Source organism: Lithobates pipiens, unplaced genomic scaffold (assembly GCF_037356315.1).
Source record: "Lithobates pipiens isolate NorthernLeopardFrog02 unplaced genomic scaffold, aLitPip1_a1.2 Scaffold_13, whole genome shotgun sequence".
NCBI lineage: Eukaryota > Metazoa > Chordata > Amphibia > Anura > Ranidae > Lithobates > Lithobates pipiens.
The window spans coordinates 5769552-6028036 of record NW_027507718.1 but is presented as its reverse complement, the minus strand read 5'-3'; the positions used below and the strand labels follow the sequence as shown (position 1 = coordinate 6028036).

Here is a 258485-nt window from a genome sequence, read left to right as displayed (position 1 = left end):
TAAGGGGGCTGCTCATGGGACACTCTGACGTAAGGGGGTGCTGATGGGACACTCTGGTGTAAGGGGGCTGCTGATGGAACACTCTGATGTAAGGGGGTGTTGATGGGACACTTTGATGTAAGGGGGCTGCTCATGGGACACTCTGACGTAAGGGGGTGCTGATGGGACACTCTGATGTAAGGGGGCTGCTCATGGGACACTCTGATGTAAGGGGTGCTGATTGGACAGTCTGTTGTAAGGGGGCTGGTGATGGGACACTCTGATGTAAGGGAGTGCTGATGGGACACTGAAAATGTAAATGGGCCGGTCTGGATAAAGTCCAGGGCCACATTTCTGTCCCAGTCCAGCACTGACCATGTCATGTGGTTTGATGAGACCAAGATAAACTTATTTGGTTCAGATGGTGTTACACGTGTGTCGCTGCAACCAGGTGAGGAGTACAAAGACAAATGGGAGTGTCATGGTCTGGGGCTGCATGAGTGCTGCTGCCACTGGGGAGCTACAGTTCATTGAGGGAACCATAAATGCCAACATGTACTGTGACATACTGAAGCAGAGCATGATCCCCTCCCTTCAGAGACTGGGCTGCAGGGCAGTATTCCAACATAACGACCCCAAACACCTACAAGATGACCACTGCCTTGCTAAAGAAGCTGAGGGTAAAGGTGATGGACTGCCCAAGCGTGTCTCCAGACCTAAACCCTATCTGTGGGGCATCCTCAAATGGAAGATGGAGGAGCGCAAGGTCTCTAACATCCATCAGCTCCATGATGTTGTCATGGAGGAGTGGAAGAGGACTCCAGTGGCAACCTGTGAATCTCTGGTGAACTCCATGCCCAAGAGGGTTAAGGCAGTGCTGGAAAATAATGGTGGCCACACAAGATATTGACACTTTATGCCCAATTCGGACATTTTCACTTAGGGGTGTACTCACTTTTGTTGCCAGAGGTTTAGACATTAATGGCTGTGTGTTGAGTTATTTTGAGGGGCAGCAAATTTATACTGTTATACAAGCTGTACACTCACTAATTTACATTGTAGCAAAATGTAATTTCTTCAGTGTTGTCGCATGAAAATAGATAATAAAATATCTACAAAAATGTGAGGGGTGTGCTCGCTTTTGTGAGATACTGTATATATGGTATTTATTATTCATGAAGACCCTTATGGAAGTTTAATAATGAAAGGGTTAACATTTACACTGTCTTTCCCCATTTTTTCAATATCAGTCAGTATTAGAATTAAAGGATAAGTTCACCTTTGTAACATGTTACATGTTCCACCTGATTTTTTTTACCTGCAAAAAATGTGCATTTATTATTTTTTTGTACAAAGGTGAATGTATCCTTTCATTTTTTTTTTTAACAGCAAAGTTTTTATTTGTCTCCAAAAAGAAAGTTTACATACAAAATACAGTGTAGCTCTACAATGCATATAGAGAATATCAGTGAATAGTGTCATAGATAGAGGAATCTAAAATGTTAATATAGGACAATGCATGGATCACACTACAGATATATGTTTACAGCAATTGGTGAAACACGTTTTTACTTGTGCTGGTCTAGAATGCTAGTATTTACTCACTAGTACGATAGAGTGCTGGTTGTATAAGAATGCTATCAGCTTTCCAGTGACTTATTTGGGGGGGGGGGGGGTACCGGAAGGATGGAGGGGAGAAATAATGGAGGGGGGGGGAGTGAGGGGCGGTAGGGGAGAGGAAGAGGATATTCAATGAATTTACCAGAGGGGACGGTGAGTCAGTGTAACACCGTATCTCCCTCCTGTTTCAGTTCTGCGTAGGCTCCCTATCAGGGTCGCCTGGTCTCTATTGCTTGGCTGCTTGGCGCATGTCCTCCAGATGTTTTCAAATTTTTTGGGACATTTACGATTCATATACATGAGTTTATAGAGTGGTAACGTGGAGTCTATGAGGGCTCCCCAATGGGAAACCGTGGGAGGCTTGGGCTGCTTCTATTTAGTTAAGATAGTCTTTGTGGCATAGAATGAGGTATAGAATACAAACAGTCTCTTATGTGTGTTAAGCATGATATTATCACATATTCCCAGGAGCAGAACAAGAGAGTCCACTCCCACATGCAGGCGGCCCACTGAGTTGATGATATCAACCACCTGCGACCAAAATTGTTGAATAGCAGGGCATGATCAGACAACATGTTAGAATGTACCCTGCTCAGTAGTGCATTTAGGGCATCTATCAGTTTGAGTCGCGTATATTCTAGAGTCTTTGCAGTGTGTCGTACGCTCTGTGAAGGAATTTGAGTTGGATATATCCATCCCTTGTTGATATCAGGGGGATATATTGTTGAATCTCCTCTTCCCAATCGTTAGCAGCAAGGGCAGGTAAATCCTCCTCGCATTTATGGAACAGTTTGGTCCCCCCATTAGATCCTTCACATGATATCTGAAGATACAGGGAGGAAAAGATGCTATATTCCTGGAAATTAGGAAATGCTCCACCCCATGGGACTGTATGGTGACCTGACCCCTTCAGGGAATTGTGCCTGTACCGCATGCCGGAATTGTAAGTAGCGGAATAACATCTACGAGGGAAGCCATTCCACAGCGTATCATAGAGGAGGAGTCTGCCCTCCGGCATAATTTACTGTACAATCTTGATCTCATATCTAGCCCATAAGACCGGATCTGGGACAGATTGGAGGTGGCATAATTTAGGATTACCCCATAGTGGTGTATATGGGGAGATTGTATTAGGCTTGTTAAGTTTCGCAGACATTTGCTCCCAGACCCGGACAGTTATACGCATAGGAGTTGTGATTTCGGGATGCGCCTTGGGACCCCTGAACACAAGATTACTCAGTGCTGAATAGGGATGAGCTTCGAGTTCGAGTCAAACTCATGTTCGACTCGAACATTGCCTGTTCACCGAACAGCGAACAATTTGGGGTGTTTGCGGAAAATTCGAAAAGCTGCGGAACACCCTGTAAAAGTCTATGGGAGAAATCTAAAGTGCTGATTTTAAAGGCTTATATGCAAGTTATTGTCATAAAAAGTGTTTGGGGACCTGGGTCCTGCCCCAGGGGACATGCATCAATGCAAAAGAAAGTTTTAAAAATGTCCGTTTTTCTTCGGGAGCAGTGATTTTAATAATGCTTAAAGTGAAACAATAAAAGTGTAATATTCCTTAAAATTTTGTACCTGGTGGGTGTGTATAGTATGCCCGTAAAGGGGCGCATGTTTCCCGTGAACAGTCATTGAAAGTCATTGATAAAAGAAAATAAGCGTGGGGTTCCCCCAAATTCAATTACCTGGCCCTTCAGGTCTGGTATGGATATTAAGGGGAACCCCTCATCAAATAAAAAAAAATTACGTGGGGTTCCCCCCAAATATCCATACCAGACCCTTCAGGTCTGGTATAGATTTTAAGGGGAACTCCACGCCAAATTAAAAAGAATCCTGGCAGCCTGACACTTCTTAACTGAGGAGGGCGGGGCCACCCATCACCTGACCCCACCCCCCTCTGACGTAAGGGGAAAGCCGGGCTTCCCCAGTGACCTACAGGTGACCCCGCCCCCTCTGATGTAACGCAGGTTTCCGTTACATCAGAGGGGGGGCAGGGTCACCCGTACGCCCCTTACCATTTCAAACAGGGGGGGCGGGATCTGGGAGTCCCCTTGTTAAAGGGGGCTCCCAGATTCTGATAAGCCCCCTGCCCCCAGACCCCCACAACCACCAGCCAGGGTTGTGGGGATGAGGACCTTGTCCTCATCAACATGGGGACAAGGTGCTTTGGGGGGGACCTGAAAGCATCCTCCCAATGTTGAAGGCATGTGACCTGGTACGGTTCAGAGAAAGCACCCCCCCTCTTTTCCTGCGGCCTGCCAGGTTGCGTGCTCGGATAAATGGTCTGGTATGGATTTTTGGGGGAAACTCCACACCATTTTTTTTTTCAATTTGGCGTGGAGTTCCCCTTAATATCCATACCAGACCTTAAGGGCCTGGTAATTGAATTTGGGGGAACCCCACACTTTTTTTTTTAATCAATGACTTTCAATGACTGTTATTTGTATTACGGGGAGCCGACAATTCATTATAGCCGCAAGTGCTTTTAAATGACTTTTTTCCTGCAGAAATGACACTTTGCGCAGGGACAGTTCTAAGCACGGGAAAATATGCACCCCTTTAGAGGCATACTATAGACACCCCCCCAGGTATGAAATTTAAAGGAATATTACACTTTTATTGTTTCACTTTAAGCATTATTAAAATCACTGCTCCTGAAAAAACTGCAGTTTTTAAAAGTTTTTTTTGCATTGATACATGTCCCCTGGGCAGGAGCTGGGTCCCCAAACCCTTTTTAGGACAATAACTTGCATGTTAGCCTTTAATTTAGCACTTTGGATTTCGAACGTTCGAGTCCCATAGACTTTAATAGGGTTCTAAAGTTCACACAAATTTTAGGTCTATTCGCGGTTCTGGTGCGAACCGAACCGGGGGGGGGGGGGTGGTGTGGTGTTCAGCTCATCCCTACCCATAAGGTTGATTTACCATTTCACTGAGGTGAGAGTTCTGTGAGCATTAAGCAATTGTGTAATGTCACGGGAACACTGTTTACAAGAAAATTTCATTTGAAGAACTGTCGTATAGACACTTGAAAAAACTTTTTGGACTTTAGCTCAAGCACTGTATGGTTTGTATCATTTAGCACATCACTTTTTTTTTATATTCAATTTTTTTTTTACTCATTCATACTCAAATGATCTTGGCCGGGCCAAGCATCACAGCCATATTTTTTACTGGCAACCTTTTCTTGTCACTGGCATTTACTGGCAGGAGAAAAGTGCCCATTTTTTACTAGCTGCCAATAAAAATACTGATGTTTGGTAACACTGGAAGAACATCAAGTGTATGTGTTACTGTGCATGGTGGACGGCTCCCTTATAAACATGGGGTACTGCCTTAATGCTGATTCTTGCATGACCCTGGTCTTGCCTGGTCACAGACATTCGTGAGCATGTCCACGGAGTGTTCCCCACCTAAGCATTGTTGTCCAAGTATGTGCATGTCCCTGCACACTTGCTGCATGAAAACGAGCACATGCTGCAAGAGGTTCCTGGCAGAGTGATCAAATGTGAAACTATGAAGTAGTGTGGACTATCTGGAGACTGAGACAGAGACACAGTTTTGCTGAGCTCCTGCATTGCTTGTGGTACCCCTGAAGCATATGAGAACCCTAAACTCAAGTGTGGGTGTATTGGTGATGAGCCCTTATGTTGTCTTGATTATACCGGGATTATGGATTGTATGCTTTATTTTTCTGAAACAGCTGTTTTTGTTTGCTTGTTTTGAGCGTCCAATAAAGACTGTCTTGTTCACATGGCCAATTATTCATGAGCCCTGTCCATATTTTGAGACACAAAGGTGCATGTACACAGCTGCTGCATTCCAAAAGACATCTATGGGACAGCCGACCCCGGGGACGCACATAAAATACCTGTGCATCCCTGTGCTGGCAAAACTAGGCCCTGCATGGGGCATGCAAGTAATCAGCAGTGTGAACAAGGCCTTACATTTTCAAGCAGCTGGCTGGAGATCTCAGGCTCTCCGTTTAACAATATAAAATATAAAGTGTCACCTCAATAGGTATTGTTACACAACACATTTGCACATCTGTGAATTAGGGCAAGATTTGCACCTAGGCAACATAGGCCATGGACTAGGAAGGCATAGGTAGTATGAGCAGAGCTTTTCTCTTTTTACTTGCAGATGTTTTACAGGCACTGCTGCCGGGTCAGTTAAAAATTCAGCCTGAAGCTGGACTGGAGTTATAGCTGGTTCGGTGGCGGTGTCTGCAATATATTTCTCCAGGTACAGGAGCTGTGAGAGGATGTGGATAATGTATAGCAAGGGGAACTGACATTCAGGGAGATAGAGTGAAAGACAACTGCTGGAAGGTGTCACCTCATCGGTGTGTTTGTTCATTCTTCAGCAAGCTTTTCTTTTTCTTCATAAGTTTTTTTTTTACACCTTTTTTCCACAACACATATTCATTTTCTTCTATACAACAACTCTTTTAGGTATGCACTGTGCAAGCCCTACAAATTTAACATTATTTTCTCTGATTTAAACACTACCTCTTTCCATTCTTATTTCTTTGCAAATGTCACTTTTGTTGTAGCACATCCTATGGCAAGAATGAGTCCCCCCCCCCCCCCCCCCCTAAAATGCATACCTGACCCTTTATTTTCTGGGGGACCTCACACTGGTGACTGTGATATATTTTTTTTTAACACACTGTCACCAGAACAGTTCAGTGTCATTATGGTGACATTGTACTGCTGTGGCTGCTCTGATATCACTGTATGTCAGTGCACCCGGCCACTGTCTCTGTTCCTTGCCACAGCAGTACAACGTCACTAGACCAGTGCAGGCAGTCAGGCTGTCCCTGATCACCATCACACCAGTCACCACAATGGTGCATTCAGTCCGTTTCCCCAAACACCACTGCGCCAGTCACAGTGTCGCCAGACCAGTGCAGTCACAACAGTGTTCCTGATCACCACCACACTAGTCCCAGCGTCCCCAGACCAGTGTATGCTATCAACAGTGTTCCTGATTGCCACCAAACCAGTTTAAGTATCACCAGACCAGTGTACGCCTGCAACAGTGTTCCTAATCACCACACCGTTCATGGTTATACACTAATCGCAGTGCCACCAGACCAGTGTAAGTCAGCAGTGCTCCTGGTTGCTCCTACACCAGTCCCAGACCAGTTTTAGCCAGCAACAGTGTCCCTGATTGCTGCCACACACATCTCGGTGTCCCCACACCAAGGCACACTAGTGCCAGTGTCATCACATGAAGTGAAACTAGCAACAGTCTCCCTGATTGCAGCCACACAAGTCCCAGTGTCACCAGAACAGTGTATGCCATCAACAGTGTTCCTGATCACCACCACACCAGTCCCAGTTTTGCCAGACCAGTGTAAGCCAGCAAGAGTGTTCTTGATCTCTTCCAGACCAGTCCCAGTGTCACCAGGCCAGTGCAGCTATCAATAGTGATTCTGATCGCCCCACAGCATTTCCAGTGAAACCAGACCAATGTAAGCCATCAACAGTGTTCCTGGTCACTGTGACATCAGTGATAAAGTCCCCAGGCCAGTGCAGCAAGCAACAATGTTCCTGATCGCTAGACAAGCCAGCTGCAATTTAATAAATGCTTGTTTTTGGGTTTAATACTGCTTTAACCACTTAAATTCTGGACATTTTAACCTCCTTCATTGCCCCAGCATAGTGAATCTGTACTGCTCTGAGAAGGTGATCAGGATTTTTTTTTTTTTAGAATATGATTGCTTAGTACAGTGATGATTACTGTGTATAAGCAATCATATTTATGAATGCCATCTATTCATATGCCATTGTTCACTATTGTGATAGCTGTGATTGGCCACAGGTATCATATGATAAAGGTCTGCTGTGATTGGCCCCTGTATCATGTGATCACTGTCACCAATCAGAGAGATCACAATAGCATGCCTACAAACTTTTTGAGATGGTAACGAGGGACACCTATTAGCAAAAGTATCTACATATAGAACACACACATCCTTGCTACGCCCCCTTAAAAGAGAATTATACATAAAAAAATAATTTGATATACCCACAATTGCTTTATTTTTAACCACTGCTATTCCTTTATACTGGCTTTTAAAATATACAAATGCAGCATTTAAAAAATGTAATGAAAGTTTTAGCTCAGTGCCCCCTGCCTGGCTCTCCTTGTGATTGTACACAGCGGGAGCCTGTCAGCATGTCCTGGCCAATGATCCATGCCTGGAACCTGCTGATTGGCAGTTTGCTATCATAGCCCAGAGCTGTGTTGGTAAATGACTCTCTGTGGGAAGGGAGGATCTGTCAGTTCTCATTCCTGCAAAGCAGAGAGCACTAGTGAAAAGCAGCACACTTTACACACATGACATATAGTTAGGCACCCCTAGATCGCCCTAGATATTAACCTCTTCCCAGCCAGTGTCATTAGTACAGTTATTCCTGACCACTGTAATAATGGCACTGGTGATGTCAGTGGCAGTTAGTCAGTACTCCCCCCCCAGCGTCAGACTGACAGTATCACAGTTCCATTATAAGTCGCTGATTGCCTCCATTAGTAGTTTAAAAAATAAAATTCCAGTATATATACCAACGTTTTTAGATGCTACAATTTTCATGCAAACCATTTAATAAACACGTATTGGGAATTTTTTTTTATCAAAAACATGTAGCAGAATACATTTTGGTCAAAATTTATGAAGAAAACTTTTTTTTTTTATTGGATTTGTTTTATGGCAGAAAGTAAAATATATATATTTTTTTCCAATTGTTCTGCCTTTTTTTGTTTATATCGCAAACAATAAAAAACCCATTGGTGATTAAATATCACCAAAAGAAACCACTCTGTGCGAAAAAAAATTATATAAATTTTGTTTGGGTACATCGTTGCATGACCACGCAATTACCAGGTAAAGTAGTGCAGTGCTGAATAGCAAAAAATAGCCTGGTCATGAAGGGGGGTAAAATCTTCCAGAGCTCAAGTGGTTGAAAAAGAAAGTTTCGTTTCTTTGAAGTACTGCATATCCAAAGCTGGTAATTTGGATAGAGATGGGGAGGATATAAACCACTGTGAGTCATCTTCACGGGAGGACGCTCTTCCTTAGTCAGCAGCATCACGCTGTATTGAGCTCTGTTATATTTCAGGGCTGTTCCAGTGTGAGGGATAACCCCTCCTAGACTGGTTTGGTAGTAACTCAAATTGATGATCTGGTGATCAGGACAATCAGAAAATGTGACTGTAACAGGGCACAGACAAAAATAAAAAGTGGACAGAGGTTCTAACCCCTAATCACTATATCCAAATATAAAAAAAAAATGCCTTTAGGTATATTTAACACCTTCCAGTCCGGCCTATAACAGATTGATGGCTGGGAGCGGGGCTTTGCCATCCTGACTGGGTATCATATGGCGTCCTTTACAACGCGCCATGCATGCATGCCCCCAGGGGCGCACAGGGTGGAAATCGTGGTGAGCTGCGTCCTTAGGACACAGCACCACACTGATCAGGGTAAAAAGCTGATGATGTAGGCTCTTTACCATGTGATCAGCTGTGTCAAAACACAGCTGATCACATGTAAACAAATGCCAGTTATTAGAATTTCTTTTTCTCAGCGCTGTCAGTGTCTGAGGAAAGGAAAGCTGACAAACAGCTTTCCAGTTACAGGCGACATTTACACTGATCATCAGGGTACTGATGATCAGTGCAGCATATTAGTGCCTGTCGGTACATCTTATCAGAGCCCCTTGGTGCAGCATATCAGTGTCCATCAGTGCAACAAATCAGTATCCAACAGTGCCCATCAGTGCAGCATATCCGTATCTATTAGTGCACATCAGTGCAGCTTATCAGTGCCCATCGGTGCAGCATATCAGTGTCCATTAACGCAACAAATCAGTATCTAACAGTACCCATCAGTACAGCATATCAGTATCTATTAGTACCCATCAGTGCAGCTTATCAGTGCCCATCAGTTCAGCATATCATTATCTATCTGTGCAGCATATCAGTATCTATCAGTGCCCATCAGTGCAGATTAGCAGTATCAATCAGTGCAGCTTATCAGTGCCCATCAGTGCAGCATATCAGTATCTATCAGTGCAGCTCATTAGTGCAGCATATCAGTTCCTATTAGTGCCCATCAGTGCAGCATATCAGTATCTATCAGTGTCCATCAGTGCAGCATATCAGTACCTATCAGTGCAGTATATCATTATCTATCAGTGCCCATCAGTGCAGCATATCAGTATCTATCAGTGAAGCTCATAAGTGCCCATTAGTGCAGCATATCAGTGCCCATCAGTGAAGCATATCAGTAACTATCATTGCAGCTCATCAGTGCCCATTAGAGCAGCATATCAGTATCTATCAGTGCCCATCAGTGCAGCATATCAGTATCAATCAGTGCCCATTAGTGCAGCATATCAGTATCTATCAGTGCCCATCAGTGCAGCACATCAGTAACTATCAGTGCCCATCAGTGCAGCATATCAGTAACTATCAGTGCAGCTCATCAGTGCCCATTAGAGCAGCATATCAGTATCCATAAGCCCATCTGTGCACCCTCATCAGTGCACGTCAGTGAAGAACAAAAATAAGAAAAGCTCTATGTGAAAAAAATATAGAAATGTCATTTGGGTACAGTGTGGGTAGGTACAGTGTTGCACACCGCACAATTGTCATTTAACCACTTGAGATCCGCGCTATAGCCAAATGACGGCTACAGCGCGGATCTCCTTTTCCGGGACTACGTCTATTGACGTAGTCCCGTGTACGAGCGGCCTGCGCGCTCTGTGATCGGCGAGTCCATGAGACTCGCCTGATCACCGATCCGTGCAAGGGGTCGATCCCGACCCCTTATCACGTGATCAGCTGTCAGCCAATGACAGCTGATCAGGTGATATAACGGAGCCGGTAATCGGCTAGTATTCCTCCTCGCGCTAACAGCGCGAGGAGAAAAAAAAAAGCCGATCACGGCCAGCAATGCAAGCGCCCACCTGCCCCCTGCCAGTGCCCACCTGCCCCCTGCAGTGCCACCCTAATAAAAAGTAAGTGCCCCGTCAGTGCCACCCAGCAGTGCCCACAGTGCCACCCAGCAGTGCCACCCACAGTGCCCACAATCTGCCTCAAAGGTGCTGCACCCCAGTGCCGCCCATCAGTGCCCAGTAGTGCCACCTATCAGAGCCACCTATCAGTGCCCATCAGTCCCATCTATCAGTGGTACCTATCAGTGCCCATCCATGCCATCTTATCTGTGCCCAACTTTGCCCATCAGTGCCGCCCATCGGTGCCGCCTTATCTGTGCCTATTAGTGCCGCCTTAACTATGCCTATCAGTGCCCACCAGTGCAGCCTATCAGTGCCCACCAATGCAGCCTATCAGTGCCCACCAATGCAGCCCATCAGTGCCCACCAATGCAGCCTATCAGTGCCGCCTAATCAGCGCACTTCAATGAAGGAGAAAAATGACCCGTTTGCAAAATTTTATAACAAACTATTAAAACATGATTTATTTTTAAAAAAAATTTTGCATCTTTTTTTTGTTTGTTTAGCAAAAAATAAAACTCCGAGCTGTAACTAAATACCACCAAAAGAAAGCTCTATTTGTGGGAAAAAAATGATAAAAATTTAATTTGGGTACAGTGTTGTATGCCCGCGCAATTGTCATTCAAAGTGCATCAGCGCTGAAAGCTGAAAATTGGTCTGGGACTGAGGGGGGTTTAAGTGCCCAGTAAGCAAGTGGTTAAATTGTGACAGTTGGAAATTGGCCAGGGCAGGAAGGGGGTGTGCCCAGTATTGAAGTGGTTAAATGACGATTAGTTGTTTATAACTAGTCCCATCATCCCCATAATACAAGGTATATGAATCCGACCTGAGCTGTGTGATCACAGGCATGCTTAGTACTAAACATCACTGCATTCCCCATAGCTTTAACACAATTCCTAACCACGTGCACTGACAAACAGGCGCCACCTAACCTCCTGATTAATTATTTAGAAGCCAATATCCGACCGCCTATTGGACGACTGTACACGCTGGGGGCGTCTCAGCTTTTACTTCCTGACGAGATCTTTAGGCCACACCCAGGCCGGCAAGTGTGCTCATTGGACAGTTAACATTGTTCTGAGCTAACGTGCAATATGATTGGCTTGCTGAAGATGGTAGAGAGGCGGGGCCTCGCTGATAGGCAGTCAAAGGGGCGGAGTATACGGTTGATTGACAGCAGTATGAACCTTGGTAAGGGGCAGTTAGTGGACTGCTAAACGTTTGGACGTTCAGGCTGGGGATGAGCGCCGTGCTGGAGGCTTAGATAGTGTACGTAAAGCAGCGTGTGGAGTTGTGTGAGCTGAGTGCTGTATGGGACGGGCTGTTCTGTACAAGCTTGGGGGGGTTTCAGCGTCATGTGTCTCCATTGCAATGATTGTTTTCTTTCTGTTACCTGCCGTGTGTGTGTGTGTGTGTGTGTGTGTGTGTGTGTGTAATCATTGTGGAGGGCTGACATGTGGTAATTGGTAGAACTCTCATCTAAGATGGCCTGATGGGTATCGAATGTTTAGTTTATGTGGAGCATCCTGATTGGTTCTCCAATGTCTATCTGAGGAATGAAATGTAACCAAATGCTGTTTCTATGGGCATCCGCAGGTAGGGGCAAGGGGGGTCAAGTGCCGCCTCCTGGAATCGGGGATCGGATCTTAAATTTAGCACAGTTGTGTCGCTATCGTGGTCCCGGGTACCACCCGCCAGTGGGGTGACACCATTGAGGTGCTATCAAACTTGCCCCCCCCCCCCATTGGTGTAGTGACATTATCGAAAAGGGGAGGTGCATGGGTGACTAAAATGATGCCCTCTCCTGAAAAAAGTTCTGCGGAAGCCCATAGCTGTTTCCTGCTTGTGGGCTATTTATCTGTATATTAGCAGCTTTCCACACGTCCACCATATCCCCACCAACTTTATAACTTGTCTCAGGGTAGATCAGCATCTATATGGCACACCACTAAAAAGTTGAGCTTGGGGGGGGGGGGGGGGAGAAATTGATGCTGAATGTTGTACCCATAGATGCACAACCTTCCAGGGTCGTGGCCTCCAGGCACAACCTTCCAGGGTCGTGGCCTCCAGGCACAACCTTCCAGGGTCGTGGCCTCCAGGCACAACCTTCCAGGGTCGTGGCCTCCAGGCACAACCTTCCAGGGTCGTGGCCTCCAGGCACAACCTTCCAGGGTCGTGGCCTCCAGGCACAACCTTCCAGGGTCGTGGCCTCCAGGCACAACCTTCCAGGGTCGTGGCCTCCAGGCACAACCTTCCAGGGTCGTGGCCTCCAGGCACAACCTTCCATGCATGCTTTAAACTGCCTTCCCCTGTCTCCCCCATACTCTACCTGTGACCTATCTGTTCAAAAATATTGGGACACCAGTCTTTACACACATGAAGGTTAATGGCGTCTTAGTCTGTAGGATTCAATTTTGAGTTGGCCCACGCTTAGCAGCTATAACAGCTTCATCTCTTCTGGGAAGGCTGTCCACAAGGTTTAGGAGTGTCTATGGGAATGTTTGACCATTCTTCCATAAGGACATTTGTGAGGTCAGGCGCTGATGGCGAATGCCTGGCTCTCTGTGCTTCACTTCACTCCAAAGGTGTTCTATTAGGTTGAGGACTGGACTCTGTGCAGGCCAGTCAAGTTCCTCCACCCAAAACTCACTCATCCATGTCTTTATGGGCGGCGTTTTGTGCACTAGTGGGCAGTCATGTTGTAACGGGAAGGGGCCACCCCTAAACTGAAACATTGTGGACAGCCTTCCCAGAAGAGATGAACCTGTTGTAGCTGCAAAAGGTGGGCCAACTCCATATTGAACCCTACGGACTGGGATGCCATTAAAGTGTGTAGGTGCCCCAGTACCTTTGGTAATAGTGTTTATATTGGTAGCAGTGAGTGCTAGTACACCTGATGGCTATGGCCCATGACTATCAAACCAACTGTAAATGCCTGGCAGATCAAAACTAAAGCAGCTGTGACTGTACCTGACAAGAATGGCCACTTGCTATATATATATATATATATATCAGTGCTCGACAAAACCCGGTCGCCAGGTCGCATTGGCGACTAGAATCAGCGACCTTGCGCCTGGGGCAGCATAGCTGGGGGGTATCCCGTCTCCGTGGACCCCCCCGCGCGATCGCGTCGCGCCGCAGGCGGCCGGTAATTGAGCCCCCGGCTTTGAGGCCTTCTGTGATCCTATGGTTCCTTCTGGAATCTGGCGCCCTCTTGTGGTGGCCGTTGGAATTACAACCAACAATGCTAATGGGCCAGTCTTTCTCCATCCCTTTACTTAGAACCCCTAAACCCCTTCTAACACCCTAGAGAGTAAAATGGTGGTCGTTGCAATACTGTCTGTCACACCATATTTGCACAGCGGACTTACAAGCGCACTTTTTTTGGGGAAAAAATTTTTATTTAATAAAAAAAACAACAGTAAAGTTAGCCCAATTTTTTTTTTTATATTGTGAAAGATAATGTTACGCCGAGTAAATCGATACCCAACATGTCACGCTTCAAAATTGCGCCCGCTCATGGAATGGCGACAAACTTTTACCCTTTAAAATCTCCATAGGCGACGTTTAAAAAATTCTTCAGGTTGCACGTTTTGAGTTACAGAGGAGGTCTGGGGCTAGAATTATTGCTCTTACTCTACCGATCGCAGCGATACCTCACATGTGTGGTTTGAACACCGCTTTCATATATGCGTTCGCTTCTGCATGCAAGCTTGGCAGGACAGGGCGCGTTTAAAACAATTTTTTTTCTTATTTTAACTTTTATTTTTATTTTTTTCACTGTTCTTTTAAAAAAAAAGTGTCACTTTTATTCCTATTACAAGGAATGTAAAAATCCCTTGTAATAGAAAAAAAGCATGACAGGTCCTCTTATATATGAGATCTGGGGTCAGAGAGACCTCACATCTCATATTTACACTAAAATGCAATTTAAAAATGTCCCTCTAAGAGCTATGGGCAATGACTTGGAGACAGGTGGGGGGCTGGGGGCTATCTTCCCCTCACTCGTCTCCATGTCAGGCCAGGGACAGGTCCAGATTGCCGTCACGGACCTGGCTCCTAACTTTTTTAGCTGGCTCCTAGATTCCAAGCAAATTTGTCAACCCCTGATATATATATATATATATATATATATATATATATATATATATATATATATATATATATATATATATATATATATATATATATATATATATATATATATATATATATATATATATATATATATATATATATATATATAATTTTCTCTCCCCTACCATATGTTTTGCCATTCATTATGTATGCATGATTTGTGTATGACAATCGCACCGCCAATGACCGGATTGACACATCAAGATCTGACTGCTGCTTTTAATAAGTACCTGGAAGTTCTTGTGGTGTCCCCTTTCTCTTCTGTTCTAGTCCCTCCTATCTCTTGTCACCCCCATGCCTAACCCTGTGTACATGAACAAAAAAAGCATAGCTTCATTCCAGGTTATAATGTGAAACTGCAATCCAAGCTGATTGTAGAACATTGTTTCTTTTTAAGAGTGATTGTTAATAACTTCATATTTTGTTTAATCTTAAAAAGAAACAATGTTCTACAGTCAGCTTGGATTGCAGTATCTGTAATGAAGCGCTCCTTTTTTTTTTTTTTTTTTTTCTTTTTTTTTTTTTTTTTTTTTTTTAATGCTGTTAAGGGTCACGGTGACAACACCTTATGTGATGAGTGGTAGCTGGGTCTTCTATAATTCAGTGGACCTTGACATGCGTGTATTTTTTTGCTTTGTTACCTGTGTACAGAAAGCCTTCATTCACTCCATTGTTCAAGGCTTAGTGGCTAGGTTTTCCTGCTGCTGTCTTTTGCCATGTTTGCAGACCAGTCTGGACATGTGATTTCGCAGTCCTGGTTCCCCCATGTCAGTGAGTTGTAACTGCAGGTGAAGAGGGAGCACGGACAGCAATGGAGCTTTGGGAGCTGTTGAGTGACATCTTGTATCCCACTATTTTCAGCTAAGCATCCTCTTCTCCCATGCAGCTGCTACTCACTGACACGTGATCTTATGACTGGTGCAGACTAAATATGTGCATTCTCTTTTTTTTTTTTTTTTTTTTTTTTTTAGGTAATGGGTCATGTTTTTAAGCATAGTAAGTGTTGGGATGGAATTCCACTTTAAAGTGGACAGAGTAAGTTATCATTGTAACCCCCCCCCCCCCCATCTGTGTCCCATTGGGGAGATTTACCCTTTCTTCCTGTCCCAAAGCCAAAAAAGTGAGGAAATTCCTGCAAATTAAAGGGCCATTAAAGTGGGGCCCCTCCATGTTTTAACTATCCCTGGAAGAAGTTGATGGGATTCTTGCATATTACCCTCGGTCGTAAGTGAAGAAAAAAAGGAACTGCCACTGCACAACTGCATGTATGCAAGTCTAGGTGAGCCTAAGGTTAGGATATTTCCAGTTCATTCTGTCATTTTGGACTCCATAAAAAAATGTCATCATGGGACACAGGCTAATCATTGCCTGCTGGGTTGTACTTCATTAGGTGAATGGACACTGGTAGACCAAAGGTCTTCAGACAGGAAGATAACCCCTCCCATACACGGAGTACTTTAGTTTTTCTTTTTAAACCAATGTGCAAGGTGGATGGCATGGTTTGTTTGAGCTCTCTGAGCTTCAGGTCTCTAGTCCCACAAACTTTTCCAAAAATGAATCAAGGGATTGACCAATCGGATCCATTTGACACAGGCTTTTATGCTTGGATAAATGGTACCCAAGTCGTGCAAATAAGACTCAAGATCTTGCAAGGTTTTGCACTGGACCATGCGAGTGGAAATCCTGGACACTACAGCGCTAAGGAATTTCCTGCAGGGGGCTGTACAGGTCCAAGGGAGTGGACCCTAAACATAAAAGGGTACCCAGTCCTTGAAGGTGTAAGTGCTGGGAACCCACCGTGAAGGGTGAAGATTGGGCCCTTAATTCCTAAGTGGCCCTGCGCCTGGACAGGAAAGGGAAACCCCTTTATTTTATTATTGTGGGTGGCCCAGTGATTGCAACAATCAGTCAAGCTAGCTAAAGGCTGGACACCTGTGTGGTGACTATACGGGGGGTTCTGGGCTAGCGGTGGGTGTTTGCAAAGTGTACTTTTTTTTTTTTTTGCTTGTCTGGCTGTTTTTTACCTGTATGATGGCACGCTACAGTGCCATTTTTACCTTGGTTCACCATGTGCATTTGCAAGAGTGCCCCTGGGCTCAGCAATTAGGTGGCCATGGTGTGTGGCGGTTCACTGGACATGCGCTGTAGCCTTTACCTGGGAGCATGCAGATTTACGGCGTACACAAATAGTCACGCCCACTTGCCGGGACCACGCACATGCATGTGCACGCATAGAACGTTTCCGGCGCACACCCAGCTTATTTAAGCTGTGTATGCCAAGCATGTGGTGCTTCCGGAAGGCAGCTGTGGGACACAGCAGGCTCTGAACAGACACTTACAGTGCTTCATTTCTCCTTACTTGGGTCACGTGACTCAACAGGTTGCTTGGCAGGCTAAAGGTGCTTAGCAGGATTGTTGCATAGGGGCTTGGTGAGCTCTATTAAAGGGTCTCCCTTCTGAGGTGTCTTAACTAAACCCAAGAACTTTGTGGCATTGAATGTCTTCCAAAAGGAGGAGTGGGACTAACACCACAGGGAAGGACCCCCCAGGTCATCAGTAGATCCTGATTAACCTAGTTGTATTCCTAGTGTTATATCCCCTGAGAGACCAGAGGCTCCTGGGCAATCTGAGCCGCTGTGCCTATCTGGTATTATGCCTACAGTCAACGCTGCTGCTTCACCCTTTATCAATAAGGATGAACTGTCGTCAGCCGTACCCGGGTTAGAGGACAGGATTGCCCAAATGATTGCCTCCATCCTGCAGGGTAGCAGAAAACATGACCCAGTACTGGTGCTAGGACCCCAGGGAGTTGTAGCATAACCAAAGGGTAGAGCCACAGACTAAAAATAACATTCATCTACTGCAAAACGTAGGAACGTTTAATGAGGCTGAAAGATTGGTATGTGCAAGTACGCCTCTTGCATCGATGGAGGCTAGAAAGTCTCCCCTCTGGAGTGAGGTCATTACTGAGCAGACAGACTCCATCCAAAAGGATTGTATCAACACATACTTGTTCAGGTCTAAAATGGGCCTTGTGTCCCTGTTTGGTTTCTGAACCGTAAACAGGTTTGTGTAAAATCCTGTGCACCTTTTGGATTTTGCAGTTATGACATTAAATCCTATTTTCTCAAGAGTCCCCAAGCTGGATGCTGCCTTCTCCCAGGTCTCTAGATCCACCAACCTGGCCTTTGAAGACATGGGGGTCCTAAGGGATCCAATGGATAAGCATATGGATCTTTTGCTCGGGATCTTGGCAATCAGTCATGAGCAATTTAAAGCCAGCTATGGCCATGACATGTAGCCAGGAACCTGGAGTATGAGTTAACCAGCTAAAAGCTCATATTGTAGCAGATTCACCCAAACAGGAGATTTTGGATTCTTTTTCTACCTTGTCCTCTGCAGTAGCCTATATAACCGATGCTTCTGCCAAAGCAATTAGAATGTCAGATCAGCAGCCCTAACAAATTTGGCAAGAAGAGCATTATGGCTGAAGACTTGGCCAGGTGATCGAAGAGCAAGGTCTGTGGAATTCTGTTTTTGGGTAATCTCCTCTTTAGCCTTGATCTAGATACCATTCTAGACAGGACTGCCGATGGGAAAAAATTTAACCCCAAGGGGAGGAGGAGGAATTGGGCCACACAAACTAAAGGCGAATGCAGAAACCTTTTCCATCCTCCTACACAAGCTGAAAAATCCCAATGACTATATTTCTTGTGACAAATACCCCAAAGGATCCAGTAAAAAGCCCTTGTCATGAAGTCCTCAAGAGAACCGATGCAGCAGGGTGTAGTGGTCTAAGTGACGCCAGAAAAGCGGCAGCTGTTTTTATTCCTTTTTATTTTATTTTTTAAGAAGGCCAAAAGGAAAAATTCAGATGGAGTCTGTCTAAAACCTCTGAACAAATCAGTCAAGTACAGCGTTCAAGACTCTCCTTTTTTTTTTAATTTTTTTATTTTTTTTCAGTCATCTGCAGACTCCAGAATGTTACATGGCATTGATGGCTTTAAGGGATGCATATTCCTATCTCACTCCAGTCCCAGAAGTATCTCAGGTTGGCGGTAAAGAGGGGAAGGCGCAACTCATCTGCCATTCAGGGCCTTGCCATTCGAGCTGTCATCCTCACCTCTGATCTTTACCAAGATGATGGAAGCTCTAGCCCTGCTTTGTCTTCAGGAAATCACTGCGATTCCTATTTAGACAACCTACTAATTTTTTATTTATTTTTTTTGCCCCCTCAAGAGGTTGCAGCACAACTTACCCAAAGTGTGCAACCATCTGGAATCTCTAGGATGGATTCTAAATCTTCAGAAATCCACCCTAAATCCATCACGGGAGATTTGCTTTCTAGGCAAAATCGACTCCGTAGAACAAAATAACACTGAAAATGCCTGCCATTGAAAACACTTTTTTTATACTGTGGGGAATGATCATGATTGGATAGTCATGTGTCCAATCGTGACTGACGGTGCTGTATGCCCTGATTGGCTGAAACTTTCACTACTTCAGCCAATCAGGGCTTGCAATGCATTGTAGTTGATTGGGGGGGGGGGACAAACAGTTGAACTGGCACATCCACTAGTGACGAGGCGCCTCCCTTTTAAAGTTCTGGAGGAAGGGGTTTCCTGTAGTCTGGTGGGAATCTATCTCTCAGGTGCTGTCCTTAAAGACTTCTGGAAAACCAGTTACCGGTAAGACTAACTTGAATTTTCATGAGATTTGAGGGTGGCGTTAGGGGTGGGGCACGGTAGGGGTTGAGTGGGGCAACTGGTGGTGAGTAACCCTTAAGGCCTGGCTAGTAGCTCGGGACACTAAATTTTGAGCCTTTGGGTAGTGAGTTCCATAGGATGGGAGAGGCTTGGGAGATGTCACCTCCTCCTACGCGCTACTCCAGGAAAAGGAAGCTAGTATTTTGGGAGGAACAATGAGGGAGTTGCAGTAATTGGGGTTGAGCGATGGCCACAGAGTGAATTATGACCTCTGTGGTGTCATAGGTTGGGAAGGGGTATTTTGTGGAGGTTGAAGTGGCAAGCTTTGTGCAGTGATTGGATGAGGGGCCGAAAGGAGGGTTCAGTGTCCAAGATGGCACCTTGGCAATTTTCTAGCAAAAGTAAATTTTTATATGTAGGAAAAAACTGTCAGAATTGGCCTGGATGGCAGGTGGTTAATGAATTTTTTAAATGTGTTTCCTGGCAGCTTTAGGCCATAATGTACTAGTAATGCACGGCATACATTATGACAGACTTTCCTACAAACACAGCCCTCTGGCACTGCACTGTCCCTTGTGCCCAGCCGCTTCCATCTTTGCCTGGGTTTGCCATCTTCAGCTGCTTGATTGGCTGTGCCGGGGCAATGTCATTCCCGTGCATGCACAAGGGAGTCCACCTGAAATGCAGGCAGTTCACACTGCCCTATGTGAACCGTTGAGAGTGCCAATACAAAGTTAATGACACACCAGATTGGATCACCGTCCAAACTGACTGCAGGAACCAGCATGATTCCAATGTGGTTTCCTGCATCGCATCTCTCCTCACACAGGCATTTCATTGCCCTCTGCGAACCGCTACAAGTGTCAATGTAAAATGAATGACCTGAGCATATGAGTCACAAGCAGTAGCCCTCAGACGGACCATCTTTGATGTTGGTAGTACTTTCTTTGCTAATACACTCAGTATGAAGTGCTAGTGAAGGAAGTGCTACCAACATCAGAGGTGAGAGGCTTGTACACACAGGTGTCACTGAAGTTTGACCAGGCACTGGTTTTCAATTTCACTGGAGGGATCCATTATCTATTTTTGTGTCCGTCACAATATTGTTTGAAACGTATTTGTTAGATTGGCACTATAAAATCTTTTTTTAATTTTATTTCTACTTCTGATTCAGAAATGCACACTGGACTCTTGCTATGTTATTCTAAATGCTGTTTTCACGGATTTGTTTTTTATTAAATTTATGATTTCATTCACAATTATGTATGTTTGTTTGTTGGAATTGTTTTAGTCCCACCTGATATTGTAGCACATGGCAATTTGTTGTCTATACCCCCTTATTGCACTTTATTCCCTTTTATCCTTTCACAGCGCAAATTCGATTATTTACCCTTTTTTTAAAAAAATGTTATTTTATTTTTATTTTTTACCTCGCTATCTGTTAAGGATCAGCTTACCAGATGTTTGCAGTCTACCCCTAGCTTTATTTTTTGACAGCGCAGGAGTTGTACATTTATTCTAAATGTGTTGGATGTAAATATGTAATATCTGGAATGTCTCTTCACAGCAGTCATGAAGCCAGTGCAAGACGGCCCTGTTTGCATCACCATGCAGGAAGCTTTTGGCTGTGCGGTGGAGAACCGCTTCCTTCAGCTTCAAGACGATGACTGTGACCCCTTGGATCTCCTGCATCAGGCATCAATTGAGGTTACCAAGCGTAAGAAAAAGGAGACACCAGCTGCCAAAAAGTCAGGTAACCAACAAGGAAACAAAAAGGAATCTCAAAAGGAAAGGAAGATTCAAGTAGTTCCCATTACAGCAGCACCAGGTATGTTAACAGCAATAAATGAAACCTCATGCTACTGAATGTTGGTGAATTGTGTGACATGTAAATGGTCATGGAGCTTTATCCTCAAATTCATTCTTGCTGATATTCACACTGCATGAATCCATAGATGTTGACAAATGCAGGCTACATTCTTGTTTTGGATGACGTCAACAGAGCTTTTGACTTGTAAAGCCTTTTAAGTTCATCCTTTCAAGAAAATTGCCTATGTAGTAAAACTGTGCCGCTTTGGTAAATGTTGCTTGATGTGTTGGCCATACCTTGTAGACCAGCTGTTCTCAACTGGGATGTCGGAATGAGGTCCGGGGGAGGGGTACAACATCCTGGTTGAGAAAAATCAAGCTCCATTGTAAGGATGTAGAGTTTGGAGCTCAACCCTGTATAGATAGACCGGCAGAGCCCTGAATTGTACATCTGCACACTGGCAGCTCAATCGGGGGAATGAACAGAGAAAGGGGGGTGTCTTCCAGGGTCCTGATCTCTCCACCTACCCCCTCTACAGGGCAATAGTGCAAGCAAACCACCTGGCAATGCAAATGACAGTAGTCTGCAATTGGCAAAAGCCTGTGTGTTAGATCAGAACTGCTTTTCTAATATCTCTATATCTCTATATCTCTATATCTCTATATCTCTATATCTCTATATCTCTATATCTCTATATCTCTATATCTCTATATCTCTATATCTCTATATCTCTATATCTCTATATCTCTATATCTCTATATCTCTATATCTCTATATCTCTATATCTCTATATCTCTATATTTTATAATTTTTTTTTTTTTTTAGGGCTTGTTCACAACAGGGGCAAAGACACACTTCTGAAAAGCATCCCTGCTTGAGGAGGAAATATATTGCCTCACTGCCTGTTTTAACCTCCATAAATGCAGCACCATCATGCTACAACTGTGTGCAATGCATGCAGATGGGGCAGTTGCAGCATGGCACCATTCACATGACTGGGTCACGTTCAGCAGACAGTGCCCACTGAATGTTAAAAGGGTTATAATTGCAGATGCAGTATATGTATAACTGCTACAGGGGAGCAGTGGGGTTGATAAAAACACAGCTGAACCATGTGGTTTACCATCCTCCACCCCCCCCCCCCCCCACTTCACATGCAAACAAGCCTTTAAACTTGGGTGCCTTGAGATTCAAAACATTAAAGGTTGAAAAACTCTTGTAGCCCATTTACAGTGCATCTGGAAAGTATAAACAGCAGTTCACGGTTTCCACGTTTGTTATATTACAGCCTTATTCCAAAATGGATTTAGTTTTCCTAAATTCTACAAGCAATATTCCATAATAACAGCGTGAAAGGAAGTTGTTTTAAAACATTTACATGTTTAATAAATGAAAATATCACATGTACATTTCTGCAGCATTGAAGGTTCCCAGTAAACACAGTGGCCTCCATCTGTAAATGGATGAAGTTTGGAACCTCCAGGACTCTTCCTAGAGTGAGCTGCCCAGCCAAACCCACCCGTGCAATCGGGGGAGAGGGGCCTTAATCAGAGGGGTAACCAAAAACCCAATGGTCACTCTGACAGAGCTCCAGCATTTCTCTGGAGTAAGGAGAACCTTCCAGAAGAACAACCATCTCTGCAGCATTCCACCAATCAGGCCTATATGGTAGAGTGGCCAGACGGAAGCCCCTCCATAGAATGCACATGACGGCCCACCTGGAGTTTGCCAAAAGGCACCTGAAGGACTCCCACCATGAGAAACAAATTGTCAAAGATTGAACTCTTTGACCTGAATGGCAAGTGTCATGTCTGGAAGAAACCGGGCACCACTCATCAACTAGCTAATACCATCCTTACAGTGAAGCATGGGGGTGGCAGCATCATGCTTTGGTGTTTTTCAGCAGCAGGAACTGGGAGACTAGTCGGGATTGAGGAAAAGATGAATGCAGCAATGTACAGAGACGTCCTTGATGACCTGCTCCAGAGCACTCAACCTCAGACTGGAGCAAGGGTCATCTTCCAACAGGACAACAACCCTAAGCACACAGCCAACATAACAAAGGAGTTGGCTATGGGACAGCTCTGTAAATTACTTTGTGGCCCCGCCTGAGCTTAGACTTGACACTTATTGAGCATTTGGAGATATCTGAAAATGGCTGTGTACCGACTCTCCCCATCCAACCTGATTGAGTTTGAGGTCCTGCAAAGAATGGAAAAGACTGCCCAAAAATAGGTGTGCTAAGCGTGTAGCAGCATATGCAAAAAGACTTGAGGTTGTAATTGGCGCCAAAGGCACTTCAACAAAGTATTGAGCAAAGGCTGTGACTACTTCTGTACATGTGGTGGATTTTAAACTTCTTTCACATTGTAATTTTGGGGTCTTGTTTGTAGAATTTTGAGGAAAATAATTTAATCCCATTTGAAATAAGGCTATATAACAAAATGTGGAAAAAAGTGAAGCGTGGTGAGCACTTTCTGGATGGACCATGCACTTGGGTAAGAGGATCAAAATAATGCCTCCATTGAAAGAAATGGATGACAAGGCTTTTAATAGAGTTTTAATGTTTTTGTATTGGCTCTCATTTTCAAATGCTTCCAGATGTTTATTTTTATTTTTTTGTGTTGCAATACAAAGCCACTGCAACAGACTGTTTTCTTAACCACTTGGCTACCTATGTACTGCTGAATGGATACTTCCCGGGTGCTGTTTATAAATGGTGTTGGATAAAGCGCCATCAGGCAACCATTGTGCCTGTTTAGGGTCCATGCACACTAAGAGCAGGGAAAAATGCCAAAATCTCTGGCTGAAAAAGTGGCATACATTTATTTTTTACATTTTCTGCTACAAAACTGTCCTTGAAATATGCCGCAAAATGCCCTAATGTGCACGGAAATATAGGATACCATACTGGTGACCCCACAATATGGATAAAACTTTTTTGCAAAAGGAAGTTTAACAAGACTTTTGGCCACTTCTTAATATTAGAAGAAAAGAGGTTTAAACTTAAACTATGTAGAGGGTTATTTACTGTAAGCGGCAAGGATGTGTCATTCCCTTCCACAGGCGGTGGTCTCAGTGGGGGCATTGATGGTTTCAAGAAACTTGGATAAGCACCTGAATGATACATTGTATATCCCTGCATGCTGCAATACTGACATAATCACGTATGTAGGTTGGACTTGTACTTTTTTTTTTTTCCCTCACCTACTATGTAACATTGAGCTTCTACTACAAAACTGTAGAAACAGCATTTAAGCCCAACATACATGGACCCTTAATGCCTGTGAAAATTCAGGTTCAGGCACTGTACAGAGCTAATCAGAGCAGCTCTGTACATTGGTATTGCTATCAGAAGCCAATCACAGCAGTATTTTGCTTGCGTCTATCTAGCAAGTTTACTTTGTGGCATAAGCAAGGATTTTCAGACCTGTACAGTGTTTAAATGTGCTTTTTACTGAACAAAAATCCTGTACATGCAAAACTATTACAATATTAGAAATACAGTACAAGGCTGACAGTTGTCTATAGCAAGATGCCTAGCAAATGAGCAGAAACTATGGTCTGTAACAGATACGCTTGAAAGTTCCTTAAATTCAGTTACTGTGTTCATGATCTGACAATGGGGCTTCTTTAGATCAGGCACCTCCTTGGCTCATTGGCTTCTTCCTTCTGGTCTTAAGGCATGATGCAAGTCTCGTCAAGCTTATGCCTGGTAACCTTTTTATATAGCTCAGGTGGTTTACCAATACCGACTAACAGACATCTGTCATTCAATTAGAGATGCACTCTGCCATCATACATGCCATAGGTTATATATTGCCTGTTTACTGTAGCTATAGACAATATGCTGCTCAAACTGTCTGCTGAATAGAAACAACGGTGTCTATGTCCCAATTGTATCCAACGGCATTTGTTTGAGAAGTATCCACTCAAGCCAAACCTGTCAGTTATCTTATTTCTATGACCAACTACTAAACAGATTGTCACATGTAATGCGTCTAATTAAGAGAAAAAAAAAAGTAACCACTTAAAGACAAGCAGCCGCAGTTGTACCATGGTAGGTTTGCTCTCCTGGGCGAATCGCTGTCATTGTACATCGGCTGCTTTAAGACCTCTAGGGGGCACGCTCGCAGTGCAACGCTGGAACCGATGCATGCATCCGCAATGTCCGCCAGACACTCGTGATCGCTCCTGAGACCGGGTATCTGTCAATGTAAACAGACGGGTCCCCATTCTGTCAGGGGAGTAGACTGATCTGCTTTTAGTCACTACACCTTCCTGGGGAACACTTGACCCCTTGCTCATCCCCTAGTGTTAACCCCTTCTTCTCCTTCTCCTCCTCCTCCTCCTTCTTCTTCTTCTTCTTCTTCTTCTCCTTCTTCTCCCTTCTTCTCCCTTCTCCTTCTCCCTTCTCCTTCTCCTTCTCCTCCTTCTCCTCCTTCTCCTCCTTCTCCTTCTCCTCCTTCTCCTCCTTCTCCTTCTCCTTCTCCTCCTCCTTCTCCTTCTCCTTCTCCTTCTCCTTCTTCTCCTTCTCCTTCTCCTTCTCCTTCTCCTTCTTCTCCTTCTCCTTCTCCTCCTTCTCCTCCTTCTCCTTCTCCTCCTTCTCCTTCTTCTCCTTCTCCTCCTTCTCCTTCTCCTTCTCCTTCTCCTTCTCCTTCTCCTTCTTCTCCTTCTCCTTCTCCTTCTCCTTCTCCTTCTCCTTCTCCTTCTCCTTCTCCTTCTCCTTCTTCTCCTTCTCCTTCTTCTCCTTCTCCTTCTTCTCCTTCTTCTCCTTCTCCTTCTCCTTCTCCTTCTCCTTCTCCTCCTTCTCCTCCTTCTCCTCCTTCTCCTCCTTCTCCTCCTTCTCCTCCTTCTCCTCCTTCCCTCCAGCCAGACACCACTTCTGTATAGGTAGGACTGTCTCCAATGGCAACACTCGACAATTCAACTATTTGCAACACTAACAGTTCTCCGCTTACTACACAATTGCTCACACTGGGTCTTCACTCACTGAACCCAGTCTCACTAGACTTCAGATCCAATGGCCACTGGCTCTCCTGAGCTCTTCTACTGTTAGCACTCGGTATCTTTAAGTGTCACCCCTGCTGGGTCCCTGGCTTGGCACTCAGATCCTCTTCATGCATCACCTCTGCTGACACACTAGGTCCCTGACCTGGCACTCGCTGCTCCAAGAATCACCTCTGCTGTCCTGCTGGGTCCTTGACGTGGCACTTGCTGAGGTTTTCTTCACCGTCCTCCGCTTACACAGTGGTCTCCGATTAACAAGGTGAATGGTCCCTTAGTGGCGACGGCTTTCCCCTCTACCTCTGACCACAGCTGGTTCCCTGTCCAGCTGAACTACTTCTGGTTGGGCTACAAGCCTGCAGTCCGGAGCCTGCGCTGATCTCCTGCTTCTGACTCCACCCAAAAAGGCTCTCCTAGCAGGCCATGGGGCTTAAAGAAACCCCTGCCAATTGACTGGGACACCCTATTCAGTCATAATCTGTCCTTGCTATGCCCTTATACAATGTCACCGGCTACCAGGCCACCTAGTAACAGAAGGAAGTGCAGCAATTCCAGAATGGGGGGGGGGGGGGGAGGAGGAGATTGATCTAACAATTGACACAGGCACTTATTGCCTGGCAAATATGATGGCTACACGTGTATGGTACTACCTACTTTGAACTGAAGTTCATCTGCGAAGACCCTTTAGGCTTCATGTACAGCTCCTGGTAGCTCTTAACTTGCGTTTAGGAGCTTTTGGTGTTTTTGCCAAAGCTCCTAAACTCTTCAAAATAAAGCCCATGTGATCATATACAGACTTTAAGCAGTTTAGGTGAAATTAAACCTCCCCTTTTTCTGAATTTGGAAGAATCTGGATAGGAATGATTTGACAATCTGTTGTGATTTACTGTGGCCTCAGTAAATGTAGACTAGTGTACATGAAGCTTTACTCATCTGCACACTTGTTGTAGCCTGTCCTAGATATATACTGCCTGCAGTCATAAGCTACAGTCCTAGTTTGTTGAATTCAGAAATGATGACCGCAGGCAATAACTGGCTCTGGACAGCCACGGATAGCTTTGGCCTTTGCCGACACGTTATCTAACATGTACAGGGCTCAGCAGCTGCAGCTAGCCACACATAGGTGGCCTAAACAGCAGCAGGAAATTGCAGATTCCTGATGCTGCCTTTCACACTGGTGTTGATCATCCATGCAAATGTAACTTAATGCACTCAGGAGGTGCCAAACAGTCTTAAAACTTTTCCATTCAGTGTAACCTCTTGTATGCTAGGCAACTACAGTAAAACCTTGATTTGAGAATGTTTTGCAAGATGAGCAATTTTTATTTATTTTTTACTTGATATACAAGCGGTATGTTGATACACAAGTAGCATCATGTAACGAGAAGTGCCTCTAGTGTAGCAATATGGTTGGTTAAAGCAGGTACAGCATTTAGCAATTCACACGGTTTAGTAAAACGGGCACATCTAAGTATGCAGGCATCTGGTGTAAAGCTGTCCGCATAGACATAAACGTCATCCCTTCTCAGCCCTGCTTTTAGGGTAGTCTTCCTGGTCACGATTTTGGACTGACAGTGGTGAGCTGGTGGTGTGGAGGATGGTGTAAGTGGACTGCTTTACCCCAGATGCCTGCATGCTTAGATGTGCCTGTTTTAATCAACGTGAAATGCTAAGAGCCAGTTCACACTGAGGCAGCACGACTGCCTCGGGCGACCTGCACACGACATCAGCAATGACTTTCAAAATGACTTCTGTATAGAAGTCAATGCAAGTCGCCCCCAAAGTAGTACAGGAACCTTTTTCTAAGTCGGAGTGACTTGAGTCACTCCTATAACGGTTCCATTGTACAGAAAATGACTTGTCAGGTGGCTGAGTTGCCTGACAAGTCATCCCAGTGTGAACAGAGTTTAAATGTTGTACCGTAATTAAATGTAATTAAAAGTAATGCTGCACTTACAGGCACCTCTCTTCTCTTTAAAGAGGAAGTAAACCCTTTCAAACCACTTTGACCTACAGGTAAGCCTAGATTAAGGCTTACCTGTAGGTCCAAGCAATATCTCCTAAACCTATATGGTTTAGGAGATATTTGCCCGAAAATGGGCACCGCTGTCTACGGCGCATGCGCCGTAGACAGCGGCGCGCAGGCGCACTAAATGCGGCAAGTCCAAGAATGGATCTGCCTAATTTGTCAACTCTCGTGCGGGAGTGACGTCATCGCGGCTTCGCCGAATGGCAGCGGCGGAGCTGCGAGACGCGACTCCCGTGCGCATGCGCGGGAGTGACGTCATCGCGGCTTCGCCGCTGTCATTCGTCGGAGCTGCGAGACGCCACCAGCAAGATGGATGCGGCGGACTACAGGGGACAGCGCCGACTTTGCTGGCTCCTGTGTCAGGTAAGGGACACATAATGGACTACTATGCGATGCATAGTAGTCCATTATGCTTTACCTTTGCAGGGGAAAAAAAGAGGAAGTAAACCCATCAGGGTTTACTTCCTCTTTAATACTCTGTAGCTCCTGCTGGATTTTGCTTCTAATCCTCTTGTGGAGACTGCCATTTGTGAATGGACATTGTAGGTTTTGTAACCATATCACATTGCTATCTTTTTATATGGACTATAAACTGAAAGCTAAAGAATAAATGGATGTGGCACGAATCACCTGAGTTTCCATTTTCTTATGGGGAAACTTGGTATAAAAGTGCTTTGGCTTACAAGCATTTTTCTGGAACAAATTATACTCGCAGTCCAAGGTTTTACTGGTATCTCCAGCACATTATGCTCCCCCCCTACTTGGGTCCTCTACTGCACTGTGTGTAAAATTAAAATATCAGTTAATTTTATTTTAGTAATGCAATTCAAAATGGCAAAACTTGTATATTATAGATTCATTACACAGTGATATATTTCAAGAATTTCTTTTGATTTGGCTTACAGCTGGTGAAAACCCAAAATTCAGTATCTCAAAATTTGAATATTACATAAGGCTCACTAAATTTTTTTAATAAAGAAATGTTGGCCTACTTGAAGTGTCAATGTACATTATAGTATGCACTCAGTATGTGTTTGGGGCTCCTTTTTGCATGAATTACTGCATTGATGCAGCATCGCATAGTTCATGAGCCTTTGGCACTGCTGAGGTAGCCTAGGTTGCTTTGATAGCAGCCTTCAGCTCATCTGTATTGTTGGATCTGGTGTCATATTCCTCTTGACAATACCCCACAGATTCTCTATGGGGTTTAGGTTGGGCACGTTTGCTGGCCAATAAAGCAGTGATGCCATGAACATGAAATCAGGTATTGGTATTTGTGGCGGTGTGAGAAGGTGCCAAGTACTGCTGGAAAATGACATTCTCTCCTTTAAAGCTGGTCAACAGGGAAGCCTGGCATGCTCTAGAATTTCCTAGTAGAGGGTGTGCTGACATTGGACTTGATTTAACAGTGGACCAACAATGGCAAATGACATGGCTCCCCAAATCATCGCTGACGTAAACTTCACACTGGACCTTGTGCAGCTTGGATTCTTTGCCTCTCCACTCTACCTCCAGACTCTGGGACCTTGATTTGCAAATGAAATGCAAAATTTTCTTTAATCCAAAAAGGACTTTGAATTGCTGAGCAACAGTCCGGTCCCTTTCCTCCTTTCTCCTAGCCCAGGTAAATTTCTGGTTCAGGAGTGGCTTGATACAAAGAATGCGACAGTTTTAGCCCATGTCCTGGACACGTCTGTGTGGTGGCTCTTGCCGCACTGACACCAGCTGTAGTCCTGTCCTTGTGAATCTCCCCCAAATTCTTGAATGGCCTCTGCTTCACAATCTTAAGGCTGCTGTTATCCCTGTTGCTTGTGCACCTTTTTCTACCACTTTTCCTTCCACTCAACTCTCCATTAATATGCTTGGATACAGCACTCTGAACAGCCGGCTTCTTAATGAGCTTTTTGGGACTTGCCCTCATTGACACCCTCCACGGACTATCTACTGGACAACTGTCAAGTCGGCAGTCATCCCTGTGAGTGTGTAACCTACTGAACCAAACCGAGGGACCATTTAAAGCGGGGGTCTCAAACTGGCGGCCCTCCAGCTGTTGCGGAACTACAAGTCCCACCATGCTTCCGTCTATGGGGAGTCATGCTTATAACCCTCAGCCTTGCAATGCCTCATGGGAATTGTAGTTCTGTAACAGCTGGAGGGCCACAAGTTTGAGACCCCTGATTTAAAGGGTCAGAAAACATTTTACAGGTGTTTCAAGTTAATTAGCTGATTAGTGTGACACTGAGTCTATAATCTAACTTTTTCACAATCTAATTTTCTGAGGTACCGAATTTTGGGTTTTCACTAGCTGTGAGCCACAATCAAAATTAAGAGAAACGCTTGAAATATACCACTGTAATGAATCTAAAGTACGTTTTTTTACTTTTTGACTCAAATTTCTAAAAATTTTTATCAAATTGAGGTGTGAAATATAAAATGTATATAAAGTACATACTGTTAGATGAGGACCAATCTTGTCAGCTAAACTTCTGTGCTGTTCCTCATTTCTCAGGACTACAGAACTTCAACCCCTCTCATGCTATGGTAGATTAAGGGGATCTTGTCCTGTTCCAAGTTGACTACACTGCTCCTCTGTAGTTTTCCTAGTGAGTTATCACCTTAGGACAGTGCTTGACAAATTTGCTTTGAATCTAGGAGCCAAGTAAAAAAAAAAACTAACAAAATCATACAAGTGTAACATGTAACAGGGGTCTTCAAACTATGGTCCTCCAGTTCAGGAACTAAAATTCCCATTATGCCCAGTCATGTCTGTGAATGTCAGTTTTACAATGCCTCATGGGATGTGTAGTTCTGCAACAGTTGGAGGTGCTTGGGTGTAACTTTCACATGTGATGTGTTGGGTGTGTTTTTTTTTTTTTTTTTGTATCCCTTTAATCCACTGAATGCAATGCACTTCGCACTGCATTACATTCTTTCCCAGCCTTGATGGCTGCTGAAACTGTCAACGGGGACCTGGAAATGACAGCACACATCACTTTCATGCCATCTAGAAAGGAGGTGTCCACTCTCCTCTACCCAGTATGCTGGGCCCGCAGATGGGCAAGTGGAACCCGGGGTACAAAGCGGAGTATGGGGGGGGGGGGGGGGGTGGGCATGCAGGCGGCAGCCCAGGTGCTAGCTCAAATCTTTTGGTCAAATGGCAACCTGGTGTTTGAGTCCTGCCTTAGGCCATAGTGGTGGCAGTATTACTGGGTGAAAATCAAAGGGTAAAGCCTGCAAAGAATTGATGCAGCTACCAAATCTGAAAATTGGTCACATTACACTTTTGTTTTTGAGTGTAGAAATGCTTTGAGTGTCCTCTAACTAGTTGACCCCCTCTAGACCAGAAGCGTGCTCCAAAACCAACTTTACAGAAGGTAACTCAGAATGAAAACAACGGCGCTGAAGTGAAAGTGGACAGAACAGAACGCAGGATGGCATTCAGGGAATTTCGTCCAAATATCATTGAAAAAAACATGGATTACAGCAATGACAAGTATGTCAAATGGGGGGGTTGGTGGAGATTTTGAAAGGGAATGCTGTGTATGTTTGAAGTGGAACCGTTAAGATTATTTTAGCCGCTTAAGCTTAGCCTAGTAGGTCTTCCAGGTATACCAGAGCCAGTTGTGGTCTTAGACTACTAAAGCAGACCTAATATTTTAAAGTAAATAGAAATTGGCCCTAGTTTAAGCCACTTAGGCAGAGCTTCCTGTCTTCTATCTGGAAACTCTTTGGCATCATGACTTTCTCCACTTGCCTCGCATGAAGGTTGTAGATTAATATTTCTGGTCTCTCCTTCTGGAAATGCTGTTTGCCTGGTTAACTATTTTACCATTGTTTACATTTGAACAAGCTTGAATTCTGAACCACCTTTTTGACAATCAGTCGTGAGAGCTGTTTTATAGCAACTTTGCAATGCAAATCGGGCAAAAAAAATTGGCTGTGTGCTCCTTCCCCCAACTGAGATGTTTAAATAACTTAACACTGAGTAGATGGCTTTTCTTTAACTTCTTTTTTTTTTTTTTTTTTTTTTTTTTCTTTTGCAAACCAAAGCTTTGAGAAAGATAGGCAAGTCAGAAGTTGGGTTACAAACCAAAGAGGGGGCTCACGTGGCAGAGGAAGAGGTGGATTCCCAAGGAACGTGGAAACTGACAACCAAAGGGGCAGGCGCGAGTTTGATAGACACAGTGGAAGTGACCGAGCGTAAGTATGCTGTTAAAATGTAAGGTTTGCTTTGTATGTTGGGCACTATGTTCACTTGTAAAGAGAAAAATTGCATCTCCTTTCTTTTACTAAGCTGAAATTGTATTTGCTGATTATACTGTGGTACCAGAACTTGAAGCAAAATATGACCTGTGCAATTGATTCACCTCCTGCCATATGGTTTTGTGGGTTTGGATTTTTATTTTTTAAAAGGGGGGGGGGGGGGAATTGGATTACTCTTGGGCTTCTCCATTACAAGCCCCTGGTGTTACCTTGGGTCTAGCGTACAGGGAGAACCCTTTTTGAAGCACCCATCCTTAAGGTACACATGGTAGGGCCAACTCTGACTGGGGCTGATCCTGCGATTTAACATGGGGTGTTTAATAGGCAAACTTCTTGTCGTAAAGGGTGTTTTAGGCCCAGTATATGCACCTTGCTAGATGCACACTTGATCATCTACTGAGCTGTAAAAATTGCTCAAGGCCCTGTATGTGCATCATGTTGGGTGTACACTTGTGCAACTGTGCACAACTATTTGAATAGCTCAGCCTTTATGAAGATGTTCAAAAGTGTTTTTGTAAGGGTTTTAATGCGCGCCACTTGTTCAGTGGGTACATGGTGGGTGGCTTGTGCATGTGACGGCGCTCTGTCCGCAGCCAATGTTTCGGCCTTTCATCGAAATGAGGCCATTGTGTCCTTATGTCCTCGGCCGTCACACCCAAAAGAGGTGGCTTTGTATTCCTTGAACGTGGTCCAGGCTCTGCGGGTGTATCGTTCTGCTATGGCTCCTTTTCGGAGGTCAAACTTGCTGTTTGTATCGTGGCTGGTCTCATCGGCCACCATCTCTTGGATCAGATTGTAGTTCAGGTTTATGCCATTCCTGTCACTGTGCATTCTACCAGGGCAACTGGTACCTCTTGGGCTTTCTGACATCAAGCGTCTGTCTCAGGTGTGTAAGGTGGCGACCTGGTTGTCCGTCCACACTTTCACTAAGTTTTACAAGGTTGATGTGAGCGCATCTTTGGATGCTTGCTTCGGCTGCAAGGTTTTGCAGGCGGCTGTATAAGGTTGCAATTCCTCTGAGCTCTGGTGGTTATGGGTGGAGTTAGTTTGCTGTTCCTACCCCTCGTTTGTTTGACACTGCTTGCGCATGTCCCTAAGGTCAAGAAGAGCTGCTGTGTCCGTACGATGTAGAAAATAGAATTTTTGTACTCACCGTAAAATCCCTTTCTCTGAAGTTCATTGACACAGCACCCACCCCTCCTATTTCTGTTTGTACTGTTTTTGACAAACTGAGCTGCTGGATGCAGTGTGAGGGGTTATAGCCAGTAGGACCACCCCCAGGCAGTACTGTGCAAGTGTTGCTGTTTTTAACACTTTCTGCCTAGCCCTCTACTAAAGGGGCAATGTAACCCTAAGGTCAAGAGGAGCTGCTATGTCCGTCAATTAACTTCAGAGAAGGCTTTTATGGTGAGTACAAAAATCCTATTTTTTTCCTGTACCCCAGCTTTTGTTTTTGTGCATAACTGAGTCACTTAGCCTTGTTTCCATGTTGGATGCATGGCTTTTTGGCTGCATTTCTTAAAGACCGCTTCTTGCCATACTTCTCCAGACAGGTGGGTATACCTGGCGCTCACTGGTTACCATCAATTTTGTGCTAATAGTTGTGCTTGACATCTGATGTAGAAGGGAAGCAAGCATATCTTCTGCTGCGTTAAGATTCCTTGGCTGACCGCTGTCTATGGTCTTCAATGTTGCCTGTTTGTACTTTAACAGCACATTTTTGAAACCCCAGTCTGCTTAGAAATCTTTGCTTGGGAGAGACCTTGCTGATGCCTTGTCTTATTGCTGTGCAGTCTTGTTATGGCTTGTTCTGTGACATGAAACTCTTCCACAACCTCGCCTTGGTAGCCAGGTTTGGCTGTTCCTCACCCAGTTTTAAGCCACCTACAGTTTCAGTGACTGTTTCAACCTACATATGGAATTGATCATTAGCACCTGCTTGGTATAATTACTAATTCTATACCTGACTAATCTTACACAATCCCTGACGATCCCTATGCAAGTGAAGAATTGATGCTTTTAAGCCAAAGGGTGGTCACACCAAATTTGTTTTTCTGTTTGCCCACTTTGCATTTTGTTTAACATTTTTTTATTTTTTTTTTTAGCCTTCTAGTCAGCATTTCTCCACACCTGCTTAAAACGTTCGTACTGTGCTGTATAATCTAGCTTAGAAGATGAAGGCTATAGTGAGATTTGTGATATGGCCAAACATTCTCACCACCCTATTGAACTAGCAGAGTAGGAATGTTTTTTTGTTTTTTTTTTGTATTACATTTTTTATTTTATTTTTGGCCTGCCGTGTGAAGATATTTTCATGGTTAATTGTTGCATCCAGAGACATTGGTTATATCAGGCAGCCTGGATGTAGATGTAAGGAAAGCTCTACAAAGTTTGGTTTTAAGATGGAATCGGTAGCGTACCACTGGCGCAGGGACTATCTGTCCCGGGTGCCACTTGACGGAAGGGGGGGTGGTGGTGTGTGTGTGAGCCGGGAGCGTGGAATGACTTGGAGATTAAATTGCAGCAGGGTTATTGAGCAGGCATCCCTGCACTTTCCCAGCTTTGCAAACATATTTGGCTGGCAAATTCCATCGGGTCAGCAGGGTGGGGTAGGGCAGCTGCGTGTCTCCCCTGTCATTCCAATTGTATCTTTTATTATCTCTAGAGGAAGCTTGAGTTGGAGAGTGCAGCCTTCGCCACGCCTCCCAAAGACTCATTAAGGCTGGGTTCACATTGCAGCGATGCAGGAACGCCGCGAATCCGCTGCTGATTCCCGCATCGCATACCTCCCGGCGGCAGTTCACACTGCCCTATGCGAACTGCTGGGAGTGTCAGTGAAACGTTAATGACACCCCCAGATCAGTTCGCATATTGCAGTGCGATCTGCAAACTCGGACAGGAATTGGATCGCATGGTGTGAACACCCATGTGATCCGATTCTGCTGCGGACCAAAAGTCCTGTGCGAGTTTGGGCCGGGTGCAAAGCGAATTCAGCCATACTATCTGTATGGCTGAACTCGCATCGCACAGAGATCGGATGTGATTTGCAGTGCGGTGTGAATCGCATCAGATTCTCGTCACCGCTGCAATGTGAACCCAGCCTCACTGTCAAACCCTGCAACTGAAGGAGGCGAAAGGACAAAGGAGCTTGGGTGTCTGCATCTCTAGCTATGCTGCCAAATGCTCTAGGTACGCCCCTGGATGGAGTGCCTATCTTAAAGACATTTTCTAAAGGAGCAGTGTACCTCAAGTTCAGCAGGGGAAATATTTATTTATTTTCTTTTGTGGGGGGTTTTTTTTTTTTTTGGTTTGCTCTAAACGAGTGTGCTTTGCAGCGTGCTTTGTAATGACCGTGCATAAGTATGAATGGCTCAAAGCACACTGCATTGTAAAGACCCAAATCTGGTACATAAACAATAGGATTCTTGTTTCGTAACCATGAAGTGAATTTTCATGCAGCAAGATTTTCCTGAAATTGGGCTTATGTGAGAAGACCCTTGAGTAAAGTGTCTGTCCAAAAAAAAATTAAAAAAAATTAAAAATAAATTCTAGTTGTACAGGACACGGGTGCTTTAACGAGTACTTTTCTGGACACTGCAAAAAAAGCAACAGGACTTGTATGATGGCCACTGTGGCTTCTGGATCAGTGGACTCCTTAAAAAGAACCTGGAGGGGGCTGTCCCGTGGTGTTGCTTTGAGCTGGATTCTGCTGTGGGTGCTCCTTGGCTGCAGTAACTGGAGTTGGCTGCAGGTTGCTTTTACAGGGTTGTGGTCTGTGGTGCTCCAGTCCTGCCTCTGAAGAGCCCTGCAGGATTCTCAGATTGATGGTAGCCATCCCAGGGATACAATGGGCTCAATTTTACATGAGCTCTGCAGTCCTTTTTTTTATTTTTTATTTTTTTTTTTTTTTTTTTTTATGCTCTCGCTCTGGGATGGGAAGAAGGAATCTCTCCCAAGCTGGGCTAATAAAAACTGGTCAATTGGGTAGTGGATAAACTCAGACCATCTCCCGGCAGGTTGACTCTGGTCACATCTCCCCGTGACAGTTGCTACAGACTGGCCAAGGATGCAGGGCCCACATGGGCCAAGGGGTCTGAAACTGTCAATTAGCCAGCCTCTCTTCCAGTGCTGAAGAGCTAAAATCACTACAGAAGGCCTTGGTAGCTTTCAGCCCAGCCCTGATAAACGTGTAAAAGTCCTTTTGGACAATTTAACTACCGTGAGATATAGCAACAAACGGGGGTACAAGAGTGGCAGGCCTCCAGAGTATAGCAGAAGAGATTCTGGGGTGGGGTGGAAGTTAATCTGTTCCCTTCTGTATACCTGAAAGGAGAACTAAACTCGCTGGCGTATGCCTTAAGCAGGAAAACTGTCGCAGACTGCTGTTTAAATCAATGTTCACACTAATCGTGGCAAAATGGGGGATCCCCCAGATGGACCTTTTTGCTACCAGAGAACTGGATGGTGGGCCAGTTTCATCCAAAGGGATCTGGTCAGTTTGGGCTTAGACGCCCTATCACAACCTTGGGGAGCAGACCCAGCGTATGCATTTACTCCATTTGTGCTAATGCCGAAAATATTACGGAAGATAAGCGCCTCAAGGGTGAAGGTCATCCTAATTGCCCTGATTTGGCCAAAGAGGGCTTGATTCCCAGGACTGGTAAAACTCAGCACTGCGGCTCTTTGGACACCCCTGAATGCCAGATCTAATTCATCAAGATGTAGTGAATGGTCTTTTTAGATGAACTGTCTTCTGGCCTGACTACTGAAAGGGCGCTTTTAGAATGGAAAGGTCTGTCGGAAAGGGAAATGGACACTATTCTTGGCAGCAGAAAACCTTCCACTAATACTACATATAACAAGATCTGGAAAAAGTTTGGTGCTCTCGTATAACCAACAGTATCCTCAGGCCCCATGATCCTGGCGGTTCTAGATTTCCTCCAAGCACTAGTAAACCTAGCAGTCGTTACCCTCAAGGTACAGGTATCGGTCCTATTGAGCTTCCTGAATTAAAGGTTAGTAGAACCCCCTAATCAAAAGGTTTCTCACAGCTATAAGTTTAAGCACTCTCGATTCTGAGAGGTTCACTTCCTGGGACTTATCGACGGTACTACAAAGTCTTTGCAAAGAGCCTTTCGAGCCACTGGAAGACTGCTCCATAAATACTTTTTATTTATTTTATTTTTTTTTCCGGTTGTTTTGGTGGCACTAGTCTCCACTAGGAGGGTCGCAGAAATCAGGCCCTCTTGATGGCAGAACCATTCTGCATCATATCGCAAGATATTTTCCTTTCTCTGGACCCCGCTTTCCTGCCCATAGTAGCTTCTAAGTTCCGATTTAGAATTCTAATCCCATCATTTTGTGGACTCGTAAGGCTGGTTTCAATAAAATGGACACTAGCAGATGCATGACTGCATATATTGAGCGCACCAGAGAGTGGAGATCCTCCATGAGTCTGTTCGTACTCTTTGCAGGTCCCAAAAAAAGCATCAAAAATACTATCGCCAGGTGGATGAAGTCGGCAATCCTAGAAGCACACGAGGGCATCTCTACCTTGACAAGCCGAAGTCTATGCTCATTCCACAAGAGCAGTATCTACATCTTGTGCCAAAAGGGCCGGAGCTTCTGCCCTCCAGATATGAAAGCTGGACCAGGTTGCCGCTTTGCATATGTCTGTAAAGCACTACATGCTGGAGGTGCTTTCAAATTGAGACCAGACTTTCAGCTGAAAAGGGCTGCAGGATATGGTCCCGCCCTGATCAGGTAGTTCTCGTGTCCTCCTGTAAGCAGTCATAAAAGATGACTGGGGAAGAAAATGGGTTTATTGCCTGTAACTTTTTCCAGGAATCTTCCAGTCTGGTGTCTGGCTGCCTAAACGACTCCTCAAACCCCCGCCGGTGGACCTTCCCTCCCTGCAATCTTCTGGGACAAGTCACTGGTCCCAGAGGATTGCCTGGCCACTGACAGTGCCACTCGTGCATGCGCAGTGCAGGGGAGAGGAGCGAGACATTTGGCGGCCGCATTACTGGACCATGGGACAGAAGTGTCAAGTCAGCAGCTATAGTTTTTGTAGCTGCTGACTTTTAATAAACTTAACCAGTGGAACTCTGCTTTAAAACAGCAATGTACAATGCCTTAAGTTCCACAAGCTAGATGTTGAAGTTTTTATAACCTTAACCTGTTTTATTATGATAGTCTGTGTACCTATTGCTTTTCTAACCCTTCCGGTTGGCTCCTCCCATCTGGAGGAAACACTGCCTCATTCTGCAAGATTTAAGCCTCTGTCCTGCCTGCTTTTCAGTTCTGGTTCTTCCTCCAGCGAGAAACTAAGGGTCCAGGGCAAAACAGCCAGGGAGACCGATTCCGATTGTTCCCTGAGAGGGGGAGACTGAGCTGCCTCCCCCCCCCCCTTTCTGCAGCCAGGTAGGCTATAAAGTACCGTAGTAGCTTCATCTTGCACAGCCCAGCTTCTCTTGGGGGAAGTAGGAAGTCTGGGGGGTCCCCGTTTTCTTCTGCCTAGGTGGGCCGAGTCCTCCCTGTGCTTTGCAGCCAGGGATTGAGCTCTGGGAACTGGACCAGATAACTGGCAACATCAGTTAACTTTCACTGGCCCCACAGCTTCTCCATGAGCAGATGAGACGAGGCAATCTGAGTGGACACACTTGCTTAGTCCCACCCCCAGTGTTTATAGAAAATTGGAGACAGGAAATGGGACTTTAAATGAAACATGTCATTGTGACTATGGAAAATGAATGTAAATAATGTCCTTACCCCTAGGGGTGGTCCATGATTTTTAAAGCCTAAACAAATGACAGAATGCAGATATAATCAAAAACTAGTATATTTATAATCAAAAAAATTAAATACAAACAAATCAATGGACATTAATGCAATTCTTACAAAAATGCATGAATCATAAATTTGCCAATCAAAATTTACATCAATCACATGATACGAATTCTCCTTCCCTCCAGCCTGTCAGTTTTGGCTTTTCCTCCAGCAGGGAGACACTGCTAGGAACCAGGACCAATTTTCAGCTGGGGAAGCTGAGGTCGGTATTCTGGAAGGGAGAGACAGATCTCCTCTCCAGCACAGCAGCTGGGCTGGCGAGCCCATTGCCTGCATAGTGCAGTACCACACCCTGTCCTCCCTTGGGGAAGAGGGAGACCAGGGAGCTCGCTTTCCGGTACCTTGGGGGAAGGTTGAGGCGGAAGGTGCGGTATTCCCTTCGCTCTGTGGCAGCCACTGTGGAGCTCTAGGCTGAGCCGGATGTCGGGTGATGTCAGTTCCAGTGGGGGCAGGCACTTCCACTTGACCTGCGGCTTTCGTTCCCAGCTGTGGGACATAAAGCAAGCAGTGTGACGGCTGTAGTGACAGCATTGGGAGCAGCTCAAGGCGGACTACTTTTTTTTTTTTTTTTTTCTGGCCTGAAGATGTCACTCTTCCCGATCTGTGCCGGGTGTCACCATCACCAGCCACTCTAAGGTAAGTGGAACCCTGTGGTGGTCGTCTCTTACCATTGCCTCCACGGTTGAACCCCACTCTTTGTTGGTCAGAGGGGAGGAGGTGTACTTCTGGGACCCTGGTGGTGGTCAGTCCTGGGTGGGTGCACTCTTGGTGTTTTTGGTTTTATTTGTGCTGGAAGATTCTGATGGCTGTGTCTGGGTTTTGTCATTTCAAGTCCACTGAAAAGTCTAGGTCACCACACAGCTCCAAGAGGAAGTGCCCATCATGTAGGAGTACTGTGGGGATTCCTGGCCCAGGGTTCTGTGTAGGGAATGCATTGAGGGTTTAGTTGAATATTCTGCAGAGCAAGGTTCTGACTTGGCAGCGTCCGTTGCACTTTCCAGCACCTTCCAGTCTTTTAAAATGCTGTTTGCAGGTTTTCAACCACCAGCTAATCCTCTGCCAGAGCAGCAAGATATTGCACCTGGTCCATTGGCAGGTCCCTCTGTCAGTGGAGGGTTACCTGGGGAAACCAGAGAGGCACTCGAGGATGATCCTGTCAGTGCATCCTCTGACTCCTTTAGGGGAGTCTGAGAAGGTGGATGGCAAATAAACTAGAACCTCCCGATAAACTCTCCCTGGTGGAAGTGGAGCTCTTAGGAGCCATCCACACCACCCTAGGTATCCAGGAAAAGGTGCTGTCGCTCCATGATCAAATGTATGAAGCTCTTGGAGAACAGGAGAGGGTCGTTCCAGTCCCATGAGGTCTTGGTGGAAGCTGTTAAAGAATGGTGAAACCCAGAGAGGAAGCCTATTCATTTTTCCTCCAGATTGCCCTTTGCAGAAGATGAAGTGGCAGTCTGGAACAAATCGCCTAGCTTGGATGCAGATTTTTCCCAGGTGTCCACATTGATGAAAGCATGGACTCCCTCCTTAAGACTTGGGATTCAGCCCTAGGAAATCTTAAGCCTGCCATGACCACCAGTGGTGGCTCATAACATGGCGCACTGGCTGACGCACATAACCGTGCATATTGAGGCTGGAACTGCAAAGGAAACTATTCTCTCCTTTTTTTTTTTTTCCCATGCCTTTTAAAGGGGGTTGCGTACATTGTGGAGTCGGCCAGGACAGAGGACCTAGCAAATTCGGCCAGGAGAGCTCTCTGGTTAAAAACCTGTCAAGGGGACAATGCGTCAAAAGTATAAAGCTTTGTGGAGTTCCTTTCACAGGGGATTTACTGTTTGGTCCAGACTTGGAGGCTGTCCTTGAATTGGACAGCCGACAAAGGCCTTTCCCTTTAAAGAGGATGTTGGGAACAGTCAAACCTTGCCCGCAAAACAAGTTGGTTTTCCAAGGGCAGAGTCTCAAAGTTTGGACCAACAAGGGCAGAGGGCATGGGGAGCATTTTTTTTTTTGCCCTCCTGAACAGCCCTGAAAGTCCCAATGATGGGTTAACCCTGGTGGGGCACACCTAGGCTCCTGGAGAGTCAGACGCAGAGGTGCTCAAACTGGAGGGAGCTGAGGGCTATTTCACTGGCCCTCAAAGCCTTGCAACATGAGTTCCAGGGACATCACACTCAGATTTGCTCAGACAATTGCTCAGCGGTTGCCTACATCAACCGACATGGGGGCACCAGGAGCAATTTCCTGTGGACTCTAGCGGAAGCAATTGGGCTGAAGTAATTTTTTTTTTTTTTTTTTTTTTTTTTTTTTTTTTGTCCCTCTGAAAGGAGTTGAACCAGCTAGCGTTCTTCCTCAGCAGGAGGATGCTGAGGGAGAGCCAGTGGGTCCTGAATTGTAACACGTACAGGATGGTTACCCAGAAGTTGGGGGTCCCATAAGTGGACCTGTTCGCTTCAAGGGAGAACCCAAAACCCCTTTTCCTCAACCAGTGGTATGGGGCAATTGGTGTCCACCCCTTTCTCACAGCTGGCATTTTTTACCAGGTGTTATGCCCCCTTTCACCTTTCACCCCCCTCCCCCCCCCCCCCCCCCCCGGCAAGAATGCTAGTCTTCAAATTACGAACAGGACACGACCATGATCCTAATAATGCCACACTGGCCCAGGAGACCATGATTTTCTCTCCTAAAAGATCTGGCAGTGGAATCTCCTTGGAATCTACTGTCAGGTGGAAAAGTGGAATCTAACAGCTTGGCTACTGAGGAAATGCTGAGTAAGGGGTTCTCTGATTAATTGATGACCCTCCTAAATTGTAGGAAGAGGGAGAAGCGCGCCAAGTGTGAAATGTTCAACTCTTGGTGCATAGAACTCCTGTTGTGTTTACAGCCCAGTACTAGAGTTCTGAGTGGGGCAGATAAAGGGTACTGAGGGACAGCCCTTTAAGACCAAGCTTCTGCTCCTGAGTTTTTTTTTTTTTGGTTGGTGGTGTTTTTATTTATTTTTTATTTGGCAAAAGGGGTGGAAGTCCTGGAAGGTATTGGGGCCCATTCCACCAGGGCCATGGCAATGTCGCAGGCAGAGTGGGTTGGTGTTACATCCAAACAGATCTGCAGATCAGTGACGTGGTCAAGTTTTAAGACTTTCGTTAAGCACTATAGGCTGGATTTATTATCTTCTCAGGACCAGGCCTTAGCCCCGCAAGCAGTAGTCCCACCCTAGGGTAAGTGTTTGCTTATCCTCTCAAAGGGTCTGTCCTGAGAGGGAAAATCAGTTACTTACCAGTAACATTTTTTTCGAAGAGACTTTCAAGACAGCACTGGTACCCACCCAAATTGCCACTAGGATGTGAGAGCATCAGGAGTATGGAGGTTGGTATGTGTTGTCTCCCTAGACTGGCCAGAGGTTCTCGTTGAAAAACTGACAGGCTGGAGGGAAGGCGTGGCTTAAAGCTCTGGTGGAGACTGTTTTCTGGGAAGGGAGGAGTTTAGGTCTCAAAGGTGCTGTCCTGAGACTCTTAGAAAACGTTACCGGTAAGTACTTTTTTTATTTATTATATGAATGTCAGGTGGGAGGCAGCTGAAAGGGCCACACACTGAGTGAATTCCAGGAGGTTAATTGGGACCTTCTCTTAAACGCCTATAGTTTTTTCTCACTTTGTAAACCTAAAGGTTTATCTATTTCAACAGAAGTTCGTTGTTTTCCATCCAAAAGCTTTGAATCTGTCTATGGTTACTTATCCTCATGAAGCATTCCAAAAGTTTACTTTAAAAGCTCAAATGGCCCTGGTGCTTTAGTGAACAAAATTAAATCTACCTTTTTAAGATGCCGTCTCTTGCAGTGGAGGAGATGCATGTTCATGATGTTTCCCAATATCTGGAAAGAAGGCATCAAAGTGCCAGTACCATGGGATGGGCTTAAAGTCTCTGGTGTCAGGTGAACAATTGTGTTGCCACAGTACTTTCAGGCCTCCGTCCTTCCTGTTATGGTTGTGCTGCCCAGGGTTGTACATGGGGAGATGAGGGCTTATTTTTGTGAGTAAATCAAATATCCTGAGTGGTTATTAAATACTTCTATTAGTGGGATAGGAGGGGAAGTTTAACTTCTGTTGCTAGTTTCAGTAGTTCCGTCTCCTTCATAGTTATGTGTAAGATTTTTAATTTTATCACCTAAGAGTAATCCTGGATGATTACTTTTAATATGGTTGCACAGTGCCTTGATTTAGTGTTGACTCCATTTAGGGCAGACTTCCTGAGAGTCCCTTTAGCAGTGGCAGCTACATGTGGTGTGTTTTTTTTTTTTTTCTCTAAAATTCTAGGCAAAAATTGAAATGCCTAGGAGGTAAACCTGCACAAAATGCCCATTCCAAACCCAGATATTAACTGGTCACTGTTCTGTATGTAACCTGTGAAGTGTGGGTGGGACCCAGCATGTCCTACACTACAGGCTGCCTGTAGAAACCTGGGGAGGTGGGCCTGACTACAAGGCTAGTCACTAAGAGAGCAGTAATGACTGGTCTCTAGTACAGAAAGCTCCTGCTCAGAAGTCCAGGAGGAGTTTCACACTGGATTACTGCGTAGACATGGAAGTAATACCCACCAGGATTTCAAGTAAGAATACACACGGCTCTTGTATTTGTTTGTCTGATTTAATCGCTAAAATGTGACATGTAAAACATTACCTATGATGTACTGGAGAAAATGCACCAATTTCTCAAGTTCTGCCTTCTCTGCTGATCGTGTGATGTCAATCTCCCTTTTTGCACAAACTTCTATGTAAATACCTAGGTTGGCTTGCATACGTGTATATACTGATCTTTGTCATGTTACTTATTCCACACTGAGACTGACCATTAGCTTAAAGCCAATGTTTTCTGTCTGTAGTAGAGTAAAAGCAGAAGACAAGAGGGGTGGAAGTGGACCTCACAACTGGGGCTCAATTAAAGATGCTTTCAGGTACAGCATAACAATCACACTGTATGTGGTCAGCTTCAGATGTGCAACCCTCTGTTTAAATAAGTTCACTAATAGAAAATGTATACCTTTTTTTTTTTTTAGCTGTTGAGGTACAAATCCAGTGCACCTTGTAGACCAGGGGTGCCCAACCAGTGGCCCGTGACTTGCTCAGGAATGGCAGGTTGGGAAGCTCAGATGCTGAACCCAAAAAAGGTTAATATCTATACCATAAACAAGTGAATGACACATGTTCACAGGATAAGTGAGCTGATATAATGCTCAAGTCCAAACGTGTGTTAGATGGTCAAAAATCAAATGTAAATCCTGAGGTTAAAGGATCACCACAGTGAAGGGGTCTGCCACCATTAGGATATCAGGAGGCCTCTTGGAACATATGGCCCCATTTGGCTTGTATCAAATGGGTCAATACAGGCAGTGGTGTTTAAACGCCTGATAAGAAATCGCCACGCCACTTGTCGTCGAACTGTAGCTGGGCGGATTGCCAACCTCCACTGCAACTGATGCAGCAAGGTTGCACACTGCTATACAGGACCATCAAAGTCTATTTTAGAGGTGGAATCTTCTCACCATCACTAAATTGGCACATGAATCCAAGGAGGGAAAATGGAAGATTCGACAGTGTAAAACCATAGGCAGGAGTTTTTTATTAAACACACTTCAGCAGACATGAGAGCACATATTGAGCAATTCTATGTAGATGGTAGACAAGATGTAATGGTGTAGACGTGTTTCGTCTTAAACAGATCTAGGATGTCAAACTGTCTGACATTGCATTTCATGTAGGAAAAAAGTCTAAATTAGATAACCAGCCTATGACATGTGTGAGTTCCCAATTCACTCCCTGGATCCCAGCAAAATGGTGCAGGTGCATGCAGCTCTGATACCAAGGCAAGACCACATACTATAATCGTATGTGTGGAGGTCATGTCTCGCCCTGAAATGGAGTAAAAAAAACAGCTAGCGAGACGTTATGTATGCGGCTCATCAAACCTAGTTATGGTATCGGGTCGAACAAACTACTGCGATGTCATTGCCAATCTTATAGCTATAACAAATGGAGCCGATATGTGATTAAAATCTTGTTTTTGCAACTATTTGTCACATAACTCTATGCTATATGAACTCTGAAGGACATGTTAATTCCACAGTACTTAAATAAAACTTAATCTCCTCAGGTTATCAACAGCGGGTCAATCCACAAATGAATGTAAATGGAAATTATCCTTTAAATTATACAAATGCAGACATTACAATTTTAAATGGAGTGTAAACTAACAACAAAAACCCAGAACGTGTGTAATACAAGTGTGGAGGTGTGTATGTATTAGGATTACAAAAACTGTAAATTGGCCATCAGATTCATGCTCTGTTAATAAAGGCAATTAATGTCCCACTCCACGCTCATACCGAGCAGAGTAGGACCGTAACTCGTAGATCAAAAAAAATTTTCAAGTAGCGAAACACCCCTAGTAGTAGCTCCTCCCCTCCAAGGTGGTATATACCGATCGACAATTAAAAATTATGTACCACTTAGATCTCGTTTTTTATATTTCCAATTTAATGCTTGGGTACACTGATTAGTTGCCCCTTCAAATTTTGGCTATATGCTCATTAACCCTTACAGAAAACATTTACCACATGGGCAAGTAATTGAGTAGACTATCTTTGTAGTGGCACAGGTAAATTATTTTCTGTCATAAACTTGGTTGGTAACCATAGATTTGAATTGCCCTTAAGTGGTTAAGGGTTTAAGATTTCCCCCTTCAAAAAGAGGGGGGGGGGGTGGGGGGTGTGTATTGCCATTCTAGATAAAGTGAATTACCAGAATGGGATAGAATCTTAAAGTGTAAGTAAACCCCCCCCTCCCTATCGTTTTCAGCCAAGGAATCTGATATCTTTGCCTCTGTTTAATCTACAACTGCCATGATGCTGCACATGTCATCAATTTAGACACCAGCCATTGGATGGCTTGACAGATTGGCACAACCAATGGTAGTGTTAATTTCCAGCACGTGCCAGAAATTATGGATGGGTTTACTTCTGCTTTAAGTGATCGAGCTACATACAGAGAATTGCTTAACAATCCCACCTCTTAATTTTAATATCCTCCTTTATAGAGTAGAGGTTTTGGTGCCACTTGCCTCTAGAATTCCAACCATGTACTACTTACCGAAAGTCCACAAAGACCCTTTACATCCTCCCAGTCATCCCATTGTGAGTGGGATCAATTCAATCCCATATAGGAAGCTATATTGAGTTCTATCTACAGCCACTAGTCAACCCCCCCCCCCCCCTCCTATCTTAGACACCAAAGATACCATCAGGTTATTAGAAAATGTTAATATCCAAGGAGACTACATATTGGCTACTGATGACGTAGCCTCTATACCTCATTTAGCTATTGGGGCAGTTCAATTTTTTTTGGCTCAGGATGATTCACTATCCTGTTCCCAGTGTAGTTACACCATAGAACTATTCGATTGTGCCCCTAAACACAATTGCTTTTAGTTTGATGGCCATTTTTTATTTGCAAAAAAATGTGGCAATGGGGGCTAAATTTTGCCCCCACTTAGCCAATCTGTTTATGGCCAAGTGGGAGGAGGATGTCCTATTCTCAGAATAAATCCAACCTGTTATGGGCCAGATGGTAAACGTCATCCTCTTATGAGGTGGCACTCTTGATTCCTTGGATCAGTTATTTAAATCACTGAATGAGAAGGATCATGGCATCGTACTGACAAGAGTCAAGTCAAATACATTTTCTCGCCTTGCAAATTGAAATGTACAATCGGCAGTTTAAGTTTAAGACTTATTTTAAACCGACTGTAATGGCATTATCCCTGTCAATGGTTGCCTCCATAAATCGTGACTGTGGTCCATCCCTCGCAGCCAATTTCTATGTCTGTGCCGGAATTGTACTCAAACACATGATTTTAGACATCAGGCCTCTGTACTTGACAGATTTTTATTTAAGGGTTACAATCAAGGGGAAGTAGATTTAGAACTATAGAAGACCCTTGCTGTAGATGGAGGCTCCCTTCTGTTGGATAAGCTTTGCCAAAATAAAGACCCTTTCAAGTGGTCTCTAGTTACTACTTTCTCAAGTCATCATGGACAGACTAAACCTATTTAGACCTTGGAACATTATAGATAATGATCGCATTCTGGTCCCCCTTTTCCTGATGGGGCTCCCCTATATATTAGCCCTGTCATTGCAGAGTAAATTGCCCTGAATATCCTTGATCCTCCAGTAAGGCCTGCTTTCATAAGTTAGTTGGCCATTACCCCTGCAAAAAAGTGTAAGGTGTGTTAATACATATGGCAGAGTGAAAAACGCAACAGTTCAAATCTATGGTTAGCAACTGTTTATGCCATGAAACTATTTACCTAGTTCTGCCCACATTTACCAAAAGGTCAAGTAATTATCTGACCGTTTTCTGTAAGGGTTAATGAGCGTATAGCCAAAATCAGAAAGGGAGCAACTAATCGGTGTACCTAAGCATTATCTGAAATATAACTGATCTAAGGGGTACATGACTTCTTAATTATCAATCGGTATATACCACCTTGGAGGGGAGGAGCTAGTACCGGGGTGAATCTCTTCTTGAAATATTTTGGATCTACGCGTTGCAGTTCTACTCCCTGCTTGGTATGAATGTGGAGTGGGACATTAATGCTTTTATTAAGAGCATGAATCTACTGATGGCCCTTTTTAATTTACAATTTTTGTAATCCTAATTTTCCTATACATTCTCAATTATACATGGTTCTGTTTTTTATTTGTTTTTTTTTATTTTTTTGTGTGTGGAGATTGATTTGTGGATTGTTGACCCGCTGTTGGATAAAATCGAATCTCGGGTTATTAAGTCCTTTGGTTATGTGACCAGTATCGATGTTTGAATTGCCTATATCTGCTATATTTGTTATATCTTTAAGATTAGCAATGACTTAGTGGTTTGTCTGTCCTGATGCATAACGAGATTTGATCAGCATACATGACGTCTTGCTAGCCGGGTTATTTCCTCGCTTTCAAGGTGAAGCATGTTCCGCACACGATATGGTTTTAGTGTGTGGTCTTGCCTTGGTATCGGAGTGAGTCTTGATCTGCACGCACCCCTGCCATTTTGCTGGGGTCCAGGAAATGAATAGGGAACTTGCGCATTTTGTCAGACTGGTTATCCACTTTAGGGTCATTTCCTACATAAATGCAATGGCAGAGACAGTTTGACACCCCAGATGTCAAACATAACCTTTGTGTACAATGTTGCATGACCACGCGATTGTCAGTTAAAACGACGCAGTGCCGTATCGCAAAAAAATGGCCTGGTCATTAAGTGGGTAAAGCCTTTCAAGGCTGGAGTGGTTAAACACCACTGCCTGTATTTGACCCATTTGGTATAAGCAAATTGGGTCCATATGTTTCGGTAAGCCCCCTCATATCCTATTGGTGGCAGACCCTTTCACTGTGGTAATCCTTTAACCTCAGGATTTAGTCGTCATATTGGATTATTTTCAACCAGCTAACACATGCTTGATTGGACTTGTTCACTATTTTATTTATATATATATATATATATATATATATATATATATATATATATATATATATATATATATATATATATATATATATATATATATATATATATATATATATATATATATATATATATATATATATATATAAAATTTTTTTTTTTTTTTTTTTTCCAGCTCCCCCTATTTTGTGAGCATGTCATTCATTTGTTTATGGTATAGATATTCACTAGTTTTTTTTGTGGGATTTATTTTATTTAAATGAATGTCATGTTTCCTGTATCATTACATGGGGTTGGGTTTTCTTATTTTTTATTTATTTTTTTGAGCGCTCAAGTCACATTTTTGCACTTGTATGAATTTTCTTTATCACTCTATAATCTAAGCACCTAAACCCTAATCAAACTCTAGCTGCAGTGCTCTCCTCCCTTTTTCGTTCTGGGCATTCATCCCTGAGTGATGGGGCCCTAATGGAGTACAGTATTCGGCTCCATCTTTCCACAGCTTGCCTTAGACTGACAATTTGCTGGCAGCAGGGCTGGATGCTGCACATGTCCCCCCGTGTGCTAAACAAAGAGGGACCCACTGCAGCTAGATGGCCCTGTGTGCAAAGGGGCCTTAATGTTCTGTGTAAAGCTGCTAAACGCTTTCAGGTTTACATTGGGTTTGATTATAAAATTGTCAAAGATGTGGAAATAAAAAAATCTGAGTTTGCATGTGAAGAGTTGATTTGTGGCTTAAAATAATAGTATGCAAGTTTGACAACATTGTAACTTCCTGCGGCAAGTGCTCATTAATAAAACAAGAATGTAGTATACCAATTGGCATTAGTCATACCTCAGGCTTGTTGGAGTTCATATATTTGACACACAACTATCTCATTCTTTTGTATTGCCACTTTGTCTTTTTTAGCTTTATTGCAAAAATGTAAAACTTTGTACATCTGTAATATAACTGCTTTGAACGTAGAATTGTGGTGTATTTGCCTGAACATGCCATATATTTTAGGCTAGATGACTACATCTTGATCACTCCTTTTTACATGGTTGGACTCCTTCTTTGTATTTTATTTATCTTTATTTTTTTCATAAACCATGCCTCTTGGCATTTTGAATGACTGGCCATAAAAATATTGGCATGCTTGTGTTCAATAGGTGGAATGTCTCTGAAGTTTGCACAAGGTTGTAACGTTATAATTCCTAATCTTTTTAGTGAGGAAGACCCTGTGCCTGTAGAGCATGTAGAAAATGCTGAACCCCTTGAGGCATTAGAGGAAGAACAAGATGTCAAGTAAGGAAGAAATGTATGACTGCTAATGAGTTTTACCTTTTTAGACTATGGAATGCTTAATGTCTGTAATTTTTAGGGTCTCTGAAGAGGGCTCTGAGGATCCTCTAAAGGAGATGTCATTGGATGAATGGAAATCTATGATGGACCAAAGCAGGCCAAAGGCTGATTTCAACCTCCGCAAGCCTGAATCTTCCATGCCTTCTAAAGCTGTGGTGATCCACAAGTCTAAATTTGCTGATGTAAGTTTTTTTCAAGTCTTTCAAAATGTAAATGGGGCTTATTGGGTAAAGGGAATTTTCACATCAACATGTAAATGAATGCATTTCCCATGGTTGGTGTTTATCGATCACCTATTGATGGGCAGCACTCTTTTGGCCTACAGAAAGTTGAGAGAAAGTAGTTGCTAATGTGCTTACATCCTTAAAATATGTATATGGGGGGGGGAGAAACGCTCACAATGTGACCTTAGCGTGATTGTGAAGGCTTGTGGTGTGTTATATAAAAGTTATACTTGCCACCTCTGTGCAGTTGGCTAGGCACAGAGCAGCCCGGATCCTCTTCTCTGGTCCTACTTTGCTGCTCCTAGTCATCCCCCCCCCCCCCCCCCCCTTGGAGTGCTCCTCAGCCAGCAGCTTGCTACAATGGTCACCCAAGCTGAGTCAGAGCTCTGTATCCATTCAGACACTGAGTCCTGACCTGGCCCCGTCCCTCTCTCCTAATTGGCTGGTTGACTTTGACAGCCGTGGGAGCCAATAGTGCTGCTGATCTGTCTCAGCCAATCAGAAGTGTACTGGATGGCTGAGGGGGATTGTGGACATAGCTGGAGAGAGCTCAAGTAGATAATTGGGGGGGCTGGGGGGGGGGGGGGGCCTGGAGGCAGAGATCTGAGCCTTCTCCCTGTGTGGTCTGGAGCTGAGTGAGGGGAAGATGGCCGCCCCCACCCAGCTCCATACCATTGCAGGGCGGAAGAGACTTCAGAACCTCACTTCCGCCCATAGCTCTTAAAGACACTTTTTTTTTTTTTTTTTTGTTTTATATATTGCATTTTAGGGTAAACATGAGATCTGAGATTTTTGACCCAAGAGGTCACATTTAAGAGGTCCTGTCATGGTTTTTTCTATTACAAGGGATGTTTACATCTCTTGTAGTAGGAATAAAAGTGACACACTGTTTTAAAAAAAAAAAAGTTAACGTATTCGTCCCGTCAAGCTTGCATGCGAACGCATACATAAGTAGCACCCGCATTTGAAAATGGTGTTCAAACCACACGTGCGGTTTCACCGTGATCATTAAAGCAACTCGGATAATCGGCATTAACACCTGGTGTCCTTTCTTGGGAGTACCAAGGTCCCTCACATTCCAAGAGTGGAAATTACACAGGTTGGACATAGTCTAGGTCAGTGATGGCGAACCTTGGCACTCCAGATGTTTTGGAACTACAATTCCCAGGATACTCATCTACACTGCAGAGTGCATGAGCATCATGGGAAATGTAGTTCCAAAACATCTGGGGTGCCAAGGTTCGCCATCACTGGTCTAGGTGGAGATTTAATGCCAATAGTGTGCGTCTGCCAGGTCCATTGCACATCTGCAGTATAATTATACAGAAGAGAGAATTGGCATGGTGTTTCTCCAACTGCTTTCAGTCAAAGCACTCTTTAAAGTTGAGGCACCCCATTCTAAATTTTTAAAAGCTGATCTAATTTTACATAACACAGCAACATCCACACAGGGTCATTTATAAAGCTGAAGCAAATATACCTTTGCACACCAGTACTGACAAGTATTCAAGGTTTCTCTTCTCCCTCTCACTTGGCATGCAACTCCTGTGATGAGGGGCAGGGGAGGATGCTATGCTGGTGGCTGGAAGTTTGTAATGGTGCACAATGCAAGCACCCCAAAATTCTAATCTTGTGCTTCATGGCTTTCAGGGTTATCAGCCTTCTGATGCCTCATGGTTTTCTAGGTAAACTGCCTTTTATGTCTATCTTCTCAGAGGCTGACACTCTGCTAGTAATTGGAAGCAAAACATTGCCCAAGGATGAAATCCTCTTTTCCATTTCCAATTCTCACATGAATATTCTGCATGTGCTGCCTTGAGCCCCATACACTTGGGCCAAAAGCTGGACGACATCGGCCAGTTCAGTAAACATTCGACCTGTCTATGCCAGCCGGTCAGAGCAGCTGCTTGTTTTTTGACAATCTTCATGTTTTGGGGGTCTCACCCCCCCCCCCCCCCCCATCACAACACAACAGCTCAGCCGCAGTTTGCTGTACTAACATCAGATCAACGCTGACCATTTATTTTCTGTTCAAACTACTGGGTTGAATGGACAAATGGTGTGTACCAGGCGTTGGACTGATCTCCACTTTTCACTTTGTCTATTTTGCCAGAGGGTGCTACAAGCATTTAATTGAAGGACACACCTGGGTATTGACAAATTTCAAAGTCTGTTTAGGTGGCTTATGACAGGATCCCCTGGGAGCCTTACCTGGATCCATAAATGGCTGGTGACCGCTCTGTGGAGGGCTGTGGCTTTCCTTATGACGCTCGGGTCTTGTGGACTCCCACAGAAGTTCTGTAGTTTTTAAACTGACTAGTCTCAACTCATAAGGTATAGGGCAAGTTGAGTACCAGAAACAGAAGATCAAAGGTTTTATTTGCAGGATGATGCTGGATTTTAAAGGCTTTGTTTTTGTAGAGTTCATTTAGGGAGATGTGAGGGTTTTAAGTGAATAAAATCTGACCATTTGTAAACAACCCTCTCAGAGAATTGGGACAAACCAGTTGAAATGACAGTTTTGCTGAACAGCTTGGTCTATTGAAGTTGAAAAATAGACTTGGATGTTTATGATGTAGCCACCACATGCAAGAACTCGTAAACTACAATATTTTTGTTTTGGGGTTTAAGACTGCTAGTCTAAAAAGAATGGTAAGTCAATCGTGTGGGGTGTTATATTTTTTTTTTTTTTTTTGCGTGTATCGCTGTATATGGTTGCAATAAATTTAGAGAGAACCTTTTTGCTAAGATGTTTCTTACCTGGAGAATCCTGCCCATAACAGCACTTCTGCTGCAGGTTGACAGTGCTAAACCACTGCCTCACAATTAGGAGCAGAGTTGTGTCAGCCTGGTATATGCTACCCTATTCTGTTTGCTGCTTAGGCCAATAAAGTCTGTTGCATAGGCAGCCCAAAGCCAACTGAAGGTGGGCATGGCAGGCTGACAATGATACTTTTACTGGCAATAACAGGTAAAGAAACTTTTAACTGATTCACAAAATTATTTGCTTAAGAATTTTGTCTACAGTGACTCTTAAAACATACTTGACTATTAAAATGGCTTTAAGTGTATTCCTAAAGTGTTAGGAATCCTTTGTGGTTTTGATTGAAAAGTATACAAACCTTTGAACATTTCCCTTGGTGTGCCCTAGTTTTCTATACTTCCAGTACAGACTGAACTATTGACTGCTCTAGGATATTGTGCGCTTGTACGCTGCCCTTTTTTAATGTATTTCTTGTTTGATAACAGAATATGAAGCATGATGAAGATTACCAGGTTGGCTTCCGCAAACCTGTGAATGATATCACATCCCAGCTGGATATCAATTTTGGAAACCTTCCCCGACCAGGCCGTGGGGGAAGAGGTGGAGGACGAGGCCGCGTTAAAAGAGAAGAGGCATTTACACATGAAATTCTAAATGTATGTGGAGCTTGGCCTAAAATCTGTATCATTGTATTGTGCTACTAGATGTAAACTTCCCTGCCCCTAGGTTTTTGTATCTTTGGAGTATGTAATGGGTGCATTTCTGCAATGGAAGGATCAGGCCTAGAAGGCTAGAATCTGGGGCAGTCTTATTCATATCCACCTAAATCTGGTTATAGACTTGTCAAATTTTGGCCAGTTCAGTGGGGACTGTTCCACCTGCTCGAAGATTAGCTGAGCTGGAAAATTGTCAAGAGGAGTTGTCTGCAGCTGCTGATTACTATACTCTTGACAGCACTGTACCCCTTTTTATGAGTAAAGTAGTACTTTCTATACAGTATGTTGCATGACCTTTCACTTTAAGTGTAGAGTAGCACTTGCATTTCCTGATCCAGTCTACAATTTTGTAACCCAAACTAAAACTACTAGTGGAAAGTGGTTGTAATATCAAAAGCTCCTCTTAATGGTTAATTTTTAGCTTTGACTTGACAAGTGCACGAATGTGATTTTCATAATGTTTGGTGCCATCTAAATGTGTGTTTTACATCCTCCTAGGTGAATGACTTTGCTCTGAATCCAGAAGATCCTGACCACTTTCCTGCTCTGTGTTAGACTTCTCTGAAGTTGTTCTGCTGTTCCAAAGACACAAGAAGTTACCATTGATGTGGGGGGAAATGTGTGTCCAAGTCTACAGGCTATTACTATATTTTTTAAGTGTGAAACTCCTGAAGCCGAAGGATAGAAATCTGTCTATAGACTACATTGTGCTATATTGATATTTGGGTCTTGCTTGTAAGATATTTAAGGCTTTGATAGAACACCAGAGGCTGTAAAATATAGAATGTAATATATAAATTACTGTATGGAAGAGGAATTGATGTGTAATAACCAAAGGCCTTTTAGACGTTAGAATTCCTGTAGATATGCAAGCAATGCTGCTTTCCCCTGCCTCAGTTTAAAGTACATATTTTATGCCACTATGCAGCAGCTTTGAATTTTTGGAAAAATAAACTTGATTATGCAAATTGCTTGTCTTTCTACTTTGCAAGGCCATAGTCAATCCCTTAACCACTTGACCTCCAGAAGATTTACCCCACCCCCTTCATGACCAGGCCATTTTTTGCAATCCTGCACTGCGTTATGTTAACTGACCATTACGTGATCGTGCAACACTACCCAAATAAAGTAAAACTGGCTGGGAAGGGGTTAAATGTGTGCCTAACCAGTGTTTGTATACTGTGTGCTGCTTGCACCAAGGGAAGATGATCCACCTTATTCCTGCTAGTTATCACCCCAGGCTAACCATGAACTAACTTATCACAGCCTGGGATGAGAGAGGGCAATCTCCTGTTTGATCGTTAAGTATGCAGACACTCATACCCTGACTAATGGCATAAGCTTTGCATTCCACATTACGATTCTTGCTTTTGACAAATCCCACTTAACAGGTGGCAGTTATTCCCCAAATAGGCTTTGCTCACTCAACTAGAGCTGCTAATGTACAAAGAAGACTTTGAATTAGTGGGATTTTCAGGAACTTGGTTTGACAGCTCACGTGATTGGCTAGCAACTATTCAGGGGTATACCATCTATTGTAGATAGGGGTATGCCTGTATATCAAGCATGTGAGGGATGTCACTAATGGAGTAAGGAAAGAGGTGGAATCCTTGTAGGTTGAGCTCCAAAGTGAGAAAAATCTGAAAATGGTGATCATATGCTACAGGCCCCCTAACCTGAGGGGGAGGTGGACCTCCCATCATCAGAGAAAGAGATGGGTGTCTGTGCTGATAATCAGCACAGCCCCCATCAGCTTTGCCCATCAGCTGCCAGTCTGTGCCCCATCAGGAATTCCTGTTAATAGCTCCTCATCAGTGCTGCATTTCGGTGCCGCCTCATTGTTTCCCGTCAGTGAAGGACAACTATTTTTTATTTTTTTTTATTTTTTTAACAAAACTGAAACCCCAGCAGTTAACAAATACCACCAAAAGAGCTCTATTTGTGGGAAGAAAATTATAATTTAGTTTGAATGACAATTGCAGTCATACAAAATTGTACTCGGTGTGACCGAGCTGAAAATTTGTCCTGGGCAGGAAGGGATGAATGTGCCTGTTATTTGGTTAAGTTAAAATTAATCCTGGGTGGCTAAACTCCTGTAAAAATGCACATGAAAGCAAAGGCTGTTTAAAAAAAGCTGAGGTTTCATTGTCACATTTCCTAGTGCATTCTTTGTATTGTTGGAATGCTAAGAGTGCCATCAGGGAGGGGAGGAGAGTAAAAAAATGAATTCTTTAAATATATAAAAAGTAAAACACATTCATCCTCCTAAAGGATGATGAAGGGAATTTGGTTACAAAAGACAAAGAAGGCAAAGGTTTTAAATGTATTCTTCTCGTTGGTAAGTGGGGTCCCCCAAGGATCTGTCCTGGGACCTATTCTGTTTAATCATAAACTATATAGAGGAATGTGATTAACGGCTACATCTCATCATTTCTAGATGAAGCTAAGCAGGGCAATAACTTCTGCGGAGGCTAAGGAAACCTTACAAGAAGACCTAAATTTAATGGGGTGGGCAACTACAATGCAAATGAGGTTTAATGTTGAAAAATGTAAAGTAATGCATTTGGGTGCTTAACCACTTAAGGACCAGGCCTCTTTCAGACTGTTTACAACAGGTTTTTTTTTGGTAGAAAATTGCTTGGAACCCCCAAACATTATATATATTTTTTCTAACACCCTAGAGAATAAAATAGCGGTCATTGCAATACTTTTTTTCTCACCGTATTTGCGCAGCGGTCCTACAAGTGCACTTTTTTTTTGAATAAAAATAAGACCATAGTAAAATTAGCCTAATTTATTTTTTATATTGTGAAAGATAATCTTACACCGAGTAAATTGATACCCAACATGTCATGCTTCAAAATTGCGTCCGCTCGTGGAATGGTGTCAAACTTTTACCCTCAAATCTCCATAAGTGACATTAAAAAAAATTCTACAGGTTGCATGTTTTGTTACCAAGGAGGTCTAGCACTAGAATTATTGCTCTTGCTCTACTGATCATGGCGATACCTCACATGTGTGGTTTGACTACTGTTTTCATATGCGGGCACTACTCGCGTATGTGTTTGCTTCTGCGCGCAAGCTCGTCGGGACGGGGTGTTTTATTCCTATTACAAGGAATGTAAACACCCCTTGTAATAGAAAAAAGCATGACAGGTCCTCTTAAATGAGATCTGGGGTCAAAAAGTCCTCAGATCTCATATTTGGACTTAAATGCAATAAAGTCTTTTGAAAAAATTACATTGAAAAAATGTTCTTTTAAGAGTTATGGGCAGAAGTTACGTTTTGACGTAGCTTCTGCCCTCCTGTGGTAGACAAGTGGGGGGCCATCTTGGCTTCACTCGTCTACATACCCAGCACAGGAAAGGACCCGATCACCTCTCCATCGCTTACCGGAGCGGTCGGTAGTGGCGGGAGGGGGGGTGGCACCTCTGCTGCCTCCGATTTAATGGTGGCCTTGTGGGGACCACCATTATCGTAAACGGGACCACCTCCTGCAAAGATGGATAAATTGGTTGTGGCAGCAGCTGCTACTGTTACTGAGAAATCCCTCTTCAAAGTACCGATGTATACCGTATGTACAGGAGGTGGTCTTTAAGCAGTTAAACACAAGTCACTCCCTAGGGGAAAACATCTGGAGTAATCTAGGATGGAAAAGGACCTGGGGCCCTAGTAGAGGCTATGCAATGCCAAGTTGCTTCAAGCAAAGCCGCCAGAATATTGGCATGCAGTAAAATGGATTCACTCCAGAGAAAAACGATAATTCTCCCACTTCAATAAAATGTATTGAAAAAGATAACTACCCAGTGCATGACTGTGATAGATGTGCTTGGTAATAACAAATTTATATTGTCTTTAATGTAGGTATATGTTGTCCACCAGAACTGTGGTGCTAGTCCTCCTCGGAGTATATCCTGGAACTAGGGATGAGCCGAACACCCCCTCCCCCCCCCCCCCCCGGTTCGGTTCGCACCAGAACTTTCGAATGGACCCCAAATTTGTACGAACGTTAGAACCCCATTGAAGTCTATGGGACTCGAACGTTCGAAATTAAAAGTGCTAATTTTAACTGCTAATATGCAAGATACTGTCCTAAAAAAGGGTTTGGGGACCTGGCTCCTGCCCCAGGGGACATGGGTCAATGCAAAAAAAGTTTTAAAAACAGCCGTTTTGGCGGGAGCACTGATTTTAATGACTATTAAAGTGAAAAAAGTGAAATATTCCTTTAAATATCGTGCCTGGGGGGTGTCTGTTAGTATGCCTATGAAGTGCCATGTGTTTCCCGTGTTTAGAACAGCCCCTGCACAAAATGACATTTAATGGAAATAACGTCATTTAAAACTGCTTGCGGTTTTAATGTTATATCTGGTTTCTGCAATATGGTTGAAAATCATTGAGCAAAATGGCATGGGTAGCCCTCCCTATTAAGGGGAACCCTGTACCCATATTAAAAAAAGGAAATACGTGTGGCCCCCAGGCCCTATATACTCAGAACAGCAGTATACAGGTGGTGCAAACAAGACGGGGACTGTGTAGGTTTGTTGTGTTAAGTAGAATCTGTTTGTAATTTTCAACTGGTACATTTTTAAAGTGTAGCTCCAGTCAAAAAAATCTATTAACCCTTTCCTATGTTTTCCAAAAAGCTTATCACCCCTGTAGAATTTGTTTTGCCGTCCGTCTTTTGTCATCTTACTTGCTGTTGTCTCCTTCCGTTTGCAAGTAGGAGGTGTTTGTAAGTTGGATGTTTGAAAGTAGGGGCCTGCCCTATATGCTCTGCAGAAATGGCGGAACAAGGTGTTGGTTTTGCCACAACATTGTAAGCCCTCAAAGTGACTCTTGGTGGGCGCTGGAGCGCCCTGCTGTGAACGATTATATCAAGAATTGTAATCGCATACCATTGTTGAACAGTGGTAGAAAAATTGACCTTTGTGGTTGTGGTGCTGGTGCCACAACATTAAGTCATCAGTTACTCTGGGTGGGCACAGGAATGGGCCTTCCTGTGAAATATATCAAGAATTGTAATAACATGCCCCTCCCATATACTCTAGTTGTAGTGCAGGAATGAGCCCTGCTGCAAAGCATTGCATCAAATTGTAATTAAACGCCCCTGTTAAACAGGGGCAGAAAAATTGGGCTGGTGGCATCACCTAGAACCAAAAATGTTCTTCCAACATATCAGCGGAGGAGGAATAGGATAGACAATCAACATAACAGTCACTCAGCATCGGCAGTCATGAAGGGATGTGATATTTCTAAAAAAAATTATTTGGTTACATCAGCTTCAGGTGCTTGGTAGCTGTGGGTGATCCAAGACTGATTCATCTTGATGAAGGTCAGTCGATCAACTGATTCGGTGGACAGGTGCACCCTGTGATCGGTAACAAAGCCACCAGCAGCACTAAAGGTGCGTTCCGAAAGAACGCTGGATGCAGGACAGGCCAGTAGCTCAATTGCATACTGTGCAAGCTCTGGACAGTGATCCATCCTCAAGACCCAGTAAGCCAGAGGATTTTCGGTGGGAAAGGTGTCCAAGTCTGACCTTGCCCCTAGGTATTCCTGCACCATGTAAATCAGACGCTGGCGATGGTTGCTGGAACCGATCATACCTTGGGGCTGTGGACTAAAAAAATTGTCTGAAAGCATCGGTCAGACGGCCACCTTCTCCACCACTCCTTCTGACTGATGCTTCAGCAACACGTTGTCCAGGACCAGGAGTTTGTAACCTCCCAGTCTCTGGGAACGCATTGCACAGACCTTTCTGCAAGGCCTCCCGGAGATGTCTCATCCTCTGCACCCTCTGCAACGGCAAGATAAGCTCGGCAACCTTACCCTTGTACCGTGGATCAAGGAGAGTGGCCAGCCAGTAATGGTCCCTCTCCTTGATCTGAAGAATACGAGGATCCTTCCGCAGGCTTTGCAGGATCAGGGAGGCCATGCAGCGTAGGTTAGCTGAGGCATTCGGTCCAGGGTCCTCTGGGTCACTAAGGACAAGATGATCCGCAGCTACCTCCTCCCAGCCACGTACAAGTCCACGGGTTTCTTGGGACTGTAAATCATCCCTACAAGACTGCTGCTGCTGAGTGCCAGCCTCCATGCTGACACAATCGTCGTCCTCCTCTTGCTGTGTGATGGGTGGCACAGCAGGAACACTGTCTGGATAAAGGGGGCCTTGAGAGGCAAGGAAGTCCTCCTATTCCTGCCTCTGTTCTGCCTCAAGTGCTCTGTCCATTGTTCCATGCAGTGTATGCTCCAAGAGGTACAGTGTCACTGATGCATGCACTGTCACTGCTCACCATCCTTGTGGCCTCGTCAAACTGTGACAGGACAGTGCATGCATCCCTGATCATGCCCCACTGGCGTGGTGAGAAGAAAACGAGCTCCCCGGACCCTGTCCTGGTGCCGTAGTCACACAGGTACTCATTGATGGCCCTCTGCTGCATGGCCAACGTTGAGTTCCACCTGGTGGGCATGTCACATATAAGGCGGTTCTTGGGCAGGTTCAACTCCTTTTGGCGCTCAGCCAGCTGAGCACAGGCATTAAATGATTGACGGAAATGCACACAGACTTTCCTGGCCTGCTTCAGGACATCCTGTAAGCCCAGGTACCTGCCCATGAACCGCTGCACCACCACGTTAAGGACGTGAGCCACACAGGGCACATGGGTCAGTTGTCCCTGTTGGAGGGCGGAGAGGAGGTTGGTTCCATTGTCGCAAACCACCATTCCTGGCTTAAGATGGCGTGGCATCAACCACCTCACGGCCTGCCCCTGCAGAGCTGACAAAACATCCGCCCCAGTGTGGCTCCTGTCCCCCAAATAAACCAGCGCAAGCACGGCATGGCATTGTTTTGCCTGCGTACTTGCGTAGCCCCTGGAAACGCCTATGGAGCACCGATGGTTCTGAGGACAGAACACTGAAAGAGGCCATGGCGGAAGAATAAGAGGAGGGGGTGGAGTAGAGAGGTGTGTCACAACCAATAGTAGCATTTTGGAGGCGTGGTGGCGGAACAACCTCCAACACTACTGCACCTTGTCCTGCATCCTTCCCAGCTGCCAGAAGAGTGACCCAATGGGCTGTGAAAGACGGTAACGTCCCTGTCCATGCCTGCTGTACCATGAGTCAGCGGTAATATGCACCTTACCGCTGACCGCCCTGTCCAGTGAGGCAAGGACATTGCCTTCCACATGCCGGTAGAGAGCCGGCATCGCCTTCCGTGAGAAAAAGTGGCGTTTGGGGACCTGCCACTGAGGAACCGCACATTGTACAAACTCACGGAAGAGGGCCGAGTCTACCAACTGAAAAGGCAGCAGTTGAAGTGCTAGCAATTTAGCCAAGCTAGCATTCAACCGCTGGGCATGTGGATGGCTGGGAGTGAACTTCTTTCGCCGGTCCAGCAGCTGGGGCAGGGACATTTGCCTGCTATAATCGGACGTGGGTGTACTGCTAGCAGAGTGCCCGGAAGCACTTAGCTGTGACACACCTAATTCTACACCTTCATTCCTCTCAGAGCAGGTTTCAGAGAGGACTGAAGGTCTAGTGGGGTTGGAGATCCCAGCTGATGAGGAGCAAGGAGAGGTCCGCTTTGTTCTTTGGTGTGGGTCTTTGAGGTACGCTTGCCAACGAGCTGCATGGCAGGTCAACATATGTCTGGTCAAGCATGTGGTGCCCAAGCGGCTGATGTTTTGGCCACGTGAGATACGCTTGAGACATATGTTGCAAATAGCAGCGGTGCGATCTGATGCACTCGTCTCAAAAAAGGCCCACACCAAAGAACTTTTAGAATAACGCGCAGAGGCAGCGCCCTGCACAGGCGGAGCTCTGCGGTGTGATTCAGTCGGTGTGTTGGCCCCCGGAGGGCATCCTGCCTCGTTGGACATGTGCCTCCTCCTTTCTTCTACCAGGCACCCACGTGGAGTCAGTGCCCTCATCATCCCCTCCCTCTTCATCGCTGGAGCAAACCTGGCAGTATGCTGCAGCTTGTGGAACATGACTGCTAGATTGCTGTCCTTCTTGAGCATCCTCTCTCTCTGCATTCACGCTACTACCTTCCTCTAGCTGAGTATCATCATCATCAGAGCCTACAAAACACTGGGCATCCTCCTGGAGCATGTACCCAACACTGTGTTCAAAGAGTTCAGGCGACTCCTCAGGAGGACGTGGTGGATCTAGGGAAGGATTCATTGATGATGACATTGAGAGGAGGAAGACGATGCGTTGGCAGCTGCTTTGCTAGTACCCTGAGCCTGGGTGAGAGAGGATGAGGAGGATGAAAAGGGCTTGGTTATCCACTCTACCAAGTCGTTGGCATGTTGCGGCTCAACATGTCCAGCTGCCGAAAAGAAGGAGAAGCGTGTCCCATGGCCACGTGCTGATGATGACGATGCACCGTGTCCATGATTAGCACTGTTGTCTCTAGACACAGAGCCTGCTTGCCCTCTTTTATCGGCTCGCGCCTGTCTGCCTCTCCTTGCTTGCCTTTCAGACATGGTAATGGCCTGAAAGGAGTTAGGAAAACCAGCAATTGGGTAGTGTATATTGTGCTGGAGGCACGCACAACACCCACTAACTCCTGCAGATGGCAGATGGCTCAATTAGAGAAGAGCTATGTAGGTGGATATAACAGTGTATACTGGGTTCAGGGCACGCAGACAGCACGCACAATCTCCTACAACTGACTGCAAGCTCTATTTAAAACGAGCAAGATAGCTAGCTATATAGGTGGATGTAGCGGTGTATACTGGGTTCAGAGCACGCAGACAGCACGCACAATCTCCTACAACTGACTGCAAGCTCTATTTAAAACGAGCTCTATAGGTGGATTTAGCGGTGTATACTGGGTTCAGGGCACGCAGACAGCACGCACAATCTCCTACAACTGACTGCAAGCTCTATTAAAAAAGAGCAAGATAGTTGGCTATATAGGTGGATATAGCGGTGTATACTGGGTTCAGGGCACGCAGAATCTCCTACAACTGACTGCAAGCTCTATTAAAAAAGAGAAATATAGCTAGCTATATAGGTGGATATAGCGGTGTATACTGCGGTCAGGGCACGCAGACAACAACCACTACAGAAGAGCAAGAACGAAAAATCGGCCGATAACGATCGGTGTATACTGTGTTGAAGGTACACAGAACACCCACTAACTCCTACAGACGCCAACACACTACACAAGGCCGCCGCACTGGTGGCCTTATATAGTGTGGGGTGTGTACTACACAGCCTGAGCTATGATTGGCCACAGGCATCCTGCACACTGCCTTCACCCTGGCAACGAGCGTTTCAAGGACCACCGACAAAGCGTGCAAAGGCACTGCACTGTTTACAGACAAGCCGGTTGCAATTGCAGGGAGTTCTGGGGAATAAACACCATTTTCTGAAGCCATGCTGACCCACCCTGTCTGCCACCCTTGGGGACTTGGGACAGGTGCACAATTCCACCCTCCTAGCTGCTGCAGTCTGAGGGGCTCCCACCACAGGACTCGCCACCCGACCGAGCACTGTGCCGTTCTGTTACAGGTGCCTGTGTCCAGAGCAAAAAACGTGCTGTTCTGTGCAACAGGGACCAGCGATGAGGATAAAAACCGCACTGAGCTACAACAAAATGGCCACCTTGTATAAGGGACAATAACAGGGAAAATGTCCCCTGACCGTGCTTTCCACTGAGACACACAGAAAATGGCCGACAAGCAACTGTACACCGTGAATGAACAGAGATAATGGTGACAGCACATGCAGAGCCTCCAGACACCCAGCAGAGATACCACAGGCAACCAGCGCAGCCCCCAATCCAAGGTCTGAGGACCCCTGGCTCAGGTACACACCACTCAGCAGCCCAGCCATGCAGCATCCCCCACAGCGGGGGGAGGAGAGGGACCCCCTAATCGACCTCCCAGGGAATGCCCAGCTGCTCAGTCCCGCTGAGGCAAGAAGAGCTGGGGACATCCCATCACAGACCCACTCCCGAGCAGTACGGGGTGGCTGCTGGCCCCTGCACACTGTGACAAAGACAGCGGTAGTCCGGTCATATGTGTGCATACCAGTCATACGGCCACCCCTGGAGCCTGAGGAGCATGTCATGGCCGACCCGGCGTGTAGCTAGGGTCTGCACACACTCGATGGCCAGGCTGGGGAGACTACAAGGATCTAGATTATCCAGCCTGTCACCCAGCTGGCTGTTGATAGCAGATCACAGGATTTTAAACTCTTGCGCAAAAGGCAAAAATCCAGAGATTGCCAGGACCCATTGCCCTGCAGTGCGCCTAGGTATTTCTCCTTCACTAGGCAGAAAAAAAACTGAGCTGCAGGAGGCAGGCTGAGGGGTTACCGGAGGGACTGCCCCCTGGGCGGAACTGTAAAGTTCTGTTGTTTTTCACATGTATTAAATGTTCTGCCTAGTCCTCTCCTGAAGGTGGCGTAATAACCCTACAGTCAGGATTGCGGGAGCTGTGTCCGTCAATTAACGAAAGAGAAAACAAGGTTTCATGCACTAAGGATGGTAGAAGTCATGAGCATGTCTGTGAAAAAGTTGTCCTTAAGGGGTGCGTTTTATCCGGATTTCCCTGGCGTCCAGATGGTGTTAGGAGGTTGAGTGGGAATCAACCAGGAAGTGCAGGGAATCCAAGCTGCCTGGCGTGGACCGCACAGAGGGAAATGTCGTCACCCAGTTGGAGGCCTGCCTGCTGCCATAATTTCTCTCCCTGCAGTCCATGCCAGGCAGCTTGGACTCCCTGCACTTCCTGGTTGTAAGGGTCAATTCTGCTTAGATGTCTGAACGATCAGTGAGACCTTTTCAGAGCACCGGAAACATTCAAATCAATACACAAGAGTTTTCAATGAATGCTTAGTTTAATGGCAGTGTGAGCGGAGCCTTATACAAGATACAGAGAAAGTTGCTCAACTTAAAGAGGAGGGAGGAAGGACAAAGTTCATCACATGAGACATAACATTTCAGACATAACTTAAACGAATATTGCTGATGATTGATTCTCTCTGAAAACAGGTTCACAACCAGTTCTTACCAGACCTCATCTATTCTGTGGTCATTGCGACAAACAAAACCCTTGTAGAATATGGAAATCTTGTGTTAACATTTTACCTGTAGCTTTATGTCCTATACCAAGGTACTGTGAGATGAATAACGGTGCACTTGCTTTTGTAATGCCTGGTTCCCCTCTTTGGCAATGAGTCCAGTCTCAGGCTGGGACCGTCAAAGCAGCTTGTTGAGCAGCGGTGTCGGCCAGTGCATTTCCTTCTGAAATGTCATCATCACTGTGTGTGTGCGCTCCAGCAGTGAATGATTGCTATCTTACTAGGTAGTGTAATGGCATCAAGGAGGTTGGTGACTAGGGAAGAATGGGAGATGGATTTTCCATTGGCAGTAGTGTAACCACGTCTTTGCCAAATTACTCAAGTCATGTGCAACTCCAAAAGCGTGTTTGGAGTCTGTGTAAATGTTCACTTTGTGTCCTTTAAAAAGCTGACATGCTCTAGTGAGAGCAATAAGCTCTGCTGCTTGAGGGATGGGTTGTGCCTCTATAACTATGTCAGGTAGCTTTGCCATTGCATAGCCTGCATAATAGGTGTGATCATCAGGGCAAGAGCAAGACCCAGCCACAAAGAGTGTGTGCTCCCTCAATGGGGCTTGAAAGTAGATCAGCTCGAGGTGATGTGTTTTGATGTACAATGTCTATACAATCATGGGAGGGGACTAATTCATCTGTTTCACCTTTTATCCCAAGCAGGGCATTCAAGATGGGGACAGGGTCTGCCGTGGGGGCACTGTACATGATCTGTAGAGAGGGGTTTCTCATGAGGATGACTTCATACCCACTTAGTCGTTGTGCAGATGTGGCGGGTATTAATATTTTTTTTTTTTGTTAAGCAGATACGTAATCTGGTGTGTAGTTCCGTAGGGTAGCCTAATGTAAATGATGTAGCTATTTCTACAGCCTTGGCAGAAGAGGCCAAAGCCCTCAGACTCGCCGGCATGCCTTGTACCGGAACTGGGACTACTCGAGAAAAAAAAAGGCTACAGGTCTCAGTTTTTCTCCATGCTCTTGTGCAAAGACCCAGCCATGGTTTTTCAGTTATCCCTTGCAAACAAATGAAACGCTTAACAATATTCAGGTAATCGCAAACCAGGAGCCATTACCATAGCAGCTTTAAGGCGCACAAAGGCATTAACCATTTCATCATTCCATTTCACAAGGTCAGGACTGTCGGGTAGAGCAGCTTGTCTCAGAAAGTTATAGTAGGAACAATCGGGTATCCATTGGTGGCAGTGACCAATCCTACCTAAGAAGGTTAAGTTCTTGATATGTGGGTGAGGCAGACCCACAGCTCTCTTGTGTTTGATTCTCCTGTCACCGTGGGACAGAGTAAAACCAAGATATTCAACAGTTACCTGACACCATTGCAATTTTTTTTTTTTTTTTTTTTTTATATATATAGATACTTTGTGACCTGCCTATGCTAAATGTTCCAACAGTAAAACAGAATCTTTACGACAGGCTTCCTGGAAGGGACTACACAACAGTAGGTCATTGACGTATTAAAAAAGGATGGAACAATAGCTAGGTGCCCAAGACTGTAAGGTGGCCCGGAGAGCTATTGCTTTGACGCCCTCTCTAGGAGAAAGCTAGTAGTAGTTGTGTCTCTTCATCAACAGGGACGGAAAAAAAAAAAAGCATTACTTAAATCAATAACTGAAAAACACACTGCCAAGGCAGGTATGGAGGTAATGAGAGATGGCACATCAGGGCCAATAGGAATGACAAGGTTATTTATGGCTTGGAGATCCTGAACAAACCTGTATGATCCATCACTCTTTTTGACTGAGTGTATGGGAGTGTTATAAGGCGATATGATGGGTATTAAAATGCCCTGTTTCAGGATTTGCTCAATGATGGGTCTGATGCCTCCCTCCTTATCTTTGGAGAGATTGTACTGCTTGCTTTAGTCTGGCCTTGTCTACATCAAGGCTGTCTTTAGTCTGGAGGGGTTAGTCCTGTGGAAATAGGGGAGGGACTACAATTTGAAAGAACAGTGGTGATTCTATGGCTATTCCCCCTCTTCGAGTCAAGAAAATTTCAATTTCTAAGACTCCTATTAAATCTCTTGATAAAAGATTTACCAGGCATGAAGGTAACCTGAATGAATGACGTAGGAGTACAGTTCCAGTGACAGTCAGTTCTCCTGCCTCCATGTCCCACTCTGGGTCTCCTGTGTACCATGGGAAAGCTTTCTTATCCCCCAGAGTCCTGTGACCACATTCATATGGAATTGGTCATTTGCATCTGTTTGCAGGAAGGGTGAGCTACTGTACATACTTTCAGTCCATCTGTCCAGATCGTTTATGAAAGGATTTTTTAAAAATGAATCCGTTCCACATACTCTGGCCACATAGTCTTTACATTTCTCTCCGGGATTAGGTGGGGGGGTATTCTTTACGTTCTCCCTTAGCCATTCTTAATTTGGTTACAAACTTACCAAGGGTTGTTGTCTCACCTTACAAGACCCTTTTGCAATGTACAACAATAACATAAACTCTAAACAATATTCTTATATTTTATACAGTGATAAAAGCAAAAGTGTTTGGTAGAATCTCCCTGATTGTACTGTACGTCTGGCTCTCTTTCCTTAACCACATGCCGATCGGGCCATAGTCGAAAGACTGCTACAGCACAGCCGGCTTATTCTGGAAAGGGCGTCCATGCACATCCTCAAAGAATCATGTTGGGGCACACACTCTGCAATATCCGTAACGGTCGGATCCTCCGGACCCCGTGCGCCATGGAACGGGGTAAAGGGCCAATGATAGTGGCCCTTTACCATGTGATCACTCGGTCCAATGACAGAGCGATCACTTGTCAACAAACTGGAGCTTGTCCGGTGTAGCTCCTCCCCTCCTCGCATTAATCAGTACAGTGTGCGAGGAGAGGGAGCCGGGTGCAGCAGCGCTGTGGGCTGTCTCTGGAGTGCCCACAGTGCTGTCCTATGCCAATCAATGCTACATATGTCCTCATATTTGCCCATCCATGCTTCGTATGTCCTCATATGTGCCCATCCATCTGTGGCTTATCCATGCTCATTCATGCTCCATCCATCCCTGGCTCATCCGTGCTACATCCATGCTTCTTATGTCCTCATATTTGACCATCCATCCCTGGCTTATCCATGCTCATTCATTCTCCATCCATCCATCCATCCCTGGCTCATCAATGCTCCATCCGTGCTCACCCATGGCTCATACATGCCGCTACAGTGCCCATCAGTGTCTCACAAGTGTAATAGGTAGTCAAATTAGATGTGAAATGTATGTCCCTGATGGTGCTCCCTGCATGTTGGGCCTCTGTACGTGGCAAGGCTGTGTAAAAGTCTCACACGTGGTATCGCCATACTGAGGAGGAGTAGTAGAATGTGTTTTGGGGTATAACGCTCTAGTAATACACGCCAAACTGAGCATGTTCAGCCCGACTCCATAGACTGTGTTATCAGGAAATTCTTAGGGGACAGTGGAAGGAGGGTAGGATCAGAGAAACCAGGATCAAACAGCTTTTTTACACAATGCAGAGGATTAATTTCTTAAGTTTCACAGTGAGTATAAACGAGCCTGCTTTAGCCTGGGTTTACACTTATACGAACACATACATTGCATGTGATTCGCACCTGCATTGCTGTGCCGATCACATGTGACATCTGCACAATGCGAGTTCAGCCATACAGTTGTATGGCTGAACTCGCATCGCATCGCATCGCATTCGCACAAAAAAAAAAGGTGCAGTAACCTTTTTTTCCCCCCACACTGGAATCGGATGTAAACACCCATGTGATCTAATTCCTGTCTGAATTCACACTGCGATCTGTGAACCATTAACTTTGTATTGACACTTGCAGCGGTTCACAGAGGGCAGTGTGAACTGCCTGCGGGAGAGATGCGATGTGGGAACCCGCACTGGTTTCCACAGCACCTGTGTGAACCCAGGCTTTCTGCATATACAGATTGATATTACTGTGGTGGGTTTAGTAACACTTTAAAGTTGGCTCTTTTAATTGTAACCCTTTCCTTCTCAAGTGGAGTATATGGTGCTTAGACCGCATCCCCAAGTGGAACTCTCCTCCCCCCCCTCCCTTCCCTGCAGATTAATTTGTCAGTTTCTTAGTCACACTTTGTCATTGGTTTTCTATAGCTAATCTGTATGCTTTTAGTCATTCCTGCTTGTGCATTACACTAACTTATATTTGACGGATATCCTTAGAGTAAACCATACATAAAAGGTACAGGCAGATAATTTGCTATTGTGGGATATGCTCTGAAATGTTGACTGCAGTTTGACAGACTGGACCTTTTATTTATTTAAACCAAGACCCCCCCTTCTTGGCACCTGTTTCTTCTAGGGGCCAAACCCCATTTGTATGTTAGGGTGTGAGTCTGCTGTATTTTATTCCAGTAGTTTGTTAGGAATAAGGTTTTGATCCTTTCCATATAGAGGCATTCACTTGTTGAGGTGACCTTTTTCTATCTTTGGGCATCCAGTTTTGGTGGCAGGTTCCCTTATTTGGTAAGCAGTTCAGTCTCCATTCTCCAATATTGGATTCAGACATTGGTCCATCAGGTGGCCCCTGCTTCTGCGTGTGCGTGTTTTTTTTATATATTGGGTTAGCTGTTGTTCCTGTCTTGCCTACTCCATGTCCTGACTGCATCAAGTTGCCTGTCTCCTTCAATAGGCCAAAAAGAAAATTTAGATTCGTGTGTAAAATTCCATTGAGGAATACAAGCATGCTGATACTGTTTGGTTATACTACCAACTGAATTTCTGCCAAAACAAGAAAAAACTGGTGTAGTCCAGGATAATCCCACCTACTCCCAAGCATGCTTTTTTTTTCCTTTTTGTAAAGCAGTACTAAGAGCGCATCTACAGAGGGATGGGACCTGTGTCTTTTTTTTTTTTTTTTTTTTAATGGGAGTTGCCTAGTTTTGACAGGTACCCAGCTCCCACTTCCTGCTCTCGTTGCCTAGGCAGCAACTCCTCTCACCCTACCTCTCTGCAACCTTCTGGGACACATCACAGGCCTGGCCCATTAGAGCGCAGCATGACTGACGCATGCATAGTGCGCACGCGGCTTTAAAGCCACAAGCTTTCACAGCTGGGTGGCCACACTTGCAATGCTGGCACCATGGAGAGGATCAAGGCTTTGCATGGCCGCATCATTGGACAGGTATGTGTCTGTTTAGTAAAAGTCAGCAGCTACCAAAACGAGTGGAACTCTGCTTTAACCCATCTTGTTGATCTTCTGTTTTTGCAATATTTGTTGGCTATGTTGCACACATGAAGACATACATACCAAAACATTGAACTGTTGTTGAAACACATCCAGTACACCTGGTAAAACTAGGATATCTAGTGAGACCTAAGAAATAATGGCTCTGCTGCTTGGATATACCAAGTACTGTTACATTTGAAAATGTAACAGCTGTGCAAGAAAGTCACTTTACATTATTTAAAAAAAAGCCACTCCAAGTTGGAGCATTTGGTTCTAGGACAGAAAAATATGGAACATGAACCACTTGTTGACCCTGACAGACATTTTTTGCCTCCACTTCACATAAAACTTGTACTGGTGAAAGTTTATTATTTGAGATACATTTTTCCAAGGAACAACCGAGGCGAAGATTCTAGAAGGCTTTGTTAGGCCATAGAGCAGACATGTCATCAATTACAAGCGGTTCAAAGATCTGTTAGTGAGAACAGTGGATAAGGTGGTTGTTCAGAATTTTCTTGGCAAGCAAAGTGCACCAAACTACATTAAACACAGTTACAAACTATAAACCACTAGGCCCTATTTGGTCAGAGTTTGCAGGTGTTAGGGCCTTCGTAGGAATTCTCACTGCAAGGTTCCAATTGATCCTCTAGGAAAAGTCATCCACGCATCCTGCATTGGGGAGGCCATAAAAATAAATAAATAAAAACCACCACACAAAAAAGGTCCAACATGCCAAAGTAGCAGATGCCTCAAACATGAAAAGCCAGGTCTTTGTAAGATAGGGAACAGCAGGAGCTGGTCCCGGTCAACCTTTTAGATCTGGGAAACAGGGATGCTGAGAGGTACCAGGTACTACAGGGGATTCAACAGTACTCAAGCATATGCTTCTCCTGAAGAGAGTTGCATTCTAGGTGGTTTACAATTCCAGGAGTTGTCCGAAACAAGATCCGAGCACCCAAAAGGTCAAAGAGAGACATAACTATCAAGGACCCAGGCCTACCTATTCAGACAGAGTCTGATAAATTAAAAATTACCATCAACACAGGACATATGGCCAGACCAGTCCACTAGACTTTACCAGCTGACGTCATATGGCGCAAGGTCGGCACAATCCCACGAGCCATAGCTATAAGTCAACTCGTGGGATCGCAGGCGCCTGCTGCACTGCGGAGGCGCCAATGCTCATGGCCGACTGCCAGCCATAAGCAATCACATAATAAAAATGCTATCTATACCCTATTTTGTAGACGCTATAACTTTTGTGCAAACCAATCAATATACGCCTATTGCGATTTTTTTACCAAAAATATGTAGAATACTACATATTGGCCTTAACTGAGATTTTTTTTTTATTTTAAAAGCAAAAAGGGATATTTAATTTCGCAAAAAAGTTCAAAATAGTATTTTCTAAATTGTCGTTTGTTTATAGCACAAAAAAATAACTACAGAGGCGATCAAATACCACCAAAAGAAAGCTCGATTTGTGGTTAAAAAAAAAAAAGTCTGTTTGGGTGAAGTGTCGCAGAACTGCGCAATTATCAGTTAAAGCAACGCATTGCTGAATCGCAAAAATGGCCCAGTCATTCAGCAGCCAAATCTTCCAGGGCTGAATTGGTTAAAGAGGGACTCTGTCCATGGAATCCTAAAGAGCGAACACACCCACAACCAGTTTTGTGGTATTCCTGTTAAAGTGGAGGGCCATCCTGAAAAAAAAACAAAACATTTTTTTAACTTACCAGAAATGCCTGTTGCTAGGCACATAGTCCTAATCTGCCTCTTGCTCCTCCGCAGAGATCTTCTATCCTCCGTGCGGCGTCTTCTGGGTAATGGGTCACGCTGTGTTCTGGGAACTGTATGTGCCAGAACACAGCGCGCCCCATTCACAAAGCGCTGGGTGACATGCGCAGTAGGAAATGGGCAGTGAAGCTGCAAGGCTCCACTGCCTGTTTCCCTTAGCCAAAATGGCGGCGCCTGGACCCGAGAGCCGAGGGACGGGTGAGCCTCGGGCGGCCGACATCGCGGGTGCCCTGGACAGGTAAGTGTGCTTATTAAAAGTCAGCAGCTACAGTGTTTGCAGCTGCTGACTTAAAAAAAAAAAAATGACCAGTTACACTTACCGGTAACGTCTTTTCTAGGAAATCTTCCAGGACGGCACACCTGAGAGATGACTGGTCCACCTGACAGGAAACACAATCAACAACAAATTTAAAAGTCCCCACCCCTCCCTCAGACCCTCAGTTATGGTAAAGAAAATCCCACACCAGTGTCAGAGGGAACATTCCGTGAGGAATTAATATACCACACCAATAAAACAAGGGTAGGGAGTAGGCCTGCCGTCCTGGAAGATTTCCTAGAAAAGACGTTACCAGTAAGTGTAACTGGTCATTTTCTCCAGTCATCTTCCAGGACGGCACACCTGAGAGGATAAGCAAGAAGTTCAGGCCTACCTTTAGGGCGGGACAACCGCTTGTAGGACCTTCCTGCCAAATGCCAAATCCTGAGGGGACAACAGCTCCACTCTGTAGTGCCTCAGAAAGGTTCTATGGCTCGTCCATGTTGCTGCTTTGCAGATCTGGTCGATTGAGGCGCCTGCCCTTTCTGCCCAGGAGGTCGCTAGGGATCTGGCTGAATGCGCCTTAAGGCGGGTTGGTACTGGTTTACCTGCCTGTCTATAAGCGATGGATATGGTTTGTCTAACCCATCTAGCTATCGTAGACTTAGATGCTTGTAGACCCTTTTTCTTCCCTGAGAAAGTGACCAATAAATGACTGGATCTCCTAAAGTCTCTCACCCTTTCTAAATAGACTAGGAGACAACGCCTGACATCTAAGAAATGAAATCTTTCCTCTTCCTTATTCTTAGGATTCTGGCAAAAGGACGGGAGAATAATCTCCTGTGTTCTGTGAAATAATGAAGCTACCTTTGGCAAATAAAGAGGATCCTGAGTGAGGATTACCCTATCCTCTAGGATGCGCAAAAACGGCTCTTTAATCGACAGAGCCTGTATATCACTCACCCTCCTGGCCGTAGTGATAGCCAGGAGGAAGGCCAACTTAAATGATAAAATTTTAACCGAAATTTGAGCCACCGGCCCAAAAGGCCCCCTTGTTAGGGCATCTAATACCAGGGACAGATCCCATGGAGGAAAACTGACCGACCTAACTGGAACTACCCTTTCCCTGGCCGACAAAAATCTTTTTATTAGCGGCTCCTGTCCTAGCTTCCTATCAAAAAACACGGACAGGGCTGCCACCTGGACCTTTAGGGTGCTAACTGCCAAACCCTGGTCCACCCCCTCCTGAAGAAAGTCTAGGATGGTGGGTATCATCTGGAGAGCCCCCTCCTTAGACTGTAGCCAGTGGGAGAAGACTTTCCAGACCTTTGCATAAATTTTTCTGGTGACGCCTTTCCTACTGAGGAGAAGAGTATCTATCACTTTTTCCGAACAGCCCCTGTCTCGGAGTATTTCCCTTTCAATAGCCACGCTGTCAGAGAGAGACGACCCGGGTCGGGGTGAAAGATTGGACCCTGACTGAGTAGGTCAGACGCAGCGGGGGAGCTATCGCGAGACTCTGAATGGTGGGAAACCAAACTCTCTTGGGCCACCAGGGTGCTATCAGTATCAGGTCTGACCTTGAGTAGGTTAATTTTTGTAGGACTCTGGGAAGGAGCACCAATGGGGGAAAGGCATAAGCCAGCCTGAAATCCCACACTTGTACAAGAGCGTCTATCCCTTCTGCTTCTTGATCCTTGTAAAGGGAGAAAAACCTGAGAACCTTCGCATTCTCCCGGGAAGCGAACAAATCTATTTATGGCTTGCCAAAATGTCTGCACACCAGGAAGAAGATTTCTTTGCTCAATCCCCATTCCCCTTGAAGGATGGGCTGTCTGCTTAGAAAATCTGCTTGCAGATTGAGTGAGCCCTTTATATGAATCGCTGACAGTGAAAGGACCCTCTTTTCTGCTTTCACAAGGATCTGTTGTGCTAACCGTCTTAGTTTGTCCGACCTTGTCCCTCCTTGGTGGTTTAGGTATGCCACCGTGACCAAGTTGTCTGAGAGAACCTGAACCTCCCTGTCCTGCAGTTCCTCTCGGAAATAGTCTAGGGCTTTGCCTACTGCCAGAAGCTCCCTGAAATTGGAAGACTCCCTGGCTTGGCTGTGGTTCCAGGACCCCTGGGTATATCGGTCTCCCAAATGAGCCCCCCAAGCGCTGGCGTCCGTGGTTAAGACCAAAGGGTTTACCTGAGACCAGGGGCGACCATTCAACAAATTCTGTGGGTCGAGCCACCACCGCAGAGAACGAGATACCTCCTCTGTGATGGGTACTCTGTTCTCTAATGTTTCTCTCTTTCCTCCCCATGAGGCAAGTAGAAAAGACTGAAGCTCCCGAGAATGGAGTTGTGCCCAGGTTACTGCCGGAATGCAGGCCGTCATGAGACCCAGCAACCTCATTATATATCTCAGAGAGGCTTCTCCTCTTTCGAGAAGGGTGACAACCGCATTCTGGACCTTCGTTACCTTTTCTGTTGGCAAGAATACCTTCTGTGCCTGCGAGTCTAACAGGTAGCCTAGGTATAGTTTGGACTGAGATGGAGTCAGTGAGGACTTCTCCCGACTGACCATCCAGCCCAAGGTCTCCAGAGTTTCTAACACGATATCTCTGTCTATTACTGCTTGCCTCTGATCCACACTGTAGATCAGCAAGTCGTCCAGATAGGGTATTAACCCTATCCCCTGCAGGTGTAGGTATGCTACTACTTCAGCTAACACCTTTGTGAATATCCTTGGACTTGCCGCCAGCCCAAAGGGAAGAGCCCTGAACTGCCAGTGTTGTATCCTCTGTTGTATGCAAACTGCGAAGCGTAGGTACTTCTGGTGTTCGGGAGCAATGGGTACGTGTAGATAAGCGTCTTTTAGGTCCAGGGTGACCATAAAGACTCCTCTCTGCAGATGTTTTCTTACTGAGTAAATACTCTCCATCCTGAACTTTTTGTGAAGCAGGTAACGGTTGAGTCTCTTCAAATTTATTATCAACCGAAATTTTCCTGAGGGTTTTGGAACCACAAATACGTGTGAGTAAAAACCCTGGGTAAGCTGATTGGTTGGTACTGGAGTAATAACCCCTTGCTCTGCTAGCTCCTTTAGATTTTTCAGTAACCCTTCTGCCTTGGTTGGGTCCCTGGGAGGAAAAGTAACCAGAAATTCCTGTGGGGGATGAGTCTGAAATTCCAGTCTGTACCCCACTTCTAAAAGGTTTAAAATGTATGGACTCTGCGTAATCCTTTCCCACTGGGGAAGGAAATCGCTGAGTCTTGCGCCTACCTTTACGGTGGCGTCATTTGCCTTCTTTCTGAGAGGCTCCAGAGCTGGAAAAAAGAATTGCACTTTTTTCTTTTCCTTTTCCCAAGTTCCATTTCCTCCTTTGTTCAGCTTTCCCCTTATGATGGGTCTTTGAATAGGGGCCTCGAAAAAATTTCTTACCCCTTTCCTTCTTGGGCCTTACAGGAAATTTCTTGCCCTTCTCCGTAGATCGGGACAAAACCTGATCAAGGCCTGCACCAAACAGCAAGGAACCTTCAAAGGGGATGCCGCATAGGCGAGACTTGGAAGTAAAATCTCCATCCCAGGTCTTGACCCATAGTGCCCTCCTGGCAGAGTTCAAAAGTGCTGCTGCTTTAGCTGTGGTCCTAACAGTCTCCACTGCTGCATCTGCCACATAAGCTACTGCTCGACTGATTACCTCCAGCGAGTCTACGATCTCTTTAGTCTCCCTACTGTGGGAAACGTGATCCATTAATTTGCCAAGCCAGGTGCCAGCATTCCTGGCTACACAGGCGGAAGCTAGGGCAGGCTACACAGGCGGAAGCTAGGGCAGGCGCCATTGCTGCCGCATTCGCCTCCCAGGCTCTTTTGAGCAAAGTTTCCGACTTTCTATCCATCTGATCCTGGATATTTCCAGAATCTTCAAAGGATAAATCGGACCTCTTAGATACCTGCGCTAAGGCTGCATCCAAGCGAGGAGCTTTAAAAAAATTTCTCCTCCTCCTCATCTTTAAAGGGACACCTCCTTTTCCAAGCTTTCAGTTTGAGAAGCTTGCGTTCAGGTTCCTTCCATTCTCTGAGGATTATCTCCTTCAGAGACTGGTGAATGGGAAAGGTTCTGGTCTGTAACCTTCCTAAACCTCTATATACTCTATCCTGTGCTGAGACTTGAGCAGAGGGAACCTGAATATCTTCTGAGGTGTAAATGGCTTTTAATAAACCTTCCATGTCCTCACTCGAGAACAAAAATCCCCCAAGCTTAGCCTCCCCCTGGCTATCTTGGTCTGAATCATCCTCTCCAGAACTACAGTCTGGGACCTGGCCTTCCTCCACCTCAGATAATAGGGAGACTTGGCCCTGGGAACTTTCCGCATAAGATGTGGAAAAGTTTTCCTGTAACTGAGGAGTCTCTCTCTCTGATGGTACTTCCTCCAAACCCTTTACTAGGGTGGACTGAAAAGATTGAAGGGTAGCCAACATTTCTGCTTGTAAGGCCCTACATTCTTTCACGACCTGAGTGGTCTCCTTGCCTGCGAGTTTAATGATACATCAATCGCAGAAAGGTTTGGTGTGGTCTTGTGCTAACTTAGAGTTACAATAACCACAACGCCTGGACTTTGAAGTAGCCTTTCCCTTAGACCTAGCAGCTGACCCCTGGGCAGAGCTTTCGGTCCCTGGGAATAGTCAAAAAAAAAAAAAAATAGACAATTTAGCTACACATGTCCTAAAAGGGGCACAGGAGCTCTTCCCTAGAGTACCCTGCCCCTAAATAAAGTTGGATCACTCACCCCCAGTGGCGACCTCAACGGCTGTCTGCTCAGACGGACCTTCCTCTTCCATGGCGATTTGCTGCCCTGCAGGATCGCCGGATCAGGTATAGTCTCGAGCGTCCCCTTGTTGTCTTTGTCCATGTGCTGCCTCCGGAAAAGCGTTTGTCGAGCGAGGAGACTGGGTGAATCACATCACACCCGTTCTGTTTAAAAAACGCGCCGATCGGCGCCATTTTTAAGAAGGTCCGTCGTCCGGAAATGACGTACGGCCTCTTCCGGTCCTGCGCTCTGAGGCTGGAACGCACGCCGGTGCGTCCAGCCGTCCCACTTCCGGAACTCGATACACGGAAGTGACACCCTTGGACTTCCGGACATGCGCTGTGGCGTTGGAACGCACGCCACTCGCGTGCCGCACTACGGAAAAGCAGCAGCTCACCCACTCCACCAACGAAAATGTGAAGGTAAGAAAAAAACAAGACAACAGGGGAATAGCACTACTGGGACAACTCCCCTGTCCCACGAGGCTCTTACAAGGCTCCCTAAGGAGACCTTGAGTGAGGATTACCCCTCAAGTTTTCCCTGGGGGTATACAAGGGAGCACCACAGACCCTGTCTGTTTTAAGTCCCAGGAAGAAAAAACCTCACGAGAAAAACACGGGGTCCCAGACCCCATAAAGAAAAAATTTTAAAAAGAAACTTGGTTTCGCTGCCATCCTGTGGGAAACACAATCAAGAACTGAGGGAGGGGTGGGGACTTTTAAATTTGTTGTTGATTGTGTTTCCTGTCAGGTGGACCAGTCATCTCTCAGGTGTGCCGTCCTGGAAGATGACTGGAGAAAAAATATACAATATATATATATATATATATATATATATATATATATATATATATATATATATATATATATATATATATATATATATATATATATATATATATATATATATATATATATATATATATATATATATATATATATATATATATATATATATATATATATATATATATATTTTTTTTTTTTTTTTTTTTAAACCGGCCCTCCTCTTTAAAGTGGGCCACTAGTTTATCTACATCGGGAACAGACCAATTTACAAAATTACCTTTCAAGTGGGAAAAGTTTGACACTCTAGTATTTCCTTCAGGATGTTTCCACTACACATTATTTCAGTCAGACCTCTATGCGTATTTCTATCTGCAAGAGCTTTTAAAAAGACAAGAGGTCTAGAAGAGCAGGCTGATCCTCCAGATGCAGGGTAATATTCACATGCATCAAAAAGGTTTGAAAACACCTTGTAAATCTGAGTCAACCACAGAAAACGGTGGTGCCTCCAAAAACAGAGACAGACTCTGAATCAGATGTTAACAGGACCCCAAGGCCTGACTTACCATGGGCTCAGAAGAGTCTGAGAGACTCTGCAGGGTAGGGATCACTAAATGTCTGACCGCTGTCCAGACACAGACCAAGTAACAGTCCTGTCAATATCACGATCATGCCACTTTGCAGCAGAGTGTCTTCTCCCGGGTCTCCCACCACTATCATTCTCACAGCAGGGCAGGATTCAGGAGTTGTAGATCTGCAAAGAGGGGACATCTTTTCAAATTAACATATCAAGTTGTGCAGCTTTCGCCCCCTGCCCTGCTGTGAGGATGGCAGCCGCAGCCAGACAGAAGAGGAGTCTTTGCCCAGCTGTGTTAAGGTAGGATTGTGCAGGGGAGGACTGATCGAAAGGGAGGCTATGACTGCAGGGGGGGGGGGGTGATGACTGAAGGGGTGGCTGTGATTGCTAGGGGCATTGTGATTACAATCAAGTGGGGTGGGACTGTCATGTGAAGGGGCCTGATGTAAGGACTCATCCAACACCAGTGTGGGAAACCGGTTTTGTGTGCACATTTACACACCACATTGAAAATGCACTGGGTGTGCAATCAGCCACGAGCGTCAATACATTCCTAAAACCACCCCATACACAATGCTCTTGCCTGCACCAGATAGCATGGTATTGATATTTGGTGCAGTGCATGCACTACTTTTTGTGTGATCCAACCTACTCAAATGAATGGGCTAAAATAAAAAGAAATAAAAACGTGCCAAAATCGCTCAGAAATGCAGATAGCGTTCCTGTGAAGGGGGGGGGGGGACTGTGACGCTAAGGGGGTTTGTGATATGAAGGGGGGCTGAGGACATGAATTTAAAGAAGGGGCTATGATATGGAAGGGTGGCTAGGGGTACTGACTTGACCTCCATAAAAATTGTAATTCAAGATCCTGCTGTAGGGCAGGAACACAGAGCAGATTGTCCCAGTAGCCAAGCATAAACAGCTAGCAAGTCAGCTGTTGACACATGGAAAACCTCAAGCTTGCCTGATTGAGCTGAGGAAGATAACAATATTGACCCTACAACAAAAAAGGTACTGTGGTTTGGGACTAAAAGTGCTGGTTCCTTCCAGGGATACTGAATAAACATTCCTAGAAACACTAGAGTATGGCCTGGGTCACTTGTTGATTAATAGCCAAAAGTTTGTTTTTTTTGGATATCACGGGGGAAAGATTAAACCTCCGCTGGGTTATTTTTTTGTGCCCTCTGTATACCACTGGGGGAAATTCCCTTCACTCCACATCCCAAAAATACAACAGAAAATCTCCAATCGTGAAGTTTCTAGAACAGGTGTCCTCATTGCAAGATTTCCCATTACCTCTTTCTGGGGACACTTAAAAATTAGAATTTATCACTTTGCTTTGGTGACAAATGGTCACTAGGTACACAAAAGAGGGATGACTCCTCCCAACAGACACAGTCAGCAAAAACACCACCTGTAACAGAGGGTGTAACCACGCACAAACTAAGACAACACACATTATTCACTTGTTTGCTTTAATTTGTTTTATGCAATTACTTTTTCTGCTTTATGCATATATAAAAAAAAAAAAAAAAAAAAAAAAGACGCATGTAACAAACCCAAGATTTTCATACAATACATTTATTTAGCAAGGTAACTTTCTACATCTCATTTTCATAAAAATACCTTCTGCAAAATATCCTCTCAGTAGCTTGGTTAGGTTTAAAAATATGGCTACAAATATACAATTTTCTAAAAATCAAGATGCTTGGAGAGCAGATTCCCATACATTAAGACAGATGAACAAACATAAAAAAGGCACACAAACATCGACAGTATTTTAGGGATGTGAATGAAGATTAAAAAAGGTGCTTCCATTTTTATTCGGACAATGCCCATGTTGAACATTCTTAGATTACATTAAGCTTTTCTTGCCATTACAAACATCTGAGTTGTTTATACACTTTACATCCCTGAGTTTCTCCTCTTGGTTTGGGTTACTGGATTCCAAAAGAATCAACACAAAGGAGGAAAAAAAAAAGCAAAATTAAGTTAAGCCAGAAATGTCATGTTTTGGCTATTTATCAGGGAAAAAAATCTTTTGAGTTGAGAACTTTGGGGGTTGCACCCAAGATTTTTCTGTCTACGCTGATTGGTTTGGTTATCAAAGGCTATGGAAAATCTGCTAAATTTAAACCTTATCAAGTCAACATAGGCATATAATGAATAAATGTAAAAGCAGGAGGTAATCTTCAGTGAAACCTGCATGTCAAACATGCAAGCCGCTGAAAATCTAAATTTCTTTACCTGGTTAAAAAAAAAAAAAAAAAAAAGGTATATGCTCCTTTGCACATGGTGAATTAGGCTTTACATAATGGTTGGGCAGACCGACTGCAAGCAAGACAGACGTTAACAAGACCAAGTTCAGCGTTTACGGGAAAGCATACATCAACTGCCTATATACTTGGTTCTATGGTTTGTTTGGACATGCATTTCTCACTGCAGGTTCTCTACTAATTTCATTACCATCATATGCAACTTGAATTGCCTAGAAAATTGGAAGATTTACAAGGATGAGTTAACCTTAAAAAAACAAACAAAAAAAAAAACCATCCACTACCTACCACAGCGCTCAACAGCACCCTGCTAGTGCCTTAAAGTGGTTGTAAACTCTGTACAACCACTTTTACCTACAGGTAAGCCCATATTAAGGCTTACCCGTAGGTGCTGGAAATCTCTCCTAAACCTGTACGGTTTAGGAGATATTTACAATATACGCCTGTTCCAACGTCATCAGCGCATGGGCACTTTAGAAAGGGTACGATCGTGACATTTCTAAAGAGATCGTGCTGCGACCGGTGGTTCCCACCCACATGCGCAGGAGTGACGTCACGCGACTCCAGCCAGTCAGAGCCAGAGACCGTGGCCCCCGAAGTAAGAGGGCGGAAGATGTATGCTTCCAGCCAGCAGGGATATCACAGGCTTCATTTTCACGTGACACTTTACCTTTGCAGGGAAATGAAGGGGGAAGTAAAACCCATCAGGGTTTACTTCCTCCAAGTACTACAGCCAACAGCCCAAAGACTGTCAGTAGGTGTAGTACATTCACAGAACACTGAATGACATGGCCAGGTGAACTGCATTTCCTTTATATTGTGGCAGTGAGCAGGGGGGGGAAGAAGATGCCCTGCTCGCTATCAAAACAGGGGATGGAGGGGTGTAACTTGTTATACCCTGAATATAGGCGTAACCTGTTACAAAAAGGTGAACCTATTCTTTAAATGTAGCGTCCAATAGCGTTTTTGAATCAAAAGTAAGCTACGGATTCCTATAGTAGTTGCAAATTCTGTCAATCCAAACACTCCCCCTACCTTTTCAAATGCTGGTCCAGGTAATTAGCCTCTCTGGTGCCAAGCACTGCATTGTGGGAATGCAAGAGTGACCAAACACAGAAGTACCAAGGCCCTGACTGAGGGGCTGTGGCTCTAAAGGAAAGTTTAGGCACTGGAGGGGGCTTAGGTCTATAGGGAGGGTCAGTTTTTAAAGGTAGGTTGGATTTAAGTTGCTTACTGGAAATACTTTTCAATCATGGTTTACCCAAAGAATTTTGGTACTGTAAATGGACTGTCGTTTTACCATACATGATATATGTATGAATTTTCTTCAGTTACATGGGGAAGGTTTATGCACCCAAACTATGTATGCTGCTCTGGACAACTGCAAAATTACACGACCCAAGCAGTTTAAATATTTCATCCTTTACTATAGATGGATGTACAAACGATATGTAAAACGGCTGAATATGAGTGACAAAGATATTACATGTTTGCAGACATTTCACCACTATCCTGGCCAATCTTTAGTGATTTTTTCTTTTTACAAAAAAAAAAAAACCCCATTAACCTTCCTACACTAACCATCTATACAGATTACCAACTTGGCGTTTATTCCAAATGCCACTTTAAAATTAATACACATATACATTTATTCGACAAGGCAGTAAGAAGAGCAATGCTGATTTAAAAAATTACAGTAGAGCCAATCAACTGGCTGTTAGATAGTATGGGTTACTAAACTTTATACCCCCAATGATCTTTGAATAGTTTTCCTTAAATACACCTATTCTTTATGGAGAATAATAGTATTTTACTTTGATGACAGACGCACCAAAGGCAACTAATGGCTAAGGACTTGTTCACACAGGCGTCAGCTTGTATAAAAGCAGTGTGTGCATTTGCAGGGCTTTGGGAAAGCTTGTTGAATCACTGAAAAAAAAAAAAAAAAAAAAAAAAAAAAAAAAAAAAAAAAAAGCATGTAAATCCTTTTCCTAGTTACTCCATTCTGGTCCGTTAAATATACTATTGGAAGCATTTTGTTATACCTGTTCGAGAAGTGCAAATAATACCTGTTGATCTTAGCAAAAATTCAGAACCATCATGTGAACACACGCCTGTGCCTTCTCAAGAAGTCTAATTAGCCCTCCTAGGCCTCAACTTGTTTCAAAGAACAATTGTTCTCTATGCTATGGAGAATGGGCTACGGGAAGGTTTTGAGTTAGTTTAACAAAAGATAACTAGGCAGAACTGACACCAACCAATCCCCAAAAAGGATTTGTGTTGTCAGCCCACAAGACCTAAATGCAATTCTGGCAAATCAACAGACGAGTTTTTGTACTTCCTGGGCATGGAATATGTCCTGACATACACTTTATTCAGCTACAATTTAGACGTATTAAAAGGAATACTGACAGTCACAAGTTTCTTGCAGGCTTCAGTAACCTGTAACTTTACTTGCAACTTGTTGAAAGCCTGCTAGCCACTTGTTCAAAGTGGCAGCCAGCACTCCCATTAAAATCTGTTTAACATTCCCAAACTGGACCCAAACAACACTTTAAAAAGTGCTTGTAAAAGTAGTTTTTTTTTACCTTGCAGAAAATGCATTAAAAAAATAAAACAAACACAAACACCTGTGTGCAGCTCCACCTTATACATACCTAATCCCGATCCTCTCCCTTCACTGGATATGGAAGCAGCAACAGGGGCTATTGGCTCCTGCTGCTGTCAATCACATCCTGTGAGAAGAGAGCAGAGCTGTCTATAGACAGCGCAGATCAGGATCGAGCCTGCTTGAGAGCAGTCAGGAGCATCAGAAGGGGATCAGAGAAGTAGATAACTAGGGATGATCTGTGTAAAATCATTGCACAGGTAAGTTTAACATGTACAAGCACTTTAAAGGCGTTAACAAAAACTGCTTGAAGCTTACTGGGCACACACTGCCCACATACATCACAGCATGCAGCTCTGTACCCAGATCTGAAATCGATTTACATTCATTTGTAAAACCTGTTTTTACTTACAATTACTGTTTTGTTTTTTCCACTTCCTGGTTGAGTAAGGCACTGGTGATGTAGCCATGACCTCACAGTAGCATCCTGGGAAGGTTATATCATCAGTGCCCCCCCCCCCCCCCCCCCCGACGATGTGCCGTCACATGATCCAAGAGGCAACCCAGAGTTCTAGGAAGTAGAGGGAGATGGATTCACCTGCCCTTGATAAAAAATGATCACCGTGTGAAGAATGAGAAGGGAGAAAAATAATGGTATGCAAAAAATAAAGTGTCTGCAATTATGTAAAGTAACTGTAAATTGCCATTAACAAACACACATTTTTAAACGTCAGTTTGTTGTAATTTTCAAGATAAAAAGGTGTAGTTTCTCTAAGGCTCCAATCACAATTGCGGTAAAATCAAATAGCAGCAATTGTAAAATAGAGCCCCAAATGCGGTGCTTTTTTCCCCACTGGGCAGCAATCGTGGTAAAATCTTGCGAATAGATTTGCAAAACGCCCATCACCCAAAAGAAGCTTCTCTTTTGGAGCGTCAGGCATCCTGCGATTCTGTTCGCGCGATTTTACCATGATTGCTGCCCAGTGGGGAAAAAAGCACAGCAATTGGGGCGCTATTTTACAATTGCTGCCCAGTGGGAAAAGCGCCGCAATTGGGACGCTATTGAAATTGACGGACAATGCACGGATAACACACGGGCATCCCGCTATTTGCCGCTATTGCGAATCATGAGGATTTGGAACACAGAGATGTGAATGGAGCCTTAGTTCATTTTGATACCTTATCACAGCAGGGTCATTGTGAACATATAGGGCTCTTCCAAAGTTGATGCATGACTTAGACATGGTCATTTGCCCATGGGCACCCCCTCACTTTGGCCTATCACCGTCACATGATCACCTAATTGCAGAAACTTTGCTCAGTTAGAAAAATAGCACACAGATGGGTAGACTATCAGCAGCTAACATCTGCAAATGCACACCTTTACTGTGCTGCCCTGCCTCTCCATTGTAAAACTTGGTAAATACCTAGGTCTTCCATCTATGGCAAAGCATGTAACCTTTTTCCAGTGTTCAGTACTGAGTGGCAATCACAGGGCTAGAACACATCACGAGGAAGAAAACCAATTAGGATTTAGCACTTCTACAAAGTAGCAGGGAAGAAACTATAAGAACAGCTATTGTTACACTCCAGATGTGCTCTGACCTAAGATGTGCAACTGCTGTGTGCCCTCCACTGTCCGTTCACAGAAGGCTTTGTATTTTGTAAATATAAAGCGTTCTGTGATTGGGTAAGAGCAGACACTCAGGAAACTGTCAATTGTAAATAAAAGTGGCATATACACCTCTTTGGACTTAAAGCTGATCTCCAGTTTTATATCATTTTAAATAATTTGTTTAGACCAAAATGGTCCAAGTGAACCATTTCCTGCATTGGCTCCAAGTGCTGTATGAATCGTTTAGAACTTCAGCTACATACAGTACCGGTCTCGGCTGTGACCTGTCTCACACCCAGAAAAAACAAAACACACACACACACACAGGTCAGGCTAAGCTGTACCTTTCAGAAGCAGCTGTGTATTGTGTAAATGAATAGAAAGCTTCAGGCGGAGAGGCAGGCTGAGGATCTTTCAATCTCCAACTTGGCCAGAGGAAGCTTTGTATTCACAGAATACAAAGCTGCCCCATTAATGGCTGAGTGCGCTACGCCCTACTCAGTTTTGTAGCTTTAACCCACTAAGCCAGTAGATTTAAAAATAGTAAAGGTAATTCCTGAAAGCCTACCTTTGCACCATCACTCAACTTCCAGCAGTGCAGGAATAAGGAGTCTGCAGGACACCATATATCATGTAAGCATGCCTTGAATCTGCAAGGGGATTAAAGTGGAACCAAAAGTTCACAAGTACTCACCTACGCTCCAGCCATCCAAAACCTGCAAGCTCCTGTGTTGGTGTAATTTGTTGTTTTTTTTTTTTTTACATTACATAACATAGTAGGTTTCATCTGCAGTAAAGGTCCTGCCTGCTTACAATTTATGTTCTCCCCTTCAGGGAGAGACTGACCACCCAGCTCATAGATGGGAAATCCTCAACAGGAAACACAACCTAAGCAGAGTTAGCAAGCAGCATTTTCTGATTAAGATTGGAAGGAGCCCAGCACACCTTACAGAACATGCCCTGAAAAAATAAAATAAAAAAAATATTATATATATATATATATATATATATATATATATATATATATATATATATATATATATATATATATATATATATATATATATATATATATATATAATTCTACCTGGAGAACAACTTTAAGATTAGCAGAACTGGTTATGGTATAACTATCTTAGGCAAAATTATTTTTTGAAGACTATGTTAGGTCTATTTTTAGATTAAAAACAGAAAGGGGGGGGGGGGGGGGATGAGGATCCTGGCCTTAAGTGTCAAGAATACGGCCATGGTCACAAAGTTTCAATCACTATAGTGGCCTTTCTTAGTTATTGTAAAGTGGAACTATGGGTGGTTGCACTTGATTTGCATATGCACTAGTTACACCGTGCATCACAATCTTGAAGATACTTCATTAAAAGAAAGAAAATGCACATTAAAAATTTGTTAAAACATACATGTGATTTTTTTAAGTTATCACTCCATACAAAGTTATCAAATAAACAAAAAAAAATGGAATATTTTTTTTCTCTCAGACTGTATAAAAAAATCAGTGGATAAAATGTCAGTCTGAATTAGTCCCGACTTCTCAAATGAAATACCTTGAGCTGAAAGGCTTCCAGTTACATGCAGTTCTTACATAGGGTCCTTAGCAGTTGTCACTGCATTCTGTAGAACAGCATTGTTCCACTTTCCACATTTAAAATGGGGGAAAAAAAAAAAAAAACACAACACATCCTTTGGTATCATGAGCATTCAAATGAGCGGGGTTACATACTGTATATACACACACAATATATTGTGAAGAGTCTCCTTTTAAAACAAGGAAAAATAAATGAAAGGATGATGGAATGTGTAGTATGATGTCAAATCCCTTGAGCACGTAGGTGAACACCTGGTAACATGGTTCCTGGGTCCCACTGAAATACACCAAAAATGATTGCCATCGCTATATACATGCTATAGGCTGACAGTGCTCTACTGCATGCTGGAGCCTGCCATAACAGTTGGAGGATGGAATAAGCACTGGACACAGACTGCAATAGGCTAGTGATAGGGATAGTTCTGGCTGCTGGTGAGGAAGCGGCTTTATAACAGTGGATCCTTTACATGGAGGGTAAATAAAGGCAAACTGAGGTTCTGTTTTCTACAATTTGGGAAGTCCGTTTTCTTCCAAAGATATTTTCCTTCATTTTAAAAAGGCCTTCTTCAGCTCCAGCTTGTCTCACTTATCGCAGCACTGTCCGAGCACGAGGAATAGTGTGGCTGTTAAAAATAAAATATCAGAACCAATTAGAATCCAACATAATTAAACATACAGAAAAACTAATGTTTGGTGAAATTACAAAATGAAAATATAAAAAAAAAAAAAAAAAAAAAAAAAAAAACGCACAGACCAAACTAAAACCAAGCAACACACTTGTGAGGCACACTAACAACACTCTGAGTAAATAGGTGCAGAAAACAAGAGACTGATGATTTTCTTGGTTTCCAATCAAAAATATTGCTGTATTAGTTTAAGAGCAGCACAGACAGACAAGCAGATTTAAGAAGGCTATAAGAGCCGATCTAGCACATATTGCAGGCAAAGAGCAGCAGAACCCAGCAAGTACCATAATTTCATTAAGCGCATTTGGTGCAAAGCAATCCTTTTCTTCCGCTCGGGAATTGCGCTGTGGGGAAAGTAGAAAGAATGGTAACAAGTAATGAAACAAGCGAAAGCCTCATTTGTTATGAGAAATTTCAAGAGGGAGTAAATGATTAATAGAGGATATCAGATGTAAAAAAGGCACAGAAAAACAAAAATCCATTAAAACTAAAATAAACACAACTAATAAAATTTCAGAAAGCATGTAGTTCTAGTAGAAAATTGAAAGAACCAGGTTGTGGAAGAGTACTGACCGCACAAAATAAATTATTCTATGCTGCTGCCACCATTTGACATGTTCTAAGTAAACAGGCCAAAAGGATCTGTTCTATTAGGGAAAAGGACAATATGCATAGTGCAATATTCTATAGTAAAACTAATCCACAAACATTAATGGTTGAAACATTTCAAAACAGGTGAAAAACCTACAGTATTTTATGTCGTCTAAAAGGGGAGAAAAAATTAATAAATAAAAATAACTCTAAAAAGATTGGAGACCCAAAAAACAAAACAAAAAAACAAACAAAATAAAAACCAGGAGAATTGTATATACAAGGCCCTAGGCTGCTCTAGAGTTGTAAGTCCCACAAAGCAGAATATGGCTTTATGACCCTGTTAAATACCAAAAAATGTGTTTTAGCTGAAAGCACAGAAACATACTATACTGAAATGCATATAAATTAGACTGTTCTACATTGGCACTGAATATTTGAAGTTGAATGCCAGGCAAATGAAAACACATGAATTTGACTTGATAGATCTCTTGCAATCACCTATACAGCAGCACTGAGACTGAAGAGGGACAGGCAGGACCGGGAGCCCATTAGCTGTACTGCAAGCAAAAGGCACCGACAAGGAACATGATAATAAGAGAAGCAAAGTGCATGTAGAGCGATGACCTCATCGGCCTGCTGCTCTTTTACTGTCCAATCAGAAGGTTGGGTGGTGGGAAGAGGAAACTGTATCTCTTCCAGTCATGAAGCAGAAAAGGTTGCATTATCCACCTAGATTTGCTTTGTAAATTTCACGATTGAATGGAAAAAAATTCAAATCCTTTGACCATTAGCAGTTTGCCTGGAGTGCAACTTGAAAGCCCTAACATAATGCATACTGCAGTTTTTATATGGTTTCCTAAAACACAGGAACGTTTTTTTTGTTTGTGTTTTTTTTAGAAAAATTTCGATTATAAGCTGCTCAAGAACCAATGTTGGTTTGGTCTATGGTTTAGAAGGGCTATATTGTAAAGAAAACCACCATTTATTAACTTCCAGATGAAACAAAAACCCACCTGAATGCTTTTCAAAGAGAAGTACAGGAACCTAGATATATGTAATCAGCTTTCTTTGAAGCTCTTACTACAAGTTTACGTAGGAAGAACATTTCTTTGTAGGTGTAAAACTATACAAATTTGGGTTCTGTACTTTAAACACTACAAGAGATTAATGTAACATCAAAGTAACCTGTGTATCGTCTATAAACCTTAGAGTCATCTAGAGACAGCAAGTGCTGGAAGTTGACTATATTAAGTAGACCGTATCTAAGCAAAGTGAAAACTTATCTGAGAGTTGCTTGTTCTTATAGCTGCCCATTATGAGGCTCAAGGTAAAACTGAAGTGTGCATTATAAATCTATGGAGGTGTTTCTCCCCCCCCCCCTCCCTTTTTAAATGGCTAGAAACAATGCTCAAACCAGGTCTCCACAAATAAAGCCTCTTAAGACCAAGACCATTGACATGCTAGGATGGGAAGTACAAGCTTACCCTCTCAATGTGCTGCTCCCTGCAGAAGACCTGGTGGTTCTTTTTGTATAGGATGAACTGCCAGTTAAACCTGATCTGGGGTTTTGCACACTGGACTGCAGAATTACTCTGAAAAGTTCAAAATAGAATAAAAATGATGTGGCCTGAATTACACACACACACCTTGTGCACAAACCGATGTTTTAAATATGGACCAACAAATCCAACATCAGAGATAGAACTTTTATAGAGATGCCTTTTTGAAAGCTCAACCACCATTATATAAAATGTTGCTTTTTTTAAAAAAGGCTTGATTTTGAGCTAATGCCACACCAACATTCAAACGTAAGGAGACTATGTTAAAGAACACAACTTGGGGCATAACGCTTCATCAGCACCTGTATGTTGGGAGAGAGTATTATTTCTAACGAGCTACTGTTAGAAATTACATCAATCAATCCTTCCATCCATAACCCTTTGCCATTTCAAAATGAGAATTCCTGGTCTGATAAAAATCCTAATTATGCATTGTGAAACAGTCTTTGGAGGAGACCTTAAAAATTGACAGCATTAGCTGAACAGAAGATCCTCGTGTGCTTGCATTTTTCGTCTATGAGAAGACAGCAATTTTACATATCAAAGCTGGTAAAAGCAGCAATTAAGAATTTAAGTCTGCCATTACAGGCATTATAGGTAAGACGCAAAGGATTTTACAAGAAGACTGGGATCTAGAAAATGAGGATAATCTGGATCTGTGGACTTAAAAGTTTAAAGGGTTTACATTGAAAAGGAACCAACTACCGTTTCCATATAATGATTCCAACGGGTGTTTGCAGCAGTGCACATTTTAAAATAAAATGGTACTAAATATTTCACTTGGGTATATAAAAGCCATGCGTTTGGATAAAGGAGTGTGTTTTTTTTTAGAAATTTAAAGTTAGCCACACTCATCTGGATTAAAATGTAGCCAATTGTACCTCTATACAATATCTACACCAATAGGACAGATCAGCCTTACACAACATACAAGAAAAATATGGGAGCCGTCACTGCCGACCCGTTCTTGAAGGTCAAAGTTCTGGTATGGTCATTTATATACTTGCTTAGAGGAGCAACTCTCCACTTTTGTTGATTACGTATGTTGCAGGGATTTTGTCAAAATGTGTTCGATTCCTACCATTTGTTATTCTGAAGGAATATAGCTGGAAGTTTGTCTGTGCCCATATGAAAAGTGACTCTAAAAGGGAGTGGTTTTAAAATTAATTAATCAGCTGCTGCACACGCGGGGCTTTAAGTTGCAGGGTCTGCATCCCTTTGTGTGCATCTCACCAAAAATTAAATTTTTTTTTTTGCAGGGGGTGCTCAAAATCAGACTTGTATCTTAGTGCAGACTTCTGGGAAAAATAAATAAATCAGTGAGCCAATCACACAAGCAGGAAATGACATATCTGGGGGTACCCAAGTACTGAATGCCTCCAGGTAGCCATCTTTCGTTGCATTTTACAGAAAAATCACAGCTCTGTAGATTGAATGTTATTGAAAAATTTACCTTTTTTCAGTTACAATATGACTTGTGTTGCAATTGTATACGATATATTCAATTATTTATAGGCCAATTTTCTTCCCACAAAAGTGGACATACCCTTAGCTACTGACTCATAAAAGATAAGGGCATATCAGGTGTCCTTGCCCTGTGTGTATGTATATAAAAACGATGGACAGCCCTGAAACTTACGCCTTCAAAAACCAAGACTCCAGTGATGGCCCTTAAAATGTTTTTCCTTTTAAAGTCTGCCTGTAATCATAACCTAAATTTGGCCTCTCCCTCCTGCTCTTGCTAGATTTTTCTCCCTTTCCTAAGCTCCTCCCTGAAGGTCTTTCTACTATTTGAAGCTTCCAATGCGGTGAACACAACATGGTTCATTTCTCAATTCAGACCTACAGCCCACAAGTCTCAATTGAACTTTACAATAAAAATACATACGACTTGCCTCTCTGATAGAGATATGCAACATAATCATCATACAGGTGTATCAAATGCTTTCCTTAGTTTTCAGTGAAGGTCAGGGTATTCTTCAATGGATAAACAGATCCAACAATGCAGCTTTTCTTGTGCAGGATTAAGATTACCTAAGCAGTGGGGGCTACAGAAGGTGGAGCGGAGTAGAACACAAACCCAGTCTGCATGCTGCCAGCACATGCCACATTCTGCACCCCACCTTGACGATGCTGCTTTGCAGGCTGAAGGCGTAATGATATGTAAATCAGGGTACCAGGTAACAGAAGAGCTGCTCCAGAGTAGACAAACTCTACCAGCTGTGTACCTTTCATATACAGGCAGTCCCAGAGCTATATACATCCAATATACCATTGACTCATACTTGGAGGGAGACAACAGGAAGTGAGAAGAGGAGATCTACCCCTAGGAAAAATTACTCCTGTAAGTTCTCATGGGGGAAAAAATAAAAATAAAAAAAATAAAAAAAGTGTCTACACTGAAGCTTTATCACCAATCCTGGGTTCTACAACAACCAAAATAACCCCTTCCCTATGCCATTACAATTTTTTTAGGCTGGAGTTTACACCTTACAAATATACCTGTTCCAACTTGCATACAAACTCAACTTAAAGAGGAACTGCAGTCTGCTCACATAATTTGTAATAAAAACCATCTTTGCCATTCTGAAGCTTCCCTCCAACCACTTTGCATATGTATAAAAATCTTTATCACAAACCACACACACACACACACACACACACACACACACACACACACACATATTCATAATTCTACAGGTGAGATGCACTGACGGTCACTCAAAAAAGTGTGCCAGCAATCTAGTCCTTCCCAGGGACTAAATATAAAAAAAACAAAAAAAACAAACAGGGATTGCTGCACAACCAACAAAGGTTTTTTTTTTTTTTTTACAAATAAAATATGATTACAATACTTCAGGTAACGTTTTGGGCTAAGGCTGGGTTCACACTGCTGCGGGGGGAGATCCGGATGTGATTCGCACCGCAAATCACATCCGATCTCCGTAGCGATGCGTGTTCAGCCATACAGATAGTATGGCTGAATTCGCATCGCTCCCGCAGCAAACTCGCACGGGACCCTTTTTTTGGTCCGCAACAGAATCGGATCGCATGGGGGTTCACACCATGCGATCCGATTCCTGTGCGAGTCGGCAGATCGCACTGCGATATGCGGACGGATCTGGGGGTGTCATTAACATATCATTGACACTCCCAACCGTCCGCATAGGGCAGTGTGAACTGCCGGCGGGAGTAATGCGATGCGGGAAAACGCCGCGGATTCGTGGCGTTCCCGCATCGCAGCGGTGTGAACCCGGCCTAACAATGATATCGCCCTTCCTCACAACCACATACCTACAACTCGTAGTATAACAAACTCTGTATATAAAGACATAGCTAAAAAGTGCTACTAATCAATTAATTCAACTCAGCTGGAATCATTACGTATGGTAAACACTTTGTATCTCATTACGTCCACATTCAATCTATATACATTTGGCTTCCTTTCAAATCTGTTTCATCCCTTTTTCTAATAAAGTTAATATCATTTAAAAAAAACAAAAAAAAACAAACATTGGTCAATATTAAACAAAAATTATCCTGCTGTCGCTGAATTCCGATTTCCTCCTTTACCGTCGTATCGTAAGGGTAGGACCATATACAATCGATTGGTCAAATCAGACCAATTTAATATACCCACTTCTCAGGTTACATTTTTGAGCCCCCCCAATTTTGGCTCATTTCCATGCCTATCGTGCATACAATTTACGAGTATGATCAAAGGGAAAACCTTTAATCATCCATATAAAGGATATAATATCTCTATAAAAGATCATTTCACATGCCAATCGGCATACAATAAAAAAAAATTTAAATAAAATGTTAATGATAGATAATTTTCATGTGGATTAGTTTATGTAGGAGAAACTACACAAAGTCAAAGATAGAATTGCCAGGCATAAATATTCCATAAGGGATAAAAATGAGTCATATGGTTTCACAATCGAGATACATGGTGATTGATGGTATTCCAAATAACAGATGAGGAGGTAATAGAGCATTACAAACAATTGAGGAAAAGAGGTATATTGGATAAAATCGCTTAGACACTTTGCAACCCAAAGGGTTAAACACGGATTTCGATCTTTATTTTTATAATGATTTGGTGCTTAGATCTTCAATATGTGGGTCCATCGGCTGTAAATCGGCCAATATGACACCACATTATAAGATTGTTTTGAAGTTTTCTCAATAGGGATTGCACCTGTAGTTTCTTATTTTGCACTGGTACATTGGTCCAGAGTTGACCAAAGTAAGCAAGCAGGTGGAAATCACTGTAGTAGAGCACCGATGCATTTTCTCAATAAATGCAAAGCATTCTCTGAATGGACAAGGTGGAGTAGTGACATCAAGATCTCCACCCTGTCCAGAGAACATTTTGCAAGCTAGACCAATATATTCATGCAAAAAAATAAAAAAAAATAAAAAATAAAATAAAAAAAAAACGGACATTATTCAAAAGTTAGTAAATATGAACAATGTGCTAACAGCCGCAAATACAAGGCCGTACACACATCTAAAATCTGTTTTACCATTTTTAAGCAGCTATCCAACAATACAACAAATGGAAGTTATTAGAACCAAAACGGAAGCAATTATTGTGGATACCTTCCAGAAATAAATGCACCTGCATTGAGGGCCACTGCTTGAAAAGCAAGAGCAAAACCATAAACCAAGACTATTAGCAGTATTTGACTACAAAAAGACAAGAGGATTTTCAGCTACACAAATTAGGTCACAGATTCTGTATGACTAATGTTCCAGCACCTGACATGATTAGTCAAGATGCATCCTGCACTGTGGAATTTGTTCTTGTTTTTTTTGAAAAGCACGTGGCGTGCATAACACACCCAAAAAAAAAAAAAAAAAAAAAAAAAAAAAGCACACACAGAGTGAAACACAAAAACATGCAACAGGTGTACTACTGTCTACAAGGAAGGACCTTACCCTGATCCCCCAGGGTGTTAGTCCTCTTATGGAGCCTGAGGTACTATACTTGGTCCATCTGGCCGAGACCAGACGACCCCTTTCTCTGGAAGGTCTGCCGAAACAGACCCACCCAAGTACTTGGTTGAGGCTCCCTCGAAGGGAGACCCCTTGAGAGAGGGCGAAACAAGCCAAAAGGCCTATGTCCGACCCCTCCCAAGACTTTCAGGGTTGGCCCGAGGACAGACACCCTACTTATCACACTGACAAAACCAAACAAAAAAAAAAAAAAAAAAAAAAAAGGGGGGGGGGGGGGGGGGGGGCAAACACAGGGATAAAAGAAGAAAGTGGGGAGAAAGAAGTGGGAGAGTGAGTGAGTGAAAAGTGACCATTGTGCAATACAATGGCCAGCCCTTCGGCCAGGAATAAAAACTTCCCCTGGTCCTAGCCAGAAGGCCCGGCCCAAGAGGCAGGTGTGAAAAACATGTGTTGTGGTTAAGTGACCATGGTGCCACAAATCAAAGTGATTTCTCAGTGAATGTATGGCACCCCTGAACTGCCACTTCAGGGGCACATCACCACAGGCTTTTCAAAGCAACCCTGACCCACAGAAGCCCCCACCCCAGGCAGAAAAAGCATGAAGATCTGAGAGCTTAGCGAGAGCCCTTTACCATCAGGCCCTACCCTCGCTCCCATCACTACTACCCAATTACATTTGGGCAGTACTAACCGCTCCTCCCCATCCACAAAAGAGGGGCCAATGTTCCCTCCGAAAAACTGACTGGAGCTAGAGCTGCCACAATCCAGGCCAGGGACCCGACCCTTCAGCACTGACCCAGTGGTTCTCCATCCCCATCAGAAGGCTTCCCTTTTGGCTACGAACCGCTCCAGGTCACCTTTACGCCAGCAGGTTTTGCATAGCAACCGCCACCCCTGATCCACCTTGCCGTAGAGCAGGGACGGAAGCAAACGCCACCTCCTGGCAACTGAGAACAGATACTACACTTGTCTTAGCCAAAAGGGTGACTTGCAAGACAAGGCCGCCAGTTCCGAAACCCTCCTGGCTGATGTGATGGCCACTAGAAAGACCACTTTCTGGGAAAGAGTCAGCAAGGGAGTCTCCCTGATATTTTCAAACGGCGGTTTTTGAAGCGCCTATAACACCAGGTTCAAATCCCATGGAGGCAACGGTGGACGCACCCGAGGGACTACATGTCGCACCCCCTGAACAAAAAGGTACTCACTAATGAGTGAGACGCCAGGGGTCGCTAAAAAAAGTCAGCTAAGGCTGGAACCTGCCCCTTAACGTCAATTTTTGGTCCACTCCATGCTGAACAAACAGCAGGATCCTGGCTATAGAAAAGGAGCGCACATGCCATCCTTTCTCCTCACACATGGAGATGTAGGCCTTCCAGGTACAATGGTATATCTTCCGGGGAAGATTTGTGCTCTCAATATAGTCGGGATCACTGAGTCAGAACGACCCCGGTTCCTCAACACCTGGCTCTCAATAGCCATGCCGTTAAAAGCCAGCAATGGTAAAGCAGGATGGAGAATCGGACCTTGAGACAGAAGGTCCTCTCGCAACAGCAGTCGCCAGAGAGCGTCTGCCACCAGACGCACTAGGTCTGCGTACCGAGGACGCGGAGGCCAATCTGGGGCAACCAGTATTACTGGGATCCCCCTCGGCTTCCACTCTGCGAAGCAGACGTGGTAACAGTTTCAGTGGAGGAAAGGCGTAGATCAGCTGGTACCGATTCAATGGAGCAACCAGTGTGTCTGCCCATGGATCTCTTGTCCTAGACACAATCTTGGCACCTTCCGATTGAGACGGGAGGCCAGAAGATCTACATCTGGTGTGCCCCACTTCAGACACAGTAGCCCGAATATCTCCAGATGCAATGCCCATTCTCCTGGGTCCAGCATCTGTCGACTCAGATCGTCCGCCTGCCAGTTCCCCACTCCCGGGATGTAAATGGCCGACAGGGCCGGTATGTGTTGCTCTGCCCACCGAAGTATGTGAGCGACCTTCCGTGCAGCGGCTGAGCTTCTTATTCCCCCTTGGCGATTAACATATGCCACAGCTGTGGCGTTGTCTGACTGGATCCTGATCGGATGCCCCTGAATCCTCAGCGACCAAGTGGAGAGGCATAGCCTGATCGCTCTCAACTCAAGCAGATTGATTGGCAACTTGGATTCTTCTGTCGAACAGAGGCCCTGAGCCGACTGAACCCCCCCCCCCCCCCCCATCAATCCACCCCAGCCAGATAGGCTGGCGTCTGTTGTGATCACTGTTCACTTCAGGAGGCAGGAACGATTTCCCGGACTGAAATCACCGGGGACCTCAACCACCAGATCAGTGAGTCTAACTGACTCACCTGGATCGGACGATCCAGGGACAACTGAGACTTGTCCCATTTTGTCAAAATCTCCTTCTGAAGGACTCTGGTGTGGAACTGGGTACTGAGGGAACTAAGGTACTGCCTCGAAAGGAGGCTACCATGAGACCCAGGACTCGCATGCAAAAGCGGAGCGACGACCACTTGTGGATCATAAGTAGTTTCACCACGGAACTGAGAGTCTGCAGGATGTCTGAAGGGAGAAAAACTCTCGCTTCCGTGGAGTCCAGTAGCAAGCCTAGGTACTCCAGATGCTGGGTCGGTACAATCACAGACTTCCTTAGGTTCAACAGCCACCCAAATTCTTGCAGGGTCTGCATGGTGATCGCCACATCCTCCTCCAATTCTGAGGCGGAAGATGCCCTCAGGAGGAGATAGTCTAGGTATCCCATTAACACAATCCCATGTTGCCACATCAATGGCAAAACTGGAGTCAATACCTTGGTAAAGACTCGGGGGGGGGGGGGGGGGGTAGTGAGCTTACCTGACTGCAAAGCCCAGAAACTTTTGATGCCAAAGGCATATGGGTATGTGCAGGTATGCATCCTGGATGTCTAAGGACGCCAGGGAGTCCTCTTGGAGTGCAGTGACTACTGAGCGAACTGATTCCATTCTGAACCTCTGCACTTTTACAAAGTGATTGATGGCTTTTAGGTCCAAGATTGTAGTTCCAAAGAAGGAAGGGGTACGCCCAAACAGATGAGTAGAATCCCTGGAAGCGTTCCGATTCCGGAACCGGTACAACCACCCCACGATTCAGCAGGACCCTTACTGCCCCCCCAAGAGGGCTTCCCGGCGAGCTGGGGATACTATGCTGGAGGGGAAGAATCTGTTTGGCTGGCAAGAGAGAAACTATCTTGTAGCCTATGGAAACCAGATCGCAGACCCATTGGTCGGATAACCGAGAGGACCACCAGGCTGCAAACTCCCGAAGACGACGCCCACCCCCGAGACATGGGTGGGGGCAAACCTTCATGCGGCAGCACTTTTTTTCGCAGGCTTGCGGCTCCAGGGGCGTTTTTGACTGTCTGTGGCCGTCCTGTCGGGCTGGGGACGTTTTGTCAAAGCTCCGGGTGGACGAAAGAGTTGTTTGTGAGAGGAGGAGTAGGAGGAGGAGGAGGAGGAGGAGGAGGAGGAGGAGAAGGAGAAGGAGAAGGAGAAGGAGAAGGAGAAGGAGAAGGAGAAGGAGAAGGAGAAGGAGAAGAAGAAGGGCCTTGCCTACACGTGGCTCCCTAGCCTTCCTGGCCCATGAGAGTAGGGTACTCTTACCACCGGTGGCATTTTTAATAATGTCATCCAAGGAGGCTCCAAAGAGCTGGTCGCCAAGGAAGGGAATATCTGTCATGACTTTTTTGGGTGCCTGGTCAACAGACCAGCATTTTAGCCAAATCAGGCGCCTCAGCACCACAGCTGACAATGAAGCCCTGGATAACAGAGGGAGAGTATCCAGGGCTGCGTCACAGACGTACTTAAGGCCTTGCACTAGTTGGTCTGCTAGTTCCACACAGACAGAAGCCTGTTGCTCTCCCAGTTCGCTGCGCAAAAGTTTTGCCCACTCAGATGCCAGTACTGGTCGCACAGCTGACCTCAACAGTAAACAAGGAACGAGCCACTGCCTCGTCCTTCCTGTCCGTGGGATCCTTGAAAGCAGGAGTCCCCTCAACCGGGATAGTGGTTACTTTCTTTGTTTAACCCGGATACTGGAGGAGCCGACCATTTTTTTTGAGAAGGCTCTCCTCAAAGGGGTAACGCACCTCCATGTATTTGGGGATCGAAAAAGGTCCGTTGTGGGCGACCCCATTCCTTGTAAACGAACTTGTCAAAATAAGTCAGATACGGGAACACCTTTGGTGAACGTGCTGGCTTGCGGGACTCAGAAGGGACCGGTACATCAGCAGAGGGATCTGCTGGCTCCTGAATCTTCAGGGTAGCATGCACAGCTGTAAAAAGTGGTCCAACAAGCGCTTTGTCGTGCACAGACCCGGACGGGGACTCACTGTCCGAACGGTCCTGGCCAGTGTCCCCTGTCAAGAAAGAGCAGGGGTCACCAGCCTAAGCAGGACCCGGGTCTGCGTCAGAGCTCTCCCCAGAGGAAGGGGGGTGGGGGGCAGGGGCCGCTTTAGTGCACCTCTCTTCCCACGCACCGCCTCCATCTGGGCAACGAACTAATTGAGGACCGCTGTCAGGGTGTCCATGGGCACTGCGCAGTCTGCAGGTGACCCGGGTGCAATTGCCTGGATTTCAGGGGAAGAAACACCAGCTTCTGAAGCCATGCTGACCCTACCCTGTCTGCCACCTGAAGGGGACTTAGGACAGTGACAGTCCCACCCTCCTAGCTGCCGCTGGCTGAGGGGCTCTTTCCCGCTGGACTCACCACCCTGAGGAGTTCTGCCCTATCCAACAAGCAGTGCCTGTAGTCCCTGTGGGCTCCCAGGTGCAGAGGAAACAAAAGCCGTGTCGGTGGCAGCTGCTGCAAATAGAGCCAAACCGCTCTGAAATGTGCTCAGGCTTCAATAAAATGGCCGCCCAGCACAAAGACATAAAACATGAGCACATGCTGCTGCTAGAGAACACTAAAAAACGTGTTCAGGCTTCCAGAAAATGGCGGCCTGTGTCCTGAATAGGAGATCCCTAGGAAAATGGCCGCTGAAGCCCAGGAAAGCATGCTGCCCTTGCCCACACCTAAAATGGCCACCAAGCAGCTCCATGAGGTACAGGGAGAAAACGATGACAGTGAACACAGCGCTGTACCAAACATCAGCAAAACCACAGACACCTTCCAGGGGCATTTAGACCCAGGACACAGTCAGCACAGCCCCCCCAACCCAGGTGAGAGCCCCTGTATAAACACACACACACACACACACACACAAGCAGCCACATGCAGCATCCCCCCAGAGAAAGGGGGGATGGAAAATAGGGACGGGGGATAGAAGAGAGGGAGGTGAGGGACCCCCGAATCGATCTCCCAGGGAACGCCCAGCTGCTCAGCCCAGCCGAGGCAGGGAGAGCTGCACTTACCAGTCCTGAAGAGCTGGGAGACATTCCATCACAGACCCACTCACTGATCAGTACAGGGTGGCTGCTGGCCCAGCATACTGTGACGCAGACATCAGTAGCCCGATCATATGTATGCCCCGGAGCATAAAAGCTCACCAACCACCTCTGGAGCCGAGGTTTCGTCGTGGCCTGCCGAGCGCATAGCTGCGGCCTGCACACGCTCGATAGCCGGACTAGGGAGACTACAAGGATAAGGGTATCCAGCATGTCACCTAGCCGGCTGTTGATAGTAGATCACAGGATCATCCATCTTGCGCAAAAAGTCACACTTCTGCATAAAAGGAAAAAAAGCACGGACCGATGGGCCCGCAGGGTTCCTATGTCCTTCTTCACTAGGCAAAATAAAACTGATGGCTGCATGGCAGGGTGGAGGGTTGTTGCCCAAGGGACTGCCCCCTGGGCGGAACTAAGTGTTATGAGTGTTGTATTACAACTAATGCCTAGTACCTCCTAGTAATAGGGCAAACAACCCGATGGCTAAGAGGAGCTGTGTCCGTCGTGGAATATAAGAGATATCAGCAGAGCTTGCCCTCATTTCAGATCTACCCTTCAGATTTACAGCGACTGCAGTTTAATTTCAAGAGCACTTTGCACTTGTAGTGCAAAGTGGATTTGCCTCTCGTAAATAATCCCCAATGTTCCTTTTAGCTGCTAGACCATGAAGGCTATGCTGTACATAACAAATGGTAAAATGTAGTTTCAATATATCCATCCATCACCAAGTACCCACTAAAACAGGGTATGTGTGTCAAAATGTTGTTTTATGCTGGACGCTTCATTCCAATCTGAAAATGCAACTCTCCCGCATCCACCAAAACATATGAAAAGGCAAATATTTATTTGGATAGAACAAAGGGCTAGGTCCTCGCCAAGTCTGACCCCACTGAAAACCACCCCTCCCATTTTCCCTGGTGACTATTATAACTAAGACCTCATACACAGCATTGGATTTTGGTCAATCTGAAGAACAAAAGCTGCAGAAAATCTAATGCTGTGTATGGGGTCCAAAGCAATAGGAACATTTTTAGGGTTGTCACACTTACAGGTCAGTAAACAATAAGCGAGTATAAATCCAATCAGGCCTCCTGTGGTCATCACCCCCCCTGTTGGTTTGTGTATATAGCTTATATTATGGATGGTAGCTATAGAAATTCAAGGGCTCATCAAATCACCCTGAATAAAATGCAGTATAAATCACTTTTAGGTGGACTAACCCTTTATGCTGAATAAAGCCAAGAAACTTACTCTGGATTATTGCAACAACTGCCAGTTTTTTTTGTTTTTTTTTTAGCATAATACTACAGGAAAGAACTAAACTGCATTCCACGTTTTAAGTTTAAAAATCTAGTAAAAAAAAAAAAAAAAAAGGTTGGTTTCTACAATTTTCATTCATGGAAACTGCCATAAACTCAAAAATACACCGATAGATGAAATGCTTGATTCACTCAGAGAACTCGTATGCAAACTAGGTCTCCTGGAAACATACTGTGTAGGTTATACAGGATAACAATTATAATATATGTATTTTAAAGAGGCATTGTTGCCCTTACCCAACTAAATTGCAATATTACAGGCAAGTCAACTGTTGAATTTAACATGCATTACAAAAAAAATAATGTAATCTCCTCCATTTGTCCAGTGTGGTAAACTAGAAAATATACCACTCAAGAGCATCAACCTGTGGCCCACTAGCATTTTGCCATCTCCACAACATCTCCTTTAAATATGGGGTGGTGCAGGCACATAAGAGCCCCGAGTTACCCACCAGAAGCAAGAGCCGATTAGGAACGTTACTAGTCATGGACAATTTAAGAGCTTCCTTAGTCATGAACAACTTCAAGCTGGAGGGCCAAAAAAGGGTTGAAAAAAAAATCGGGCGATATCAGCTGGCTCAACAGAAATTGTCCAACATTCGGCCCCGTGTGTACAGCAGCTGGTCCAGCTTCTGTCAAACAGGCATGGCCAAAAAATGACTGACCATCAGTATCCAATCAGCTCTCAGCCAATAGCTCAGCTGGGGAGATCACTGTACCAACATTAGCTTGTCAGTACAGGATCTCCTCCAGAGTGCTTCCGTTTTTTTGTTTTTGTTCAGCCTGCTGGGTTGAATGAAAAAACAAATAGTGTGTACTAATCTTTAGTCAAAGTAACCGATGTATATTTTCTGTGAACGCTAATGCCCCCTACACACGATCGGACTTTCAGACAACAAAACTGTTGGCTGAACAAAACTTTTATTCTTAGAATGTTGGGTCCAACTTGTCTTGCATACACGCGGTCGCACAAATGTTGGTCAACAATTAGGAATGCAGGGACGTATGTGATATCTCCATTACGAACGCTAGTTATATCTTTGGCTCGTACTCGATTCCGAGCATGCGTGTACTTTTGTCCGATGGGCTTGTGTACACACAATCGGAAAGTCCGACAAACCTTTGTTAGCGTTAAGTTTGAGAACCTGCTAGCCAACATTTGTTGGCAGAAAGTCTGATAAATGTTCGATGGAGCACACACACACACACACACACACACAAGGTCAGACTTTCCGCCAACAAGCTCACATCCAACATTCTTTGATGGAAAATCCGATCGCATGTACGGGGCATAACCGTATGGGTTTGCTACAGAAAAAAATAAATACTGTAGAAAATATCTAGGACTGAAAAATGAAGGCCAAATACATGCAAGGCATCAATCACAAGAGTTCCGAGAGACAAGGAGCCACAAAATAAATAAATAAAATAATAATAATAATAATAATAATAATAATAAGATTGTACAGTGGACAATATCATCCAAGTATAAAGCATATCCGGGTACCCGGTAGACACCGAAAAGTAACACATGGTAACTGAAGCAGCCGTTAAAACTTTTCATCTTTTTATCTATTAAAAACTCCATGGGAGGTAAAAGGTGTAATCTTTAATGAGCAGGACACTAAATGCACAGAATAATGGACGCCTTGGTAAGATGAAAATGAGAATGTCTGAGGGTCTAATAGTCTTCTTTAAGCTTGTCCTTTTTTGCTTAAGTACTCCCCATTAAACTTGGCCCCACAGCCAACTTTGTTGGCAAATTATATATATAAAAAAAAATGATTTACATTAAACAGTGAAAGAAAAAGCAGGGGAAAGCAGACAAAGCTCATGCACTTGACTCACACACACATACGACAGAACACATCTAATGGGGCACTTACACTAGCCATTTTACCATGGTCTTGCAGGCTATTATGTTCTTAAACCATCAAAACAGAATAGCAGGAAGGGCAGAGGGGGGCCCCACACAATCCACCAGGTGATTATGCCACACAGTGTAGAGAACAGCATAGCTAGGGCCCATCTAAAAAAGGGGAAAAGATGGAACAAAAAGAGATGGAGAAGCAGGGCTTGGTATGCTGTTGATGGTGCAATAGCAGTGAAATGTGCTTGATCTTTATTGCCAAGTCTTTGAGGGCATCATAATGGCACAGATAGTTCTGGTTAAAACTAATACTAAACTCTAAAGCTAAGGAAATATATTGCAGCTTACCAGTCTTGTGGTGGCTGCATAAGTTTACATTTTTACTTTCCAGGCAAAGTACCAGTTGATCTTGAGAGAAATGCAGTATCCTTGAAACATCTCGTGAGCTCACTTGTAGGCCCAAACAATGGCATTCTCCTCTAAAACATCTAATCTCCCCCATCTCCAATGAAATGGAGACACAAAGATAGCCTTGGTGCTGCTTTCTCAGAGACAGTGGAGGAGCAAGCCTTCACCCAGAGACAGGATGGGCATTTTCTGTAGGATTACCGGGTAAAAAGAAGAACAAAAGCCTGAAAACAAAAAGTTTATCAGCCACATCTAAGGTTCTGCAAGCTGAATTACTTTGTTTCATTAAAACCATATATAAAAAACACAAAAACTAAAAAAAGTGTCTCTGATCTAAAAATTGGTCCTAGCACGTGTGCACATGTACATATGCATTTGAGAGAGGGACCATGCATTGTAAAGCTTCTTGAGATCAGGGACTGAGGTGAATATTCAGTAGAAAAAGCAACGGGCTCAGCAAGCCTGTTTCTTGGGTCTTGTCATTTTTCATTAAAGGGGTTGTAAAGCTTTGCTTTTTATTTTCTAAATTAGGTTCCTTTAAGCTAGTGCATTGTTGGTTCACTTAGCTTTTCCTTAGATTTCCCTTCTAAATGTTTTTTTTCTTTGTCTGAATTTCTCACTTCTTCCTCAGTAAACTTCACACCATCATCCAAGCGGTGTTTAGTCAGCCAGAACAGCTTAGTGAACAGCTTACTGAGGAGGAACAGGAAGTGAAAAATTCAGACAAAAACCATTTAGAAGGGAAATCGAAGGAAAACGTGAACCAACAATGCACTAGCTTAAAAGGAACCTATTTAGAAAATACAAAACTAACTTTTACAACCCCTTTAAGTTGACCTTGAATGAATTCTGTAGCATGACCCGACACACATAGGTCTCAAAATAGAAGTCTGCAGAGTCCAGGAGGTTCCAGCTTCAGCGCGAGCCTTGCAACCAATACGCACTTCCATATTCAGAAAGCCAGTTTTGGTTGGGCTTAGGCAATATTCCAAATATTCAACCTTAAGCCATCATTAAAATTTGTAGATTTACCTGAAGAGACTTCACAAGAACTGTCCTATGCAAAGCACACAGCATGCGCTGCATAAAATAATAATATTTACATACAGACTAGATAATGGGGTCTAGAATAGATCCTAGATTTATTGAGCCGTGCCTCATGAATAGAATTTTTTTTTTTTTTTTTTTATAAAAAAAATAAATAAAAAACCACACTTTTAAAAAGGCTCAAAGCCCTCAAAGAATTGACTGGACAACAAAGACCGTCTAAGACCAAAAGCAAATTTATGGGCCAAACTTGGGACAATGTAAAGAAAACAAGGACAAAAACACAACTATAATAAACTTTAAAAAGTTGAACTGTGACAAAGCCATTTAACATTTATCATATAACTAAAAAGTCTAATTTTTTTGGGATATAGCGCAGAGGGATTAGAAATAGTTTTTATTGCCGTCTAGGTCCCCGTTTGGAGATTCTCTTTTCCTGTTTACCATTATTGTTGAAAGCAAAAAGAAAATTCCAAATTTGGGGCTGTCCACAGAAAAAGAGGGGAAATCTTCCAATAGGGACACTAGTTCTGGGGACACTAGTTCTGGGGACACTAGTTCTGGGGACGCCCCCCCCCCCCCCCCCAAGAACTACCACAATTTGCAGGAATTACCTTCCACTTCCTGTTTGGCTATGGGACAGGAAGTGAAGGGAAATCTCTGCAGTAAAATTAAAGTTTTGCCTATAGTTCCACTTTAAAGTGTTACTAAACCCACAACATTAACGTTAGTCTATATATACATATAGTAAAACATGCTCGTTATACTCCATGTGGAACCTAAGGGATTACTCCTCCGAATTGTGTAAAAAGGCTTTTTAATCATGTCTTCTCTGATACTCTCCTCCTTTTACTGTCCCCAATCCATTTGTTTATAGCACTGAGCCCTAGAGGCACTCTGCACATGCTCAGTTTGGTGTGTATTGCTAGAGTATTTTTTTTGGGAGGGTGCATGTGATCAGCACAGGGCCAATGAGCACTGTCCAGAGGGTCAGGGGTCATGCAGCCTCATAGGACCGCCAGAGGAGAATTTGAACTCTTCTCAGTCTCCAGCCAAGCACTGGTTAAAGCTTGTAGGAAGCCACAAGACTACTTTATACTGCTGATGAGAAAAGGTATTTAGCAGTTTACATTTAGTAAAATAATTGAATTTCCATGTTCTGCGTACTGTGGGAGACCAGATCGTGAATGCAGGGTCCTGGGTTTAGAAACACCTTAACTAGTTAAAGATGAAATAAGCCAAAAAAGAAAAAGAAAAAAAAAAAGAAAAAAAGCAAAATCACTCAAATTTCTAAGACAAAACATATATTCACTTTCTCTTATTCAATCATTTTGTTGCAGCCTGTCATCCTAATCTGAACTGCAACACAGAGCAAGGAGTGTAAGGTCAGACTAGAACGTCAGTGCTTCTGTGAACTTGAAGGACAAATTGTTCAACAGTGTCTTCACCTACAGAGGTCAGCGAGGTCTTGTTTGAAAGCATATTTCCTGCCTGTTAATTTGTAAAATTGTTAAATGCCCATAGCCTTGCCACAGTTCTACTTTAAAACATAAAAAAAAAAATAAAAAAAAAAAAGTTAGTCCAGTTTCTGATTTTTGTTAGTTCACAATTACTCTTGCACAATTGAAAGAAAAGCTTAACAGGTGCACACTCACTGAAAACAAACAAAAAAATATTGTTAGTATTTATCCAACAAGAACAAAAAATGTCAGGATTGAGGGGTCTGATATTTTACCATTAAAATCAAAACCAGTTTCCTAAAATTATGTGGTACATGTAAAACAAGGCAGACAAAAAAAAATAAAAGATTAATATTAAATATAAATAGAGAGATAGATATATCTATCCATCTATCTATCCCCCCGCTAGTGGTTGAACAAAGTGTTAAAAGCACCGCTGCTGAGGCACTTTGGCGGCACTGCCCATTGATTTCAATGGGCAGGGACATTTTAGGAGTGGTGTATACACCGTTCCTAAAGCGCCTCAAAAGAAGCCGCTAGCACCCCAGCATGAAAGCACTCAGGCTTTCACACTGGGATTACAGATGAGGATTTTTCAGGCGCTATTTTTAACGCTAAAGCACCTGAAAAAAATAAATAAATAAAAACACACCTCCAGTGTGAAAGGGGTCTATAGGAAATTTCCCCAAACAATAAAAATTGCTTAGCAAAAACAAACATTTCTAATGTAATTGTCAGGGACCTTTGTGGTGCCGAAAAACAGATGTGTGCTAGTCTTCAAATCATCATGTCTGTATGCAAGTTCTTTGGATCCAAGGTCCAGAGCTTTACATGAGCACATGACTGCTGGCTAAATGGAGATTAAGCCCCATGCCATCCTGAATTTGAGACAGGAAACAGATTAAATTTCAATTTAGTCAGATGGCAAGGATCCATGAAAAGCCTGGATCTAGGATCTATGGGCCTCCTCAAAGGAGACGTGGATCAGTTTTTAAACTAACACTGGTACTTTCAGGCCACAGAAGGTACCCACACTTTATCACTTATTACCTTGGAAACAGTCAAGATCAGGTTTACTTTAAATATTGTGACCCAAGTTAGGTCAAAGAGTGTATATTAAGATTTGTGACTTCCGCAGTATATAAGTATATATATATATAAAACAAAAAAAAAAAAAAAAAAACACTTTATGAACCTTTCAAGTGTAAAATCTTAACTTTATAGAAACTTTAAAAAGAGAACCTGTGACAAGTAAACGGGAAAGAAAAGAATATTGATCTTGTAGGAGGCATTTTATTGAACGTTACCTTGCCCTGGTAAAGCAAAAACACAAAGCTTTAAATGACAAAAGACTTTTGCCTGAGAGAAACAGATGACCTAAATCAGTGGTCATCAACCCTGTCCTGAGGGCCCACTAACAGGCCAGGTTTTAGGCATTACCTTGGGGAGATGGTGACTAGAATACTGCAATCACTGAGCAGCAAATGATATCACCTGTCATGTATTGCAGTTATCTTGCAAACCTGGCCTGTTGGTGGGTCCTGAGGACAGGGTGGATGACCACAGACCTAAATGACCCAGAAGTCTGCATTCTTGAAATTTCAATTCTTCAGTATCTTGGGTTAGCCATTTTTATAGTCATCAGCCATTATTATTGTATATGGATTTTAATTTGAAAACACTGGATAATCCCGACCGTCATTCAAATAATCCCAAATGTTGGGTTAAGAGATCTAAACCAAATAGACTCCTCATGTTGAAAGGATAAGGAAAACCGCAGCGTAAAGTCAGTACAAGATCAAAAACCAAAATCAGTAAATGACAATGAAAATATGCAGTAACTTTTATATCAAGTCAGTGGCCAAAAAAAATTTATGACACAACCAGGACAAGTAACAATGTATTATTTCCAAGCTTGATCGCTTAACAGATTATCCCAACTCCATAGGATTCTAGTGACGGAATCTATCCCTTTTCACAGTGATGGTGAGAGGCCCCATAAACAAGCTTCACACTCCCCAAGCCACATTCTCCACATATACCTCCAGTAGTAGATACCTTCAAAGTGTTTGAGCTCATAATGAATAGCTTTAGGTTATCTAGGTACAATGTGGAGGACAACTGACTAGACACAGACTAAAGCCTTAAAAGCTGTTCAGGAAGGCAGGTAAGAAACATACGTCAATAAAGAATGCATACAAGACGACCTTACATTAAAAAAATTAGAACTATAGATTTTTTTCAATCAGTAGTGCAAGTTTAAAAATAAATTCTTCACAACTGGCGCAGAACCAGCATAGCCCAATACAAGCTTGAACAATGTGACAAACTTACGACAATGGAGCTGCTGATGATATTCTTGTCTGTCGCTTGCACTTCAAGGCACGGAGCTTATCACCCTGGGTCACACCATTGGCTTCTTCATCACTGTACTGTAAAAAAGCCATAAAAAGGATAGGAGTGAAAACAAGGAAACGTTACTGCCGTCAAGTATATTGGATTATACACCAAGTGCACCCAAACAATTAGCTGTATCAGCATGCAGGAAAATGCATATTATACTACCTAAAAAGTGTAAACATCCTGACATAGGAGGCATATGAGACTCCAGACCTCCCTCTGCAGACCCAGAGCTTTCAGCACCCCCACAGTTGGTCTAGCGGTCGAGAAATGTGAAATCCCAGCACTTCTCTCTCCTTCCCTCTTTTCCATGCAGTGCTTTCAGGGTCTGACCAGACTGATTCAAATTGGTCAGCGTTGTCACTTTGAATCGATCTAGTCCATTCGGGAACTGCTGCACAGAGCAGAGGGTTAGGTACAGCAGGAACCGGGGGGCTCCAGTGTTCAATTACCTTCACATTTTCTGTACATGTCAACACCATTAGCTAAAAAGCTGGGTAAAATCCAGAAGGACCCTCAGTGGTGAAGATTGTGCCTGAGGGAGGAGAAGGGGGGGGGGGGGGTAAAAGAAATAACAGAACAGATCTACTCCGTAGAGGACAACCATCCCAAAGAATTGTCAATCTGTTCTGGTTTTAGGCCAGGCAGTAAAGCGCTTCTCCCAGTAGTCCTTTTCATTGCATCACGATTGCCTCTGGAAAGATCAGAGATAGTGGCTGAAAATTCTGCTTTAACCAATTTGTTGCATAGGAGGTCTGAGTCATGGGGCTGGAGGAGTGCTGGTGCAAGACCTTGCTCCAGGAAAAAAAAAAGAAATATATAAATAAAAAAAAGCTACCGCTATCAACTTGAGTAATGGAATTTCCTCATGGACTGCAGTGGACTTACTGCTGTTTGTCCTGCGTGTTCCTGCTCCTAAGTGCCAGTAATCATCCAATGCGCAGTAAGGGTCCTCCCCTGTGGTGTACTCAAGGAATGGATGTGTATTAAGGGAGTTTAGCGTGTCCGGTATGAGCAAGTGGCAACAATCCAGTTCCAGTGGCTGTGTCTGCAGAATCCTGCAACAGGTGGCATGGCAGGCTACCAGCTTTTGTTGTCAGGAAGAAACAGCAGCCGAAGTGTGTAGTTAGGAGTCTGAGAAGCACTACGTCACTAACTGCAAAGGTACTGGTTGGGAAGTGGAAAAAGACCACCAAATTAGAACAGGCAAACACTATAATAAGCATACCTATCAGACCGAATAGTGAGACAATAAAACTATGGGAAAACACCAAATCTTCCCCCCCCCGCCCCCCCCACCAACTATGCCCTATAACAGTGATGGCGAACCTTGGCACCCCAGATGTTTTGGAACTACATTTCCCATAATGCTCTTGCACTCTGCAGTGTAGTTGAGCATCATGGGAAATGTAGTTCCAAAACATCTGGGGTGCCAAGGTTCGCCATCACTGCCCTATAACCACACCACTATGGTATGTCCTGTAGAATAAGGATATAGTGTGTACTGCAGAGCCATCAAAACATGCAAGCCAGGAATCGGTATGTATGAGCCCTTGTACACGCGGTCGGAGATTCCGACGGAATGTGTCCGATCGGACCGTTTTGTCGGATATTACGACTGTGTGTGGTCTCCATCGGACTGTTTCCATCGGAGTATCCGACGGACCAAGTTTTCCAACTTGTTGGTAAAATTTTCTGACAAAATGCTCCGATCGGACATACTCCAATCATGTGTAGAGAATTCCGATCGGACAAAGTGCCACGCATGCTCAGATCAAATTCCTACATCAAAGCTATTGGCTACTAGCCTGAACGTAGTCCTGTCGTAACGAAATAACGTCATCACGTTCTGAACGATTGGATTTTCCGACAACTTTGTCAGACCGTGTGGATGCAACAGTTTCGGGCAAAAAACGGACAAAATCCAACGGATTTGGTTGTCGGAATGTCCGATCGTGTGTACAAGGGCTAAGAGTACAGAAGAACCCTGCCTTACCCTCAAAATGTGTCTTTAGGGTCTGGGTGCCATAAGAATGGACCAAGGCCCTGGACCTGTATAGCAACCCAACTACACCACGTGCCACGGTGAGCACTGAATGTTGCATCCAGCGTCCAAAGCAATCATTACAGGTGAGCCCTGCTTTGCTGCAGGGTGTGCGTATGGTACGGTTTACTAGAAGGTTACAGATCAGGGAACTGCAAGGGAGCAAAGATGGCAGTGAGCAGTCAAATCTTGATAGAAGTGTCAGTTGAAGGAGATAAAAATAAATGTGGCGCAAAACAGCAGAAATGTTTAACGGGTAGAGGGGTCTATGACTTTGCAACACTGAAAGAAGCAGCCTATACCCATGGTCTATTTCTGCGTCTTTTTTCCTTCAGTACAAAAGTCTTCATATACACACACACACACACCTTGGTGTGGTGGTTGCTTATCTTTTCTTCTTTCAAGCTTCTTTTGCTTTATTTTTACCTGGTCATCTTGGAAAAAACACACCGTCTCTCAGTGGCTACACCACGCCATGTACAGCAAAACCTTAGATTGCGAACATAATAATTTGTTCCGGAAACATGCTTGCAATCCAAAAAAAAAAAATAAACTCGTAAATGGAATCTCCCCATAATAATGGAAACTCAGACGATTCCTTTCACAACCATTTATTCATAAATCCTTCCGTTTATAGTCCATATAAAAATATTTTAGCAACGTGATCAGGTTGTGTAACCATAAAATGTCCATCTACAAATGGAAGCCTCCACAAGAGAATTAGAAGCAAAATCCAGCAGGAGCTACAGAGTATTAAAGAGAAGAGAGGCACCTCTAAGTGTAACAATATGGTTACTTTGAAAGTACAACATTTAGCAACTCGCATGGTTGATGATTAAAAGAGGCACATACAAGTATGCAGGCATCAGTGGTAAAGCTGTCCATAGAGATTGTCCTCTGCACCACCTGATCTCACCTCTCTCAGTCTGCAATCGTGACCAGGAAGACTACCCTGCAGTAGGATCTGAAAGCGAGGCACGCAGCGTGGAAGGGATGAGGTTGATGGCTGTGCTGAGGGCGGTCTATGTGGACAGCTTTACCGTGGATGCCTGCATACTTAAATGTGCCTCTTGTAATCAGGCATGCGAGTTGCACCTTCATTAATTGTAACCGTATTGCTACACTTAGAAGTGCCTCTCTTCTCTTTTATATTCAGTTGTGATGTGACGAAACTTGTGTATCAAGACATTGCTTGTTTATCAAGTCAAAATGTATACAAAAAAAATAAATAAAAAAGTTGCTAGACTTGCAAAACACTCTCGGACCAAGTTACTCTCACAATCTAAGGTTTTACTGTATTTATGTAGGGATGAAAGGTTGTCACCCTAGATTGGTCCCATATTAGACTACAAACATGTGCATCTCCTCTTCATTACAGGGGGGCAGTTTACAGATAATGGCCTGCAAGGAAGATTTTTTTTTTGCGGTGACAAGAGCACTGCATTTTTGGCAAGATCAACAAGTACTTTATGGAAAGTATTCTTGGCTTTGGAAAAGAGAAGCCCAATGCAGCCTCCTACTAAGGTGCAATATATGAATTATGTATATTACCCATAGCATTGAACAGCTTAATTCCTGACTTATTCTGCAGTTTGTATTTACAATGAGGATTGAGGATGAGGATTCTAAAATGTCTGATCTCATAGATTTACAGAAGATTACCAGTTCAATGTCTTCTTTGCCAGAAGCTTTGCTCAGATCATCCCGAAGAGAAATGTCATCTACTCCAGAGAGTATAAACGTCATTGACACTTTGTTTCCATTTTCCTGCTCTCTCTGCTTTTTGCGGTAAATGTCTCCTTCCATCCAAAGGCTCACTTGCTTGCTGTAAAACGTGAGAAATATATAGTCATGAGTGTATATGCTGGAGGATTAGGGGAACAAAAAAAAAAAAAAAAAAGTAACCATTAACCTAATATTATTTACCCTTGGCATTTTTGTCAGAATTGGCCTGGATGCAAAGTGGTTAAAGGATATAATACAGGGGTTGAGTTTCAACTGATTATTATTATTGAGATTGTGGTAGCTTCACTGACAAGAACGCATAAAATCAAGGCAAATACTATGGGCATAGCCCTATGGACCTTTACTCAAGTCCTGCACCATTTTGGTCCAAATGTAATGCGAATTTATGGCTGAATTTGGATCGCACAGACATCGCATGTGATGTGCACTGCAAATCACATGCCATGTCTGATCGCACCAGTGTGAACCCAGCTGGCACAGGAAAAAAAATAAATAGAAAAAAATAATAAATATGGATGGGATCGAACAGAATGCCCCCTTAAACTGTACTTCTACACCCCATTATTGTTTTTGTTTTAAAAGGATTCAGACGGCCACTGCAAGTCTTTCCGATGACTGATGTAATGTACACCAAATCTAGGCATAAGGCGTCAATTTTCATATCAGTTGGGAAAAATATACATTACAAACGTAAAACCAAATGCACTTGTTCAGTGGGGCTCTGCCCAGAGCTTCAAACTGAGAAAGTGCTCATTCTTCTGCAATACTTACTCCACAAGGTACTGTTGTTGCGGTCCAATCACAGAACCAGGTCGACATATCCGAATCCAAGCAATGCACTCTGCCGCTGTCATTCTATAATGCTTCATCATATAGCATGCAATCAGGGTGCCTGTCCTACCTAGTCCAGCTGAGCGATGGGGGGGGAGAAGAAAAAAAATTAAATTAAAAAATTCTCAGAAGCAGCAAGTGGTTCTGACATCTCCCTTTTTCAAACAGTGGGTGACCAACCATAACCATCTTTTCTATAACTTTAAAGCACACACATACTGTATAACTTCATACCAAACATTCTATGAAAAGATATTAAAAAAAGGACTGTATTTAATTTTCCCCAAGAATGGCTGTATTGCAGTTTCTAAAAATTGTATTTATGGCTTACTTCCAAGTGGTATTTAACCCAAAACCAAAAAAGTAGATTGCAGCTCATCAGATGTAGTGGCTGCATTTTTTTTTTTGGCTTTCCCCTTTTAAAAACGTTGTTTTCGACCTTGTGATCTGACTTAGTAACACACCTGTATCTGTGTATACAGACACCTCCCTGGAGGAGCACAGGGGCAGATTTGGACAGCAGCATAGCCATTCTGGGGGTGGGGTAGTGTTATAAGTAGTAGATTTAAATACACTAACAAATTGAAGTTCAACTCCAGCTAACACTTTATAAGCAGTTACAGCAAACTTTTGTTCCACTTTAGGTTTTAAATAAATGCTGATTTTAAAGCAACCCCGCTTGTATTAAAATGATCCGTCTTATCCCTGTAACTGAAAGAGTTTTTCTGTTGGGAAAAAAAAAAAAAAAAAAAAAAAATATAGACTTGCTGGATCACCAAAAAATAGAACAGAGAAAGCCAAAGAAAAAAAAAAAAAAAAGGAAACGTATGCAGCCACCACATCTAATAATTGGTAATCTACAACATAATAAATCTTTGCTTTTAGGTTTAATACTCCTTTTAGCCATGTGTCTCTCAATGCCTTCTATGGCAAATGTAAGATATTAATATTTAGGATAGTTGGGGTGACAGCCATAACGGTTATGCTTGCAGAGGATACTGGAGAAAAGTATATGCAACAAATTTCCAGCAACAAAAGTCTTGCCAGGTGGCTTTAGCAGTCTGTCTGCAGGAAGGTATTCTTATTTACGTCACTTCAGGATGTGCTGCCATCTCATGCGCTTCCAAATCTGGTTTTACAGAGTAAGGCAGGTCATAGATGTTGCAATTTTCTTTCCTGAAACCTCAGGTTGCCACTCCTGCCGAGAGAACACAGTAATTCTTTCTAGTAGCTATAGCCACTGGCAATTACATGCTAGAAATCCAACATGCTGGTTGTACCAAAGTCGATTCGATTGGGTACAATCAGCCTGCTCATATATGGATCAAATCTCATATGGTCCCTGGTGAACCGGCCAAGATTCGAACCATCTATGGCAAGCTTAAGACTAACAGTAATACCAGATTTAAAGCAACCCCGATACCTTGTTGACCCCCACGACCCTTACAGCAAACCTTTACAACTGAACACTAGAGACCACCGGTTGATGATCAATGGCAATTAAGAGTCCCAGGAGCCATCAAAACCTGGGGGCACCTCCATAAATTCCATGGCTTTAGAAATCATAACAGAGACAATGTCAGGCTCCTGCACAGTCACCCCCAGCTTTCAGCCTGTACCTCTGTATGGACTGTCAGGCTGCAAGCTGGAGGGTGTGTGAATGGTTGAGAGCGCTAATCAGTACGCTCGCAACCCATTCAAACTACAAGTCCATCTGCTGCAGTAGCAGAGGGGACTTGTAGTTTTCTCATAAACAAGATTCCTGTGAACAAATCATGCGGCTATATGGGAGGCACCCAGCACAGCTGCACTGTTTTCAAAATGTGACAGTGGGTTTGGGGAATCTGACGTCTCCTGAATCATGTTACACCCTAAATGTGTAATTAACATGCTCCTGAAGGTGGACTTCATACAAAAAGCTCCATACAAATATGAAGATCCAAAAAAAAAAAAAAAAAAAAAAGGAAGCTATGTAGACAGCATAACAATTTTAGTAAACTGCACAGCTACAGGTGTTAATGAGGCCCAAGGCTCCAGTCACATTAGTGCATCGCCAAAGTTGTGCTATTTCCAGTGCAACTTTGATGTGATGTTATACTCTCTGGACCAAAGTCACATCAAAAGTTGAGCCAAAGTAGTTAGCGCAGGCACCTTTAAGTCTCACCGATTTGAATGGGTGCCATTGAAAAGAATAAGTTGTGACTTGTCATACTACCTTACAAGTTGCACAAGTGTGAATGGAGCCTCCGGGTCAGCTCTTCCTAAAGCTAAATTACTGTAGGTGCCTGGGATTGGCAGGCAAACAGAAGCACCTACAGCACACCATAAAATTATTGGTGACACTCAGCGCCAGCCAGTGACAAGTTCTCATTTTAAGGATACTAAAAAGGAGGTAGAGGGCGACTAAAATGACAGGGGGGGGGGGGGGGTAGAAGCTGAATAAATTGAAAGCCTAAACTGGCAGCCTATAAAAATGGCAAAAAAGACAGGAGAAGGACACTTCTACTTCAAAAAAGGTACCAGAAATTAAATCTAGATATTCGCTATCCAAAATGACTCCTCAACCCAAGTGGGTGGGTATGTAAAACAAAAATTACAATAGAAAAATGTACAATTAAAAAGAGAACGTACAAACCTTTGCAGTGTACAGCAATTGCCCCTTCTGCATTTTCACAGATGTTTAAAAACTTCTTCAATATAGAATCACAAGGAGTACTTCCATCCACAAAGAAAAGGTCATGGTGCTCAAAGCTGGCATCTGTAAACCGCTTTGCTTCGTACATTTTTTTGTTTAGGCGTATAATAGTAGAAACATCATGTGCTCTGAAATATGGGAAGTACGCTTCGGGAGCATGATGGGGGTAACCTGAAAAGGGAAAAATTTAACTGTTGGAAAAGAAAGCGTATGTCACTTGAAAAAAAAACGCATTACATTTTTTATTTTTTATTTGTTGCCCACAAAATGAAACTCTTTAATGCTGAACTTTAGGAGCTACACCAAACACCTTTGGATGCGCACCCCCACACTGCAAAGGTTAAATGCTTGCCAAGTCTAGGAGTAGAAGAAAAAGCTGTAATACTTTATTCCTCGCTCCAGCACTCATCCCTTCTCTCCAATCTAGACTGTAGGCAGGCCCTCATTGTCCTCACAGACCTTGGTCGAGCATTGCACAGCCTAAAAGCCTTAAATGTTTCACTAGATAACCATACAGTCCATACAATAAGACTGGGGTATCTCAGCCAGGGGTCCACAAACTCCTAGGGCTCCTTCAACAATTTTTGCCTCTCGGATAAGTTCCCACTGACGCCATTGATCTTTATACCTATCCAATAACCACAAGTGCAAGGAGCATTCTTCCCACTGATCACCACACTAGTCTGTCGTGAGATTTTTAGCATGGGTTCCCTGAGACCAGAAAGTTATTTCAAGGGTTCCTCCATGTTGAAAAGTTAGAGAAAGGATGGCTTAGACCAGGGGTAGTGAATTAAAATTTAAGGGAGGTCCGGGCACAAATAAATCAAACACACACACTTACGGCCGAGGTCCGAATCACAAGTCTGTGCCATTAAGGAGTGTGCGTGTCTTTCTTCCCTTTTTGGTGCAAGCCGCGTTCTGGCGCTTTTCTTACCGTTTCCTCCGCATGTTATGGTGATACTCTGAATGTAAATGTCCCCAATAGTGCTTCCCCTTACATCAGGTACCCCTACCAGAGTAATTCATTACAAAATGTACTTGAGCCCCTGCTGATTTTGTACAATTGCCCACTGACAAAAATAGTCTAATTTAAAAATGGTAGTGTTATTTCAACAGTGAGACAGAACAAAAATATCCAGAAAACCCACACTTCAAAAAAAAAGTTATTAAATCGATTTCCATTTTGACGAGTGAAAGTAGTATCTGACCCCTTCGCAAAACATGACTTAGTATTTGGTGGCAAAACCCTTGCTGGCAATCAGAGGTCAGACATTTGTTGTAGTTGGCCACCATGTTTGCACACATCTCAGGAGAGATTTTGTCCCACTCCTCTGCAGATCCTCGCCAAGTCATTAAGGTTTCCATGCTGCTGATGTTTGGTAACTCAAACCTTCAGCTCCCTCCACAAATTTTCTACAGTATTAAGGTCTAGAGACTGTGAAAACCTGGTGGCCAACTACAAGAAACGTCTGACCTCCGATTGGTAACAAGGGTTTTGCCACCAAGTACTAAGTCATGTTTTGTGAAGGGGTCAAATACTTATTTCACTCTTTAAAATGCAAATCAATTTATAACTTTTGAAAAGCGTTTCTGGATATTTTTGTTATTCTGTCTCTCACTGTAAAAATAAACCTACCGTTAAAATCATATAGACTGATCATTTCTTTGTCAGTGGGTAAACGTACAAAATCAGCAGGGGATCAAATACTTTTTTCCCCTGACTAAGTAGAACAGGCTCATTAGGTCATATTTACAAAAAACATAGTCAATCTTAACATCAAAGTCTGCAAATTATACAGTCAGTCCCCATTTAAAACAAACCAGTCCAGCAATGCTGTAATCAGCAATGTCAGGTCCCCATTTATCTCATGTAAGCTTTAAACGATAAATACAAAACCACCGACTGTGGCAGGCCAGAAGATGCCCGTTACTTTTGGGCTTGATCAGCAACCTGAAACAAACCCCTTCCATGGTGCACGAATCATGCTTTTTACATAATGTTTTTTTCCTTTATTACATACCATTTTCCATTTTGCTCTTTTGATGAGGTCCACTAAAAGCTAGAAATTTCTCTGGGATTATCCAGTTGAAATCTCCATTTTCAGCTCTCTAATGAGAAAAATATAAAATGATTATGTAAATACAAGAGACTGTACTGCCTTTATAGTTTCATGTAATTACATGAAGGTTGATATCCAGCCAGGGAACTTTCTATATAAAATTGTGGAGAATATTACCTCATAATGCTGGTATTCGTCCAAATCAAAGTTTCTAAAATCAAAGAATTGATACTGCAAAGCCTGCACACAAAAAAATAAAAATAAAAATTAAAAACGACAAACCACCACCAACTGTCATCCACAGCAGCCATTCTCAGCCAGAGTTCTGTTGCTTGGAGTTCCTGGAGACTTGGCTGACCGACCAACCTTTTTGATGCCGCCTTTATAGTTCCAGGGTCAATGCAATTTGAAAGAGCCTGCACCAGGACACTAATGATCATTAGGAAGAATGCTCCTCCATACAGTGGTGTTATTGCCACTATTAAAAACTGCTAAAAGAGCATCAGTGTAAGGTGCAATATTTTCAATGGACTTTAGATTTATTAATGTTTTTTTAGAAGGGTTTCCCAAAGACCAGTAAAATAATTTCAAGGGTCCCTCTATGGTAAAAAGGTGGAGAAAGACTAATCTAGACTGGAAATATAGTCTCTGCATTGATAAAATATCATTAAAGTATATTTCATAGTTAAAGATGTGAGCCGATCTTTACACTGCTATGTGTGCGTACATATCTTTGATAGAGCAGCCCATTCATGTCAATGGATTGGCCTCCCCACATGAGAAATAGGGAAAGAAATTTCCTGACCCCTTTTTGAAAATCACACCACACTGACTCACATGCTGCTTTTGCACCATGCGGTTTAGCAGTCATGAAATTGGCCCACAGTTGATGAGGCGTGGGAGTGCCATTTCTAATTTATGGCATCCCTGCGCATCTACTAACGTGCAGCGCATTTCTATGCGGGTCAAGAACGTATGTTCTCCACATGCAAAGATGTGAAACTAGGCCTAGGGTAAAAAAAAAAAAAAAATATAAAAAAAAAAAAAAAAAAAAAAAAAAAAAACACACAAACGCAACATTGGGGTTGATTTACTATAACTAAAATGCAAAAATCCGGTGCAGCTTTGCATAGAAACCAATCAGCTTCCAGGTTTTTTTGTCAAAGCTTAATTGAACAAGCAGCCGATGTGCAGCTCTGAATCGCAGCCAAAGATTTTGAGTGCTAGTTTAGTTTAGTTACAATGCAATACACATTAAGCTGGTCACGTAAGGTATAATAAACTAGCAACAAGTGGGCTGTGGAGGGGTGCTGAAATGGAGCCATCCAATCAGATGTCAGAAAATGTCTGTACAAAATTATATCAGAACGTTCTCTTTTCTACACATTTCTAGTTCTTTGCTTGATTCGAAAATGGGGCCCTCCAATCAGACGTCAAAAAATATCTGCACAAATATCAGAACGATTTTTTCCCCACAGATATTTGCTTGATTTAAAATGGAGGCTTCAAATCAAGCATTAGGAAATAACTGCACAAACAATAATAATAATTTCTTATTCTTCTAATCTAGATATCGGCTCAATTCAAAATATGGCCTTTCCGATCAGAAAACAGAAATTCATCTGTATTAAACATCAGAATGTTTTTCTATAGATTTCTAGATTTAAAAAAAAATAAAAAAATAAAATATATCAGGATAAAATTACCTGTACAACAGTCTATAGTGTATGGTGGTAGTTTCACAATTAGTCAGTTCACACTATGAACCGCACCTCATTCCTGATCATCCGATTCAGTACAGTGTAATTTGAGCCCATTCGGATTGTGGAGTTTCCCACACCACATTAGTGTGAACCCAGCCTTAGTCTACTCAGACATTAGACTGGTAATTTTGAGTTAACCACTTCCGGACCGCCCACGTACTGCAGCAGGGCAGCCCGGCCGCGCAAACCGATGTACCCGATCGCAGTAAAGAGGCAGAATGTGCAGATCCCAGTTCTCACTGTGGACAGTTCCTAGTGATCAAGAACAGTGATCTGTTCCAGTAAGCCCATATCTACACAGAACACACTAAAAAGAGTGCTCCTAACCTGAACTCGTTACCTGTACAAAAAAAGATACCCATTCACAGAAGCAGATTCCAATCTCTCCAAGGCCAAAACCAAAGAGCTGTCCAAGGATGTCAGGGACAAGATTGTAGACCTACACAAGGCTGGAATGGGTTACAAGACCATCGCCAAGCAGTTCGGTGAGAAGGTGACAACAGTTGGGGCACCATGCAAGATCTCACCTTGAGGACCATGAGGACAGTGAGGAATCAGCCCAAAACTACACAGGAGAATCTTGGAAATAATCTTAAGGCAGCTGGGACCATTGTTACCAAGAAAACAAATTAGTAACACTACGTCATGAAGGACTGAAATCCTACGGGTGCCTGCAAAGTCCCCCTGCTCAAGAAAGCACATGAAGTCTGCTAGGGAATATCTGAAGGAGTCAGAGAACTGGGTGAAATGGTTGTTGTCAAATGACACCAAAATCAAGCTCTTTGGCATCAACTAAACTTGTTGTGTTTGGAGGAGGAGGAATGCTGCCTATGACCCCAAGAACACCATCCCCACCGTCAAATATGGTGGTGGAAACATTATGCTTTGGGGGCGTTTTTCTGCTAAGGGGACAGGACAACTTAATCACATCAAAAAGGGACAATGGATAGGGCCATGTAAAATCAAATATTGGGCAAGAACCTCCTTCCCTCAGGGGCAGGGCATTGAAAATGGGTCGTGGATGGGTATTCCAGTGTGACAATGACCCAAAACATACAGCCAAGGCAACAAAGGAGTGGCTCAAGAAGAAGCACATTAAAAAAGGTATTGGAGTGGCCTAGCCAGTCCCTACACCTTAATCCCATAGAAAATATGTGGAGGGAGCTGAAGGTTCAAGCTACCAAACCTCAGCCTTGAAATCTTAAAGCAGAGTTCCACCCATAAATGGAACTACTGCTTATCCGATTCCTCCCCACACGAAGGGTGTCACATTTGGCACCTCCCAGGGGGGAGGAAGCAGATACCTGTATAATCCAGGTATTTGCTCCCACTTCTGGGCATAGATCGCCGCCGGCTCCATGGTGATCTATGCCATGTCCGGCCCCTCCTAAGTCTCTCCCCCTGACCCTCCCCGCCCGCTTTCTTCTGGGAGACACAGGTCCCAGAAGACAGCAGACACAGTGAGGATGCACAGCGTACATCGTGACTCGCGCACGTGTAGTAGGGAACCAGGCTGTGAAGCTGTAAGGCTTCACTTGCAGATTCCCTTACCAAAGCAGGTGGGCACCTCGACCCGAGAGCCAGATTAGCTTTGGTGAGCCCATCGCGGGCGCCCTGGGACAGATAAGTGTCCATATTTTAAAAGTCAGCAGCTGCAATATTTATAGCTGCTGGCTTAAAAAAAAAAATAAAAAATATATATATTGGTGGAACTCCGCTTTAATGACTTGGAGAGGGATCTGCAAAGAGTGGGACAAAATCCCTCCTGAGATTTGTGCAAACTTGGTGGACAACTACAAGAAACGCCTGACCTCTCATTGCCAACAAGGGTTTTGCGAAGGAGTTAACTACATGTCACTCATTAAAATGCAAAACAATTTACAACTTTTTTGAAATTGTTTTTTTCTGGCTTTTTTTGCGTTATTCTGTCGATCACTGTTAAAATAAACCTACAATTAAAATTAGACTGATTTACCAGTGGGCAAATGTACAAAATTGGCAGAGGGGGGGGGGGGATCAAAAACTTTATTCCCTCACTGTAAAAAGGACTTTACAAATCACACATCCGATAAAGCAGAGCAGGAGTTAAATCAACTGCAAGCCATCTAAATGTTAAATAAACTAAGCCTGTAGCCCACAGACCAGCAAGCCCATCCATAACTGTCTATAGAGTGATTAGACTTGACTTGTGGATTTTTACTGTTCCTCCCCTCCCTCTAATTTTTCCTGTAGCTTTTTCTTTGACAACTCACCTTGTGCACAGCATGGAAACAGTCAAGAAGTGTTAGATGAAAACTACAGGTACCAAACGAGGCATCCCTGCAAGACACAGCAATCAATCATGTTAGGTCTTCGTTAACAGGCCACTGCTACAAAGCCAAAATGTTTTACATAACAAACATTTTAAATAAAGATTGAATGTTGCAAAGCATAATAAAGATAGTATTGAATTTATAAAAAACAATAGTGTATTGAAACAATGTGTGTACAGAAAAAAGAAAATAAAAAATGCATTCTTCTAACAGGAACACACAGTACGCATCCAATTTCAATTCAAGCATCAATAGAAAAACCAAGCGGTTGTAAAGGTTAATTTTTTTCCTAAATAATAAACATGTTATACTTATCTGCTCTGTGTAATGTTATCGCACAGAGCGGCCTTGAACCTCCTCTTCTGGGGTCCACGCTGGCAAGTCTGCCTCGTCACCTTACTATGGGGGCAGATGCTTCGTAGCACAGGTGCGCACCCCCCCCACATATATATTACAGACTCATCTTTCTCTCTTCTCCCTCCCCTTCGCAGATCGGGTGCGAAGAAGAAGAAGAAGAAGAAGAAGAAGAAGAAGAAGAAAAGAAGAAGAAGAAGAAGAAGAAGAAGAGAAGAAGAAGAAGAAGAAGAAGAAGAAGAAGAAGAAGAAGAAGAAGAAGAAGAAGAAGAAGAAGAAGAAGAAGAAGAAGAAGGAAGAAGAAGAAGAAGAAGAAGAAGAAGAAGAAGAAGAAGAAGAAGAAGAAGAAGAAGAAGAAGAAAGAAAAGAAGAAGAAGAAGAAGAAGAAGAAGAAGAAGAAGAAGAAGAAGAAGAAGAAGAAGAAGAAGAAGAAGAAGAAGAAGAAGAAGAAGAAGAAGAAGAAGAAGAAGAAAGAAGAAGAAGAAGAAGAAGAAGAAGAAGAAGAAGAAGAAGAAGAAGAAGAAGAAGAAGAAGAAGAAGAAGAAGAAGAAGAAGAAGAAGAAGAAGAAGAAGAAGAAGAAGAAGAAGAAGAAGAAGAAGAAGAAGAAGAAAGAAGAAGAAGAAGAAGAAGAAGAAGAAGAAGAAGAAGAAAGAAGAAGAAGAAGAAGAAGAAGAAGAAGAAGAAGAAGAAGAAGAAGAAGAAGAAGAAGAAGAAGAAGAAGAAGAAGAAGAAGAAGAAGAAGAAGAAGAAGAAGAAGAAGAAGAAGAAGAAGAAGAAGAAGAAGAAGAAGAAGAAGAAGAAGAAGAAGAAGAAGAAGAAGAAGAAGAAGAAGAAGAAGAAGAAGAAGAAGAAGAAGAAGAAGAAGAAGAAGAAGAAGAAGAAGAAGAAGAAGAAAACCCCACACACAAAAAACACACCTCATCCCTTCCCCTCCTATCTACCCCCTGCAAAACTGGCCATCTAGCCTTCCATGATGCTCCCCAAACCTCCTGACCCCGCCCCCCCCCTCTTATTTTTTTGCCCCCTTTCCCCTCAGCTCCCCTTCTCTTTCATTTGTTCATTGCACACAGCCAACATTGTGTTAGGGTCCTGAGGCCATATACTGGTTATACCCATCTGTATTATATTGTCAACGCCTGTCAACACTTGACCATTACTGTGTCATTGGCCTGCTTGCCTGGTCGATTCTTTACGTATTTTGCACTGGATCACTTATGTGCCATCTTGTGAAATCATAACCATTGAACATAAAAGGTTGTTATATTTCACTAAAAGTACCTTTAAAAACAGGGGGTAGAGTCCTTGAAGGTTTGCAGTCCTCAAGGTCACAGGAAAATTTGTGATCACAAATCAAGGATTCGTTTTTTTTATTTAAAAATATTTTTATTCTTACCTAAATGGAAGGTAAATGACATTTCCCAACTGTAAAATTCTGTACATTTCCTCAGGGAGTTTCTTCAAGTATATTATCTAGAGAATAAGAATTAGTAAAAATATTAAATATTCACAAAAGCTGTTCAAAAAATAAAAAAAGTACTAAAACCTACCACCATTTTAATGTCAAACTCCAGGAAATGAAAAATAACCCCTTACAGTTAAAGCGGAAATAAACCCATTTACATTCCCGACATGTGGGGCAGCACACCTCTACGATGGGTTTTAGATTTTATTCAAATATGTGAAATGGTGCTTCGGTTTCTAATATTTTGGCCAATTTAAATTAAATTTTATGTATTGGTGCACATAGCGCAGGGGTAGTCAACCCTAAAGAGGTGGAGATCTACCTGAACAACACAGGAGAAGTCAAAGATCACTGGGCACAGTGTTACCTCCTCACACCCGATTTAAACCTCTAATTGCCGTACTACCACACCACAATCCCTAATCCTTTAGGGCTCATTCACATGTAAAATTGGGGGGTGGGGCGACAACCTGGCGCATCAGTGTGAAAGCAGCCCTATACTATTTTGCCAAGTGTATTGCTTCACAATAATCTGAAAAGCTTTCCTGCTGCTGGCACCATTCTGGAAACCGATAGCCAGGATAAGAGGTGGGGTGCAGTTGGTATCTCTTCACATGGGACAGGAGATGGCACTAAAGAGGCGGCATTTTATGCGGCTCTTGCTCCCTATTACAGATCCAACTTTACAAGTAATTCCTCTGCATTGCACTCTGATGCTCTGAAATGTTGGGTCAGCAAGACCAGACCGTGATCCAACAGGCACCTGTCGATATACTGGAGATCGTAATCTACAGGTTGCTGACCCAACAGCGCATGGTAAAACATTTTTTGAGCTTAATATAAGCAGACATGAATGAGCAATATTTCATGAATTTCAGAGATCCATTGAAAATAAATAGATATTCTGAAAGCTTGACTATAAACTGCAGTCAAGAACTCTTACGCCTATCAATCTTTAAATAATATTTACCTAGTTTAAAGAGTACTGCAGTTAGAAACTCAAGTAGCCAACTCATTTTAGATACTTTGATCAAACTATTGAATCTTGAAATTCCTGGGCAATCAGACCTGCTCTGCACAGCCTTACCAATTTTTCCAAAACCATCTGGTATGGACGAAAAGGTTAAAGTACCTTTACTCCGTTAAAACAGTTGACAGGAACACAGTGTAAATCTTAGAAATCTAAGTCATCATTCAACGACATGCATTACATAGGAAATATTATTACATGAAGTGGATGGGCAATATTATATATATTATATACATAGTGCCTTGCGAAAGTATTCGGCCCCCTTGAACTTTTCAACCTTTTGCCACATTTCAGGCTTCAAACATAAAGATATAAAACATTTTTATTTTTTGTGAAGAATCACCAACAAGTGGGACACAATTGTGAAGTGGAACGAAATCTATTGGATTTTTGAAACTAATAAAAAAAATGAAAAGTGGGGCGTGCAAAATTATTCGGCCCCCTTGCGTTAATACTTTGTAGAGCCCACCTTTTGCTGCGATTACAGCTGCAAGTCACTTGGGGTATGTCTCTATCAGGTTTTGCACATCGTGAGACTGAAATTCTTGCCCATTCTTCCTTGCAAAACAGCTCGAGCTCAGTGAGGTTGGATGGAGAGCGTTTGTGAACAGCAGTTTTCAGCCCTTTCCACAGATTCTTGATTGGATTCAGGTCTGGACTTTGACTTGGCCATTCTAACACCTGGATATGTTTATTTGCGATTTGTCCCCTCAATTTTAACCATCTTCCCTGTCCCTGCTGAAGAAAAGCAGGCCCAAACCATGATGCTGCCAGCACCATGTTTGACAGTGGGGATGGTGTGTTGAGGGTGATGAGCTGTGTTGCTTTTACGCCAAACATATCGTTCTGCATTGTGGGCAAAAGTCGATTTTGGCTTCATCTGACCAGAGCACCTTCTTCCACATGTTTGGTGTCTCCCAGGTGGCTTGGTGGCAATCTTTAGACGAGACTTTTTATGGATATCTTTGAGAAATGGCTTTCTTCTTGCCACTCTTCCATAAAGGCCAGATTTGTGCAGTGTACGACTGATTGTTGGTTGTCCTATGGACAGACTCTCGCACCTCAGCTGTAGTTCTCTGCAGTTCATCCAGAGTGATCATGGGCCTCTTGCTGCATCTCTGATCAGTCTTCTGCTTGTCTGAGCTGAAAGTTTAGAGGGACGGCCAGGTCTTGGTAGATTTGCAGTCGTCTGATACTCCTTCCATTTCAAATGATCGCTTGTACAGTGCTCCTTGGGATGTTTAAAGCTTGGGAAATCTTTTTGTATGCAAATCCAGCTTTAAACGTCTCCACAACATTATTACGGACCTGCCTGGTGTGTTCCTTGGTCTTCATGATGCTCTCTGCGCTTTCAACAGAACCCTGAGACCTATCACAGAGCAGGTGCATTTATACAGAGACTTGATTACACATAGGTGGATTCTATTTATCACCATCAGTCATTTAGGACAACATTAGATCATTCAGAGATCCTCGCTAAACTTCTGGAGTGAGTTTGCTGCACTGAAAGTAAAGGGCCGAATAATTTTGCACGCACCACTTTTCAGTTTTTTTATTTGCTAAAAAAAGTTTAAATTATCCAATAGATTTCGTTCCACTTCACAATTGTGTCCCACTTGTTGGTGATTCTTCACAAAAAAAATAAAATGTGTTATATCTTTATGTTTGAAGCCTGAAATGTGGCAAAAGGTTGGAAAGTTCAAGGGGGCCGAATACTTTCGCAAGGCACTGTGTATATATATTTTAGCACCTATTGCACTATAAATGAAAAAGAGCAGATAACCTAGTAAATAGTGAATATAGTCTACTAGCATTTAAAAAATAAATAAATAGTTCCATAGCCCAAGCAGCAAAAAAGTCAACTTGTACCAATGTCTGCTTTGTACAGAGATGGCACAAAGGACAACTATGAGATACTCATGTGCAGAGCCAAGGATGGCCCGTTCATAAAGAAAAATGGTAGTACCCATATTTAAATCACTGCCTGTACCAGGCAGATTACATAATGGTCTATGACAGGACTGGACTACAGTTCAGCACATTAGCAGGATGCAGATTGAAGTACAGAGCTTAAGATCTGATGAATGGGGTGCTGGTCTTCGGCAGACCAGGCAGCAAGTCTGGGGTTAGGGGGCGGGCCCTCTCTAAAATCTTACAGCACATCTAAACTCAAAACCAAAAACTTAATGTAATGTAGTTTACCAAGCCTTAGTTGTCGTGGCTACATAAGTTTTCTGTTTTTAGCTTTTTTGTTTTTCTTTATTTTCATTGGTCCGGTCATATCGCCTTTATCTATGAAGAAGCAATGGAGACACCCCTGGACAGCAGCACTACCTGGAGATGGTAGGGTTAGATGGTGCGACTAACAAATTAAAGCATCACTGCAGCTAGCACTGTAGTTACAGCAACAGTTTTTTTTTTTTTAAGACTCCTGTTAGCATTAAATAGTTTGTCTCAATCAGCTAAAGCTGACCAGAGACGATTCAAACTATGTATGGGTAAGCTGAATGTAACAAAGTTGGCGATCAACTGTCGGATTTTACATGCAATTATCGGTAGCGGCTGTTATAGCCACTAGCAATCACTGTGCTCTCCTGGCGGGGACGGCTTCGCCCGTCAAGAGAACACAATGGCTCTGCAGGAAGGATCTCTCTCTCTCTCTCTCTCTCCCCCCCCCCCCCTGTACTTGCCCAGCACTTTAAAAGGGGAGGAAGTCTTCTCGAGCAGTTGGCATCATCATAGGGAACACAGTGTTAGTAGAAAATGCAAAATAGGAGGCTTCTCTGCATCTTTTGCCATGGCCAATCAAAAGATGTGGGGCTCAAACCTGCTAACTTATCTAGGGCCCCATTCTGACACACACTTGTATGTTTACACTGTCAGACATCCATCACCCATGTTACCGTACTGTTAAAAATTAATGCCATGCAAGCATGCCATAGCAACCATCTAAAAAAAGAAAAAAAAGGAAACTGCCTGGTTGCTACAGCTTGAAACATTTACTTTCTGCAAAGTTACTAGCTTTGAATAATTTACTGCGATCACCATGGGGTCGTGTTAAATCAAAAAGGACTTACAAGCATAACTTCCTATTAAAAAGGCAGCGTTGGCTTGTTTTTTCTGGTCGTTGTTGGTGTAATGGACAATCTTCTTCTTTGTCAAAGAAAAGGACTAAAACAAAACAAAACCAAAGTAAATTAAAAAACATGAAAAACAGCGAAGGGCAAACTCTAGTAAAAAAAAAAAAAAAAAAAAAAAAAAAAAAAAAAAAGGGAGGAGGTAAGGATTCCAGTAACAGCATGCTAAGGACACACAGGATAAAATTAGCTGCTTCTGCAGGCAAAGCACCAAAACTCTTAGACCCCTTTCACACTGGGGCGTTTTTCAGGCGCTTTAGCGTTAAAAAAAGCGCTTGCAAGAAGCCTCATCTGCAGTCCAATGTGAAAGCCCAAGTGCTTTAAGAGCCCTTTCACAATGTCAGCGCCCTAAAAACGCACGTAAAGTGCCGCTTAAAATAGCAGCGCTTTAGCAGCGTTTTTCGAGCGTTATTGGGGGGCTTTTAACCCGCTAGTGGCAAATAAAGGGTTAAAAGCACCCACAAAACACAGCTGCCAATACCATTACAAGGCGCTTCCCATTGATTTCAATGGGAAGGGGCGCTTTAGGAGCGTTTGTATTCACCGCTCCAAAGAAGCTGCTTGCAGGACTTTTTTTGACGCCCTGCCAGCGCAGCGCCTCAGTGTGAAAGCACTCGGGCTTTTACATTGGGATTGCAGTTGCGGCTTCTTTCAGGCGCTTTTTTTAACGCTAAAGCGCCTGAAAAAAACGTCCCAGTGTGAAAGGGGTCTTAAAGCCAGTGTTCATGGACACTGACAATTAAACTAATTACAGGTATTTTCACTATAAGCCAATAAAGCTGGCCATAAATGGATCAGTTGTTTTCATGCAATAAGAGGGGGCTGAAAGATATAGATATAGAATTTTTTTTTTTTTTTTTTAAACACCAGACTCCATTCCCCTCTCCACACATTTGGAGGTGGATGGGGAAATACTCCCCTGTTGTATCATTGCATTCTGGACACGAGAAAGGCTTCCCTGCATCAGAATACACAGATCAGCCCAGCAGGCTATAGCCTGCAGCACTGAGCGAGGGGAAATTTTTCAAAAAAGGCAGTTGTACACAAATAAAAATTGTTAGAGTGACTTCTGTACACTCCAGTGCCCACACATGAATCAAAGTTTGGTTGGTTCTTGATGAACTGGCCAAATTTTGATCCATCCATGGGTAGCTTAAAAACAGACCCATGAAAAAATAAAGATAAAAAATAAAATATTGTAATGATAGTTGTTCTTGAATACGGTGGGCCAACGAAGAAGCGTGCATGGGCCCACAACATTGATGTCATCAGGTCCTTAGCAATTACAGATTGTACGTAGTAAACTGTAATCCTTGTGCGTATGAGCCTCAACACTGCTTAGGATTCTCACTCACATGGAATTGTGGCTGAAACCCAATGGCAAGCATTAAACGCAATAATCAATATTCCATCAACAATCTATATCAAAGATATTACAAGTAGTAATGCACCTGTAAACAATCTTTACAGCAAAAATGGGAAAGGGTGTTTTTTTTTTTTTTTATTTACCAGTCATGTGTTAAAAAGAACAGGCTGTAATAACGTCTCTTTGACATGTCAGACGGAAATGTCAAGTATCCAATACATAGGCATGGGGACATATTTTAGATTCCCGCAGTGCTTACCATCCACATGGTTCATTAACAGGAAGGAAAAAAAAATTTTTTGTCCTTTCAATCTTGCAGCAAAACCCACCTTCATTTTCTTATTTAGCTTGCAGCAGTATTTATACAGCATGGCCAAGTTAAGCGGTCCAAAGTCCGCATAGAAACTAGAAGAAAAAACAAACAATATACAGATCTAGTTACAACATGAACAGTGGTTATAACAGTTTTAAGCAGATTTTAGTACGCCTGCATTTTCCTCAATCAACATTTTAATACGACTCGATGCAAGTCCATGCGAATATTAAAGTGATTGTCAAGCTTCTCTTTTTTTTTTTAAATAGCAAAACATACTTACCTCCACTGTGCAGTTCGTTTTGCACAGAGTGCCCAGATCCTCGACTTCTGGGGTCCCTCGGCAGCACTGGTAGGGGCGTGCAAAGGTCCATAAATTCAGAAATACCGGGCTCAGCCCCGACGCTCACGTCATTGAGTTTGATTGACAGCAGCGGAAGCCAATGGCTGCTCTGCTATCAATTTATCCAAGAGCCGAGACAATGGGCAGTGGGGAAGAACCGTATCTGGAGATTAAAATGGGGGGGGGGGGGGGGGGGGCTGGTCAGTGACAGAAGTTTTTTCACCTTAATGCACAGGCTCCTGGGACATGTGAGGAGGCTGCGGCTGGAAAGGGGGCAGGTCGAGTCATAATTCTCCTAGGCAAAAAGTCAGTCAGTGCTCCCTGTAAAAAATAAAATGTATTTTTAAAAACGAAAAGGTGTTAGGGAGGAGGTGAAAAAAGGAGGATAAGTGATTTCACTTTGAGTGAAGGTCCGCTTGAATGAAAAGATAAAGAAAAATACTTCTTACTGCATCTTTGGTGCAGACTCCAGAAAAATCACATATGTACAACAGGCGTTAAATGCACACAGCATGAATAGAGCCTTTAACACCCAAACACCAAAGCACACATCTCTCTTCCTTGGACATGACTGTGTCAAGTAGAAGTCACCTCAGATTAAAGCGTTCGTAAAACTAACATGACAGCGTATTCAGTAATCCAAGTGTAATACATTGTTAATCAGAGCTGCCAAATATAATGCACTCAATGGTAAATAAGGAACAGGGAAATTAAGAATGCAAGCCTATAGCCAACACAATGAACTAAAAGCAAAACACTAGTGGTCAAAGCTACATGAAACTTGTTGGGCACAGCTTACACAGCTGCAGCATGCCGTATAATATTACAATATACGTTTATACTTTAAAAAGGGAAGCTTTGCCAACCCCCCAGCTGCAATAGGCAGTGAACGGGGGCATTACATGCCATGGCTGTGATGCTTTGTGCATGAGGCACAGTTCACCTGACACATTCAAGCAAATAGACGCACACAAACACCTTGCAATGTGGATGCAGCATGTTTGTTGGCATAAATGGGGTCAAAACAGGCAGTGGGAAAGCGATCCGAATTCAGATCGGGCTTTAGATGCATGTCTAAATCTACCCTAAATCTTGCAGAGTGCCAGTCCCCGCATTAACTTTTTTTGTTAGAGTGCTTTAAGCCCTATGCGTTTAGGGTTGCATATTTCAATGCTTTACCTTCTGTGTTGTCAGTTGTAATGAACAGAAGTAAATGTCTAGCTCCTTACAATTACCCTCTGGCTCCTACATAAAAAAAAAAAAAAAAAATCAGGCTAGTTCCCAAATTCTACAAGCACTGTTTCTCCTTTACCTTTGGGGCACTGCTAAATAAAAAATAAAAGAGGTGGATAAGCCAGGATGCAAAGCTTCCATCGATTCCCTAGTGTATGACTTACAGCAGCACAGATAAATGGTATTTTAAATGATTTGGGAAACAGTTTGTACTTTACACTCTGCAATTCAGTCAGCAAACCAGTGAAACATTATAATCGTGCCCCCAATACTTACTTTCATAGACAAGTTCATCATCGGTGGAGAAGTAATGTGTGCTTGGAGTGGTCTTGGTTTACAGCACAGGATGGAAAAGTATAGCCGATCTGCGGGGAAACAAAATGATAGGTCTTCAACAAGCTGTCCCTAAAACTGACCATACTTTACGCAATTTTTTTTTTTTAATTATTCAGCAAGCTGGCTGAACGAGGAAAAATAAATAAAAAAAACCCCCCACACTGCATGCAATAGTGTGAACAAGACTAATGCCCCCTGTGCCCAAAGGACAGGATAGAGTAATACTATGCTAGGGGTGCATCGAATGGCAATTTTGGGTCCAAAACCGAAAATGCAGGATGCACCGAGCTGAAAATTAGGAAAAAAAAAAAAAAATATATATATATATATATATATATATATATATATATATATATATATATATATATATATATATATATATAAATATGATTTTACTGTTGGCCATTATTGCCACCTTTCTTGCAAGAAAAATGCAGTCTGCGGTCTTTGACCATCTCTTGTATCATGTCCTCAGTCTCAGCCCTGTCAGATCAGCCTCACCAGTCACAGAGCTGGAATAGAATTTCCCAGGCAGTGCAGCCACAGTAACATTCCGCCCCCTGTGATACGCAACATTGATGCAATGTCCTGGCATGGGATCGGTGTACCGTCTGTCACAGGAGGCTGGGCATTGTTACTGCGACCACCTGTACAATTCAGCTTTGTGACACAGGGAATGGCCGCTCTGAATGAAGAGGGAGGGGAGGACGGATGCCACCCCCACAATGTGGGGCACCCAGAGCAGACCCCGCTCCCTTTTCAGTACCATTATCTGCACCTTTCCTCCTTTCGACCTCATGCCAAAAACAGTCTTCGGTCGATATGTTTTCGGCAGCCGAAATTTCGGTGGGCCACCAAGTAATACTCTTTGGGATGATGCCACACTAAATGTTGGGATATGGATCATCTGTTCAGCTTTTATTAAAGTGGATGTAAACTCATACCCAGTGAATTGAACTGAACAGACCCAGATACAAAATCTCCCTACATAAACATACGTTTTACATGTATATCTGCTGTCTTCAGCTTGCTATAGTCTTTTTCTTCCTGCATTGGGAGTGTAGTCTACAGCCAAGTGGAGGAAAGGCACAATCACGCACACCCCCCCCCCCCCCCCCCCCCCAGCAAAGAAACAAATGAATGTGCAGAGCTGTGTCGTACCAAGGCCAGCTATATGCTAATCCATTTATAGCACCCACCCCGACAAATTCAGGCTGGTTTTATCTCAGTTGTCGGAGAACATGTCAGAAGTGGTCGCACTGATAACAGAAGAACAGTGTAGCAGAAAGACACGGGACTTAAGGCTTTGGAGCCGTCATGCATACTGTGGGCACCGGCTGTGGCTTCCACAGCCGGGCACCCACTGCGCATGCGCGAGCGGCGCAGGGCGCCGGCGATACGCCGTACAGTCACCTGGGACACATGACAGGTCCCAGGTGAATGTGCGGCGCGAGGGGAAGTGATGTCACCAGCCCGGGCAATGAAGAAGGCAGACTACGAGGGACCCCCTAGCAACCGGTATTTAGAGGCGAGTAAAACATTTTTTTTTTTGCCAATTTTTTTTTTGATTTTTTTTAAAGAATTTTAAGTAGTTTTATTTTTTTGGTGGCAACACCACTTTAAAGTTAGTTTTGGATAGGGTGGAGAGGGATTAGAACACCGGTCAGGTTTTTTTTTTTATTTATTTTTTACAAACGTAATTTTGCCTTCAGTTCTACTTTAATATAAAAAATAAAACCGGAAGAAGAATGAGAAGACAAAAAGTATAAGATTAACCTCAAGCATTGAACAAAAGGCAATTTCACAATCACAGCATACCAACTATTACAATTCAGCAGAACATAGCACTGAAGGAGTACACGGGAAGACTTTAATATAGTGTGAAGCAACCACACCTATGCACACACCCAAATGCCAGAAACAATACAGAATGAATAAGGAGCGCCTGTACCCAAGTAATAAACCATACTAAATGCACGTCAAGTGTAAAAAAATGTTAATGTTATAATCCAGTATACTGCCAAACATTGTTGTGACGGAGTAGAAGTTCGTATAGGTCATAGGTTCCTCAGCCTCACCACATGTACTACACATTGTAAACTAAATATTACTCACCGTTCTACAGAGAGAAAAAAAAAAAAAAAAAAATAAATAAAACATTTATATATATTTTTATTTTATATATTATATTATCACACACAAAATGTATTTGACCAAGAAGTTTTATATTGTTTATATTATTGATTTGACCTCACCAATGATTAGAAAATCGAACGAACATTCTTACATTTTTTTTTTTTTTTTTTAAATAGAAAAATTTGATCCAAGTCTGATATTTAGCAGATTCACCCTTTAATAGTATATACACAGTACATCTCTTCCAACAGTATATACGATACATCTCCTCTGTTATTCTCAGAGTGGATTAGATATTTTGCTACCTAACCATATAGTTCGTTATTTATAAAAAATTTAACATTGCATAGGAGATATTAAGGAATTGCCTTTTTTTAACTTTACATATTAAAGTGGAGGTCCACCCTAAAGTGGACCTTCCGCTCATCGGAACCCTCCCCCCTCCGGCGCCACAATTGGCACCTTTCAGGGGGGAGGGGGGGGGTGCAGGTACCTGTACAGTACAGGTATCTGCACCCACTTCCGGGATAGCTCTCTGCGGAAAGGGGCGTAGATTACGCCCCTTTCCAAAAGTCCCCCGCTGCCTGCTGGGAAACAGATCCCAGAGGCAGCGGGTCACGCATGTGCAGTAGGGAACCGGGAAATGAAGCCGAAAGGCTCCACTTCCTGATTCCCATACCCAAGAGACGATCAAGAGATCGGCTTCGGGTGCCGACATCACGGGCGCGCTGGACAGGGGGAAAAAGAAAAATGAAGAAAGAAAGAAGAACCAACTAATCGATTATGAAAATCATCATTAGCTGCAGGCCTAGGCCTGAGGATGGGCAAACCTCAGTTTTCTATGAATCAGGTCGCTCTCTCTCTATATAAAAAACAAACCAGTTTGTCATTGAACTTGCTGTAATTTTATTTATTTTTTTCCTGAATTGGAAAAGTACATCAAGGGACACAGTGCCATAGTAATTACTATCTGGGTTATAGTCCACCTTCAGGTGCTGGACGCCGACACACCCTAAATAGGAAGTTGCCTCCCTATATAACCCCTCCCACTACTGGGAGTATCTCAGTTTTGTAGCAAAGCAATACACGTGTATACTAGAAAGAGGTGCGGGACCTCTGTCCTGTGACATACTTCAAAAGAAAAGGATTTTACAGGTTATAAAAAAATCCTATTTTCTTTAATTGTACATCATGGGACACAGAGCCATAGTAATTACTATGTGTGATGTCCCAGAGCAATGCCAACTGAGGGGAGGGAGACACAACCAAGTAGGGCACCATGAGTTAAGAGGATGTATACTGTTGCCTACAGTACACGGCGCCCAAACGCAACATCCTTGTGTCTTTTTACATCCACCAGATAGAATCTGGTAAATGTATGGATTGAAGACCAAGTTGTGGCCTTGAACAGAGCTATGGAGGCTTGGTGATGCACTGCCAACGAAGCACCAACAGCCCTAGATGAGTGTGCTTTGATTACCTCTAACCACTTCCCACCCGGCCAATGCACATATACGGCCGAGTGGGAGCCGTCTACTTCTGATAGGACGTTCAGGAACGTCCTTCAGAAGGAGCGGGATCGTGCCCGCGCAGCAGCGCGATCCCAATGTGCTCGTGTCACCCGGACACGGCGCATCTCAGATCGGCAGGAGGGCTCTGATTGGCCCTCCTGATCACATAACGGCCGTGTCCAATCACGGCCGTCATGTGATGTAAACAAACAGCCGGTTGCTAGGCAATCGGCTCCTCCTTTCCTCACACAAAAGTCATCGCTGAGGAGAGGAGAGCAGATCGCTGCAGCCGGCTGATGATCAGTGAGTATGAGCTGTTTTTTACAGCTTTTTACTCACTGATCACCAGTCTAGTATAAACACACAACACACTGCACAGTATAAACAGTGTCCCCAAAACATACATGTCCCAATGATTATCTGCACACATGTCCGTGATCACCTGCACACATATGTACATGATCATTTGCGTACATATGTCCGTGATCACACAAACCAATTATACACTTAACAGAATTTTTTTTTACCAAAAACATGTAGCAGAATACATTTTGGCTTAAATTTATGACAAAATTTGATTTTATTGGATTTCTTTTAAAATAGAAAAAAGAAAATAGTTTTTTTCAAATTTCCGCTTTTTGCGCTTATATCGCAAAAAATAAAAAACAGAGTCGTGAATAAATAACACCAAAATAAAGCTCTATTTGTGCGAACAAAATGATAAAAATTTCATTTGGGTACAGTGTAGCATGACCGCACAATTGTCACTGAAAGCGCTAGAGTGATGAAAGCTGAAAATTGGGCTGGGAAGGAAGGGGGCGAAAGTGCCCTGTATTGTAGTGGTTAAACCATAAGCTTGATTGATTACTTGTCAAATCCATTTTAGAAATAGTATATTTCAATGCTGCCTGTCCTCTTTTAGGACCTTCAGGCAATACAAACAAAACATCAGTTTTCCAAATCTGAGCAGTCTCCTTTAAGTAGACTTTGACTGCGCTCACCACATCAAGAATGAAACGATTTTCCTTCCATAGAGACCTGTCCTTAAAAAAAAGCACTCAAGGCCAGCCTTATTTTTCACCCCATCTGCAAAGAGTCAAAGATTCTACCTTTGACCTATTTCCTGGGGTGCAACTCGTGGTTTAACAACATGAGACATGTTTCCCAGACTCCATAATGTATAGTTATGGAGGCCAGCTTCCTTGCATTAACCAAGGTAGAAACTACTGAACCCGACAGCCTCGAGCAGTGATGGCGAACCTTGGCACCCCAGATGTTTTGGAACTACATTTCCCATGATGCTCGACTACACTGCAGAGTGCATGAGCATCATGGGAAATGTAGTTCCAAAACATCTGGGGTACCAAGGTTCGCCATCACTGGCCTAGAGTGTGGGTCTCAATAGCCAGACCGTTAAATTTAGCATTTTTTAGAGTGGGATGGAACAACGGACCTTGCGAGAGAAGGTCTGGCCAAGATATTAGGGTCCATGGGTCCTTTAGTGCCATCTTTACGATCCCTGCATACCAAGATTTCCTGGGCTCCACAAGAATCAACGACTTCCCTTCCTGTTCGATCCTGCATAGAAGTCATGGACACATGCAGAATAGGAGGGAATGCATAAAATCAGTGAGAACCAATTCCACGGGAATAGGAAGGCATCTGTTCTGTATGCTAGTGGATCCTTTGTTAGGCACAAAAGTTGTCAATTTATTTGTTGAACCTTGACGCAAACAGATCTGTGTCTGGGAACCCCCATTTTTGACAGGAAGATATTGGGGTGAAGGAATCATTCTCCCAGGAACAACTGCTGGCGACTCAAGTAGTCCACCTGCCAATTTTCTATTCCTAGAATGAAGACTGCCAATAGGCAAAGTACCTTGTTTTCTGCCCAAGATAGGTGAATAATATCCTTTCTCTGGGCCGATAAGACCGACTTCTTGTGCCCCCTTGGTGGTTAATATAGGCCATTGCTGTATCAAAGTCGGATTGAATCCTGGCAGGACAATACCGTAAACTGAACATTCTGGCCCTCAGGACCAAGAGCTCTGTCTGAATTTCAGAAATGTTAATGGGCAAGGCCATTTCTGGTCTGGGCTACTTCTCTTGGACAGTTGCCTCTTCCGGGACCGTTCCCCAACATAAACAAAAAAGGTTGGCATAGGTTGTTACTACTTCCCAGGTAACTGAAGGAAGAATTTTCCCCTTAGTAGATTTTTGGATGTTAACCATAAACTGAGGCTCCAGTGCACCCAGCCTACAGCACCTGGTATTTCCAGGTGGTCCCTCTTCCAGGTACTAACCAGGCCTGACCCTGTTCAGCATCCAAGATCGGGCGCCATCAGGGTGATGTGACTGTAGACTTTGGAGTCAGAAACATTGGGAATGTAGAGCTTGAACCCTTTGTTCAAAGCCAATAGAATACTGATTTGCAGCAGTCTCAAATAAAGCCGCCATCTTTCCCAACAACCTCATGCAAAGTTGAATAGAAGAAATTCATCTTGCTTCGACCACCAAAATCAGTTCCTTTATGGCGCTGATCTTTGCCTGGGGTAAGAATACCCTTTTCTGGGGGTACCTATGATTAGACCCAAGTATCTTAGCCTTCTTCACGTTTTAAAGATGATTTCTCCTAGGTTGAGAATCCAACCTAGATATTCCAAGTAGTTGAATGTGGTGACCATACTTTGGTCTAAGTGGGCTACCGACTGGTCTATCAAGAACAGATACACTAGGTAAATACCCTGGGCCCTTAAGCTGGCTAAACAAGGTGCAGGCGCTGGACCGGAAAGCATAGCTACACACTGAAAATTAAGATTTTTCCACCTTGAAAAGTAGATATTGCAAGCGAGCGAAGAAATAGGCATATAGGAGGTATGCATCTTTGATATCGATTGACGCCAGAAGTTCTCCTTGTAGGATGGAGATAACAGATTTGGATTGACTATACGAAAAAAAAAAAAAAAAAAAAGCTTTGAATCAAACTCCAACCTCTGTTCTTACATGGGGGACCCCCCCCCCCCCGATCACTTTTTCTCTGGATCCTTAGAAACGTTTGATCTGAGAAAAAAGGACAAGACGGGAACTCTTGGAACTCCAGCTTGTCCCCTGGAGCTATTAAGGAAGTCCCCCATTTTTCTCGACACTCTTCCGGCCAGATCCTTGAGAAGTGCAGAATTCCCCCCTATTCAATTGAACCCGACAGTGGAAGCCACCATGACTGCCTGGAGACAGAAGGAGCTTTAAATGAAAAAACATTTACTACTTTTCTTAAATGGCAAAAGGGGTGCTTTCCACTAAAATTTCTTTGGATGTCCAAAACATCTAATAGTTGCTTCACCGCAAAAAGGGAAGACTAGCCAGAAGCATCTTACAAGGCATTTAGCGAAGGGCGCAAGGCCTGAAGGATAGAATCTCTCATAGGAACTATTGAAAACAAAGCTGCTTCCTGGGCCTGCCGAGTAGGATAACCTTGAACACCTGTTTAAAACTGGTCTCAATGATTAAGCAATTACTGCCAGTGCAGGCTGAGACACTCAATCTGCCAGAGGAAAAAAATAAAATAAAAAAACACCCAACCCCTCATCTGGGTGATCCTCATATTCCCAAAAAGGTTTTCCAGCAATGAATGGACAGGAAAAAGGCACGTACAGCTTGAGGAGGCTTTAGCAAACCCAAACACTCAGTTAAGAGTACATAAATGTGGTGCGATCATTCAGCAAGAAATTGCACCATCAAGCTTAAGATTGGAACTACGGATTCTCCCGCATTTGACACCTCAGAAGAGGAGTCATCAGCCTCACCACAGTCCCCTGGGGAAATTAGTCTTCTCCTGCCCCTAGTTCCTCAGTTTGAGGGTCCTGGGTAATGGAAGAGAACCTGTGAAATTTTGACCCGCACTGGGATGCAATTAAAGTCACTAAACTTTTTTGTTTTAAATCATAACATAAACAGGTGCTGCAGTGTTAAAAACAGTTGCAGACATTTCATGGCCCTGATGCTCACTCTGACCAGCCACCCCCTCTCAGTGGAGGATGCCATTTGTAGAGATGAGTAGGCTTTTCCAGAGCTTGAGGGAGACCCTTTCAGCTCTTTTTTTGGCGGCGTTTCAACCCCCCTTCTGACCACAGCCCAATGCACAAAGCAGAGGGACTACCAGAAGAAAAAAAAAAAAAAAAAAAAAAAAAAAAAAAAAAAAAAATCGCATCCACTGCCACTACTATTAATGCTCAGCCTGATGCAAATAGTAAATGCCTGTATCACCAAAACTTCTCATGCTCTTATGTCTCCGACAACTTTGCAGCCAGCATAAAATGGAGATATTTTTTTTTTAACACACTCCTGCATTGGAGGACGCCAATGCCGCTCTAAGCCCCACCCCCACTTTTTTTTTGGAAAAGAGTTTTCCCATGCAAGCATGAGCCTTCGTTCCAACGGGATGGCATGGAGGAGACCTGGAAGCCACCACCGAGTAGGGGCAGGGAAAGAAAACAGCATTGTCTATTGTTTTTAGTTCTCACTTATACTCAGCCTCTTCAAGAAGGGAAAAATGAAGTTCAGGTGGGGGCGTCTGGAGGAAGCAACCCCCCCCCCCCCCAAAAAAATAAAAACACTTACGGAGGTCTGCATGCTAGCCAGAGGAAAAAAATTCTGCCGCTTCTGTCACACAGCGTGACTGAGCAAAGCATGAGAAGGTACGTGCTCCATACAGCCCCCAGGGGTGACAATTAGGAATGACATTTACTTTAAAAAAGGAGACATTTCATTAAAAAAAAAAAAAAAAAAAAAAAAAAAAAAAAATTAAAACATTCCTCAGAAAACCTCCACGTATCTTTCCCGCCGCAGGGTTTTCGGTGGTAAAACCAACAGACCCAATCTTCCTCCTTCACGGTGGGTTCCGTTAAAAAACCTTTAGGAACCCACAATTCTGAACCTGTAAAATGCACCCCGCCAATAAAACAACTTTATAGCCTTAATACCAAAAGTACTGGATCCTGAGGTCCAGCTCTCTAAAAAGAAGCGTTACAGGCAAAATCTTGTTTCTTCGGATACGAGGCTTGAGTACCATTCAATTCGGCCTAAGACACATTGAATGGATCTGGCTGAATAGCTAGCCCCAGCAAGGATTGCTCCAGAGGAGCTCAGCACAGCACATCTTCACTCGTGACCAACACCTTACCAGACACTGGTAAAAAAAAAAAAAAAAAACATAAAAAAAAAACACAACTGAGATACTCCCAGTAGTGGGAGGGGTTAAATAGGGAGGCAACTTCCTGTTTAGGGTGTGCCAGTGTCCAGCACCTGAAGGTGGACTATGACACATAATTACTATGGCTCTGTGTCCCGTGATGTACGATTAAAGAAACATACAAGAAAAATACAATTTCTTCATAAATTTAAGCAAAAATGTATTCTGCGATTTTGGGGACACTAGTATATTTCTAAGCATGATCAAGATACAGATCCATACATACTAGCAATTGGTGGAGATTAGTAACTTTTAGTGTGACTGAGATAGTGTGGAAGTGTTGCATTTGCAAGAAGAAAAAATAAAAGAAAAGACACACACACACGAATCCAGAACATCTGGAGGACTGGTAAGCACAACAATAACTTCTTGTTTTTTAGATTTAGATAACAGATTTTAATAAGGAGCTATGGGTGCCATGTGTTCTAATATGAAGTGTGGAAAATGCGTGTAGATCACGCTTGGCTGTGCAAGTTAGTTGCCAATGTTTCAACAAGTAAAAAACAGTAAACATACAGTTTGTATTTCCATTGTGTATATAACCATTTGCCTAGACTTTTGCTTTACTGTGCGTCTCTAAAAACAAATTTACCTAACCCCTTTGCCTTGAAAAGGCAGCAACTTTAATCCATTGCAGACATGCGAGTAGCAAAGTGCAGCCAATAGACTGCAAGCAGCACAACACTTAAACTACAGTTGGTCAGCTGGAACAGTCAGAGGTTTTATTTCCATTAAGGATCAGAAGAATAACTCCATGACCCCACTGAGAATTATATTGATTGTTTTGTTTCTATTGAAGATCAGAACCCCACCTCCTCCGAGTATTATACTAACACTGAACGCACACGGATCAGGGAAAAAAAAAAAAAAAAAAAAAAAAAAAAGTGTTAAATAAAAAAAAATTTTTTTTTATATTATAATGTATTTTCGTTTTCCCATAAGATACATTAATAAATTTAGCTTATTCGCCATGAAGTTGAGCTTAGTTATGCAGCATGCGGCTGTATATTCGGCAATATTTACATTTTTGGTAAGCTCATTCAATGAAACCAGCTGACATATGCACTGCATTGATGCATTCACACAATTTCACAGCAACCATGAATAAAACAAAGTTCAGGAATATTCCTTTATCCCATTGTTTTATCAATGTATGTACACTACAAACTGTATGATGTATGGTTTATATTGCCGTTTAACCTGAAAGCTTATTATTCTGAATAGGAAACCTTCAGTTTGCAAGCATTAAAGATTCTAACTACTAGCAAGAATGAGTCCTTACATTTAACCACTTCAATACCAGGCACTTTCGCACCTTCCTGCCCAGGCCAATTTTCAGTGCTGTCCCTTTCTAAATGACAATTGCGCGGTCATGCTACACTGTACCCAAACTAGTTTTGTCCTCATCAACATGGGGACAAGGTGCTTTGAGGGGTCTATGACCCCCAAAGCATCCTCCCAATGTTGAGGGCATGTGGCCTGGTACGGTTCAGGAATGGGGGGCGCTCTCTCGTCCGTCCGTCCCCCCCCCACTTTTCCTGCGGCCTGCCAGGTTGCCTGCTCGGATAAAGGGTATGGTATGGATTTTTAGGAGGAACCCCACGTCATTTTTATTTTATTTTTTTTAAACGCGGGGTTCCCCTTAATATCCATACCAGACCTGAAGGGCCTGGTAATTGAACCCCACACTTTTTTTTTTTTTTTCAATGGACTTTCAATGGAGTGTTCTCTGTATTACGGGAGCCGACAATTCATTATAGCCACGAGTGATTTTAAATGACATTATTCTGCAGAAATGACACTTTGTGCAGGGACAGTTCTAAGCACAGGAAACATGAGCCCCTTCACAGGCATACTATAGACACCCCAGGTACGAAATTTAAATTAATATTACACTTTTATTGTTTCGCTTTAAGCATTATTAAAAATCACTCCCGAAAAAAACAGGCGTTTTTTAAAAAGTTTTTTTTGCATTGATACATGTCCCCTGGGGCAGGACCCAGGTCCCCAAACACTTTTTAGGACAGCAACTTGCATATTAGTACTTTAGCACTCCCACAGACTTGTATAGGGTGTTTCAAATTTGCCGCGAACACCTTAAATTGTTCACTGTTCGCCAAACAGGCAATGTTCGAGTCGAACATGAGTTCGACTCGAAGCTCATCCCTAGTCAGGACAACTGAACCACTTCCAGTCATTATTCTGCTAAAGGCTGGGCAGGAAGTGGTTAAAGAACACCTTTCATTTCAGATCCATCGGGCATCCACTCACTTGCTGCTACGCCCCTCACCTTGTGTCACTGCTGCATCACCACTTGTGCGATTAACCTGAATGGAACTGGTGGTGAGTCAACAGCGGGTCAAAGGAGGAGCTGCTGCGAGACAGGGATGACAGTTGCTCTTTAAATATTAGGATTTTTCTACGTCCAGTTCAACTTACAATACGCCAGGTGAGCAGACTCCCTATTATGCAGTTGGCGCTGTTCATGCAACCATTCATATAAGCATCTATGCCCAGGAAAGTAGTCTAGCAATACCCTAAAAATCTACGCACAGGCATTAATCATTTCTCACAATTAAGTAACAATATGACCATGTAAGGGCACAAAATGATGGCAACAGATAAGCTCAGGCCTTTGGAATGTTGATCAGTTTGGCTCCAAAAGCAATTCTGATAGTACTCTCCTAATCATGCATCAGTGCAAAATGAACATATTACAGGCCAATAAAAAAAAAAAAAAAAAAAAAAAAGACCCACACGACGAAAAAAGAAGAAAGGAATATTTTGGCCTGCAAGAGAAAATCTGTGCAAAGAAACTTTGTAATGCCCATTACTGCCACTCAACCAGGCAGCGTGTGCTGCTTTTATGCATGCCATTTTCTTTCATTCAACTTCCATAGCCACACATTCATAGAAAGGAAAAAAAAAAAAAAAAATAAAAATAAAAAGTGCTGTACAAATATTTGTTCACCTCTAAAGTTATTTAGCTTTCCTCGTGAATAAAAAGCATTATAATCTACTCAGGATCACATTTTTCTTTTACAGTCAAGACAGGCCAGAGAAAAAGCAACTTACAGATCCCAACTCGTTAATTTGTACTCAATGTTGTACCCAAACGAACATGGATAGGCTGGCTTTCCATTCACTGAAACAGAATGAGTTTATTACAATTATCTAGTATTTTCTACAATGGTAAATTAGATTAAATTAAAAGATTATTGTATATAGGGGAAAAGTAACCCACAATTTCTCCCAAGAACTTAATTTACCAAAAACAATTTTTTTTTTTATATAGTTGGCTATACTTCTATGGACCTTAAAGTTGCAACTTTAGACACTGGACCATTGAGACGCTTGGACATGGTCTTAAATCCTCTCTTTGGCTGGATTCACACCTATGCATTTTTAGTGCTTTTTTTGCATTTTGCAGATTTGCACTGCAAAATGTGTTCCATAGGAAACCATGTTAATTGACTAGTGCAAATCTACAAAATGCGAAAAGCACTAAAAATGAATAGGTGTGAATCCAGCCTTTGACGTGCCAGTCTATTCTCATTTTGATAACCTCTCGGATAAGTCTCTCCTTTGCTCAAAGGGTGAAACCAAACAGCGTATTGACTTCTCTCTATTTAAATAGACTGACTGGGGGGGGGGGGGGGGGCCCATGTCCTAGCAATGGAAGAGTGAGGAAGTGCAACTCCACAGCTCTGTACCACCGCCACAATCAGCGCTACGAGGCAGATTTTCACTCCGGACAACTCCTGCCACATCTCAGAGGAACCAGCTGTCCTCGCAACCACTGAGGACCAAACCGCATGAGACGGGCAGCTGGAATCATTCTTCCCCAGGACCCGCGGGCAGAACCATGAGGCTTCCAAGATGGTGTTACCATGAAAGCCCAGAAGGCAGCTAAAGCCTCCCAGCACACTGCCGCCTAGCTCCAGCAGCCTGCAGCTTCCCGATTCCCTCCCCAGGGTTGGTGAGTGAATCTGTTCCCCCCACCTCCCCATCAACAGCATGTCCAGACAGAGGTTCTGAATCCCTAGACCAACTGGGGGATGAGTACATCAGGAGCCATATATTTGGTTGCTCCCTACTATACTAGGTAGGACCTTGAACGCTTTGACAGGGTAGATGAGAGAGAAAAAAAAAAAAAAAAAAAAAAAAAAACCCTTTTGAGGACATTGCACAGTTTAAAGCGGACACCTCACACCTGGGCAGCAGAGTGGAGTCCCTGGAGCAGAGTTTTGAAGAAGCACTCCCTGTCATCTATATGCATCACACAGGACCAGCAGTTTGAAACTTTGCTCTGCCAGTTAGAGAATGTGGAAAACCGCAGTAGACGGGAGAATATTAGAATTAGGGGCTTACAAGAAGCCACGGCCTCCCAGGACATTATCCCCCACCTTGGTGGGCATATTTAAGAAAATATTAGAACTGCCTGCCACAGTCGAGATTGATCACGCCCATAGGGCACTCAGACCTCCTTCTCAGGATGTGGATGATCCAAGGGACATCACATGCAAGTTTCTCCGCTAGGAGGAATCACAAGAAAATGGAAGACTAGTAGCCAAGTCCATCTTCTGTGGGTCAGCGAGCTGGGGCATGAAGCCCGTCTGAGCAAGAGTGCCCCCCCCCGCTGGCCACACATGGGGGCCAAAAGAAGGGGGTGAGACCTGACAGCACATAACAGAACAAGGCCAAATGGCCACTTTCTACAGAGGAATGTCAATGAAATCTTTAAACTTTACCAAGGACCTACAGGGAGAAACATTTGAGCCCTCCATGAATAATGGGTTGGTATACAAACCCATACATGCCCAAAGTCAATGACTGCTGGCCTGGAACTATAGGGAACTTTGTCAGAGGGATGGGTAAGAGACACGAGGACTGACCGTATCAGCAACTGAAGGGTCCCTCAGGAAAGTTCCACAACATCGAGGTCTGTGTGGGCAAAGCCCTCTGGAGAGCAAAATAGTCAGGCCTCTGGGGTGCTCAGAGATGATCTGGGAGCCCCACAACTAGGGGCAGGAGATTGAGGGCGTCTGAACAGTTGTGGTCTTGGAGCAGGTGAACCAAGAGCTTCTTCAGCAAGTAAGTAGTCAAACCAGCTGAGAACAGTGATAGCTGGCCTATCCAGGAACCGAACAGTAAACTATTTGGAAAGGGTGGCCCCAACAATAAGTAGCCTCTGCCTCACGGATTTCATCAAGGAGAGGGTGCATAAGCGCCCCCCCCCCCCCCCGCATTTGCCTACAGACATCAGGATAAATCAAATGTGCGCACCAAAGTCAATAGGGCCCTTTGACCAAGCCAGACATGATCTCCTTTTTAATTGTGAAGTGGACCCTGAAAAAGGACGTCTCTAGGCATAGCTAGAGGAGCAAGCCCCTGCAGAGATGGGGGGGGGGGGGGGGCACCCTGGGGCCCGTCACCTGATGAACTCGATCAACTCGGCCGTAGGAGGCTTATTCAAGACCTGGTTCAGGATTGCCTCCAGTGGTACAGAGGTCCAGACTGATAGTGGCTATTGTCGAGCCGCAGGTGGACAACAATACGATGGAGGCAAAAAGCCTGGTGTTCAGTCTCCAAGGTAGCGTGGTGGGCATCTGTGCAGGTAGCATTACCCGCTCCCTCCCCTTGTTGGTGGAGATCATGTAGCTCCCTTGTGAGGGCATTAACAATGGAGGTAGCCATAGCCTGAAGGTTGAAGGTCCTGCTTAGTGGGCAGAGCAGTCACTATGTCTGGAGAGATATCTGTCTCAAATATTATGAACATGGTAATAAATTCGATCATATGCTCACAAGGGCCCTCCGGAAAAAAACATGCTCAGACGTACATACAAAAGCTCCATTCCTCCTGTGGAGAAATGATGGTACACTCTTCTAAAATTGTCTCAGGGTTCCAGGATTACTACGCCAAAGTGTACAATTTAGACTCCGGTTTACCCCCCGATGCGCAGGCGACTAGACAGAAGGCAGTTCTCTCCCCTAACCAAGGATCAGTGCTCCACTTTGGAGCCGATCACACTAGCCAAGCTTGGGGAAACAGTGAAGTCCTTGGCCCTGACGGGTTCACCAAGGCATACTAGAAGGTTTTCTTCTCCCTTCTGGCAGCACTTACGGTGTAATTATTTTAACTCCAGAGCAGCGGGCAATGCCATTCCCCCAGAGGCACTAGTGGCTCACATCTCTGCGCTTCCAAAAAGGAGGAGCGCAAGGACCCCACTGTCCCCTAGAGATATCACCCCATCTCCCTCCTGAATGTGGATATTAAGATTCTGGCAAAAATCTTAGCCAATAGGCTCAAGCACCTCATGCCTCTAATCATTCACCTTGACCAAAAAACTTTTTTATTACAGGCAGTGAGGCTGAGGACAATTCTCTTAGCAGCAAGCCAACTTATTCAGTGGGCCTGTACCTGCCAAGATCCTCAACCCTATATAATATTAATCGACAGATGCTAAAAAAGCTTGGGACTGTGTCGACTGGTCCTATCTGAAAGCGGTGCTAGAGGCCCTGGGACCACGTATGTCGACAATCGACCATGGCTTTATATTCTAATCCCTGCACGCAGGTTAAGGATGCGAGAATTTTTATTTTATTTTTTATATGATAATACTACAAAATGTTAAACCGTTTATAAAATATAGATGTGAAGAAGAGGAAAATTAAGGGGTTAAACAGAGGAACATTTGTACATGCCTTTGATCTGCAGATGAAGAAACAGAAATATACAAAAAGAAACAATGTTTTTTGATTTTAGTGTTTCAGGGCTGAGCAATGTTAATAAATTTCCGGCTATTTTTTTTTCACAGCTCAAAATTACCAGACTTCAACACTGGGGGGGCACCCACTGACAGCTCAAAGAACAGAGTCTGAACGTATCGGTTTTCAGGTTGGCAACACGGAATGTAAGCTGTCTGCCTATGCCAACGATGTGTTATTCCACCTCTCTCAACCCCCCGATTTTGTCATTTTGTTGCCCAACCTGAAGAAGAAACTCAAACATTTTGGATCGCTTGCCAACTTTTAAGATCAACTATGCAAAGTCAGAAATCATACCTATCTATTTGACTCCCTCTTTCACAAATAGCCTCCAGACTGCCTTCACTTTCACCTGTGCCAAGTCTTCCCTTAGATATCTGGGCATACAGCTCACGCACCACTTTGACACTCTTTACACTGCCATTTACCCCCCACCCACCATTACTCAATGTGGTTAAAGAAGAAGAAGACCTCTCACGTGGCTAGGATGGGTAAATATAAAAATTTGTATACTCTTCTTCCTACAGATGATACCAATAACCCTACCCAGAAACTTCATTGACCATTTGTCCAGCATGCGGTCTGGGTTTGTGTGGAATGCAAGGTGGTTTGGGAATCCTAGACATACAGCTCTACTACCACTGCCACTGTCCTTCAGAGGATACTAAACAGGCATCTTCATGCTCACTCCAAGCTGTGGGTCTCCCTGGAGAAATGCTTGGCAGGCATTTATGCCTTACACCATGGTTGCCTCGAGAACACAAGGGGGCTGTCTGATACCACCTCCCCATTGACGGCCCACGCGCTCTCAGTCTGGGATCGGACCATTTTCAATATCACTAGGATCCACATATACATTTTTGCAGACCATTTTAGAAGAACTGTAGAACCAAAAATAAAGAGTAGCCCATAGATTAATCGAAGTTCAGCAGGGAATGGCTGAATTTCGATCCATGTACATTGACATCAGATGAAATATGTAAGACAACATCTTTAGGACCCAAGGATATCTAGACTAAACACCACGTTTTAGTTGCACTATTTTCCTCAAGGTGATTGCATTTCAAACAAAATGTAAGGTGCTTTCCACATTGAAATTCTAAACTGATGTTCCCTGCCCATCCAATTATTTATGCCAAATGTCTTCCAAATACCAAACTAACATTTTAAAACTGAACTGCAGGCAAGCAGCTAATCAAAAAGTTGAAATATGTAAGTTTATGATAACATCATTCAAATCCTTTGATGTGTTAAACAGTATGCAACCTGCTGTGGATCTGGGATTTCACTTTAGAATCCTTTTTAAAGTCAAAAGGTTTCTTAACCTTAACCTCTTGGCACAGAGTGCACGCAAATATGCGGCCTCTCACCGGCTGGGCCTTGACGCCAATATACATTTCTGCACAAATGGGACACGTGTATGGTATGCTTAGCTGTAACACGATAGAATGATATGTCACGTTAAGATAAATATATAAAAAAAAAAAAAAAAATTATATTCTATATATCCACACAAACCTCACATTTTTGTAAATATTTTCTTTTCATGTGACAACACTGACAAAATGACACTTTGCTACAATGTAAAGTAGTGAGTGTACAGCTTGTATAACAGTGTGAAATTTGCTGTCCCCTCAAAATAACTCAATACACAGCCACTAATGTCTAAACTGCTGGCAATAAAAGTGAGTACACCCCTAAGTGAAACTGGGCCCCAAAGTATCAATATTTTGTGTGGCCACCATTATTTTCCAGTATTGCCTTAAAGCGGTTCTTCACCCTAAAGGGGAAGTTCCGCTAATCTTATCCCTCCCCCCCTCCGGTGCCACAATCGGCACCTTTCAGGGGGGAGGGGGGTGCAGTTACCTGGATAATCCAGGTAACTGCACCCACTTCCGGCCAGACCGCCGCAGACCCCCGCAGACGCTCCGCCCCCCCCCCCCCCGTTGTGTTCTGGGAAACACACAGTTCCCAGAGACACAGCGGGGGACCATAAGAGACGCGCAGCGCGACTCGCGCATGCGCAGTAGGGAACCGGGCAGTGAAGCCGTCATGCTTCACTTCCCGATTCCCTGACAGAGGATGGCGGCGGTGGCAGCAGCGAGACGAGCGATCGCTCGTCATCTGCCGCCGACATCGCTGGAACCTGGGACAGGTAAGTGTGATTTTATTAAAAGTCAGCAGCTGCAATATTAGTAGCTGCTGGCTTTTAATATTTTTTTTTTAGGTGCAGCTCCTCTTTAATCCTCTTGGGCATGGAGTTCACCAGAACTTCACAGGTTGCCACTGGAGTCCTCTTCCACTCCTCCATGATGACATCACAGAGCTAGTGGATGTTAGAGACCTTTCATTTGAGGATGCTCCACAGATGCTCAATAGGGTTTAGGTCTGGAGACATGCTTGGCCAGTCCATCACCTTTACCCGCAGCTTCTTTAGCAAGTCATCTTGGAGGTGTGTTTGGGGTCGTTATGTTGGAATACTGCCCTGCAGCCCAGTCTCTGAAGGGAGGGGGGATCATGATCTGCTTCAGTATGTCACAGTACATGTTGGCATTCATGGTTCCCTCAATGAACTGTAGCTCCCCAGTGCCAGCAGCACTCATGCAGCCTCAGACCATGACACTCCCACCACCATGCTTGACTAGGCAAGACACACTTGTCTTTGTACTCCTCATCTGATTGCCAACACACACGCTTGACACCATCTGAACCAAATAAGTTTAATCTTGGTCTTATCAGACAACAGGACATGGTTCCAGTAATCCATAGTCCGCTTGTCTTCAGCAAACTGTTTGTGGGCTAATGCATCATCTTTAGAAGAGACTTCCTTCTGAGACAACAGCCATGCGGACCAATTTGATGCGTACTATCAAGCCATAGGCTATATATGGCAGGGGTACCAAATTAAAAATTCATGGAGGTCCAGTCAATAAAAAACTTTCTTCGAGCGGAGGTCCGAGTGTCATATTGGGGATGACTCAGAACCTTCACATCGCAGCCTCCCGTGCACATCACTATTGTTTTCTATTGCCCTTGTAGATACCTCTTTTTCTAGGGCAGAAAAACAGATCCCCCCCCCCCCCCGATCAGTGCTGTAGACTATGGCCTAGTCAGAAAACTAGGCCTGCCGACAGCTTTCATAACCTTTAGATTGAAAGCTCCTTGAGGGCAGGGACTGATTGGAATGTACAGTTTGTAAAGCAGTGTGTTAATTGTCAGTGCTATACATTGACTACATAATGTAGTAGGGAACGTTTCACAGGTAGAAGAAAATATATTTTATAAAACTTAGAAGTTTAATGCTACCAAAAAATCCAGGTCTAAATATTTTATACATAGTTACAATGGTGCATTGCAACTATGCATATACTACATTTGTGGGATCACCCTGCAAGCTGGAAATCCACACCTGCTTCTGGGTCCTGTGCCAAGCGGCTGACCTGATGCACAGTAAAAAACAGAAGGTTGGGCATGGGTTTCATTTAGAGACAAGCTGTAACTATATATAAAATATGAGCATGCCTGGAAGTCTTTTTTTAAGACCGTAGACCTAAACACATTTTCTGTATGTGTAAAAACCGTCAGCATAGCATGAGCCGCATGCAGCATTAACAGTAAAGAGCCGCTACTTTTAACATCGCTTTACTGTTGTTTTAGCAGCACTATTTGGCCGCTAGCGGGGCGCTTTTAGCCCCCACTAGCAGCTGAAGTGTTAAATTCGCTCCTTTAGTGCTTCTGATTTGGCAGCGGTGCCCATTCATTTCAATGGGCAGGAGTGGTGTATACACTGCTCCTCCACCGCCCCAAGGATGCTGCTTTCAGGACTTCAAATGTCTTGCCAGCGCAGCACCCCAGTGTGAAAGCACTTGGACTTTCACATTGGGGTGGCAGGTGAGGCATTTTTCAGGCGCCATTTTTAGCCCCTTAGCACTGGAAAAACACCTCAGTGTGAAAGGGGGTCTTAGAAATGCATCTCTATCTCTTTACCATTAAAGAGACTCATACATGTTTTTTGTCTGTGGAAAACTGTCAAACTTCATTTTGCACTGGTCCTAATAGGCCCCAGTGCTCAGTTTACAGGATATCTCTCCTGAAGTATTCACCTGCCCCATTATCTGATACGTAACAAGTTTTTGTAAGGCGGTGCGCAAGCGGTTGGAACTATATAAATCCGGAATAATAATAATAATAAATAAGTGGTCTCTGAGTCATGATAGACACAGCATCTACTTCCCATCCAGTATCCAACCTAGCAGAGATGTGTATGAGTGGGGGAGGTCCTCACACATACATTTGGTAAACTGAAGGAATCCAATTGTACAGAGACTGTACAATTAGAAATACCATATTTAACCGGCATATAACAAGCACATTCATTTTAAGAAGGAAGTTTCAGGGGAAAAAAAAACCCACACTTACATTTTAAAGCGGGAGTCCGCCGGGACTCCGCGTTTTTTTTTTTAAAGTCAGCAGCTACAAATACTGCAGCTGCTGACTTTTAAAATAGTGACACTTACCTGTCCAGCGCGCCCGCGATGTCGGCACCCGAAGCCGATCTCTAGATCGACACTCGAGTGCTGCCGCCGCCATCTTGGGTATGGGAATCAGGAAATGGAGCCTTTCGGCTTCATTTCCCGGTTCCCTACTGCGCATGCGCGAGCCGCGCTGCGCAATGAGGACGGTCCCCGCTGCCTCTGGGATCTCTGTGTTTCCCAGCAGGCAGCGGGGCACTTGCGGAAGTGGGCGGGCACTTGCGGAAAGGGGCGTAATGTACGCCCCTTTCCGCAGAGAGCTAGCCCGGAAGTGGGTGCAGTTACCTGGATTATCCAGGTAACTGCACCCCCCCCTCCCCCCTGAAAGGTGCCAATTGTGGCGCCGGAGGGGGGGAGGAATCCGATGAGCGGAAGGTCCATTTTAGGGTGGACCTCCGCTTTAAATAAATAATTAACTTGAAGCAAAATAAGGGTCAGTGCCCATCTGCAGCCTCACCATTGCCATCAATGCAGCCTCATCCATCCACATCAATGCAGCCTCACCATTGCCATCAATACAGCCAGATCAATGCCCATCTGCAGCCTAGAGGGGACAGGGAAGGGGGCGGGACAAGCGCTGACAGATTACATACAGTGAGAATTTCCTATGATAGACAGGACAGTGGTCCATTACAGAGGCCGCCAAGTAAACATAAGATTCTCACTGTACGTAATCTAATGGCGCTCGTCCCTTCCCCCCGCCCCGACTCCTCCGAGGCAGCTAAAATTGAAGTATTGGCATATAACACGCACATGCTATTTGCACCCAATTTTCATGGTGAAAAAGTGAGTGTTTTACGCCAATACAGTAAGTGTGTGGCCAGCTTTAGAACCAGAGAGATGTACGGAATCAGTAATGGTTTAGTCACAGAATTTTTTACATGTCAGTTCTGAAATAATAAAAAATAATAATCCAAAATTTCTTCCGCCAAAAACGCCCATGAATTTGCCATGATTATGGTGTGTTTTTCAAAAGGTCAGGAGACTCAAAAAATTTCAATAAAATAAACACGCAACATGGGTGCATTTTTGATGCATTTCAATGGGAAGGTGCGTTTTGGGTGCAGTTTTTTGGTGCAGATTTTTTTTTTTTTTTTTTTAAACCTGACTAAATCTGCACAAAAAAACTGCACCCAAAACGCACCTTCCCATTGAAATGCATCAAAAATGCACCCATGTTGCGTTTTTTTTTTAATCTGACTAAATATGCACCAAAAATGCAGCAAGCTGAATATTTAACACACACACTTGCAACAACATGGGTGCATTTTTGATGCATTTCAGTGGGAAGGTGCCTTCTGGGTGCAGTTTTTTTAACTGACCAAATATGCAGCAGGCAGGATTTTGAACACTTCAAAACAGTTGCCGATAATGGTCGACGATAAATTCATATTAAAAGTCAAAATTAAATACATTTATAAAAAGTTTTTATTTATTTATTTTTTTTAACATCCATTTCGTTTTTGGTCAAGTGCATCCTGAATTTTCGGATTCAGCACCGGAATTTTCATGTCAGTGCATACTACAGAAAGGTAGAATAAATTCAAAAATGGACGATTGATATCACATAAAAAAAAAAAGTGTATGCAAATGTGTCAAGCAAATACATTCAGTATTTATAAACTCAAAAAAAAAAAAAAAAGATTTGATCCAACAAGTTGAAAAGACTTCTAGCAACTGTATATTTCTTACATACTGGATTAGAACGATACATTGGGGGTTATTTACGAAAGGTAAATCCACTTTGCACTAAAAGTGCACTTGGAAGTGTAGTCGCTCTAAAGCTAAGTGCCCGTTCACACTACCGCGACTTGTCAGGCGACTTAGCCGCCTGACAAGTCGCGCTCCGTTCTGTACTATGGAACCGTTCTAATAGGAGCGACTCAAGTCGCTCCGACTTAGAAAAAGGTTCCTGTAGTATTTTCGGGGCGACTTCAGGCGACTTGCATTGACTTCTATACAGAAGTCATTTTGCAAGTCGCCGCTGAAGTCGTGTGCAGGTCGCGTCTGAGTCGCGCTGCAAGTCGCGTCGCCCCTGTGTGAACGGGCACCAAGGGTTAGATCTGAAATGAGGGGAGGCTCTGCTGATTTTATCATCCAATCATGTGCAAGCTAAAATGCTGTTTTCCTTGCATTTCTCCCTTGGATCTACAGCAAGTGCACTTGCAGTGCAGAGTGGATTTTCCTTTAGTAAATAACTCCTATTGTCATTTATCACAATAATTTAGCCCTTGTTCACACTGATGCGACTTCAGTTACACAGAATGGAATGACAAGGGGAATCTCATGCCTGTCAATGGTGCACAGTCTAAACAACGCGAACAGGCGATTTTGGAAAAAGTTCCTGCGCTACTTTGATGCCACTTGGCCCAATAGACTATGCAAATTGGTAACACAAAAATTGTGCTGTAAATCGCATCAAAGTCACATCGCAGTAGCATGGACTGAGCCTCTTGAGCTGCAATCATCCCCCAGCACACAGAAATGACATTACTATTGACACAAGACTCGTCACTCAATAAAAATTTACAAAGGAGAAAGGAGCATGCAAACATGCCAACAGACCTACCAAAAGGAGTACACACACGTCATGCACTTTGTAATATTGGAACAAGCCTTGACAAATCAGCCAAGCATTTTCAGTATGTTTGATGCTGGCATCTAGAGATGAGTCAAGGTTTGGAAACTTCTACCACTGAAGAAGGAACAATGGAGGCTTCCAGCTCCAACAAGGGATTTGGAGGAGACTGCAGGGAAAAAGGGGGAGTAGAAAAACAAGAAGTCCATCTCACGTAACCTCAGATTTTGGTTACTATTCCAAGGACAAGCTGACAGTACTTTTTACAATCGCTCACACAACTAGGCTGGTACAAGTGACCTTTGTGACACAAGGCATGGAGACATGTAGGAGTGGATTTTGGTACTTGGGCAAATATTTAACCAATTTCAAACCACAACGAAGATAACCAGACAAAGACGACAAGTCTACCTTTGAAAGTATTAGGGTCCATTCACACTGCAATGTGTGCGTTGACATGCTGCTTTGGTGTTTCAAAATCCACTGAATTTATTTTATTTTTTTTATTATTTTTTTTTTTTAATACTTTAAAACAGCTTAGTGCAGTTAAAAAAACAAAAAAAAAAAAAAAAAAAAAAAAAAAACACACACCACGCATTGCACCAAACTGTTGCTGCATGCAAGACACGTGCGGATACCATAAGATCTAATGGCATGAATCTGTATAAGGTATTACAGCACTGTTGTGTGTCCGCAAAGCGGCAGCACATTTTTTGTGTGTGATTGGAAAGCATGCATCTTTGCATTCATTCCCACAACACACTGGTGTTAACAGAGCTTCAGAATCTTGCTTCAAGTGGATATAAACCCAATTCATGAAATCAGAGGTGGATAGAGAGATACAATTATATATATATATATATATATATATATATATAGCGTTTTCTTATCTCTCTTCAAAGCACTCAATCCCATTGCTTTCTACTGCTCCATTCTTCTGTTATCCGCCTGATAATTTCTGACAAGTTCTCCGACACATACATGCTCACTTCACTGGGTATATGTGAGGGTTTACATCCACCTCAAGTCAACGTTCACACTGACTACAGCTTTAAAAATAGTGCAACTTCACTTGAAAGCACGCCATTTCAAACCCACATTTTTCTGTGCGACTTTGCTGACATCTGCCCGCCTTCATGCAGAGATATCTATGTAAATCGCACCTGAAATTGGCAAAAGTAGTGCTGGAACTACAGCAGGGCAAAGTTGGAGTCACATGTGAACAGTTCCATTGCCAAAAAATGGGGGTGCGACCTGTCATGCGATATGACTTGACAAGTCGCGCAGGTGTGATCTGGGGGGGGGGGCTTAGGCTTTGTTGAGGATGGCAAAAATGGATGCTTGAGCTGTTTTTTTACTGCCCGCCAACCGCCTTTAAGCTGCAATAGGCAGGGCACTGGGATGTTTACATGCCACAGGTGCAATGAAGTTCACCTGACATGCAACGATCAGCAGACAGCCAAACTCTACATATTCAAGTAAATGTGGAAGTGATGCAAAAGCCCATGCAATGCGCATGGCTGCGACAAGTTTGTCTGCAAAAATGGCGTTAAAGCAGGCGGCGAAGAGGCGTTGCATCGCTTCTTCACCGCCTGTCAAGTGCCTCTGGAGCGCAATCCCAACACGGATCAGAGGCAAGGGGGATTTAGATGCATGTCTAAATCTACTGTTAGAGGATGCTGGGAAGTGGGCAGGACCATCTGTCATTGTACTATTCATTTAAAAGTGGTTGTAAATGTTCAATTTGTTATTAGAAAAAAAAACATTATGTCTATACTTATCTGCTCTGTGCAATGCACCCCCCCCCCTCTTCTGGGGTCCCTTGCTGGGCCCTCTTCATTGTGTGCCCCCACAAGGAGCTGCAGCACAGAAGGTTTTTCACCCTACTGCATTAAAGCGGAGTTCCGCCGAAAACTAAAAATTTTAAGTCAGCAGCTACAAAAAGTGACTATAATAATTGGACCCTCTTCTGTCCCATGGTCCACAGATGTGGTTGTATGGAGCCCTGCTCCCCCACCCCGGTCCTCTCCATGGCTCCGGCATTCTTATTGTGGGTGCCCGACGGTGGCTTCACAGCCGGGCACATGCGCCAGCTGCGCAATCTTCTGGATCCTGACAGGCCTCAGAAGATTGCAGAGAGGGAGGGGGGAGAGGCGATATTCCTTCCGGTGCTGCGGAGCCCTGGGAGGAAGTGGGAGCTGGACAACTCTAAAAAGAGGATATCTGCCCCCCCCCCCAAAAAAAAAAAATAAATGACATGCCAAATGTGGCATGTCAGGGTGCCACCATCACTTAAAAAAGGTGTTATAAACCCTCATGTTTTTTTTTCACCTTAATGCATCAAGGTGAAAAAAACTTCTGTCAGTCACCAGCCCCCCAGTTTTACTTACCCAAGACTTAGAATTTCCAAACGGCGAGAATGCGCTGTCCATCTCGCTGGGGAGTTCTCGGCACTTGATTGGATAGATTGATAGCAGCGCAGCCATTGGCTCCCGTTGTTTTCAATCAAATCAAATGACGTGGGCGCCGGGGCCGAGGTCGGCATTCCTGTCTATGGACACGAATGCTGGACTCAGGAGCGTGCATGCAAGGTAACCCCCTCGGGAGAGCGCTTCTCTGGGGGGGGGGTTATCTGATGTGGGGGAGGAAAGACTGCTGCGCAAATACAGTGTGACATAAAATATTGCAACAACCACCACTTTATTCTCTAGGGCAGTGATGGCGAACCTTGGCACCCCAGATGTTTTGGAACTACATTTCCCATGATGCTCATCCACTCTGCAGTGTAGTTGAGCATCATGGGAAATGTAGTTCCAAAACATCTGGGGTGCCAAGGTTCTCCATCACTGCTCTAGGGTGTGTACTAGGAAAAATGTATAAGGTTGGGGTTGCTATGTAATTTTCTAACCAAAACAAAAAAAGATTTCAACTTGAAACGAAGAAAAGAAAAAAAAAAAAAAAAAAAGTCAGAAAAAGGTTTAGTGGTTAAACTTTTTTTTTGCCCACTAACAAAGTCTATTCCATTGACAAATTGTTACAATGTTTATATGCAAGTTCAAACGATAAAGAATGTTTTGATTCTTGGCAGACTGCCCAGTTCAGAAGAGAGATTTCTTTGCATAGAAAGAATGGTGAAACACTTTAGTCAAGAACGCAATAACAATTCTTGACAATGAATTGTGCAGAGATACAAGAGATAGAGAATATTATATTTTTTTTTACAATCACTGGGTGGGATTCTTTTTTTTTTTTTTTTTTTTTTTTAAAGTAAAAGGTGAAGAACCTTAAAGCTTTATAACCACAAAAAAGTATATATATATATATATATATATATATATATATATATATATATATATATATATATATTTTTTTTTTTTAAATACACGATTGTATTTGATAGAAAGGATAATGCAAGATACTCGTAAAAATAAATCTACTTCGCCAATCCGCCATTCTGTCCAGAGCGATCAGAATCATTTTGATCAATTAGTTCTGCTTTAAATCGATTGATAAGCCAATAAGTGTGTTTTGATAACGCATAGACCTGATGGCACTATCCAACTCATTTGATCAGATGGTTACATGTATGGCTACCAGTGTGATGGTCATACACTAAACATAAATCTGGATTGTACAATCTCCCACAAATCTAGCAATAGCTATGTAGTGCAAGGCCTGTGATTGGACTATTTGGATTGGTTGGTCCAGCTATCACGTAGTTTTGGAGATTCTAAAGGCGATTGTAGCGTCAGCTTTAAACACAATCCGATGTACAGGCGGATGAGTGTCCATCCCTGGACGTCACACACTAACAGGACAACACTTGTTTCATCTTACCCTCCAGAACCGTCACCGCACCGATCGGTAGGTCGCTGTCCTCGGTCATGCTGGAAACGAAGGGAGGACGATGTGTGTGTGGTCTGATCGCACTCAGTAGGAAGACGTGTGACAGACTGGCACCCACCCCGACAACAGAGTCCCAGCACCCATCAACTTTCCTCTGCAGGTCACAGGCGATCTCTTCCTCTTCTGATCAGTGTCTTCCGCTCCCCGTGCCGAGTCGTTGTCGGTGAACGGCGATGATTTGTGATCGGGAAGTCCCCTCTTCCTCACCCGGAGATCGGGCGCGTCACCTAGATGAGCGGAGAGCCTCCGATCCCCATCGGGATTATCACAAGAGCCGCTGATCACCGCCGCCCCGCACACACACGTCCAGTTTGTTATGGATCCGAGTGCTGCGAACAAGGAGTCAGGTGGGCGTGGCACAGCGATACGCCTCCCTCTTGCACCCATTAAACCTCTCTATTGGCCCCCGCCCCAGCCGTTGTTGAAAGGAATGCGCGCAGCCGCCAATAGGGAGCAACGCTAAAGTTTAAATGGCCAGGGTGGGGGCGGAGCTAGTCTCCACCCCCGTTTAGCAGGCTCTTCCAGGACTACGTCTATTATGTGCGGGACATCACTCACCATACACACTATACACACCATACACTATATATTCCGCTCATAGGCGTTCGCAGCCTATTGCATTAGGGTGTGCGCCCCAAACATACATACATTTTTTTTTTTATTTCTTCCTGTATGACTGCACACCAGTGCACAAAGTAAGGTCCATAAAGACATGGACTTAGCAGGGGTGGTGGAAAATCAACTTCAAGTGCAATAATTCACATTATAACTAAAACATATCAAGTTAAGTGTAAGGGCCGGTTCACACTGCGAGGCGAGGCGAGGCGACACGGCTCGCCTCGCCTCGCTCCCGCAAGTCGTCCCCATTGAGTACAATGGAACCGTTCTGAGAGGAGCGACTCGAGTCGCTCCGACTCAGAAAAAAGGTTCCTGTACTACTTCGGGGCGACTTCGGGGGCGACTTGCATTGACTTCTATGCAGAAGTCCTCTGCAAGTCGCCGCTGACCCCCCCTGCAAGTCGCGGCGAGGAAGTCGGAGACGCCTCGCCGCGGCTCGCAGTGTGAACCGGCCCTTACAATCTAAAAAAATAAAAATAACAAAAGTGCTATAATAGTGTAAAGGTTGTCGCACTTGGAAATGAATTTGTATTGGAATTATCTATAGAAGGGGTTTCCACCATCCCTGTTACGTTTCATTTGTTATGTCTTTCTTCAGTTTGATGTGTGTTATATGGGAGGTTACATATCACCGGTATTGTGGTAATATTGACGTTCATTGAGTTTCCATACATTAGACATTCCACCATTATTGTTAAGTCGTTGAGATTAGTAATCTAGCGCTACACTTTTATTTATTTTTTGTGGCGTTGGAACACATAACAGTGCTTAGTGGCAGATCTTTTACTGACACTTTTTATTTTATTTTACCACCAGTAGTTTATTGTAAATAATAGTTTGGTGATTACCTGTTATACTGAAGATCAGCTTGTGGCAGTAATAAACAACAGATTTCAGTTGGGCCCCACCAGACTGGCCCCCCCTGGACAATGTGCCTGTTTGCTGAGTTCATCTCCCCATCCCTGCACTCAATGCACTGATGGGAACTGATTGGCAGCACTAATAGGTGACACTGATAGGCACCACTGATTGGCAGCACTGATGGGCACTGGTAGGCACTGCTTGGTGGCACTGATAGGCAGCACCGACTGGCAGCACTAAATGGCACTGATAGGTGGCATTGATTGGCACTAATTGGAAGCACTGGTGGGCAGCACTTAATGACACTGATAGGCAACATTGACTTGCAGAACTGATGGGCACTGATAGGCAACACTTACTGGAAGCACTGATAGGCAACACTGGCAGCACTAATGGGTACTGATAAGCAAAAACTGACTGGTGGCACTGAGTGGATGCACTGATAGGCAGCAGTGATAGTGTCCTCTGCCCCCATAGTGCCTTCTGCCCCCATAGTGCCTTCTGCCCCCATAGTGTCCTCTGCCCCATAGAGGAAAGCATAGTGGCCCCATAGTGCCCTCTGCCCCCCCACACCATGGATACAAAATAACACACTGTGCAGGTAGAACTCTCCTACCTTACACAGGTGTAGAGCAGAGCGGCAAGCGGCTGGTATTACAGGCTGGATGGGGGCAGGAACTGCTGAAGTTAGCTTTTTACATTTACAGGCTGGTGATTGTTGCTATGATCGCCTGGCAACCAATCACCTGCTGTTTAACCACTTGCTTACTGGGCACTTAAACCCCCCCCCCCAACGAGACCAATTTTTAGCTTTCAGCGCTGATGCATTTTAAATGACATTTGCGTGGTCATACAACACTGTACCCAAATGAAATTTTTATCATTTATTCCCCCCCAAATAGAGCTTTCTTTTGGTGGTATTTGATCACCTGTGTGATTTTTGTAAAAAGTCTGAATTTTTTTTAATTCTTTTATTTTGTTATAAAATTTTAAAACGGGAAATTTTTGTCCATCATTGATGTACGCTGATGAGGTGGCACTGGTGGGCACCGATGGGTGGCAGTGATGGGCACTGATCGGTTACACTGATAGGCAGCACTTCTAGGTGGCACCAATGGTGGGCATTGATAGGTGGCACTTGTGGGCACTTTCGGATGGCATATATGAGGCATAATTGCCTGTTCCGTTTCAGGGCCGATGTCCCTTAAAGATGAGCCGTTGATCGGCTTTTTTTTCTCCTCTGCTGTCAGCATGAGGAGAAAAAAAAAAGTGATCACCGAGCTTTTGTTTTGTTCATGGGATCAGCTGTCATTGGCTGACAGTTGATCACATGGTAAGGGGCCGGGACCGGTGATTACCCGAGTCTCGGTGACTCAGTGATCACAGCGGGCTCCGCACGCGCCATGTAGGAGCAGAGGTTGAGGGGGGGAAGCAAAGTCTGGGGAGTGCCGTGTTGGGGCAGGGAAAGGTGGTGAGCTGACAACTGTCTGAGGGCGAGAGCAGACATTTGTTTGTGGCTAGAATGGGAAACAAAACAGAAGAGATGTGGGATCACAAAGAGATTAGACAGAGAGAAGAACAATTTTTCTCCCCCAGTAGCAAAATGGAATTAGGACTTATGCCCCATAGACACTAGCGGATTTTCAGTCGAAAAAATCTTGGATGGTTTTTTAAAATGGAATTCCACTCAAGATTGGCTTGCATACACAAGGTCACACAAAAGTTCTCTGAACTTTCGACCGTCAAGAACGCGGTGATGTACAACACTACAACGAGCCGAGAAAATGAGGTTCAATGCTTCCGAGCATGCGTCGAATTGTTTCCGAGCATGCATAGGAATTTTGCACATCGGAATTTGGACAGACGATCAGAAGTTTTTCCTGAAAAATAGAGAACCTACTCTCAATCTTTTGCTTGCGGGAATTCCGCCAGCAAAAGTCTGATGGAGCATACACACGGTTGGAATTTCCGACCAAAAGCTCTCATCGGACTTTTGCTGGCGGAATTTCCAATCGTGTGTACGGGGCATGAGGCAGCACATTATTAAGGGAAGATATATTTATTTAAAAACTTTAAAGAGGAAGTAAACCCTGATGGTTTAAAGCGGGATCCCACCCTAAAGTGGAACCTCCGCTGATTGGATCCCTCCCCCCCTCCGGTGTCACAATTGACACCTTTCAGGGGGGAGGGGGGTGGAGATACCTGTCAAAGACAGGTATTTTCAACCACTTCCGGGCATAGACTCCCGTGGGAGTCTATGCATTTCCTGCCCTGCCGCGCTGTCTGCTGGGACACACACGGGTCCCAGTGACAGCGCGGAGATTTCCTATTGCGCGGCGCGGCTCGCGCATGCGCAGTAGGGAACCGGGAAGTGAAGCCAAATCACTTCACTTCCTGATTCCCTCACCTAGAATGGTGACTGCAGCAGCCGAGAGCCGAGCGATCGATCGGCCTCGGCATCGCTGGAACCCGGGACAGGTGAGTGTCCATTTATTAAAAGTCAGCAGCTGTAGTATTTATAGCTGCTGGCTTTTAATATTTTTTTTTTTTTGGTGGAATCCCTCTTTAACTTCCTCTTTCATTCCCTGCAAGGGCAAAGCATAATGGACTACTATGCATCACATAGTAGTCCATTATGTGTCACTTACCTGACACAGGAGCCAGCGATGTCACCGCTGTCCCCTGTAGTCCTACGCATCCATCTTCTCGGTGGGTCTCGCTGCTCCGCTGCTGTCATTCAGCGAAGCCGCGATTACGTCACTCCTGCACATGCGCACGGGAGCCGACACGTGCGGCATCTTCGTCGTTGACAATGCCGCACTCAGTGCGCCTGTGCGCCGCTGTCTACGGCGCATGTGCCGTAGACAGCGGTGCCTGTCTTCGGGCAAATATCTCCTAAACTGTATAGGTTTAGGAGATATTTCTTGGACCTACAGGTAAGCCTTAATCTAGGCTTACCTGTAGGTCAAAGTGTGTTGTAAGGGTTTACAACCATTTTAAATGCTGTTTGGTGTTTTTGTATTAAAGAAAAAGTTTCCTTTTATGTAACCTCCATACACACCCCCTTCTACCAGCCGATACAGCGTATTCCAGCAAGCAACAAACCAACTACTGTTCTTTTTTCTTTTTTTAAGCCATATTAAAAGTCTACTTAATAAAAGTTAGAAACTGTGGTAAGTTTCAATGGAACATGATTTTTGAGATGACAGATAAATCTCAGTTGTTCCCAATGAGAGATCTACCTATCTAAGTAAAGCACAACCCTCTGGAATAATATACACCATTGTCCTAATGTGGTGAAATACACAAGCTTTTCGATAAGGCAAAGAGCAAAGTGCAGAAAGCTATAGCAATAAGAAAATATAGTTATCTGTCCCTGATATGGCATTTATACGACAAAATCTAATCGCCAAGTGTATATTATTGCAATCTGGACATAATTGCTGTTTGCAATGCACTGAACAAACTTGACAAACAGGCCACATGTTTACATTTTGTATATATTTATTATGGTGAGACAAAAAAAAAAAAAAAGCTAAACTTTTTATTTTTTTGTAAAAAAAAAAAATTGTATGCCTGAGAATTCTGGGATTCTGGAGAACAAACTGTTAAAATCCTTACAGGTGTGTCTCTTGAAAGGAATATCCATCAAAAATATAAACACTCATTGTTAAACACCTTAATGCTGCCAAAGCCTACATCCCAGCTATGTGGAAACAGACCTTGCCTCCCATGAAAATCTAATGGTTGGCCAGGCTTCCAGAGACCCAACACATGGAGAACCTTACTATGGCCATTAAAGACCAGGAAGACATTTACTTGCAAACCCGGACTCCCTGATTGCTCTACAAAGATCAAACACCTCTAGCTTCTCAATACAGTATATATGAGATAGTTATGCATCTCATAACCACCAGGAAATTAAATAACCCTTAGCAGATGCAAAAAAGGGAAAGGGTTGCCCCCTCTCCCCTCTCCTACCCCCTTTCTCCACTCCTCCTGGGCCCCCTTTTTTTTTTATTTTTTTCTCTTCCTCCTCTTATCTTCTCCCCCTGTCCCCCATCCATTATCCCAGGCAGCATAGTCCAGACTGGACCTATCTACCCTTGTTCCTACACGCTTTAGTAGTTCCCCCCATCCTATACATTTTACTAAAAAGTTGTACAGGGAAAAGGCAATTGCAATCTACTGATTCTTGTTTATAGACACTGCAGTACCTTTACAGGTTGAGGTTGGCCCACAACCGCGAACATGGAAGCCAAAGTCAGGAAGCCAGGTCAGTACAAAAACACAAGAGACATTGCTAACTGGGCATAAGTAGGAGTAGGGTGGTGACACCTTTTAAAGGTAGCAGATGAACCAATCAGAGTTGCTACTGCAAATTAGCCCGTAAGAGGTGTTGGCTAGCAGGAAGCTCATCTAACATAGGCTTGTCAGTGCAGGTGTTATGAACAGGTAGGACATCTGTTCCTTTTGATAGTTCCAAACACCAACTGCATGCTTAGACATACAGTTTGGGACTGCATAAATGTACATATATATTATATAGTCCCCCTACTATATAATAACAGTTTGTGGGGCTCCAAGTTACATGGCAACTGAGAATGTGCTATATGGTATGCACAATCTAATATAGTGATTCTCAACCAGGGTTCAGTGGAACCCTAGGATTCCTCTAGAGGTTGCTAGAGGTTCCTTCAGCATTGGGCCATTTCTGCCTCTCGGATAAGTTCCCACTCACACCATTGATGTTTTTAGCTATCTGTAAGGACCATTCTTCCACTGACTATCACACTAATGTATCATGAGTTGTAGATTTCAAATTTTTAGCAGGGGTTCCCCGAGACCAGAGAACTATTTCAAGGGTTCCTCTGTGTTGAAAAGGTTGAGAAAGGCTGATCTAAGACCATTTTCTTACATATCCTTGTGACCACCAAAATCATCATTAAGGACCTAGCTGCATGAACTTCTGTTAAGAAATATGAACGGAGTTAACTGAAGGGATCCTTCTGCTGGTCCATTCACCAGACTGTGGCCCCTTCATTATATATCTTGATCCCACCATTGGCAAATCATTATTTGTGTTGTGGACATTTTGAAACTGTAGACCTCATCATATAGTCCACATGAAAAAATGAGGACGTATTTGTCAAGCAGCTACCTAAAGTCTTGGTGCAAAGTTCTAAATGGTGACTACATCAGATAATTATGTACACTATGTATTCTAAAACATGTGAGCATACACTAGCAAAGTTGTACTATGATTACACATGACTATAACAGATGAATTGCTTATATAACCGAACATTCCATTCAGCCTGTACAACATGGAAAATTGGTCATAGAATAATATGTACATATGTGTATATATATATATATATATATATATATATATATATATATATATATATAAAATATTTTAGACTAAGACAGTCAAATCTGCCCAACGTATGGAAACGTATATGGTTAGTCCAAAAGGGTAAATTTTATACATATGCGCTCCTAAATGGTCATTCATCCAAAAGTAATATTTTAAGTACACAAGGAGGGCTGGTAGGGTAGCTTAACCACTAAAGCCCCGGACCATTTGGCTGGCCAAAGACCAGAGCATTTTTTGCGATTCGCCACTGCATCACTTTAACTGACAATTGCGCGGTCATGCGATCTGGCTCCCAAACAAAATCGACATCCTTTTTTTTTTTTTTCACAAACAGAGCTTTCTTTTGGTAATATTTGATCACCTCTGCGGTTTTTATTTTTTGCGCTATAAACAAAAAAATAGCAAAAATATTGAAAAAAAACACATTATTTTTTACTTTTTGCTATAATAAATATCCCCCAAAAATATATAAAAAAAATATTTTTTTCCTCAGTTTAGGCCGATACGTATTCTTCTACATATTTTTGGTAAAAAAAAAAATCACAATAAGCGTTTGATTGGTTTGCGCAAAAGTTATAGCGTTTACAAAATAGGGGATAGTTTTATGGCGTTTTTATTGATAATTTTTTTCTTATTAGTAATGGCGGCGATCATCGATTTTTATCATCACTGCGACATTATGGCAGACACATCGGACACTTTTGGTGTGATTTTGGGACCATTCACATTTATACAGCGATCTGTGCAATTAAAAATGCATTGATTACTCTGTAAATGTGAGTGACAGTGAAGGGGTTAACCACTAGGTGGTGCTGTAGGGGTTAAGTCTGTCCTAGGGAGTGATTGTAACTGGGGGGGGGACTGTGTGTGACACATCACTGATCACTGCTCCCGATTACACGGAGAAGAGATCAGTGACAGTTTCACTAGGCAAAACGGGGAAATGCTTGTTTACATTAGCATTTCCCCATTCTTCCTCTCCGTGAGACGATCGCGGGTATCCCCGCAAACATCGAGTCCACGGGGCCCCCGCGATCATGCTCACGAGGTTCCCGGCGGATGCATGCCCGCAAGCCGCCTTTTAAAGGGCAATGTTCAGGTATGTGAGTCTGCCTGTACCTATCCTTCTGCCACAGTATATCTGCGTGAGGTGGTCGGGAAGTGGTTAAAGGAGTTGTAAACCCTTACATATACCCAGTGACTGGCCTCAGGTGATGCAGAGAAGAACCAAATCTTCCTACATTAGGAAGATTAGCGCCAACAGTTTGCGCAGCGCTTAACAAAATGAAGGCAGACATTACAGTTACATTACAATTTGGTACAAGAGGAATCAGAGGGCCCTGCTCGCTAGAGCTTACAATCCTACATAAGTTGTACCTGTTTATCTACAGCCGTTTTTCCCCTACATCTATTCAAAGTGCAGAATTTACACATGATCTCTCAGCTCTTAAAAGCAGAGGGCAGAGAGCTGAAGTTACACCAGTAAGGGGAGCTCTGAGAGATGATTGGAGGGAAGGGACACCCCCCTCTTCGCACAGCACACAGGAACACAGCTGTGGATGTCATTCACAGGCTATCCCTGTCACCATTTTTGTCTTAGGCCTCTTTCACACGGCCGATCTGTTCAGGTCCGCCTGTCAGTTTTTCAGGCAGACATGAACGGACACTCCATAGGAGGTCTATGGAGCGTCGGATGTCAACGGTGACATATCCACGGACATCCGACCCACTCCGAACCGAAAAAGTGTGACAGAGGAAAAAACTATTTTTCCCATCTGTCTGCGGATTGGATCGGGTGACGACGGACTCTACGGTCCGCCATCACCTGATCTCCCATAGGGGAGAGCGGCGCTGTGACAGGTCTGTCCCTGCGCAGTGGGCAGAGACGGACCTGTCCTCTGCCTGCTCAGCGGGGATCGACGGAGTGATCCCCGCTGAGCAAGCGGATATCCATGGGGCGGATCATCACTGATCCGCACCGTGTGAAAGGACCCTTAGTGTCAGGAAAACGTATTAGAAGTGACTCATGCTTATAGCAGAGGAACGAGGCAGCAGAGAAAATTTTAACTTATGCCGTGTACACACGATCGGAATTCCGGCCAGAAAAAGACCAAGCTTTTCATCGGAAAATGCGACCGTGTGTATGCTCCATTTGAATTTAGCTGTCCGAATTCCCGCCAGCCAAAAATTTATAGCATGTTCTCAATTTTCCCGACGGAAAAAACGTTCTATCGGTAATTCCGATTGTGTGTATGCAATTCCGACATGCCAGAAATCACGCATGCTCAGATTCAACTACGAGACAGAAGCTATTGGCTACTGGCTATTGAACTTCCTTTTTCTAGTCCCGTCGCACGTGTTGTACGTCACCGCGTTACAAACGATCGGAATTTGGTGTAACCGTGTGTAGGCAAGACAGCTTGAGCCGAATTCCGTCGCGAAACCCATCAGAGCTTTTTCCGACGAGAATTCCGATCGTGTGTACGTGGCATTCGTGTTCTGGATTGAGATACACTATAGAGCAGTGATGGCGAACCTTGGCACCCCAGATGTTTTGGAACTACATTTCGCATGATGCTCCACCATACGGCAGAGTGCATGTAGTTCCAAAACACCTAGGGTGCCAAGGTTTGCCATCACTGCTATAGCAGGATTAAGTACAGACTATAGGCTAGAGGGATATGCTTTGTTCATATTTCATGTCTAAGGTTTACAGCCACTTCGATTCCTGTCTTCATGTATGCCTTGGATATAACAACAGTGAGGATCACGTGTTCCCCCATTCCCTGCTATATGTTCCATACTATAAAAAAAATATATACAGGGAGAGTACTAACTCATGATCAATGGACTCGAACATAGAGATCTCACCTATAGAGTCTCAACTAGATAAAATACCCTGCCAGGTGATAAAACCTGATTATACTCTCCAGTATCTACCATAAAATCAAAATAAAATTATTTTGTGTGGATTGACCCATTAGATCAGGGATTAGGGTTGCCACCTTTTCTTCAAGTCAAACCCGAACACTTTTGTGGCGCACAGCAATTTTTTGTATAAACTATACATATATGTTGCTACTAAATAACATTTCTAATCATATGAAGTTAATAACAAGAGTCCCCTTTACATCAGAGTCCACAGAGTTCCCCTTTTACATCTGAACTCGCAGAGTTCCCTTTCACTGTAAGGGGGGCCTCTGCAGACTCTGATGTAAGGGAGACCTCTGGGGCTTCTAACATAAGGGATGCTCTGGGAACCCTGATTTAAGGGAGAATACTGAGAATTCTGCTGTACGGAGAAGACTCTGATGTAAGGGGGAAACACTGAGAACTCAGATGTACGAAGAGGACTCTGATGTAAGGGGGAAACACTACGGCCGCTGGTGTAAAGGGGAACTCTGATGTAATGGTGCTCTGAGAACCCTAATTTACCTTACTGTACTTACTCAGAGGCAAGAGAGAGAATGGGGGAGACTTCAGTTACAGACAGGGATGGATGGATGGATGGTGAGCCCACTCACACCTTAGAAGTCAGCACCAGATGGACCTGAGGCTGCTGGACTTCAAATTTCCGGCTCCCACTTTCCCTTTCTGAGGCACAGCACCAAGGATTGGAGTGTGGGCAGACACAGAAGCGTAGGGGTGGGGTGGAAGAGGTGCAGATCGAGCCCTCTGTCCTCTCCCATCTGTATGTGTTTGGGGGGGTGGGGGGTGGTTTGTTAGTGCTGGCTTTAGGGGCTGTGAAAGAGTGTAACAGACACTCTCAGCTGAGACAACAACTGAAAAGCCATAGTCCAGTCTAAATAATGTGTCCGGGTTTCAGACAGTCTGAAACCCGGACACATGAACCCAAACCCGAACTGTCCGGGTGAATCCTGGACAGGTGGCAACCCTATCAGGGATATGCAATTAGCAGACCTCCAGCTGTTGCAGAACTACAAGTCCCATGAGGCATAGCAAGGCTCTGACAGCCACAAACATGACACCCAGAGGCAGAGCATGATGGGACTTGTAGTTTTGCAACAGCTGATGGTCCAATAATTGCATATCCCTGCATTAAATGATCAATAATTGACTTTTTTATTTTGCAAATTAAAGCTGTAGGTTAGAATGGCTTTCTTCCCTTGATGACCACCTTTGCTGCAGGTCTCCCCACACAGGGAATAGATGCTAGAACTGGAAGCAGGCCTAAATACCGCATCGGGCAATAATCTGTACATTTTACTACATAACAGGATCCTTGAATATTGAGTAATGTGAAAAGTTCACGTTCTGCTATCATGTGCAGCACACATGGATTGTGGATTTTCTTCGGGATTATAAAGCATAATAAAGCAAATGTTAAATGATACAAATTCATGATGCAGAGACAAGTCTAGACTTCAGTCTGTTGTCACAAGATGAAATACTTCCCATACATCTTCAGCATGGAGAGCAAACATACCAAGGCCTCATTTTGGCACTTGGATTCAAGCCTTATATAAAATCATTGTTTACATTAGAGTTTCGCAAGAAAGCGATCCTTGGTTGGAAACACAGGTGCAACATTAGTAATGCACACTAATTAAAAAGGAAATATGGGAACACTTTCATGCAGACAAGACTCATTCTGATGGTTGTTTAGGAGGCAGATTTATAAAGCAGTAAATGTGACATTCAACAAACATTCACGACAGGTGAATCATTTAGTAAAAATGTAAAAAACATGCACCAGGAAGATACATCCGCAGTAAATGTTTGGTGAATGTCATATTCATTGCTTTATAAGTATACCCCTAATGCCGCGTACACACGATCCGGACTTTGACGGAACAAATCCGCCGGACAATTAGATCGTGTGTGGGTTTCATCGGATCTCTGCTGTCTAAAAATCAGACAGACTTTAGCCTCAGAACATGTTTCAAATCTTTCCGACGGACTCAAGTTCGGTCGAAAAATCCATTCATCTGTGTGCTAGTCCAATGGACGAAAACCGACACTAGGGCAGCTATTGGCTACTGGCTATGAACTTCCTTATTCTGGTCCGGTCGTACGTCATCCCGTTCGAATCCGTCTGACTTTGGTGCTCTTGTGTGTGGCCAATAGGGTTGCCACATCACCCCTTTAAAACCAAACACATATTAATTACACAGTTTCTGTGGCTGATTAAGGCGATAATTAAACTCACTTGGTACCGTATCTGCATGAAATTAGCCTCAGAACCTGTGTAATTCATACGTGTTCGGGTTTAAAGGGATGAGGTGGCAACTCTAGTGGCCAAGACCATTTGTTCGGAAAGTCAGTTGGAACTCCGCCGAAAGTCAGTCGGGAAGACCATCGGACCTAGTCCGTCGAAAAGTCCGCTCGTGTGTACGCGGCATGAGGTACATCTTAATGCTTGTGTGACGGTCTCAATCAAGTTACTATGTGATGCCTTGACCAAGTGAAACCCTCCTTCCTCTGTCTCACATGCTCCTTCAAGCAGTAACTACAGTTTAATCGCTTGCCAACCCACCACCGTACATTTACTGCAGCAAGTCGGCTAGTATAGGCACAATGACGTACCTGTACGGTGCAGCTTTCATCCAGATCCGTTCGCGCGTGCACATGTGGACCTGGAAGACTGTGCTGCCATTCCCTGCAACATAAGCTGATCAACAGGTGCCGGCCAATGATCTATAGCCGGCACTTGCTTATCGGCTGAGCAAATGACAAAAGAGAGCCCTGTGTTGGTAAATAACACAACGTACAGCAGCAATGCAAAAACTAGCATGTTGCTTGGTAAAATACGGTACAGTAAACATTGTTAGGCACACCTTATACCCCTTCCCAGCCAGTGTCAGTACAGTAAGAGTGTATATTATTAGCATTGATTCACTGTATTAGTGTCACTGAAGTTGTCAGTGGCAGATAGTCAGTTCACCCCCCAGCGTCAATTAGTGCCAGTTTGCCCACCGCAGTATCACAGTCCTACTATAAGTCGCTAATAGCTGCCATTTGTAGTATAAAAAAAAATATATAAATAGAAATTCCAGTATCTATACCATAACCAGTAGACGCTATAACTTTCATGAAAGCTGATCAATACACACTTAATGGGATATTTTTTTTTTTACCAAAGACATGTACCAGAATACATTTTGGCCAAAATTTATGGAAACATTTTATTTTTTTATTAAACATGTTTTATAGCATAAAGTAGGAAGAAAAAATAAATAAATTATATTATATTATATATAATATATATATATATATATATATATATATATATATATATATATATATATATATATATATATATATATATATATATTACAGTGCCTTGCGAAAGTATTCGGCCCCCTTGAACTTTTCAACCTTTTGCCACATTTCAGGCTTCAAACATAAAGATATAAAATTTTAATTTTTTGTGAAGAATCACCAACAAGTGGGACACAATTGTGAAGTGGAACGAAATCTATTGGATATTTTAAACTTTTTTAGCAAATAAAAAACTGAAAAGTGGTGCGAATAATTTTGCACGCCCCACTTTTCATTTTTTTATTAGTTAAAAAAGTTTCAAAAATCCAATAGATTTCGTTCCACTTCCCAATTGTGTCCCACTTGTTGGTGATTCTTCACAAAAAATAAAAATTTTATATTTTTATGTTTGAAGCCTGAAATGTGGCAAAAGGTTGAAAAGTTCAAGGGGGCCGAATACTTTCGCAAGGCACTGTATATATATATATATATATATATATATATACATATATATATATATATATATATATATATATATATATATAATTATGGGTCTTTTTTTGTTTATATCGCAAAAAAATAAAAAAACCCAGTGGTGATTAAATACCACCAAAATAAAGCTCTATTTATTTAAAAAAATTATATAAATTTTGTTTGTGTACAGCGTTGCACGACTGCGCAATCGTCAGTTAAAGTAGCACAGTGCCGAACTGCAAAAAATGGTTTGTTCATGAAGGGGGTAAAATCTTCCGGAGCTCAAGTGGTAAAAGTGGGAAGGTTTCAGTAGCAGAGGCAATGGGCAAGGAGAGGTATAGCCAGCTCCTGATTGGCAAGCTACAGGTTTGTGATGCAGCAGCGACAATGCTGATAGCCACACCCTCTTCAAAATTTTATCATTATACGCTAGTGGAAGCAGGTACAGTCTACATGTGGGTGACAATATTGATCTGAATTCAGGAGCAGTGCAACAGCCATGTCACCTCTCTGTCCCTCTCGTTATTTATTCTTCTCCAACCAGAATCTGTGAGTGTTATGTATTTTTGGTCAATGGCTACCATAACAGATATATAGAGTATGTGGGTGTTATCCTTGAAATTAGGTCAAACTGTCTATCCACCACTATGAAGAAACAAGAAAAGGGTTTTTTGTTTTTTTTTGGTGCAATTAAGCACGGTTGGCAGATCCTTATTGCAAAGTGTGATTCTAGTAAAGGGATTTTTCAATCAAAGTAAAGGGTCCTCATCATCTGCATGTGTTCCTCATTACCTAAAGATGCAGTTTTTAGAAAATTCACTTTGGGCTTGTGCACACTAGCATTGCTTTCTGAAAAAGTGATACACATTCAGATCGCTCTTCAGAGAGCATTTGACAGGCAGTGAAGAGGTGTTGTATCGCTTCCACATTGCTTGCTTTAACCCCTTGAAAGCGATAGGGAGCCTAAATCCTGCCTCTGCATGTGTACACCCCCTGCAGCTAAAGAGGGAGCAGTTGGTGGCAGTAAAAGTGCAGCTCAATCATGGGGTTTTACTTCCCCCCCAATTGCTAGTGTGAACAAACCCTTTGAGAGCAGCTCTCAGGTTTCTTGTGCACCTGGTCCCTTGCTATGTTTAAATTTCAGTGTTCCCTATCAGTGTTGTCTGACACAATCCATCATGCTTCGTTGCTTACTTGGCTTGTTTCCCAACCTCCCTACCTGACTGATCTAAGTCTGTCCATTGACTGCAATCCTGTCTGTTGTTCAGGTATAGCACTGCAATATCCATGCTGCTGTCCTTTTATGGACACACATTTTGGCAGGTGCTGTGAGCTCACCTGAGGCTCAGAGTCTAAGGTCAAGCCAGGTTTTCACCAGATCTCCTGATGGTGGAGATGACTTTCGCTGTGTGATGGTTCCCAGGATCACCCCACCAAAGGGTGAGTGGGAATAAGGAAGGCTATGGTGTGAAGAATGTACTCTAAGGGATCCAGAGATTAGTCTGATTCAGGCAGAGGTCAAAGTAGTCCGAAATTAAGAGAGAAGTCACGTGTCAATCAAGAGAGTAGTCCGGTGAATCCAGGTCAGTAACAAAACAGGTAATGGGAAGTATAACTCTTTTACACAAGCACGGTAGCTGACAAGAAGACACAGCTCTAGCCACTTTCAGGGCTGATGTGTAAATAAATACCTCTCTGGGCTGGAGGACAGACACAGCATGGTTTTAGGGAGAACTGGTTACCCTAGCAAGGCTTCTGCAAGCACCTCTGAAAGTACCGGCAGGGATTCTGCAAGTGTCTTTGGAAGTACTGGCAGGGATAGTAAAGGTCCTGGCAGGGACCCTGCTAGTGCTGGTAGAAGTCCTGGTAGACTTGCTGGTCCCAGGAATCCTGGAAATACAGAGACAGGAGCATGTCCTGGAAATATAGAGATGGGTAGTGAGACACGCTCCTAACATGCCCTTAGCCTGCTTACTGACCACATCTTTTCACAAACCAATATTGTTTCCCAAAACTACAATCCGACTTCTCATCTTTGATTAAAGAAACCATACATAACATTATCTCAATATACATAGCTCTCAACTGTCCCTGATTTTGAGGCACTGTCCCTGATTTGAAACAATGTCCCTCTGTCCCTCTTTCCTCCTCACTTGTCCCTCATTTTGGCCTGATCTATAAAGTTGTATATCAAATGAACGTTTTAGCTATCAAAAAGTGTTTCCCAGTGCTAAACCTTTCATCCAAATTCTAAATTGCTGCATTTGTACATTTTACATTTTTTAATTTATCTTGTTCATGGGACATGTCCAATAGGAAAGAGGCTGAAATTTCAAGGCAAGCTACTACCTTGTGTGCTCATTTGTACTATATAAAGCATGCCAGATAAATACAGTGCCTTGAAAAAGTATTCACACCCCTTGAAATTTTCCACATTTTGCCATGTTACAACCAAAAATGTATATGTATTATATTGTGATTTTGTATGATAGACCAACACAAAGTGGCACATAATTGTGAAGTGGAAAGAAAATGATAAATGTTTTTCAAAATTCGAAATATAAAAATATATTTGCATTTGTATTCAGCCCCCCCCCCCCCCCCCCGAGTCAGTACTTTGTAGAACCCCCTTTCACTGCAATTACAGCTACAAGTCTTTTTTTGGGGATGTCTCTACCAGCTTTGCACATCTAGAGGACATTTTTGCCCATTCTTCTTTGCAAAATAGCTAAAGCTCAGTCAGATTGGATGAAGAGCATCTGTGAACAGCAATTTTCAGTCTTGCCACAGATTCTCAATTGGATTTAGGTCTGGACTTTGACTGGGCCATTGTAACACAAAAATATGCTTTGATCTAAACCATTCCATTGTAGCTCTGGCTGTATGTTTAGGGTCGTTGTCCTGCTGGGAGGTGAACCTCCACCCCAGTCTTAAGTCTTTTGCAGACTCTATCAGGTTTTCTTCTAAGATCGCCCTGTATTTGGCTCCATCCATCTTCCCATCATCTCTGACCAGCTTCCCTATCCCTGCTGAAGAAAAGCATCCCAACAACATGATGCTGCCACCACCATGTTTCACGGTGGGGATGGTATGTTCAGGCTGATGTGCAGTGTTTCTGCCACACATAGCGATTTGCTTTTAGGCCAAAAAGTTCATTTTTTAACTAATCTTGCCAGAGCACCTTCTTCCACGTGTTTGCTGAGTCACCCACATGGTTTCTTGTAAACTGAAAAATGAGACTTCTTATGGCTTTCTTTCAAAAATGTCTTTCTTCTTGCCACTCTTCCATAAAGGCCAGATTTGTAGAATGCTCTACTAATAGTTGTCCTGTGGACAGATTCTCCCACCTGAGCTGTGGATCTCTGCAGCTCCTCTAGAGTACCATGGGCCTCTTGGCTGCTTCTCTGATTAATGTTCTCCTTGCCTGGCCTGTCAGTTTAGGTGGACGGCCATGTCTTGGTAGGTTTGCAGTTGTGCCATTCTCCTTCCATTTTTGGATGATGGATTGAACAGAGCTCCAAGAGATGTTCAAAGCTTGGGATATTTTTTATAACCTAACCCTACTTTAAACTTCTCCGAAACTTTATCCCTGACCTGTTTGGTGTGTTCCTTGGCCTTCATAAAGCTGTTCTCTAACAAACCTCTGAGGGCTTCACAGAACAGCTGTATTTATACTGAGATTAAATTACAAACAGGTGGACTCCATTTACTAATTAGGTGACTTCTGAAGGCAATTGGTTCCACTAGATTTTAGTTAGGGGTATCAGAGTAAAGGGGGCTGAATACAAATGCACACCACACTTTTCACATATTTATTTGTAAAAAAATTGGAAAATCATTTATCATTTTCCTTCCACTTCACATCTATAAGCCACTTGGTGTTGGTCTATCACATAAAATCCAAATAAAATACATTTAGGTTTCTTTGGTTGTAACATGACAAAATGTGGAAAATTTCAAGGGGTATAAATACTTTTTCAAAGCACTGTACCATCAGAGAGAACAAACATATCAAATGTCTATAAACAGTGAAACATTGGGGGTTATTTACTAAAGGCAAACCCACTTTGCACTACAAGTGCACTTGGAAGTAAAGTCACTGTAGATCCGAGGGGGACATGCAAGGAAAATAAAAAACAGCATTTTTGCTTGCATATCATTGGATGATAAAAAAATCAGCAGAGCTTCCCCTCATTTCAGAGCTTTCCCTCGGAGCTACAGTGATCTACAGTGACTGCACTTACGCAGTGCACATGTAGTACAAAGTGGATTTGACTTTAGTGAATAAACCCCATTGTGTCTCTGATTAGACAGCTGCCTATGTGTGCATGGACTCATAAACTAACATGCAGGGGTGGTTAGAGGCAGGGAATAAAATGCCAGACACACCTAGGAGCAGCATTAAAAACATCCTGTGTGCATGAGGCCTTAAAAAAGGCTCACTGTGATCATAAGAAGCTAATTATCCAGGAAATTTTAGAAACTGCTGATTGTCTATAAATTGGTATATGCACTTTAGTGAAAGACGTCATCATCACATTCATAGGTTATAAAGGCACTCTGTATATCCTGATTGTAAGCATGTGCATGATGAGTATGTTAGCACATAATCTTTGAATAACTAGGTCGGGGTGTCCAACCTTTCGATCTTCCTGGAATAGGAGGAATTGTCTTGGGCCACACACAAAATACACTAACGATAAGAATAGCTGAAGACCAGAAAAAGTCGGGCAGTTACTGATCAATGATATAGATCAGGGGTCTCCCTTGCTTGTCTTTATTTGGCCCTTGGGGCACTTTTCCTTCCACTAATATAAGACACTATTCCTCTCACTAACACCAACAATGGGGCAATGTTCCTGCTAATGACATCAACAATGGGGCACTATTTCTCCCATCGATGCCAACAGTGGGGCACTATTCATCAAACTGACACCAACAATGGGGCACTATTATTCCCACTGACACCAACAATGAAGCACTATTCCTTCCACTGACACCAGTGATATGGCACTATTAATCCCACCGACACCAATGATGGGGCACTATTCCGCCTACTGACACCAGCGATAGGACAATATTCCTCCCCCTAATACCAAAGATGTATTGTTTATTCCCTCTGACACCAGGACACTTTCTACTTCCAATGGCCACAGTCCAGCCCTCGTTAAGTCTGGAGGACAGTAAACTGGCCCTTTGTTTGGAAAGTTTTTTTTTGTAATATTTTTTTGTAATATTTTTTATTATAAAAGTAAAAAAGAGGACAACATAAAACGAGTGCGATCTTTGACACTGTTTTCGATACACTAAGGCATCAATATCTGGTCCCATGGATGGAGTAGCAATTCTCAATGAACTCTCAAGGTGCTCATTAGATATTTTGGTTCTAATTTTGCCCATGTGCTTCATTCTTGAAAATAGTTGCTCACAAATATAGGTGCTGCCAAAAAATGATAACATGAATAAGGCGCAATTGTGAAGAGTGGGGTATTTTTCTTTGGGGAGATAAAACATATAAAAATCCAGTAAAGAGACATTGTCAACTTTTTCTTTGGCCATGTGTGTTTGCTAAGTGTAAACACATTTTTACAAAAAATACCCCCCCCCCCCCCAAAAAAAAAAAAATCAAAATTTTTAAGTTTACGGTTTTGTGTTGGGCCGCATTCATAGAAGTCATGGACGCAGGTTTGACACCCCTGAACTGAAATTTCAAGAAGATAAACAAACAAACACAATGGGATTGATTTACAAAAGCATAAGAGGCTACAAGAGTTTAGTAATATAATACACTATTACATTACATGTAAAAATTATATGAACCGATGTAGGAAACTGGTGTTGCGTACAAGCTTCGAGAGTAATCATCTAACGCTAATTAACCACTTGCTTACTGGGCCCCTCCTGCCCAGACCAATTTTCAGCTTTAGGTGCTCTCACACTTTGAATGACAATTATTCAGTCATGCAACACTGTACCCAAATTCATTTTTTGTCCTTTTTTTTCCACAAATAGAGCATTCTTTTGGTGGTATTTGATCACCTCTGGGTTTTTTATTTTTTGCGCCATAAATGAAAAAAGACCGAAAATTTTGAAAAAAAACGCATATTTCTTTGTTTCTGTTATAACATTTTGCAAATTATAATTTTTTTTTCATAAATGTTGGCCACAATTTATACTGCTACATATCTTTGGTAAAAAATAACCCAAATTAGTGGATATTATTTGGTCTTTGTGAAAGTTAGAGAGTCTACAAGCTGTGGTGCGAATCATACAAAATTGATCACATCTGAAGTACTGGTGGCCTATCTCAATTCTTGCGACCCGAACAAGCCAGGAAAGTACAAATACCCCCTTTTTTGAAAGTAGACATTCCAAGGTATTTAGTAAGAGGAATGACACCCCAAAATAAATTCTGCTACTCCTCCTGAGTATTACGATACCACATGTGTGGGACTTTTTCACAGCCTGGCCACTTAGAAAGGCCCAACATGCACGGAGCACCGTCATGTGTTCTAGGAGCATAAATTACACATCTAACTTGTTGACTACCTATTACACTTTTGAAGGCCCTGGAGCACCAGGACAATGACACGTGGCACTGATGTGGCACTGATAACAGATGGCACTGATACGTGGCACTGATGACAGATGCCACTAATACTGGGCACTGACGAGACACGTGACACTGATGACAGATGGCACTAATATGTGGCACTGATGACAGATGGCACTTATACGTGGCATTGATGACACGTGGCACTAATACGTGGCACTGATGACAGATGGAACTAATATGTGGCACCGATGACAGCTGACACTGATGACAGATGGCACTGATAAGTGGCATTGATGACACGTGACACTGATAACAGATGGCACGTGACACTGACAGGTGGCACTGATGACAAATGGCACTGATACGTGGCACTGATGACAGATGGCACTAATATGTGGCACTGATGACAGATGGCACTTTGTGGCACTGATGACATGTGGCACTGATGACAGAGGGCACTTATACATGGCGTGATGGCAGATGGCACTGGGGACAAATGGCACTGATGACAGATGGCACTGGGGACAAATGGCACTGACAGGTGGCACTGGGGACAGATGGCACTGAGGTGGCACTGGGGACAGGTGGTACTAACAGGTGGAACTGGGGGCAGGTGGCACTTTATTTTACTTTTTTTTCTTTTACTTACGGCCGCTGCAGCCGTTCATCTCTCCCTCCTCACACGCTGTCTGTGTGAGGAGGGAGAGCGGCGCTGAGAGATGATCTCATATGTTTACATATGAGATCATCTCTCATTGGGCACGCTGATCGCGCTGTAAACGGCCGCTGTGATTGGCCGTTTACAGCGATCTGTGACTGGCTGTGTCTGGGGGACACGGCCAGCACAAAACTTCCCCGATGCGCGCCCGCGGTGGTGCGCAGAGGGGAAGTAAACAGAAGGACGTCCAGGGACGCCCTCCCAGCAGGAAATGTCCACGCTGTAGCCGTCTTTCGGCTATAGCGCGGGCGGGAAGTGGTTAATGACCAGCATGAACTAACTGTGACCATTGAGACTGTCATGTTTTTATGTAGAATTAATGAAGTTCTGCCAGTAGTATCTTTTAGAGAAAAACGTGGCTGCAAATTTTCGACAAAAAGGTTGGCAGTGTCACAAATGTCATGTCTACCTCAATGCAGGTGGTCAGACACTATAGCTAGCTACTGTGTTCTTCACCTATAGCATCCCCCTTTCCCTACCGGTACTTGGTTGCCCCCAGGATTTATACACAATGCTATAGTGCCTTGTCACCACACCAGGGCAGACGCGAACAGAGCAAACAACAGGCTACTTGCAGTTTAGCAGATGGATAACGTGGTATTGAAACAGTCCAGGTAAAAGGCAGGCTGAGTTCAGAGAATAGTCCAATATCCAATCTATTGACAGTCTAGGTAAAAGGCAAGCTAAGTTCAGGGAATAGTCCAATATCTGATCCGGGTCATACACAGGGAAATCCAACAGCAAAGCAGGGCAGACAAATGGAAGGCTTGATCAGGAACAATGTAGGTAACGCTGTCTCTATCACAAGCAAGAGATAGAGTGTTCAGTTTACTTATATCAGGTGACTGACCAGATCAATCACCTTGCAGGTTAACACAGACAGGGGGAATGCAACAGCCAACACCTGGATGCTGGAATGAGGAGCAGGGGCACTAAGTGATCCTGACAGGCAGCCTTAGTTGTCCGCGCGTATATTTCAGTATCTCTCTGAGCCCCCTGATAGCTGTATGAAATCCAAATATTGATTTTCTGAACATCGCTATTGATCACTTAGGCCAACAATTATATTTAAAGACCAATGGTGAGGTTGAAGAGGTAGTGGACAATATTTGTACATTAGATCGCCCCGCTTCTTGGTGTGCTCGTCCTCATCCATATTGCCATTTTAAACATGACATAGGAATAACTTAATTCAAGGTGCTAGACTCAGAATGATTTAATATCAATATATAAATATGCTTATATTTGAATTAACTGCTTGACTGTCACCATAATCTGGTTCACTGTCCAATCAGAGCAGGCAGGTGATATAGCTATAAAGCCAAAATAAACAATAAAAGAGTGGTGTCAACTGCCTAGCTATGCCAGATTATATTATTTACTGTAGTAAGATCACTGGTTTATTTGCAGTTACAAATGCAACACTGCTTTTGTTATGCTTAATTCCACTGCATGACTTCCCATTTTAGAAGAAGCTGTAGTTTGCAGTTTTTTCATTTTGATTTTGATGCGTTATTGTGTTTTATCAAAAGCAGCATGATCTGCCAGCATCTATTCTATAACCGGTCTCTTCAAATCTGTTAAAACTTTAATTTTCTCCTCTGCTTTTTAAAATTTATTGCCATAGCATGGTGAAAAGACAAGGCATAAAGGTTCAATTTTATTTGATGTGCAATAAGCACTCCTGAATACTAATCTGTCCCAGATCAAGCTGTGATTAAATTATATCAAGGTAATTGTGAAGATGTATTGTGTTAATTAGAAGATAATTTGATAATGCTGTAAAGAGCCATCCCAACATTATTAAAAGTTGCCTATTAACTTTCTGAATAGCAATATTTTCTGTTGAAATGGCTGACAGCTTTGGTGAGGCTCATAAGTCTTTGCAATAATCTAGAGTGTAAGAGGGATGATCTTTTTAATGAATTCACCTTTATGATTATTTAAAGGATATAAAACAGCATTGTGACAAGCAGTGTATATTCACAGCAAGCCTCACAAAAAGCCAATGTAATTAACTTTGGAAATGCTTTCCTAAAATGCAAACTTAAGGCCGTCCTCAAGCAAAATATTTACAAACCATGAAATCAATCAAAGCAGTGCTTGGACAGTTTAGGGGTTAGGTCTGCTTGTTTTTCTCCTTCATGCAGAGGCCTGCATGCTGAATCTGACCTACCCAGCCATTTCATGTGGCCCTCGCACATCTCCTGCAGCTGCAGCACTCCCCTCATCTCCTCTCCCACCTTGTTTTAGCAGTCGGCAGCAGAGAGGACAGAACTCCTCTGCCAGATCCTGCTCTTCACTGTGCAGCCATGGAGAGGCTCATCTCTGTCCACGCCCATCTCAGTTTTTGGTAGCAGAGAGGAGAACAGAACTCCTCCTTCAGATCCTTTCTGTGCAGCTGAAGCAGCCCTCTCGTCTCTGCTCTGTCTACCCTGGTCTCAGCGTTCAGCAGCCCCCGGCAACTGACTCCCGCCCTCCTCTGGTCTTCCTGAAGACTCCAGCACTTTCTCCATCCCAGCTTCACCCCCAGCTTTTTCCCGCAGAAGTACGTGGTAAAAGAAGATCCTGTTCCCTTATAGCAGCTTAAACAGCACAGTGCTTGTGCTGTCTAACCTGTCCCTCTGGAAGCTGTAAAATAACTGGTTAATCCTGCCTGGTTCTGCCCTCAGCTTTGTAAACTGACCACGGTTTATCATGGCTGCTGCTGTTAGTAGAAAATTAAAGTTTTAAAAAATTTGCTGCCAGCCCCCCTATTTTAAACTGCCATCCTGCACAGTGCAATTGTATGTTAAAAACAAAGTCTCTAAATACCTTTTTGTAGTGCATCTTTTGGCCACTCTCCTACTCTGATCCAGGGCTACAGCAGGAGGGGCTGAGCGGCCAGCACGACGGTCACATGACCTCCCGACAGACGCCATAGGGAGAGCTCAGCTCCTCCTGCTGTAGCCCTGGATTGAAGTATTAGTGTGGCCGTGAGTCACGTGACCAGCCTGAAGATACATTACAAAAAAGGTATTTAGAGGCTTTGTTTTTAACATACAATTACACCGTGCAGGATGGCAGCTTAAACTAGGGGGGTTGGCAGTGATGGTATAGGGTTACACACCTTTTGAGGACAACCATACTGCTGATGCAGCCCCCAAAGAAAATGAGTTTGACACCCCTGATCCAGAGGATGGCATTCAAGCAATGTGATCAGAGGTGATAGACGGCAACCCCAAGCTTGAGATACGTTCTTGATGGTACATAGGTTTCTTTTGTTTCTATTTGGTGCAGAGAATCCTGCACTGGTAGTGGTGACAACAGGGTTTTGATGCCAAAGAAGTGGAAAAAATCATGACCCTATATGCACTAAACCCTAACCTAACCTTTTGGCTGACCCTAAAACTTTACCCCTATTTTGAACACTAGAACTCAATCTACATTAAATGAAACACTCAAAACCTTACCTTTTCCTATCATTTAGTTGTTATCCCCAACCAAAACTTAAAATCTGAAGTGTTCCTTGCACTAAAATCGCAAGGTCCGCTTTGTGTTAGGGCCCTCCCCATCTCAAAATGCTGGAACAAAATATAGAAAAAACACCTGTAGGGAAAAATGTTAACCAATATACTTACTACATACTGCCTTCACCCACTTTGCCTAGACAGGGGTGACGTCAGCCTCCTTCAAGTGATATTGTGAGGACTGCAGATTAGTCCAATTTTCAAAAGAAGACATTACTGCACTGTGTTGTAGTGTAATCTTATGGGATTTAGGATACTTATTGTTCCCAGAATATTTATGAGGGACACGTCATTGCCTTCAATATGGATATTTTTGTTCTTTTGAAGTAGATGACCATGTGTGAGGGGGGACTTCAGCAGACCAGAGATGGTGCAATTTTTTTTCTCTTTTCTTCCACCATGGGTTACAGGAAAGAAAATCACTGGATTCTCCCATCAACACTCACTGTGCCTTCCGCTGAGTTATTGTATTCTTCCGTGGGGGGTGGGGGTTTTGGTGGTAGTATATATATCGGGAACCGTTCCGGCTGGGAGAACACAGGTATTACTGCTAGCGAATGTTTTGCTGCCCGCTAAGCAAACCCTGTATGGACTGCAAGGTTTGCCTTAACGCTCAACCTTTGCTGTAAAACTCAACCAAACCTAAATCTTCTGAAACCTAACTGTAGCCAACTGTTCTGTTGAACTACACTGACTGCTTTGTGTCAATGACTACATTTATTTTAGGTCATTCGGTGCAATCATTTTGACGTTATCTCACATTTCATTTGTGCTTTGAACTCTAGATCTGCTGTACCAGCCAGGTGCTGCCATAGAGGAAATTTACAGTAATGCTGACCTAAATAAAGTGTCTTCTTTCATAAAAATGTTCCTTTAGAAGCCTAGAATATTAAAAGTCCAGGTAGGAAGGCCTAGCATGCTCATACATAATAAAATGTGAAATAATGAATAAAAACAATATACAATTCAGATTTTAAATAGTCCAATAATCCAGTCGAGAAACTGAAAGATTTTGCAGTAAAACCAGTCCACCAATTCCAAAATATTATGCGTGCTCCATACGACCACTAGTCAGATAAACAGGCGCACCCTCTATGTCAGACATTCTAATTCTTATGAAGGTCAGTACAGCTGGCCATAATCCCACAGATTCGCCCACCCATGCTATACAACACAAATAGAGTAATCACCCGCTATGGTTATTGTATCGTGACAGCTGGCACAACCAGCAGTAAGAATATCGCAACAGTGGCTGATTCTAATTGGATGCAGCCTCTGTTCGGCTGACATTTCTATATGCAGCTCCTTCGATTTTACAGTCAAAGGATGTTGGGCGGGTGGATGGTGACAGGGCTATGCACAGAGCTGATTCATCAGGAATCAGACAAGATTTCCATAGTGTATGACTTGCTTTAAAACAATCCACCCATAAAATACTTCTAGTAGTTAAAAATGATTTTACTAATGGATGAAGCACCAACATTATAGCACCACATTCCATGGTTATAAGGTGTAGTTAGAATGAGTGGGATTTTTAAGGTGCTTTTTAGGTAAGTGAATCCAGGGAAATAGCATTAAAAATGTATAAATGTTTTTTAGTAACACTTAAAAAGAGAATCATATTATAAAAGCAATACCATACAATACAAATAGTCTCATATAGTACAGTCTTTATGGGTACAGCAAGATTCGCGTAATTTCAAACATGTTTCACCCTAAAACTGGGCTTCTTCAGGGAATGCTGTCCACTTGAATTGAGAGCCTTCCCGGAAAGTAATGAACTGCTATACAACTATAATCAATGGCGGTTCAGGGATTCATACATTCATTCATACATTCCCTGACAGAGCCCAGTTTTAGGGAAAAACATATTGGAAATTATGCTAATCTTGCTGTACCCATAAAAAAGATACTCTTTTTAAGTGTTACTAAATAAAGTTTTACATTTTTAATGGCATTTCCCTGTATTCACTTACCTAAAAAGCACCTTAAAAATCCCACTAACTTCTAGTATTTGTCATCTATTTCTGTTATTCTTGAAATGGCAAATCAAACCCTACTTTCCTGGAGTTTCCATACAGACAAAAATAATAAAACAGCAAAAACACCTCAAATAGCATGGTTACATTTGTAAAAAACAAAATAAAAATAAAAAATTATACACACATATACACACACACACACACACACATATACATACACACAGTATCTCACAAAAGTGAGTACACCCCTCACATTTGTGTAAATATTTTATTATATCTTTTCATGTGACAACACTGAAGAAATTACACTTTGTTACAATGTAAAGTAGTGATTGTACAGCTGTTATAATGGTATAAATTTGCTGTCCCCTCAAAATAACTCAACACATAGCCATTAATGTCTAAACTGCTGGCAACAAAAGTGAGTACACCCCTAAGTGAAAATATTCAAATAGGGTCATATGTGTCAATATTTTGTGTGGCCCCCAATATTTTTGGGCATGGAGATTACCAGATCTTCACAGGTTGCCACTGGAGTCCTTTTCCGTTCCTCCATGATGTCATCATAGAGCTGGTGGATGTTAGAGACCTTGTGCTCCTCCACCTTTCCTTTGAGGATGCCCCACAGATGCTCAATAGGGTTTATGTCTGGAGACATGCTTGGCCAGTCCATCAACTTTACCCTCAGCTTCTTGAGCAAGGCAGTGGTCATCTTGGAGGTGTGTTTGGGCTCGTTATGTTGGAATACTGCCCTGAGGCCCTGAGGCCCAGTCTCTGAAGGGAGGGGATCATGTTCAGCTTCAGTATGTCACAAGTGTAGCTCCCCAGTGCCGGCAGCACTCATGCAGCCCCAGACCATGACAATCCCACCACCATGCTTTTTTCAGAGAATATGAATGATAACAAAAAAATTTCTTTCACTCATGGTTAGTGTTTGGCTGAAGCCATTTATTATCAATCAATGGTGTTTATTGTTTTTAAATCATAATAACAACAGAAACTACCCAAATGCCCAGTTCTTAATTGCCCCCTTTAACATCAATGACAGCTTGAAGTCTTTTGTGGTCTTTTGTGGTATTTGTGGATGAAGCTCTTTATCTTCTCAGATGGTAAAGCTGCCCATTCCTCTTGGCAAAAAGCCTCCAGTTCCTGTAAATTCTTGGGCTGTCTTGCATGAACTGCATGTTTGAGACCTCCCCAGAGTGGCTCAATGATATTGAGGTCAGGAGACTGAGATGGCCACTCTAGAACCTTCACTTTATTCTGCTTTAGCCAATGACAGGTCGAATTGGCCTTGTGTTCATTGTCATGTTGGAAAGTCCAAGGACATCCCATGCACAACTTCCTGGCTGATGATAATGCAAATGTTCCTCCAGTATTTTTTGATAACATATTGTATTCATCTTGCCATCAATTTTGACCAAATTTCCTGTGCCTTTGTAGCTCACACATCCCCAAAACATCAGCGATCCACCTCCGTTTTTCACATTAGGAATGGTGTAATGAAGCTTTCATGGTTGTGGCCAAAAAGCTCAATTTTGGTCTCATCACTCCAAATAAGTTTGTGCCAGAAGGTTTGAGGCTCCTCTCTATGCTCTTTGGCGTATTGTAAGCTGGATACTTTGTGGCATTTGCCTAGTAATGGCTTTCTTCTGGTGACTCGACCATGCAGCCCATCTTTCTTCAAGTGCTTCTTTATTGTGCATCTTGAAAGATCCACAACACGTTTTCAGAAGGTCCTGTCCCTCATAATTTTCATAGCAGTTGTGGCTGAAATTTTGGTTTGTCTACCTGATTGTGGTTTGGTTTCAACAGAACCCTGCATTTTCCACTTCTTGATTAGACATTGGACACAGCTGGTTGGCATTCTCAATTAGTTGGATATCTTTTTTTTATTTTATAAATTTATTTATAATGTTTTTTCAAAAATGATACACTACAGTATAAAGAAAAAGCATTTCAACTTTTGATAATACAAAGCTATGCATATATAAACTATTTAAACTGAGAGTAGATACAGGTATGTTCATAAAATAAGCATCTTCCAACTATGGCTCATTCAAGTATAATTATCATACCATATCCTGTGATAAACAAAGCGAAAAAGGGTATATAGTTATGAATAACAAAAATGACAAAATAAATAAAAAAAATAAAAAAAGAAAGCACGATACAGCATAATCAAGAGATGGCAACATGAAATTCAGGAGGTTTGAGGGTTATCAGACTCAAGGGGGAACTCAGAGTCGTCCCATATCTTCCATATTTTATAAAAGGAGGGTAGTGCATCCTCTATTTTAGCGGTCAAGTGTTCCATTCTACGTATATGGAAAGAAAGTGTTGGAATGTGGGGGGTGTGGTGGAGAGCCAATGTCTAGGATTGCTCTTTTAGCGGCCAGAAGGATAAAGGACATACGATTCCGCAATGCTTTAGATACTCCCAGAAAAGGGAGGCCCAGAAGGAAATGCATGGGATTCAAAGGTATGGGTGTCATTATTAACGTTTGTAGAAGATCCTGAATTTTAGTCCAATAAGGGCTAATGAGAGGGCAATCCCAAAATATATATGGAAATGAGAACCTATGGATTCGCTGCATCTCCAGCAAATATTGGAGATGGCTGGGTTGCGAGCATGCAGGAAGTCTGGGGTCCTGTACCAAAACATTAAGATCTTAATGGCGGTTTCCCTCTGCACTACACAACGTGAAATTTTGCATGTAGACTCCCAAATTTTTCCCCAGTCTAATAGAGAGATTGGTCGTTGCAGTATACAAGGCCATTTTTTCATGTAGTTATGAGTGAGTTACGTTAGAGGTGGGGTTTCCTGTACAATTTTGCATATAGAAGAAATCTGTTTGGTTTTATAGAGGGCATTGGCACACAAAGCCTCAAAATCAGTAGGTTTCTCCAATGAAAGTGAGGGGGAGTTGGAGTGGAAGAAATGTTTAAACTGTATGTACGAGTATAGAAGGGAGGTAGGGAGATCATATTTCGTTTGCAGGTCTGAAAAAGACATAAGCTTACGTGTAGTCGGATGTACAAGATGTCGCAACTGAAAGATTCCCGCCTGAGTCCAAGGAAGCATCCTTGTATAGGGCAGACCATCGGGTATGTCCGGATTGAAGAGTACATTTAGAAATGGAGGGCATTTGGAGGATAGGGAAAACTGCTCCGCATATCTTTTCCAAATAGCAAGGGTAAAGAGCATTGGTGCCAGTCAGAGGGATCTCAGTTGAGGCATAAATTTAGCTGAGGAGGGCCATAGAATGTAGCACAGATGTACCGGAAGAGTAATCCCCATTTCAATCTCAGCCCACCTACTTGGAGCTTTTCTAGAGATCCAGGAAGATAATACCCGAAGGTGATAGGCATAATAATATTTAATGATATCTGGTACCTGGATATCTTTTTATATCCCATCCCTGTTTTATACAGTTCAACTACCCTTTCCTACAGATCCTTTGACAATTGTTTTGCTTTCCATATGACTCAGAATCCAGAGACATCAGTGAAGCACTGGATGAAACATGCAAGGGTCTGTCAGGAAGTCCAGAAGCTCATTGACCTGTTATACACACATACTCTAATTAGAAGCAAACAGATCACAGGTGAGGATGGTTACCTTTAATAGCCATTCAAACCCCTTTGTGTCAACTTGTGTGGATGTGATCTGGCTAAAATTACCAGGGTCATTTGGGTAGTTTCTGTTGCCATTATAATTTAAAAAGAGTAAACCCAGTTGATTGACAATAAATGGCTTCAGCCAAACACTAACCATGAGTGAAAGAAAAGTTTTTGTGTTATCATTCATATTCTCAGAAAAAAGGCCAAGAAATCATAAATTCTGCTAGGGTATGTAAACTTATGAGCACAACTGTAAGTACCAAAAAGTTAGCAGTGAAATTAATTGACAAATGTTACAGTGTAAAATATTGAATAATGCTGAGTGTTTTCCTTATGAGGAAGTGTATTTGAAACTTATAAGCACAACTGTATTACATACAAATAAATAATAAAAACAGGAAAAAAAATACATGTGCCTAGTGCATATAGCTCAATCGGTCAGACTGATGTGAATTCTGGTAAAATGTATTTAGCATAAATAGAGTTTTTTTTTTCTTTGCTTTTTATTGTTAAATACGTTGGTTTAGTATTTTATCAAATTATTGAGCTGAGGGGATGTTTTTCACTATCCATGCATGAAAAATGTTTAAATGAAATATTAACACCATGCACAGACCAGTAATTCTAAATGTCATTTTCTTCCTAAATGTGTTTTGTGTCCATTGGCTTCTCTGTGCCCAGTTGAGTTGCCTTTCTGCCCACCCTGTTTATACCTCCAGAACAAGAGATTTTCCAAGCAAAGTTTGCTGCCTGCAAGTGATGTTTAAAAGTTGACCACAAAGGCACCTCTCAATCACAAGAATAGCAGGTCTTTCGTACACAAAGTACAAAAGGTTACTCTGATATCACAGACAGTAAGCCATAACACAAGTTTATATCCGCTGTATAATAATCTCTCTGGTATTGTTGCCTGCTGCTTAACTGTGGATTCAAGGCCAGAATTCAGCAGGATAACCTTTTTATGTGCTCGTACTACGTCTATATGTGTAATCTTCTTTCCGTCTATGCAGCAGACATAAAAAACAGGTCACTGGTGATAGGTCAACACCACACTGGTTTACACTGCTTCAAAAAGGCTACGATTGCTCTCTGGAGAGCATATCTATTTTAAGGTACTTGTTTCACCAAGGAGGATATAAAAAAATAAATAAATAAATAAATAAATAATTAAAAAAAAATATGTTTTTTTTTTTTTGTTTTTTTTAATGGTACAAGTACAATGCAGTACAATTGTGTCCAGCACAATACATAATTCACAAAGCTCAACTCCATTCAGGAAAGAAAAATAGTTCTTATTTGAGTTGGGGAGAAATATGGGAAAAAATGACCATAGTAAGTTATGTACAATGGTGATATGTAGTTCAGTGCAATCAGAAAGTGCAGAATTTTAGAGTATAGTTAGCTTTCTGACAAGCGTTGCATTCTAAAAACATTAGAGCAGACATGAACTCTAACTGGATGACATGTACTTTGCTAAAGCACAGTATATTACACTATCTTTACATTTTTTTCATCTTTTTTAGACCTCAGTGCTGCTGATCTTGACTGGCCTTTTTTTTTTGTCTCCTATAGTGAACTCCCTGATGGTGACAACAGTAGGCCATGCCTAAACAATGAGAACATGCATGGCTGCCAAGCAGTGGTGGCTGGTGCTCAATACTTTGGGAGGGGTCAAACTAGTGCCACCCCCCCAGTGAAGACGGACAGGTAGGTGGAGATCAACCCCCCTCCTGACCCCAAACCCCCCCCCCCCGTGGGAGACTGATGATCAGGCAGATGATCGTAGACAGATAGAAAAAGGATCCGGGGTAGGGCTGCCCCTCGCTGCTGCTCACCACTCGGGGGCTGTTGCTTCTCCTCCCGGCCAAACACGAAAGACCTAAGACCTAAGACCCTATTGGCTGGGTCCCACTTCCTGATTGGCTGGGAGGAGAATCAGGAAGACAATATTGAATTTGCTATGGTCACACAACTGGGTGGGTTTAGGGCGCAGTGCTCTGCGACCCAAGCCCACCCATTTTTGAAGCCAATTAGAGCCTCAGGCTCTAATCTCATGCTTCAAGAAAAAAAAAAACCCAATTGGAATCCATGCGTTCAGCACCCTGCAGGTAGATAAGGGGCCGGACACGTGGATTAGGGGGGCAGCACCCCTGTGCCCCATATGGATGGGCGGCCACTGCTGCCAAGCATTATTCCACTAAAAGCTTTAGTTTTGAAAATAATGAAGATTATGTAAAATTTACTACTCTAAAGCCCCATACACACTATCAGTTTTTCTGCTGAGTTTTTCCTTCAGGTTTACCAAAACCATGTAGTGCAAGAGCCTGCCTGATTGCATACACATTGAAACTCCTAAGGTTTGACCTCATATTATATGGTTTTGGTAAAGCTGAAGGAAAAACTGAGCAGAAAAACTGATAGTGTGTATGGGGCTTAAGACAACAAGGATTGAACACTGCACAGCACTTGACCGGGTCTAAATAAGAAGACAGACTTGGAAGAGAGGGGGAAAAGACCATTGCCACTTTCATTACATAAATAAGTTTTGAATCTGCCAAGCAACTCATGCTCAGATCTGATTTAGAGCCCCTGGATACAGAGATAGACATGAACCCAGTAAAGTCTACCATAGTTTAAAACCAGCAAGCTCAGCTTTGCAGTAAAAAAGGTGGGTATCAGCAGAACATTGGCACTCCCTAAGCTCCTGTGTGCACAGGCCCTCATACTTATTAGGTTGGCTGTTTATAAAAAATGGTAATGATGAGCGTTATGTTTGTTTTTGTTGGCTAGAAAACACACTGCTGTCATTACAGAGACATTTATAATATGACATACTAATTGATTACATAACCCTACTTATTTACACATGCTTGAGGCACACGTGACCATGTTCTGTTGATTGCTTAAGCCACTGACATAATACTGTATGATCAAGTGCCCAAACTAGCAGCACTGATGAAAAGTATTTAAGTAATGCAGCCACGTGTTGTTAAGCAATCTCATAATGGAAAGCTGTAACATTAGTCTTGCAAACAAATTGTAAACGAAAACCTCAGCACTCCAGGCACCTGGGGCATGCATCTCAAGTAATGCCTCAGGTGATAAAGCGGACTGCCATGCTTTTTTACATGTCTGCCTAATGCTAGCTGTGTAGGTGACATGAGAGTGTACATTCAGTGCAGCAGCACAGCCACACATGCATAGTATAGAGCAAGCTGCTGGGAAGAATTTGATAGCAGAGGTGAGCTTTGGTTAAGAGGGGTGCAGAGGTGAGTAGCCAAGGTATACTTTTTCTGCTTGCTCCTTTTTTTCCTATTTAGGCCATTGGATTAAAACGTTTATGAACCGTGGCTTGGGAAAAAAAATAACTAGAAAGAGCATTCAGTTTGCTTTTTTTTAAAGACAACCTGAATCAGCGCTACTTACACACTGGTATATGGTCCCAAAACATTTGGCAAAGTACACACCCACTTTTTCAGTTACAGGCCTACATTTCCTAACTTTCTAAGATTATTTTAAATTTAGCTAGTTCCAGCTTTTAGATGTACTACACATGCCCAAAAAAATCATAGTACACAGGAAATGTGTAGCATGCCCAGTCCTTCTGCCTTGCTCCTAGCGTGTTGAATATAATTGTAGCATTGATGCATCACGATTCAGCATCAATGCTACGACCGGCATAATCGATTGGTAGATGACGTCATCCCATCTTACTCTGCCTCTCCTGGGAGAGCCCAGCATACTCTCCTTACAGGTATTAAACTAACTGTGTTATTGAATCCCTTCTTACAGTAAATTAAAGTGGTTGTAAACCCTTTACAACCACTTTAAACTAAAGGCAAGCCTATAATTATTGCACGGTTTAGGAGATATCCCTGTATTTGCATGTGCCAAAGTCATGCAGCACATGCGCACTTAAGCCACCTGAAGCAATGGAACGTACGTGCTGTTGCTTCAATTGTACTGTGCCGTTCCCGGTAGCTACCGCGCATGAACGGGAGTGACGTAATCGCGGCTCCCGCCAATCACAGTGCCGGAGCCGCGATACCCCGAAGCAACCTTCAGGATAGATGTCGCCAGCCAGAGGGGGAGACGAGGACGGCTGCGGGGGGCTTCGTTCTCGGGTTAGTAATTCATAATAAGCTAGTATGCAATGCATACTAACTCATTATGTCTTTCTCTTGCAGGGTTTTTTTTTTTTCCTTCAGGAGGGTTTACAACCACTTTAAGTGCCTCACTGTACACGCTTTTAAAAAAATATGTAGCTATATATGGCATTTCAGTGTCCTTTGGTGCTGATGTGACTGTCAAGCCAGCCGCTCTTCTCCCGATCTGACAGCTACAGCATCCCCCTGCTGACATCAGCCGGGAGAATAGAGGAGACCAGTGACGGTGGGCTGGGCAGTCACATGAGCAACGAAGGACACTCTAAAACGCGGTATATAGCTACATATTTTTTAAAACGCATGTACAGTGAGGCACTTAATGTACTATAAGACTGGATTCAATAAGACACAGTTCATTTAACACCTATGAGTACATACAAGTTTGTACTCTACTTACAACTCATACTGGCTCCGTGCTGGGAGTTCAGTTCTGTCTTCCTTGTTCGCACCTCCCACTGTGTTAACTCTAGTGTGATGGAATGTGCAAACGGGGAAGCCAAGCTGAACTCCCAGCATGGAGCCAGTACAGTGAACTTCACAGGGTTGTTTGTCAGCTGCGGATTCCATCACTCCTGTTCTCACAAGTGGTGCTGCGCTATACCGAATGTATTTTTTTCACCTGTGAGAAGTTGCGGTGTAGAGGACTGCACTCACCTGAGAGGAAGGCTGAATAAATGTATCCTAATGAACTGTATTTCCTATCATTAGGATAGGACAATGACTGTTTATTTTCTACTTCGTCATTTTTAATGTGGATCCCTGTATATGCCTTTTCTATACTCCCTATAACAGTATAGCAAGTGTAGAATGGTGCATTATATTAACATGTAAGTAGAGTATACTGGGCACGCTCTCCCAGGAAAAAAGTGATCCATGCACTTGAGTTACTTCCACGCTCGTTCTCTGGTGTGCAGTTACAACCATGGCAATGGGTTATTCCATCTGGACTGTTCAGTTATTTTTCAGGAAAAATATGCTAAATAACTGGAGGTCGGTTGAGTGTCAGGAGAGACAGAGCTTGGCATATTGGGAAGAAGATCTAGCTGCTGTGTTCCCAAAGAAACCAACAAGTAATACCAGCACCCAAGCCACTATCCTGTTTGGGCAGAATTAAATTTTGCCTGTTGAAACAATCCTTTTCTGTTATCCTGGTATCATCTCCTGTCTGGATAAGCCTGCAGACACACAGAGGAGGAAGCTGCCCATGCACGTGCCCTGTGCTTTGTGTTCTGAATAGAATGGGAAATTAATAAATTACAAAAGGAATGGAATGCATAACACATGGCTATATCACTTCTCTTTTGTTCTTTTTTTTTTTTATTATATCCTTGTGTTTGATCAAACACATGGTAAAATGTCAGTAATATAACCTAATATCAATTAACAGTGGGTGTGTGTGTAAGGCAGAATAAAGATCCTCATTTTATGTTCTTCCTACTAACTTAATTTAGCCAATTTATGCTGTGTAAAAAAGCATAACAAACTTAAAAAACAAAATCCACTCATACGCTCATTCTATATTCTTATAGGTGACCTCTGGGAAATGTAAAAATGATCCTTTACAGTGGGGTTATCAGTGATGACTGGCTTATTGAACATTTCTCCTCAAATATTTGGGTGAAAACCATGAGTAGTAATCGTGATGCATCGCGGAATCTAATTGTTGTCCAGATAATCGTAATCGAATTGTGGGACCAGTGAAGATTCTCACCTCTACTTGCTATTGGGAACCCCCTCCTACGCCCCAGTAATTCTCATCTCTGATAAATTAAAGCTGGAGTTGCTGTGTACACAGAATAGCTCTCTCAGCTGCTGCTGTTATGCTGTTAAAAAAGTCTGACTCTTGTTTATCAACACAACAAAATGTTCAGACCAGAAACAGAAAGATACAAAGTAACATAGTTACTTTTGGATCTATTCTGTTCATTCATCTGCAGATCAAAGGGACTGCAGATGATGTCAGTTAAAGCAACCTAAATAAATTTTCCTCTGTTTAACCCCTTATTAAGCCTTAGTTTAAGCCAATCACCCCTAATTAGCTTCCAGCGTGACTCTCTCTCTGGTGGCTCAGGTACAGCTTGGCTCCATCTCTGGTGTTGCAAGTACAACGTGGATCTATCTCTGGTGGTGCAGGTACAGCGTGGCTCTCTCTCTGGTGGTGCTTGGCAGCAGTGTTGCTCTCTCTCTCTGGTTGTTCGAGTACAGCAGGGCCCTCTCTCTGGTGGTGCAGGTAAAGCGTGTCTCTCTCTCTGGTGGTGCAGGAACAACATGTCTCTCTCTCTCTCTGATGGTGTGGGTACAGCATGGGTCTCTCTCTGGTGGTGTGGGTCTGTCTCTGGTGGTGTGGGTATAGCATGGCTCTCTCTCGGGTGGTATGGGTCTGTCTCTGGTGGTGCTGGTACAACATGGCTCTCTCTCTGGTGGTGTGGGTCTCTCTCTGGTGGTGTGGGTACAGCATGGCTTTCTCTCTGGTGGTGAGGGTCTCTCTCTGGTGGTATGGGAAAATACAACTGGCAGCAAGCTATGCAGCAAACCAGCTGATATATATATATATATATATATATATATATATATAGCTAGCAGTGTCCAACAGCACCCCCCCTTCCCCATTATCAGTCCAGCACAGTGTGCTGAACACCCTTCCCTCTTATCACACCAGCTCTGGGCAGCTCAGGTGTAACTAGGTGGCGGGTGGCTCAGCCTCAGGTACACCTGGACAGCAGCTGGAGAGGACAATGTGCAGCAGCAGCCAGAGAAGGCGTGGAGAAGAGATAGTGACAGACAAATGCTCAGCAGTGCAGTAGTGAGAGAGGAGGAGGAAAACACAGGCCAGGTGTGGCCACAGCTTTGGGTGTTTTGGCTGAAAAAAAAATGTCAACGGAAGCCAGGGCTTTCACCAAGCTTGCCTTGGGATGGTGTCACCCTCTGGCCAGTTAGTTGCCCCCTTCTCTGTACTCCCTCCAGCACATACTTTCTGAGGATTGGTGACCAGAACAGAACGGAATACACCAGGTGCAGCCGAAGCAGAGTTTTATAAATTGGCAAGATTATCATTTTATCTCTGGAGTAAATTTCCTTTTTTTTTTCATGCATGCTAATATTCTGCTGGCTTTGCATTGCATGCTATTGCTCAGTCTGTAGTGTCATTGTAAACAGGACACATTACACAATAAAACGTTCACAGTGTAGTAACACTATTTCTTTTCAAAGTAACACTGGTCAATCAAAAAAAGGAAAAGTGTGTTTTGTTTAGTTTTGTTACATTATTGTTCAAGGATTGCAAAAAAAAAAAAAAATTGTTGCAAGACAATATCACGAAAAGAAAGACTTGTATGTCAATACCTTGTTATTGTATGTAATGACAAAGCTATTGCTGAATAAACAGGTTCATAGCAGAATTGTAAAAATTGCTCTGGTCCATAGGGGGTGAACAGGTGTGAGAGGAGAAGTGGTTACATAAAGCTGGAGTTCTTCTTTAAGATGTACACTCTATGCCTATACTATTTCACTGTTGTACATCCTCCAAAAAAAAAAAAAAAAGCCTTAGTTTTTTTTCTGACAGATAAGGATTGCTGCAGCTTCTATAAAATATGGCCGCACTAGACATGACAGTGGTGTACAGCAAAGTATTTATCACCGAGCAGCATAAGGCCATTTTAAAGATGCATGCCTTCAACCTAACTTCTAAATCTGGCTCTCCTGCAATCAACTAGGCTGTGCAGGTGGAAAGTCCTTAGAAGATGACAAATATTCTGCACGACTCTGTGACCTTCAGCCAAGCTCTATGTCTTCCTGTATCTGATGTGCATGGACGCATCATTTATAAATTTCACAAGTAAAAAGAAGGGCAGCCAGTGTTTTTGCTTTGTTATATTTCTCACCACTTCCGAAGTACCATGAGCTGACTGGTTAGAAGGAAAACTCAGCATTATTCAATTATATTTCACACTGTAACATTTGTCAATTAATTGCACTGCTGGCTTTTTGGTACTTACAGTTGTGCTCATAAGTTTACATACCCTGGCGGAATTTATGATTTCTTGGCCATTTTTCAGAAAATATGAATGATAACACAAAACATTTCTTTCACTCATGGATAGTGTTTGGGTGAAGTCATTTATTATCAATCAACTGTGTTTACTCTTTTTAAATCATTATGACAACAGAAATGACCTAAATGATCCTGATCAAAAGTTGACATTCCCTGGTGATTTGGCCTGATAACATGCACACAAGTTGACACAAAGGTGTTTGAATGGCTATTAAAAGGTAACCATCCTCACCTGTGATCTGTTTGCTTGTAATTAGTATGTGAGTATAAAAGGTCAATGAGTCTCTGGACTCCAGACAGACCCTTGCATCTTTCCTCCAGTGCTGCACTGATGTTTCTGAATTCTGAGTCATGGGGAAAGCAAAAGAGTTGTCAAAGGATCTGCAGGAAAAGGTAGTTGAACTGTATAAAACAGGAAAGGGATATAAAAAGATATCCAAGGAATTGGGAATGGCAATCAGCAGTGTCCAAACTCTAATCAAGAAGTGGAAAATTAGGGGTTCTGTTGAAAACAAACCACGGTCAGGTAGACCAAGTAAAATTTTAGCCACAACTGCCAGGAAAATTGTTCGGGATGCAAAGAAAAACCCACAAATAACTTCAGGTGAAATACAGGACTCTCTGAAAACATGTGGTGTGGCTGTTTCAAGATACACAATAAGGAGGCACTTGAAGAAAGATGGGCTGCATGGTCGAATCGCCAGAAGAAAGCCATTACTACGCAAATGCCACAAAGTATCCCGCTTAAAATACGCCAAATAGCACAGAGACAGGCCTCTAACCTTCTGGCACAAAGTCATTTGGAGTGATGACACCAAAATTGAGCTTTTTGACCACAACCATAAACGCTACATTTGGAGAGGAGTCAACAAGGCCTATGATGAAAGGTACGGAGGTGGATCGCTGATGTTTTGGGGATGTGTGAGCTACAAAGGCACAGAAAATTTGGTCAAAATTGTTGGCAACATGAATGCATTACGTTATCAAAAATTACTGGAGGAGCATTTGCATTCATCAGCCAGGTAGCTGCGCATGGGACATACTTGGTCGGCCTGTCATTGGCTACAGCAGAATAAAGTGAAGGTTCTGGGGGGCATAGGAAGCCAGGGCAAGCAGCTCCAGCTCTACATGCCATGTACGAAACAGAGCAGATTGCTTCTAAATAACAAAAGGGGCTTGTGTCCACTTTGTTAACTAGAAGCAGGTCCTACTCTGTTTTCTCAGTTTAGAAGAGTGGTGCGGGCTTTATGCCCTACCAAATGTTTCAAACTAATACCCATAAGACAACCTCTTATTTGCTAGACAGTTAAGTCATTTCTAAGGCTAGCCATACATGGGTCAATTTTATTTGTTCTAGCAGCTAGTTTGAGGTGGATGGGGAAATCCTGCTTGCTGCACTATTGTATTCTGACAGCAAGGAGATTTCCCCACTGTCAGAATACACAGATCAGGACTGCAGCCTACTGCCTGCGGTGCGGATCAAGCACTTTTTCCATTCAACAGAACTGGATCAATAATCAACTCCTGGTCATCTGCAATGGCCACACATGGATTGAAATCTGGCCAGTACCTGCTGAAAATATAGAATTTAGATCTGTGTATGGCCAGCTTTAGTGAAGTGGATGTATGGCTTTATTGCTACTGTGACAAGTTGCACTGTGTGAGAGGGGAGCCTGAGCAAAGGTAGTGTAAACACCCTCTTATTTTTGCCTGAGCCCGATCCAGCAATGTGTACGACAGCAATGGCTCTCGCCATTGCCTCCCTCCTCATTGAGCAGGGGGGTGGGGCGCCAATAGACGCCGACTAGGCGGCTCGGGAGCAAGACACACCGGTGCTCCCAGGGAAAGTGGGGTTCCCTGGGGGCACTCGCTGAAGAGGAGGGCCCTGGAAAAGAAGGATCAGGGCTGCTCTGTGCAAACCATTGCACAGAGCAGGTGCGTATGACATGTTTGCTATTTTAGTTTTTATACCGCTTTAAGGTAAGCCCTTCTGCCTTTAGCAGCACTTTAATAGCTTCAGTAGAAAACAGGAGTAGAGAACCACATTGAGCAGGTTTTACTGACAAAATTCCTAAAAATTGTAAAATGTTGCCAGGGAAATTTAATTCCATTTGAAATAAGGGTTATGGATGGACTTGATTTTTTTTATTTTAATGTTTCAGCCTCTACAATGATACTTGGCAGTAGTCTGACTTATATCTACTATTCTACGTCCAAAGGGAAGATCACTTGGATACAATTAATTAGGCATAGTTGTGCTCCTAGCAGGTGTAGCATGTACAGGTACGCTATGTCCTGAAGGTGCCAGCGCTGTTTAGTGGTTTCTGTGCTAGAAGCTTCCATACAGAAAGCTCTAAGGCAGCACCCCATCATCATTATTTCACAAGTTTTGCTTGTTATGACAACCTGAGCAATCGATAGAGAATTCTCTAGTGATACTTCTATTCACATGTGGAGAACGAGCAGCAAATCATTGAGTGAATGTGGGTAAGAAAAAGAATACCATTAATAAGTATTTCCCCATACTTTGCTGTAGCAGCCTCTGAGCAAACTTAGCCCTTTGGGCATTTTTTTTACCTAAACACTAATTATAAATCATTTTGACATTCTGTTACAATCATCATTTTGAAACAACTGCTCATAAGCCACCTTTTTCTGTTTTTAAAGGGGTTGTAAAGGCAGAAGTTTTTTTTTTATCGTAATGCCTTCTATGCATTAGGATAAAAAGCCTTCTGTGTGTAGAAGCTGCCCTCAGCCCCCCTAATACTTACCTGAGCCCCATCTCTATCCAGCGATGTGCACGAGTGCCTCTGCCGTCCGAGATTCTCCCCCCTGATTGGCTGAGACACAGCAGCAGCACCACTGGCTCCTGCGGCTGTCAAAATCAGTTAGCCAATCAGGACAAGGGGAGTAGGGCTGAAGGGCAGCTCCTTGTCTGAATGGACACAAGCAGCTGCAGCTCGGCTCGGGTGCCCCAAAGCAACCTGCTTGCTGTGGGGGCACTCGACAAGAGGAAGGGGTCAGGAGAGCTGAAGAGTGACCCGAGAAGAGGAGGATCCAAGCTTCCCTGTGCAAAACCACTACACAGAGGAGGCAAGTATAATATGTTTGTTATTTAGAGAAAAACAAAAACAAAACAAGACTACAATCACTGTAATGCACAGAAGTGAGGCATGATACATTTTTACACTCTGCCTCCTGCATTTTTACACACCTCCTGTCTTGGGTGAAGGAGAGAGGGATGCATGTCATAGTTCTAACACACTTCCTGTCTTGGGTGACAACGATGCTCCTCCATTAATACAGCACAGTGAGTGAGCACTGTCGCCCTAGCGGTAGCACAAGAAGTGTCCTAAGGGCAGGATCACCAGGGGAAAGAAAAAGAAAAAAAAGAAAAGTAATGCAGCCACAACATCTAAGGACTTGTTAGCTGCAATATACGGTATTACGTTTTTGTTTGTAAGTTCAGATGCATTTTATAGTAGTGCAAAATACTTTTTAACATTCAGAGGGAAGCATTCACATTCGAAACCTCAAGTTTACTGTCTTTACAAATTAGAGATCACTTTGCAGACTCTTCATTTTCTTTGTGGCCCTTGTGAGACTTCATTTGGCTATATTACCATCCATGACTGCTAATGATAGCCTCTCTTTATGAGTAGCATACCAATCAGCAACTGCACAACAAAGAGACACAAAACCACTGGAGGTCCCTGATAAAGTGCTTTTAAAGCATGCCAATGCCTTGGATATTGCATGTTTGAGCTCTCCTGTTTTAATAAAGTTAAAAGTAAAAGCTAGGTTTAATCACTAATAGGTATCCAAATGTCCAAGAATAATGAAGGGGCAGTCATTTTTTAATTCTAACGAGTTCAACTGCAAAATCACAATCTTGTTTGTACGTAAACATAAATATGCTTAAAGTGATTGTAAAGTCTTGTGTTTTTTTCCCCATAAAAATAACAAACAGGTTATACTTACCTACTCTGTGCAGTGGTTTTGCACAGAGAAGCCCGGATCCTCCTTTTCTTGGGTCCCTCTTCTGTGCTCCTGCCCCCCCCCCCCCCTCTGTTTAGTGCCCCCACAGCAAGCAGCTTGCTATGGGGGCACCAGAGCCGAATCACAGCTTCCTGTGTCCATTCAGATATGGGGTTGCCCCTCTCTCCTGATTGGCTTGCTGACTTTGATTGACAGCAGTGGGAGCCAATAGCACCACTGCTGTGTCTCAGCAATCAGGAGGATGAGTCTCGGACGGTCGAGAGACATGGACATTGCTGGATCAAGATGGGGCTCAGGTAAGTGTTAGGGGGTTGCTGCACACAGACAGATTTTTATCTTAATGCATTTTACAGCCTTCCTGGTGTAGCCACCCCAACCCCGCATCCACAACAACCACCCAAGGTGCAGAGGAACAGCAGCGCTGACTTTATCTGCCTATCCCCCGAAATTGAAAAAGAAATGCCCGCATTTGCTCCTCTCACCTCTTAGGCCCCTCTGTTGACGTGATGGGGCCCAGGGCAATGCAATTTAAGTCCTGGTAAGTAAGTAGGAGCGGAGGTGTGGTCTAGTAAAATCTATTTATGCTTTTAGGCAGAAATTAACAATAAAGCTGCCCCTGGCCCCGTTTAGTGGATGAGGCCTGGGCCCAGTACAACCGGACCAGTTATACTGCCTTATCAGCAGCCCTGGGTAGGAGATCATAATAAATGATAAACCATTGTGAACTATAAATATGGCCATCAATTATGTATGAAATGACTTGCCCCTAAGTTTTTTGTTTAACCCTTCAGGCCTGCAACCTGTATATTATCATTGCCCGCCTAATATACTTCCTCCCATCTGAGACCTGCCAGCTGACACTTTGCATTTCTGCTGAGTTTCAATCACAGGTATCAGTGTCGTCCGGATCCCACGGATGATCAGGAACCAATCAGAGTGGATCCCGATCATGAGATTACTATGTCAGCTCAGGCATAGTGATTACAAGCAGGCTGAGCGCTCCATTGACATAAGTAAAAGCATTTAGTCTGCAGATTAACACTGCCAAATTGAGGCTGCAGTGTTCATCAGCAGTGCCATGTATTTAATAGTTCAACTGACACATACAACTGCACTATTAAATAGAAAAATACATTTCCCAATCGGGGTAGGCGAAACCTGCTAACTTGAAATTGATATAATTTTGTTAATTGGTTACCTTTATATTTTTGTTAACTACCGTAAGATATTTGTATTCTTATAACATATGTTAATAAGCATATGTGATGCATTGATGACTGTCATGAGCAGATGCTCTTTTTTTGTTAAAGAAATTAATAAATAAAAAGTAAAAAAAAAAAAAAATCAACGACCAGTGTTCATGAAAGTGTTAAGCATGCTTGCTTGTAGCTGAAGCCCACAGGAAGATAGGGCACGCTGTACCCACTTGCATTTACCTAGGTTGGTGAACACCCATGCAAGTCAGCAGTTACAAACACTGTAGCTGCTGAATTTTAATAAGCGCACTTACCTGTCCAGGGTGCCCGCGATGTCAGTCGCCCGAGGCCGACCCGTCACTCGGCTCTCGGGTCCTGGCTCTGCCATTCTATCTAAGGGAAACGGGCAGTTGAGCCTTGTGGCTTCACTGCCCGTTTCCTACTGCGCATGCGCGAGTCGCACATCGCTTTGTGAATGGGGCGCGCTGTGTTCTGGGACACACACAGTTCCCAGAACACACCGCGTCCTATTCCCCAGAAGACAACGCGAGGAGGAGAAGACTGAAGATCACCGCGGAGTAGGAAGAGGCATATTAGGACAATCTGCCGAGCCAAAGGCATTTCTGGTAAGTTTAAAAAAAAAATCATATTTTTTGGAACATTTTAATGTAATTTTGTTTTTTAGGGTGGCCCTCCACTTTAAAAGGAGTCGTAAAGGCAGAAGGTTTTTTATCTTAATGCATTAAGATAAAAAACACTGTGTGTGTAGCAGCCTCTACAGCACCCTCCTAATTACCTACCTGAGCCCCATCTCTCTCCAGTGATGTCCACGATCCCCTCAGCCATCCAGGACACTCCTCCTGATTGGCTGAGACACAGCAGTGGTGCCATTGGCTCCCGTGGCTGTCAAAGTCAGTCAGCCAATCAGGGGAGAGAGGAGGCGGGGCCAGGTCGGAGCTCTGACTTGGCTTGGGTGCCCCCCTGTAGCAAGTTGCAGTCTGAGGGGCACTCAAAGGAGGGAGGGGCTAGGAGCAGAAAAGAGGGACCCAAGAAGAGGAGGATCTGGGCTGCTCTGTGCAAAACCAACTGCACAGAGCAGGTAAGTTTAAAATGTTTGTTATTTAAAAAAAACAAACAAAAAAAAAAAAAAAACAAGCCTTTACCATCACTTTAAAACTGGGCCTGCAGTAGACAAGGCTTAAGCACAGACCAATCAACCATTTAGACCCCATGCACATGTGTTTAGATGCAGGGGCACCTTCCAGCCCTGCTGCCAGCAGCTTGTTAAACTCTATAGAGGCTGATAGCTACTAACTGCAGCTGGACAGAGCTGGATGGTACACTGAGCAATACTAAAGTTTGGCAGTATGTGCCCAGGGAGGAATTAGCCTTCAGAGAGTTAATACTCCTAGTAAAAACAAGGGTTGCGAACAACTTATTTTTTGCAAAACTGGATTATAACTTCATAATACGATCTGAAGTGATGAGCATAGGCTTAGTGTGCCATCTACTGACTAAGCCTCTGTTTAATATGTACAGTAATTTCTTCCCTACAGTCAGGTTAGTTAGCCAAGTCAAAGAAGACATATGAAAGGATCAGAAAATTGTGTGCCTACAGCCATTTAGATTAAATAAATATTAACATGGAAAACACTGTCCTGGCTTAAAATGGACTGTACTAAAGCAGGCCAAGACATACTGTATATTACCAATATCTAGGTGCCAGCTCAAACAAATTAGGAGCCAGCCAGAATGAGCTTGGATCCAATTTATAATGTTTACTGCCATAGAAGCCATATGCATAGCCCTCCTCCAACACAACAGCTATTTATGCAATTGCCACCATAACCCCAGAGCTATTTATAGCCAACAGCAGCTATAATTAACCAGCCCCCCAGCAGCTATATACAATACATAGTCCCCTCCCCAACATTTATAATCCCTATCTTTGTTAACTTTGTTAGTAAAACAGTATATTGGGCCTCATTTACATGTCTAGCTAAAGGTCAGTGAAAATAGGCAGTTGAACCACTGTTTTATTGCCCCCAACCACTGAACCACAAAGTTAACATGGCCTACAGCCATATTAGCAATACTGCAGTCAAGGTACAAAATTTGAACAGCAAGTAATGTTTGGCATGCAGTAATGGCACCAAATGCAACCCATTTGTGTTTGTGGTTGTGGCACAGTATGACAGGCTGTCACGGGTTAAAAGAGGTGGCTCAGAGGAAACATACCACCTCCAAACTGCCTATCATATGCTTCTGAATGCAATTCATCATGATCATTTTTCGGAGGGGCAGTAAACACTGCCACACATGTAAACAAGGCTTTGCATTAACAAAGCATGACTATCAAGGCTAGGTTCACATTGCTGCAATACAACACACTGCAGCCACTATAACCTATATCAATAAATAACTGCCGCACACAGAGCCGTAACCTGTGGTTAGAGATGTCTGAGCCTGGATGCTGTTGACTGCGTCCACTGCTATCCATGGTCATTTCAGGCATAAGAAACCACTGATCCTTGCCAAGAGAATCTGGTGGCTGTATATAAATGGGCATGTGAAAGAGGTCTAGGGCTGGGTTCACATTAGTGCAATGCCAGACATCGCATGTGATTTGCACTGCATTGCTGTACACATCACATGCGATTTCTGTGCGATGCAAATTCAGCCATACACTTTGTATGGCTGAAATCTCATCGCATTCACACCAAAATGGAGAAGGACCCTTTTTTGATCTGCCCTGGAATCTGATCACATGGGTGTTCAGACCCATGCAACCTGATTCTATACAATTTCACAGTTCGCATTGCATTCCGCAAACCAATTTCGGGGTGTCATTAACTTTACATCGACAACTGCAGCAGTTCACAGAGAGAAGTGTGAACTGCGATGCGGGAACCCGCACACGAATCGCACTGGTTCCCGCATCGTACCAACGTGAACCGGAACTAATTCATGAAGTAGATTCAGCTTTTGATCCCGCTTGTTCAATCAGTTTTATTCACACTGCTGTTGAGAAAAGAACTGTCTGATACATTGTTTATGATCACCATTTAGAAAGATATAAAGTAACAGAAAGTAACATTATTTTATTCACCTGCAGATCAAAGGAATATGCTTGTCTACATATGCTGTCAGTTAAAACAATCTACAAGTAATAATGAACATTTTTAAAAAAAATAAAATTAGTTTTTATTTAACCCCTTATTAATTTTTCTTTTACCCTAATAAGCCCTGAGTAATGCCTTCTTTCACTTTTTCTTTTAACTATTATTTTCCTGCTGCTTTTTTTGTGTGCTTATTTCTATTTTATTAACCATTTTATTAACCATTAATATTTCAACTTTTTTTCTTTGTTTTTCTTGTTAATTTTTGTTGTGTCACACTTAAAAAATGCGCAAAATTTCATTAAAAATAGAACTTTATTCCATTTGTAAATAACGTTGCAGTGCTTTATACCACAATCATAATTTTAGTGTCATTTTAAACAGATCTAGAAATAAATGTATATTTTTTGTTGACAAAAACACTCTTTGTTTAAAACTAACCGTATTTTCTTTGGCCAACGATTGAATTAAAAAAAAATATTTTTGCAAGACAATATCGTGAAAAGATGGCCTTGTTCAGCCTTAAAAAATGTATTACTTTGTTATCTTAAGTAAATCCAGGTTCTTCGTTTCCTCACCCTGAATGGACATGTGCAGTATCTTAATTCTCTGTATCCGTTCTAATTCTGCATGCATGGATACTGCACAGTAACATTTCTCTTTTTCTGAATGCTAAGTGTAATTCTCAGGATTGGTTCTTATTCTGTATGCATTGACACTTCACACAACCACTTATTCTGTCCTGTATGGTGAGTGATTATCTCAAAATCTCCTATTATTTTATATGTATGGGATCTGCACAGTAAGACTTCTCGTGTTATTTACGCTGCGTAAAATGCTCAGTATCCGCTCTTCTTTTGCATGTAAAGACCATTCACAGTGATCCACCTCTAATCCTGCATGGCAGGTGTAATTCTCATTATCAGTTTTTATTCTGTATGCATGGATGCTGCATAGTACCAATCCTCTAAGCCCACGTACACACGGTCGGAGATTTTGCCAACCAAATCCGTCGGATTTTGCCCGTCGTATTTAGTCCGACGGATTGTGTCCGAAACTGTTGCATACACACGGTCGGGGCAAGTTGGCGAAAAATCCGATCTTTCAGAACGTGATGACGTAATTTCGTTACGATGGGACTACATTCAGGCTAGTAGCCAATAGCTTTGATGTAGGAATTTGATCTGAGCATGCGTGGCACTTGTCCGATGAAAATGCTGTACACATGATCGGATTAGGTCCGACCGGCCCAGTTGGTCGGGAAATATTTCCAACATGTTGGAAAATTGGGTCGGACGGAATCAGTCCGATGCATACCACACACAGTCGGATTATCTGACGACACGGTCCGATAAGACTCATTCCGACAGATTCTCTGACCGTGTGTACAAGGGCTAAGACCAGCCATATATGGTTCGAAATTTCAAATTAATTTTCTTTAGAAAAAATCTTTTTAACTACCTCAATACAGTGCACTTACACCCCCTTCTTTCCCAGACCAATTTTCAGCTTTCAACGCTCTCACAGTTTGAATGACATTTACTCAGTCATGCAACACTGTACCCATATGAAACTTGCGTCCTTTTTTTCACAAAAATAGAGCTTTCTTTTGGTGGTATTTAATCACTAGTGGGTTTTTTTAAATTATTTTTTTGCTATAATTAAAAAAAGACTGTCAATTTTGTGAAAAAAAATGCTTTTTCCTTTGTTTCTGCCATAAAATTTTGCTAATTAGTAATTTATCTTCATACATTTTGACCAAAATTTATACTGCTACATATCTTTGGTAAAAGTAACCCACATTAGTGTATATTATTTGGTCTTTGTGAAAGTTATAGAGTCTACAATCTATGGTGCCAATCACTGAAAATTTATCACATCTGATCAGGCCTTCAGTACATCAAGTGTACCTCATTTCTTGAGACACTAACCAGTCAGGAAAGTACAAATACCCCCCAAATGACCCTTTTTTTAGAAAGTAGACATTCCAAAGTATTAAGTAAGTAGCATGGGAAGTTTTTTTTTAAAGTTGTAATTTTTTCCCACAATCCTTTGCAATATGAAGATTTTTTTTTACAAAATTGTCATATTTACAGGTTATTTCTCACACACAGCATATGCATACAACAAATTACACCCCAAAATACATTCTGCTACTCTTCCCAAGTATGGCAATATCACATGTGTGAGACTTTGAATATTGAAGGAGTAGCTTCAGGCGTTCTAGGAGCATAAATTACATATCTCATTTCATTCCTACCCATCACACTTTTGAATATCCTTGAGCACCAGCCCAGTGGAACTACCCACAAAATGAGCCAATTTTGGAAAGCAAACACCCCAACGTATATTCTATGAGGCATGGGCTGCAGATAGGTACTGGAGTACTCTGATGGGCTGGAGACAGGTACTTGGGTAACTTGATGAGCTGAAGAGGGGTACTCGGGTACTCTGAAGGGCTGGTGACAGGTACTTGGTTACTCTGATGGGCCGGTGACAGGTACTCGGGTACTCTGATGGGCTGGTAACAGGTATTTGGTTACTCTGATGGGCTGGTTACAGGTACTCGGGTACACTGATGGACTGGTGACAGGTACTCGGGTATTCTGTTGGGCTACAGATAGTTACTCCGGTACTCCGATGGGCTGGTGACTGGTATTCGGGTACTATGAAGGGCGGTGACAGGTACTCAGTTACTCTGATGGGCTGGTGACAGGTATTTGGGTACTCTGATGGGCTGGTAACAGGTACTCAGGTACTCTGATGGCCTGGTGACAGGTACTCATATGGACTGTGACAGGTACTCGGGTACTTAGATGGACTGTGAAAGGTACTCTGGTACTCAGATGGACTGTGAAAGGTACTCAGGTACTCAGATGGGTGGTGACAGGTCCTCTTTATTGGGGGGGGGGGCAATCAGTGTGTGTTGGTGTACACTGTAGGCAGTAACGAGATGTTACCGCAATCTCTTCCTCACACACAATCGATGTGTGAGGAGGAGAACCCAGTAACATCTCGTTACCGCGGTTTTTAGGACATTTAGTGATCGGCTGTGAAAGGATCACAGCCGATCACGTGGTAAACAGCCGCTGGCCAATGACTGTTTACCAGCGTTGGTGACAAGCAGTGTTCCTGGGAACAGGCTGCCACCGACGTGCACGCGCAGCATGCTCCCGATCGTGCGCATGTGCCATGCAAAGTGGGGCGGTACCACCTGTGATCGGCCATGACTTCATCATGGCCGATCGCGTGGTAAACAGCCATGCCCAATGGCTGTTCACCCCCCTCAGTGGCGAGTGGTGTCTCCGTGATACGCTGCCAGCTAATGGAGGGACGTCATATGACACCCTCCCAGAACAAGAGCCGCGCCGCCTGGCCGTCATGTGACAGCCGGTGGGCGGCAAGAGGTTAAAGAATTTTCATTTGAACTTTGCACCATTAGTGGGCCACAGCAACAGGCAATTTTTGTGTGGCCACCGAATTTGAGTGATCGGGCATGTTGGAAATTTTTTGAAAAACAAACGATTTTCTCATCAATGATGGGAGAATCGTGTGAGAAATGTAATCAAAAAAGAAATGCGCATGAGCACAAGAAAATAAAATTTCCGGAAAGTTCTTATGCACTAAGTTACCTGCAGAATTTCCTGTAGCTGCTCAACATCTTTGTTGTTTTTTTTAAATTGAAAATATAACAAATACAGTATCTCACAAAAGTGAGTACACCCCTCACATTTTTGTAAATATTTTATTACATCTTTTCATGTGACAACACTGAAGAAATTACACTTTTCTACAATGTAAAGTAGTGAGTGTACAGCTTGTATAACAGTGTAAATTTGCTGTCCCCCTCATAATAACTCAACACACAGCCATTAATGTCTAAACCGCTGGCAACAAAACTGAGTACACCCCTAAGTTAAAATGTCCACATTGGGCCCAATTAGCCATTTTCCCTCCCCAGTGTCATGTGACTCGTTAGGGTTACAAGGTCTCAAGTGTGAATGGGGAGCAGGTGTGTTAAATTTGGTGTTATTGCTCTCTCTCTCATACTGGTCACTGGAAGTTCACCATGGCACCTCATGGCAAAGAACTCTGAGGATCTGAAAAAAGAAATTGTTCCTCTACATAAAGATGGCCTAGGCTATAAGAAGATTGCCAAGACCCTGAAACTGAGCTGCAGCATGGTGGCCAAGACCATACAGTGGTTTAACAGGACAGGTTCCACTCGGAACAGGCCTCACCATGGTCGACCAAAAAGTTGAGTGCACGTGCTCAGCATCATATCCAGAGGTTGTAGGGGTAGGGGGTCAGCCTGTCAGTGCTCAGACCATACGCCGCACATGCATCAAATTGGTCTGCATGGCTGTTGTCCCAGAAGGAAGCTTCTTCTAAAGATGATGCACAAGAAAGTCCACAGTTTACTGAAGACAAGCAGACCAAGGACATGGATTACTGGAACCAAGTTTTGTGGTCTGATGAGGCCAAGATAAACGTATTTGGTTCAGATGGTGTCAAGCATGTGTGGCGGCAACCAGGTGAGGATTATAAAGACAAGTGTGTCTTGCCTACAGTCAAGCATGGTAGATACAATTAAATGACACCTCAGATTTATTTGGGATTTTTAAGGCAATATAGAAAAAAATATATTATACTAAAATGTATATGAAAAAATATATAAATTTTTATTACAACTATCAAACAACATTACAATACCACAAAAATCCATAAAATGACAGTGTTGTGCTAACATATGTATATGGCATAGAATATTACTACATGCGTAGACTCTATACAGCAAAACAGGCAGCTCTTTTCCTACGCGTTCGAAAAATATGTATTAATAATTTCTTCTTTAGGGAAGCCACTGTCTGCAAGCACACAACAAGCAATCAATATTACAAAAAAATACATATATACAAGTAACATAATATATTAAAACCCAATACTTGAATACTCACATGCTGATTTTTTATGCCAAAATAGGCATTTTCTCTTGTTTTGGCGACCGTCCCAAAGACGGAAAAACAAGCCAAGAGAAGAGAGGATTAAACCAAAAAAGTGAAGATGGTAAGGATGGTAAGGATCTGTTACAGTATCACCGCATTCAAAACCCTGGAGTTGCAATAAACTCAACAAAGGATGGGAATAAAAGGTTCCTTTACATAAATGTCTGATGGCCCATCAGATAGGAAAATGTTATGTTGTATGAGCCTCAGTCTTGTCTAAGAAACCTAAAACAAAGAGAACCAAGGAATATTTTAGTCTAATCCCTATCGTTACACTTGTCATAAGAAGGGGGTTCCTAAAACGTAGCTTACCGCCATATCGAGGTTCAACGTTTCCCAGTCTTTTTACCAATATCACCGAATCTGGAGAATCCAAGGGACATAAGAAAAATTCCCACCTGCTTAGGGCTTCTGGCGTCTGCCTTAAATAGCCCTTATTGAGTAGATTGGCGCCAAAAAGTTCCCCCAATGGAAATGGAGACTCCTCCCACCTATCCAGCAACTCATTTCTAATAGGAGGTTCTTTAATGAACTCCTCCTCGTTTATAATAGCATCTTTTTTCATTGGAGATCGCACTTGGCGATTACTCCACGTATAAAGTCCCTTATTGGTCAAATAGCGGCATTTTTGCCGCTATTTGTCGCACTTCCGGTGCGTCATCTTCCGCCGGAACCGGAAGTGACGTCATTTTCACCCGGAACCGGAAATGACGTCATTTTCCGGAACCGGAAGTGACACTTTTTTTAGACTTCCGGAGGTGACATCCTCTCTCCACTGAACAATAACTGTATACAATAACCATACGTGATTTCAAACACACGGGAGGAAACAAATAATAAATAATGGATCGCTGAATCTGTTGCAATCTACTTCAAAGGGCTTATCCCAATCGACTCTTATTGACGGGCATGTGGAAATTAATCCACAAAGGTGACCAAAAATCCACAGATGGACACCCATTGAATTTGTCCCCTGCGATATGTCACTAAGGCAAGAACTAAAACCACCGACACAGAAATAAATTAGGTAAACACCTGACCGCCACACAAAGTGGCCGTCGGGGGTAAAACCAATGCCCACGTAGGTGGCAAAAAAAGGGAAGCAGAAAAAGGGGTAAAATATAACCCCAACAACAACCCCCTCCCAATAAAGCCATACAGGTGGGCTTACCTGTGCCGGGAACGCGGTGACCACAGATCCCATCAAACCTATTGTAAATCGCACTTATGAACATGTGTTAGAGACATCAAGTATTGTTCACATAGAAAAAATATACAAAAATACAACTATATTTATTTTTTATTTATAAGTTTGGAGGAGAGAAAAAAAAAAAAAAAAAGAAGATCACATCTAGGTGAGGAGCCCAATTGTCCACCAACCAACTTATTATTCAGTTTTCCCTGAAACATAACCCTCTAGGAATGGCCTAAAACTCTCTGTTTCATTAAGCCCTGGATAGATTGTAGCTTCCAAAAGTTTAATCCAGTGCATTTCACGTTGCAAGAGTGTTTTGTTCCAATCCCCCCCTCTAATTGGTATATGTACCCTGTCTATCACAGTGAAGTTTACAGCAGGCATCCTATGTGCGTGAACCGCATTACAGTGAAGCATGGTGGTGGGAGTGTCATGGTCTGGGGCTGCATGAGTGCTGCTGCCACTGGGGAGCTACAGTTCATTGAGAGAACCATGAATGCCAACATGTACTGTGACATACTGAAGCATAGCATGATCCCCTCCCTTCAGAGACTGAACCACAGGGCAGTATTCCAACATGAGAACAAACGCAAACACACCTCCAAGAAGACCGCTGCCTTGCTAAAGAAGCTGGGGGTAAAGGCGATGGACTAGTCAAGCATGTCGCCAGACCTAAACCCTATTGAGCATCTGTGGGGCATCCTCAAAGGGAAGATGGAGGAGCGCAAGTCTCTAACATCCACCAGCTGCATGATGTTGTCATGGAGGAGTGGAAGAGGACTGCAGTGGCAACCTGTGAAGCTCTCTGGTGAACTCCAGGCCCAAGAGGGTTAAGGCAGTGCTGGAAAATAATGGTGACCACACAAAATATTGACACTTTGGGTCCAATTTGGACATTTTCGCTTAGGGGTGTACTCACTTTTGTTGCCAGCAGTTTAGACATTAATGGCTGTGTTGAGTTATTTTGAGTGGACAGCAAATGTACACTGTTATACAAACTGTACACTCACTACTTTACATTGTAGCAAAGTGTCATTTCTTCAGTGTTGTCACATGAAAAGATATAATAAAATATTTACAAAAATGTGAGGGGAGTATGCACTATTGTGAGATACTGTACAAAAGTATACAGTATAGTGCTACTCAATTTTGTTTTAGCATGGCAATAAATAGTTACAGAAGTAATAAAAGAATACATACAAGCAAGCCTCTGTCTCTAGTGCCCTCCTAATACAGGGTAATAATTACAATATATAAAACTCATATAATAATTAGCCCATGGGGCTGGTCCCTCATGTATCTAGACAGTCATTTACAATTGTTGAGTACCATGTCTATGTGAGTGAGTGTTTAATAACCTCTCTTTTTTGCTATGTGCAGTCAAAAGTCCTCTTTTAAAGGAGAAGTTCACCTTTTGAAAACAAAATAATAAATACACATTTTTTACAGGTAAAAAAAAAAGTGCATTTAATATTTTTTTTCCTAAGGAGTCTGCAGAGCCCTACACCCGAAATCAGCTGATCATGGGTGCAATCTCAGGCACTTGCAGACTTTCAGGATAGCTGTCCGCCCATATATCATATGGGCAGGCAGTTACCTGAGAGCAGGAGGATCAATGAACTATCAGGGAACATGACTAGCGCCCTTGCCACTTATTAAGAACTACAAGCCGCATCAGTCGCAATGGCTGGCGGTACTTGTAGTCTAACATGTAAAACATGTAAAACATATAACATGTTTCAAAGGTGAACTTATCCTTTATCAATGCTCCTTATATAAATTACTTAAAATCTAAATTACTTTAAACTACTTGTCAAAGCATGTGCTACTTTCTTATCACCCTATTAATTGTTCTTATCTTATGTTCTTAGGGTAACCAGACAGCTGTGTACATGGGCCTCAACTTCTGCCCAAGTTAAAGTGGCTGTAAAAACTCTCCTATACCCAGTGAAGTATATAAATTCAGCATACCCTGTTCAATATCTGAATAGCCTCAGATGATACACAGGGATGAAACAAATCATCCTACATAAGTTTTACATGTATATCTGCTGTATTTCCCTTTCTATAGTCTTTAGAATTCTTACATTGTGTTAGAGATTTTCTCTTTCTGTTCAGCACTGGGAGTGGATTATTGGCATACAGCGACGACAGCTGATTTGAGGAAAGATACACACTCCCACTCCACATAAGCAGAGACTTGCAGAGCTGTGCTCTGAATAGACCAGCTCTCTGCTAATCTATTTATAGCAACCTCCCACAACACAAACTTCAGGCTGCTTTTATCTCCTGTGTCGGAGAACTTGTCAGAAATGATCAGGCTGATAACAGAGCTACGGAACAGAAGAAACACACGTGACTCAGTGCTTTGGAGCGAGATGAGAAAACACTACAGATAGATGTGCCCAGCTCAAATTTCATGAATCAGGTTTACATTCACTTTAAAGTAGAATTGCAGCTAAAGCCTATCTTGTGGGTATCTATGGGCAGCACAGTGGCTAAGTTGTTTAGCATTTCCGCCTGGGAGCACAAGGGTTCTCATCCCAAACGAGATGTATATACTTATCTATTTTCAGTCCAGTCTGGTCACATGACCTGGCTTCTTTGTGTCAGCCAGCAGCAGCTGCAGGGGAGAGGAGGGAGCGACAACAATGGCTGCACCATGGGAGTCATTAGGTGACATCATTGCTCCTGGCTTTCACAGAAATTGTCGGCCACTCTCTCCATTCCCCTGCAGTTGCAGCTGGCTGACACAATGGGTCATGTGACCGAAGCAAGCTGAAAATTGGTAAGTACGGTATATTCATAGTTTTAAGACTTTAAGGCTTTAGCTAGAATTCTACTTAAATCATTAGCCCCTTTAAATGAAATACCAAAAGCCAGAACTTTTGTGGCAAGCAGAGGCATTCGAGTGTTCAATGACCAGGTGCAGGCAATAGCAACACAGGCTTACGGATAAGGTCACCTTTTAGAAAATATTACACCCTTACTTAGGGTGTAACCAATAACATGTTACAGTCCCCCCCCCCCCCCCAGGGGCCTCCCCTCTCTGTGATGGACCGCACATCCATGTCATACATTGATAGTGCTTTGTGACTAAATAAACTACTGTAAGAGTCCATGGCTTACTACGCATGCAACAATGGTGCCTTGCCGCAAGAGGAAATCCATGCCAACTGAGCATGCGCCAAAGACGCCTCAGGGAGCCAACCCAAACCTGCACAGAAAACTTGATGGAAAAGGGCAGGAAAATGCCCAGGAGGCGCACAGGAAGTGACCTGAAACTTCCCTATATAAGCCCAGCCCAGACACTGCCAAATTGCTGGATTATCTTCAGTCCCCCCTTGTTTCTGTGCTAGTGTGTGATCTGTCTGAACCTGTTGTGACCCGGAAATCTGTTTGACTACTCTTGATTGCTGCTTGCCTTTGACCTCGGATTTGTAACTTAAAAATTCTGCTTCTTTGCCCCTTTTGTACTCAGCTATCAGATTGGAACCGACCCCATTGCCCAACTGGACTTAACCTCGGTTCGGATCCCGGACTAAGGCTTGCATGGTGCTCTGCACCCTTGGCACCCCTGCCACTCGGTGTCCCCACCAAGTTTCTGTCTCTATCGCCAGAGGCTTTAAGGACCCGAGGTGCAAAGGAGGCCTCCCCACTTCTTCGGTCTCACATCAGGTACGTGGCCCTCGTGACAACTAAAAGTCCCATCTGCCACCACGGCAGACAGGCTTTTAGGTCTCAATGGACTACGAGTGCACTGATTAGCACACTTGTAGTCCATTCATTCTTCCTCCAGCTTTCCAACAGAAAGCCCATACAGAGGTATGGGCAGAAGGCTGGAAAGAGTCTGCGGGAGATTGAAATTGTACCTACAATCCACTGATCACGGGTGCAATGCTACTGTGAGGGAAAATAATAAATGCACATTTTTGCCTACAAAAAAAATAAAAAATGTGCTTTTATTATTTCCCCTTAAAGATGAGCTTGCCACTCCCCGAGTACTACATGTTGAGTAAACTTTGCCATAGGCACAAAGCAAAATATCACGCTGATTGTAGCTTAAGGCAGGACAGCAAAAACAAGGCTCAACAGCACATTTTGGCAGACCCCCAACCGCACATCTAAATGCAGCCTAAAGAGCCCAGGATTAAAGCATTGGGTGTTCTAAAGAAAGCATGTTATATTCCATTTAGTCTCTGCACTGTATGTATGATCTTGACAGGTCTACTTTAACATTACAACTATAAACTCACTCTGCATTCAACCATGTTGAATAATTCTCTACAGTGAATGGGCGCAGAGCAATTCAGCTCAAGGATTCCTAATACAGCCTTTACACCCTGTACTCATCTTCTCCTCCTGCTAGCTGTCATTCTGCGTCACTCATTTACAGTGCCCTGTGAATGGAAAAGTATGAGGTACGAGCAAGCTCATACGCTGACAGATCTGCATGAGACCTGCATAACACCAGCAATCTGCTGATCACTGGTGCAATGTTTTACAGGCTCCTGCAACAAAAAATAATAAATGCACATTTTTTTACCTGAAAAAAAAAAGTGCATTTATTATTTGCCATGAAAAAAAAAAAAAAGATAAATTTTGAGGCTCGGTGTCCTGGGGTCAGAAAGACCCCATGTTTAGGGGGTATGTATCTGAAGTCCTACTCCACCACTGGTCAAAATATGGGGCTCCTAGGACCTATGGTTCCAGAGATACAGGGCTCCTTGCACAGCCTGTCAGAAGTTACATACAGATCATCAGTGCCCTGATTACAGTAAAGCCTCAAGTGCCCATCAGTGAACTAATCAGTGCCCATCAGTGACACCAATCAGTGCCCATTAGTGATGTCAGTGAGTGCTGCCTTTCAGTGCCCATTAGTGTCTGCTCATCATTGCTGCCCATCAATGCCCATCGTTGCCTCTGTAGTGCCACCCATCAGTGTCACCTATCAGTGTCGCATATCAGTGCCCATCAGTGCGACATATTAGTGCTTCCTCAGCAGTGCCACCTAATCAGTTGCCCATAAGTGCCACCTCAGTGCTCATAAGGGCCAACTCGTCAGTGCCCATCAGTATAGCCTTTCAGTGCCCATCAGTGCAGCCTCATCAGCGCACATCAGTGAAGGAGAAAAATGACTTATTTACAAAATTTACTGACAGAAACTAAGAAAACCTTTTTTTTTTATATTTTTAGTAAAAAATAAAAACCCAGCAGTGATTAAATACCACCAAAAGAAAGCTCTATTTGTGTGAAGAAAATTATTAAAAATTAATTAGGGTACCGTGTTGCATGACCGCACAATTGTCATTCAAAGTGCGACAGCGCTGCAAGCTGAAAAATGGCCTGGGCAGGAAGGGGGTGAAAGTGCCCGGTATTGAAGTGGTTAAGCTTTAGTTAGAACTGTGAAGTGTGTTTTTACCTTCAGGCGCCCCTTACCTGCACAGGCAGTTTTGGCTAAACACAAATAAATTTTTTAAAGCAGGGATCTTTAAAATACGGCCCTCCAGCTGTTGCGGAACTACAGTGGTGTGAAAAAGTGTTTGCCCCCTTCCTCATTTCCTGTTCCTTTGCATGTTTGTCACACTTAAGTGTTTCGGAACATCAAACCAATTTAAACAATAGTCAAGAACAACACAAGTAAACACAAAATGCAATTTGTAAATGAAGGTGTTTATTATTAAAGGTGAAAAAAAATCCAAACCATCATGGCCCTGTGTGAAAAAGTGATTGCCCCCCTTGTTAAAACATACTATAACTGTGGTTGTCCACACCTGAGTTCAATTTCTCTAGCCACACCCAGGCCTGATTATTGCCACACCTGTTCACAATCAAGGCATCACTTAAATAGGAGCTGCTTGACACAGTAAGGTCCACCAGAAGATCCTTAAAAGCTACACATCATGCCGAGACCCAAAGAAATTCAGGAACAATTGAGAAAGAAAGTAATTGAGATCTATCAGTCTGGAAAGGGTTATAAAGCCATTTCCAAAGCTTTGGGAATCCAGCGAACCACAGTGAGAGCCATTATCCACAAATGGCGAAGACATGGAACAGTGGTGAATCTTCCCAGGAGTGGCCGGCCGCCCAAAATTACCCCAAGAGCGCAGCGACGACTCATCCAAGAGGTCACAAAAGACCCCACAACAACGTCCAAGGAACTGCAGGCCTCACTTGCCTCAGTTAAGGTCAGCATTCATGCCTCCACCATCAGGAAAAGACTGGGCAAAAATGGCCTGCATGGCAGAGTTCCAAGGAGAAAACCACTACTGAGCAAAAAGAACATCAAAGCTCGTCTCAATTTCTCCACAACACATCTTGATGATCCCCAAGACTTTTGGGACAACATTCTGTGGACCGATGAGACAAAAGTGGAACTCTTTGGAAGGTGTGTGTCCAAGTATATCTGGCGTAGAAGGAACACTGCATTTCATAAAAAGAACATTATACCAACAGTAAAATATGGTGGTGGTAGTGTGATGGTCTGGGGCTGTTTTGCTGCTTCAGGACCTGGAAGACTTGCCGTGATAAAAGGAACTATGAATTCTGCTGTCTACCAAGAGATCCTGAAGGAGAATGTCCGACCATCTGTTCGTGTACTCAAGCTGAAACGAACTTGGGTTCTGCAGCAGGACAATGATCCTAAACACACCAGCAAGTCAACCACCGAATGGCTGAAGAAAAACAAAATGAAGACTTTGGAGTGGCCTAGCCAAAGTCCTGACCTGAATCCTATTGAGATGTTGTGGTATGAACTTAAAAAGGCCGTTCATTCTCGAAAACCCTCTAATGTAACTGAATTAGGACAATTCTGCAAAGATGAGTGGGCCAAAATTCCTCCAGGACGCTGTAAAAGCCTCATTGCACGTTATCGCAAACGCTTGGTTGCAGTTGTTGCTGCTAAGGGTGGCCCAACCAGTTATTAGGTTTAGGGGGCAATCACTTTTTCACACAGGGCCATGATGGTTTGGATTTTTTTTCACCTTTAATAATAAACACCTTCATTTACAAATTGCATTTTGTGTTTACTTGTGTTGTCCTTGACTATTGTTTAAATTGGTTTGATGTTCCGAAACACTTAAGTGTGACAAACATGCAAAGGAACAGGAAATGAGGAAGGGGGCAAACACTTTTTCACACCACTGTACATGCAACAGATTGTAAAACTCTGACATTCACAAACATGACTAGGCATAATGGGAATTGTAGTTCCTGAACTGCCATAGTTTGGAGACCCCTGCTTTAAAGTGTTACTAAACTCAGGACCCTGCATTCACTGTATCCGGTCTCCCACAGTACACAGAACATGGAAATGTAATTATTTTAGTAATTATAAACTGATAAATACCTTTTCTCATCAGCAGTATATAGCAGTCTTGTGACTTTTCAGTCTGGCCAAGCACTAGTTAAAGCTTATAGGAGGAGTTTTCATTCTCCTCTGACTGTCCCGTGAGGCCGCATGACCCCTGATCCTCTGTCTGGACAGTGCTGATTGGCCGTGTGCTGATCACATGCACCCTTCCAAAAAAAAAAAAACAACTCTCCAGAAATACACACCAAACTGAGCATGTGCAGAGTGTCTCCTAGGGCTCTCAGCAGATGGATTGGAGACAGTAAAAGCAGGGGGGGATCAGATAAGACAGGATCAAACAGCCTTTTTACACAATGCAGAGGATTAACCCCTTAGGTTCCACAGTGAGTATAACAAACATGTTTTACTGCATATACAGACTGATTTTACTGTTGTGGGCTTAGTAACATTTTAAATTAGATGAAAAGGCAAAACACAAGCAATGGTCCCATTGAATATTTTACACTGATTTGTTATTTCCTTGGTCTAAAAATAGCTCCATAATTATTTTTACTTTCATGCTTTATGTGAGCTCAGGTGGCAGCAAACCCTCTGTTCGGTGTGCCTTCTTAAGTGGACTATTAAAAGAGCTGATGTAAGGGCACGGAAGAAAAGAAGGAGTAATAGGGGCTAGCCCAAAAGTATTTGTGTCACGGGAAGCATCTGGCATGTCATGTCAGGATGGATGCAAAGAATGAAAAGGAGAAGCTGCGAGGCACTGATGGAGCTGGGGTATTCTCAATTTAAATAGCAGAAATATAACATTGGTGGTCCAAAGCCAGACCTCACTCGCTGAACTGGGAACTGGCAAGATCAAGTAATTGCAAAGTAATACAAAGGGTTAAAACATCAATACAATATGAATGTTTATTAAGTGTTCTGAACTAAGCAAGCGGGAGTTCCACTTTAATTTGCAAATTTCATTAATTCATAAATTGTAAATTCATGTTATGGAGATTTCAAACAAGGTCAGTGTCATAGCAACAGTGATCAGGCAGGGTAGGGACTTACATTGTGATCTTCTGGCCCTAAACTACAGCGAGCCTGGTGATGCCCACACAGACGTATATTTAACCGGCCCACTTGCACAGCTCCTCTGCCCTGCAGCTGTTAATATCTAACCACTACTTCACACATTCCCTAGATGTGTCTGTTGCGCCATGTATATTGTTATTAGCCGTTATTACAGAATTACGGTAAAGAGGTATTTGCATAGCAGTGACTCTATACATCTGCTCAGCCTAATGACACTCAATCAATACTTCTAACGTATAGATAAATTACTGTTAAAATAACACTGATTGATCAAATGCAAACAATGCTTCGCTCTACTCAGCTACTGGCAGATTTAGATATTTAATTGGAAATCCTGGCCTGCACGAGGTAATAGAATTTACTATACATCAGGGATATGTAATTAGCGGACCGCCAGCTGTTGCAGAACTACAAGTCCCATGAGGCATAGCAAGACTCTGACAGCCACCAGCATGACACCCAGAGGCAGAGGCATGATGGGACTTGTAGTTTTATAACAGCTGGAGGTCCGCTAATTGCATATCCCTGCTATACATAATACAGATAACAAATGTACACAGATTTTCAAGCCAAGTAAAAATAATACTACACATAATTAACCCTTTCTTGTATGTCCAACAAATCAATCTCTCAAGTTTATAAACTGCAAAGCTTTGGACAATGAAGGTTCTTGTTGCATATGAAATGTCAGTTTTTCTACAGCTCTACAGCAGTGAATTATCTGGAACAAGCTGAGCGTCTTTGTATTTTTACTATCTAAAGAAAAAGAAAATACTGCATTATTACTTAAAACCATATTGGATGTATATATCTAACTCTTTAACAGAAAGGTTTCAGAATTCAACATAGAACATAAATTGGACCAAGTGGCATGCAGATAAAACTAGTTCCAGATGCTGGTGTGCTGCACATGGACAAAAAACGTAATCTTTGTACACAGGGAGTGTGTAGCATGTCCAGTCCTTCTGCCCTGCTCCCCCTTCCATTACACAGCTATTTGGTTCTGATTATTCATAGCGCTGTTGTGTACACAGAGAAGGTCTGGGAGCTGCTGCTGTCAAAAAAAAAAAGCAATTCAACAAGCTGCTCAGACTATACAAAGATGCAATGTAACATATTGTTACATTTGTATCTTTTTTGTTTATTCATCTGCAGATCAAAAGGATAAACTTAAATCTGATGATGTCAGTTAAAGCAATTAAAAAGGAAAAAACAAAAGTTTTTTCTTTCTTTCAATAAAATGTTCCTCTGTTAACCCCTTATTAACCCTTAGTTTACTCTATTCAGTCCTATTTAACTCCTTATTTTCCTTATGTATTCAATTGTTATTTTTCTGCTGGATTTTTTTGTTTGTTTCTATTTTACTAACCATTATTACTTAAACATTTTTACTTTTGGTTTGTTTTGTTTACTAATATTTTTACACATTTAACATATATTTTCCCTTTTTTTTTTTTTTTTTAAAGCACTAAATTGAAAAAACAAAACAAACACTTTTTTAAATTTGCAAATAGCTTTGTAATGCTTTGTACCAGAATCATAATTTAGAAAGGACGAATTACGGAACAAAATGTTCACTTTGTATCTGCAGTAAAGCCCCATACACACTATCAGATTTTCTGCTGATTTTTTTCTTTAGATTTACCAAAACCATGTAGTGCAAGGGCCTGTGTGATTGCATACAAATTGAATCTCCTAAGGTTTGACCTCATATTATATGGTTTGGTAAATCTGAAGGAAAAAAATCTGCAGAAAAACTGATAGTGGCTTAACAATATTTATTTTTTAACTAACACCGCTCAAAAAAAAAAGAAAAAGTATGCTTTGTTTAGTTTTGTTACGTCTAATTGTCAAAATCATTTTTGAAGACAATTATTACGAGAAAAAAAAGAGAGCCTTGTTTGTCCTTAAACATGTATATGTATATGTATATATATTACACACACATATATATTACTATATATGACATATATATATATATATATATATATATATATATATATATATATATATATATATATATATATATATATCTATCATTACTTCAGAATTCAGTTTTTTTCTACATAATTTAAAGTGTAAGTTCACCTTTGCAACATTTTCCAATATCCCCTGAACAGAAAATACCAGCACTTCTCCTTTTTTCCTTTTTCAAATGCTGCACCTGCTCCTATTATGCATGCAGCTGTGGTCGGGGGGGGGGGGGGGGGGGCACCTCTCTGCAAAAAAATTATGGCCCCTTGATCCTGCTCCAAACTGCTGTTTGCAGGATGCTCCAATTGTGTGCCCCCTAGTGTCTGCTGCAGGCCATTCAAACAGCATGCTCTTGTCTTTTTTTCTAGCTCTAGAAGGAGGAAGCATGCATGCACGCACTTTGTACAGTCTGGTATGCGACACTTGGTATGCGACACTTGGCTGACATTCAGCGATAACTTTGTCATTACTTAAGATAACAAGGTAATAAAAAAAAAAAAAAATATATATATATATATATATATATATATATATATATATATATATATATATATATATATATATATATATATATTTATTTTATTACCTTGTTATCTCAAGTAATGACAAAGTTATCGCTGAATATACAGGTCTATAGCAGAATTGTAAAGGTTGCTCTGGTCTATAGAGGGTGGACAGGTGTGAAAGGGGAAGTGGTTACCATGTAAGTTCACCTTCAGCATTTTCCAAAAAGCCCCTATGCAATTTCCTATCTCTTGAAAAGTACAAACCAACATTCCTCCTTTTTTTTTTTTTTTTTTTTTAATGCTGCACTTACTCTTATTTTAATTGCAGCTGTAAGGGGGGCTCTACACAAAAAATGATGGCCCTCGATTCCCCTCCGTCCTGGCATTTTCAGGGTAGGCTGGGTGGTAGAGCTGTGTGTCACCCAAGTGTCGAATACCAGACTGTACAAAGTGCGGGCATGCATGCTTCCTCCTTCTCTTGCTGGGCTCAGCTGCTGCAGCTAGAAAAAAAGACAAGAGCATGCTGTTTGAATGGCCTGCAGCAGACACTAGGGGGCACACAATTGGAGCATCCTGCAAACAGCAGGTTGGAGCGGGATCAAGGGGCCATCGTTTTTTTGCAGAGAGGTGCCCCCCCCCCCCCCGACCACAGCTGCATGCGTAATAGGAGCAGGTGCAGCATTTGAAAAAGGAGAAGTGCTGGTATTTTCTGTTCAGGGGATATTGGAAAATGTTGCAAAGGTGAACTTACACTTTAAATTATGTAGAAAAAAACTGAATTCCAGACATATTCTTTATAGCATACTTAAATTGGTTCAGCTTAGACCCATGTAAGTATGCATGTTTCATACCTAAGGGTCCGCTGGGGAAGCGGACACTCACTGTAGTAACTGGCGCTATCTCCCGAGTCCTGCTCAAATTCTGTGCAAGCAGTTTCCTCTCTACACGCTGACCAAAGAGAGTCACTCGCTCAGCACTCCCGCCGTTCACATGATCCCAGCTGAAGGGGATAGCCATGGTTCTAAAGAGGAACTGATTGACTCTCTCTTCCTAAGCATGACTCCTAAATTAAACCTTTCCTGAGAAAAACATGGAGGCTGTCAGTGCCAACTTCTCTTTCTACACTTTTGCCTGGATGTCATACTGAACCTCTTGTTTTGATACTTTTATTTGTACCAGAATAAGTATGCAGGGACTTTACTTCACCTTACCTGGTATGTATACCTGTTTCAAGTCAGTGACTCAAACAAAAAAATCTTGAAGTCAGCTAGTCAGAATAACAGCCAAGCAATTAGCATCTTCAGAAGGACTTCAGCAACAGCAGCCCCCAGGCTTCTCTTTGGAAAGGTTTACTTTAACCACTTCAGCCCCGGAAGATTTGGCTGCTCAATGACCAGAGCCCTTTTTGCGATACGGCACTGCGTTGCTTTAACTGATAATTGTGCGGTCATGCAACGCTGTACCCAAGAAAAATTGAAGTCCTTTTTTCCCCACAAATAGAGCTTTCTTTTGGTGATATTTGATCATCTCTGCAGCTTTTATTTTTTGCACTATAAACAAAAAAAAAAAAAAAGTAAATTTTGAAAAAAAAAACACAATATTTTGTACTTTGCTATAATAAATATCCCCAATAATTTATTTTTTTTATCTAATTTTTTTCTCAGTGTAGGCCAATATGTATTCTTCTACATATCTTTGGTAATAAAAAAAAAAGAAAAAAAAATCACTAAAATAAACGTATATTGATTGATTTGCGCAAAAGTTATAGCGTCTACAAAATAGGGTATAGATTTATGGCATTTTCATTATTATTTTTTTTTTTTTACTAGTAATGGTGGCGATCTGCGATTTTTTATTGTGACTGTGACATTATGGTGTACACATCGGACACCTTTGACACATTTTTGGAAAGACTGATAATTATACAGCGATCAGTGCTATAAAAATGCACCAATTACTGTATAAATGTCACTGGTAGGGAAGGGGTTAACACACGATCAAGGGGTTAACTGTGTTCCCAGACTGTGTGTTCTAACTGTAGGGGGAGGGGACTGACTATTGGCGATGGCAGATTATGGTTTCTAGCTATTAGGAACTCACAATCTGCATCTCTTCTCAGAACAGAACAGGGATTTGTGTGTTTATATATATACACACACACGGGCACGTGCATGCACCTGCTATCCCGCTTAAAGGAGCCGACATATAGCTATGATGGCTCACGGGATCCTGCCAACCTGCTGCAGTATAATGACGGAGGCTGGTCCACAAGTGGTTAAAGGCCAAGTTTTCTTTTTCCAGAAATTCCCAATGCAGTTATGAGCTCCCAGTAGATATTTAAAAAATAAAAAAAAGATACATTTACTGTCATACCTGTAATCAATTTGCCCCCCTGCAACCCTGCCCAATGTTCTACCTTGTTGCTGGGATGTAAAAACCATTGGATGCTTATCCCCAGCATTACAGGACTAAGAACCAATGTTTTTTGCATCCTAGTAAGATGGGGTTTTTCAGCCTGGCTTCCAGGGCCCACGTGGCTTACAGGTATGACAATAAAAGTAATTTACATTTAACAAAACTACACAGAATTGTAATATATATTGGGACCCCTTACCTGCATTTTTGGAAAAAAAAGGTTAACTTAGCCTTTAAAGGCCCAGTATATAACATTTTTGATCTGATAACAGCAGTGTTAATTTAGTCGACTAAAACATTTTAGTTGACTAACTTAATACCATTTTCGTCTACTAAAATACGACTAAAACTAAAACAATTGAGATGACTAAAATACGACTAAAACTAAAATGGCATTTTAGTCAAAAGACTAAAATGGGACTAAAACTAAAATGCCCTTTGAGTCAAAAGACTAAAACTAAAACTACATTAAACTTTGATGTCAAAATTACATAGTGCATGTTCATACCTCAATACCATAAATAATAGCATATTCGATTTTTCACTCCAGCAGTATATAATGAGTTTGGAAATTGTAGAGAAATGCTTAAATAATGCATCACAATTTAACTCTGCCCATTAGATTTTAGATGACTAAAATGAGTTTTAGTCGACTAAAATGTATTGGAGATTTTAGTCGACTAAAAAGTCCTGGAGATTTAGTCGACTAAATACGACTAAAACTAAAACAATTGCAGAAGACTAAAATGGGACTAAAACTAAAACTAAATCGAAATTTGCTGCCAAAATTAACACTGGATAACAGTATGTGGATACTACTTGTAAGGTTAGTATTCAGCATATGAATGATGGAAGTGTTTACAATTGTTACTTTTTATTTACACAATATAAACCTTATTTAAAAAAAGAAAACGACTCAAGCACCCTTGGCAATATTACAGTTCCTAGCTATAGTCTGTAGCTGTCACTTTTGCTGGACAGCTCGGTCTGTCTGGGATCATGGAAAAAATAGAAATAAATCATCAGAAATGTGTATAGTACAATCGCATGTATTAAACCTATACCGTTATCAGAATACATTTTGTAGTCCATGAAGATATAGCACTGTATGCCCTGCATGCTAATGAAAAATGTAATTTGTTACAGACGTGGACAAATTTGTTGTTAGCCTTACAGAAACAATGATTCATTTCTCCTGAAAAGCAATAAAATTAAAAGCAAGTGTCTCATGTATACCTGCATGCCTTTGGAATGTCATAGAGCAGGGATCTCCAATCTTTCTAAACAAAGGAGTCAATTTAAAGTCCTTCTGACTTTAGGGGGCTGGACTGTGACTTGTTGGAGTAAACAATGCCATATTAATGCTATTAGTGGAAGGAATAGTGCCCAATCTCTGGTGCCAGAGGGAGAAATAGCGCCTCATCACTGGTGTCAGTTGAAGGAATAGCATCCTGTCATTGATGTCAGTGGAAGGAATAGTGCTTGATCATTGGTGACAGTGGGAGGTATATTACCCCGTCATTGGTGTCACTGGCAAGAATAGTACCCGTCAGTGAAAGAAATAATGCCTCTTCATTGGTATCAGTGAAAGAAATAGTGCCCCATTGTTGGTGTCAGTGGGAGGCAGGGCCATCTTTAGTATTGATTGGACCCTGGGCAAAAACCTTGCCCCCCACATGCAATTTCACTCTCCACCTGCTCTAAAGCATACAATAAATAGCAGCTAGACTTAAAACAGTTTACTATATCAGATCAGGCAGAAATTGTGATTGGTTGCCAGTGGTTACAGCATATCATTACTGCTTACTGATTGGTTGCTAGAGGTTACAACACACATTACAGCTCACTGATTAGTTGCTAGAGGTTACATCAAATGATTTCTGCTTGTTAATTGGTTGCTAGAGATTACTGTACAGTAATACTACTCACTTATTGGTTTCCTCACTGCATGGGGGCATGCTATAAATTCAAATTCCGCCTTTATTTACATATCAATGCCGCTGGCCTCAGCTATTTACGTAAATGCCGCTGCTATTTACATATGAATTCCGGTTATTTACATGTAAACACAGGGTCTGCAGTAGAGCTGCACAATTAATCGTTAAAAAATAGCGATCTCGATTCAACCCCTCTGACGTCTCTATTGCAGAGTTTGCGATTCTTTCATATAACAAGTGGAGAGACTTATCTGCTCCCTCAGCTGTGAAAAGAAAACATCCAGGAAGTCTGCCAAGTTTTTAATATGAAACATTGTAACTATCTCTTCCTTCTTAGATCAAAGGGATACACTTCTGTCTTCTGTGTAAAGAAAAAATCTGGGCAGTCTGCCAAGTTTTTACTATGAAACATTGTAACTAACTCTTCCTTCTTAGATCAAAGGGATACACTTCTGTCTTCTGTGTGAAGAAAGATCCGGGCAGTCTGCCAAGTTTTTAATATGAAACATTGTAACTAACTCTTCTTAGATCAAGGGGATACACTTCTGTGTGAAGAAAAAAAACGCAGTCTGAACGAAGTTTAACCATTTAAAGTCTAAATATTTTTCTGACACTTCTTTCTTAAGTTAAAATCAATATTGTTTGCAAAAAAATTACTTAGAACCCCCAAACATTATATATATATATTAGCAGAGACCCTAGGGAATAAAATGACAAATATTTTAAGTCATGCTCTATTTGCCCAGCGGTCTTTCAAGTGCAATTTTTTGGGAAAAAATATACTTCAATGAATAAAAAAAAAAAAAAAGAAACTGTAAAGTTAGCCCAATTTTTTTTGTTTTAATGTGAAAGAGGATGTTATGCTGCAAGAATCGCGAGAGTTTCGTGATCTATCTTCTAAGCAAAACAATTGTGATTCCCATTTTAGTGCAGCTCTAGTCTGCAGGCGAGTCATCTGTATATAATAGGGCAGAGCTGGGAAGTATTAGTACCAGCACTTCACACTGAGATATCGGGACACAGCACAGGACTAAAACTTCAAGGGACAAGGGAATTTAAATTGGGATAGTTGGCAAGTATGAGGCAGCTGCTTTGGGCCCCACAACAATGACAGGGTACAGGGCAGCTGCCTCTTTTGCCCTACCTTAAAGATGGCTCTGGAGGGAGGAAGAGTGCCTTGTTTCAGTGGGAGAAATAGTGCCCCAAGGGCCAGATAAAGGCAAGCAAAGGGCCACATGTGGCATGCAGGCTGCAGTTTGGAGACCGCTGTCATAGTGAAAAATGAAGAAAGTGTGAAATGAGAGAAATGATTGCATATTGTACAATGATATTCTAATCTGGTCTGGACTGATTGGCTGATGCTCCTATAAAAGATTATAAATAGTGAAATTTTAAACTGTTTTATGTAAATAATATTAGATGTCTTTAATCTTGTAGTCAGTCTATTTGAATGGTAAAAAGCAGTCAGTCTGCTGTTTGGTTTTTTCATGTAAAGCACACTGAAAATGGATCAGAGAAAGCAAAGGAGAGAGTTCTCTGAGGAGATCAGAAAGGAAAGCATAGACACATCAAATGTAAAGATTACAGTGCCTTGAAAAAGTATTCACACCCCTTGACATATTCCACAATTTGTCATGTTACAACCAAAAATGTAAATATATTTTATTGGGATTTTATGTGATAGATCAACACAAAGAAGCACATAATTGTGAAGTAGAAGGAAAATTATAAATGGTTTTCAACATTTTTTACAAATAAATATCTGAAAGTGTGACGTGCATTTGTATTCAGCCCCTTTACTCGGATACCCCTAACAAAAATCTAGGGGAACCAATTTCCTTTAGTCACCTAATTAATAAATAGAGTCCACCTTTGTGTACGTTAATCTCAGTATAAATACAGCTGTTCTGTGAAGCCCTGAGAGGTTTGTTAGAGAACATTGGTGAACAATCAGAATCATGAAGTCCAAGGAACACACCAGACAGGTCAGGGATAAAGTTGTGGAGAAGTTTAAAGCAGGGTTATGTTATAAAAAAAATTAAAAATATCCCAAGCTTTGAACATCTCACTGAGCACTGTTCAATCCATTATCCAATAATGGAAAGAGTATGTCACAACTGCAAACCTAGCAAGACATGACCATCCACCTAAACTGATAGGCTGGGCAAGGAGAACTTTAATCAGAGAAGCAGCCAAGAGGCCCATGGTAACCCCCTGGAGGAGCTGCAGAGATCCAAAGATCTCATGTTGAGAATCTGTGCACAGGACAACTATGTGGCAAGAAGAAAGCTATTGTTGAGAGAAAGCCAAAAGAAGTCCTGTTTGCAGTTTGCAAGATGTGGGGAACACAGCAAACATGTGGAAGAAGGTGCTCTGGTCAGAGGAGACTAAAATGTAACTTTTTAGCCTAAAAGCAAAATGTTATGTGTTGCAGAAAGCTAACACTGCACATTACCCTTAACACACCATCCCCACCGTGAAACCTGGTGGTGGCAGCATTATGTTGTGGTGAGGCTTTTCTTCAGCAGGGACAGGGAAGCAGGTCAGAGTTGATGAGAAGATGGATAGAGCCAAAGACAGGTTAGAAGAAAACCTGTTATGCCGGACACACAACCGGAATTTCCATCTGAATAAACTCTGACGGTCTTTCCGACGGAGTTTCCAACGGAGCTCCGACCGAACGGACTTGCCTACACACGATCGCACCAAAGTCTGTTTGTTTCTAACATGATGATGTGCAACGGGACTAGAAAAGGAAGTTCAATAGCCAGTAGCCAATAGCTACTGCATCATATTTGGTCCGTTGGACCAGCATACAGATGAACGGTTTTCCCGATAGGAATTGATTCCGTCTGAAAGTTTTAAAACATGTTCTATTTCTAGGTCCGTCAGACTTTTTGAAAAAAAAAAAAAAAGTCAGCTGAAGCCCACACATGATCAGAATATCCGATGAAATGATTTCGTCTGACCTTTTCTGCCGGAAAGTCTGACCGTGTGTACGTGGCATAAGAGTCTGCAAAAGACTGGAGACTGGAGTCGAGGTTCACCTCCCAGTAGGACAACGACCCTAAACATACAGCCAGAGCTACAATGGAATGGTTTATATCAAAGCATATTCATGTGAAAGAAATTGCCCAAATTCCAGACCTAAACCCAATTGAGAATCAGTGGCAAGACATGAAAATTGCTGTTCACAGACTCACGCCAACCAATCTGACAGAGCTTGAGCAAGGATGGGCAAAAATGTCACTCTCTAGATGTGCAAAGCTGGTAGAGACATCCTCAAAAAGACTTGCAGCTGTAATTGCAGTGGAAGCCAGTTCTACAAAGTAATGACTCAGGGGGGCTGAATACAAAGTACGCCACACTTTTCACATATTTATTTGTAAAAAAATCTTGAAAACAATGCATCATTTTCCTTCCACTTCACAATTATGTGCCACTTTGTGTTGGTCTATCACATAAAATCCCAATAAAATACATATTTACGTTTTTGGTTGCAACATGACAAAATGTGGAAAATTTCAAGGGGTATGAATACTTTTTCAAAGCACTGTATAAGACCATCTCCAAGCATTGTGACTACAGCTGAAAATATTAATAAGAAGTTTAAGGCCCTGATCACATCGTTCACAATAAGTGTTTCCGCTATGAGATTTTATTGATGCTTGAGCTCCTTTTGGGGCAACAAGCTTCATGTGATTTTGAAATGCAGTGTTTACAGCGATTGCTGCGTGATGCTGGCGTGTGGCAATTGTGGCATTATGTTTGTGGTGCCATTGAAGTGATACTAAAGCTTTGTTTTTTAAACAATAACAAACGTTATACAGTGGTACCTTGGATTACAATCATAGTTCAATACAGAAGAATGCTTGTAATCCAAAGCACTCGTATGTCAAAGCGAGTTTCCCCAGATACTCATAATTCATTTCACAGTGACTGCTATTGTATGCAGTACCACCTGTGGCCAGAGGTGGGGAGCGCCGGAGACACTTGGAAACACTTGGAGCTGTTCGGATGCACTTGGAGCTGCTCGAATGCACTCAGAGACACTCGGAACACTTGGAGCTGCTCGAATGCACTCAGAGACACTCGCAACACTTGGAGCTGCTCGGATGCACTCAGAGAGACTCGCGAACGGAGTGTTTCCGAGTGGCTCCGAGTGTCAACAACGCCCCCCACACCTCTGCCAAATGCGGTACTGCACACCCCATTGGCTTGAATCCTGCTCATCTTGCAAGACAATGCTCGCAAACCGAGTCAGGATTTAAAAAAAAAATAAAATAACATATAACGAAAGGCTCGCAAACTGTGTTACTCGCAATCCGAGGTATTACTGTACTTACCTGCTCTCTGCAGTGGTTTTGCACAGAGCATCCCTGATCCCTCTTCTTTTTGGGGTCCCCTCTGACTGCACTATACATCACTTTATGAGTGGCAGTGCACTCAAAGAAGAAACAGGAAGAAAAAAACTAAAATAAACAGCCTGGAATTTACTAAAATGAATATGGACAAAAAACAATACTTCTCAGAGAATGTTCTTTGGAATGAGGAGACAAAACTGGAGCTTTTTTCAATGACTAACATCAACTCACGGATGAAAAATGAAGCTTTTAAAGGAAAGAACACTGAGCCCAGTGTAATCCATGGGGGCGGCCCGGGTATGTTTTCAGACTGCTTTGCTGTATCTGGCATGGGGTGCCTTGAATATGTGCAGAGCACAATGAAATCTCAAGACTATTGTGGACTTCTGGAACGGAATGTACTGCAGTGTCAAAAAGCTGTCTCAATCGCAGGTCATTCAATGGGATAATGACCCATAACACGAAGCTCAAAGCATCCAAGAATAGCTCAGAACAGGGAATCATGAGCCAAATTTTGATAAGCCCCCTGGCTAACTTTCTTTGAGCTGTTAGCAGTGCGACAATACATGGAGCTGAGCATACCATAAAGCAGGAATAGGCAATTAGCGGACCTCCAGCTGTTGCAGAACTACAAGTCCCATGAGGCATAGCAAGACACTGACAGCCACAAGCCTGACACCCAGAGGCAGAGGCATGATGGGACTTGTAGTTTTGCAACAGCTGAAGGCCCGCTAATTGCATATCCTTGCCATAAAGTATGCCTAAATCAAGGATGGGTAGCAAGAAACCTGTCAGAATAGTCAGTACACTACTAGGCTACAACATATCATGACAAAGTGATTCATGCTTTTTGCATGTAATTATAACCCTAATACAAGTTTCTGTAAAATCTAGCTTTTTCAAACTTTCTTTCTTTATAGAACTACAAACCTCAGCTGTCCTTTAGGGCCCATTCACATTGGGAACTGTATGTGAATAACACAGGAAAGTTGTGATTCCCATGCAGTTCTGTGCAGGGCGATTTCAGTCCCCGCACTGCACCAAAAGTAGTGCTTGCACCATTTTTGAAACGCACGGCAACTGCATCGCATGGTATTTTTACACTATGTGATCCGGTGCAAGCAAACACACTGCATTTGTGGCCTGCGTTTGGGGTGTTGTTAACTTTTACCAACCCCCCCACAGCAGATCGCAACAGCGGTGCAAATGGAATGCAGTGCAGGAAGCCGCACAAAAACGCAGGTCTCCTGCACGCCATTCTAGTGTGAACAGGCTCAAAAGTAGAAACTCTGGAATTTATGACTGCATTAGACATAAAGGGTTCATTGCACTTTGTAAATTAAGATCACACCAGTGCGATTTGACAGTTCCAAATCGCATTAGAAGTCACACCCCATTGCTGGCAATGAAACCATTCAAATTGCCGCAATGCTCCTGTTTTTCCCCATTTCATTGCGACCTGCATTGACTTCTGTTACACTAAACTTCGAAAACAGATAAGCAAATGTTCCTTGTTACAGGGGAACTTGTAACTAGCAAGGATCCTGAGCTCTAACTTCAGCCCCTATATAACAAAAGCTTTTACAATTAAAGTGGAGAACCACCCAAAAGGGGAAGCTCCGCTTGTTTGCGCCCTTCCCCCCCCCCCCCCCCCCCCCTCTACTGCCACATTTGGCACTTTTCAGGGGGAGTGGGTACCTGTTTTTAACAGATACCCACTCCCACTTCTGGCTCAGACCGACGTGGCCCCCCCGCCCCCCTCATCCTTCCCCCGCAGTCCTCTGGGACACATCACAGGTCCCAGAAGACTAAGGAGCCATTCACAAGGCGAAGCGCAACTCGGCCATGCACAATAGGAAAAAGGCTGTGAGGCCGCAAGGCTTCACTTCCCGTTTCATTACTAGAGATGCTGATCCCTGCACTCAAAGCCAACGGAAGAATCCTGGAGCTCCACTTTAAGTTTTCCTAACGTGGTCCCTCGTCTCCCTCAGGCCCGATAACAGCTGTGTGGGCTACTATGACTATTGTTACACCACAGGCTAAGGACAAAACATTGGACTATTCTGGAGGGACCTTCTATAAGCCCTGATCTGAATCCTCACAAACAGCTATGGAAAGAGCTGCTGCTGTCAGTCACAGCTTATGAGGAGAGGGCCCCCCCCCCCCATAGAAAGAGGAAAGGGGGACCCCAGAATAAGTGAATCAGAACTGCTCTGTGCAAATCCGCAGGAAAGTATGACATGTTAGATATTTAAAAGAAATTCTGTTGAATAAGTTCAAGTCTGATTTTGGTTAAATATTGCAAAATGGTGGATGAAAATGACTTTTGTGAGTTTCAGGTTATTTCAGAGAAAACAATGGGATCTTATTTCATGGAAGGGTACCAACAACATAGTCCACATCTGTAGGTGCCAGTGGGTGATCAGTAATTCTCTAGCTCATCTCCTCACCTGTGATACTAATGTAGATGTCACCCTCATAATGTAGATGTCACCCTCACCTGTGATACTAATGTAGGTGTCACCCTCACCTGTCATACTAATGTAGATGTCACCCTCACCTGTGATACTAATGTAGATGTCACCCTCACCTGTGATACTAATGTAGATGTCACCCTCACCTGTCATACTAATGTAGGTGTCACCCTCACCTGTCATACTAATGTAGGTGTCACCCTCACCTGTCATACTAATGTAGATGTCACCCTCACCTGTGATACTAATGTAGATGTCACCCTCACCTGTGATACTAATGTAGGTGTCACCCTCACCTGTCATACTAATGTAGGTGTCACCCTCACCTGTCATACTAATGTAGATGTCACCCTCTCCTGTGATACTAACGTACAGTGCCTTGCGAAAGTATTCGGCCCCCTTGAACTTTTCAACGTTTTGCCACATTTCAGGCTTCAAACATAAAGATATAACATTTTTATTTTTTGTGAAGAATCACCAACAAGTGGGACACAATTGTGAAGTGGAACGAAATCTATTGGATTTTTGAAACTTTTTTAACTAATAAAAAAATGAAAAGTGGAGCGTGCAAATTTATTCGGCCCCCTTGCGTTAATACTTTGTAGAGCCACATTTTGCTGCGATTACAGCTGCAAGTCGCTTGGGGTATGTCTCTATCAGTTTTGCACATCGAGAGACTGAAATTCTTGCCCATTCTTCCTTGCAAAACAGCTCGAGCTCAGTGAGGTTGGATGGAGAGCGTTTTCAGCTCTTTCCACAGATTCTCGATTGGATTCAGGTCTGGACTTTGACTTGGCCATTCTAACACCTGGATACGTCTATTTGTGAACCATTCCTTTGTAGATTTTGCTGTATGTTTGGGATCATTGTCTTGTTGGAAGATAAATCTCCGTCCCAGTTTCAGGTCTTTTGCAGACTCCAACAGGTTTTCATCCAGAATGGTCCTGTATTTGGCTGCATCCATCTTCCCCTCAATTTTAACCATCTTCCCTGTCCCTGCTGAAGAAAAGCAGGCCCAAACCATGATGCTGCCACCACCATGTTTGACAGTGGGGATGGTGTGTTGAGGGTATTGAGCTGTGTTGCTTTTACGCCAAACATATCGTTTTGCATTGTGGGCACAAAGTTCGATTTTGGTTTCATCTGACCAGAGCACCTTCTTCCACATGTTTGGTGTGTCTCCCAGGTGGCTTGTGGCAAACTTTAGACGAGACTTTTTATGGATATCTTTGAGAAATGGCTTTCTTCTTGCCACTCTTCCATAAAGGCCAGATTTGTGCAGTGTACGACTGATTGTTGTCCTATGGACAGACTCTCCCACCTCAGCTGTAGTTCTCTGCAGTTCATCCAGAGTGATCATGGGCCTCTTGGCTGCATCTCTGATCAGTCTTCTCCTTGTCTGAGCTGAAAGTTTAGAGGGACGGCCAGGTCTTGGTAGATTTGCAGTGGTCTGATACTCCTTCCATTTCAAAATGATCGCTTGCACAGTGCTCCTTGGGATGTTTAAAGCTTGGGAAATCTTTTTGTATTCAAATCCGGCTTTAAACTTCTCCACAATAGTATTACGGACATGCCTGGTGTGTTCCTTGGTCTTCATGATGCTCTCTGCGCTTTCAACAGAACCCTGAGACTATCACAGAGCAGGTGCATTTATACAGAGACTTGATTACACACAGGTGGATTCTATTTATCACCATAAGTCATTTAGGACAACATTGGATCATTCAGAGATCCTCGCTGAACTTCTGGAGTGAGTTTGCTGCACTGAAAGTAAAGGGGCTGAATAATTTTGCACACACCACTTTTCAGTTTTTTATTTGCTAAAAAAGTTTAAATTATCCAATAGATTTCGTTCCACTTCACAATTGTGTCCCACTTGTTGGTGATTCTTCACAAAAAATAAAAATGTTATATCTTTATGTTTGAAGCCTGAAATGTGGCAAAAGGTTGAAAAGTTCAAGGGGGCCAAATACTTTCGCAAGGCACTGTAGATGTCACCCTCACCTGTAAAACTAATGTAGATGTCACCCTCACCTGTAAAACTAATGTAGATGTCACCCTCACCTGTGATACTAATGTAGATGTCACCCTCACCTGTGATACTAATGTAGATGTCACCCTCACCTGTGATACTAATGTAGGTGTCATCCTCACCTGTGATACTAATGTAGATGTCACCCTCACCTGTGATACTAATGTAGGTGTCACCCTCACCTGTGATACTAATGTAGATGTCACCCTCACCTGTGATACTAATGTAGATGTCACCCTCACCTGTGATACTAATGTAGGTGTCACCCTCACCTGTGATACTAATGTAGGTGTCACCCTCACCTGTGATACTAATGTAGGTGTCACCCTCACCTGTGATACTAATGTAGGTGTCACCCTCACCTGTGATACTAATGTAGATGTCACCCTCACCTGTGATACTAATGTAGATGTCACCCTCACCTGTGATACTAATGTAGATGTCACCCTCACCTGTGATACTAATGTAGATGTCACCCTCACCTGTGATACTAATGTAGGTGTCATCCTCACCTGTGATACTAATGTAGATGTCACCCTCACCTGTGATACTAATGTAGATGTCACCCTCACCTGTGATACTAATGTAGATGTCACCCTCACCTGTGATACTAATGTAGGTGTCATCCTCACCTGTGATACTAATGTAGATGTCACCCTCACCTGTGATACTAATGTAGATGTCACCCTCACCTGTGATACTAATGTAGATGTCACCCTCACCTGTGATACTAATGTAGATGTCACCCTCTCCTGTGATACTAATGTAGATGTCACCCTCACCTGTGATACTAATGTAGATGTCACCCTCACCTGTGATACTAATGTAGATGTCACCCTCACCTGTGATACTAATGTAGATGTCACCCTCACCTGTGATACTAATGTAGGTGTCATCCTCACCTGTGATACTAATGTAGATGTCACCCTCACCTGTGATACTAATGTAGATGTCACCCTCACCTGTGATACTAATGTAGATGTCACCCTCACCTGTGATACTAATGTAGGTGTCACCCTCACCTGTGATACTAATGTAGATGTCACCCTCACCTGTGATACTAATGTAGGTGTCACCCTCACCTGTGATACTAATGTAGGTGTCACCCTCACCTGTGATACTAATGTAGGTGTCACCCTCACCTGTGATACTAATGTAGATGTCATCCTCACCTGTGATACTAATGTAGGTGTCATCCTCACCTGTGATACTAATGTAGATGTCATCCTCACCTGTGATACTAATGTAGATGTCACCCTCACCTGTGATAATAATGTAGATGTCACCCTCACCTGTGATAATAATGTAGATGTCATCCTCACCTGTGATACTAATGTAGGTGTCACCCTCACCTGTGATACTAATGTAGATGTCACCCTCACCTGTGATACTAATGTAGATGTCACCCTCACCTGTGATACTAATGTAGATGTCACCCTCACCTGTGATACTAATGTAGATGTCACCCTCACCTGTGATACTAATATAGATGTCACCCTCACCTGTGATACTAATATAGATGTCACCCTCACCTGTCATACTAATGTAGATGTCACCCTCACCTGTGATACTAATGTAGATGTCACCCTCACCTGTGATACTAATGTAGATGTCACCATCACCTGTGATACTAATGTAGATGTCACCCTCACCTGTGATACTAATGTAGATGTCACCCTCACCTGTGATACTAATGTAGATGTCACCCTCACCTGTGATACTAATATAGATGTCACCCTCACCTGTGATACTAATGTAGATGTCACCCTCACCTGTGATACTAATGTAGATGTCACCATCACCTGTGATACTAATGTAGATGTCACCATCACCTGTGATACTAATGTAGATGTCACCCTCACCTGTGATACTAATGTAGATGTCACCCTCACCTGTGATACTAATGTAGATGTCACCCTCACCTGTGATACTAATATAGATGTCACCCTCACCTGTGATACTAATGTAGATGTCATCCTCACCTGTGATACTAATGTAGATGTCACCCTCACCTGTGATAATAATGTAGATGTCACCCTCACCTGTGATAATAATGTAGATGTCATCCTCACCTGTGATACTAATGTAGGTGTCACCCTCACCTGTGATACTAATGTAGATGTCACCCTCACCTGTGATACTAATGTAGATGTCACCCTCACCTGTGATACTAATGTAGATGTCACCCTCACCTGTGATACTAATGTAGATGTCACCCTCACCTGTGATACTAATATAGATGTCACCCTCACCTGTGATACTAATATAGATGTCACCCTCACCTGTCATACTAATGTAGATGTCACCCTCACCTGTGATACTAATGTAGATGTCACCCTCACCTGTGATACTAATGTAGATGTCACCATCACCTGTGATACTAATGTAGATGTCACCCTCACCTGTGATACTAATATAGATGTCACCCTCACCTGTGATACTAATGTAGATGTCATCCTCACCTGTGATACTAATGTAGATGTCACCCTCACCTGTGATAATAATGTAGATGTCACCCTCACCTGTGATAATAATGTAGATGTCATCCTCACCTGTGATACTAATGTAGGTGTCACCCTCACCTGTGATACTAATGTAGATGTCACCCTCACCTGTGATACTAATGTAGATGTCACCCTCACCTGTGATACTAATGTAGATGTCACCCTCACCTGTGATACTAATGTAGATGTCACCCTCACCTGTGATACTAATATAGATGTCACCCTCACCTGTGATACTAATATAGATGTCACCCTCACCTGTCATACTAATGTAGATGTCACCCTCACCTGTGATACTAATGTAGATGTCACCCTCACCTGTGATACTAATGTAGATGTCACCCTCACCTGTGATACTAATGTAGATGTCACCCTCACCTGTGATACTAATATAGATGTCACCCTCACCTGTGATACTAATGTAGATGTCACCCTCACCTGTAATACTAATGTAGGTGTCACCCTCACCTGTGATACTAATGTAGATGTCACCCTCCAGCTCTTCCATGTCCTGGTCCCCTTGGCCGCCGTCCTCGCACAGCACATTCCTCGCCTTCTTCCTCCAGCCCAGGTCCCTGTTCCTGCTCCCGGCTGTCCTCCTTTTCATGGTCCGGGTCAGAGGCTGCTCATGTCAGTCAGTAGAGGTGAGTGCGGTAGGTGGCCCTTGTAGGACAGACTCCAGTACAAGTATTATCATGCACGGTGGTGCAGTTGCTGGTGACAGAGCCGTTCCCTTCCAGCTGCTGTGCGTTCTCTCCCCCTCCTCCCCCTGCTGTTGTTTTGCTGTGTTAGAAGACCTCCGGCCAGCATGCCGCTCTCTCACACGCCCCTCGCTGGCCCCGGACTGCTCTGCTCATCCATAGACCAGGGCCAGAGTGGGCGGGGCGAGGAGACCTGGGCTGCGGGGATTGGCGGTGTGTCGGTGACGTCACCAGCAGCGTGTCACTTTGTTGTGCATGTCATGGCAATGTGATGTGTGTCTGCAGAGATGTGATGTGTATCTGCAGGATCACCATGGAACTCAGCGCAGCCTGTCCTACCAAAACCATAGCCTACAGGCTCCTCTATATCATGTCATCTTACAAAGCTGTATTACCAATCTGCTTACATTGTCTAGGCCTTTTTCTTATTGTACAGGGATGCAAGAAATGTGAGTACATGTAATGACAGCGTTCAGTGTATTCATTCCATTGTTTTATTTATATCTTATATATTTATATGCAGAACAAGCTCTTTAACAGTGGATGGGGGAATCCATACGGCACACATGATGAGGACATGCTGGGACAAGGTCATCCGGCACCCAGGCCAAACTGCACCCCATTTCCATTAGGATCAGGGCACCCCATCCCTGAAATAGGGCATCTTTCCCTCCTGCCCATCCCTTGTCCCAGCCCTGGATGGGGCATCACTCCTTGCAGTGACAGCAACAATGGGGTACTCTTCTTGTCACTGTCACTATTTTTCCTACTAACACCAATGATGGGGCGCTATTCTGCTCACTGATACCAACAATAAGGCACTATTCTTCTCACTGACACCAACAATAAGGCACTATTCTTCTCACTCACACCAACAATAAGGCACTATTCTTCTCACTGACACCAACAATAAGGCGCTATTCTGCTCACTGACACCAACAATAAGGCGCTATTCTGCTCACTGATACCATCAATAAGGCACCATTCTTCTCACTGACACCAACAATAAGGCGCTATTCTGCTCACTGACACCAACAATAAGGCACTATTCTTCTCACTCACACCAACAATAAGGCACTATTCTTCTCACTCACACCAACAATAAGGCACTATTCCTCTCACTCACACCAACAATAAGGCACTATTCCGCTCACTCACACCAACAATAAGGCACTATTCTTCTCAATGACACCAACAATAAGGTGCTATTCTGCTCACTGATACCAACAATAAGGCACTATTCTTCTCACTGACACCAACAATAAGGCGCTATTCTGCTCACTGATACCATCAATAAGGCACCATTCTTCTCACTGACACCAACAATAAGGCACTATTCTGCTCACTGATACCAACAATAAGGCACTATTCTGCTCACTGATACCAACAATAAGGCACTATTCTGCTCACTGACACCAACAATAAGGCACTATTCTTCTCACTCACACCAACAATAAGGCACTATTGTTCTCACTGACACCAACAATAAGGCGCTATTCTTCTCACTGACACCAACAATAAGGCGCTATTTTTCTCACTGACACCAACAATAAGGCGCTATTCTGCTCACTGACACCAACAATAAGGCGCTATTCTGTTCACTGATACCATCAATAAGGCACCATTCTTCTCACTGACACCAACAATAAGGCACTATTCTGCTCACTGATACCAACAATAAGGCACTATTCTGCTCACTGATACCAACAATAAGGCACTATTCTGCTCACTGACACCAACAATAAGGCACTATTCTTCTCACTCACACCAACAATAAGGCACTATTGTTCTCACTGACACCAACAATAAGGCGCTATTCTTCTCACTGACACCAACAATAAGGCGCTATTTTTCTCACTGACACCAACAATAAGGCGCTATTCTGCTCACTGACACCAACAATAAGGCGCTATTCTGCTCACTGATACCATCAATAAGACACAATTCTTCTCACTGACACCAACAATAAGGCGCTATTCTGCTCACTCACACCAACAATAAGGCACTATTCTTCTCAATGACACCAACAATAAGGTGCTATTCTGCTCACTGATACCAACAATAAGGCACTATTCTTCTCACTGATACCAACAATAAGGCGCTATTCTGCTCACTGATACCATCAATAAGGCACCATTCTTCTCACTGACACCAACAATAAGGCACTATTCTGCTTACTGATACCAACAATAAGGCACTATTCTGCTCACTGTCACCAACAATAAGGCACTATTCTTCTCACTCACACCAACAATAAGGCATTATTGTTCTCACTGACACCAACAATAAGGCGCTATTCTTCTCACTGACACCAACAATAAGGCGCTATTCTGCTCACTGATACCATCAATAAGGCACCATTCTTCTCACTGACACCAACAATAAGGCGCTATTCTGCTCACTGACACCAACAATAAGGCACTATTCTTCTCACTCACACCAACAAGGCACTATTCTTCTCACTCACACCAACAATAAGGCACTATTGTTCTCACTGACACCAACAATAAGGCGCTATTCTGCTCACTGATACAATCAGTAAGGCACTATTGTTCTCACTGACACCAACAATAAGGCGCTATTCTGCTCACTGACACCAACAATAAGGCGCTATTCTGCTCACTGATACCAACAATAAGGCACTATTCTTCTCACTCACACCAACAAAAAGGCACTATTCTTCTCAATGACACCAACAATAAGGTGCTATTCTGCTCACTGATACCAACAATAAGGCGCTATTCTTCTCACTGACACCAACAATAAGGCGCTATTCTGCTCACTGATACCATCAATAAGGCACCATTCTTCTCACTGACACCAACAATAAGGCGCTATTCTGCTCACTGACACCAACAATAAGGCACTATTCTTCTCACTCACACCAACAAGGCACTATTCTTCTCACTCACACCAACAATAAGGCACTATTGTTCTCACTGACACCAACAATAAGGCGCTATTCTGCTCACTGATACAATCAGTAAGGCACTATTGTTCTCACTGACACCAACAATAAGGCGCTATTCTGCTCACTGACACCAACAATAAGGCGCTATTCTGCTCACTGATACCAACAATAAGGCACTATTCTTCTCACTCACACCAACAAAAAGGCACTATTCTTCTCAATGACACCAACAATAAGGTGCTATTCTGCTCACTGATACCAACAATAAGGCGCTATTCTTCTCACTCACACCAACAATAAAGCACTATTCTTCTCACTGAGGCGCTATTCTGCTCACTGATACCATCAATAAGGCACAATTCTTCTCACTGAGACCAACAATAAGGCACTATTCTGCTCACTGATACCATCAATAAGGCACCATTCTTCTCACTGACACCAACAATAACGCGCTATTCTGCTCACTGATACCAACAATAAGGCACCATTCTTCTCACTGACACCAACAAGGCACCATTCTTCTCACTGACACCAACAGTAAGGCACTATTCTGCTCACTGACACCAACAGTAAGGCACTATTCTGCTCACTGACACCAACAGTAAGGCACTATTCTGCTCACTGACACCATCAGTAAGGCACTATTCTGCTCACTGACACCATCAGTAAGGCACTATTCTGCTCACTGACACCAACAGTAAGGCACTATTCTTCTAACTGACACCAACAGTAAGGCACTATTCTGCTCACTGACACCAACAGTAAGGCACTATTCTGCTCACTGACACCATCAGTAAGGCACTATTCTGCTCACTGACACCAACAGTAAGGCACTATTCTTCTAACTGACACCAACAGTAAGGCACTATTCTGCTCACTGACACCATCAGTAAGGCACTATTCTGCTCACTGACACCAACAGTAAGGCACTATTCTGCTCACTGACACCAACAGTAAGGCACTATTCTGCTCACTGACACCAACAGTAAGGCACTATTCTTCTAACTGACACCAACAGTAAGGCACTATTCTGCTCACTGACACCAACAGAAAGCACTATTCTTCTCACTGACACCAACAAAAAGGCGCTATTCTGCTCACTGATACCAACAATAAGGCACCATTCTTCTCACTGACACCAACAATAAGGCACCATTCTTCTCACTGACACCAACAGTAAGGCACTATTCTGCTCACTTACACCAACAGTAAGGCACTATTCTGCTCCCTGACACCATCATTAAGGCACTATTCTGCTCACTGACACCATCAGTAAGGCACTATGCTTCTCACTGACACCAACAATAAGGCCCTATTCTTCTCACTGACACCAACAGTAAGGCACTATTCTGCTCACTGACACCAACAGTAAGGCGCTATTCTGCTCACTGACACCAACAGTAAGGCACTATTCTTCTCACTGACACCAACAAAAATGCGCTATTCTGCTCACTGATACCAACAATAAGGCACCATTCTTCTTACTGACACCAACAGTAAGGCACTATTCTGCTCACTGACACCAACAATAAGGCACTATTCTGCTCACTGACACCAACAGTAAGGCACTATTATGCTCACTGACACCATCAGTAAAGCACTATTCTGCTCACTGACACCATCAGTAAGGCACTATTCTGCTCACTGACACCATCAGTAACGCACTATGCTTCTCACTGACACCAACAATAAGGCCCTATTCTTCTGACTGACACCAACAGTAAGGCACTATTCTGCTCACTGACACCAACAGTAAGGCACTATTCTGCTCACTGACACCAACAGTAAGGCACTATTCTTCTCACTGACACCCACAATAAGGCACCATTCTTCTCACTGACACCAACAATAAGGCACCATTCTTCTCACTGACACCAACAGTAAGGCACTATTCTGCTCACTGACACCAACAGTAAGGCACTATTCTGCTCACTGACACCAACAATAAGGCACTATTCTTCTCACTGACACCAACAGTAAGGCACTATTCTGCTCACCGACACCAAAAGTAAGGCATTATTCTTCTCACTGACACCAACAATACAGCACTATTCTTCTCACTGACACCAACAATAAGGCACTATTCTTCTCACTGACACCAACAGTAAGGCACTATTCTGCTCACTGACACCAACAGAAAGCACTATTCTTCTCCCTGACACCAACAGTAAGTCACTAATCTTCTAACTGATACCAACAATAAGGCACTATTCTTCTCACTGACACCAACAGTAAGGCACTATTCTTCTCACTGACACCAACAGTAAGGCACTATTCTGCTCACTGACACCAACAGTAAGGCACTATTCTGCTCACTGACACCCACAGTAAGGCACTATTCTTCTCACTGACACCAACGGTAAGGCACTATTCTTCTCACTGACACCAACAGTAAGGCACTATTCTGCTCACTGACACCATCAGTTAGGCACTATGCTTCTCACTGACACCAACAGTAAGGCACTATTCTGCTCACTGACACCAACAGTAAGGCACTTTTCCGCTCATTGACACCAACAGTAAGGCACTATTCACTATTCTGCTCACTGACACCAACAGTAAGGCACTATTCTGCTCATTGACACCAACAGTAAGGTACTATTCTGCTCACTGACACCAACAGTAAGGCACTATTCTTCTCACTGACACCAACAATAAGGCACTATTCTTCTCATTGACACCAACAATACGGCACTATTCTTCTCCCTGACACCAACAATAAGGCCATATTATTCTCCCTGACACCAACAATAAGGCACTATTCTGCTCACTGACACCAACAATAAGGCACTATTCTTCTCCCTGACACCAACAGTAAGGTACTATTCTGCTCACTGACACCAACAGTAAGGCACTATTCTTCTCATTGACACCAACAATAAGGCACTATTCTTCTCACTGACACCAACAATACGGCACTATTCTTCTCCCTGACACCAACAATAAGGCCATATTATTCTCCCTGACACCAACAATAAGGCACTATTCTGCTCACTGACACCAACAATAAGGCACTATTCTTCTCCCTGACACTAACAATAAGGCACTATTCTTCTCACTGACACCAACAATAAGGCACTATTCTGCTCACTGACACCAACAATAAGGCACTATTCTGCTCACTGACACCAACAATGGAACATTGACATCAACAATCAGCCACTTTGGAAATTACACCAAATTAAAGTGTTACTAAACCCATAACTGTAAAATCAGTTTGTATATGCAGTAAAGCATGTTTGTTTTACTCGCTATGGAACCTAAGGGGTTAATCCTCTGCATTGCATAGCTCCCAACTGTCACTGATTTTGAGGGACTGTCCCTGATTTGGAACAAAGTCCCTCTTTCCTCCTCACTTGTCCCTCATTTTGGTCTGATCTATGTAGTTTTATGTAAAATGCACTATTTATCGTTCAAATATTGTTTCCCAGTGCTAAACCTTTCACCCAGATTCTAAATGGCTGCATTTGTAAAATTCAAAAGCCAATATAAAGGAATAGTAATGGTAATAAAAAGCACTTGTGGATTTAACTAATATATATTTTTTGTATAATTCTCTTTTAAGAGGGCGTGTCCTATGCCTACATACTTTGGCTAATAGCTGTCCCTCGTTCCCATCTCAAAAAGTTGGGAGGTATGGCATTGTGTAAAAAGGCTATTTGATCCTGTATGCACAGATCCTCCCCTTCTTCCACTGTCCACTAATTATTTCCTGATAACAGAGTCTATGGAGTCAGGCTGCACATGCTCAGTTTGGGGTGTATTGTTAGAGAGTTTTATTTTTTCTTGGGAGGGTGCATGGAATCAGGACAGAGCCAATCAGCACTGCCCAGACAGAGGGTCAGGGGCCTTGCAGCCTAATAGAACAGTCATAAAATTCCTCTTACAAGCTTTAACCAGTGCTTGGCTGGGCATTGATAGAAGTCACAAGACTGGTCTAACTTCTGATGAAAAAAGGTATTTAGAAGTTTATATTTACTAAAAATAAATGCATCTCCATGTTCTGTGTACTGCGTGAAACCAGATATAGTGAATGCAGGGTCCTGTTTTTTTTTTTTTAGTAACACTTTAAAGCTACAGCAACATGTTTATTACTACAAAAATAAAAAAAAATGAATGCCAGCCAGCACATCTAAGGACTGGTAAGCTGCAACATATACATTATGTTTTTTGGATAAAGTTACACTTTAACCCCCTTCCTGTCCAATTTTCAGCTTTCAGCGTTCTCACAGTTTGAATGACAATTACTCAGTCATGCAACACTGTACCCATATGAAACTTGCATCCTTTTTTCCACACAAATAGAGCTTTCTTTTGGTGGTATTTAATCACTAGTGTTTATTTTTATTTTTTGTGATATAAATAAAAAAAATGTAAATTTTGTGGGAAAAAAAATCATTTTTTGTTGTTTCTGTCATAGAATTTTGCTAATTAGTAATTTTTCTTCATAAATTTTGGCCCAAATTTATACTGCTACATATCTTTGGTAAAAATAACCCACATTAGTATATATTATTTGGTCTTTGTGAAAGTTATAGAGTCTACAAACTATGGTGCCAATCGCTGAAAATTGATCACATCTGATCAGGCCTTCAGTACATAAGGTGTATCTCATTTCTTGAGACACTAACAAGTCAGTAAAGTACAAATACCCCCCAAATGACCCCTTTTTACAAAGTAGACATTCCAAGGTATTAAGTAAGTAGCATGGTGAGTTTTTTTAAGGCAATTGTAATTTTTTCCCACAATTCTTTGCCACATGAAGATTTTTTTTATTTTTTACAAAATTGTCATATTATCAGCTTATTTCTCACACACAGCATATACATACAACAATTTACACCCCAAAATACATTCTGCTACTCTTTCCGAGTGTGGCAATACCACATGTGTGAGACTTTTACACAGCCTGGCCACATACAGAGGCCCAGCATTGAAGTAGCACCTTCAGGCGTTCTACGAGCAAAAATGACACATCTCATTTCACAACCACCTATTACATTTTTGAAGGCCCTGGAGCACCAGGACAATGGAATTGCCCACAAAACGACCCCATTTTGGAACGCTAACACCCCAACGTATAATCTGAGGCAGAATGAGTCTTTTGAACGGTTCATTTTTTTCCAGAAGTTTTTGGAAAATGTGGATAAAAATGAAAACACATTTTGTTTTACACAAAGTTGTCCATTTATAAGATATTTCTAACACATAGCATTTATATAGCAAAAATGACACCCCAAAACACATTCTGCTACTCCTCCCGAGTACGGCGATACCACATGTGTAAGACTTTTACACAGCCAGGCCACATAGAGAGGCCGAACATTGAAGTAGTACATTCAGGTGTTTGGGGAACATAAATTACACATCTCATTTCATTCCTACCTGTCACACTTTTGAAGGTCCTTGAGCACCAGGACAATGTAATTACCCACAAAATGACCCCATTTTGGAAAACAAACACCCCAACGTATATTCTATGAGGCATGGGCTGCAAATAGGTACTTGTGTACTCTGATGGGCTGCAGATAGGTACTCGGGTACTCTGATGGGCTGCAGATAGGTACTCGGGTACTCTGATGGGCTGGTGACAGGTACTTGGGTACTCTGATGGGCTGGTGACAGGTACTCGGCTACTCTAATGGCCTGGTGACAGGTACTCTGATGGCCTGGTGACTGGTATTCAGGTATTCTGAAGGGCGATGATAGATACTCAGATACTCATATGGACTGTGATAGGTACTTGGGTACTCAGATGAACTGTGACAGGTACTCATATGGACTGTGACAGATACTCATATGGATTGTGACAGGTACTCAGATGGACTGACAGGTACTCAGATGAACTGTGACAGGTACTCGGTTACTCAGATGAGCTGTGACAGGTACTGGGGTACTCAGATGGACTGGGACAGGTACTCGGGTACTCATATGGACTGTAACAGGTACTCGGGTATTCTGATGGACTGGGGCAGGTACTCGGGTACTCTGATGGACTGGGACAGGTACTGGGGTACTCTGATGGACTGGGACAGGTACTCGGGTACTCTGATGGACTGGGACAGGTACTGGGGTACTCAGATGGACTGTGACAGGTACTCTGGTACTCTGATGGACTGGGACAGGTACTCGGGTACTCTGATGGACTGTGACAGGTACTCGGGTACTCTGATGGACTGTGACAGGTACTCGGGTACTCTGATGGACTGACAGGTACTCGGGTACTCTAATGGACTGTGACAGGTACTCGGGTACTCTAATGGACTGTGACAGGTACTCGGGTACTCTGATGGACTGGGGCAGGTACTCGGGTACTCTGATGGACTGGGACAGGTACTGGGGTACTCAGATGGACTGTGACAGGTACTCTGGTACTCATATGGACTGTGACAGGTACTCGGTACTCTGATGGACTGGGACAGGTACTCGGGTACTCTGATGGACTGTGACAGGTACTCGGGTACTCTGATGGACTGTGACAGGTACTCGGGTACTCTGATGGACTGTGACAGGTACTCAGGTACTCTGATGGACTGTGACAGGTACTCTGGCACTCTGATGGGCTGTGATAGGTACTCGAGTACTCATATGGACTGTGACGAGTACTCGGGTACTCTGATGGACTGGGACAGGCACTCGGGTACTCTGATGGACTGGGACAGGCACTCGGGTACTCTGATGGACTGGGACAGGTACTTTGATGGGTGGTGACAGGTCCTTTTTATTGGGGGGGGGGGGGGGCAGTGTGAATGGTGTGTAATGTAAGCGGTAACGAGATGTTACAGCAATCTCCTCCTCACACACGATCGGTGTGTGAGGAGGAGAACCTGATAACATCTCGTTACCGTGGTTTGTTTACATTTAGTGATCGGCTGTGAAGCGATCACAGCCGATCACATGGGGAAACAGCTGGCCAATGGTTGTTTACCAGCGTCGGTGACGATCAGTGTTCCCGGAAACACACCGCCACCGACATGCACGCGCAGTGCGCTCGTGATCACGTGCACGCGCCGTGCACAGTGGGGGTGGAACCATCTGTGATCGGACGTGACTTCATCACGGCCGATCACGTGGTAAACAGCCATACCCAATGGCTGTTCAGCCCCCTCGGTGGCGAGCAGTGTCTCCGTGACACGCCGCCACCGAAGGAACAGGGATGCGCACGCACGCCTTTGGCCAAAATTTATACTGCTACATATCTTTGGTAAAAATAACCCACATTAGTGTATATTATTTGGTCTTTGTGAAAGTTAGAGTCTACAAACTATGGTGCCAATCACTGAAAATTGATCACATCTGATCAGGCCTTCAGTACATCAGGTGTATCTCATTTCTTGAGACACTAACAAGTCAGGAAAGTACAAATACACCCCAAATTACCCCTTTTTAGAAAGTAGACATTCCAAGGTATTAAGTAAGTAGCTTGGTGAGTTTTTTTTTTTTTATTCTGTTTATTGATTTTATGCAAAACATACAAACAGTGGACGTATCATGAGGACGCATCCACAGGCCTTAGGCCATTACTAACTAACATCAACAACTGGCTAATCCAACTAAAAACCCCCACCCCCCACCCCCCTTCCCCCCCCCCCCCAAACCCAAAGTCACAGCTCGACCGGAACCCTTGAACCAAACATATCTTCTTTCCCTTATGCATTCAGTGTCTGAATCCTACTATAGAGTAGTATTAACAGGGTACCCACAGGAATCTTCCCCATGCTGTCATGTATCAGCCGTGGTTCACATCAGCAAGTATCTCTGTTACTCTCAGCCCGACCACACTCCCCACCGATTCATCCTACGGTGGTGCTGGAATTAAGCCAGGAGTGCCAGACCTTATCAAATTTTTTCATACAACCTCTGGCTTCATATGTGCGTTTGTAATATGGCAGCATCATGTTTACCAGATTTTTCCAAAAGGAAACCGTCGGGGCCCTTGTTTTTTTCCAATGCAGAAGAATGGATTTTCTACCGTAAAACAACAGGATACTCAGCATTGTTCGCAGTGCCCGTGAAGGCACCACCTCGTCAACAAGGCCAAACAGGCATACACTAATAGTTTTCGGAATAGGTACTTGAATCAGTTCAAAGATGCACAAAGTTATGTCTTCCCAAAAATCCTGCACAAGTGCGCAGTCCCAAAAAATGTGATTGGCATCCGCCGGGGTGTGAGAGCACCTCCAGCATTCCGATGAGATGCCAGGGAAAATCTTGCCCAACCGGGCCGGAGTATAATAGCTCCTGTGCAAAAATTTGAACTGGATCAATCTATCCCTAGCGGACACCAGATGTTGGAATGGCTTGATCCACAGAGCATCCCAGTCCTCCCCCTGGGCAGCAGGGACCTCCGTTGCCCACCGCTCTCTACACTTTGCAATGGCCTGAGGTGTGAGTTGGAACATTTCCTTGTAGGCCACCGAAAGGGGTTTACCCAGGTCCTCCCTCACCAACAATCTTTCCAAGGCCGAAGGCATAGACTCCACCCTCAGGTCGCAGAACTGTGTCTGAAAGGCATGCCTAATTTGTAGAAACCGGAATAAATAACCATTTGGCAGGTCATGTCTGGTTTGCAATTGAGGAAAGGTCTGCAATTCCCCGAAACTAGTGATATCCCCCACAGTCTTGATACCCTGCACCGCCCACACCATGGGATCTGGGAGATTGTAGAAGTGCGGCAAAGTCGGGTTCATCCACAAAAGCGTGGAAGGGGACACCCCTCTAAAACTAGGACATGTTAATTTGACTGCTACCCCCCACGCCCTTATAGTAGCCTTCATGGACAGCGTCAATGGTAGCTCCGATTTTGTACCTCTAAACAGGGCGAAACGCAAACTGTCATACGCCCCCAGAAGAGCCGCCTCCAACACTGTAGCCGAATCCCCATCGTCAACCGTCAACCACCTGCGTGCAAACACCAGCTGGCCGGCGAGATAGTATTTATACCAATCGGGTAGAGCTAGACCACCCCTTTCCCTGGGTTCCTGCAGTACTTTAATCCCCACTCTGGGTGACCCTGGGGCCCAAAGAAACGATGAAATTATGCTGTCCAGTTTACGGAAATAGGACCTTGGTACCCAAACCGGGGCATGCCTAAGAAAATATAACACTACTGGGAGAAATTTCATCTTCAGCAAGCTAATCCTTCCCAGCAAAGACAACGGTAGTTTAATCCATGCCTGTGTTTTCTTCTTAAGGAGCTGTAGCAGAGGTAGCAGATTAAGGGCCATATAGTCTTCCACCTTCGCCGTAACCTGTACCCCCAAGTATTTGAGGGACTCAACCCACTGTAAAGCCATCCCGGGGACCGCACCATCCTTTGCCGCCGCATCGATGGGCAAAATAGAGGACTTCCCCCAGTTCACCCTTAGCCCGGAAAACTGAGCAAAATGATCTATAATCCCCAAGGCCACTGTCAAGGATTCCCCAGGGTCATTTAAGAATAATAACATGTCGTCCGCGTATAATGCAAGAGTCTCGTCAATTGTTCCCACTCTAATATGGCCAATGTCACCCGAGGACCTTAACGCTATAGCAAGCGGCTCCAGAGCCAAGGAGAACAGGAAGGGCGAGAGAGGACAACCCTGTCTCGTCCCCCTGCCCACCGCAAAGAAATCAGACGTGGCCGAACCCAGTTTAATCGCTGCCCTCGGCTGGGTATATAACATCGCAATCCATCGTCGAAGCTGTGGACCGAACCCCATGACCTCCAACACTTTGTTCATGTACATCCAATCCACAGAGTCGAAGGCCTTTTCAAAGTCTATGGAGACCACCACCCTGGACGCGGCCCCCTCCTGTCTAATCTGTAGATGCGTGAAAAGTCGTCGTAAATTCGTGTCTGTCGACTTACCCGGCATAAAGCCAGTTTGGTCAATATTAACTATCGAGGGAAGCACCTCAGCTAAACGTCTGGCCAGTATCTTAGTGAGAATTTTTAAGTCCATATTAAGCAAGGCAATTGGCCGGTAGGACGCACACTCCAGGGGGTCCTTTCCCGGCTTCAATAAGAGGACCATGTATGCCTCCATCATGGAATTCGGGAGGGAGCCCTGCTCGAGACAGTGTCCCAGAAGGGCATGAAGACGGGGGGCTACCAGGTCCACATTAGCCTTGTAGAAGTCTGCTGGGAACCCGTCCGGGCCAGGGGCTTTACCCGGGGGGAATGCAAAAATCGCAGTCTGCACCTCCGCAAGTGTTATCTTGGCTTCCAGCAGGTCCCGGTCCCCATCAGAAAGTCTAGGAATAGGTAAGCCACCCAGTAGTGAATTCATTGCTAACTGGTCATATGGAGGTATGGGGGAGTATAATGCAGAATAGTAGTTGACAAACTCCCGCATTATAGCCCCCGGATCCCTAATCAGACCCCCACCCTGCTCCCGGAGAACCGGAACACAGGTGAGAGAGCCATGATCAGCCACCAGCATTGCCAAGAGTTTCCCATTTTTGTCACCCTCTGCAAAGACCGTCTGGGCTTGTTTAATTGTGTCCGCGCGGGATTGGTTCGTAAAATGCAGCGAGAGCGTGCGCCTCGCCTCCAGCAGGGCCTCATATGTTGCACCCGATGGAGAGTCCGCGTGCGCCCTGGTTTCCTGGTTGACATGTTGCAGTAAGTCGTCCATCTCTTTCCCATCAGTCACCCTGGCCATTTTTATGGCCGAAATAAAGTGCCCTCTCGTCACCACTTTAAACGCATCCCATACCACCCTAGGGTCAGCTGTGTCAGCGTTTACAGACCAGTATACTTGCATCTCTCCTGTCACCTGGTCCCGGACCAAGTCGTTTTGAACCCAACCCGGGGAAAGTCTCCAGCCCCCCCTCCTCCCCCCCCCAGATGGAAGTGTCAAGATAACCTCAAGAGGGTTGTGGTCCGTCAATCCCCCCGCTTGATAAGTCACCCCAGTTACATATTGCAGCATTAACTGGTTCCCAAATGCTAAATCAATTCTCGCCGCCGACTTGTGGGTCGACGACACATGCGAATACCCTCTCTCCAGCGGATGTTTCCACCTCCATAATTCCACAAGTTCTGCCACCGAGCACCAGCCGAGCAATCAGGCGATACCCCCCTGCGCGGGTTGGTGGTATCCAAAGCCGCATCAAGAACGGCATTGAAATCCCCCAACCATAGCACAGGGAGGTGAGCATATGGTGCAAGCCTGGCCAAGAGATCGTACAACACCTTGACCTGAAAAGGTGGTGGGACATACACATTAATCAATACCATACGTTTGTAAAAGACATCTAGAACCACAGCCACAAATCTGCCTCCTGGGTCAGAGACAACCTGATGGATTTTATAAGGAACATTCCTATTAATCAAAATCGAGACGCCCCTGGCGAACGTGGAGTACGTTGAGTGCAATGCTCTTTGAATCCATGGTTTGCGTAAAGCTAAGACCCTACTACCATCAAGATGAGTCTCCTGCAGGAGGATGATGTGTGGCTTGGACAGTCTGAGAAATTTAAACACAGCAGCCCTTTTTATCTGATGACCCAACCCACGTACATTCCAGGAGACAATTTTTACATCATCCGCCATTAAACACGTAGTTCATACATATATCAGGGCACCTGCCAAGAATTAGGATAAACGAAATCCAGACATGAAACATACAAAGCTTACAATGATACCTCATAGAAAATTTACCCAGTCGAGCTGTGACTCCTTGAGAACCCACCCCTGCCTGCATACCTGCAACCACCCCAACTAGTCCGGTATTCAGCTTCATCCCAAACCCCAAAAACACCACCAAAAAACCTGTGTGGTCGTGGCACCGCCACGCCGCAGTGATCGATAGTCCTGCAGCACTAAAGTCAGTCGCCCTCCACTCCACGTTGACGCTCCCTCACAGATAGGAGCCATGTATAAGGGTATAGTGAGCCACCACCCCGGCCCGCAAACAGTTGCCACCCTCACAAGGAAAACCTCTGTCAGATGCAGGGCACGTGAGCTACTCCCTCCCCCAATGTCAGACGGGCCCTCATACCCTTGAGCTTCTCCTGGGCAGGATAAGTAAGTCGATCAAAGCTGGCCCAGCTACAAAACAGCAGGAGAAAAACACGTGCAGCCGCAAAGTTAGTGTCCCCAGGGCCAGGCCCCAAAAAAATTCCCCCCAAGAAAAAAAAAAAAAAAAAAAGTCCTCCAACCGGATTCTGGCCCATAACCACAAATAAGCAAGTCAAGGGGCCTGTGGCATGGTACAAAAATAAAAAAAGGGGGGAAATAAAAAAGGAAACGAAAAAGGAGTAAAAACAAGGTAAAAGGATTTGTAGTAGCTTAGGGCACCATGATTGCGTGCTACCGTGCACTCGGATAGGAAATCACCCCCAGGACATAACAGTACCGAGGGAAAAAAACTGCCTCACCAGCCGAAGAGAGATCCACTCACAATTCCTTGTCCATCCAGTCGCTGGCCTCCTCAGGATGGTCGAAGAACTTAACAGCGCCCTTGTGTTGTACCCGGAGCTTACTGGGATAGAGCATACTGTACTTTATCTCCTTGTCCCGCAGACGACGGCGCACCTCGGTGAAAGATCTCCTTTTCTGTTGCGTGGCCGCAGAGAAATCCGGAAAGAGCATGATCCGTTCATTACCATGGCGCAGTTCTGGGACTTTTCTGGCGCGTGTCAGGATCAAGTCCCGGTCACGGAAATTCAGAAACCGGACCAGGAACGGCCGAGGGAAGGCTCCTGGAGGCCGGTGACCCGTAGGGACTCTGTGCGCCCGTTCCACCACATATGTGGGCGGCACATCAGTAAGAGACAACAGTTGCTTAAAGAATTGCTCTGCAAATTGCGCAGGATGGTCACCTTCAGTTCCCTCCGGTAGCCCCACCACACGAATATTATTACGCCTCTGTCTGTCCTCAGCATCAATAGATTTGTGTTGCAGCGCTCTGACCTGCTCCCTGAGTTCTGCTAACTGAGCACCATAACTGTGTGAAGTGTCCTCCACCTCTGAGACTCTCGTTTCCACAGTCGTAAGGCGGCCCCTAATCTTGTCCAGGTCGTGCCTGATCAGATTGCATTCTGATGAGAGATGATCTATGCGACTCACCAGTTCAGCCTTACTTGCGCTGATTGCCTCCAATATTGGCCTGGTAATTGCTGCAGTATCCACCGCTGAGGCCATATCAGGCAGGGGCTCACCTCCCTCCTTCTCCCTAGGCTGCTCCATCCCCTCTCCTGTATGTCCGGCGCGCTGCGAGGAAGGTGGAGAAGACAAGATGGCGGGGGCGGGGCTAAGCTCCGTGACTCCCGCGGAGTGCGAATGGCGCTGGTCCCTGCGCGCTCTAGCCCCTTTCCGGGCAGCAGAAGAGGGCATCCCCGGCTTCAGCTCACCTTCCCCTAACCGATGGTGGTGCTCGGGAGCGGATGGCAGCTCCAAAAACTAACGGATAATGGTCCGGAGGTGCGGAGCTGTGGAGACACGCTGCTGCCTCAATCACATCCGGCCGGAAGTCTTCTGGTGAGTTTTTTTAAGTTGTCATTTTTTCCTACAAATCTTTGCAAAATTAAGATTTTTTTTTTTTTTACAAAATTGTCATATTATCGGGTTATTTCTCACACACAGCATATGCATACAACAAATTACACCCCAAAATACATTCTGCAACTCTTCCCGAGTATGGTGATACCACATGTGTGAGACTTTTACATAGCATGGCCACATACAGAGCACCAACATTGAACTGGCACTTTCAGACGTTCTACGAGCAAAAATGACACATCTCATTTCACAGCCACCTATTACACTTTTGAAGGCCCTGGAGTACCAGGACAATGCAATTGCCCACAAAATGACCCCATTTTGGAACTCTAACACCCCAATTTATAATCTGTGAGGCATAATGAGTCTTTTGAATGGTTCATTTTTTTCCAGAAGTTTTTGGAAAATGTGTAAAAAAATGAAAACGCATTTTTTTTTACACAAAGTTGTCAATTTATAAGATATTTCTAACACATAGCATGCATATAGCCACAATTACACCCCAAAACACATTCTGCGATACCACATGTGTAGGAATTTTACACAGCCTGGCCACATTCAGAGGCTGATCATTGAAGTAGTACCTTCAGGCGTTCCATAAGCATAAACGACACATCTCATTTCATTCCTACCATCACACTTTTGAAGGTCCTGTAGCACTAGGACAGTGAAATTACCCACAAAATGACCCCATTTTGGAAAGCAAACACCCCAACGTATATTCTATGAGGCATGGGCTGCAAATAGGTACTAGGGTACTCTGATGGGCTGCAGGTAGGTACTCTGGTGGGCTGGTGACAGGTACTCGGGTACTCTGATGGGCTGGTGACAGGTACTCGGGTACTCTGATGGCCTGGTGACAGGTACTCGGGTACTCTGATGGCCTGGTGACAGGTTCTCTGATGGGCTGGTGACAGGTACTTGAGTACTCTGATGGCCTGGTGACAGGTACTGGGGTACTCTGGTAAGAGGTACTGGGGTACTATGATGGCCTGGTGACAGGTACTGGGGTACTCTGATGGCCTGGTGACAGGTATTCGGGTATTCTGATGGCCTGGTGACAGGTTCTCTGTTGGCCTGGTGACTGGTATTTGGGTACTCTGAAGGACAGGGATGGGTACTCAGATGGACTGTGACAGGTATTCAGGTACTCAGATGAACTGGGACAGGTACTTGGTACTCAGATGGACTGTGACAGGTACTCGGGTACTCAGATGAACTGGGACAGGTACTTGGGTACTCAGATGGACTGGGAAAGGTACTCGGGTACTCAGATGAACTGTGATAGTACTCGAGTATTCAGATGGATTGGGACAGGTACTCGGGTACTCTGATGGGCTGTGACAGGTACTCGGGTACTAGGATGGGCTGTGACAGGTACTCGGGTACTCGGATGGACTGTGACAGGTACTCGGGTACTCTGATGGGCTGTGACAGGTACTCGGGTACTAGGATGGGCTGTGACAGGTACTCGGGTACTCGGATGGGCTGTGACAGGTACTCGGGTACTCGGATGGACTGTGACAGACACTCGGGTACTCTGATGGACTGTGGCAGGCACTCGGGTACTCGGATGGGCTGTGACAGGTACTCGGGTATGATGGGCTGTGACAGGTACTCGGGTACTCTGATGGGCTGTGACAGGTAGTCGGGTACTCTGATGGGCTGTGACAGGTTCTCAGATGGACTGTGACAGGTACTCGGGTACACTGATGGGCTGTGACAGGTACTCGGGTACTTTGATGGGCTGTGACAGGTACTCGGGTACTTTGATGGGCTGTGACAGGTACTTGGGTATACTGATGGACGGCCGGCGGTCAGCATCTAGTTAAATGTAAGTTCACCTTCAGGATCATTTTCCAAAAATCCCCTTATACATTTCTACAGTGAGGGAAAAAAGTATCACCTGCTGACAAAGAAATGATCAGTCTAAAATTTTAATGGTAGGTTTCTTTTAACAGCGAGAGACAGAACAACAAAAATATCCAGGAAAAATGCATTTCAAAAAGTTATGAATTAATTTGCATTTTAATGAGTGAAATAAGTATTTTACAAAGGTTCTCACCCAAGATTTGACTGTATATGGTCCCGTCCATTATCCCTTTCATGCGGTGAAGTTGTCCTGTCCCCTTAGCTGAAGAAACTCCCCCAAAGCATAATGTTTCCACCACCATATTTGATGGTGGGGGTGGTGTTCTTGGGGTATAGGGAGCATTCCTCCTCCTACAAACACGGCGAGCTGAGTTGATGCCAAGGAGCTTGATTTTGGTCTCATCTGACTACAACTCTTTTACCCAGTTTCCCTCTGAATCATTCAGATGTTCATTAGAAAACTTCAAATGGGCCTGTACATGTGCTTTCTTGAGCAGGGGGACACTGCAGGCACTGAAGGATTTCAGTCCTTCACAGCGTAGTTATTTTCTTGGTGACTATGGTCCCAGCTGCCTTGAGATAATTGACAATATTCTCCCATATAGTTCAGGGCTGATTCCTCACTGTTTCCATAATCATTGAAACTGCACAAGGTGAGATCTTGCATGGAGCCCCAGACCGAGGGAGATTGACAGTTATTTGGTGTTTCTTCCATTTGCAAATAATCGCACCAGCTGCTTGGTGATGGTCTTGTAGCCCATTCCAGCCTTGTGTAGGTCTACAATCTTGTCTTTAACATCCTTGGACAGCTTTTTGGTCTTGACCATGGTGGAGAGATTGGAATCTGATTGATTTGTTGCTTCTGTGGACAGGTGTCTTTATACAGGTAACAAACTGAGATTAGGAGCACTCCCTTTAAGAGAGTGCTCCTAATCTCTGCTTGTTACCTGTATATAAGACACCCGGGAGACAGAAATCGGGCTGATTGATAGGGGATCAAATACTTATTTCACTCATTAAAATGCAAATAAATTTATAACTTTTTTGAAATGGATTTTGCTGGATATTTTTTAGTTGTTATTCTATCTCTAACTGTTAAAATAAACCTATCATTAAAATTATAGACTGATCATTTCTTTTCACAGTGGGCAAACGTACAAAATCAACACGGGATGAAATAGTTACATAGTAGGTGAGGTTGAAAAAAGACACAAGTCCATCAAGTCCAACCTATGTGTGTGATTATATGTCAGTATTACATTGTATATCCCTGTAAGTTGCGGTTGTTCAGGTGCTTATCTAATAGTTTCTTGAAACTATCAATGCCTCTCGCTGAGACCACCGCCTGGGAATTCCACATCCTTGCCGCTCCTACAGTAAAGAACCCTTTACGTAGTTTAAGGGAAATACTTTTTTTCCCTGACTGTATATCCAATAATAGTACATAGCAGCACTCCTCCTACTTTAAATGGTGCATATCATCATATAGCTGTTGAGGGGCCTCCCCAGAAAAAACACAGCTAAGCTAGAGAAGAAAACTGCGCACTTGTGCAGTTTGACCAGCCCAAAGCGGCGAGTATTAAACTAATGCGTGCATTTTGAATAGCTTGGAGTGCCCACTGGGGGAGCATTATTGTAAGCTCGTCCGGCAAATGGCATGTAGGCAGGTGTGGCAGAGTCTTTTTAAGACCCTGGCCCCTGGGTTTGGCATGAATTTGCATGTAGCTAGTGTAAGGACATGTTACCCATCAGTGAGGGACAGTATTAGTGGAAAGGAAAGGTTCCAGGTGAGGAAGGACATCTTCCCATTTGGGCTTGGACCAGCCAGGCCGCATTCTGCACCTCCGGACCTGCTCCACTGAACACTGCTGGAATTCGTGAGTGCTTCTGGTTGGGCCCTCACCCACCAGGCTTGTTGTGAACTGTTTTTCAATGCAAGTTCTACTAATTGCACCTGGACTGTGTGTGTTATTATTGCCATACCATGCTGCACTCACCCACAGGAAAAATGGAGGTGGAAGAGGGGCGAGCATTTTTTCTTAAGAGGCCCCACAACAGCTGTATCTGTAATGGGAGATTGTGCACTATGTACAACAGGTGAAGTACTAGTATTAACTATTTATTTGATATATAATCGCATGAGAGGATTTTTGAAAAAAATCTTCCTGAAGGTGGACTTACACTTTAAACTCCTTTGTATTGTCATACTGCTTCACTATTACCATGGCATATTTTGAAATGTTGTAACAT

The 258485-nt window shown here is 43.3% G+C and overlaps 2 protein-coding genes across 6 annotated transcripts; one reads left to right on the top strand and one right to left on the bottom strand.

Annotated features, from left to right (window-relative positions):
• Nucleotides 1-11699: 11699 nt before the first annotated feature.
• HABP4 (hyaluronan binding protein 4) lies at nt 11700-54955 on the top strand. 5 transcript variants are annotated; one of them, XM_077474798.1, is made up of 9 exons: nt 11700-11819; nt 21042-21299; nt 31657-31810; nt 32368-32517; nt 44308-44379; nt 50149-50226; nt 50303-50465; nt 53757-53927; nt 54486-54955. In XM_077474798.1, exons 1-9 carry the CDS (start codon nt 11723-11725, stop codon nt 54540-54542), a joined length of 1200 nt encoding a protein of 399 aa, XP_077330924.1. In that variant the 5' UTR covers nt 11700-11722; the 3' UTR covers nt 54543-54955. The 5 variants fall into 5 exon arrangements, with proteins under 5 accessions (XP_077330924.1, XP_077330923.1, XP_077330925.1 ...); XM_077474797.1 differs by having other exon boundaries at nt 21039-21299; XM_077474800.1 differs by having other exon boundaries at nt 11787-11897.
• A 31412-nt stretch (nt 54956-86367) lies between these two features.
• Nucleotides 86368-238134, bottom strand: CDC14B (cell division cycle 14B). The gene is given in 16 exon segments (XM_077474796.1): nt 86368-87190; nt 87538-87597; nt 89332-89439; nt 108224-108321; nt 111996-112158; nt 112851-112989; nt 115546-115776; nt 117627-117714; nt 117843-117905; nt 121681-121747; nt 123489-123565; nt 127666-127758; nt 129420-129495; nt 131252-131309; nt 131312-131344; nt 237731-238134. Coding segments are annotated over 16 exon segments (1530 nt in total). The 5' UTR covers nt 237870-238134; the 3' UTR covers nt 86368-87153.
• Between the last annotated feature and the right edge of the window lie 20351 nt (nt 238135-258485).

Bases quoted from the DNA above. Each gene is read 5' to 3' on its own strand.
- HABP4 (XM_077474797.1), top strand. From the start codon at position 11,723: ATGATTGGCTTGCTGAAGATGGTAGAGAGGCGGGGCCTCGCTGATAGG. The intron at 11,820-21,038 runs GTAAGGGGCAGT...GTCTCTTCACAG, and splicing joins TGACAGCAGTATGAACCTTG to CAGTCATGAAGCCAGTGCAA. The intron at 32,518-44,307 runs GTAAGTATGCTG...TTCTGTCTGTAG, and splicing joins CACAGTGGAAGTGACCGAGC to TAGAGTAAAAGCAGAAGACA.